At 48.2% G+C, this 288,358-nt stretch overlaps 1 protein-coding gene across 3 annotated transcripts; it reads left to right on the forward strand.

The window, feature by feature from the left end:
- Positions 1-110,810: 110,810 nt before the first annotated feature.
- PLPPR2 (phospholipid phosphatase related 2) lies at positions 110,811-231,076 on the forward strand. 3 transcript variants are annotated; one of them, XM_078684176.1, is made up of 8 exons: positions 110,814-111,874; positions 123,914-124,063; positions 126,245-126,433; positions 161,186-161,306; positions 164,589-164,839; positions 188,042-188,218; positions 226,311-226,438; positions 230,731-231,076. In XM_078684176.1, the coding sequence occupies exons 2-8, from the start codon at positions 123,998-124,000 to the stop codon at positions 230,834-230,836; spliced, it is 1,038 nt and encodes a 345-aa protein (XP_078540302.1). In that variant the 5' UTR covers positions 110,814-111,874; positions 123,914-123,997; the 3' UTR covers positions 230,837-231,076. The 3 variants fall into 3 exon arrangements, with proteins under 3 accessions (XP_078540304.1, XP_078540302.1, XP_078540303.1); XM_078684177.1 differs by having other exon boundaries at positions 110,815-111,874; positions 226,311-226,454; XM_078684178.1 differs by lacking the exon at positions 126,245-126,433 and having other exon boundaries at positions 110,811-111,874.
- The last annotated feature ends 57,282 nt before the right edge of the window (positions 231,077-288,358 follow it).

Raw genomic sequence — 288,358 nt, forward strand, 5'->3', positions numbered from 1 at the left:
ATTTGTTGCAGTTACACCTTCTGCTGCAGCAGCATCGAGCTGGGAATTTGTATCGGGAACTTAAGGTGAGTGGCAGTTAAGAGCAGGTTTGACTTTTTTATTGCTTGCATTGCACTGTTCGATGCCCCTTAGGTTGCGGGAGTGCCATTCCTGCCAAGGGCGGTAGAGTGGACAAAGTGAAGGGAGGCGATCCAGAGTTAGCCCAGCTTTTAGAAATGGTTTTAAAGTTAGGTGAAGGTGGGTAGTAGGGCAGCTCAGCATCTGACTTGGAACTGGAGCGTGAACCAAAGCAAGTGGTGGAAGAGCACCTAATGTCCCTCCTCGGACAGCCTTTCATCCAGTTAAGAGGAGGGCCAAGAAGCAGTTGGTCCAGGTACAGCCCACAGTGAAAGTTGTAAGTTCGGGGGCTGGAGTGGAGAGAGGGTCCCACAGCAACTCGGCAACTGAGGGCACCAGGCAAGATACCATACTCCTGCCCTTGCCACCTACTGCCTCCCCCTCACCTGCTGAATTACAGTAGGTGCTGCATGGCTCTAATGAGGTCCTTTCCACACTAACCGACATTAGGCAGTCATTGAAGTTGCTTTCATAGCAGAGAACTTGTGCTTTGTCAGGGTAACTTGGGGTGGCAACTTGCTCGCAGTCACAGGGGTCAGTAGTGTGCCCTGCCATTGGGTCAACACATCCTGGGACACAGGCACCGGTCCTTACTCCCAGTCATTAGGGATTGTGGTAGGCTCTCAGTGCTCGTGAGTGGGGCCATCGCACCTGGTGACGCTGGCTGGCTCTGGCGGGGGTCTTGGGCTTCTGCAGATCCCCAACTGGAGTGCTTTCTTCAGTTGCATCTCTATTGTCCCCACTGGCTGGTCCCGTAGCGGGAACTCAGGGAGGTCACTCCCTTACTGCCCCCTGGGTTCTCATCCAGGGGATACTCATCAATAGTCATTATCTATGAATAATCCCCGCCCATGTGCGGGATCCCGAAGCATATAGAAAATACATATAAATATATATGTATATATATATGTGAAAACATATATTTGCAGCCGAAAACATTTCCCAACTGGCAAATCTGCCGCAAAATTACATGCATTAGCATACACACAGTAGTACTCTCCCAACCCCTAAGGAAGAAAGAGAGCAGTAAACATTTGCATACATCTGAAAGAAACAGGTTAGTATTAGATTCCTTACCTTAGAATATCCCCAGGCGTCAGTCTGGATCCGGAAACTTTTGCGTAGCAGTACCCCTGCGCGTCGGTAGGCGTCGTCTGCAGGCGTCCCCTGCGGCTCCGCGTCATCGGCGTCGTGCGCCGTGATGACGTCGCTGGAGTATATAGACGCCGCCTCCGCGCGCTGACGTCAGTTCTTCTTTTTTCCGCGCCAGTTAGCACAGATCCGAAGAGCAGTACTCCGGTCTTTTGACCAAGTTTTTGTTACATCTAACTCTCTTCAGGTGCCGGTAGGATGCCAGGTTTTAAAAGTTGCGACGAGTGCGACCGCCTGATGTCGGTCACCGACCACCATCGACTCTGCCTCCGGTGTCTGGGCCCGGACCACGACGTGGAGTCCTGCGTCGACTGCCGGGCCTTGACGAGTAAGGCTAGGCGGGAGCGGTCCCGCAAGCTGCTCGAGCTCCGGGTGTCGGCCCCGCGTCGAGAGCGGTCCCGGTCCGGTCGGAGGTCGAGGGAGCGGTCGAGAGAACGATCGCGGAGCCGCCATGAGCGCTCCGGGAGTCGCCACCATTCCTCCGGTTCCTCAGGTAAGCGAAAGAAGTCGGGGCGTCGTCATCATACCCCCGACTCCCCCCGACGCCCGCGTGATGCGGCCGGGGGTTCGGGTGGCCCCACCCCCGCGGCCCCGCGTGGGTCGCCGACGCCGTCTGCCCCATACCCGTCGGTCCCTGGGGTAGGCGCGTCGCGCGAGGAGATTGAGGAGTTCCTCATGGCTATGAGGGCGATGTCTCCTCCGGCGGGGCCTACGGCGCCTGCGGGCCCGTCGGTCCTGTCTGGGGGCCCGAGCGGTTCGGGTGCACCTGCCCCGACGCCGCCGGGTGCTCCGGCCCCGACGCCGCCGGCGGCTCCGGCCCCGGCGCCGCTGGGCCCTTCAGGGTCGTCGCCGGCTGGTCAACCGGCCTCTCCGGCGCCGATTCCATCGGGGCAACCCGTAGTGCCGCCTCCGCGCGGCGCCGTGACTCCGCCGTCGGTTCCGGCCGGCGTCGGGGCTCCGGCGCCGGCGCCGCGCGGCGCCACCCCCATTCCCTCTCTGTCTCCTGACGCGGAGTCGGACCGGCATCGTCCGACGCCGAGTCCGGCGCCGTTGGGGCCCCTTGGCTCCGAGGAGCCGGTCTATATCGTTGACTCGAACTATGGCGATGAGGACGATTATGGAGAGGGTTGGGAGGGGTCTGAGGACCCTTTGTCACGAGCATGCCAGTACGACGTGGACTGGGTGGGTGACTTAGGTGATGCCAGTGGTCTGGACGAGTCGCCTAACCCTGGGTTCGTCTCGCCTCCCACTGTGGCGTCGGAGGCTGGGGATGCCTATTCGGTGGTACTGATGAGGGCTGCCAAGGCCTTGAGCCTTGAGCTCCCCGTCGCTAAGGTGAAGCCTAACATCCTCACCGAGGTATTCAAACCGCAGTCATGCCCACAGGAGCCTCTGCTGCCGTTTAATGACGCCCTGACGGATGTCCTTTTGGGCACCTGGGCCAGGCCCGCTTCCGGTTCACCTGTTGACCGAAACGTTGCCAGGCGTCACCGTCCGTGTTCGGACGACCCTGCCTTCCTCTCCACCCATCCCTCCCCGGAGAGTCTGGTGATCCAAGCCTCCACTTCCCAGTCCGCATTCCCGACGGCCCCGCCCGATCGGGAATCTAAGCGATATGACCAGTTTGGCAAGAAGGTCTTCTCGTCTTTGAGTGCAGGACTGCTGTCTTGCAATACCGCATGCCTCCTAGGCCGCTACACCCACTCTCTGTGGGATACGGTCGCGGAGTGTCTGCCGCAATGCCCGCAGGAGGTGCGGGACAAGCTCAACCAGGCCTTGGTTGAAGGCCGGGACGCGGCAAGGTATTCCATACGGTGTGTTCTTGACACGACCGACTCGCTGGGACGGGCGATGTCCACGACGGTGGCGATTCGTCGCCATGCTTGGCTGAGATCCGCCAACTTCTCGCCGGATGTCCAGAATGCCCTCATGGACATGCCTTTCGATGGCAGTCGCCTGTTCGGCGATAAAGCGGACAACGCGCTTGAGCGCTTCAAGGACTCCAGGGTCACGGGCAAGTCCTTGGGTCTCTCGACCCAGCGCCAGCAGACGGGTTCGTTTCGCTCCTTTCGTGGCCACGGAAGGGGCGGTCTCACACGTGCTGCCAGCCACGCACCGCAGAACGCTCCTCAGCGCGGTGGCGGCCGTGGATTCCGCCGGGGTGGCGGTAGGGGACAGCGGCGAGGTCAGTCCACACCTCCCCCCGCAGCAGCCTCCAAATCTTCCTAGTCCGAGCTTTCGGGCCCATGTGACGCCAGTGGGTGGCAGGGTTCGCCATCACCACTCCCGCTGGCGCACGATCACGTCGGACAGGTGGGTGCTGCAGCTCGTCCGAAGGGGCTACTCCCTCCCCTTCGAGACCACTCCTCCAGCCATGCCACCGCAGAACCACCGTGTGTCGGGGGACCACTTGACACTTCTGCAGGAAGAAGTTACGGCCCTCTTGGCCAAGGGGGCCATCGAGCGCGTTCCTGGGCCAGAAGTAGGGTGTGGTTGCTACTCCCACTACTTTCTGGTACCCAAGAAGGACAAAGGGGGCCTACGTCCTATCTTGGACCTACGGAACGTCAACGGCTTCCTCCGGAAGGAGAAGTTCAAGATGTTGACTTTGGCTCAGGTCTTGGCTGCTCTAGACCCACAAGACTGGATGGTAGCGTTGGACTTGCAGGATGCGTATTTTCACATCCCCGTCCTGCCGGCCCACCGGCGTTACCTGCGGTTCACGGTAGGCCACGAGCACTTTCAGTTTATCGTGCTCCCATTCGGCCTTACCAGCGTCCCACGGGTGTTCACGAAAGTGATGGCTGTGGTCGCAGCTCATCTGCGCCGGTTAGGGGTTTCAGTCTTCCCCTACCTCGACGACTGGTTGTTGAAGGCGGGCTCGCCCCAAACAGTCGTCCACCACCTTCAGATGACGGCAGACCTCCTGCACGAGCTGGGGTTTTCCATCAATGTGCCAAAATCACACCTGTGTCCCTCTCAAAAGCTCCTTTTCATCGGAGCGGTTCTCGACTCGGCGCAGTTTCGGGTTTATCCTCCGGAACGGCGGGTCCGGGATATTCAGGCTCTGATTCCCATCTTTCATCCGTTGTCCCGGGTTTCGGTCAGGTTGACGCTGCGGCTTCTGGGGCTGATGGCCTCCTGCATCCTTCCGGTGCATCACGCCAGATGGCGGATGCGGGCTGTGCAGTGGGACCTGAAGTTTCAGTGGGCCCAGCATCAGGGCAACCTGTCCGACCATGTCCTGATCTCGGAGGGCACTGCGAGACAGTTGCAGTGGTGGCTTACGGACCGCGATTGGGTCAGGGGCAGATCCCTCTCCCTTCCCCAACCGGAGCACGTAGTTGTGACGGACGCGTCCCTCCAGGGCTGGGGAGGCCACTTGGGAGAGGCGGAGATCAGAGGCATCTGGTCTCCGGCGGAGTCCCGGCTCCATATCAACATGTTGGAGCTGCGGGCGATTCGCCTAGCACTGAAGGCATTCCTCCCCTTTGTCAACGGGAGTGTAGTGCAGGTGTTCACGGACAACACCACCGCCATGTGGTACTGCAACAAACAGGGCGGTGTGGGGTCGTGGACCCTTTGCCAGGAGGCTCTGCGCCTCTGGCAATGGCTGGAACGTCAGGGCGTGACTCTGACGGTTCAACACCTGGCAGGTTCTCTGAACGCCAGGGCGGACGAACTCAGCCGTCGGTGCTCGGTGGATCACGAATGGCGTCTGAACTCGGACGTGGCGAACGGCCTCTTTCAGCAATGGGGAGAGCCTTGGTTAGATCTATTCGCCACAGAAGAGAACGCGCAATGTCATCAGTTCTGCGCGTTGGAGTTTCCAAGACGGCACTCGCTCGGCGACGCCTTTCGGTGCGAGTGGAGTTGCGGTCTGTTGTACGCCTTTCCGCCTATACCACTTCTGCCCAGAGTGCTGAAGAAGATCAGGCGCGACCGGGCCCAAGTTATCCTTGTGGCTCCGGACTGGGCTCGAAGATACTGGTATCCCGAGCTACTCAGCATGTCAGTCGGTCCCTCGATCCGCCTGCCCCTTCAGGAGGACCTTCTGTCGCAGCAGCAGGGGACGGTCCTCCACCCGAACCTGTCCAGCCTCCACCTCCATGCGTGGAGATTGAGCGGCGACAGTTGAGGCCATTCGACTTGCCTCCTGAAGTCTGTGATGTGATTCTGGCAGCCAGGCGTCCCTCCACGAAGTCGGTATACGCCTGCCGGTGGAACAGATTTGTGGCATGGTGCACAGCAAAGGCTGTGGATCCCCTTTCTGCCCCTCTTTCCGAGGTTCTCCTCTTCCTTCTTTCTCTTGCCCAGCAGGGCTCTGCTCTGGGCACTATCAAGGGCTACCTTTCTGCCCTTTCCGCCTTCTTAAGGCTTCCTGATCAGCCATCCTTATTCAAGTCCCCTATTGTACTGAGATTCTTGAAAGGCATCGCGCACATGTATCCACCTGTTCCATTCGTGATGCCTCAGTGGGACTTGAACCTGGTTCTGACATTCTTGATGTGTGCTCCCTTTGAGCCGCTTCATTCCTGTCCTCTCCGTCTTCTCACTTTAAAGACGGCCTTCCTGGTTGCCATCACCTCTGCCAGGAGAGTGAGTGAGCTCCAGGCTCTTTCTGTTAAACCTCCTTTCTTGTCCGTTCATCCTGACAAGGTGGTTCTTAGAACTAGGCCTTCTTTCCTGCCCAAAGTAGTTTCTGCTTTTCACATCGGGCAGTCCATCACCTTACCCTCCTTCTTCCCGCCTCCGCATCCTTCAAAAGATGAAGAGCGGCTCCATCGTCTGGACCCAAAACGTGCGCTTTCATTTTATATGGATCGCACATGCCAGTTCCGGGTGGACGACCAACTGTTTGTTGGCTACGTGGGTGAGAAGAAGGGAAGGGCGGTGCAGAAACGAACCATCTCTCGGTGGGTCGTCCTGTGCATCAAAGCATGCTACTCTTTGGCTCGGAAGGAGCCTCCTGTTGGGCTGAGGGCCCATTCCACTCGGGCCATGGCGGCTACTACTGCCCTGGGCCGGGGAGTCCCCTTGCAGGACATTTGCCAGGCGGCTACGTGGGCCTCGCTGCACACCTTTGCGAGGCATTACTGCCTGGACAGTCAAGTCCGGAGGGACGGCTTCTTTGGCCGTTCGGTCCTCCAGGATTTTCTGGTGTAGGATTGTATTGGTTCGCAGACCCACCACCGGGGTTGGTATTGCTGGGGTATCTATTCTAAGGTAAGGAATCTAATACTAACCTGTTTCTTTCAGATGAACAAGTTACTTACCTTCGGTAACGATATATCTGTAAGAAACAGTAGTTAGTATTAGATTCCTTACCGCCCCACCCATCCTCCCCGTTCTGCGAACTGATACCTAGGGTTAAGGACATCCCTTTCAGGGCCCTAGTTTCATATGGCACCAGTGTTAGTTCTCACATGGCTCTGCGTGTTCTGGCGCGGAAAAGCTGTGTGCAAAGAACTGACGTCAGCGCGCGGAGGCGGCGTCTATATACTCCAGCGACGTCATCACGGCGCACGACGCCGACGACGCGGAGCCGCAGGGGACGCCTGCAGACGACGCCTACCGACGCGCAGGGGTACTGCTACGCAAAAGTTTCCAGATCCAGACTGACGCCTGGGGATATTCTAAGGTAAGGAATCTAATACTAACTACTGTTTCTTACAGATATATCGTTACCGAAGGTAAGTAACTTGTTCAACAATGCTTTATTGCCATAGGAAAACCTGTAATTACAGGCATTTGCCAGTAGGTTGCAGTAGAGTATAAAGAAACAAAGAAAAAACTGACACCTTGCCTTTAAGGCATTAGAGTAGGGCTACGGCGCCTTTAAGACCTGAAGGCGACCCCCTGCTCCCATGATGCACCACAGGTGGCAGTTGGGTCAGTTCTTTTTTCCGGCTCCTTCTGTGAGGATCCTGGAGCTTGAGCTCTTCAGTTTTTGACTGAAATTGTTATTCAAAGTGATTTTCTTCAGAAAATTCGACATCTTCTGGCTTATTAGGGCTTCTGCTTTGGTTTTTTGTGGTATTCCACAAAAATGTCCTGTCAGAATGCCTGCTTTATTCCGGAAGTATCCTTCTTGTGACAAGAAGATGGCACTGGCTGACCCACACTCTGTGTGCATTGTGTGCCATCTGCACACGATCCAGATCAGTGCCACCACTGTCAGAAGTTCTCTAGGCGGACTCTTCATGACAGAGAACGGATTAGACTTCATGCCATGCTGGAGAAAGACATAAGTCATCAGGTGGGTGGCCATGGAGTCCCCAGGTCGTCTTCTTCAAGCAAGCATGACCAAAAACAGCGATGTTCCGCCTCTCCTGCCCCCAGAAAGAGGAAGGAAGAAAGAAGATCTCCGTCGAAGTCGCCGTCGAAGAGGCCCAGACGCTCTTCTGGATCACCATCACGACGTCGAGAGTCTCTGCCGCATCCACGTAAGTCGGCGTCTAGACGCCACACTTCGGGCTCAAAGTCTGCGGCTGCTGGCATGTCCAAGTCCCCGAGGGGGTCAGCGTCGAGAGCTATGACGGCTTCCACATTGCCGCTGGCTGGCGTGCCGCCGTCGAGAGGGTCTTCAAGATCCCACCATTCGACGTCGAGGAGGTCAACGTCGAGGCGACGTCAAGAAGGGTCGCCGTCGACACGACTTCGAAGGAGGTCGTCGTCGACAAAACGTCATGAAACCTCTCCATCGACTCGACGCCGAGGAAGGTTGACATCGAGGTCACCGGCTCGATGCCGACAATCGCAGTCGAGGTCCCCACGGCGTGGGCGATCGACGTCGAGAGCATCAAAACCTCGCTCAACGCCATTGGTCACACAGACGTCTTCGACGTCGAAGCTTTCGCCATCGAGAGAACAGGTCACAGTCATTGTGGAGTCACCTGGATCCAGGTCATCAGGAGACAGATCGTCATCACCTGGGCTGAACATTGTGGAAATCTCTCCTGAAGCTTCCCCCAGAATCTGCGGACAGATCTCACAGTGGGTCATCGCAACGTCCTCAGGGGGCTGTATCGGGCGGTCGCAGTAGTCCGGGCTCGTATTACTCCCGCACATTCTCACTGTCTGCTCCAAGGACAAGTACTCCGGCCAGACCATCTAAGTCTCCACCTCGGAGGCCACGACCCTCACCCAGACGGAGATCTCCTGCCAGATCACACTCTCCAGTGCGGCCAAGGACACCTGCCAGGCCAAGATCTACCCTGAGACAAAGATCTCCGTCTAGGCATCGGTCTAGATCCAGGGGTCAACACAGCCATCATCGCGACAGGCCCCATAAGAGGCGACGCACAAGATCTCCAACTTGGTCATCTTCCACGAGGTCTATGTCCGGGACTATTCTCCGACCTTCTCTTCTACTCCTCCCTCTCGAGTCTCACCGATTGATGACATCGCAGCGTTTACAGACGTGCTGGGCAGGGGAGCAAAGAAGCTTAATATCGCTCTGCATACCCCTGTGGTATCCACCTCTGTAATTTTGTATACCCTTTATCATCGGACAGCGCCCAGACCCCTGCTACCTCTGGTGCCTGGCTTTATTGAACCAGCAATGGTTACCTTTCTCACACCTGCGGTGGTAGGTTCTATTCCATCTAGAATCGCCAAAAAGTACAAGGCTCCCGAAGAGGACCCCTTCTTCCTCAGATCGGATCCACCAGCTGACTCAATTATCGTGGCGGCTGCCATGAAGTCACATTCGGCTTCTACCTCTTCCTCAGTACCCCCAGAAAAGGACAGCAAACTAACAGATTCGTTTGGCAGAAAGGTATGCAACACCTCGGCTTCCTATATGAAGGTGGCCAATGCCTCTGCCCTTCTCGGAAGGTACGATAGGTCCCTTTGGGACTCCCTCACTCGCTTCACGGAAAAGCTACATTAGGAAGATCGTCAGGACTATGTCGAAATCCTGCAGGAGGGAGGGCTCGTTGCCAACCAAGTCATCAGTGCCGCAGCAGATGCTTCTGACCTCGCGGCCCATGGCTACTCCCATGGAATCTGCTCACGGCGCTCTGCTTGGCTCCGCCTTACAGGCTTCAAGCCGGATGCTCAGAAGAAGATCTTAAACCTCCCCTTTAATGGTACCTCTCTCTTTGGTTCGCACGCTGATGACGAAATGACCAAGATGAAAGCCGAAATGGACACTGTTAAAGCTGTGGGTTTGGAGAAGCGTAAAGAATTTTAAAAACGCTTTCGCCAGGGGGACAAGCAGTCTTACCAGCAGAGGGTTCAAACCCCTCAATGGTCATCTCAGCCACAGCAGAAAACCCAGTTCCAGCAGAGACACCCTGGCAGAGGCAGAGGCAACAATAACAAGCAGCAGTCTGCTTCCAAGCAGCCTCCCAAGCCCTGAGCTGTTGCTTCCTCCACAACTGTTCACCACTCCGGTGGAAGGGAGTGTTTCTCATCATCTGGAAGAGTGTAGAACCATAACAAAGGACCGATGGGTGCTGAATATTGTGCAGCATGGTTACTTGCTGAGGTTCAAGTCCCCCCTCCACAAGTCTTCCTTCAAACACAGCGCCTTCCCCGATTTCACAGTCAACTACTGCAGGACGAAGTCTCTGTCCTCCTCAAAAAGAAGGCCAAAGAGGAGGTTCCTTTCACGCAGAAAAATCAAGGAGTATACTCCCGCTATTTTCTAGTGAAAAAAAGAGGCACAGTCACAGAATACAGGCCCATTCTAGACCTACGACTGCTGAACAGATTAATCAAAAAAGAAAAATTCCGCATGCTCGCCCTGCACCAGATCTTCCCGCATCTTTATCAAGGAGACTGGATGTGTGCCATCGACCTGCAGGACGCTTACTTTCACATACCCGTCTCAGTAAAGCACCAAAGGTTTCTCAGGTTTCAAATCGGACGCCATCACTACCAGTATCGAGTGCTTCAGTTTGGCCTGAAATCTGCACCACGGACATTCTCCAAGTGCATGGCGGTGGTGGCTGCTTTTCTCCGCAGAAGAAAGATCTTTGTCTATCCCTATCTAGACGATTGGCTGTTGAAAAGCTCCACTCCGGCTCTGCTTCAGAACCATCTTTCGTTCTGTCTCAAACTGATGAACTCATTGGGGTTGCAGGTCAACTTAAAAAAATCAGTACGCAATCCTTGCCAGCGGATTCATTACCTGGGCGCTTCCCTGGATTCAGTGCAGGCAAGCGTGTGTCTTTCGGAGGAGAGGTTGTCATTCATGCTTCTGAAGGGTCGTCTTCTCCTCGACAGTCACAATCCCACAGCCAGGCAAGTGTCCTCTCTCCTCAGATCGATGGCCTCGTGCATCTACATTGTGACCAATGCACGCCTTCACATGAGGCCTCTGCAGCAGGCTCTCGAGGACCAATGGTCTCAGAGGTCGGGTCACTGGGAGGACCGTGTTTCGCTTCCTCAAGGTGCCAGAGACTCAATCAGATGGTGGATGAAACGTGCCAATCTTCTCCGGGGAGTTCCTTTCCATCACCCTCCTCCGTCTCAGTCAGTGGTCACGGATGCCTCCCTTCAAGGCTGGTGTGCTCATATGGATCAGCTTCAAGTCCAAGGCCTCTGGTCCGAAGTAGAGCAAGGCTACCACATCAACTTCCTAGAGGTGCGAGCCGTTCATCTGGCGCTCAAATGTCTTCATCCTTCTCTGCGCACCAACTACCTCCAAGTTCAGATGGACAACACAACAACTATGTTCTATCTGAACAAGCAGGGGGCACCAGGTCAAGAGTCCTATCCCTGGAAGCGCAAGCCATCTGGCACTGGCTCCTGGCAAGAGGTCTATCCATCGTGGCAGTTTATCTACCAGGAATCCAAAATGTCCAAGCAGACTGCCTAAGCAGAGACTTCATAGAAGCGCACGATTGGGTGTTCAACGAGGAAGTCACGCAGGAGGTTTTTCAAATATGGGGCGTACCGGACATAGACCTGTTTGCAGACGCGGCAAATGCCCCGTCTTCGCGTCCATGTTTCCCCAACAGGGCTCACGACGGAAACGCACTTTTGATCAGCTGGTCGCAGAGATTGCTGTACGCTTTTCCTCCCCTGCCTCTGATCCCGACGGTGATTCAGAAATTCTACAGGACCGACACCAGGATGATCCTGATAGCGCCGGAGTGGCCACGACAGTGGTGGTACCCGGATCTCCTCCAGCTGTCAGAAGTCCCGCACCGGCGACTTCCTTGCCGTCCAAGGACCAGGGGAAGGTGTTCCACCCCAACCTTCCGTCCCTTCGCTTGACAGCATGGCTCCTGAGGTCATCCAGTATGGGCACCTAGACCTCTCAGCAGACTGCATGAACATTCTCAAAGAAGCCAAGAGACCCTCCACTAGGAAGTCGTATGCTTTCAAGTGGAAGAGGTTTTTCCTATGGTGTCTTGACAATTCTCTTGACCCTATCCACGGTCAGGAGCAGGTGATTCTACCCTATTCTTTGTATTTAGCGAAGTCAGGCCTCAAGTACCCCTCCATCATGGTTCACTTAGCGGCAATCACGGCCTATAGGAAGTCACCTTCTCAGACATCATTCTTCCTTATGCCTGTAGTTAAGGATTTCTTAGAGGGGCTTAAGAAAATGTTTTCACCAGTGAGGTCCCCCTCCCCTCCCAGGGAGCTGAACATCGTAATTACTAAACTGATGGGTGCTCCTTTCGAGCCTATGCATAAGGCTTCCTTGAAGCACTTGACCTGGAAAGCCGCTTTTTTAGTGGCGATTACCTCTGCCCGTAGGGTTAGCGAAATCCAGACCCTGTGTTGTAAGGAACCTTACACAGTGTTTCATGCCAACAGGGTGGTACTGCGGACGATTTGCCAGTTGGGAAATGTTTTAGGCTGCAAATATATGTTTTCACATATATCTACATATATATTTATATGTATTTTCTATATGCTCCGGGATCCCGCACATGGGTGGGGATTATTCATAGATTATGACTTTGATGAGTATACCCCTGGATCAGAAATAGGATTACAGGTAAGTAACTAATCCTTCCTTCACCCGCCTTTTTGTCTGCCATTGCTGATTTTCAGAAGCAGGTTAAGTCCATTGCAAGGGCGTGAGATGGGTCAAGATCTGACCCCTCTGCTCAGAGGGAGGGCGCAGGTGGCCCTTCGGTTAGCAAAGACCTTGCCACTGCTGCATCAGGTAAAGGGACGGAGGGCACTGCTAAGGACTCTGGCTCTGTTGGAAAAGTGTTGGGTGGGCAATACACGTTACTCTCCAGGCCAGGGAAGCTAGCATTGCATGTTCCTGTGGAAGTGAAAAAGGAAATATGGTAGGGAACATTTGTTGACATATGTTCACTGATTAGACCCACGAGACGGGAGGGCGAGGCAAAGGAGAAATAGGGAAAAGATGGCTCTTCGAAGGGCAAGAAGCCTAAGGTTGAGTAATAAATGACTAATTGGCTGTTTGGTCTTAATATTTTTATGACCCTTGTGCAAGAAAAGAAACCCAAAGTAGCCTCAACTATGATATTTTATGCCACTTAAAATGCATCGCATGTATGGTGTGATGGCCTGGTTGGATTACGAAAGGGATTTCAGATGGGTTAAGGTGGAGGGGCCAAACTGAGGTTAATGTATGGCTGGAAAGTGTAAACAGCAAAACTCCCCTTTATAAGCCTTTTTGTAAGCAATGGGGTACAGCTGACAAAAAAAGGTACTGTTGGCCATTCAATAGGAAGTTGTGCACCCGGCCAGCGGGGTCTTGCAAATTTAAGCATGCGTGTTCATTTTGCGGGCACCCCTCCCATCCCAAATTCAACTGCAATAAAAAATCTAAGCAGAAGAGAAAGGACTCTAAATTATCCAAGCAATAAGTCCTTACCCACCCCGGTTAAAATTAAGGAACTGCTTCCTTGGCTGGACTTGTACCATAACAAGCAGGTGGCTCAGTTATTATATCAAGGTTTCACTAGTGTCTCTCGCATACCGGCCTGGGGGTTTTACCTGTTCTGTTGTCTATGCAGTCACACCCAAGGGTGGTGGTCCAGATGTTGGAGAAGGAGGGCTCATTAGGCAGGATCGCAACTCATTTTCCGGCACTCCCATTCTCTGATTTTGTTTACTGCCCGCTTGGTGTGGTTCCAAAAAAAAGATGTATGCCCATGGCCTGTGCAGTCTGTTGAAATTACTTTGAACAGTTCAGCTTAAAGTTGCAATGGTTGTTTACCTATATAACTGGTTACAGAGACATCAAATATTATCTTGACTATTTCCTTTTCATGGGTTATGGGGCATGTAATTGGGCTTTTGGAGAGTTGATTACGTTGTTCAGAGATTTGGGGGTCCTGCTCACTCCTGACAAGACAGTTGGCTCGTCCACCCAAAAGTCCTTCTTGGGTATCAAGATTGACACCATTGCGGGCAAATGCAGGCTTCCTCTTGACAAAATACGGGCCTTCACCGATGCGACTGATTCCACTCTCTCTGGTAGAAAGGTGACTTTACTTCAGCTTGAGGTTCTAGTGGGTCAACTCAATTTTACTCTCTGCATCGCGTTATTCTCAAGGGCCACCCCTTTTCCAGGTCCATAGCCAGGGCAATGGCCGGTCTCACACAGAAGCATCATCACCTTAGACTGCAGGCTGAGGTGAAGGAGGATTTAAGGAGATGGCGGGAATTTCGAGAACACTTTAATGGGGCTGTAGTCTGGCCAACCCCACCGATAACTAGCGAGACTTTGGGCTCTCTTACTGATGCAGCAAGCAGTGTGGATTTTGGGGCCATTCTGGGGCACCAATGGTATAGTGGGGACTGGCTGCCTGGTTGGCATGAGAGTGGGTTGACTAAGAATGTGGCATTTTGGAAATGTTCCCCATTGTCGTTGCAATCACCATTTGGTCCGATGTTTTCCAGAACAGGACAATGTTTTTTTGGTCAGACAATATGTGGGTAGTTGAGGCTATTAACAGGCAGGGTGCTTCCTGCAGACAGGTCTTGTCGCTCCTGAAGCATCTTAGTTAACTTTACTTGAAGACGGATGTTGTCTTGAAGGCCAAACACATCCAGCAGCTGATGCTTTCTCTCACTCAAAGTTGCAGGAATTCAGGGAGTTTCACCCACGAGCAGCAGAGCGGATGATGGAGTTTCTGACATCTCTGTGGAGAACACGAGCCCCACCGTATCGCATTTAGTAGCAGCTTCCTTAAGTGGGCGCACACAGAGGGTGTGCCAGAATTATTTTAAGACTTACAGGGCCTTCTTGCAGGGATGGGGGTGTCGGACCTTTTTTCGTCCACGGCCATATGCCTCTTCCTCTAAACATTGAGGTCACGTGGCGGACCAGTTTCTTAAGTGGCAGTCATTGGCTTCTTTGCCAATTTAAGGGGCCTGCGTGATGTGGGCGGTGCTTCCTGGTGAGGAAGCCCTTAGCTTGATGAGCCAGGCTTTAGGGCACAGTTAAGGATGGTAGGAGATCGCTGGATGCGCAGGTCTTGGGAGCTATGCTGGCCATTCTCCTTGTAGTCTGAAGTTCTTCTTAGGAAGTAGCCTTGTTTTTGGTGGGATTCTCTGTTGCTTTTATGGAGCCTTTAGAGTGGGTGAATGAGTCGGGCATCAAAAACAGATTTATAGGGTGGTCTGCAATTGATGGACACCCAATTACATCTAGTCGAACTTACTCTTAAGATCCAGGGGTCCAAGACCGATCTCGCAGGGAAGGGAGCTATGGAAGAGATCAAGGCAGCCCAGGGATCCACTACTTGCCCAGTTGCACTTATTAAGGTATACATTTCTGTCTGGCTAAATGTATAATCTCCTGCGCTATTTGTCCATGCTAATGGAGGGTGCCTGTTTAGGTATCAATTTTCAGCAGTGTTCTGCAGCACTCAGTAGTATTGGGATCGACCTGTCAGGTTATTTGCCTCACTCATTCAGGATTGGGACATCGACTTACAATGTGGGGGTAGGTTTCTCCTGGAAAGAAGTGAAGCAGATTGGCTGGTGGTCATCTTTGTGTTTTAAGCACTACATACGCCCTGAGTTGCTCTGATTACCTATTTTGCTCCTTATTTGCTGTGTGATATCGCTTTTCTCATTATGATTTCTTTCTTTTAGTAGTATGCCTTCCAAAGTGGTATGGGTGATGTGCCACTCTTTTGTGCGGCAGGCCGCATTTCGTCCAGGGGATACTCCTCAATAGTCATAATCTATGAATAATCCTTGCCCATATACGGGATCCCGGAGCATATAGAAAATACATATATATACATATATATGCATATGTGAAAACATATACATGCAGCCTAAAATATTTCCAAAATGGCAAAGATGCTGAAATTACATAGGTTTGCATAGTAGCACCTATATTCTTCCAACCCGTAAGGAAGAAAGAGAGCAGTAAACATTTGTCATACAACACTGCTTTATTGCCATAGAAACCCCTGTAATTGCAGGCATTTGCCAGTAGGCTGCAGCAGAGTACAAAGAAACAAAGAAAACTGACACCTTGCCTTAAAGGCATCAGAGTAGGGGTACCGTGCCTTTAAGACCTCTAGGCGACCCCCTGCTCCCATGATGCACCACAGGTGGCAGTTAGGTCAGTTCTTTTTTCCGGCTCCTGAGAGAATCCTGGAGCTTGAGCTCTTCAGTTTTTTGACTAAAACTGTTTTTTGAAGAGAATTATTCAGAAAATTCTACGTTTTCTGGTTTCTTAAGGCTTCTGCTACTGTTTTTGTGGACTTCCACTGATTTTTTCCAGTCAGAATGCCAGCTTTATTCAGGAAGTGTCCTTCCTGTGACAAGAAAATGGCACTGGCAGATCCACACTCGGTCTGTATTGTGTGCCTTCCATCCACACACAATCCTGACCAGTGCCACCATTGTCAGAAGTTCTCCAGGTGAGCCTTGCGCGACAGAGAACGGCTAAAACTCCATGCTATGCTAGAAAAGGACAAGAGTCATCAGGTGGGTGGCCATGGAGGCCCTAGGACATTGTCTTCCAGCAAGCAAGGCCAAAAACGGCGACGTTCCACGTTCCTGACCCCAGGAAGAGGAAGGGGAAAATGGATTCACTGTCGAAGTCGCCGTCGAAGAGGCCCAAACATTCTTCAGGAACACCATCTCGACGTCAAGAGTCTCCGCTGCATTCAAGTAAGTTGGCCTCGAGGCACCCCACTTCGGGCTCGAAGTCTGTGGCCTCTGATAGGACCAAGTCTCCGTCGACGTTGAGGCTTCCGTCAACGTCGAGACACTCTCCGCTGCCCTGAGGGGGTCAGCGCAGAGAGTACTGACGGCTGACACATCGCCGCCGGCTGACGTGCCGCCGTCGAGAGGATCGTCGAGATCCCACCACTCGACATTGAGGAGATCGACGTCGATCCGGCGCCATGGAGTATCGCCGTCGACACGACGTCATGGAAGATCGCCGTCGACATGACGTCATGGCAAATCGCCGTCGACTCCGCGTCATAGCAGATCGACGTCGAGATCACCAACTCAACGCCGAAGGTCGCCGTCGAAGTCACCTCATCGTCGTGGACGATCGACGTCAAGACCATCGAGACCTCACTCAACGCCGATGGTCACTCAGACATCATCGACGTCGAAGCACTCGACGTCGAGAAAAGAGGTCACAGGTATTGCGGAGTCCCCGAGGCAGTCAGATCCCGGGTCCAGAGCCTCGTCAGGGGACCGGTCATCATCTCCTGGACTGCATATTGTGGATATCTCTCCAGAAGTATCCCCCAAATCTGCGGAGGGCAAATCCCGCAGTTTGTCTCCTCGCCGTCCGCAAGGTGCTGTATCTGGTGGTCGCAGTTGTCCGGGCTCGGATTACTCCCGCACGTACTCACCATCTGGTCCAAGGACGAGCACTCTGGCCAGACCTTCAAAGTCTCCCCCTAGAAGGCCAAGATCTCCTGCAAGGCCAAGGTCACCTTCCAGGCCAAGATCACCTTCCAGGCCAAGATCGCCTTCCAGACGTCGGTCTAGGTCCAGGGGTCGGCACAGCCGCCATCACAACAGGCCCCATAAGAGATTGTGCACAAGATCACCTACATGGTCTTTGTCTACAAGATCTACGGTCTGGGACTACTCTCAGACCTTCTCCTCTACAACGCCTTCAAGGGTTTCACCCATAGATGACATCTCTACATTTACAGATGTTCTGGGTAGGGGGGCAAAGAAACTTAACATCTCTTTGCATACCCCTGTGGTTCCCACGTCTGTCATCTTTGATACACTGCATCACCGGACAGCTCCCAGACCGCTGCTACCTCTGGTGCCTGGATTCCTGGAACCGGCTATGGCCACCTTTCTTACTCCTGCGACGGTGGGTTCTGTACCATCCAGAATCGCCAAAAAATACAAGGCTCCAGCAGAGTACCCCTTGTTCCTCAGGACTGATCCACCAGCTGATACCGTCATCGTGGCGGCAGCCATGAAATCCCACTCCGCTTCCACCTCATCCTCGGTGCCTCCTGAGAAGGATAGTAAACAAATGGACTCGTATGGGAGGAAGATGTGCAACACTTCAGCATCATACATGAAGGTTGCCAGTGCCTCCGCCCTTCTCGGGAGATACGACAGATCTCTCTGGGACTCTCTCACACGTTTCCCCGAGAAGCTTCCCAAAGAAGACCTGCAGGATTGCAGGATTTCACTGAAATTCTACAGGAAGGAGGGCTTGTAGCCAATCAAATAATAAGTGCTGCAGCGGATGCTTCTGATCTCGCCGATCATGGGTACGCCCATGGAGTCTGCTCACGATCGCTCGGCTTTGCGGCGCCTCACAGGCCTAAAGCCTGATGCTCAGAAGAAGATACTAAACCTCCCTTTCAATGGCTCATATCTGTTTGGAGCTCACGCTGACGACGAGATGACCAAGATGAAGACTGAGATGGATACTGTCAAGGCTCTGGGTCTGGAGAAACGCAAGGAGTTTAAGAAGCACTTCCGTCAGGGCGACAAGTGGTTGTACCAACAGAGGGTTCAAACCCCTCAGTGGTTCTCCCAGACTCAGCAAAGATCTCAGTTCTAGCAGAGACGCCCTGGTAGAGGCAGAGGCAATAACAACAAGCAACAGGCCACCTTCAAGGAGCCTCCCAAACCTTGAGTCGTTGCTTCCTCCTCACCTGTTCGCCATCCCGGTGGGAGGGAGTGTAGCAGATCACCTGGAAGAGTGAAAAACCATAACAAAGGACAAATGGAGGCTGAGTATTGTGCAGCATGGTTACTTGCTGAGGTTCAAGTCACCTCCTCTGCAAGTGTCCCCTCATCTTAAGCGCCTTCCCCGAATTCAAAGTCAGCTGTTGAAGGACGAAGTTTCTATCCTTCTCACAAAAAAGGCCATAGAGGAGGTCCCTCCCATGCGAAGAAATCAGGGAGTGTACTCCTGCTACTTTCTAGTCCAAAAACGAGGAGTAGCCAAAGAGTACAGACCTATCCTCGACCTACGCCTGCTGAACAGGTTTATCAGAAAATAAAAATGTTGTATATTAGCCCTGCACCAGATCTTTCCACACCTTTACCAGGGAGACTGGATGTGTGCCATCGACCTGCAGGATGCTTACTTTCAAATACCTGTCTCAGTAAAGCATCGGAAATTTCTCAGGTTTCAGATAGACCGTAACCACTACCAGTATTGAGTGCTACCGTTCGGCCTCAAATCTGCCCCACGGACATTCTCCAAGTGCATGGCGGTGGTGGCTGCCTTCCTCCGCAGGTGGAAGATCTTCGTCTATCCCTACCTAGACGACTGGCTCCTGAAAAGCTCCACACCTGTTCTACTTCAGAGCCATCTCTCTTACTGCCTCAATCTTATGCATTCCTTGGGGTTGCAGGTCAACTACAAAAAGTCAGTACTCAATCCACCCAACTAATACACTATCTGGGCACCTCTCTGGACTCTGCAGAGCCAAACGTGTGTCCTTCGGAGGAGAGGTTATCATCAATGCTTCTGAAGTGCCGCATTCTGTTAGACACCCAAAACCCTACAGCCAGACAAGTGTTGTCGCTACTGGGATCGATGGCCTCATTCATCTACATTAATCCCAATGCGCGCCTTTACATGAGGCCTCTGCAGCAGGCACTCGAGGACCAATGGTCTCAGTGATCAGGCCACTGGGCGGATCAGGTCTCTTTTCACCAAAGTGCCAGAGACTCCATCAGATGGTGGATGAAACATTCTCATCTTCTGCAGGGAGTCCCGTTTCATCAGTTGCCTCCATCGCAGACTGTGGTCACACATGCCTCAATGCACGGCTGGGGTGCTCATATGGACCAGCTTCAGGTACAAGGTCTAAGGTCTGAAGTAGAAAGAAGCTACCACATCAACTTCTTGGAGCTTCGGGCTATCTATCTGGGGCTCAAATCCCTCTACCCGTCTCTGTGCACCAACCACATTCAAGTTCAGACAGACAACACAACAACAATGTTCTATCTGAACAAGCAGGGAGGCACAAGGTAACGGGTTCTGTCTCTGGAAACTCAATCCATTTGGCGCTGGCTTCTAGCAAGAGGTCTCTCCATCATGGCAGTTCACCTCCCAGGAATCCTGAATGTTGAGGCGGACGGCCTAAGCAGAGAATTCGTAGAAGCGCACGACTGGGTGCTCAACGAAGAGTTCGCTCAGGAAGTGTTTTGGCAATGGGGAGTACCAGACATAGAACAGATCGCAGACTTTGCAAATCTGGCCGGCCTCGAAATCTTGTAGGTCAAAGTAGCAATCTATACAGCGACTCGGTAGTATATCGGAACAAAATACAATCATCCTGAATTACACTGGAGACATGCGTAGTACCGAGAATAGGAGAAGTGAAGGTTCATTTTTAAATTTTATAAAGTATAACAAAAAAGTAGGAGCTGAGAAGGATCGAAGTCCATACAATCCGTCTATAACAGAAGCGTGCGACGTCCACTAAAAGAGATCCAGCAAACAGTAAATCTAAATCAAAATGGCGGCTTACAGATAACACAAAAGGGTGAACAATCCCACAGCACGTTACGCGCCAGTCGCTACCCACCCCGTATCGATCCAACCTACAACCCAGGAAAAAAAGGGGGGGAAAAATAAAGAATATAAAAAGAAAGAACAAAGAAGGCCCATAGAAACTGAAACGGACAAAGAACCCCCCCCCCCCACCCTACACGCATGCAGAGGCTACGGCCACCCCCCCCCCCCAGCAGCGTGTCTGTCGCCCAGAAGAATACCCGAAATATAGAAGTAGAAGAAAGAAAGAAAGAAAAAGGAATCAGAGAAGACCAGAGGAGGGCAAAACATTTGTAAACAATATAGCCAACATGTGTAATCTCGGCCGCCCCCCCCCCCCCGGGACCCCGAACCCAATGCATAACCAACGTCTAACTCCCCAGTCCGTCAATCATTATCCAAACAAAACAAGCAGCAGGAAGAAAAAAGGGAAAAACATCATCAACCTTGTCCCTTCCGATCGAGCGCGACGACGAGGTACAATCGTAGAGCAGCCATCTTGGACGGAAAAAGCAGACGAAATGACAACCACAATACAGGGCACTGTCCACCAAGGTCTGTCCACCTCAATGTCCTGCGGTCAACGGCCGCACAAAAAAGGGAACCACACAGCAGCAATCCTCGAAAATCAACCGGCCAAAGCAATAGTAACAAATCCAGGATAGGGCAGAAAGACACGCCAGTAGAACACAAAGGAGTTGCCCGGCATGGCGTCCAAAGACGATTCCCCAGCCATTGCACAAGTCCAGAAACCCCACACTGCACCATAACCATGAGAGGCAGTACCGCGGCGGTATCAAGATCTTGGACCTCCGACGCCTCCATGTAGATCTGGGTAGGCAGTTCACGGTAGCCGAGCACAGGGTGTTGCGAGGCGCTCAGTGCACGAAAACCAACACAGCCAGCCGAGGGCACTGCGGGCAGAATGGCATCTAGTCGGCCCCCCAGGTCACGGGCATTGTCAGATAGGGCGGCTCGCAAAGTAGCCAAAGCGCTCAGAATATCACCAATCGCCAAAGATGCCGCAGGAGAAGCGGATGCTGCAGCATCCTGCACATGGGGCTCACAAACATATGCCAGACCCCGAAACTGTTAATCGACATCCATTGTTAGCAGTCGGTCATCACACCGCAGAGCACAGCCACGTCGGGGGTCCAGGGGCCACTCACCCCGTTATGACACCGCACTCAGTTGCAGCGCAGCGCCGGTCGTCGTAGATACCCTTAGTGCAGCCTGGGGTCGTCAGTTGCGAGCGCCGAGCGCTCGGGTCAAAATGGCACCCACAACAGCGCTGGAAGGCGAAGAGGCACTCAAAGCCGTCCACAGGCTGGAGAAAAGACACAGTGTATCACTGGCCGCGGCAACATTGTTGCGAGCGTGGAGGTGAACTGGCCAGGATAGCACGTTGCGGCGAGAAAAGCAGTACGGCAGCTGCTCTCCGCCGGCCGACCCCGCACCGTCGTCAGTGGCCGCTGTCGTTGTAATCAGGGCCGGCCATATCCGAGGAACAAAGACCTGGTCACCGCCATTCCGCGCAGAAAGGAAACAAGGACACTCTGTCGCGTCTGCCGCAGGGAGCACGCCGGGAAGCGCACCGTTGGAGTCAGGATCACTTCCCGGTTCCGAAACATCAACACGGTCACAGGATAGCTTGCAGGATCAGTAGCTATTCGGAGGGAAAACGAGAGGGTCGGCGGAGCCGAGGGTTTAGGCGGCCATCATGGTTGCAGGCTAGGCTCCTCCTGCATGAACATTCTTAAAGAGGCAAAGAGGCCCTCCTAGAAAGTCTTATGCTTTCAAGTGGAAGAGATTTGACATTTGGTGTATGGACAATTCTCTTGATCCAATCCAAGGTCAGGAGCAGGTGATTCTCCCCTACTTATTGCATTTGGCAAGGTCAGGCCTGAAGTACCCCTCCATCAGGGTTCACTTAGCGGCAATAACAGCCTATAGAAAGTCTCATTCTCAGACCTCTTTCTTCCTCATGCCTGTAGTCAAAGATTTCTTAGAGGGGCTTAAGAAAGTGTTTCCACCAGTGAGGTCCCCCTCTCCTCCCTGGGAGCTTAACATCGTACTTACCAAATTGATGAGTGTTCCCTTCGAGCCTATCCATAAGGCATCTTGGCAACACTTGACCTGGAAAGCTGCTTTTTTGGTAGCCATCACCTCCCCCCGCAGGGTGAGCGAGATCCAGGCCCTGTGTTGCAAGGAACCTTACACAGTGTTTATTGCCAATAAGGTGGTGCTGAGAACACATCCAGGCTTCCTGCCCAAGGTGGTCTCGGATTTCCATATCAATCAGACCATCACTTTGCCTACTTTCTTTCCTCAACCAACCACTCCCCCCGGGGAGGTCTTTAGAATCTCTAGATCTTCGGAGGGTTGACCGGCTCTTTGTTAATTATGCATCAACTAATACCTGTCTGTCAGCCTCAAAAAGGTCTATTTCAAGATGGATTGTCTCCTGTATAGCTCTGTCTTACCAATTAACTAGCAAAGCTTTACAGGGCAAACCTCATGCACACTCTACTAGAGGGAAAGCTTCTACTACAGCTCTCCTTCGCAACATTCCAATATCTGAGATTTGTAAGGCGGCTACATGACGTTCAGTACATACCTTTACCCGCCATTATTGCCTAGATTCAGCTGCACTGGCCGATGCCCAAGCGGGACAGGCCTCTTTAAGGAATTTGTTTGCATAACTGCATTATAAATGTGATGTTGATTCATGTTTTTGCTGTATACTTGATTGCTCGTCCGCGAGACTTTGGGTATGGCCTTGCTAATCTATTCATAGATTATGACTATTGATGAGTATCCCCTGGATGAGAAGGATTAGTCACTTACCTGTAATCCTAGTTCTCATCCAGGGGTATACTCATCAAAGTCATAAGCGACCCACCCACTTCCCCGGACAAGCATTACTGCAAAGTTATGGTATGTTACTTACGGATTTACTCAGGTGTTTATGCACCTCCAAAAAGAACTGCCACCTGTGATGCATCATGGGAGCAGGGGGTCGCCTACGGGTCTTAAAGGCACGGTACCCCTACTCTAATGCCTTAAAGGCAAGGTGTCAGTTTTCTTTGTTTCTTTATACTCTGCTGCAGCCTACTGGCAGATGCCTGCAATTACAGGTTTTTCTATGGCAATAAAGCATTGTTGTATAACAAATGTTTACTGTCCTCTATCTTCCTTAGGGGTTGGGAGAGTATAGGTGCTACTATGCAAGCCTATGTAATTTTAGTATCTTTGCCATTTTGGAAATATTTTAAGCTGCATGTATATGTTTTCACATATGCATATATATGTATATATATATATATATATATATGTATATATATATATATATATATATATATATATATGTGATCAAGGTACGTTAGTACCGAAACGCGTAATGGCCGACTGAGTAGCAGCTAATAAACCAACGATTTTCCTACTAACCTGGGTCTGTGCTCCATGTGTCTCTTCGGGAGAAGAGAGCGCCTGCGTCCTTGCTTGCGAAGTGGAGTGGCGGTAATATATATATATATATATATATATATATATATATATATGTATTTTCTATATGCTCCGGGATCCCGCACATGGGCGGGATTAATTAATAGATTTTGACTTTGATGAGTATACACCTGGATGAGAACTAGAATTACAGGTAAGTAACTAATCCTTACTGTTTGCAGCAGCATCATAAGCAGAGACCTGCTAGTTTGGATGGCGACTTCTTCAGATGGTGCGGAGTTCGGGACCTCCGCATTGCTCACCTTCAGCTGGTGGAAGAAACATGGGGTCGCGTGGTACTGCAGTTCCTGAACTTGATCATTATACACGTCGGCGGTAATGACATGGTCAAACTGGGGGTAGGGCAGTCAGGGAGGCTCTTTTAGGTGAGTTCACCTGGTTGGGTAAGACCTTTTCTGGGCCGGTCATAGCTTGGTCACACATGATCCCACATCGCAAGTGGGGACCTGGCGTTAGATCAAGGGCTCTGAATGTATCAGTCAGGCACCTCAACAGTGAAATGGCCAAGCTGTGCCTGGGATGGGGACAGCTTTGGAACATACAGCACAAGTTGCACAGTGGGGACCGAATATTTCACAGAGATGGGCGTCCACTTGTCGGACTTGCATTCTGACTTGTTTATTGACTGAATCTGGGCTTTTACTCAGAAATTGTTTCTTGGTGGGGAGGGCGAAGGACAGGTTGGCCCTGGTCAACTTTTGTGGCAGGAAAGTGAACCCCAAGATCGCTTTACAACAGCGAGGGGGGTCCTCCAACGCACTTCCCAGGGCAGCACTGAGGTGCAAGACAGCAAGCTGAATCCCAGAGAAGAATGTTCACACGGGCTTGGGGCAAGGGCACACAGTTAGTCAGTGTAGGGCACGGGGCTCCAGCCCCTGGTCACACTCTACGAGCCCCGCAGACAGCCTACTGTCATGAGGCGGGCCCCTGGGGTTGTGGACAAGGACCAGAGGACTGGAGACCACTCCTCAGGGATGCATGTGGAGTACACCTGTGTGGTTCTCCTTGGGATGAAGGTTGACTGGACCTTAGCGTTGGTTGGGTAAAGACTGGAGGCTCCATTATGATTGGATGACGTCAATGAATTTAGCTGTCGGATTGTAAACGTTTATTATCCTATGTACATACAACTGTGAAATGTGCATTCCTATTTTTCATTAGATGTGTACTGCTATATAACCTAAAGAAATGATAAGAATGTTAAGATGTCATGTTTGTGTTTCTTATGTAATAAACATGGTCCTCTTCCCAAAGCAGCCGTCGTCTGTGATTCATGGTGTTTGGGAGGGGGTCCGGCCTGGCTTGGGGGGCTCTGGGTCCAAAAGTCAAATAAAATCAACCCATTATACATTTGTTTTCCCTCAATACCAGTCAATGAAGCTTGATCACATGCCAGAAACGTTTTACTCTGAGGGGAAACTTATCTAATGTGCAGATGTCAGGATCTTCCTCACGAGGAAGCATATAATGTCCTTGAGGCAAAGATATTATTCATACACACAATACTAGCTTAAGTATTCTCACAAAATCCTGCTTCCACTTGCTAAGTTTGAAAACAAGGTTACACTGTTACGAAATCTGCCAGGTACAACCCTGAACCCCATAACCTCTAGGCCTACTAGAGCCTTCAGATTTTGCAAGTATATTCAGTATTCTCATCCAGTGGATACTCATCAATAGTCATAATCTATGAATAATCCCCGCCCATGTGCGGGATCCTGGAGCATATAGAAAATACATATATATATATACCTATATATGCATATGTGAAAACATATATATATGCAGCCTAAAACATTTCCACAATGGCCAAAATGCTGAAATTACATAGGTTTGCATTGTAGCACCTATACTCTCCCAACCCCTATGGAAGAAAGAGAATAGTAAACATGTGTCATACAACAATGCTTTATTGCCATCGAGAAAACCTGTAATTGCAGGCATTTGCCAGTAGGCTGCAGTAGAGTATAAAGAAACAAAGAAAAATTGACACCTTGCCTTTAAGGCATTAGAGTAGTGGTAGCGTGCCTTTAAGACCTGCAGGAGACCCCTTGCTCCCATGATGCACCACAGGTGTCAGTTAGGTCAATTATCTTTTCCGGCTCCTTCTGAGAGGATCCTGGAGCTTGAGCTCTTCAGTTTTTGTGACTAAAACTGATTTTGAAGAGCTTTTTTCAGAAAAATTGAAGTTTTCTGTTTTCTAAAGGCTTCTTCTGCTGGTATTGTGGACTTCCATAAATATTTTCCAGTCAGAATGCCAGCTTTATTCAGGAAATGTCCTTCCTGTGACAAGAAGATGGCACTGGCAGATCCACACTCGGTGTGTCTTCCATCCTCACACAATCCTGACCAGTGCCACCATTACCAGAAGTTCTCCAGGCGGACCCTGTGCGACAGGGAACGCATAAAACTCCATGCACTGCTGGAAAAGGAAAAGAGTCATCAGGGTGGTGGCCATGAAGGCCCCAGACCACCATCTTCCAGCAAACAACATCAAAAGCGGCGACATTCCACCTCTCCTGACCCCAGGAAGAGGAAGGGAGCAAGAGATTCACCGTCGAAGTCGTCATCAAAGAGGCCCAGATACTCTTCAAGATTCACCGTCGAAGTCGTCGTCAAAGAGGCCCAGATACTCTTCAGGAACACCATCTCGACGTTGAGAGTCTCTGCCGCATGCAAGTAAGTCGGCGTCAAGGCACCACACTTCGGGCTCGAAGGCTGTGGGTGTTGAGAGACCTAAGTCTCCGTCGACGTCGAGACACTCTCCGCCGCCCTCGAGGAGGTCAGCGTCGGGAGTCACGACGGCAAACATCTCGCCACCAGTGGGCTTGCCGTCGTCGAGAGGGTTGTCAAGGTCCCACCACTCGACGTCAAGAAGATCAACGTCGACACGACGGCATGGAAAATGGCCGTCGACACAACGTCATGAAAGATCGGCGTCGACTCGACGCCATGGCAGATCGACGTCGAGGTCACCTCATCGCCGTAGGCAATTGACATCAAGATCACCATCGAGACATCATTCAGCACCGATGGTGACTCAGACCTCATCGCCGTCGAGGCACTCTACGTTGAGAGAAAAGATTACAGGACTCACAGAGGAGTCCCGGCGGCAGTCGGTTCCAAGTTCCAGATCGTCATCTGGATACCGGTCATGGTCTCCAGGATTGCATAGTGTGGAGCTATCACCCGAGGTGTCCCCCAGGACCTGCAGAGGAGAGGGCCCACGGTCTGTCGCCTCGCCATCCGCAAGGTGCCGGGTCAGGTGGCCGCAGTAGTCCGGGCTCGGATTCCTCCCGCACGTATTCGCCATTCAGGAGCACTCCGGCTGGACCCTCGAAGTCTCCCCCTTTGAGACCAAGATCGCCTTCCAGACCAAGATCACCCTCTACACGTCAGTCTAGGTCCAGGGGTCGTCACGGCCGTCATCACGACAGACCCCATAAGAGAAGGCGCACAAGATCACCCACATGGTCTTCCTCTACAAGATCTTTGGTCCGAGACTACTCCCCGACCTTCTCCTCAACTCCTCCATCATGGGTGTCGCTCATTGATGACATCACGACTTTCACAGATGTTCTGGATAGGGGTGCAAAGAAACTCAACATCACTTTGCATACCCCGGTGGTTCCCACATCCGTCATCTTTGGTACCTTACATCACCGTACAGCTCCAAGACCGCTGCTACCATTGGTGCCAGGATTTTTGGAACCGGCTATTGCCACCTTCCTCACCCCTGCAACATTGGGTTCTGTTCCATCCAGAATTGCAACAAAATACAAGGCTCCAGCATAGGTCCCCTTGTTTCTCAGGGCTGACCCACCAGCGGACTCGGTCATTGTGGCTGCAGCCATGAAGATCCACTCAGCTTCTACGTCATCCTCTGTCCCCCCCTGAGAAGGATAGTAAACAGATGGACTCATATGGGACGAAGATGTGCAATACTTCAGCGTCATCAATAAAGGTTGCGAGTGCCTCTGCCCTTCTCGGGAGATATGACAGATCCCTTTGGGACTCCCTGGCACGATTCACCGAGAATCTTCCTAAAGAAGACCGGCAGGATTTCATGGAAATTCTGCAAGAACGGGGGCTAGTAGCCAATCAGGTGATAAGTGCTGCAGATCTCGCCGCTCATGGCTACTCCCATGGAGTCTGTTCACGACGCTCAGCCTGGCTGCACCTCACAGGCCTCAAGCCTGATGCCCAGAAAAACTTCTGAACCTTCCATTTAATGGCTCTTCTTTGTTTGGGGCTCACGCTGATGACGAGATGAACAAAATGAAGGCAGAGATGGACACTGTCAAGGCTGTTTGCCTGGAAAAGCGCAAAGAGTTCAAGGAACGTTTCCGTCAGGGCGACAAACGTTCTTTTCAGCAGAGGGTTCAAACCCCTCAATGATCCTCCCAGAACCAACAAAGATCCCAGTTCCAACAAAGGCGCCCTGGAACAGGAAGAGGCAATAACAAACAGCAGTCCATCTCTAAGCAGCCTCCCAAGCCTTGAGTCGTTGCTTCCTCCGCAACCGTTCGCCACTCCGGTGGGAGGGAGTGTAGTTTTTCACCTGGAAGAGTGAGAAACCATAACAAGAGACAAATGGGTGCTGAATATTGTGCAGCATGGTTACTTGCTGAGGTTCAAGTCTCCTCCTCCGCGAGTGCCGCCCCAATTCAAGCACCTTCCTTAAATTTAAAGTCAGCTGTTAGAGGACGAAGTATCTAACCTTCTGGCAAAGAAGGCCATAGAGGAGGTCCCGCCCCTACAAAGAAATCAGGGGGTATATTCTTGCTACTTCCTAGTCCAAAAGCGAGGAGTAGCCAAAGAGTACAGACCTATCCTCGACCTGTGCCTGCTGGACAGGTTTATCAGAAAGGAGAAATTTCGTATGCTAGCCCTGCATCAGATCTTTCCGCACCTTCACCAGGGAGACTGGATGTGTGCCATCGACCTGCAGGACGCCTACTTTCATATACCTGTCTCAGTGAAGCATCACAAATTTCTCAGGTTCTAGATCTCTTGTCACCACTATCAGTATCAAGAGCTTCCGTTCGGCTTAAAATCCGCCCCGCGGACATTCTCCAAGTGCATGGGGGTGGTGGCTGCCTTCCTTTGCAGACGGAAGATATTCGTCTACCCATACCTAGATGACTGGCTCCGGAAAAGCTCCACACCTATTCTACATCAGAGCCATCTCACATACTGCCTCAACCTGATGCATTCCTTGGGGTTGCAAGTCAACTACAAAAAGTCGGTCCTCAACCCCACCCAATGAATACACTACCTGGGGGCATCCCTTGACTCCGCAGAGGCAAGCGTGTGTACTTCGTAGGAGAGGTTGTCATCGATGCTTCTGAAGTGCTGCACCCTTCTCGACACCCAAAGTCCTACAGCCAGACAAGTGTCGTCACTACTGGGATCGATGGCCTTGTGCATCTACATTGTATCGAATGCACGCCTGCACATGCGACCTATGCAGCAGGCACTCGAGGATCAATGGTCTGAGAGGTCAGGTCACTGGGAAGATCGTGTCTCTCTCCACCAACTTGCCAGAGACTCCATCACATGGTGGATGAAACGCTCTCACCTGCTGCAAGGGGTTCCGTTTCATCAGTGGTCACAGATGCCTCAATGCAAGGCTGGGGAGCTCATATGGACCAGCTTCAGGTACAAGGTCTCTGGTCCGAGACAGAAAGAAGCTATCATATCAACTCCTTCGAACTACGGGCGGTCTATCTGGTGCTCAAGCCCCTGTACCCGTCTCTTCAGTCCAGCCACATTCAAGTTCCGACAGACAACACAACAACGATGTTCTATCTGAACAAACAAGGAGGCACCAGGTCACGAGTTCTGTCTCTGGAAGCTCAATCCATTTGGCGGTGGCTTCTGGCGAGAGGTCTCTCCATTGTTGCAGTTCACCTTCCAGGGACCCTGAATGTTCAGGCAGACGGTCTAAGCAGAGACTTCGTAGAAGCGCACAACTGGGTACTGAATGAAGATGTCACCCAGGAGGTGTTTCGGCAATGGGGAGTGCCAGACATCGATCTGTTCGCAGACGCGGCAAACGCGAAATGCCCTGTCTTCGCGTCCAGATTCCCCCAGCAGGGATCACGGGGAAATGCACTTTTGATCAGCTGGTCGCAGACATTGCTGTACGCTTTTCCTCCACTCCCTCTGATCCCAGCGGTGATACAGAAGTTCTACAGGACCAACACCAGAATGATCCTGATAGCGCCGGAGTGGCCACGCCAGTGGTGGTACCCGGATCTCCTCCAATTGTCAGAGGTTCCTCACCGGAGGCTACCTTGTCGCCCGGACTTACTGACCATGGACGAGGGGAGGGTTTTTCATCCCAACCTTCCTTCCCTTCGATTGATGACATGGCTCCTGAGGTCATCCACTATGGCCACCTAGACCGTATGAACACACTTAGAGAAGAGACCCTCCACCAGAAAGTCTTATTCTTTCTAGTGGAAGAGGTTTTACTTTTGGTGTAAGGACAATGCTCTCGATCCAATTCAAGGTCAGGTGCATGTGATTCTCCCATACTTGTTACACTTGGTAAGGTCAGGCCTGAAGTACCCGTCCTTCAGGGTTTACTTAGCTGCTATCACAGTTTACAGGAAGTCTCCTTTCCAGACCTCATTCTTCCTTATGCCTGTGGTCCAAGATTTCCTAGAGGGGCTTAAGAAGGTGTTTCCACCTGTGAGGTCCCCTTCTCCTCCCTGGGAGCTTAACATCGTACTTACCAAATTGATGGGTGCTCCTTTCGATCCTATTCATGAGGCATCTTTGCAACACTTGACCTGGAAAGCTGCTTTCTTGGAAGCCATCACCTCAGCCCGCAGGGTGAGTGAAATTCAGGCCCTGTGCTGCAAGCAGCCTTACGCGGTCTTTCATGCCAATAGAGTGGTGCTACGAACTCATCCAGGCTACCTGCCCAAAGTGGTCTCGGATTTCCACATCAATCAGACCATCACACTGCCTACTTTCTTCCCTCAACCAACCACTCCCCCGGTGAGATCTTTACACTCCCTAGATCTCCGGAAGGTTTTGAAATTTTACCTGGCTAAGACTCTTCCACTTAGAAAGTCTGACTGGCTCTTTGTCAATTATGGTTCAACTAATACCGGTCTGGCAGCTTTAAAAAGGTCTATCTCTAGATGGATCGTCTCATGTATAGCTTTGACCTATCAGCTAGCTACCAAGGCTTTGCAGGGCAGACCACTTGCACATTCCACATTCCACAAGAGGGAAAGCTTCTACCACAGCTCTCCTTTGCAACATTCCGATATCTGAGATTTGCAAGGCAGCTACATGGCGCTCAGTACATACCTTTACCCACCATTACTGCCTAAATTCAGATGCCCAGGCCAATGCCCAGGTGGGACAGGCCTCTTTGAGGAACATGTTTGCAATTTGAATGTGATGCTTATTCATGTTGTATATATTTGTTGCTCGTCCGCGAGACTTTGGTTATGGGCTTGCTACTCTATTCATAGATTATGACAATTGATGAGTATCTCCTGGATGAGAAGGATTAGTTACTTACCTGTAATCCTAATTCTCATCCAGGGGTATACTCATCAAAGTCATAAGCGACCCACCCACCTCCCCGGACGAGCATTACTGAAAAGCTATTGCATGATGATTGCGGATCTACTCAGGTGCTTATACACCTCCAAAAAGAACTGACCTAACTGCCACCTGTGGTGCATCATGGGAGCAATGGGTCTCCTGCAGGTCTTAAAGGCACGGTACCCCTACTCTAATGCCTTAAAGGCAAGGTATCAGTTTTTCTTTGTTTCTTTATACTCTACTGCAGCCTACTGGCAAATGCCTGCAATTACAGGTTTTCTCTATGGCAATAAAGCATTGTTGTATGACAAATGTTTACTGCTCTCTTTCTTCCATAGGGGTTGGGAGAGTATAGGTGCTACAATGCAAGTCTATGTAATTTCAGCATTTTGACCATTGGAAATGTTTTAGGCTGCATATATATATATGTTTTCACATATGCATATATAGGTATATATATATATATGTATTTTCTATATGCTCCGTGGATACCGCATATGGGCGGGGATTATTCCTAGATTATGACTTTGATGAGTATACCCCTGGATGGGAGCTAGGATTACAGGTAAGTAACTAATCCTTACAAGAAGTCTGGGTTATGTTTGTGATTATTAGCACTACATTATACGGGAGTATATGAACATGACGCAGGGAAGACTTACATTTTCTCAAGATGTAGTCTAGTGGCTTAACTAAGATGTGGTCTGGATGTAAAGGTAGGTTTGGTTTTGTGGCTATATTGAGGTGCTCAGGGGGAAAACGTTATCGTGCAATAACCACACTCCACGCTGTTATTCAAGCATAAAAGGCTATTTTATTAGGACAAGGTTGCAAAAACTTAAAACTTTATTAAACATTAAATAATTCCAACTATAACTCTTAACATAAACCATACCATTTCATTCTCCCTTCGCCATCTCAAACACCATCTCATCTGCTTCACTCCTCCCCCTTTCACACTCTGATCTCCTTGACTCGCCCTCCAAACAACCTCCCTTGGATTTCCTTTGTTGCTTATTGCATCCTGCGCACCACCATCAGTCACCTGTCGACTTCCCCCCTAGGGGTGGATCCGCCTGTATGTAACTCACCACCCCTCCTAAGTACCGCCAACCAGGGAACACCCGCAGGGCGGTTCCTGACCCACCATGAGAACATGTGCACTTTTCACCGTTCCTCAACACACTCTTGAGCACCAGATGGATTCATTCCACAACTTGCTAACCGCATCCTGCAGTTCAATCATATAAATCGCCTTTCAAAGATGCGAAAGGTGCACCTCATCATCCCTGAACAAGCCTGATTCTTCCTCCTTAATCCCCAAATGAGCAATCATTTTGATATCTTGTGCTTGCCAAAAAACCCTCATGGCTTATTTAATTTTCTGCACGCCTTCTCAATGGCTGTTTGTTTGACAGCCCCCTCCAGACTCTGTGGGGCACAAATTCAGTCCAAATCACACAGGTTCCCGAAAATTTCCTTCTGATTGCTTCCAGATCTCTCTGCATATGCTGCAGCAATGTCAGTCCTGACAGACGCACTAGGTCATTCTCTCCAAGGTGTATCAAAAGCATTTCCGGGCAACCCCTCTGCAGAACCAACTTTGTCATCCATGGTAGCAGCGCTCCCCCATCGCATCCCCCCTTTTCTCCACCAAAACACTTCATGGTGGCTACTCCTCAAACCCAGATTATGTCCATACACCTGTTGGTCCGCATACTTGGCTGCTCAATGTCCGAAGGAATGTCCTACGATCCAGATAGCATCTTGGTTCCTAGCCTGCTCACACATCCTGCAGTATAAAAGAAAAACGATTAGCTTGGCAAACCCCCAGTCCCCTTCAACTTCCACCCCCACTCCCTGACACATGGTAGTGGATCCCCTATTTGTGCACATATCTCTCGCAGCACCTTGACCTCCATCTCCCAATCTGGCAAATTCTGCCCAAGGACCACTCCAGATGCGCCGCCGCCATTTCAGCGTCAATTCGGGAAGAGTGAGTGCCGAAACTAGCTTGTTCCCTGCCCACTTTGCTGAGTGCCCTGCACAGTACCACCAATAACTGGAAATCTGTCACTCGTCCGCCAGATGCGTGACAAAAAATCCCAAATACGCACATTGCAGGCATCGACATAAAATTCTGCCATTCCCGTACCAGGCACACTTTGCTGCAACCACTCTCCGTCAGCAACACCCAACTCCCCCTGCTCACCTGCACACCACCTCCCATCCTTAAACAGCCCAAAGCCCAGGGATCCTGCCATGTCTGAGAAGATCTCGACCTGCCAGACCATGTTCTCCAAAAAAATCCAATGACACCCCATTGAAATCCTCCAAGAACCTCTGCCACACACCCAAATCTACTCTGACCCCCAAGGAAATCCACACCCTGTTGTGCGTTATTACATGCCAAGATTCCTGCACGCAAAATTCTGAAAACCCAGCAACTTATGTACCACTCTCAACTCAATCTTACTCTCTACCACCACCTGCAGCAGAAAAGCTTGAATGTCCTCCACCTTTTCCCTGGGCAGACAAGCCACCCATTGCACTGAGTCCAGCTCAATTCCCAAGAAACTCAGTCTGCAACTGGGCCTGGCCGTCTTCTCCTGACCCAGCGGCACCCCAAAGTTCTCTTTTACCACTTCAAAATGGTGTAATGCCCGAGCACAATCAACGAACCCCCCTTTCCTATGAACAAAAAGTTGTCCAGATAATGAGAGACCTCGTGATGAACACTGCTTTTTGTGAACACACACTGCAAGAATGTACTGAACATCTCAAACAGTACACATGAAATGGCACAGCCCATTGGCAGGAGTTTGTCCACATAGATGGAACCCCTAAATTGCATACCGAGCAGTGGAAAATCCACTGAGTGGATGGGCAGTTAGCAAAAGGTGGATTTGACATTACATTTTGCCATTTCGGCTCCCTGGCCACACACCCGCACCAGGCGAATAGCATCATCCACCAAGGCGTACAATACCCTGGAATCTTCCTCCGTAATGAAATCATTGACTGACACCCCCTTCCAGCTAAGATAGATGTTAAATCATCCTGAATTCTCCCGGCTCATTTTTTGGTACCATTCCCAAAGGTGAATTGATCAAGTTCTCCAGTGGCCAATCTGAGAATGGTCCAGCAATTCTACCATCCTCTACTTCCTTCTCTAGCTTAGTTGCCACCGCCTGTGGCAGTTCCTTTGTTGACTTCAAGTAATCGGCCAATGTGCACCCCCTTGTGCGCTGGTATCCCACCCGAAACCCCTCGATGAAACCCCACTGTAAACACAAAGCTGCCTCCTTGTCGGGGTAAACCGAGAGCCATGGGCCCATTGCCTCACTCTAACTGGAGTAGGGGCCCTTCGGGCCAGAATTCCCCCGGCCTCTAGAGGCCTTCCGCTGTTCCGCTGGAGTGGCCAGAGTAAAGCACAGTGTGAGTGGATACTGTCCCCTGCACTTGGAGCATTCGTATTTGAATTTACATGGATGCCTGGAACAAAATCCCATGTTTAAATTCCAGCAAACCCCCGTGGTGGGTCCTGTCGGTTTATGTGAAGATCCAGGCATCCCGCTCCCTTTAGAGTGGGAAGCGACTGAAAGGACCAATAGGTCACTGGAAACCGCTGGCGGTGTGAATGGACGGTGAGGATTGGGTGGACGACATCCACTGCATCCAGAGCTCCGAATCCACGTTGCCCCATGGTTTATCAGAGTTAATGCTGACCCTGGCCCAAAATTCTTCATCATAGCTCAACCAGGCATATCCCCCAAAATGCATCTGCACCTTACGGATAATATCCATGTATTTCAGTAAGGCAATTGCCCTGGCTAAATGCCGCTCGCAGTACATGCTGGCATCAATTAAGAAAGTGGAGGTCCAGTTCTCCGTATTAATGGGCACCCTCGACCTCCTTTTCAGCTCCCACTCCTCCTCTTTAGATCCTTCCTTTGCCTGTATCTCCCTATGGAGGATTTTGAACACGTCAACATTTTCATGTTTCCAAATTCTACTTTTTGTTTTGTCTGACAGATGTGACCTGAATGGCATTGCCTGGCCCATGTACAGCAATTTTTTGTGATGCTTGTCGTCTGTTTTCTTGTGTTTCCCCTCCACCTCAACAGTACCATCTGGCTGGACACCGGTACCCACTAGGCGCTTATTTCCATCCTTTCCATTATCCGCCACAGGTGCCACAGCTGCACCTGCCTTTGCTGCCCCCAGCTCCCTTATCACCCAGTCACCCACTTCCACCGACTGGCAGACCTTCCCCTTGCAACCTGTATCCCCCCATCCCATGCCGTCCACCACTCGCCATTACCTGATAGCCGGCTATTAACTGCTTTGTCCTTGAGCCGGCTGCTGCTGCTCTGCTGCCCCGCGGGCTTCACCTACTCCTTGGCTGCACTTGCCACCTGTAAAACACCAACTTTTGCAGTTGCCTGCGCCGCTGCCCCAGAGCGCCTCGCGACCTCATCATCATCACGTAACTCTCCTTCTTCCCATTCTTCACTGTCATCCTCGTAATCCAACACCAGTTCAGCCTCACCCTCAAACGCACCACACACAGGCTCCTGCACCACTCTCTTCTTCCCCTGTACAGATGTCTCATTCCGCCTTGGGCAGTCCTTTGCTGCCTTTCCAAGTGCGCAAGCCCTCGCCGGAGTGTAGGCCGTCGCGGAACCCCCTACTGCTTCGGGCCAATGTCCTGGGGCCGTCTTGCACCCCGCTGGCATCACCACCTTTCTACCAGCCTCACAGCCTCACTTGCCGGTCTTGTTCTCCCCCCCCCCCACCCCACCCCCATCCCCCCCATCCCCCGCCAGGCTGCTTCAACCTGGGGGTTCCCGCGCACCGCTGGGCATCTCCGACATGATGCATGGAAATTTACACCCCCACAATGGTCTGACTATCTGAAACCCAGACCCAATGACCCCCACATACTTGGTCACCTGTCTCTCCCCCCTCCTCATGCTCTCCGGTTTGGGAGTCCCCCGCCCCACCCGGGTGCAGGCCCCACCTGGCTGTTCAGGCCACCGCTGCCTGTTCCCTGGCTCGTACATCCGGGCCCACTTCTCTTCAGTCTCCTGAATAATGTGGTACTGCTCTTTCATCTGCGCCTCTAGGTCCAGCCCTTCCCATCTGCTAAGCAGTGGGGGCATAGAGGCATCCCCTCCCCCCACACCGGGGCCCTCTGCCCCCGGGCCCTCCCTCCTGTTTGGGGCTACTTCTACCCTTGGCTCAATTTGGGCACCAGCCCACTTGGATTTCCGGTGTTGCACGAAATACCCTCACTCCCCCCCCCCCCCCCCCCCCGGGGCCCAGCATCTTCGACACGATTAGACTCGATGTGTTAACTGTATTTTGAGGGATGAATAACCGATGTTATTAGAGATTGTACTCGGAGGAGCTCGAGTAATCGACCTTGGAAGGCTGAGAGGCCGTTAGGATTTGAAAATGTGGCCTACAAGTTGTACCCAGGTGTCTGCAGCATGCGGATTATCTAACTGAGTTTATCTACCCGGGATCTGAGTCCGTGGCCTACTAATGGGGTTACCAGATCTCTTCACCAGGCACATTAACCAGCTAAGCTGTTGTTTCGGTATTCGAAGCGTAGACCTGCGGCTTCCGCGCCCAACAGCAGCAGGTGCTCAAACAAGTGAGCTACTTCTCAGCACACATACGCGGGGCGCCAGACCCCCCTCACTGCCTGCTCTGGGCTCAAGGGCGCGCGCGGCCTCGAGCTTTATCCAGGGCCACTCAGCAGTGTGACATCTGAGGTGGGAGACCAGGACCGACGAGAAGCACTAACGTGCAATTATAAAACCGAGAAATGGCCCCCTGTCCTAGAGACCCTGCTTTCCTGACCTGGACATCACGTGCAGCGTGAAGCTCTGCACACACGTCATCTCCTCTCTTCTACCTAAGCTGCCATTTCCTCCCAGAATTATCATGTTAATAGCAGCCAGGCACCCCCTTCACACACTAATCCCCTCCCAAATTATCCGCCGCTCCTGCTGAGAGACACCTGCAAGCAGTGGGGGTGGGTGGGGGCATCCTGAAAGGGGGTACACAACAGAAGGGGGTAGTTGAGAGCAGAGGAGAGCCTGGGGTTCAATGCCATCTCCCCACCCGGGAGAACGCCCACCCCCTCGCCCCTCCTTTCCCGATGCAAAAACACCGGCTGGAGAGATCTCCCAAGCCTTTGTCACACGTGTGGAAGCTGGGCATCGCTGGCCGTGCCGATGGGTAGAGTTCCTGTTCACCCCTGACCCCTCGCTGGCATCCTGTAATCCTGAAATTGCCACCCTGGGTATGTGACATTTAGACGAGCGAGCTAGATGTTATTGTGGCATGCACACACTTTGTGTGATCTTCGGCAGGCCTCTCTAGCTCATGGACTTGATGTTGTTCGAGGTAGCTATGGCTGTGTGGCCCGAAGGTACCACTCAACATATCCCAGACAGAAGTTGAGCTCAGGAGAGGGCACAGGCCTGCACTAGAAATGGTCTCAGAGGAAAGCAATTTAGATCTCTCTGGCCGAGGCTGCGGGGAGGGGTGACACTTATTTAACTCACGGGTATCACTTTTAGTAGGGTATAAAGAGACAGTGATAGTAAAGGAGTTAAAATACCACAGTGTTTGGAGGGAGGGGAGAAACGAAGGTGGTATGTACCTGACTCAGTGGGATAGGTACTAAAACAGGGAGTTAACAAGGAGTTATTTTTATATCGTGTGGACATGTATACTGAAGATAAGAGCGGTAAGCTGTAGTAGAAATTCCCCAGGGGTATAACACAAAGAGGTATTTAAATATCCCCTGGGGTTGACATACCGCAGAGAAGACAGCTGCGAGAGCCATTTAAGTACTCCATGGGTAAAAAAACAGCAAAGAAGAGAGCCGTGAGAAAGACCTGCTAATATCCAAGGAATATACATGAATCAAAGGGAGACAACAACCAGCTGAAAAAAATCCATCTATACGATGCAGAAGCGAAGTGAGATATGAGAGAGAGATTTCAATACCTAATGGATAGGAATGTACAAAAGAAGGGAGATATGAGGGAGTTACATAAAGCAGAGAGGGGATTGGCCTGCTAGGAGACTTCCAGCTGCATAATTTCGGGCCACCTAGAGCAGGCTGATGATGGATATGACACAGAAATACCACACAATTAAGTACAGAGAAAGTGATAGAGGAGAAACAGCACGCTTAAATACCTCTGCCAGACGCACACACAGTAAGAAGACCTTGGGGAAATATGGTACGTTTTTAAATTCCTCAGGGCAAAAACAAAGTAGACAGTTAAATAATCTAAAAAGAGATTTTAAACATCTTTTTGGTAAAAAAAAAAAGGATACGCTAAAAATATTGCAACCCCTCCTTTGGGATGAAAGCAGTCAATGGGGACAGTGGACCTATAGATATTTCAATACCCAATGTGTATGAATATAAGCACAGAAGGCAATATGATAGGAACATTTAAATACCCCATTGTCTAAATCCCATAGAAGAGGAAAGAGAAAAAGGTAGCATTTATATACCTCGCAAGTTTAAATCGAGTAGGAAAAGAGAGATCTGCTAGGCACATTTTATGACTAAGGTGTAAGTATAAAGACGGCTGCCTGGAGATTTGCTTGAGGTATTTAAATCCCTCAGGCATTTGTACAAGTGTAGGAGAGGAGGCAGCAATAGAAGAGGCATCAGCCTTCCAGAGTGGATGGACTCAAGTAAAGATATTTGGATACCATGGGCTTCCTTTATGAGGTATTGGTGTAGGGCAGAAACAAAAAAGCATAAGGGGCGGAATGTCCCGTATATGTTTTATATGGGTAATTCCTGTCCTTTTCCCCAGTGCCGTCCCCCAATGGGCTGCCAAGCGCCAACGCAGGCACCCTTGCACCTTGGTGCAAGGGTGCCTGCGTTGCAGGGCTGATTGTTTATGTGCAGGAAGAGACACCTTAATGCACAAAACAATGAATTCAGGCGATTTCCTCTTTCTATGTGTGCTGCAAAATGCAGCACACATAGAAAAAGGAAAAAAAAACGAGGAGAAATGAAAACATGTCTCCTCGTTGCCCCTTCTTAATGGCACCCCTGGGGTGGCGTTTGATTCTGATGCATTCCCAGGTTTACGATTTCTTGTAAATCTGGGAATGCTTCATATTCCATGGGTTTTGCTGGGAACAACCACAGAAGCATCCATGGAAAGCCCCTTTCACACAGTGTTCTGCGTGAAAGGGGCACATATTTACAAGGCCATGAAAAGCCACGTAAAGTGGCTTTACGTGGCCTTCAAAATATGCAGGGGCACATTGTGCCTCCGGAACGTTAAAAAAGTACATTTCTGGTGCTTCAAGGGGCCTCATAAATGAGGCCCCATGAGTGTAAATATTTAAGTACACCTTGGAGCAGTGGTGCTGGAACAATTTTCTGAGTGGGGGTTGCCGCCATCAGTGTTACATCACTGAAGCCATGGGGATTGTGAAAACCCAAGCATCACACACAGAGTAACACATGAGCAATGCCCATTCAGTAGGTGCATGGTATCTCATGGAATCCCAGAAAAATGTGTTTCGGTTGTGCCTTAAAAAGTGCTGTTTTCCAAAAATATATATTTGTACAGGTCATTTACAAGTATTTAAATGTTAAGTGTTAGAAAAAATTCACATTCTAAAACTCTTTCTTTCACTCTTAGTGTACCCCAGTAAGATTGTAGCACAGTTCACTTTATAAAGTCCTCACTTTGCTGTTAGCGAGAAAGAAAAGTAAACACCTCCATTTAAAAAAAAAAAGGCAGCGGTTTGTCATAAGACATGGCCTGACCTTGACCTCTGTGTATGAACTTACAGCAAGTGCCACAAGATAAAACCAAAATTTAAAGGCATCTTTATTGCGCATTCACCTTCTGAACTCCAGCATGATGATTTTGGGGGTGCTGCCGCACAACCTGCGCCTCCACTTCCAGCACCTATGCCTTGGAGTGAGATATGATACTGTGTTAGACGTGTCAGAGATAGAAGTAGAACATAATTCCACATATGTTTTGCTCTGGAACAAGGTGGGAAAGAAATAAGACAAGTAGTGAGGTGGTGCAGTCAAGGAAGAATCTTACAAGAAGATCTACAACAGTCTGTGAAACAGTTCTGTAGAAGGACAGTACTTGTGATGTGTTAGCTGAAACATGTTAATATTCAGTTACGGCCCTGTACTGAAAAGTCAGCTTGTGCAAAAGCACTAGATGTACTAATGTGTGCTTGGTTATTGTGTTGGCTAATTCTAGTTGTTCTTATTGAAGAAACGTCTTGCCTGCTTCTTTAAAAAAAATTCACAAGTAATTTAGATTTTAGGGGACAGGTTTAAGAGCTCAATTCCTATTGGGCACTCTATAAAATGTTGCTATGAATAAAATGTTGTCGGTATTTTATGTTGTCTTGGGTGTGAAGAGAGCATTTCTGTTGAAAGTTGCACACATGCACACATAAGGAGAAAGGTAATTAACCGATTCTCAAAACATTTATTCAGAGCACACTTCACTTAACTGTTAATCTTTTTATATAATGTTAGTTGTTTCAAATTATAAGTTATTTACACTATTGGATCAAGAAATATCTCCTTGTCAGTGTCTAGCATGCTTAAAGAGCACAGACATACCATATATTTGAATATTACTGCACTTCACACACCAACAGCCACCAAGACATGCTACATAGAAAACGATTCACAGAAAAATATCATGTATCCAATAAGGCACATATAAATTATATAGTTGGGAGTCGCACCACTTCCCCTACAGCAGAGGTCTTCAAACTTTTGGATGCTGAGACCCCCCTGTCAACATTTTGAGGCATAAGGACCCCCTCCTGACAAAAATTTCTAAACCTGTAAGCAGGGCTACTAGAATTATGAGGCAGGTGAAGACCAAATTACGGGACAGGCTTGACTAAATTGTGTGGTAAGAAAATGTAAGTGATGTTATGTGATGCCGCATATTTTGGGATAGCATTGCTTCATTATTTTGAATTTTTTTACACACAGTAACACTGAGGAAAGATTTCACCCCATCAGTACGCGTTTATAACTAAAATACAGCAATTAATATCAGAAACATTTCTAGTCAACCTTTGAGAAGGGCCTTCCACTCTGCAGCAATACGTGCTGCCAGGTTAGAAGCTCACCTGGCCCTGGCCAGGAGAAGCAGGGGTCCCTTAAAAACCTGGCGGTTTTGTGCAGAGCAAAGCAGTTTACCCATGCAGCTTTCCTCTCACCACCTCCCTTCCATCCTTCTCTCCTCACCTAACCCCGATCCCTCTCTCACTTTGCAGGCCATTTTCTTTCACCCCCTTTTTACAACAACTGAACTATCCCCATTCAACCTCTCACTTCACCTTTAATCAACTCTTGCCATTTTGTCTTTTCACTGCCCTCATCTCGAACAGTCTCTCACATTTATCTCATGGCCTCTCTGGTCCCGTCACTTCCCGTGCCCCTCAGCACTTCTCATTCACCTCGTCTCTCCATTGAAATTTTTGTCTATTTGTATCTTACACCTCTTCAGTTGCCCCATTCAACTTTCACATCTCCCCTTTGTTCTAACAGAAGCCCTCACCCTTGGCTCACACTCACTTCTTGCGTGTCCACACTTCTCTTTGGCAATTCACATTTTCCTTCATCCCTATTCTCTTAATTTTTTATAGCGCTACTCGTAGTTTACTCATACTCAGTTCTGTGATCTGCATGGTACACGTTCTTTGTAGCAGGCACATTAACCCTCTACACACTGTGTGGGTGACAAGAGTGCCAATGTGAGCGCACGGTGAGTGATGCAACAGTGCGAGAATAGGGTAAGAGGAGTGACTGCAGGGTGAGTGAGGTGGCGTATGAATTTGGGTGGGGATGCAAGTTCAGAATGGGACGAATGAATGTATGATTACTGATGGGCTTGTTTGAGTGAGTTACATATTGAACAGTGAGTGGGTCAGGTGAGTGACGTGTCACATGAGTGCAGGATGAGTAGTTTACTCATGTGACTGCAGGGTGAGGTATAGGGTGAACAGCGCAAGTGCATTGTGAGTGCAGAGTGATCACTGTGAGTGCAGGGTTAGCGGGTGAATGGTGTGAGTGCATGGTGATCAGTGTGAGTGCATTGTGATCACTGTGAGTGCAGGGTGAATGGTGTGAATGCATGGTGATCAGTGTGAGTGCAGGGTGAGCGTGAAAGTGAAGGGCAAGAATGAGGAGTGAGTTGTCTGAATGCAGGGTGCATTCCCAGACACTTGAAGTAACTCAGCATGTCATCTTCCACACCACTCGCAGAGCCCAATGGAGAAAAACGTTCCTCACCTTACTCACTGTCTCCACCACCAGGAAATCTGCTCATGGCTTAACTCTCTCCATCACACCATCCCAACTCTTCCTAGGCAGAACCACCATTAATATTTACAATAACGGGATTGTCCTAATTCAATCATCAGATAGGAACCTGGAACTTCTAGACAACCTGTTCCCCACTTTCAAAGAGAACCTCTCCAAGAGTGGAAGTCTGCGGACCTCCACTCACATCCCCTCCAGTAATATCACCCCGGACTTCACAGCCCCCACCGACAACCCTTCTAACCCAGCTCAGCACCAGAACGACATGCATCCCCTCACTTCCCCCATCACACCAGTCACTCACCCTCCTGCTATAACCACCCCACATTCCTCAATCACAGACACAAACTTCTCCCCCTCATACACCAGCCGCCCCCACACCTACATACCCGGGACCCCCACTCAAAACACTCCCACTCATCCTCTCCCCCCTGACATCACAGACCCCACCCACAACGCCTCTAACCTAGCTCAGCCCCAGTTCAACACACATAGCGACAAATCCCACCCTCTGTCCCCCCCCACTCTCAGCCCCCACTCCCACACGCTAACTAACCATGCAGAGTTCTCCACATCTACTATCTTAACTCCCCCTCTCCACGACAGGACCATCTCTAACTCCAACCCCATCTCCCTCCCCACTCTCAGCCTTCACTACCCTTCAGGCTCCCCCATCACCACCATCATACACTCCACTTCCACCCCGCTCTCTCCGCCTGCCACGAATTCCCTCCTCCACGCCACCAACTTCCTCCGTTCTTCATTCACTCCCATCGCCCCCTTACCCTCTCTCCTCCCTAAAACCAACCCAAGCGACGACATCACGGAGCCCCGCATGAACACCAACCCTCCCCCCCACTCGCATGATAGGCCACAGGTCAATCACTCACCCATGACCTCCACCCCCAGCACTAACACTTATCCCACGGTGGAAAACATTATGTCCTCCCTCCTACAACTCAAAGAAGAAATTCACACCATCAAAGAAGACATGCACACCATCAAAGAGCGACTCACCGCACCCCCTAGACGCGCCTCACTTACCACCACCCCACCTCTCAACTTGCTCTTCTCCCGTCCTGACATCGCTCCTAAGCCACGTCCCTCACACAGGACGACGATCCAGACCCACAATCGCAACAACCGCACCCGCCACACTCACTGGACCGCGATCCCTTCCCACAATCGCAACAACCGCCCCCGTCGCACATGCAACCCTCTTTCGGATCTCGACACTCTCTCCCTCCTCCGCTCCTACGACCCAGCTCCGATAAACCCCACAACCGCCTCGCACCTCCCCATTCCCACGATACACTCAAATCCCCGCAGACCCCCAAATCCAAACAACAGAATCTCCGTCCCGAATAACCTTAGAAAAGTCCCCCTCTCCCTAATACCCTCTTCCTCCCCGGACACACCACGTCTCAAATGCACCCTCCTAAACTGCAGATCGGCTTCTAGACACTCCTCCGCCATCGCCGACCTCATACTAACATTGGACCTTGACCTAATTATCCTGACTGAAACTTGGCTAACCGAATCTTCTACACCTATTATGGACATTCTGGTTCCCCCCAACTACCTTATCAGTAGGCTTGATAGGTCTGGCAAGATAGGGGGCGGAATCGCATGCATATACAGGAATAGCCTCTCTGTTCTGAAAATCTCCGAGCCTTCCCTACCCTCTCCAACATCCTACGAATACATGTGCCTCGATATCATCAGTGATGGCAAACCAATATGTTCTCTTCATGGCATACCACCCCCCCAGAGACAACCTCATCTTCGTCCAACAAATCATGGACATGATTTCAACCAACGCTGGACGACAGCTCACCCAAATATACCTTGGTGACTTCAACCTCCATTGGAACGATCCCAATGATGCGGTGGTAAATAGTCTTAAAAGCTTCCTCAGCGCCCTGGACCTCACACAATTATGCAACAGCCCGACTCACGAGAAAGGTTCTATCCTCGACCTTATCATCGCCAAAGAGGACGCTACTCAACTTGAGTCTATCCAACCCTGTGACTGGTCAGACCATCATATTGTCACATTCCACATCAACGAAAAAGTCAAACTCAACTCGGCTCAAACCTTCCGACCTAAAGTCTGGAAAAGAGACCTGAAAAAACTCAACCCATTCTCCATACCCCTGAACAGCCGAGACCTCCTACTCCCGCCTATGGGCGCAACAGATGTCCAATCCCTAACTGACCACTATCTCAACACCATGACCTCAATAATTAACGAGGCTGCTCCCATGCAGTTAAAAAGAGTCTCCGCTAAAATCTCCAATCCATGGTACGACGGGAGTCTCAATGAAGATAGACGAGCCATGCGAATGGCAGAGCGCACCTGGAGATCAGCTCCCTCTGCACTGCACCTGAAAACTCTGAAGAAAAAGAGAAACGCCTACTTCAGGAAAATAAAGCGCTCAAAAGCAAACTTCTTCAGCCTCCAGCTTGACCAAGCAAAAAACCGCCCAAGAAAACTGTTTGAATTAATCAGAACACAATCCAAGGAACAACCCCAACCTCTCAGTACCTTGCACGAAGCACCCGCCTGTGAAGACTTCGCCGCTTTCTTTACCCAAAAAACTGACAACATAAAGAATGATCTCCGCACTGACGCAAGACTCCACACCACACTCAACTGCATAACACCCACCGAACCTAAAAACAATGCAACATGGTCGACCTTTGAAACCTACTCAGAAGAAGAAATAGGTAAACTGCTCAGCACCTTGAAACCCTCCAATCACCTCACGGATCCCCTCCCTGCTAACGCTGTCAAAGATTTCACCCCAATGCTCCTTCCACTCTGGACTAAAATTATCAACAGCTCGCTCCAAGAAGAAACCATCCCCGACTCCCTCAAAGTTGGACAAGTCACACCTTTGTTAAAGAAACCTACTGCCGACCCATCAGACCTAAACAACTACCGTCCCATTACCAATATTCCCACTCTCGCCAAATTATTGGAAAAATGCGCACAACTACAACTGACTAAACACATTGATCGGTTTGATCTCCTCAACCCCCATCAATCAGGCTTCCGAGCAGGACACAGCACTGAAACGGCTATGACTCACATAATTGACGACGCCCTGCAAATCCTAGATCAGGGTGATACCTGCCTCCTCATCCTTCTTGATCTCTCTTCAGCATTCGACACTGTTAAACATGAAAAGTTACTCGATCTTTTGAACACAAGAATGGGTCTTTCTGGGCCTGTTCTCAAATGGTTCACCTCCTTTTTACACAACAGGTCGCAGAAATTCAAGAGTAACAACCTGTTGTCCTCTCCAATACCTGTTTCGTTAGGCGTCCCCCAAGGATCCTCCCTATCACCAACTCTGTTCAACCTAGTTATGGAACCTCTCACCACCTTGCTACAAGCATCCAATGTACTTTTTCACATGTACGCAGATGACACTCAACTATATCTTAAAATACAATCCCCCAATGACATCTTACTCCTGAACTCAACGATCAGAAGCACCCAATCCTGGCTTGCTGACAATCACCTCAAACTCAATGCTCTGAAAACAGAATTCCTGTTGATCTCGCCTCCCGCGAAGATCTCTACCACTCAAACCTGGCTTAAACAGCTAACTGCACTCAATGTCCAACCCACCATAGTGGATTCAGCGAAATCCCTAGGTATAACTCTCGACTCCAATCTCAACATGCAGCATCATATCAGCAAGGCGACTAAGGGAGCGAACTTCCAAATCAATACCCTGAGGAAACTTAAACCCTTCCTACCAGCCAAAGACTTCCAAACTGCAGTACAAGCACTAGTAATCCCGCGAATTGAATACGGCAGCACCGCCCTCTGCGGTCTCCCGTTAACCACTACTGCACCCCTAAGAGCCTCTCTAAACGCTGCAGCGAGACTCATCACTGGATCAAAAAAATACTCGCATATCTCCCCTGACTTGAAATCACTGGACTGGTTGCCTTTTGAAGCCAGAATACATCTGAAAATCGCCTGCATGACACACAAGGCTCTACACCCGAGCTCTCCCCGATACCTCACTCAGAAACTGTCAATTTCTGGCGGCTCTAGAAACACTAGAGGCACAAACAATCTTTTGTTAAAACCTCGAAGATTCCGGAAGGAAAAAACCTATAAACGCTCTTTTTCAGGAATGGCAACCAGGATTTGGAACTCACTCCCTCCTGAAACCAGGCTCATCTCCTCCACCACACTTTTTAAGAAAGAAGTAAAAGCTATCTTTATGACCAAATACACTTGACCTATTAGCGTGGATCTGTAAAGACTCTACACCGATCTGTCTTATTCTGCTCGAACTCTATGACTATGTATTCCACCTGTATTATTGACGTTACTGACTATCTATGCACACATTTATCTGTAATATGTATATTATTGATGTACCTGTATTAATTTGCTCCCTCACGTACCTACCCTTCCCACTTATTATGTTTAATTTCACTCTCCTGTTGGTATTCACGGCTTTGTAAAGCGCTCTGATATCTGCAAAGATCTTGTTCGCGCTATATAAAACTTTCAAAATAAAATAAAAAATAAAATAAATTGATGGGGGCGTAGGGTTTAAGATCTAAGTTAAACTACTGCAGCATTAATCGGGGATCGAGGGTGGAGGAAATAAATAATGTGCTGATCCTGTAACAAACTTACAGTCCTATGGTTAGAGTTGCCAGAAGATTATTTTGATGGCCCAGTCGGTACAAAAATAAGCAGTCACCTAAAGCTGTATTTTCAGCACTTATGTTCATACTTCGAACAGAAAATATACATAGAAAGCACTTTTAATTGTGCTCTAGGGCTGCCTCAGTGATCCATGACTGACAAAGAGAAAAAAGACAGAAAAGTCACATAACTAATGCATACATACTTTTGTATTTAAAAGTCTATTGGTGTCAAGAGGAGGTCTTTGCAGGCTATTTAAACAAAACAGGCAGGCATTGTTCTTTTGGCAACCCTATTTTATATTCCTTTTCATTAAATGCATTCTCACACTACAGCAGTAATTGTAAAATACAAATGTAAGGAACAGGCACAGTGGGGGCCCAGGGGGAGCTGGAACGAGGAAAAAAACTAAGCTTCTGTAACCAGTTTACAATGAATGAATGAATGAATGAATGAATGAAGAAAGTTCTTAATAAAGCGCACTGCGACCAAAGCGGCTTCCTGGCGCTGAGAGTAGAGAGCTAAAGAGAATGGAATTTGCCGAAAGGAGATCAGCCGGATTACGCTATGGAGAACAGATGTGTCTTGAGGGCTTTACGGAATTGGGGGTAGGTTGGGATAGACCTGATTGACAAAGGGAGGCTATTCCAGAAATGGGGAGCTAATACCGAGAATCTGGTGCCTCCAGTTTTAGATCTGCGAAACCGCGGAACCTTAAGGAGGAATTGGTTGGAAGAACGAAGGGCACGGGTGGGAGTATAAGGAATGATGAGTGAGTTGATGAAGGCTGGGGCAATACGAATGCGGGCCATGAAAGCCAGGCAGCCCATCTTAAAGAGAGATCTCTGGCAGATGGGGAGCCAGTGAAGGGATTTCAGAACAGGCGTTATGTGAAAAGATTTGGGCAGGCGATGGATAATTCGATCAGCCTGGTTCTGAATGGCCTGCAATCGGCGCAGTTCGTAGGCCGGGATGCCCACATAGAGACTATTCCCGTAATCGAGACGGGAGAGAATCATTGCTAGCATAATAAGTTTAAGGGCATCGGTGGAAAAGAAACGGGACACTTTCCGAATAATACGGAGGGAAAGAAAGCATGAAGAAACAACAGAGCTAATCTGGGCATGCATGGAGAGGTCCCCACTGACTTTAATGCCCAAGTTCTTTGCCGAGGCCGCTGGTATGGGCGGAGGGCCAAAGATGGGGGGCCAAAAGGCAGATGACCAAGGGGAGATGGAATGGCCAGTCAGGACCAACTCCGTCTTGTCCAGATTAAGCTTAAGTTGGTTACAGTTCATCCACTCCGAGATGAAAACAAGAGTGGAATGAAATTTAGGTAGGGAGTGCAAGGGCGAGAAAAGGTCAAAAACAAGCTGGAGGTCATCCGCATAATTATATACGGAGTCCCCCATATCAAGGAGGGAAAGGATAAGGGGACGAATGTAAAGATTAAAAAGAAGAGGGGACAAGGAAGAGCCTTGGGGGACCCCACAGGGGACCAAGCGGGTTGGGGCAATGTGGCCAGAAAGATGGTCAGCCTGAGTCCGTCCATTAAGAAAGGAGGCAAGCCAAGAGAGAGCGGTACCCCGAACGACCCCCACTCAAAACACTCCCACTCATCCTCTCCCCCCTGACATCACAGACCCCACCCACAACACCTCTAACCTAGCTCAGCCCCAGTTCAACACACATAGCGACAAATCCCACCCTCTGTCCCCCCCCACTCTCAGCCCCCACTCCCACACGCTAACTAACCATGCAGAGTTCTCCACATCTACTATCTTAACTCCCCCTCTCCACGACAGGACCATCTCTAACTCCAACCCCATCTCCCTCCCCACTCTCAGCCTTCACTACCCTTCAGGCTCCCCCATCACCACCATCATACACTCCACTTCCACCCCGCTCTCTCCGCCTGCCACGAATTCCCTCCTCCACGCCACCAACTTCCTCCGTTCTTCATTCACTCCCATCGCCCCCTTACCCTCTCTCCTCCCTAAAACCAACCCAAGCGACGACATCACGGAGCCCCGCATGAACACCAACCCTCCCCCCCACTCGCATGATAGGCCACAGGTCAATCACTCACCCATGACCTCCACCCCCAGCACTAACACTTATCCCACGCTGGAAAACATTATGTCCTCCCTCCTACAACTCAAAGAAGAAATTCACACCATCAAAGAAGACATGCACACCATCAAAGAGCGACTCACCGCACCCCCTAGACGCGCCTCACTTACCACCACCCCACCTCTCAACTTGCTCTTCTCCCGTCCTGACATCGCTCCTAAGCCACGTCCCTCACACAGGACGACGATCCAGACCCACAATCGCAACAACCGCACCCGCCACACTCACTGGACCGCGATCCCTTCCCACAATCGCAACAACCGCCCCCGTCGCACATGCAACCCTCTTTCGGATCTCGACACTCTCTCCCTCCTCCGCTCCTACGACCCAGCTCCGATAAACCCCACAACCGCCTCGCACCTCCCCATTCCCACGATACACTCAAATCCCCGCAGACCCCCAAATCCAAACAACAGAATCTCCGTCCCGAATAACCTTAGAAAAGTCCCCCTCTCCCTAATACCCTCTTCCTCCCCGGACACACCACGTCTCAAATGCACCCTCCTAAACTGCAGATCGGCTTCTAGACACTCCTCCGCCATCGCCGACCTCATACTAACATTGGACCTTGACCTAATTATCCTGACTGAAACTTGGCTAACCGAATCTTCTACACCTATTATGGACATTCTGGTTCCCCCCAACTACCTTATCAGTAGGCTTGATAGGTCTGGCAAGATAGGGGGCGGAATCGCATGCATATACAGGAATAGCCTCTCTGTTCTGAAAATCTCCGAGCCTTCCCTACCCTCTCCAACATCCTACGAATACATGTGCCTCGATATCATCAGTGATGGCAAACCAATATGTTCTCTTCATGGCATATACCACCCCCCCAGAGACAACCTCATCTTCGTCCAACAAATCATGGACATGATTTCAACCAACGCTGGACGACAGCTCACCCAAATATACCTTGGTGACTTCAACCTCCATTGGAACGATCCCAATGATGCGGTGGTAAATAGTCTTAAAAGCTTCCTCAGCGCCCTGGACCTCACACAATTATGCAACAGCCCGACTCACGAGAAAGGTTCTATCCTCGACCTTATCATCGCCAAAGAGGACGCTACTCAACTTGAGTCTATCCAACCCTGTGACTGGTCAGACCATCATATTGTCACATTCCACATCAACGAAAAAGTCAAACTCAACTCGGCTCAAACCTTCCGACCTAAAGTCTGGAAAAGAGACCTGAAAAAACTCAACCCATTCTCCATACCCCCGAACAGCCGAGACCTCCTACTCCCGCCTATGGGCGCAACAGATGTCCAATCCCTGACTGACCACTATCTCAACACCATGACCTCAATAATTAACGAGGCTGCTCCCATGCAGTTAAAAAGAGTCTCCGCTAAAATCTCCAATCCATGGTACGACGGGAGTCTCAATGAAGATAGACGAGCCATGCGAATGGCAGAGCGCACCTGGAGATCAGCTCCCTCTGCACTGCACCTGAAAACTCTGAAGAAAAAGAGAAACGCCTACTTCAGGAAAATAAAGCGCTCAAAAGCAAACTTCTTCAGCCTCCAGCTTGACCAAGCAAAAAACCGCCCAAGAAAACTGTTTGAATTAATCAGAACACAATCCAAGGAACAACCCCAACCTCTCAGTACCTTGCACGAAGCACCCGCCTGTGAAGACTACGCCGCTTTCTTTACCCAAAAAACTGACAACATAAAGAATGATCTCCGCACTGACGCAAGACTCCACACCACACTCAACTGCATAACACCCACCGAACCTAAAAACAATGCAACATGGTCGACCTTTGAAACCTACTCAGAAGAAGAAATAGGCAAACTGCTCAGCACCTTGAAACCCTCCAATCACCTCACGGATCCCCTCCCTGCTAACGCTGTCAAAGATTTCACCCCAATGCTCCTTCCACTCTGGACTAAAATTATCAACAGCTCGCTCCAAGAAGAAACCATCCCCGACTCCCTCAAAGTTGGACAAGTCACACCTTTGTTAAAGAAACCTACTGCCGACCCATCCGACCTAAACAACTACCGTCCCATTACCAATATTCCCACTCTCGCCAAATTATTGGAAAAATGCGCACAACTACAACTGACTAAACACATTGATCGGTTTGATCTCCTCAACCCCCATCAATCAGGCTTCCGAGCAGGACACAGCACTGAAACGGCTATGACTCACATAATTGACGACGCCCTGCAAATCCTAGATCAGGGTGATACCTGCCTCCTCATCCTTCTTGATCTCTCTTCAGCATTCGACACTGTTAAACATGAAAAGTTACTCGATCTTTTGAACACAAGAATGGGTCTTTCTGGGACTGTTCTCAAATGGTTCACCTCCTTTTTACACAACAGGTCGCAGAAATTCAAGAGTAACAACCTGTTGTCCTCTCCAATACCTGTTTCGTTAGGCGTCCCCCAAGGATCCTCCCTATCACCAACTCTGTTCAACCTAGTTATGGAACCTCTCACCACCTTGCTACAAGCATCCAATGTACTTTTTCACATGTACGCAGATGACACTCAACTATATCTTAAAATACAATCCCCCAATGGCATCTTACTCCTGAACTCAACGATCAGAAGCACCCAATCCTGGCTTGCTGACAATCACCTCAAACTCAATGCTCTGAAAACAGAATTCCTGTTGATCTCGCCTCCCGCGAAGATCTCTACCACTCAAACCTGGCTTAAACAGCTAACTGCACTCAATGTCCAACCCACCATAGTGGATTCAGCGAAATCCCTAGGTATAACTCTCGACTCCAATCTCAACATGCAGCATCATATCAGCAAGGCGACTAAGGGAGCGAACTTCCAAATCAATACCCTGAGGAAACTTAAACCCTTCCTACCAGCCAAAGACTTCCAAACTGCAGTACAAGCACTAGTAATCCCGCGAATTGAATACGGCAGCACCGCCCTCTGCGGTCTCCCGTTAACCACTACTGCACCCCTAAGAGCCTCTCTAAACGCTGCAGCGAGACTCATCACTGGATCAAAAAAATACTCGCATATCTCCCCTGACTTGAAATCACTGGACTGGTTGCCTTTTGAAGCCAGAATACATCTGAAAATCGCCTGCATGACACACAAGGCTCTACACCTGAGCTCTCCCCGATACCTCACTCAGAAACTGTCAATTTCTGGCGGCTCTAGAAACACTAGAGGCACAAACAATCTTTTGTTAAAACCTCGAAGATTCCGGAAGGAAAAAACCTATAAACGCTCTTTTTCAGGAATGGCACCCAGGATTTGGAACTCACTCCCTCCTGAAACCAGGCTCATCTCCTCCACCACACTTTTTAAGAAAGAAGTAAAAGCTATCTTTATGACCAAATACACTTGACCTATTAGCGTGGATCTGTAAAGACTCTACACCGATCTGTCTTATTCTGCTCGAACTCTATGACTATGTATTCCACCTGTATTATTGACGTTACTGACTATCTATGCACACATTTATCTGTAATATGTATATTATTGATGTACCTGTATTAATTTGCTCCCTCACGTACCTACCCTTCCCACTTATTATGTTTAATTTCACTCTCCTGTTGGTATTCACGGCTTTGTAAAGCGCTCTGATATCTGCAAAGATCCTGTTCGCGCTATATAAAACTTTCAAAATAAAATAAATTGATGGGGGCGTAGGGTTTAAGATCTAAGTTAAACTACTGCAGCATTAATCGGGGATCGAGGGTGGAGGAAATAAATAATGTGCTGATCCTGTAACAAACGTACAGTCCTATGGTTAGAGTTGCCAGAAGATTATTTTGATGGCCCAGTCGGTACAAAAATAAGCAGTCACCTAAAGCTGTATTTTCAGCACTTATGTTCATACTTCGAACAGAAAATATACATAGAAAGCACTTTTAATTGTGCTCTAGGACTGCCTCAGTGATCCATGACTGACAAAGAGAAAAAAGACAGAAAAGTCACATAACTAATGCATACATACTTTTGTATTTAAAAGTCTATTGGTGTCAAGAGGAGGTCTTTGCAGGCTATTTAAACAAAACAGGCATGCATTGTTCTTTTGGCAACCCTATTTTATATTCCTTTTCATTAAATGCATTCTCACACTACAGCAGTAATTGTAAAATACAAATGTAAGGAACAGGCACAGTGGGGGCCCAGGGGGTGCTGGAACGAGGAAAAAAACTAAGCTTCTGTAACCAGTTTACAATGAATGAATGAATGAATGAATGAATGAATGAAGAAAGTTCTTAATAAAGCGCACTGCGACCAAAGCGGCTTCCTGGCGCTGAGAGTAGAGAGCTAAAGAGAATGGAATTTGCCGAAAGGAGATCAGCCGGAGTACGCTATGGAGAACAGATGTGTCTTGAGGGCTTTACGGAATTGGGGGTAGGTTGGGATAGACCTGATTGACAAAGGGAGGTTATTCCAGAAATGGGGAGCTAATACCGAGAATCTGGTGCCTCCAGTTTTAGATCTGCGAAACCGCGGAACCTTAAGGAGGAATTGGTTGGAAGAACGAAGGGCACGGGTGGGAGTATAAGGGATGATGAGTGAGTTGATGAAGGCTGGGGCAATACGAATGCGGGCCATGAAAGCCAGGCAGCCCATCTTAAAGAGAGATCTCTGGCAGATGGGGAGCCAGTGAAGGGATTTCAGCACAGGCGTTATATGAAAAGATTTGGGCAGGCGATGGATAATTCGATCAGCCTGGTTCTGAATGGCCTGCAATCGGCGCAGTTCGTAGGCCGGGATGCCCACATAGAGACTATTCCCGTAATCGAGACGGGAGAGAATCATTGCTAGCATAATAAGTTTAAGGGCATCGGTGGAAAAGAAACGGGACACTTTCCGAATAATACGGAGGGAAAGAAAGCATGAAGAAACAACAGAGCTAATCTGGGCATGCATGGAGAGGTCCCCACTGACTTTAATGCCCAAGTTCTTTGCCGAGGCCGCTGGTATGGGCGGAGGGCCAAAGATGGGGGGCCAAAAGGCAGATGACCAAGGGGAGATGGAATGGCCAGTCAGGACCAACTCCGTCTTGTCCAGATTAAGCTTAAGTTGGTTACAGTTCATCCACTCCGAGATGAAAACAAGAGTGGAATGAAATTTAGGTAGGGAGTGCAAGGGCGAGAAAAGGTCAAAAACAAGCTGGAGGTCATCCGCATAATTATATACGGAGTCCCCCATATCAAGGAGGGAAAGGATAAGGGGACGAATGTAAAGATTAAAAAGAAGAGGGGACAAGGAAGAGCCTTGGGGGACCCCACAGGGGACCAAGCGGGTTGGGGCAATGTGGCCAGAAAGATGGTCAGCCTGAGTCCGTCCATTAAGAAAGGAGGCAAGCCAAGAGAGAGCGGTACCCCGAACGCCCGCTGCGCTGACACGGCCGAGAAGGATGGAATGGTCGACCGTGTCAAACGCAGCGGACAGATCAAGGAGCACCAAGGCTTGAGGCAAGTTGGAGTCCGCCTTACTCTTGAGCTCGTCTAGGACGGACAGGACCACTGACTCGGTGGAGTGGGCTGGACAAAAACCCGCTTGGTGGGAGGCCAAGAGAAGGTTATCCTCAATGAAGGAGGAGAGACAAGAGGTAATGTAGCTCTCCAATATCTTTCCAAGGTAAGGGAGAAGGGAAATGGGTCTGAAATTGGAAGGAAGGGAGGGGTCTGCACCAGGCTTTTTTAAGATGGGGTGAACTATTGCTGATTTGAAAAATTGGGGGACCAGACCTGAGGAAATAGAAGCATTAAGAAGGGAAAGAGGGGGATCAGGACAGTGAGTGAAAAGCTCTCTCAGGACGCGAGCTGGAGCACAGTCAGCCTGTGAGCCTGACTTCACTTTCTGAAGTAGAGCCAGAAAGGAATTTAGAGATATGGGTGGAAAGTGATCAAGAAACAAGGAGGAAAGGCGAAGTGAAGGGGGAGGGAAGGGAGAGAAGGGGTGAATTTGTTGGAGGAATATTGGATTTGATCTTCGCGATCTTCTCTAGAAAGAAGTCGTTAAGAGACAGACAAAGAGCTTGATAGGGAACAGGGTTGGGATTGGCTCTATCCGAAGCAACTAAGTTGCGGACTATGGAAAAAATTTCCTTAGGTTTGTTGGCTGATAGAGATATTCTCTCTGAAAAATACGTAGTTTTGGCTAAGAGAATAGCCTTCTTGTAATTGCCCCAAAGAAGCTTATATTTGGCTCGCAGAGAGGGACAGTAATTGCGTCTCCAATGGCATTCGGAGCGCCTAAGGTCCAATTTAAGGATTTTCAATTCGTCTGTAAACCATTTTTGGGCGTCATGGGGGCGGCAGATCTTAACTTTTCTAAGGGGAGCAACGCGATCACAAGTGGAGGACAACCACTGATTCACAGCGTCTGCTTGAAGATCAAGAGAAAGAGTACCTAGGTCAGGAGGAGAAGCAATAAGAGAGGAACAGAGAAAGTTGAGATCAACCCGATTCCAATTACGAGCTGTAACATTCTTGGACAAGGGGAGTTTTTCTTGGGCTCCAAGCTCAATGAGAAATGAGATCAAAAAATGATCGGACCAGGTGCAGGGGAGGACTGTGGGGGAAAGAATAGTACAGCTGGCTGACCATATCTGATGTAAGGTATGGCCATGGACATGGGTAGGGGAGTGAAGGTGTGAAAAAAAATTAAGACACTGAAGAGTAGCTAAGAAATCTTTGGAGGGCAGATCCTCCCTAGGGTCACCTGGCCAATAATTAAAATCTCCGAGAAGGAGCACAGAGGAATTATTGACCACAAGCGTGGCCAGTAATTCTTGTAAGACAGGCACAAAGGTAGGCATATTCTGGGGGGGACGATACATTAGAACTATTGTGATGGGAGCTAAGAGGTTAACTGAGCGGGCAACCAAAAAATCTATATCGGGTATGGGAGGATGGGGAAGAAGCTGAAACTGAAGATGAGAGCAAATGATCATCGCCACACCCCCGCCGGCTTTACCAGCTGGACGATCCGCCCTCAGGGCGTAGTACGAGTCGGGGAGGGCGGACAACAGATCAGGAAGGGAATCAGCAGCAAACCAAGTCTCTGTAGGAAACAAAAGGTCCGGAGCGCCAGTGTCCAGTAAGTTAAAAAGCTCATACTGGTGCTTGCCTGCTGATCTAGTGTTTAGCAGGCAGGCAGTAGCCATAATGGGTGAAGAGAAAGAGAGGGGAACGGGGGAGGGGGAACCTGTAACCGGGGAGAGAGCAGCGTGGGTTCAGACGGATGGATAGGAGGGACAGAGATGCCCAATGCCGCAATGTGCAAAGACAGGGAAGGGGTGATGGACTGAGCTGTATTTAAGGGAAGAAGTTGAGCTGGGGTGTAGGTGAGGGCTGGGGCAGGGTGCGTGGCCCCTGGTCCCTGTCGGTCGCGGACGGGCGCAGACGGGCTTGCCTTTGGCGTGCCTTCGCTGCGCCCGTCCGCTGCGCGTACAGGGAGGGCACATTATTTATAGGGAGAGAGGCGAAAGGGGCGTGGCCTATTGATGGTGGGCGTGGCCAGTGGCCTCTGGGGAATGGCGGCGAAGATGTTGTGGCCCGCTGCAGCTATGCAATCTGCTGCGCGGGAATGCCCAGAGTGACGAGAGCGAAAGTGCAAGTGCCCAGGAGGGGGAAGTGAGTAGATAAAAACACAGTCAATACACAATTTTTAAAAGAAATCACAGTCCTAGCGTCTCCCGGCTTCCGCCTCAGGAGTGAAATTAGCCTCTGCCCAGCGCTCGCATTCAGCGCGTTTAAATGCCTTCGGCGGGGGGTGGGGCCTATTGATGGTGGGCGTGGCCAGTGGCCTCTGGGGAATGGCGGCGAAGATGTTGTGGCCCGCTGCAGCTATGCAATCTGCTGCGCGGGAATGCCCAGAGTGACAAGAGCGAAAGTGCAAGTGCCCAGGAGGGGGACGTGAGTAGATAAAAACACAGTCAATACCCAATTTTTAAAAGAAATCACAGTCCTAGCGTCTCCCGGCTTCCGCCTCAGGAGTGAAATTAGCCTCTGCCGAGCACTCGCATTCAGCACGTTTAAATGCCTTCGGCGGGGGGTGTGGCCTATTGATGGTGGGCGTGGCCAGTGGCCTCTGGGGAATGGCGGCGAAGATGTTGTGGCCCGCTGCAGCTATGCAATCTGCTGCGCGGGAATGCCCAGAGTGACGAGAGCGAAAGTACAAGTGCCCAGGAGGAGGAGGTGAGTAGATAAAAACAGTTAATACACAATTTTTAAAAGAAATCACAGTCCTAGCGTCTCCCGGCTTCCGCCTCAGGAGTGAAATTAGCCTCTGGCATGTAAATATGCAAATGGTCTTTAAAGACCTGTGAAAAACGACAGCCTGCTGGAGCTGACTCCAGACACTGCCCAGACGAGCCCCCAGCAGATTGAGTTTCACTGCAGCAGCAGCCAGGCTGAGAGACACGTTGAGGGAGGAGGGGGCTGAAGCCCTTGGGCCTGGGCCGAAGTATGACTGTGAAAGTGCGACCCCCTTTGCATCGCTCCATGGCTCCCCTGGGGGTCGCGCCCCATAGTTTGAAAACCCCTGCCCTACAGCAACAATCACCGTGATGCACCACACACAACTGCAACAAAAGGCACTAGACTGGACAGTTCTCGTGCACGGACACAGCAAAGATATGCTATATATAATCACCCATGCTGCACAAACAAATAGTGGATGGAATGCTGAACAAATCAAACATTCACCCCCAGTTAATAGATCTGGGTTACATCTGCTGTTTTTTTGCTCACCATCTCACCCCAGTATGGACCCAGCCATATGCAAATCAGTCTTGACCATGCTCCTCATGGGAACAGTCCAGCCTGAATTGCCCAGCCAGGACCTCCCTGGAATTGAAAACAAGCATCCTGGGACTGGGTTCAGGGTATTACCGCATAACAGCCAGGCTAGCTTGAATCCAGTGGCCCAGAGAGCATTAGACCCACGTCTGGGCATACCCTTCCAATTCAGCGCAGGGGGAGGTTGCTGGTTTGGCGCGCTGTCTGTTCAAAATTTGCAGACGTGTTGTGTGTAGGGCCTAACGTCAGTAGCAGGGGTGCAGCGCACATACAAGAATCAGTCTGCACGTTTTTTTGGATGCAACCTGAGAGGGTTACGGCATGCCCCCGAAGCAGTCCTCCATGAGCAGCCAGTGCTGCAGCGTTGTGACCAGCCACCAATGGTACATTGGAACTACCAGTGTTCCATCATTTGTGCACTATGGAATTTGTCATTTCTTTTTAGGATCTCTGCGGTAGCACTACCTGTGGTCGTGGAAAGCATTACATAGACGATGGAGCACTAGCGACACGCTGCATGGACCAGGCCCATGCTTTCAACCCGCGAAAATCCCAGCCAGAGGACGGGAGAGGCGGGTACAGGTACTGCGCACTAATACCAAACGTACGAAAACCATATGCTGGTAGCCTTTTACATTTGGGGCACAACTGCTAATTGCAGGGCACAAGTCCTAAAAAAAGAATTGTCGTACTCACTCCCTGGGGGTTTGGCCTTCTTCGGACAACAAGGTAAACTTTAGGACAGGTGTTCTTGCAACCACAGAAGCAGGTAACTATATGGATCACAATGAATGCCAAGTATCTCCTCTTTAGTCTTTGACTTTCAGTGTGCAACAAAGTCCTACAGTGGCGGGTGTTGTACGATACAATGTCTAATTCTGGCAGCATATTTGGTACTCACAGTAAATAGGTCCAAGCACTTTTATTATTTTTACTAACAAATATGGGACTTTTATCATTGAGGTAATATAGTAATATACTTAGTAATTTTAACAAGCTTATTCATTACAGTAATCAAGTACACACTACATGTCTGTCACCCTCTAACTCACTGGTACTCCTGCCGTTGCAATTCTTTGTGACCATAGCCAAGCACGACGGACTGTTCTTTGAGTCTTTGTCAGATGCACAGGTATCTTTCTGTTGATGTTCTCTCTCTTGTTGCGGGGATTGCCACAATCCGACGTCAGTACGTTTGTTGGTCAATCCACGGTGTAATTGGAGGAAATGGGGTTTCTTGGAGTTACCTTCGAGTTTTGGAGCAGCGGTGGAAGGGAAGGGCCTTGCAGGCGTGGTTTCAGCGCCGACCGGGATGGCTGCGTGAGCGAGTTGCTCCGCGCCGAGTCCCGTCTTTCCTCCTGATATCCTTCGCCCCGTGTCGCCTGGCGGCTGCAATCGTGGTCCGGAGGGGCCGCTGACCTACTGGGGAACATCTGACCCCAGTCGGTACCCTAGGTGACGAGTGCGGGAGGACCTGGCGACCGGCTCGATCTGGCGAGCAAACAAAGGAAAGATGGCGGCGCCGCCTCTGTGAGAGCTCCGTGGACGGAGCGGTGAGGGGTGCCGGACCTGCTGCGGGCACCCGGAGGGCCCTCGTGAGGCTGAGTGCAGAGCGGTAGACCGTGGGAGCAGGCCCTGTGCAGCGGAGGAGGTCGGCGAGGGATTACCGGTGAGAGCGGCGCCCCTCCCCCACCTGTTCACTCGGACGGCTGGAGGGCTGGGCCTGGACCTGCGCTGCACCGGTGGAGGCGCTGCTAGACTGTGAGGCCGCCCGACCGCTGGCTGTATCGCAGCAGGGGCCATTTAAACACGGAGGAGGGCAGCGAGTTGCCAAGGCACTGGGGGGGCGGCCACCCACGGCGCTTGTGCACCCCGGGACGCGGGAAGACGAGGCGGCGGCCGACGGACCGGTCCATGGAGGTGGGCCCACCCGGTGGAGGACAGGGATACGCCGGGCCGCCTACACAGTGCTGGAACCCCAACGTGCGCGGTGCTCCACGAGGGCCAGTGGTGCCGGGGACAGTGAGCTCAGCCTACCCAGGAACTCGAACGCTTCACTGACCGCCTTTTCGATAGAGTTTGCTCCCCCTGGCCCTGGCGGGCTCTGCAGGCGCTCTGAGTGTGATGGTGGGGCAGCACGGAGTGCACTCCTGGACTGGAGGTTGACGGCTGGCCGTGGAGGGGGAACGGTTGGCACCGCGTGTTCCCGCTTGACCTGGGGATTGGAAGCCGTGCTCTTTGAGTTATTCCGCTGGGCGATTCCTGGTGGGCCTGGCCTTCATCAGAGGGGGCTGCTCGAGTGGCTGGTTTCCTGCATTAAAGATGGCCGCGCAGGGAAATGGCGACGCCGTGCCGCCTGAGCGGGGAGGCCAGAGGCCAGAGGACGTGGATGGCGGTTTCCCAACGGAGCCCTCCACACAAGAACAGAGGCTGAACCTCCGCCTGGATGCAATCTTGGCCGCGATCACGGCTACGAAGGATGAGCTGCACCAGGACATTGCGCAGGTGGCGACGGGGCTTGGCCTGCTGAGAGCAGACCACGCCAAGCTCTCTGACAAAGTGAAATCTAACGAACAACTGCTCCAGGAGCTGAAACCGGCGGTGGTCACCGCGGAACGTAAGCTTGAAGACGTTATTCACCGACTGGCAATACTGGAGCGGCGAGCGGAGGACGCGGAAGGCCGCAACCGGCGGAACAACGTGCGGGTGGTGGGTCTTCCGGAGAAGATCGAGAAGGATGACGCGGTGGCCTACATGGAGGACTGGTTCAGAACAGTGGTGGCGCCGGAGGGCCTGTCCCCCTTCTTCTCTCTGGAAAGAGCGCACCGGGTGCCCGCCAGGCCGCCCCTGGAGGGCCGTCCGCCCCGACCGATGGTGGTCAAACTGCTGCACTATAAGGATCGGGATCTGCTGATCCAAAGGGCGAGATCCGAAGGGCCCTTCCAGGTGGATAACAGTAAGGTGACAATTTTTCCGGACTACACGCAGGAGGTGCAGCGGAGTAGAGCTTCTTTCCTGTCGGTGAAGAAGGAGCTGCGAGAAGAGGGGATCCAATACTCCTTGCTTTTCCCGGCCAAGCTGCGGGTCATCGTTGATGACAGGACTCACTTCTTCCAAACGCCCGATGAAGCTTGGTCCTGGCTGGAACTGTACCGTGCGGGGACGGATCGTGCACATAGGCCCACCAGGGATCGGCAACCGCCGGTCAGGATCAGGAAATCACAGCGCATCCGCTCCCGGAATAGGCGCCAACGGGCCGAACGAGAAGCACAAATGCTGGCCGACAGACAGAGCGCGTTGGAAGCCACGGCGAGCATCACAGGATCGCAGCGTGAGGACGCTTCCAGAGGCTCGGCTTCGGACGAGGAAGGGGAGAAGACCGGTGATGATGACTCGGAGGTGGGGGGAGCGCAGGGGCCAGAGGTCACCCCACAGACATCAGATGGTATATTTAATGGATGAGGCCACTGGCAACTGAACATTTTTGGGAGACCTGGAGGTGCGGACACTACTAACTTCTATTGGACTGCCAGGTATGGGGCTGCTTTAGCAGTGTGGGGCTACGGGCGCGGGGTGGCGGCTCTGTCGTCCTGGTTTGGGGCTCCATAGCCCTCTTCAGACCCTTAAGGTCTTCTGTGGTGACGACCACAGGTTAGCATGATGTGTTGGGTGTTTACAGTTTGGAACGGGGCTGAAGCTGGGTTATTAGGCCCTGTCCTGGGGAGGGGGTTGGTGGGAGTTCAGGGGGATGTTTTGAAGGGGTTACACAATTGCTGCAATGCGGGTCACATTTGTTGGCGTGCGCCGCTGTTGGGATTGATGCTTTATGGGGACGTTACCTAACCTGAAATGTGTCACATGGAATGTCCGAGGCATTCGAACTATGGTAAAGCGCCACAGGGTACATGCCTACTTAGTGAGGCGGGGCGTTCAGATAGCGATGCTTCAAGAAACTCACCTGACGCAGCAGGAGTGCAGGGCACTACAGAAGAGGTGGCGGGGACAGGTGTTTGGTACGACGTACTCGGCATTCGCCAGAGGGGTGCTGATATGGATTAGGGCGGGCACGCCATTCGAAGTTACGAGTCAGAGAATCGATTCAGAGGGCCGATATGTAGTAGTGGAGGGGCGGCTATATGGTAGGGAGGTGGTGCTGTGTAACATCTATGCCCCCAACGCTGATCAAGCGCATTTCTTCGAGGGTTTATCGCGCTCACTGGCGCACTATTTGGCAGGCCCTGTATTGCTGGCGGGGGATTTTAACTCCATTACTGATGTGCTGTTAGACAGGTCGCACCCGCCCCTAGTGGACTCCCCGGTGCGCCGACTTGCGACCCATAGGTGGGATTGGCAGGAAAAATGGGGCCTAGTAGATGTGTGGAGGGCGCAACACCCTGAAACTAGAGATTACTCATACTTCTCCGCGCTGCACAATCTGCATGTTAGACTGGACTCAGTGCTGTGCAGCGCCTCACTGGCGAGTGCGGTGACCCACTCAGAGTATTTGTCCCGGACCATCTCTGACCATAACCCCCTGTTGCTCTCTATGCAGTGGCAGCTGGCGAGATCTGCGGTCCCGACGTGGCGACTTCGTCCGGAGACGCTGGAAGATCCGGTGTTCTGCGACGCGGTCCGCCAGGGAATAGACAGCTATTTTACGGAAAATGTTGGGTCGACGGCGTCCAGAGCGATTGAATGGGATGCAATGAAAGTGGTGCTGAGAGGGGTGTGTATGGGGCGGTTTCTGACCGTGAGAGGAACAGTGCTGAATGATCTTGAGAAGGCGGAGGAAGTGCTGAGAGGGGTGGAACGACAGAGACCCGAAAGGCCGGAGTTGCAGGAACGATTGTTGCAAGCTAAGGAGAGAGTGGCGACTGAGACGGAGAGATTGGGGTGTTTTGATTATAAATTGTATGCTGTCAGAGTGCATGAGGAGCGGGACAAAGTGGGCACGCTCCTTGCAAAGCTGGCTGATCCGAGCCCTAGAGGGTGCCCGATCATGAGTGTGCGACGAGAGGACGGGGAAGTGGTCTACTCGCAGTCGGCGGTCCTGGGGCGCTTTCAGTCCTACTATACGGGACTGTATACTAGCCACCTTGACGCAGCTGCTACGGAGATAGAGCATTACTTGGATCAGATCCCTTCGCCGTTACTGGATGTGGAGGATGCTCGGGACCTGGGAGGCCCCATCACCCTAGCAGAAATAAAAGGGGCAATTAGTCATATGGCACGGAATAATACCCCAGGGGTAGATGGACTACCGATAGAGTTCTACGCTTAATTTACGGAGGAGTTAGCGCCCAGGCTGCAGATTGTCTACGCGGAAGCGAGCCGGGTGGGGCGGTTGCCTGACTCTATGAGGGAGGCGCTGGTGGTGCCGCTGCTGAAGCCGGGCCGGGATGTGTTGGATGTCTCTTCTTACCGCCCATTGTCTATGCTAACTGTAGACTACAAGATCTTGAGTCGTATTCTAGCTACCAGGCTCCTGCCACTGATGACCTCCCCGGTGCATGGGGATCAGGCGGGATTCATCCCCTCTAGGAGCACATCGATGAATATCCGTCGGTTGATCGGGGTCATTGATGATGCTGCTACGGCGGAACAGGACCCGGTAGTGTTGACGGTCGATATCGAAAAGGCGTTTGACAGTTTAGAGTGGAGTTATCTAGACAGCGTGCTGCAGAAATTCGGAGTTGGGGAAGAGTTCCGAGGTTGGACGAGAGTGCTTTATTCCTCGGCTACGGCGCGGGTGCGGCTGGGGACCATGATCTCTCCGGCCTATCCGGTTTGCAGAGGCACGAGGCAGGGCTGTTCACTGTCCCCTCTGCTATTTGCCTTGGCGATGGAACCGCTAGCGGCGCAGGCAAGGTCGGGCATCGTCTACGACGGGCTTGCACAGGGACCCGACTCGCACTATATATCGTTGTATGCCGACGACCTGTTGTTGTACCTAGCGGATTCTGGGAGGGCACTGGAAGGCGCGGTGGACATGTTGGGCAGGTTCGGCAGGCTGTCAGGCCTCAGGGTGAACTGGTCTAAGACTTGTGTGTTTCCGTTGCGAAAGTCTACGCTCTGCCCGCAACTCACGAGACCGGTAGTGTGGGAACCCTCTTGTTTTGTTTACCTAGGTGTGCGCATCTACCACGACGCAGCGGACCTCCTTGAGGGGAACGTGGGGCACTGCATCCGAGCGCTGAGGGGCAGTACGGACTTCTGGGCCTCTCTCCCACTGTCCGTGCTCGGTCGAGTAGCACTGTTGAAAATGGTGGCACTCCCGCGGCTACTTTATTGTTTTAGAACACTGCCGGTATGGATCCCGCAGGGAATCTTTAGGGAGCTGAGGACGTTGGTGACTGGCTTTCTCTGGGGCCAGGGTCGCCGGAGGGTGGCTTTGACCACCTTGATAAGACCCAAGTGCGAGGGAGGGATGGCAGTCCCCGACTTTGAATTATATTATCTGGCGGCGCAGTTACAGGTCCTGACACAGAACGTGGCCAGAGAATTTAGGAGGCCTGATACTGCCCGAGGGGTAGGCGTTCGGAGGCATGTCCTGTCCTCTATCGTGATGCAACAGAGACTGGCGGGAAGGGATCTCACGATGGAGGAACGGACGCTGAGATTATGTTGGAATAGGAACCTGAAGAAGGCTGGGAAGCGCCGGCCGTATGTGCCGGAGATTCCGCTGGGAATGCTGACCGCCTTGCCGCACGGGGGGGATTGGTCCCCTTTATTAACGTGGGAAGAACTGGGCTTGCAGATGGTGGGAGACCTCTATGTGGACGGGACGCTGGCCCCATTCCAGACTTTACAGGACCAATTCGGCCTGCCGGGTGGCACCTTCCTGTTGCATGCGGCGGTCGTAACGGCGATGCAGCGGCATTGGGGGGTGGACTGGTGGAACCGGAGGTGACGTTGGTGTGCCAATATGTGGTGATGGCCGCGGGCACCGTCAAGGCGGTAACGTGCCTCCACAGCAGAATGTTACAGGAAGGACTGGTGCCTTTGGTTGAGTTGAAGTCTCGATGGGAGGCCAGTATAGGCAAACAAATCCCGGATACCGTGTGGAGCCAGGTGTTACACAGGACCTGGAAGGAGACGAGGAATGCGAGGTTCCAGCAGGTGCATTTTTTCGTTCTCCATAGGGCGTATTTGACCCCGGAGAGATTACGTCGACACTTCCAGGTGCTTGACGCCATGTGCCCGAGATGTCTAGAACCTGAGGTAGATCTGGACCACATGCTGTGGGGGTGCCCGAAACTAGGGGACTACTGGCCGGAGGTGGGGGAACTCCTGAACGCTGTCACGGATAGGGAGGTGGACTTTGACATGGCTGCCTGTCTGCTTCTTTGGTTCCCGCACACTAAGAAGACCAAAGTGACGAGCAAATTCATTGGGATGGGCTTGATTCTGGCACAGCGCGAAATCACTTGGCATTGGAAGTCTAAAGAGGGGCCGTCTGTGCGGAGATGGAGGAATGAATTGTTGAAGTGGTCGGGCTGTGAGAGTGTGCTCAGGATGCGTCAAGCGACCAGAACTGGCAACGAGAAAAGTTTAGAACTGGCGCGGTCCTGGGAGCTGGTAGTGCAGGCGTTAAGGGGACTACATGACTGAAGGCGAGGAGCCTGACCAGGTATAGGAAGGGATTCCATGGGGACTACTTGTTTGTCTGTTTCTCCTGGTAGATGTCCATCATTAGAGCAGGAAGGGAATCTGGGAACCCGCATTAGCAGCAGTTGGTGGGGGGGGGGTTAAGGGAAGACACCGAGGGAGGGGGTGGCTGCCGCCCGGCGGCAGCCTCCCGGAACTGGGTAGCCCTGGGAGGTTGACTCGGCGATGGGTGAGAAGTAACAATGGCATGACCTAGGGCTAGTTGGAAAAGGTTGGGTTGGTTGTTATGGGGTAAAAGCGGATATGATTTGTTATAACTGACCTATGGCCCGGACAGGGCAGGCACTGAGGTACCTACAGCGAACTGGTTAATTGCTGCGCCGCCCAGCCTCCGGGATGTGGGCTAATCGGCTGTGTATTGATTTGCTGTTATACTGCGTGCTGGGGGCCGTCAGTGTATAGGTTGGCCTATTGAACGGGTTTATTTCTGCTTCTGCAATAAAAATATATTTAAAAAAAAAAAAAAAAAAAAAAAAGGGAAGGGCCTTGCATTGCCAGGCGGTCTTAGCCAGTGATGGAAACACTGCTCTTCTGCTCTTGCTGCTAAGAAATAGTTGGTTGTGCTCCACAAGACCGGACGCAGTTCGCAGTGGCAACACAGAACTCAGATATCACTCACCAAACCACAGTGCTGTGTGGGGTCAAACACCTGTAATCGTTCTTTATTAGGGGAAGCTACACAAAGTGGTTTAGTAGTCTACTCTTATGGGTTCAGGTTTCACACACACAAAAAGCCTGGTTTTAACAGAAACAAGTACCACTTTCCAACTCCAACTACTGAATGGCAGGATATGAGCACAGCCTGTGACTCTAGAAGAGCTTCTTGATTCTGTCTGCAAAACTGTTGTTACAGGTAAGAAACTTGTTTCTTCTCAAACGTGCCGCTCAAGAGGTTCCACTTCTTTGGGTCGGCTCGGCAGGGCAGCAGAGACTCCAGTTTGATTTAGCAATGCTAGAACCTAATAGTAGCACAAGATGTGGTTAGAACTAGGGGCCAGATGTAGGTGGCCAATTACCGGTCGGTAACGGCCGAATTCGGCCGTTACCGACCGGTAATTGGATTTTGAGATGTAGGAGCATGCTTTACAGAATCGGTATTTTACCGAATCTGTATTTACAGATTCGGTAAAATTACCGAATCGGTAAATACAGACTCTGTAAAAATACCGAGTCTGTAAAAGCATATGTAGATAGCACATCTTTGAGTGCCGCAGGCCTTTCAGATTCGGTATTTTAACACCCAATCCAATTGGGTGTTAAAATACCGAATTCAGGTGTGCATGCACATGTGTGCATGCACACCTAGCCATGTGACAGACAGACATGCCCTTAGGGCATGTCTGTGTGCCACATGGCGCACATGCCTATTTTTGGGGTGCCAGAGGGTGTCAAAGTGACACCCCCTGCACCCTTGCTAAAATCGGTATTTACCGATTCTGTAATTACAGAATCGGTATTGCCCATTGATTCCTATGGGCTTCACAGCCCATAGGAATCAATAGGAAATACCGATTCGGTATTTCCAGATTCGGTAAATACCGAATCTTAACGATTCGGTATTTCCACATCTGGAAATACCTACATCTCCCCCCTTCATATTTACCACTTCTTAAATACCGAATCGGTATGATTCGGTATTTAAGAAGTGGTAAAATAAAATTACCTACATCGGGCCCAAAGACTCTTACAGTTCAAAGGCATATCCTCAGCATGGCTCAGAATCATAGATCTCACTTTTAGGGACATAGTCCTTGCCCCTGAACAGAAGACATACAAGGATTCTTACTCTGGTCCTTGCCTTAATTTAATACAGGTGTACAGACCTTTGTTAAATGAAAGGTGAACAATCGTGAAGCACAAAGATTCTGCTTACATCCAGTCCTGGGCAGTTGGCCTGGTTCCAATTGTCCACTCAGATTCCACGCTAACCTCAAACATTAGGGGGAACTAGTTCTGAAAAAATTCATTTTTTTAGATGCCCACAGCTCCATAGAAAGCAGCTAGCTCTCTTAATTTGTGTTTTGGCATCTAATACAGATCTCGACAACCATATGCTGTTGCTGGGATGTCAGGATGTGGTTGATGGTGATGTCCCTCATCTTATCTGAATTAGGTGTGCCACTTGCCCTTGTTTTGACTACATCGTTGATCAAATGTTGCTCTTGCATGATCACAGACTGATCTTTTGGAACTGTTTGGTCCAGGCCTATGGACAAAGAAAAGGGCCTTTCTGCTATATCATTAGATGTACATCTGAACTTGGGCAGAAGTACTTGGCTTCACCATGATCTCTGCAGGAAGTGAGTGGGAATCAGAGGAGCAGCACATAGGGGGCATTTAGGGAGAACGGGAGATAGCTGAACTGACTACCACACAACCCTATTGTGCACAGTACAATGTTAGGGCCTGCATAAATCAAAGGGGTGGGACTCCTACCCAGCTGTAGGAGAGTAGGGTCTGCAATCCTATGATCACCCAGATTTTTGCTTTTTGCTGCACTGGTTTACGACTTTCCCTGGCTGTGGGCCTGCTAATCAGACCCACAGCCTAGCTGTTCTCTCTATCCAAATTGTACTCAGGTACTGAATTGGCACTGGGCCCTCTCCAAGTCCCTGTACCCAGGGCTGAGGTGTACCCAGAAGTCTCCCAGGGGCTGAAGCATGTATTATGCCACCCCTGGGCTGACTAACTAAACTGACACAACTGGCTGCACGACAGCTGGGGCAAGGTGGTGTACTCACCCTTTGCTTTAGATATAGTATACCTATATCTAACCCTAAAATGGACACACAGATCTCCTATCAGTCACTCCTATGGCAGGCCTTAACAATCCTGATGGCAGAGTGCTTGGAATCGTGTGAGATGGTGCCCTGGCATGAGCTGAGCCTGTCTGCGGCTTTCGGGATCCATCCCTTAGCCGTTTCCAGGATATCGCATACCAAATACTCTTAAGTGCATTATAATCCTCGCGGTTATATGCCAACTCTGGTATCGCTTTATCAAAACATGTCGAGTAAGGTGTCATACGAATTGGAATACTAACCCCTCGCCAATTCTGGCGACGGGGTTAGCATTCCACCCTTCTAGAGGGACACGGCATGTATGTAACCCCTAACCCCGGTTAAAGTCAGACAGAGCCTTAGCATCCACAAAATGGATGCTGCCACCGAGACACAAGTCTGCCCTCCTGCTGCTGGGAGTCCTCCCAGAGCAGGAGATAAGGACAAAGGGTTTCCTGCCAGGGGCGGTGCCAGCACCGTCCCAGACAGGATTTTGTGTATTGTAGGTAGGCAGGGCTTCAGAGGAAGGTGACTGCACGTGGCACCCCGGTGCTCACTGTGCATAGGATGGCTTGAACCAGTTCCAGGGACACTCCAGACCCTGTGCTGGGGAAAAGCCCGCCAAGGAAGTGGGTGTAACCACCCCCCTCCTGGTCCCACCCCTAGGGCAGGACTTAGTCGCGTGCCAGCCCCCTTTTCCCAGATAAAGGTAGGGACTGGCCCCCTTCCAAATCAGATCATCTTTGAATCCTGAAACTACTTTCCACGAAAGGAACTCAAGACTTCTTCCTAAGATTTCTCCCTTGTGACTAAGGAGTAGTCACCCTGCATCCGCAGGCACCATCTAAAGAACACTGCGGTCTGCTGCAAGTCCTTCCTCCGGAATCCGACTGCCCAGCTCGACGAGAACCGGCTTCCCTGGCACCTCTGACCTCTACCCACCTCTACAGCCCAGCTGAGAACCGTGGGTGCGACGAGACCTCGAGGGACCGGTCATCTGCAAGACTGCACGACTTCTGCACAGCAAGCCCGCCGAGTAATTTCCTGGTGAGTGCTTTGGGGTCCGAGAAGCCCCGACCCTGAGCAGCTCCAGCACCGAAGTGCAGCCTCCCAGCATCTCCACGATCTGCGTGGGGCCCTTCTGCTTTTTGCTGCTCACCGCGTTGTTTGGCTACTAGCCCGCTGGCTTGTGGCCTTCTGAACGACGCCCGACGACATCACTGCTGCTAGTCTGGTTGCTCCAGACTGGCTCTTGCTCCCTTCCAGAAGAGGGGCACCCCGGACCCTCCTGGTCCACTCAAGACGCCATTTTGAGTCCACCGCGTGGGCTTGAATTAGCCAAGGCTTTGTTGCCCAATCCTGGGTTCTTCGACGCCGACAGCTTCATCCATCGTGGGACAGCTCGCCTCTCCATCCTGGTCGCCGACAACGCCTCCTGGTCCGTGAGATCTGCAGAGCACAGCGTCGCCCACTCACCTAGTCGAGGTGACTACCATCCGGTGCCCTCCTGGTGCCCACTGACTACTGGCTAGTAGTCACGAACTTGGTCCCCTCTGCTTTCAGGTGTCATCCATCTTCCAGATCCAGGCTTGGATCAACTCGAACTATCTTCAACTGGTCGCCTGCCAGCATCTTTCTTCCAGGCTCCTGGTCCGGCAACGAGGATTCCCGACGTCTTTTGAGACCTATGCAGCTGCAGCCCCTGGGCTAGGTAACTTCGGCACTTCGGTGTCCCAGCATAGCCTCACTATCCAAGGGTCAGGATCCACTGTCGTTTTCTCCCTACCAGGTCGGGTTCGCCCGCGAACACTAACTTTAACTTTACTAGCTTCCATAGACTTTGTCCCGCATCCCGCGTGAGAGTGCACACTCTGCACCCGAGTCCCCTGGGCCTCCTAGAAGTAATCTAACGATTCCCTAGTCAAGTCCTAGCGATTCCAAAGCCTATTAGTACTGTACTTACCTGCTAGTAATTTCGCATTCCACTTTTAGAGTATATGGTTTTTCGTGCCCCTCGGGCATTTGTATATACTGTGCTAACTTAAGTATTTTCGTAAGAGTTTTGTTGTGTGCCTAGCACCCTGTCCTCATAAAGAGTACAGGGTTGTTGTGATTCTAATAAATACACTGTTTATTTTCATAACACTTGTGTGGTGTCCTTTCACTGGGTGTTCAAGGGGTAATGTGATGGTAAAACAGCTGGCTTAACACGCCCTCTAGAGTCTTAGCCTTAGACTGCTCGGATCCATGCTACTAGGATAGCTGGTCTATAAGGTTGACTTACAACCAATCATCAATAAGGGTTGTTTGGGATGATATATAGTGATCACTAGAACAGTGAACACTGCACATCAGGCCAACTTCTCACATTGGTGAGCAGCGGTTGGGATTTGAGCTTGCTGTTGTTTTACCACACATGCCCTAAGAATATCTTGTGAAAGATCACATAAGTACTAAAGGTACATATAACTTAGCTTAGAATACTCTGAGTTCTACTGAACCAGCTGTTGTAGCTCCTAGGGCCTAGCACACCCTAAACTACAACTCTAGCAAGGGATCAGTAGGCAAACACATAGTGTAGGTAAGTGCACCACTTGCACCTCACTAGAAAAGCATGTCTACCCAAGGAGAATCTACTGAGACTCCCCTGGTCAGTGTTGACCCTCCACAGGTCACTTCAAGATATGCAGCTCTCAGTTTCCAGGAGATGAGACAAATCTGTGTCTCCAGGAAACTGAAGCAGGGGTCTAACCCCACCACTCCCTTTCTGATAGGTCTCTTAGAGACATATGATGCCAGAAAGATTTCTCAGTTACATGAGAATATGCCAGCCTTAGAAGGAACCTCTGGGGATCCAGACCTCCCCAACACTGCTACTGCAGTTGAGGAGGAGGATCAAGAGGATCTCTCTGGGGATGAGGTAGACAAAGGTCTTGAGGTAGTCAGAAGGCTAACCAGGGCCAACTTAGACTTACTTGGGCTAGGATCTGGGGGACCCCCAGTACTAACCCTAAGTGGGCCTAACCTTGGAGTTAGGAGAGATAGATCTCTTTCTAGGGACTCCAATAGATCTCTGCACTCTAATGCCTCTTCCCAGAGGAGAAGGAATCCTCCACAGAGGAGATTTACTTCCCCTCAGAGAATGGAGCATGAAGCTAGGATGAGACAAGCTGAACTGAGGATTGAAAGGGAAGAACTTGCCCTGGCCAAAGAGAAGCTTGCCTTTGCTAGAGAGCAGCAGATGAGTGGGCTAGCTCCCACTGGTGGCAGCAATCTCCCAAGAGATAGAGAGAAGGGTTTAGATACTAAACACCTGACTAAAATAGTGCCCCCCTTTAAGCAAGGGGATGATATCCAGAAATGGATGGCTGCTCTGGAGAGGGCCTGCACTGTGCAGTGCATTCCCCAGAGTCAGTGGGCAGCTATACTGTGGCTCTCCTTTGATGGTAAAGGTAGAGATAAGCTCCTCACTACAAGAGTGGAGGATGCTAACAATTACCAGGTCCTGAAGAATACACTGGTTGATGGGTTTGGTTTAACCACTGAGCAGTACAGGTTGCTGTTCAGAGACACCCAGAAAACTCAGTCTCAGGACTGGTCTGACTTTGTGGATTGTGCCACTAAGGCTTTGGAGGGCTGGTTGCTGGGTAGCAAGGTTACAGATTACACAGGATTGTATAATCTAATGATGAGAGAACAAATTTTAAACAATTGTCAGAACCAGTTGTTGCACCAGCACCTTGTTGATTCAGATCTGACCTCTCCCCAAGAATTGGGAAAGAAGGCAGACAAATGGGTCAGGACAAGGATCAAGCAGAACCAGAACCAGAACCAGGGTGGTCAGAAGAAAGCAGACCAGAAGGGTAATGTTAAGAACGAACAAAATGACCAGAAGTCTTCACCAGGTCCCCAACAAACCAAAGAGGGTGGGGGGTCAGGCTTCCCAGAAGAAGAAGACTCAAGAAGGCCAGTCAAAAAGGTGGTGCCAGTACTGCAAAAGTAAATCTCACTGGTTTAGTGAGTGCACCAAAAGAGGAGGACAAACTCCTGCCACTACAGCCCCTAAGGCAACTGCACCCCCTAGTACAGTCAGTAGTGGTAGTGTACCTCCCAAGGCATTAGCTGGGTTAACCTTGGGAACTGAGGGGTCTGACAACTTAGTTGGCACACTCACTCAGGCTGTCCTTGTCTGTACAGGGGATATGGATATATCCCCTGAAATAAGCCCCAATACTTTGGGCAAATACAGGCAGACACCTTTGATAAATGGCAAAATGGCTCAGGCTTATAGGGACACTTGTGCCAGTGTCACAATGGTGACACCTAACTTTGTGGACCCTGGACAGATCATGCCAGGTACTGATTTCCTGGTGACCAATGCCAGCAATGTCACTACTAGTCATAGTGTGGCAATTGTGGCTTTCTCCTGGGGTGGAGTGAAGGGACAAAAGAAAGTTGTAGTCAGTTCAGACCTCCCAGTTGATTGTTTGTTGGGCAATGATTTGGAGTCATCACAATGGTCAGAAGTGGAGCAGAGGACTCACATGGAAATGTTAGGCTTGCCAGCACATGTGCTTGCTGTGACTAGGTCACAGGCCAGAAAATGCCCCACTGAACAGGTGCTGGATCCTGAAATTATGGACCAGACACCTCCCAAGAAGAAGAGCAGTAGGGTTAAGGCTTTGCCTTCCCCCTTGCCCCAGGTTGAGGATCAAGTCTCTGAGGAGGCTGATCTGAGAGAACTGAGGGAAACTGAGCCTAAAGAGCTTGAACTTGATCAAGTTGAGTTTCTGGGCTCAGGGGGACCCTCCAGAGCAGACCTGGGGAAGGCACAGTTAGACTGCCCTTCCCTTGAACCCCTCAGACAGCAGGCTGCTGCTGAGGCTGCAGGGAATGCCACAGGTGCCCACAGGGTATACTGGGAAGATGGACTCCTGTACTCTGAGTCAAGAGACCCCAAGCCTGGTGCAACCAGGAGGCTGGTCATCCCCTTGTCTCTGAGAGGTTTCCTTCTCACCTTGGCCCATGAGATTCCCCTTGCAGGTCATTTAGGTCAGACAAAGACTTGGGACAGGCTTGTCTCACACTTTCACTGGCCCCATATGAATGAGAATACCAAGGAGTTTTGTCGCTCCTGTGTCACTTGCCAAGCCAGTGGTAAGTCAGGTGGCACAACAAAGGCCCCCCTCATACCACTACCTGTGGTGGGGGTTCCCTTTGAAAGAGTGGGGATTGACATTGTTGGTCCAATGGAACCCCAGACAGCATCAGGGCACACGTTTATACTGGTGGTGGTGGACCATGCCACCAGGTATCCTGAAGCTATTCCCCTGAGGACCACCACAGCTCCTGTGGTGGCAAGAGCCCTAGTTGGAGTGTTCTCCAGAGTGGGTTTTCCAAAGGAGGTCATTTCTGACAGAGGTACAAACTTCATGTCAGGATATCTGACTGCAATGTGGAAGGAGTGTGGTGTGAACTACAAGTTCACCACACCCTACCACCCACAATGCAATGGGCTTGTTGAGAGATTCAACAGGACCCTCAAAGGGATGATTCATGGACTACCTGAAACTCTTAGGAGAAGATGGGATGTCCTGATCCCCTGCCTCTTGTTTGCTTACAGAGAGGTCCCACAGAAGGGGGTTGGCTACAGCCCTTTTGAGCTTCTGTATGGGCATCCTGTGAGAGGACCCCTGTGTTTGGTGAAGGAAGGATGGGAGAGACCTCTCAAAAAGCCTGCAACCAACATAGTGGACTATGTACTTGGTCTCCGCTCCAGGATGGCTGAGTATATGGAAAAGGCATCTAAAAACCTTGAGGCCAGCCAAGAACTTCAAAAAGCTTGGCATGACCAAAAGGCTGTTCTGACTGTGTACCAGCCAGGACAGAAGGTGTGGGTGCTGGAGCCAGTGGCCCCAGCAGCTCTGAAAGACAAATGGTCTGGGCCCCACACCATCATTGAGCAAAAGGGAGAGGTTACCTACTTGGTGGACCTTGGAACTCCCAGGAGCCCTCTCAGAGTGCTCCATGTTAACAGGCTCAAGGCATATGTTGACAGGAAGGACATGAGCTTGCTCATGGCCACAGATGAGGGACAGGAGGAAGAGAGTGACCCTCTCCCAGACCTGCTCACTCAGAATCCTGATGATGGATCAGTTGATGGTGTTGTCTTTTGTGGCAGCCTCACTGAACATCAGCAACAGGATTGCAGGCAAGTTCTGCAATCCTTCAGACATATGTTCTCTCTGACACCCAGCCAAACTGATTGGTGTACCCATGATGTTGACACTGGAGACAGTCTGCCTGTCAAGAGTAAAATCTACAGACAGCCTGATCATGTTAGAGACTGCATCAAAACTGAAGTGCAGAAAATGTTGGAGCTGGGAGTCATTGAGCCCTCAGATAGCCCTTGGGCTAGCCCAGTAGTTCTAGTGCCAAAGCCTCACACCCAGGGTGGTAAGAGAGAGATGAGGTTTTGCGTAGACTACAGAGGCCTCAATGCAGTCACTAAGACTGATGCCCACCCAATTCCAAGAGCAGATGAACTTATAGATAAATTGGCTTCTGCCAAATTCTTAAGTACATTTGATTTGATAGCTGGGTATTGGCAAATCAGGTTAGCTGAGGAAGCCAAACCCAAGACAGCATTTTCTACCCCTGGTGGGCATTATCAGTTTGTGGTAATGCCCTTTGGTTTGAAAAATGCACCTGCCACCTTCCAAAGGTTGGTGAATCAAGTCCTCACTGGGCTGGATGACTTCTGTGCAGCATATCTTGATGATATTGCTGTCTTTAGCTCCACCTGGGAGGATCACCTGGTCCACCTGAGGAAAGTGTTAGAGGCTCTGCAAAAGGCAGGCCTCACTATCAAGGCCACAAAGTGCCAGATAGGGCAGACACAGGTTGTATACCTGGGCCACCTTGTAGGTGGAGGCCAGGTTCAGCAACTGGAGAGTAAGATACAGGCCATCAAGGACTGGACTCCTCCAATCACCCAGACTCAAGTTCGAGCTTTCTTGGGCCTGACTGGGTACTATAGGAAGTTTGTCAGAAATTATGGGTCCATAGTGACCCCTCTTAATGACCTGACAAGCAAAAAGATGCCAAAGAAAGTTCAGTGGACAGCAAGCTGTCAGAAAGCATTCAATGACCTAAAGCAGGCCATGTGCACAGCACCTATCCTAAAGAGTCCAGATTACTCCAAGCCATTCATTGTCCAAACAGATGCTTCTGAGTTGGGTGTGGGGGCTGTTCTGTCTCAACTGAATTTTGATGGTAATGATCAGCCTATTGCTTTCATTAGTAGAAGGTTGACACCCAGAGAGAAAAATTGGTCAGCTATTGAGAGGGAGGCCTTTGCTGTGGTCTGGGCCCTGAAGAAGCTGAGGGCCTACTTGTTTGGCACTCACTTCACCATTCAGACAGACCATAAGCCCCTCTTGTGGCTAAATCAGATGAAGGGTGAAAACCCCAAACTGCTTAGGTGGTCCATTTCCCTACAGGGGATGGATTTTACAGTGGAGCATAGACCTGGTACTGATCACAGCAATGCTGATGGGCTCTCCAGGTATTTCCACTTAGAGCAAGAAGACTCACCTGGTCAAGGTTAGTTTATTGTCCCAAAGTTTGGGGGGGGGGGGGTCATGTAGGAGAGTAGGGTCTGCAATCCTATGATTACCCAGATTTTTGCTTTTTGCTGCACTGGTTTACGACTTTCCCTGGCTGTGGGCCTGCTAATCAGACCCACAGCCTAGCTGTTCTCTCTATCCAAATTGTACTCAGGTACTGAATTGGCACTGGGCCCTCTCCAAGTCCCTGTACCCAGGGCTGAGGTGTACCCAGAAGTCTCCCAGGGGCTGAAGCATGTATTATGCCACCCCTGGGCTGACTAACTAAACTGACACAACTGGCTGCACGACAGCTGGGGCAAGGTGGTGTACTCACCCTTTGCTTTAGATATAGTATACCTATATCTAACCCTAAAATGGACACACAGATCTCCTATCAGTCACTCCTATGGCAGGCCTTAACAATCCTGAAGGCAGAGTGCTTGGAATCGTGTGAGATGGTGCCCTGGCATGAGCTGAGCCTGTCTGCGGCTTTCGGGATCCATCCCTTAGCCGTTTCCAGGATATCGCATACCATATACTCTTAAGTGCATTATAATCCTCGCGGTTATATGCCAACTCTGGTATCGCTTTATCAAAACATGTCGAGTAAGGTGTCATACGAATTGGAATACTAACCCCTCGCCAATTCTGGCGACGGGGTTAGCATTCCACCCTTCTAGAGGGACACGGCATGTATGTAACCCCTAACCCCGGTTAAAGTCAGACAGAGCCTTAGCATCCACAAAATGGATGCTGCCACCGAGACACAAGTCTGCCCTCCTGCTGCTGGGAGTCCTCCCAGAGCAGGAGATAAGGACAAAGGGTTTCCTGCCAGGGGCGGTGCCAGCACCGTCCCAGACAGGATTTTGTGTATTGTAGGTAGGCAGGGCTTCAGAGGAAGGTGACTGCACGTGGCACCCCGGTGCTCACTGTGCATAGGCTGGCTTGAACCAGTTCCAGGGACACTCCAGACCCTGTGCTGGGGAAAAGCCCGCCAAGGAAGTGGGTGTAACCACCCCCCTCCTGGTCCCACCCCTAGGGCAGGACTTAGTCGCGTGCCAGCCCCCTTTTCCCAGATAAAGGTAGGGACTGGCCCCCTTCCAAATCAGATCATCTTTGAATCCTGAAACTACTTTCCACGAAAGGAACTCAAGACTTCTTCCTAAGATTTCTCCCTTGTGACTAAGGAGTAGTCACCCTGCATCCGCAGGCACCATCTAAAGAACACTGCGGTCTGCTGCAAGTCCTTCCTCCGGAATCCGACTGCCCAGCTCGACGAGAACCGGCTTCCCTGGCACCTCTGACCTCTACCCACCTCTACAGCCCAGCTGAGAACCGTGGGTGCGACGAGACCTCGAGGGACCGGCCATCTGCAAGACTGCACGACTTCTGCACAGCAAGCCCGCCGAGTAATTTCCTGGTGAGTGCTTTGGGGTCCGAGAAGCCCCGACCCTGAGCAGCTCCAGCACCGAAGTGCAGCCTCCCAGCATCTCCACGATCTGCGTGGGGCCCTTCTGCTTTTTGCTGCTCACCGCGTTGTTTGGCTACTAGCCCGCTGGCTTGTGGCCTTCTGAACGACGCCCGACGACGTCACTGCTGCTAGTCTGGTTGCTCCAGACTGGCTCTTGCTCCCTTCCAGAAGAGGGGCACCCCGGACCCTCCTGGTCCACTCAAGACGCCATTTTGAGTCCACCGCGTGGGCTTGAATTAGCCAAGGCTTTGTTGCCCAATCCTGGGTTCTTCGACGCCGACAGCTTCATCCATCGTGGGACAGCTCGCCTCTCCATCCTGGTCGCCGACAACGCCTCCTGGTCCGTGAGATCTGCAGAGCACAGCGTCGCCCACTCACCTAGTCGAGGTGACTACCATCCGGTGCCCTCCTGGTGCCCACTGACTACTGGCTAGTAGTCACGAACTTGGTCCCCTCTGCTTTCAGGTGTCATCCATCTTCCAGATCCAGGCTTGGATCAACTCGAACTATCTTCAACTGGTCGCCTGCCAGCATCTTTCTTCCAGGCTCCTGGTCCGGCAACGAGGATTCCCGACGTCTTTTGAGACCTATGCAGCTGCAGCCCCTGGGCTAGGTAACTTCGGCACTTCGGTGTCCCAGCATAGCCTCACTATCCAAGGGTCAGGATCCACTGTCGTTTTCTCCCTACCAGGTCGGGTTCGCCCGCGAACACTAACTTTAACTTTACTAGCTTCCATAGACTTTGTCCCGCATCCCGCGTGAGAGTGCACACTCTGCACCCGAGTCCCCTGGGCCTCCTAGAAGTAATCTAACGATTCCCTAGTCAAGTCCTAGCGATTCCAAAGCCTATTAGTACTGTACTTACCTGCTAGTAATTTTGCATTCCACTTTTAGAGTATATGGTTTTTCGTGCCCCTCGGGCATTTGTATATACTGTGCTAACTTAAGTATTTTCGTAAGAGTTTTGTTGTGTGCCTAGCACCCTGTCCTCATTAAGAGTACAGGGTTGTTGTGATTCTAATAAATACACTGTTTATTTTCATAACACTTGTGTGGTGTCCTTTCACTGGGTGTTCAAGGGGTAATGTGATGGTAAAACAGCTGGCTTAACACGCCCTCTAGAGTCTTAGCCTTAGACTGCTCGTATCCATGCTACTAGGATAGCTGATCTATAAGGTTGACTTACAACCAATCATCAATAAGGGTTGTTTGGGCTGATATATAGTGATCACTAGAACAGTGAACACTGCACATCAGGCCAACTTCTCACACCAGCTGTAACCTATCTCTAGGGTATGACCCAAATCAAGGGTAGCCACAACTCATGTAGCCACCACCCATGTACACATGCACTCCCATGCATACAGTTTACAGTTTGTGGGAACAAGAGGAAACATTAATAATATTCAACATGATTTTTCCAGGGAGAGCTGTTAAGCAGTTCAGGTTAAGAGGCATGTACCTCAAAACTATTATACACTATCACCAAGTGTTACTCTCATTGCATGGTCATGGGGTAGGTAGCCGCCAGTGTCCCAGCAGTGCCTGGTACTAACTCCCATACAATCCCAGTGCTGCAGAACAGCGCGGGTATTGGCCTGAGCGGACAGGAAAGATGCTCCGCTGAGGTCATGGAGTCTGTGGGCTGGAGATACCCAAGTGCGCATGTGTGTTTTGGTCAGCCCGAGACGGCAAGCCAAACATATATGCGTACTTAGGGAGGGAGTGCACAAACAATCCTCTTCCCCCCTCCCATGCCCCACCCCTCCATGCACAAGCTGGCTCAGAGCCTGCAAACGAAAAATACAACGATGCTAGAGCATCATTTTATCTTTCGTTTGCTGGTTCTGCACCAGGCAGTCGGACAACGCTCCTCCGTCATTACGGAGGAGACAACCCGGACACTAAACATAGAGGACAAGTTTCCCTGGAAGTCTGCAACTACACCTATAGCTACATTCCAGCACTAAAGGTTGCAGAGTTTGTTTTCTGTTTTTCCTTACTTTCGCTTAGTGTAAAGATTTTCTCCTCACCAACAGAACAGAGCTATTCCATACATGAGCCCTGGAGTGCAAATAACTGTGCTTTTTGTTTGCACCGTAACTCCTTTATGGACACTGTTTGCAAAAATGTTGTGTGCAGGTTGACATTCTATGGAACTTTTCTATGCACAGTGGCATTGCAGGGGAGAAGAGCATCGGGGTCTTCAACCCCATCAAGCCAAAGCTCCAGATTCGGGTGCAAATATCGGTTTAAGCATGAATTTGAATAAAAACTGGTACTGAGTCAGTACCACACACCCCCACCACCAACCCCCATACCAACACAAATTTTATCTGGTGTAATTGTGCAGGAAAAATACTGCCTTTTCCACTATAATATGAGTTTTGCAGCTCTGTGCTTGAAAATACATGCAACATTACCACGTAACCCCCCTTCCGAGGTGCAGAAGTCCCACTGGGGAGGGTATCTACATTTACCAGTAGCAATATTTAGGTGGCTCCTCCGTTAAGGCGCAGGGAGGAGCGTCACCCCACTTTTCTCTGAGCAGTGCAAAAATGAAAAATAAAGTGATACTAACACAATGTTATTGTCATTTTCTATTTCAGTGCTGAGCCAGGGCGGGGTGGAGCTGTGCTATCCTGACGGACAGCAGCAGCCAGTAGAGAGAAGTTATGGGGGGCACCAAAAGTGCACATGATGGTTTGGACGGCCGTCTTAGGACAGCCAAACCATACCAGCCAATGCGCACTTAGAATTTCTCCACCTGGTTGTGTTGCATAGTTGGGTGGAGAAAAGTACCAGGCTCCCAGGCACTGTCTGAGCAGCAAACCAGGCTGCTCAGACCAATCACGACCCAGCCAGCTGTCATACTGGTAATAGTATTACCAGCATGATAGCAACATCATGATTGACTATGGGGAGTCTGGAAGCTTGTATGCTGCCGGCAGCCAGGAAAAGAAGAGGATGGAGAAGTGGCTGTTGTGCACAGGTAAGTGATCTTTTATTTTTACTTTCAACCCCCGCTGCCCCACCACTTCTAGTCGCCACTGGGATATTATCTCCAACAATGAGCTTCACAAATTGAGGGGCTTATTTATGAGCCCATGCGTCACTTTTGCACCAGTGGTGTGTCACTTTTTGTGACGCACCAGCCGGGTAAAAAATGCACCATGTTGCGTCATATTTACAAAGTGATGCACTCTGTAAACCCCTGCGCCACATTATACCTGCGCCAGGTATAATGTATGCAGGGTGGGCGTTCTGACACAAGTAAGCCTCGTAGAAGAGACGCAGTGAAATCTATAAGGTTTCACTGCGTCCTTCTAGGACGCAAATGCGTAAATATCTTACGCCTGCCTCATGGCAGGCGTAAGACTGATGCAGGCACATTTGAAATGGGACTTGCCCATGTGAAATGACCCATTGATGGAGATGCGACACTTTCGTAACACACTCCAGCAATGTGAAATTTTTGCGCCTACAGATACGTCAGAAATACTGACGTATCTGTAACTCCTTGCAACATGATGCCTCCTACTCTAAATATGACGCATCCAGCATGTCGCAAGGAGGGCGCAATGAAAAGTGACAACCGCTGTTTTCACGCAGCGATGCGTCACTTTTCATGAATCAGGCCCCAAGTAACAAGCATGAACACTAGAGGGTCTATCTGTTTACTGTGAAATACAACTTCTGCAGAACCATTTTTTGCCACTGAACAAGGATATGTGAAAAATTATCACAAAAGAAGAGATTTTTGTGTGCAAACTACGATAAGTTGCTACGTTTTTGATTAACCTTTGTGAACCCCATGAGGGGGGGCGCTAGGTGGCGCGCAACCAAGATGGCCGCACACCAGTAAGGCTCCAGCCCTGCCAAGCGGGGAATAATCCTTCTACCCTATCCTGCTGCATTTTTTAAGGCCATCCGACTTCCCCACGGGATGCCCGAACACTTGTGATGCCCCTGATGTCCCTTTTAAGAGACTGGCCCTAAACGCAGCTGAGGCGGCAGCCTTTGAAGTTGGGAACGGGCCGCCGCGAGCCGGAACTGGTGCAAGGAGACAGGCGCTGTGACCAGGAGAGGCCGCTGCGGCATAGGCCCTGACGCCGGAGGACCGGGAAACTGAATGCCAAACGCCCTGCCACTGCACAAGTGCACCGCCACTCGAGGTGAGCACCAGCCCCGGGGGACAGTTGATTTCCGGGGTAGTAGCAGGAGACTCGGTCGGCAGAGCGTGACAGCGGGGGCAGGCAGAGAGGTGAGGAATGGCCTGGAATTAGCTCACCCTGCGCAGTGCAAGCCCTGACATGCTGAGTTAATTAATACAACACACATGAGAGAAGGAACCCCTGCCGGCGCCGTGTGAAATAGCCGCCATTTTACACTGCCTGACGTGCGCGGCCCAGGGCAGCAGTGGATATACTTTGGCGCCAACTGTGGACTGCATGACCTGGGCCCCCAGCTCTAACACAGGCTGCAAGTGGTTGCTGCGCCCACCGATAACAGTGTGGTTACGCTACTGGACGGACTCCATGTTTTCTGGTGTTTGACATTGGTTGCTGGAGTGTGGAGACTGGCTTGTTTGTCCCCCGCGGTGCAGCGGCAAGCCCCGCGACCCACTGCTTGGATCCATCTGGCCCCGCCCGCCTGTCTGGATACACGTGTCCTCTGAGGAGCTCTTGGATACATAAGGCCCGATTCTTGCGACGACTGCAGGGGTATATGCCCAGGCCACGATACATATACACCTTTCACACCTGCACTCCCTGTAAGGTTTAAGCGTCATACAGATATAGAGGCAGGGTTCATTGCCCCTGTACACTAAGCTGCTGGGGCCCTCCGCAGGGACTTTCACGTTGTTGAGCCAGACGGAAACTGCGGCGCAGCTCAAATACACGCTCATTCACAGACTGTGCCCTGCATACACTGTGCCCGACACCCTTGATCTACTTGCCTACATCCATCATGGGGCGCACACACGGCAAACAGACCAAAATTCAATTCGAAGCGCATAAGACGCCCAGGTCTAACTCGACAGACCACACGGATTCAGATACTGCGGAAGCACCAGAGAAGGACTGGAAGGCGCTCCTGTTGGGCATGAAGCAGAGCCTCACATCTATCAACGTTAAGATAGATACGATGAATTCGCGGATGGACTCTGTCGTCACTAAGCTGGAACATCATGAACAGCGCCTCAAAGAAGCAGAAACCAGTGTGTCAGACCTGGAAGATGGAGCCACAACGAGCAGGGGTCAGCTGTCACAAATGGACAAGTTGCTCAAGATTATTGCAGACAAGAATGAGGACTTGGAGGCCCGCTCCAGGCGAAACAACGTGCGCATCCTTGGCCTGGCAGAATCAATCAACGCGGGTCGCATGGACGACTTCGTCGAGAAGTTGGTGGTGGATCTGCTCAGGAGGGATTTATTCTCGCGCATCTCACGGTGGAGCAGGCCCGCCCTCCTCCGGGAGCACCCCCGAGACCGGTGATAGCCCGATTTTAAAATTACCGGGACAGAGATGCAGTCCTCCCTCTGGCCCGCGACAAGAAGCAGGTCCACTATGAGAACACCACGCTGGCATTCTTCCCGGACTTCACGCAAGCAGTGCAAGATGCCAGACGGAAATTCGCCGCAGTTCAGAAAAAACTCCAGGCACAGGAAATCACCTATGCCATGTTGTATCCGGCGAAATTTAGGATCACTCACCAGGGCAGGTAACACTACTTCCAAAACCCGCAGCAGCCCAAAGATTACCTCAAAAAGCACAGTCGAGCTGCGACTAGAGAAGCGGCGGCACTCGAGCACTCCAGGTCCCCGTCACCTCTATCAACCATGGACTGAAAATTGGGACTCACGGTGCTCCTCCGGTGAACGCTACTGCATATTTGAATCTGCAGCTTGGGCCCCTAATGGTGAAGTATTGACATTATTAATATTATGTAATATGTCCTGCTCGGCTATTTCCCTCCGTCCCGCCAATGCTGCCTGCTTTAACAGCAGAGAAGTGGGTGGGTGCAAGTAAGGTGGAGAGGGGGCAGGCTGCGTGCCACTAGTGATAACGCAACGAGGGCGAACCGCCAAGCTTCCACTGTGGAAGGAGAACACTTGTTGAATAATGGGATTCTTTCTGGGGGAGGGGACTATATGCCCGGTGAGTTGGGGAAGCTGGTGTGGGAGGCGGGAGGTGGTTTGGTTACTGGAATATTGACTTTGGTCCGGACTAATATGACTTACAACAAATGGTCATGTAATGAATGCAGTGACACAAGGTATGGCAGATAATACACATGAAACCAACAGTTTTAGGGTGACATCATGGAATGTACGGGGACTGAACAACCCCCGGAAAAAAGACAGGTACTGAGCTATTTGGATAGACACCATGTCACAGTGGCTCTGATTCAAGAAACGCACCTGAACCCCTGGGACACACCTCAGTTTGCCTCACGATGGGCCTCACATCGCTATTTTGCATTATACTCGGGGTACTCTCGGGGAACAGCCATTTTGATTAAGAAGGGGGTGCCGTTTGTCCCAGCTGGATCGGAAATTGACGCCAATGGCAGATACTGCCTGGTCTGGGGGAGGCTTTACTCCTATGACATAACATTCGCCAATTACTATGGCCCCAACGTCGATGACCCGCTAGCGCTTCTCACTTTATGGAGTAAGATCCAAGCGATAGACACTACCTACGTTGTCTGGGGGGGAGACTTTAACACAACACTGCAGCCCCAGCTAGATAGGTTCCACACTTTCCATGCACATTTTACTACTACGCACAAAACACAAAAGACATAGTGGATACTAACTATTTGCTAGACTCTTGGAGGTACATGCATCCTACGACGAAGGAGGGCACACACTATTCAGCTGTCCACTCCTCATGGGCGTGACTGGATTATCTACTGGTATCCTTGGGAATGGCACACTGGCTGGTGAACGCTACTCATCTGGCCCGCACGTATTCAGACCATTCCCCTGTCGTGGTTGACATGCAAGCCCCCCAAACACAGCCCCTGTACAATAGATGGTGCCTTAACCCGTTACACCTGCAAGACACGGCATTCAGGGCTGAAATGAAACAGGACATACAAGACTTTTTTTAACGCAATGTGAAGTCAGTGTCCAGTATCACGACCGTCTAGGAAGCATTTAAAGTAACCGCGCGTGGCTGGTGTATATCAAATGGGGGAGGTATTCTTAGGACATTGCGTAATGACCTCCATAAATTGGAAGGGGAGCTTAAACAATTGGAAAATGACCTAGCCTCCAGCTCAGACGATAATGTAATCAGGGTCCACATGCGGGACAAGTTAACAGAATATGAGACTCTTGCAGCAAAAGAGAGTAAATTCAGGGATAAACCACATATGGCGAGAGTCTATGGAGAAGGAGATCGCCCAGGAAAAACTCTGGCACAGGCAATTAGGTGCCCCCGTTTTTCGAATTACATAGCAGAGATACAAGATGCACAGGGAAACACACACAGGAACCTTCCTGACCAACTAAACACGTTTAAAAATGACTACACCACCCTTTACTCCTCCCAGAGTGGCAATCCGCTTGACTTGCTACAATATTTTGAAGATACCGCACTAGCCTGGCTGGGGGATACCCAGCGGAAGTTCTTGAGCCTAGATTTAGAGCTAACGAAATCTCCAGCTGCTGGAGGACGCGATTGAGACGGCGTGTTTGAGAGGCAGTGTCACGGATTTGACCCTTCTCAGCCTTCTCAGCCCCTTCGGGCTCTCCGCCTTTCCCCCGGTGCGAGGGGCTTTCAGGCTGCTGGCTTGCCTGTTCCCTGCACCCCCCCGTGCAGGGCAGAGCGCGGGAGCGCGATTGCAGGTCAGGTGGCCGCCAGAACTCGCAGCAGCGGCGGCGGGCAAAAATCGGGAACGGCCCGGTAGCGGCGGGAGCCCTCGGCAGGCATTTGCTGGTGAAGCGGGAAAGCGGAAAAAGCGAGGAGAGAGGAGATAGGGGTGCGAGTGGGGCGAGGCACTGGCTTGAGGGGCGGTTGAGCCTGAGGAGCCTGTGATCCTGCGCCTGTACAGCACAAGAACAGCATAAGAGCGCGGAGTGGTGCTACGCTGGTGTAGGGGCACTACCGGTGCCCGGTCTTGGTGACGTGACCGAGGCAAGGCCGAGTTCCTGCACGCTCGGCAAAACCCGCCCCCACCCCCCCTCTCCGCTCCGCCAGCCAAGCCAAGCTAAGCTCAGGCGGTCTTGGGAGTCTTGGAGCTTTGGAGCTTGGGAGTTGCTGGTGTTCCCTGAGGTGAACTAGACCCAACGCCAACACCAACGCCAGGTCCTGCAGCTCACCCAGCAGCTTGTCAGCCGTCAGCCGTCAGCCGCCAGAGGAGATCAGGCCCGAGCCGCGTGCAGGTGTGAGCGCGAGTCCCACGCTGCGTGAACAACACCGCCGCCGCCCCCAGCCCTCAGCTCCAGGGAGGAACTTCAAAGCTGCGGAAAAGCAACAAGCAGCAGCCTGCACCCGGTGAGTCGGTGAGCCGGGGGAGGGCAGCAGCGGTGCTTACATCACACACGTTCTCTCACGACATCTTACTGCGATGTCATAAGGTATAAGGCACAAGACAAGACAACCCAGGGTCCTGCAAGGCTTTCCAGCACACGCGAGTGCGGCTGCCGATAGAGGCGGCTGCTGAGTAAGAGCCTAGGGGGTGGCCGGAAGGCTGCTCGACTAGGTCGTGCTGTCCTGTGGCCCTACCCACGCACACCGCTCGCAACAGCAGTGACTCCCCTTTGACCTATTTGACCTCTTAGTGTGCCAGTCTGCCTTAGTTCATCTGACATCCTGTATTCACAAGATAGACCACCAGGAAACCACCTGCCACTCCTCGCGGGAGCTATCAACCGTCAGCCGCTAGTCGCACCTAGCCGCCTGCAATTAGCAATCACTAGCAACCACCGGCTACATTTGTGATCAATCCAGGAAATCCCGGCTAACTGACTATCTGGCTCCTAATAGGTCTCAATAGAAGGCACAGCCACACCAGCGGCACAATCTACATCTACATCTACAATTACAACTACAACTCCTGCTAGGGTTGTGTTTAAGCCCAACCACAGCAGATAAGGTTAAATCACAGAGGCGTCATAGAGGCATCAACCATTCAGAGCAATGAGATCAGGCTTAGTCAGGCTACAACTAAAGCCTAAATCAAACGACAAGCCTAAAGCACGAAAAAGGAAACTTGAAAATCTAGAATCAACGTCCACACCTCATCCAAACAGCACTCAAGCCATCAACCCATACAAACATAATAAAAAAACTCAGGAGGACCCACTCCTGTCTGCAATGGAAACTCCATCTTTAAATCAAACTGTAACTTCACCTTCAATTTCGACGACAAATAAAAATGACCAGGCAAATACCCCCTTGGGATCACCTGGGCCAACCCTGGCCCCTCAGTGCTCAAATAGGCCTACACAAATACAATCATCGTCAAAATCAAAGTTCTTACCAAAGACCTCACCAATAACTCCGGACAATCTCATATCCATCGATGGTCTCCCAGCAAAGAAAAGGTCATGTACTTTTCAGCCCAAGATTTACACCAAATTCTTCTTCCTTAAAGACCCAGGGACAGCAATTTACTCCAAATCTGGGAATATTCGTGGCCTTCAAACTCCCCTCCTACAAGCTGAATCTCCCTCTAGCCACACGATGATGAGCCACGACGGCCCACTCCACTCGGCCAACGTCTTCTTTCCATCTAGGAACGGGGCCGCAGCGGGTAATTACACACCAACATCACCTGATCCACAAAAAACTTCTGCCTACTCTCTTCTAGTTGATCATGATCCTCTCACACTCAACCCCCTGGAAACGCACTCGGACACAAAAAATTCCCTGAGAGTTTGGAGCCCTCCACTGAACGCCACCCTCCTTGAATCGGCTACCGATGGTCACCTGGTCAAGCAGAGCGAGATCCAATGCAGAAATCTCAGCCCACCGCCCCTAGGAAGCAAAAACAAGTCAATGGTCTTCAAGGCCATGATACACAGAGAGGAGCAAAGAGACAATGCGTCCAACCTCCAGCCTGTCAGCAGTTCACCAATTGCAGCGAAGTTTACCCGAGATGAGTGCATGATTTCTCAAAATGACGCCAAAGGTAAAGGAGGAGACCCTCCCTCCCCCCGCCTCCCAAGTTCCCCCTCGTCCTCGTCCAAAACACTACACTCCAACCCGAGCTGCACCAGTGCTCAAACACCTCCAAATACTCGGCCGGCTACACCCAAGGCACTACCAACGGCATCCCAACGCCGTACTTTATTGCCGTTTAACGATTCCCATTCCATAAACAACTCCATCAACGACGAAATTTCCTCAATAGCAGTCCAGGAGTGGGAAGAATTAGTTGCCACATACAACCGCAACCCTCTTGAAGGGAAACTGACTACCAGCGCCTCGCCCAAAAAATAAAGGCACACCAGCCTTGACAAACCAGCTCTCGAAACTCCATGGATAACAATCTTAAATACCCTGCAATACTCGGCCACCGCTTTGGACTTCCAATCACAAAAAATGGATTTACAACTTTCTGTCCTGCAATCAATGGCCGACTCCATTTCTGGGATTGATAGAAAAATCTCGGATCTGAACGGCCTCATAAAGCGAGGCCAAGACGCTGTCTTTGCAGCTCAACCATCTCCGTTAAAACTGCCTCCCTACGACCCTCTCTTAGACAAGCTTTCATCTCTTCCATCGATGCTAGGGGTCTTGATAAGTGACTTTAAATCAACAGTCACCCAAACCCTAATGCCCCAAACCTCTGACCCAATCCCAGCAACCTCTGGGTCGATACCATGCCCAGTGACCAAGCCCCCTGTTACCATCTCATCCTTAGTTCAAACACTATCTCCTGGGTCTCAGGAAACAGAGTCAGCACCTACCACTCGGATCATAGCTGACCCCCCTTTACACTCCAATGCCAAGTCCCGGAGAAAGAATAAAAGGAAAGGCAGACATCGGGCTCTAACATGCGCCACGCATAAGGTTGAAGATCACTCGAGTTCCGCCCCCTCATCAGCCTCCGTCACCCGGAGCCCGACAACCAATGTCCAGTCATCTCCACTGCCCGAGGCTCCACGTACTTCCCCTTTGGTATCTCCTTCTCGGAGTGCAAACTCAGGTCTTACATCTGCAAAGAAATCGTCACCTCCAAAATACAAACAGAAACTTTTACAATTCAAACCAATACAACTAGGCCATAACACTGTCTCCACAAAACCTAAACCAGCTGACGAGGCCTCAACAACAGGTTATGATGACACTCCCATGGCCAACGTCACTGAGAAACCCCAACAGCCTACATCAAAATTAAACAGCATATTGGGGTCAACGAGGTTAGGCAACGCCCAAAGTGGGTTCTCCCCTGCCTCAGAGACAACCTCCTTAGGTTCTCAGACTGATCAGGTACAACAGGAGAACAAGAGTCCAGCAATAGTCTCAGCAACAATGAAACTCCCGAGCATTCCAACTTCGATCTTCTTCATCCCTGAATATAGATCCAGAGGCAAGGTCGATATATTGAACAGGGGCAACATATTAAAACTTATGCACTCACTAACAAACCTTGCAAAAATCAGCACCACCAACCTCCTCCAAGTAGAGTTTCAGCCCAATACCGCCCCTCAGTGCCCAGACATAACAAAAACAACTTGGAATTCCTCGGAGACAGCGCATAAAATAATGAAAGAGGCAGCAACATTCCAACAATGGGGGATTGCCTTGAAACTCGAAAAGCAACCCCGTTACCCGACTCCTCTCCTACCCCCTACCTGGTCACAATCTCAAAATAACATAAGTTCAATACTAAAGGGAGCCAGGAGCAGTTCACCTGGGCATCTCGGGGGATCCGTAAAAAGTCCTCGACTTGCACAAAATAAAAACCATGGAACTCAACTCTTTAAATCCGACCTTAATTGGAAGTCAATTCAGCGTACAACTGCTTCACAAATGTAGATAACTGACAAAAAGGGCAAGTTCTCTCCAATTACTCAGCAAGGGGCAGGACTTTAAGAATCTGTTCCTGGAACATTAACGGCCTAGAAAGCAAAAAGACCGCCCCTGAATTCCTACAATATCTACTCACATTTGACCTCCTATTATTACAAGAAACCTGGGAAGACAAAGGATTCGATCTTCAGGGGTTCACGTCCTGTTCCATACCGGCAAACAAAAATTCAATCTTTGGTCGTAGATCGGGAGGGATGACGGTCCTCGCATCCATATCAACAATAGGCAAAATCGAGGCAATGGACTTTCACATTTCTCCACCAAGTGTCATCCAAGTGGTAAAGCTCTCACTCATAATCAACACCTATGTTCATCCCAAACAGAAACATAAGGCGGTAGAAGAGCTGGTGAAAGTTTTAGAAAAAATAAGGGAAGCCAGTCTGACTGATCTATTCTTGATGGCCGGTGACTTTAACACGCTTCTCATCAGCAAAGATCAAGACAGCGACCTCATTCAAGAACTAAACACAGCATGGGGCGTGCCGCTTCAAGGCACTACAAAAAAGAATACCCGAACGAAGCTCTCGAAAAAATTCCTTTCCCATTTGGAACAACTCAATCTAAGGGCCTTAAACGGTCGCTACGCCGACGACGACCCTCCAGTAGCCAGCTTCCACTCTAACTTGCACTCCTCGCACCTCGACTACATCTTCGTTTCTCTGAACATGTTTTGTTGGGTTTCTTCCTTCAAAATTGGAGCGAGCGACTTCAGCGACCACCTGCCCCTAGTGGCTGAAATAAGACCCAGCTCGAAACTGGAAATTGCGCCCTTTACTGGCCCAGTTACAGATGTTAGTTCAAACTTAAAGCGGCTTCGGTGTAACTCCGGCAACATTGACTCCATCAGCCTCACCGCGAAAACCCTTTTTTCTAAAATCTCTGGGTTCTCCACCAAGCTGACGGACGTCTGGCAAAACTTCTGCGACGCCATGATGGGGAAAATGATAGGTATGGCGTCCAAAAACCCAGGACAAATAAAGGGGTCTTCGATCGGGAAACACTTAACCATGGACATGAAAGTACAAAAACGAATAATAAATCAAACCTTGAGACTAATGAGAAAGGATCAGGCAAACTGTAGCTTGCAAACAGTTCTCCGGGAAGCTAAAAAACAGCTTAAACGGATGAAATGGGAAAGTCAAAGGCAAAGAAAGGACGATTTTTGGATAAAACTTGTCCACGAGGGGAAGCAGAAAAACAGCTCCAGGTTTTGGCAAATGGTAAAAAGATTGCAGAACCCCGACCATTTAGGGCAAAATTCTCATATATCTGAGGAAGTATGGACAAAATACCTATCATCACACTTCAATGATAATGACGCTATAGGTGTCACGGCCACAATGTCTTGTGATGTATTCCTATAGGTTCTGAATCGATCCCCCTATTCCTGACCCTATTCTGGTTAACAAACTAACAAGTTAACTAAGTAGTCAGCCCATGAGGCAGAAAACCCCCATGATGCAGATACCGTTATCTGACGCAGTCACACTACGGCACAGGAACGTGTTATCTGATTAGGTCATAACGCTTGCGATCTAATTAGACAAGCGATATTCCTCCAGCCCCTGATAAGGCATACGGAGTTCTCATAACAAATCAAACCTATGACAACCTGGGCAAAACCCTGCGGCCATTGTTTTGATTTCACCGAGAACTTCAGTAAAAGAATGTGCTAACGAGCAAGTCGTATGACATCCTTATTGACGTATCTATGTCCATCCTTACGTCAATCTCGGCACCTTAAAGGTATAAATATTACCGATATTGCCCTATGCAAACACACGCGTGGTGACGAGACGGAGCAGCCATACTTGCCGAAGCGAAGAGCAGAGCAGACCCCGCTGGCGCAGCCCCGCCTTTCTGACGCGCTGAGAGAAGCTGCTTTCTCCTGCCGAGAAATCCAGCACCGGCGTTTCTGGGTAGCCCTCGCAGGCAGCCTGGAATATCGAGACCAGAGACGAGAGATACCATCCCTCATTCAACCTAGATTCCAGGTACAGAACTGAATAACCCCTCACAGAGAATTCTTTAGTTATTCACTTGGCAAAAACAAACTTAACTTAAACTGTAACTTTCTATTCCCGCCCACATATTAGACTTAGGTCAGGTACACGGGGTAGGCGTATTTAGAAACACCAGTTGAGTACGTTTAGTCAAATGTATATGTGTATGTAATATATTTTATTCATTTTAAACATCTTATGGCTTAGAAACCATATCAATGTTTTTACAGTATTATTTTATACTATTGCTTTTAATGTATGCACTTTACTTAACTATAAGTATTGCAATAATATCGATCCATTTCTCTTGTACGAGAAAAGAGACTGATCAATAAATAACACCTTTTTATTGAACACGCTCGTCTCTTCCTTTTCTCTACAATCTGATGAGACTAAGAATGCACGTACTGACTGAGTAAAATAAATTGCCTTTTGTTCACACGACTCTCGAGATATACTCTTGATTAGGGGAGAGCAAAGTTGTCATGTTCTATGGTTGTCAGAAACTAAATCCCTTCTTGTCTAATCAGGGAAGTTAAGTCCTCCTTGAACATTCGAGAAAGTTTCTAGTGAACTCTGAGCTAAGCTGGCAAACCCAAAACTTTAAGTCTAGTATCGACAGTAGTAGACCTAGTTAACGTCTGGTCTAGGCCTTTACTGCTGTAGGTATTATTCCAATGCGCAGAGCCTATTGGGATGATAGGAACTACACTACAGTCTCCTGGCTTAACACCTCTAAGGCCTGGAAACGAGGCACAACTCAATTACCACGAGATCGTGAGCATACAGGGAACATGGGAGGGTGATGGAATAAGGCCAACGAAATCTGACTACCCAAAAGAGGAAGAAAGTCTAGCAAAGGATGCTGAGCAAGAGCGAATGAAAATTATCCCAGCATACATCAGTCGGCAAATAAAAAAAGGGAGACCTAATGGAGCACCAGGGCCAAATGGAATACCATCTATGCTGTATAAATCAGATGCAGATTTTTGGAGTGCATCTCTGGCCCCAATATTCACCAACATAAGCTCCACTTTGACGCTTCCTGACTCATGGCATGGGTCCGTCATAAGTCCTATTTACAAACATGGGAACAAGAGCCATCCAAATAGTTATCGTCTCATTGCTTTGCTTGACGTTGAAGCAAAATACTTTGCAGGACTTATCCTGGAGGAATTATCATCATGGGCCTCCGAACATGCCATCATTCCCATCAATCAAACGGGTTTCTGCAAAGGTCAAGGGACCATCACCAACATCATGGCTCTGTCCCTTGTGATGAGTGCAGCAAAAGCCGCTAAGTCACCCTTATTCCTTACATTTATTGATTATTCTGCAGCTTTCGATCATGTCGATCGCAACAAACTTTGGCTGAAACTTTATAACTGGGGCATTCCGAAGCGCCTCCGAGATGTTTTAATACTGCTCCACTCCAATACTTGGATTAAAATCAAGCTTGGGGCTGGCACACACGTCTCGAAGCCGATCAGGACGACAAAGGGATTATAACAGGGTTGCCTTCTAGCGCCCATCCTATTTAATCTCTTTTTAGCGGATCTGCCTGCAGAATTAGAGAAATGCCGTAATCACGCACCCAAGTTAGGGAACATCACTCTCTCAAATCTGTTGTATGCCGACGACCTTGTGTTGATAAGCCGCTCCCAAGTAGGCCTACAGCACCTCCTGAACGCAACCTATGCCTTCTCAGCAAAGAACGGCCTTCAAATAAATCTTCATAAGTCAAAATCCATGACGGTCAATTATAGGAAAAAACTGAATCCTTGCTGGTACCTGAATGGAGAAAAACTTGACAGGGTAGCCTCATATAAATATCTGGGTGTCCTCTTGGATTCAAACAACAACTCTAGATCTCAACTCCATTCCATCCGAGGGAAAGCCACAATGACCTACCTGGCATTAAAATCTTTAAAGGCAAAACTCCCTGATCTCACACTAAAACCCTTTCTTGAAATCTTGCGTGCGAAACTACAACCAACTCTCACGTATGGGAGTGAATCACTTCATGGGAAGGATGCCGAACTGCTGGACACGGTCATAGCCAACTCCTATAGGGCCATTTTCAACCTTCCTACATATGTCTCCCCTGCCCAGATTCGTTTGAAATTCGGCATCATCAAACAAACTCTAGAAAGGCGGAGTGCGTATGTAGCAACCTGGCGCAAAATCCGTAATGCAGAAGCCGACTCCCTAAACGCCAACATATGGTCTGAGCTACTACGGCACCGCACGTCGCCGCATAGAGTTTATCTTTTTGAATCAATTGAAGTCCTAGGTTTGTCTGACACCTGGGAAACGTCTACAGACCTCCAGTCCTTTAAAAAACTGGCTAAAAAATCAGCATGCATCATCTCTGCGATTGAAGACAAGAAAGTCTTAGCAAACAGAGCGCACGGATGGACAACCCTGGGTGGCTATGGTAAAACACAGCCACAAGCATACCTTAACATCGGGATGAAAATACAAGTCAAAGAAAAGTTCTTAAAACTGCGCCTCGGTGTAATCCCGATATTGCCACACCTTCCCCCCTGGGTGAGACCTCCCGCTTTGCAACAATGTCGCCTGTGCAAGTCTGGCACGGAGGATATTGTCCATGTGATATGTATATGCCCTAGACTGAGGGACCTGAGGCGCAATCTCCTGCTTCCATCTTTTAAGTCACATGCTGTACGGACCTGTAGGCAGGCAGTTATACTATGCTTTACTTCTAGCAACACAAAATTTAACTGCCAGGTCGTGAAGTTCTTTGACTCATTAAAAAAAAGACTTGACATCGTTTGAAGTTCTTCACTAGCACCTGAGGACATCTTTGACCTGCCCACAGCAATGCAGTATTCTTTTTTATCCTAATTACACTTTGGTTTTTAATGTTGCTACTGGTATTTTATATTTTTGTAAAGATTTTAATTAATCATGCACAAATAAAAATATTACCTTACCAAGGCCATCGTGCATATGAAGTCAGGAAGGGCCCCAGGGACAGACGGGCTACCAATAGAAGGCTGTCTACCCAGAACTATGCGCGAGGCCCTTATAACATCATTGTTAAAACATGGTAAACCTCCAATTCATTGTGATTCATATAGGCCTCTCTCTTTGTTAAATTGTGACACAAAAATACTGGTAAAGGTTCTGGCGAACAGGCTTAATCCACTGATGGATCGACTAGTGCTCACTCGATCAGGCGGGATTTGTCCCGCGCCACGTCACATAATCTTAGAACTCTGGCCGCGGTCCTACAAGATATAGATCCAAATTGCTCCGCTGTAGCAGTATTTTTTAGATGCCATGAAGGCGTTCGACTCACTGGAGTGGGACTATCTGCTGGGCACTCTGGAATACACGGGGATGCCGCCCGTCTTCCTTAACTGGGTGCGGCTGCTGTATAGTCAGCCGACAGCATCGGTATTATTAAATGGCGCTAAATCGTCTCCCTTCACTATTCTAGGGGTACGCGACAAGGCTGTCTGTTATCCCCAATACTATTTGCCCTAGCCATTGAACCCTTAGCCGCCAAACTTAGACAGCACCATAATGACAGGGCTCTGATCTACCCGGTTAGACAATTGCTAACCTCGTTATATGCGGACGATGTGACGCTGTATATTTTTAAAAAACGTGAAAACCTCAACCCAGTGATACGAGAAATAACTAAATTTGGCGCTATATCCGGGATACAGATCAATTGGTCCAAATCTGCAATATTCCCCCTCACTGATAAAACTCTGCCACACCAATTAGATTATCCGCTAGTTTGGGAAACCGACGAGTGAAACTACTTGGGCATATAGGTCACGCGAAATAAGGACACAATAATGAGAATGAATTATGGCACAGCCATCGACAAAATAACTGACAATATAACTAAGTGGCTGTGACTCCCGCTATCCATGGCAGGGAGGATTTCGCTCATCAAGATGGTCATACTACCAAAGCTTTTATATCTTTTTATTAACATACCATATAACCCAGGAGGGTTCTTCTTTAAGACACTCAAGACCCAGCTCACCAGACTCATATGGGGGGGAAACAAGCTAGGCTCAGCTTACCCACACTGATGCTCCCATACCATCGGGGAGGGTTCGATGTCCCCAATTTCGAGTTTTATTATTACAGCGTGCAGGCTCACTTTACGACTTACTGGTTCTATCTACCGCCCTTTATGCCACACTTAGCGGTGGAGGATGGCTACATGGCACCGATATCCCAGAGAAACTATCTTTTTTACTAAGGTGAAGGAGAGGGGACGTGACCCGTCCACTGTAGACTGCACTATTATAGCATGGAGACAGATTGCTCGCCGGTTAGGGAGCCACATGATGTACTCTCCTAAGATACCCCTACTACACAACCCCCTGCTAGAGGGCCTTCATTACCATACTTGGGGAGATCTATATATCAAGGGACGATTCCGCTCCAAGGAGCAGTTTTTCGAAGCACGAACACCTACAACGATGGACATTGTTTTATATACTCGTCTCAGACAAAGTGTGAAGGCCGCAACTCCTGCATTCCCTGAAGAACCTGATACCTTTGCACCCCTACATGACCTACTACCAAAAGAAACTCCCCACCATGTGATCTCCCTCTTGTACAAGCACACGTAGGCGGCACTACCCCCCCCCCCCGTGTCCCTCGGGTCAGGCTGGAATGGGACAAAGATCTCAATGAACCATTAACAGATGACCAGTGGGAGCCGCAAACGGAGGCAATCACAAGCAACAGCAGACTGTGCCTTATACATTTCAAATTTTGACACCGCTTATACCATACCCCCAACTAGGCTACATAGATTTCATCTCAGGAATAATGACAGATGCAAGCGGTGCAGGAGGGAGGGTGCGGACTTCTCACACCTATCGTGATTACTGGGCACAGGTTTTTGAAGGACTTTCGGCAATGATAGGGGTCCAGATGGTGCCATGCCCACTCGTAGCCCTATTGGGACTCTCTCAAGATATAAATACAGTACACAAAAAATTATTGGAAATGAGTATGCTACTTGCCAAACACCAAGTGGCATGTAGATGGGGAAGGGGCCATGCTCCTAAATTCAAAGATTGGATACACCCTATGACCACCTGGCAAGACCACATGCATTATTATACGGAATCGACATATGGGGCCCGCTCACCTCTTACCTTCTTGCGCTAGAAGCGAACAGTGAGAAGGACCAAGATAGAACAGACCAGACACTGGGTGATGTAACTGGAACCGTAGCTCCCTCCCAGCCGCCGCACGGAGGACTGAGTGTGGGAGAAATCCTGCGCGATGGCAGTCGTGCGGATATACATGAGTAGGTTGCTGGATTGTGACCCCTAAATATCATAATAATATAGTAGGAGTTACTGTTGATATATAGCTGTTCCAAACAATAGCTAGGTCATCTCCGTACCGGATGTCATCAAGACTTTATACATATTGGACTATATCTTTACCTGTACAATGTGCCAAAATGCTGTACCATTATTACTCGGAGTTCTTACAATGTTGATTATTAAATAAGGGCAAAGTTACCAGGGAGGGGATTTAATACTTTACAATGCTGATACGGGAAGGTGTTAATTATATGCTAATTGCTACGACATTGGATTTGTGGTTTACATAACACTGATGAATCGTGCAACTTCTCAATAAAGATGTTTTTGAAACAAAACAAAAAAACGTATTTGCCAACCCATGAGGTTGATAACAGCCTTATAGCGATAGTAGCCAGGTCACAATTCTGATTTCTAAGATTAATATCCTCAGTTGCATGACTATATCAGGGTCTATACTTGTTTTAAAACGAGCTCATAAAATAAATGATTAGTGAATCTTTAAAAAAAAAAAAAAACTTTGTGACCCATGAGAAAAAAAAAGTTGCAGACTACTAGTCTCCTATAGAATTAATGAGCGATATTCAGTGCCACTGGAATTTTGCAGCTGGAAGGGCCCAATTATGCCTCAGGGGGTTGTTGGCTAAACTATGCAGCAAGAAAAGGCAAACTATGCATCTTATTGTGGCACATTTTGCGTCAATATTACTTCATTATTTTGTTATTTTTACATGCTAGCACAGCCTGGGGCCAGGTCCTTAATAATAAGGAAAACGCTGCATCCGCAGAATCGCATAATTCCAGTAGCCTTGGCAATATTGTGGTCCCAAATAATCTCACTGTTTACTGAGCAGAACAGTGTATCTTCACCAACACCCTTCTTGCATGTGTTTATTTAGGGCCACTGGAATTATGTGACTGGGAAGAACCAAATTGGGTTGATTAAATGATGTGGCAATAAAAGGCAAATTATGCAGCGTATTGCAACACATTTTCTGATAGTATTACTTTATTGTTTTACACATGTTAATACTGTTTGGGCAAAGTTCTGGTCTCATTAGTACCAGTTTAATACCCAGTTACAGCAATAACCAACAAAAAGGTCTACCATTGCAATAAAAATGTCATTTTGCTGCAACACGTGTAGATGTGCTTTTAGTAACTTTTGATCAATTTGTGCCAGAAATTATTTTTTTAATTTAACATCTGCAGATGATGGATTATGTGGCAAATGTGTCAAGGCCATAATTATGAGGAAAACACTGTAGATGCAAAATCGTAGAATTCCAGTGGCCTTGCCTTTATTACAAAGCCATTTAACTGTAGTTCATTAGGTTTTTGTATGTAGTTTCTAATGTTAAAGGATTACAAAAATCCACCCTGTTTCAAAGTGGCAAGGAAAATGTTTATAAAAGTTAACTCGCGAGAAAATGGCGCATTGTGCAAGCTAACACTTACGAGTAAAAACTGCAGGAAAAGCATGAAACTTCACGACCCACGGGTAGGTCATTAGTTTACACTGATGGCGGAATTTTCGTCAGAAAATATGGCCACTTCGAGTGTCCTTGTAAAGTGAGAGGGCATGTTCAATATCCACAAATCTATTCTCCCAGTGTTGTTTGAGATGCATTCCAGCATGTTACAGGCACTAACCTACAGGCCACAAACCCTGGTGATATATGTTGATGTGCTAAAAATGCCTCTGGGTCACAGGTCGTAATCTAGCTAAGGCAGCTCAGTGAGTTAATGTGCTATCTGCGTGTAAGCTAAAAATCACTTGTTTGAATTGCAGTAGCGTCGGGTCGGACACTTATTCCTGTAAGATGAAGACAGCAAGTGTTAGTAAAGTAATAAAACATTGACCAAAAGCCAATTCCGCTTATGATGTGTGCTTAAAATGGTTTATTGAACGAGACAGGCGATATTGAGGACAACAACAACAGCATTGCAGTGTTAATACTAAGGATGGTAACAACATTAAGGAGGGTGACAATAGTAATATTATATTAGAATCATATATTGAATTACATTTAGGAAGTTCCATATGGCACGAGGAAGACTGTAACATCAGCTAAGCTCGTTTTTCGGCGCTGTCCATATTGAATGATGAGGCTTCTTGGAGGGAACAAGTTCTTACTGTTAAACAAATAGTAACAGCATTGCAGAAATGTCCAGCAGGGAGAGTTCCATGGGGACATGTGGGCTCAGGCTGGGGAGGACCTTCCGTCCTCCCTCCCCGGGATATTTACATGTGTATCAGGAGGAAGTGTGAGGGATGCCACCCTGAGAGGGGCCGGCCACCACATCTGCATCTACCAGTGTTCCAATTAAAAGGACATGCGCGAAACAATGGAATTGCAAATGGTGGCGCCGGGGCCTGCTGGGGCCAGCTGTGCCATAGGGCTGGAGGAGATGTGGGTACGGAGTGAGGGGTGCATCAAGCTGCAAGTTTCCTACACGCTCAAGAAGGTTCTGAGTGCGAAGCCAGGAGGCCGCAAGAAGGCGAGACCTCCTCACTGCCAAGGGGTCAGGCACAGGAGCCAGCACGGAGGCCAGGCACGGCAGCCAACGCAGGGCGCCACCACGCCCAAAAGACTGCAAGAGCCCTCCAGACCCAAGAGGCAGGCGGGCAAGGGACTTCGAGACTCTCCGCGGACAGAAAGGACCTAGGCAGACCTGCAAACAATCAAGAGGCCTGGCACCGGCGCCAGCCGGGCACGGATTCTTCTACCCGCAGTAAGGACTGGGTGCGCAAAAAGGAGAGCGCAAGACTGCTCTAGGTCTCCACCGCCACATGACCTTAGAGGTCAGCGGGCATCTCTTCAAATAATCCGGAGGACACAATAATACGGTACCTCTCCACAGGCACGAGGCCTTTTCGACAGGCAGGAAGAACCTAGCCAGGCCGGGGCAAGACTGCAGTCTCTTTCCAGAGACAAGAGGCCTGCCACAGGAGCCCAGAGAGCCCAGGACTCTTCAAAAGTAAGGAGGCCCAGGAGGGTCAAGGCAATGGCAACTCTTATATGTGAGAAAGAGACATGGGGCCCGCTTTAAGGCTGTAAGCCTCACCTACCAAGGGAAAGCCTGGCACGGAACGTAAAGGGCACACGCCTGCGAGCACAGATGAGGCAGCACCGCGGGCCTTGGATCAGAGTGCCGTAGGGTCATAAATAACCCCAAAGCGCACGCTTGACAGCCGGAGGCCAGGAAACACGTGTGTGAGTGTAGAGTGCAGACCTGTCAAAATACGAGCTCAGTGAGCTGGAACTCGGAGCAGACGAGAGAAGGCACAAGGTTGACACCATGAAGCCTCCAGGTGAAAACCCGGGCCCCGAGACGGAAGCCCATGTCCTTGGACTGGGCCACCCGACAGAAGAGAGACCCCAGAGGGAGGCGGGCGACGACCCCGCCAGCGCCAAGCCGCCTTACTCCTACATCGCCCTCATCACCATGGCCATCCTGCAGAGCGCCCGGCGCCAGCTGACCCTCAACGGCATCTGCCAGTTCATCTGCGAGCGCTTCCCCTACTACCGCCGGCGGTACCCTGCCTGGCAGAACGCCATCCGCCACAACCTCTCGCTCAACGACTGCTTCGTCAAGGTGGCCAGGGAGCCGGCCAACCCGGGCAAGGGCAACTACTGGACCCTGGACCCGGCCTCCGCCCACATGTTTGACAGCGGCAGCTTCCTGCGCAGGAAGAAGAAGTTTAAGCGGGAAAGAGCACGTGCCCCGCTTCCAGCCAGTCCCGTCTTAGCCATGGGGCCCTACCCACTGCCTGGATACCCCCTGGGGTGCCCTCCTGGAGCTTACCTGCACCCATCTGGCTATCCCTACATGGAACCCTTCTGTAGGGGTCTTCCCCAGCTGCCTACCGAGGGGAACGAACCTTGTCACCCCTTAAGGCCACTAGGACAGGTTGTGAGTCACACAAGCCCCGCCTCGAGCGGGTCATCAGCATTTTCCATTGACAGAATCCTCGGGACGTCATCCAGGCTGACTGACCCTAGACTCTTACAACGTGGCCCCCTCCATCTTCAACCGATGCCTTTGGCTGGGGGCTCCATGGTGCCGGCCAGCCTCGGCCCTTCGCCCTGACCAAAAATTGGCATAGATACTGCACCCTTTCCCACTTTCAAAGTACAATATAGGACTAGTGCGCTCAATTAAAAGTAAAATAGCCTTTCTGCCATCATCTGGCTGCACATGTACAATATAGAACTGGTTCCCAACCTAAAAGAAGACTATAGGCCTTGCACACTCGTCTGCTTCCAAGGACCTTGGTCTCGTGGAGTCTGGCCTTACACCTGCCACAAGGCCTAATGTGAACAGGACAAGTGGATTGTCTAAGTAGGTTTACTCTGGGCCCAGATTTAGAGCCTTATTTTGGAAATTGATTCAGACAGTGTAAAGTTCGATAGAAACGTTGCAGGATTTTTAGTTTACCTCACCTGCTAAAGTACAGCACAAGAGTTTGGCAGCACATGAAAGGCCTGGGTATGCCACCAGGGCAGTAGTAGGGCCTGTGTTGGGCCACTTGAATGACTCTTGGCGGAGGTAGCAAGACTCCGTCAGCTAAATCTTACCCAAGGAGAGCCCTAAGATGTTTACAAGAGTGGACATTCAATGGCTATTCCAAAAAAAGGCTTTCGAAGCATTGCTGACCACAACCCATGGATATCTACAGCCCAGCCTGTTCCTCGAAAGATGTGTGTGTTTTAGTAGACTTGGATGGTAACTTCTACACACCTGCTGGATTTTTCAATACCTTAGCCTTTGTGGGGTTTGGCAGTGCCCCATGTCATGCTATGCAGATGATATTTTGTGCTTAGTGCAGGTCTTCTGAAGAAAGCTTGCAGTAAAGCCAAAAGGATTGAAGTGCAGAGCCATAGCCTACCTGTCCCTGTCAGGATTTGATATGCGGTAGACACTTTCTCACTATGGCATGAGTTTTTTTGGAATTGGACACGCTTGTAGACTCACAATACACCCCCACATTGCACGTCGTCCAGAAGGATGCTCAACTCTGAAGGATAATTAACATGTTTTGGCCTCATAATCACAGAGTGGGCTGCATCAGGAGACATGATGTCGGAGATTCAAAGCAAAAGGTGAAAAGGTGCATCTGTATCTTGAGACTTGTATGCATCTGTGATCGAACACTGTGTGTTTTTTAAGGGCACAAAGCAGTTGATGTGGTAAGGTACCATTCTCGTATTACTGCCTATAGTTTAAGTGTATTGTTGGCATCAGTAATTAGTCATTGCATTAAATGCACTACCTCTTGGCTTATATTTAAAAAATATAATTCGGCACTGCAACAAACTTTGGGTAAAATGATATGCTATCAGATGCAACATTTCTTCTGAAATTTCAAAGACTAAAGCTACTGTCACTTCAATTTTTCCCTTGCCTGTCCCTCGTCCCCCACAGCAGACTATGCTCTTGGTCTAGCTAAGCAGCTGATGCTCTCTCTGTTTGCACCTTCCGCCCCTCACTCTCCTTAGAGCAGTGTTTCTCAAACTGGCGTCTTACAAACCGATTTTAGTGGGTCTGGAAAGTCCCAGCAATAAATAAAGATGCCTTTAAATTCTATTTATCCTGTCACATTTACAGAGGTCAAATGTCAGGCAATGTCTCCTGACAAGGTGCTGCTTATTCTTTTAATATGGGATTGGTGTTTACTTTTCTTTCTCTGACTGTAAGGTGAGAGAAGTTTTTAAAGTGAATTATGTGACAATCTTAGGCTGTTGTTTTTTTTGCAAAACACAGCAAAATGTAAATACCTGTAAATTAACTATGTTCATTCAGCAGTTCGGAGAGCAAAAATAAAGCAAGGTTTTTTTGTATAATTCTGAAGTGTGCCGGAAACAGATTTTAATGGGATTAAACAATTTAAACTACTTTAATTGGTGATGCACAAATGATGAATATTAGCAGAAACCCCATTTACAAACATTATTATTTAATGCTGTATGCTATATAGTTTTATCAGTAAAACTATGTGTCTGGGCAAAGTTAGTTGCCATTGCCATTTCCGTTGAAAGTGTGTTGTCTGCAAATGACAGTGTGCTATCACACGAAGCTTTACTTACATTAAAAAAATCACCCCTCCTCGTGTTCTTTTTGATATGGGTGGTTTGAGAAAGCTTGTTCTTTCAAAAGTGGGTTGTGGTTCCAAAACGCTTAGGAACCACTTCCCTAGACGCTTCTGCTCTCCCGCCCAAAACACAAATGTCTAAGCCATTCTCTCCTCGGGTCTCCTGCTCTTCCTGCTTTCGGCCCTTCTTTCCCTCTGCGTCTTTGCCTCAAAATGTGCTGTGCTGTGTCCATGTCTGTGTACTTACACAACTACTAACCTTCTCACTGCTACAAGTGTGCCAACTCAGACTGTTCAAGGCCGCCAAAGCTTTAAGAATGGCTTGGGTGGCAGGTATTGTTGGTTGTTTTCCATGTATATTGAATTACCAGACAACTGTTTTTCTGCTCGTCTTTAAATTGCGCAAACAGCGCCACCATGTGGCAGCTGTCATAAGTGCAGGTTCCGGCAATTAAGTGCGGGTACCGAGCACCGGGAACCATGGCTCAAATTAAAACCTGCATATGTGAACTCTCGGGGCTTGCACACCCGCATCCAGGATTTGCTGTGCCTCTGAACAAAGGAGGTCTAGGGGTGTAAATCCCAGGGTGGGAAATGAGTTATATTCACTCTCAGGACCTTTCAGGGTCTGACTCATAGCATCAGGGGCTGTGATCTACACATGAAGAAACTTGCAGGGCGTGACCCCGGCTCATGATTTGCCTATCTCCATAGCCTGAAGGCAGCTCTCAGCGTCTGATTTCTGATTTGCTGCCCTTCTCGTTTTCTCTTTACACACACTTCATCACACTCGCTTGAAAGTACCTAAACACACCAGGGAGAGCGGTCCTCCTAAAGGCCTCACAAAGCTAGCGTGTTTCTGGTTCTGTCAAGGTTAACCCATGCTATCCGGTCCTCAAAGCATGGGTAATACACACACGCACGTGCCCCCTCGAGCTCTAAAGGCTCTGGCCCTCCCTCTCGGGCTGTACTATTTCATCTGAGCTCTCCAAGTCCGAATTTTAGTCTCAGAATCGCTGACTCTTTAATATTTCAAAGTTATTGTGTTTTCCGTTACAGCAGTGTTCCTCGTGTTAGGGTCTTTCATATAGCTTGGTGGGCTCCAGCGCCCGTTCCGAATTTCTATGGAACCTTTGATCACGTGTTCTGATCCCAGAAAAAAGAACCCATGGGGTTAATCTGTATGTTGACGAGAACTGCGTAACCTTCAGACCGCGGCTGCAAATCTTAGCAACATTGCTCAACGGGTTGTGAACTAGCTGCAACATCTATCAGTATATTCCAGGCCACTGGTTTAAATTTCGGTAGGACAGGTTAATCTGTTAATGCACCCATAATGTGAATGTTGTGCATTCTATAAACAGGTTAACCTCTTAACATGGCTGACCCACGGTTTCATCCTTCCTAGGCCAAGTAAATGAACACAGTTGCCTCGGGTAGCAGTAGCGCCTTTTTATCCAGACGCAAATACACAATTTCGCTTGTGGTGTTTGCTCCATAGATGTAGTTTTGCTTTGGCCACTGATTGCTTCATCATGCCTAGGTTACGGGCACCTGTCTTACATTCAGCCTGGCATCCATCCTGGCAGCACCCAGGGGCAGTGTCACACAAAGCAGTTACCACGAGAGCGTGCACTGATCGTTGATTTAGTGGTTATCAGAATGCCTTCTATGTAGGGGGTTTCCCTCTCTTGAATTGGCATTGCTTTTCTCGACCTCTGAAGGATGGAAGGCAGAACCTCTTTGTTGAGAGTGAAAAGTTTGACCTGCAGGTCTCGACAGGAGAGACTGAGTAAGTTTATCATGGCTGGATCCCGTGATTTGCAAGTTACAGACAAAAGCCTGTAGCGGGTGCTCAGCTCACTGTGCTATCACAGAAGTATACATCCAGGTCCTGTCCCATGCGGGCCTTAGCATACTGAGGAATCTGTCTGGGACCTAAGTGTAGAGATATTGTTTTAATTGTGTCCTATGTGTAGCACGTCTAGTAATCGTTCATCTGTTTTATAATTTAAACCTGAAACCTGCAAGTTCGAACGAACCGTCGCCAACAGGCACAGTAGCCCACAGATCTAACTTACCAAGATTCACCCCCAGATTTCTGCAGCAGTCACCCATGCCACAGTGCTGGATTTCCCGGGTTACACCGCGTGACCTTCAACTTAGAGCCCATCCTCTGCAGCAGGCACATTGTCCATGGATCTATCTGACCAGGATCCCCAGCCTGAGTATATCCACAACAGGCTAGTTAACGTGATATATGGCCGGAACGCATCAATGCCAAACCAGCTCTCTTGCTGATGGAAGGGTTGTCGCGAGGAAACCTCTTATGACATTTACCAATTTACTTCCACCTCATTTAGAGATTTTCTGCTCTACTTCAGCGGAAGCTTTGCGACTCCCCTCCCTGTTCATTTTCCCGCCCTTAGCCTGGGTGCACGAGGAAGCGTAATGAGCATTGAGGAATCGTTATGAGCATTGAGGAAAAGGCAGTAAAACACCCGACATGTACACAGCAAGTAACCGCACACACCAATACTAAGCAGATAAGCTATTACTGCAAAACAACTTACACCTTTACGATGAAAACGACCATGACAGACAACACAATGGCTGCAAACCAAGGCAAAAAATCACAATGACAAAACATAACCTGTTAAGCTAATAATACAAACCAAAACAAGCCTTCGTGATATACCATAATGACAAACTAATGCAATAAAATACTACGAACCAACACAAAAAATTGCAATGACAAACTAAAACATACAAGCATGATAAACTCCCATTGTAAACCAACATAAGACACAATCCAGAAAAAAACAGCCTGATAAACTTCCACTAGAAACCACCATAAACCACCATTACAAGCCACCATGACTAACGAAACCAAGTAATCATTCATACAAACCAGCATGACAACTGCTGTAGCAAAGCAATAGAAGCAACATATCCAAAAGAGGTGACAACCAGATGTGACAAACCGACTTGACAAAGTTTGTCATCAAACTAACATCACAAACTGAAGTGACAGTGTGCCAGAACACATTGCTACAACAAAATGTCATAAAAAAGAATGTGGTATGAATACAGCAACGCCACAAAATGCCCCTTGACAGTTTTAGATAACCAGACCAACTAACACAGCACAGGGCTCTGAGACTCAACTACACCAAACTGCCACGAGGAAAAACAGTGCAATACAACAAACCACCACGGAAAACGGACACAGCAAGCCAACACAACAAAGTACAACAACAATATGTCTGAAGAAACTCATTTCACAAATAGACAGCACAGCCACCACGATCAAACAAAACAATAAAAAGTACAACAAATTGTTTTTACAAATTAAAAAGACAATCTCTGAGCTAAATTCACATTACACACGAATGAATGAGACAGACCACAGCAACACATTGAAATGAAGATGGCATCCCAATAAAGCAACAAACTAATATAAAGCATTTAGACGATAAACAACACGAAAAAGGCTAGGACAAATCGACATGCTGAAGTGACCTGATATAGTGACAGAGCAACACTACGAACCTACATGATAAAGCGTGGGATAACCCAACACGGAAATTCGATACAATAAAATGACATGACCAAATACAACAACAAAAGCGGGCAGTAAATTTAAACGAGGAACCAAGCCAACCAGCCAGTCTGGCGCTGACACAAACTCCAGCACTCGCTCTCCCGCATAAGCCTGCCTTTGTAGAGTAGTTCTGTGGATCCGAACTCGCCCCTTCCCCTTTTTAGGTCTCGCCCATGCGCATCGAGCTTGCGAGCCTATTGCGGCTTAAACAACCTTTAACTAAGAAGCAAGGAATCGTGGCGATTCCTTGCAGTGCCCGTGACTTTTAAGCTCAATGCGCATGTGCATTGAGCTTAAAAGCGCGTGCACATCAGTTCCCTCAGCCGCAATCGCCGTCTGTTCCCTCAGCCGCATTCCTCCCGACACCTTTTGAAGTGAAGCTTAGCTTCACTTCAAAGGCCCCGGCTTCTTCACACCCACATGCCGCTCTCCCCGCTCCGCCCCCTCCCCTGCCCGCTGTGTGCATTTCTCCTCCCCCCCCCTCCCCACAGCAATGCCCTCCGTCTTGTTTGTTAATTTCCTCCAACTGCCCATCTCCTTTCAATACGTTTCCATTTAATTGCCTACCTCTCGATGTCCCTCATCCTCATCTCAACTCATCTATCACTCCAGCTATCTCCTCTTACACGTTATACGAATATCTCTCTCTTCACCTCCGTCCCACGATCTCTCATCTCTCTTCCTTTCACCCTCTAATCACGATCGTCTATTCTGTTGCTCTCCCCTCGCTAGCCCTCTCCCCCACCTATTAATCTTTTCTGTTTTCTACGCATTTTCACCCTCTTACGTCTTCCTTTTCTCCCTCGTGCTTCCTTCATCTTTCCTTCTCTAACCATTTTCCTCGTCCGCCTCCCGCCATCTCTATACACCTCTCCCCTTCTGTGACCGTCACTCTCCTTCCCTGCATCTCCGTCGCTCTAAGCACCCCTATATCTCAGCCCTCTTACCCCCGTCGCACCTATTTAATCTCTAACTTCTGTCATGTCTCCCCAGTACCCATCTACTCCTGTTGGGTCACCTCGTGCTCTTCTCCTCTGTCCCACATGTCCTTTCATTTTCCCTCTCGCAATCCCATTTTACAGCTGCTCTTCTGATGTGTTCTCTCCATTGCTGCATGTTTCCTCTTTCTACTTTTTCCTATTGTCTGTTTCCCTACCCTCGCTCTCCCCAGCCCCCGCCTCCATTTGTCTCCGCTCACTCTCTATCCATTTCTCTGCACGTTTCCATCTCCCGGTTAAATAATATTTTATTGGCAAGACAAATCAGCTAGACATTCACGGAAGAGAACAGGACGAGCTGCCAGCCCTCCAGCCCTCGACCCTGTTCAATATGCCCTGTTCAGTGACGAGGGAAGGCACATGCTGAGGTGCCATTTCTGACAGGGTGGAAATAAGCCGTTCTGCAGGCCTGTGCGCGTTTCCCTCAGGGGAAAGAGTCCGAGTTTTTGTGCCGCGCTATGTTGCCGTTTGTGGGAGACGTTCGCTTGCTGTGGAGCACGATGCCATGGTGTAAATCTACATGATGTCACCCCGTCCTTCCGAATCCCCCCCCCCCTCACCAGTTTCTCACAACTCAGGGATAGTCGTAGAAATTGAGTTCAAGGGGTACCCCAGCCTGTCCCAGCCTCCACCTGCAGGAGCCTGCGCTACGCCCCAGGCGCCATACGATTTTTTTGCTACTCGCAATCACTCACCCTCACCCTCACTCACCCTCACCCACACTCACCCTCACTCACCCTCAACGCCTCACCCTCACTCACTCTCAACCCCTCACCCTCTCACCCTCAACACCTCACCCTCACTCACCCTCAACCGTTCACCCTCAACCCCTCACTCACCCTCACTCTCACTCACCCTCACTTACCCTCAACCCCTCTGCCTCACCCTCACTCACCCTCACTCACCCTCAACCCCTCAGCCTCACCCTCACTCACCCTCAACCCCTCACCCTCACTCACCCTCAACCCCTCACACTCACTCACCCTCAACTCCTCACCCTCAACTCCTCACCCTCAACACCTCACCCTCACTCACCCTCACCCTCACTCACCCTCACTCACTCACCCTCACTCACCCCCACCCTCACTCACACTCACTCACCCTCACTCACCCTCACCCACACCCACCCTCACTCACCCTCAACACCTCACCCTCACTCACCCTCAACCCCTCACCCTCAATCAGCCTCAACCCCTTACCCTCAATCACCCTCACCCTCACTCAGCCTCAACCCCTCACCCTCACTCACCCTCAACCCCTCATCCTCACTCACCCTCAACCCCTCACCCTCACTCACCCTCAACCCCTCACCCTCACTCACCCTCACTCAGCCTCACCCTCACTCACCCTCACTCACCCTCACCCACACTCACCCTCAACGCCTCACCCTCACTCACTCTCAACCCCTCACCCTCACTCACCCTCAACACCTCACCCTCAACCGTTCACCCTCAACCCCTCACTCACCCTCACTCTCACTCACCCTCACTTACCCTCAACCCCTCAGTCTCACCTTCACTCACCCTCACTTACCCTCAACCCCTCAGCCTCACCCTCACTCACCCTCACCCTCACTCACCCTCAACCCCTCACTCATCCTCACCCTCACTCACCCACAACCCCTCACACTCACTCACCCTCACTCACCCTCAACTCCTCACCCTCACTCACCCTCAACACCTCACCCTCACTCACCCTCAACGCCTCACCCTCAACACCTCACCCTCACTCACCCTCACCCTCACTCACCCTCAACACCTCACCCTCATCCCCTCAACACCTCAGCCTCACCCTCACTCACCCTCAACGCCTCACCCTCAACACCTCACCCTCACTCACCCTCACTCACCCTCAACACCTCACCCTCATCCCCTCAACACCTCAGCCTCACCCTCACTCACCCTCAACGCCTCACCCTCAACACCTCACCCTCACTCACCCTCACTCACCCTCAACTCCTCACCCTCACTCACCCTCAACACCTCAGCCTCACCCTCACTCACCCTCAACGCCTCACCCTCAACACCTCACCCTCACTCACCCTCACCCTCACTCACCCTCAACACCTCACCCTCATCCCCTCACCCTCACTCACCCTCACAACACATATTGTGTTACAATAGGTGTCACATTTGCGGAAGATAAAACTATCTAGAGATGTAGCATAACGACCAGAGCTGCCATATAAGTCACGTAAATACTAAACATGTTGCATTCCAAATGCTATAGGTGTCACATTTGCAAAAGTTATAACTATTGGCATTGTAAATGACAAAGCCATCAATATAGCAATTTTAACATCGCAAAAAAAAAAATTATGTCATTTACAAGACCAATAACTACAACTTTTCTAATGCGATACTTATTGCATTCCAACACCACTCATCCACGCAACGCCACTCACACACGCAACGCCACTCACACACGCAACGCCACTCACACACGCTATGCCACTCACATACGCAACGCCACTCCCACACGCAACGCCACTCACACACGCAACGCCACTCACACACGCCACTCATCCACGCAACGCCACTCATCCACGCAACGCTACTCATCCACGCAACGCCACTCTTCCATTTGCAAAAAGAAAAATGTCTAACTATTCTATTGCGAGACCTATTGCATTTCCAATGCTTTTTTCATTTAATTATTTCCAAGACGTCTTCAGTAATTGCTTTCAGCTCTGCGGTTTGTAGGGTCCGCATGAACGCTCAATATGTTATTATTATTCTGATTAATGCTGTCGCTCACTGGCGGCGCCGTTGGGAGCCCTCGCCCCCGTCCTGTAATCTCTGCCTAGGGTGGCATGGAGTCGTCCATTGGCGGGGGTGCCCGCGGTCCCTCGGTAAGGCGCCCACCGGTGCCCGCTCCAGGGCAGCGCGCGGCTGCACCTGCCTCCAGGGACGCGGGGACGGGGCCGGCATCTTAATGAGCCCGGCCGCCCGCCCAGCCCCCTCCCTCCTCCCGCCCCCGCTCCTGGCTTCCCTTCATGCCGAACCGGGCTGTGGTTACGGCCCAGCGGAGGTGTGCGCGCGTGAGGTGATTTGGGGCTGAGGGGGCCGGTGGCGCAGCGAGGACTGAGCCAAAACCGGCGCGCCGGGGGGGCCCAAAAGAGCACCCGCAGCACCCCCACAAGAGACGGGCGGACTGCGGGGGCCGGCGGAGCACAGGTGTGGGGAGGTTGGGTGGTTGTTCATAACGACCCCCCGGCGACCGCAAGAGGGCGGTGAGAGCCGCCAGAGACCCGCGGGCCACCCCTACATGGAAGACGGGCTGGCCACGGGCCGGGAGGCTCGGGGGTCTCCATAGGGCAGCGGCGGGAGCTCGATAGGGCGCCACTAACAAGCTGCGAGAGGGGACTCTGGTGCTGAACACCCCTCCCGGGCGCCGCTTGGTTCAGGCGAGGACTGGGGAGGCTGGTTCTGCCAGAGCTCGTGCAGGGTGTCACTTTGTGGACCCCCGGGTGCTCCACTGGAGAGGGCCATGTCGGGGAGGGGGAGGGGCACCTCTGTAGGCGCGGTGCACCCCAGGGCTTGGCACCACGCGCTCGGTTGACTCCATCAATGTGGACCAACCGCGGGGGCTCTGTCAGTGCACTCAGGCTGGGGCACCCCACAGCCGCAAGGACACTCCCCCTCTACCTGACCGTGTGGTGGTCTCTCCCCTTAACAAAGACCCCCCCAGGCAGCACAATCAACAAAGACGGGCTGTGCGACTGCACCGGTGCCGTACCCACCAAGAACTGATTGGATGGGGGTCCTCTGTTGCCATAACAACCTCCCGGCGCTATGCTCGCCGACGACTAGTTGGGTTCAGGCAATCAATCACGGCGCGCGCCCTCTGGCAGCGGACCCCATGGACGCAGGGCGGTTTGGAGGGTCGTCGCTGCGGTAAGGACCCTTCGGCGGTACTCCCACCCAGGACGGCGGGGGCTGGACCGAGCCTCACTGCCACAGGGACCCCCGGCGCAGCGGCGCTCCAGCAGGCTGGACCCTTCCACAACAAAGCAGGTGAGATGGATGTTTATGTGTGCACGCGCCATACTGCTCTGCAAGGGCATCGCCCAATCAGCTCCTTTAGGCCTTCCCTTTGAGCCCCAGGGGCTGGCTCTTGCCTTGTCACCCTTGCCAATATTGGGCGAAGCAGTGGACAGACCCCCTGGCAGGGGTGTAGCAACCATTGGTGCAGCTGCACCGAGGCGCAGAGCTCCGAGGGACCCATAATACCCTGATGATTGCTGTATTTACTACCCAAATAGTAGCCAAGGCGGGAATGTTCTTGCTTGCACCAGGGCCCTTGGCATGCTTGCTAGGCTGCGCTCTGGTGCAGGCTGCCCGCCCTCCCCACTGTCTCATCAGTGACTGGTAATTAATGGCCGTGCTACGGGGTGCTGCTCGCTTGCAAGGCCTGTCCCGAACTGGCTCCAACACACTGCCCTAAATAGTGCGGCGGAGACCCCATGAGCTCTCTGTCCACCTCACCCAGCTCCTCCAGGTGCGCTGGAGGAGGTGTCCAGGGGCCGCTGGACTGAGGCAGCATGGGTGCTCCAGGGCAGGCAGGGACGAGGGGCAGTAAGGACATCAGGGCTGCTGTAGGTCAGAACAGAGGTGAACTCTCAGGTGTGCGTCAGGCCCAGTAGTGGAAGAGGTAGGGGCAGAGCTAGGTTGCCCCGCCAGTACTAAAAGTACTGAATGGCAGAGGCGGTTAAGGTCTGCTAGCAGAGCCCTGTGTGGGTCATTAGTGGATACACGAGGGGAGCTCCAGGGGGTCCCCTCAGCAAAAGTGGGCGGTGGTGGGCCGGGGAGAGGGCCCCCTCCATGTACTTTGAAGCGGGGCCCCCTCAAGTTTCGTTAGGCCACTGGGCAGAGCTGTGCTTTTAGCTAGTTACTGAAACAGTAGAGGTGGTGCAGGCCAGGACTGAGGTGCACTTGTCTTGCTGACACATATGCTCGCCCATGTACTGGGAAGGGGAGCATGATGGGAATGTGGTTCATTGGGAGAGCTGTCCGTTAGTGCAGGTACTGGAATAGGAGGCGAGAGGTAGGTGCTTGGCGGGGTGCATGAGTGGAGATTTGTGTGTGTTTCACTTCTGGACTGGAGGTGCAGTAAACGAACACCAAAAACCGTGCTGGGTATATCTCCTCTTAATGATGAGTGAGGTAAAGGATACAACAAGGGCATGGCTGGTCCCTGTGTGGATTTGGGGATACCAGCTAGAATATTGCTAGCCACTCTTCTGTTGCAGTATTAGTGCGCCTCTGTCATAGTAAGGCACAGTGTTCTGTCAGGGTCCAGCTGAGCCCTTGTCAATGCATGACTTGGTCCCTGGTAGTATATACAAAAAGAACAATTGGTGGACGAAATGCTGAACAATGTCAAACATTCACCCCAGTACAGAAATCTGGGCCTCAATCCATATTTTTTTTGCTCCCCATGCCATTCCAGTTTAGACCCATCCATATGGAAATCAGTCTTGACCCTGCTACCCATGGGAACAGTCCAACCCGAACTGCTAGGTCAAGCCCTACCTGTACCAGAAACAAGCATCCTAGAACCGGTTTCTGGGTTTCACCCCTCATCAGCCAGGCTGGCTTGACTCCAGTGGCATGGATATCAAACATTCACCCCAGTACATAGATCTGGGCCTAAATCTATTGTTTTATTTTCTCCCCATGCCATTTCAGTTTAAACCCAGACGTGTGCAAATCAGTCTTGACCCTACTGCCCATGGGAACAGTCCAGCCCGAACTACCAGGCCACGTCCTCCCTGGACCAGAAACAAGCATCCCAGGACTAGTTTTGGATGTAGGCCCATATCTCTGTACAGGGGTGAATGTTTGACATTGTTCAACATTCTGTCCATAAATTGTTCTTTTAGCATGTCACCCCGAATGGGACGAGTATGCTCAGACGTGGGTCCCATGCTCTCCATGCCTCTAGAGTCAATCTAGCCTGGCTGATGAGGGGTGAAACCCTGAAACCGGTCCCAGGATGCTTGTTTCTGGTCTATGGAGGACCTGACCTGGCAGTTCGGGCTGGACTGTTCCCATGGGGAGCAGGTGTACTGGGGTGAGTGTTTCACATTGTTCAACATCTTGTCCATCAATTGTTCGTTTTGCACCAGGTAGGATATGGCAGAGTCTCTGTCAGGACATTACTCTTTTATCATGATATGGCTGGTCTTTGGTCAGTCATGACTGGACCTTCGTCATAGTATCGCTGGTTCTCTGTTACTAAATAACTCGGCCTCTGGATGGGATAATTCTTTAACTTTGTCACAGTACCTCTGGAGCCTGGCCATGATATGGCCATGGTGCTTATGGCGACACAGCTGGGTCCGTTGTCATGTATGTGTGGGTCCCTGCATTGACGTAGATGAGCGCTTCGTAAGACATTGCTACTGTCATTATATGCCAGCCCCTCCCCCACTAGGCTATGACACTGCACAATGTCAAGTTAAACTTGTGCCCCTGGTAGGATATGTTTGACCCTTCTAATAAGGGTATACCCTAAAGAGAGTCCCTTGCTTCTCTGTGTCACAGGACCTGGGCTACTCCCAGGGCTTTATGTGGGATGATAAAACTGGGGGGTCTCTCAAGTGGGAGTGGCCAATGTAACTAAGGGCGTGGCTTACAAACACCTAAGCTCAAAATCCATGCTTATCATAGTGTGCCACCCAACTAGTATTTTGCTGTTTCTGTCATCCAGATATATGATACAATAAGTAAAATCATACATACAACAAGCCAGGACTATTGGCTTTGTCAATGGTTGTTAGTTGCATAAGATAGATAAGCAGCAACTATGGCTATTATATAATATTGACAAAGCTTCCACTTAAAGCCCTGGTGACACCACGATGATGTTGCTGCTCCCGAGTTTCAAAAAGAGAAGGGAAATCCAGAGATAAATTGACTTTATTTAAAGGATTTCCCTTCCCTTACATGGCTCACCTGGAATTACGTAATGCTGTAACTTCTCCCCTAGTGAGAAGTGAGCAGTGTGAGCACTGATTTGCATAAGGCAGACCTCTGTTTAGAGTGGTACAGTGGTCGAAAAAGGGTGGGTTGGAATGCTGCCCAGAGCGATCGCCATTGGTTCAGACTGTTGCATACATTCCGTCCATCACCTTGTGTTTGTTTGACCCCCCCTATCATGGAATGGACAGGAAACCTGTCCTGATGTTACAAGGCAGCTGTGAAGATGTGTCTAGACCCTATCCAAAATAATAATTCTTCATATTGGCAGACTCCTTTCAAGATAGCACTGGTCCTGTCAGGATATGGCTGGGTAACCCTGTCACGATAACACTGGGTACAGTGTACATTGATTGACTCCTTACAAGTTTTATCTGGCCCTGTCTCCATAAGGCTGGTCATCCTGTTGGGTGGACATCCTATCTGGATAATACTGGATAGCTTGTCTAGGTGTGAGTCGTGTCTGGATATGCCTGGATATCCAGGCACCTTTATTGCTAAGCCCCTCCCAGGATGAATGTGGTCACTGTCTGGCTGGGATCGGATACTTAGTCAGGATGTGGCAGGGCACTCTGTCTGGGTATGACTGTATGTTCGTGGTTTTGTCTAGATAATGCTTGACCAGTCTCAAGATATGGCTTGTTGCCCTGTTAAGATGTGACTGGAGACTCTGACAGGATATATTGCATTGCTCCTGTCAGGAAACCACTGTCCCTCTGTCAGAATACGGATGGACACACTGCCTGGATTTAACCGGGCCATCTCAAGATGAGGCTAGATGCATTGGCATTATATGGCGGGGCTGACCATTCTGCCGGTATATGGTTGGGAACACCGTTGCAATATGGCCGCATTGTCTTGATTCTTGCCAACATGCGCATGGGTAAACTGTTCGCATAAGGCTGAGCCTCTATCAAAATAAGGATTCACCCATTTCGGGATAGAACTACCTGCTTACTGTTGGGTCCCAGCAATGATAAATCCGGGCATTCTCCCCAAATAGGGTTGGCTTATGTCAGGGCTCGGCACTTTCTTCACATATTCTTGGGCCTGTGCCCAAACATGGCTCCCAGTTTACCAGAATATTATAGTGCACTGTGTCAGCATTTAGGTTGACCACACTATCAGGATATGGAAGAGCGGCCTGTCTCGGCTGGGAGTCATGTTAATGCATAGTCTCGCATCCTGTCTCAATATGACTTTTCACCCAGTGAGGGTACGTTTGGGCCCTTTCTAGGATATGACTGGGTCTTCATCAGGATATGCCTGGGCTCTGCTCTTTCATGATGTAGGCCTCTCTCAGGGTATTAATGAGCAATGTGTGAAAATACGGCAGTGTTGATGTCTCTGTGTTGCTAAGCATTTTGTCAAGATATAATTTTGTATCCTATCTAGCTATATAGCTGTTTACTCTGTAAAAATATGACTAGGTACCATGTCAGGTTATATCTGGGTACCTGTCTTAATATGGCTGTTCGCCCATGCGGGAGGGCAACGAGCTGGTCAGCCTGTGATGAAGTGAGTGATATCACCAATGAATCCCCAGCCTAACTAACGTTTGCCACATGCAAACAACCTTCTGTGTCCTGCTTTGACCTACCGACTATTTCCTCATCTCTAAAAAAAGCCCCATAACAAAGGATCATAGACTGATGTAAGGGTGAATGTATTTGTACTTCCGGACATTTGTTAAAGTAATACTGTACACTGCAACTGATGTATGTTTAATAAAAAGATTTAAAAGAAAAAGCCCCATAAAAGGCGAGCCAGGATACCGCATTAAAAGGGATGGACTCAAAAGCTGATTTGCAGACCCCAACCAGCGCTGATACCAGCTTCTGCAATTTTCCAATGTCAATGGGGCTTCTAGTATCCCTCCTCTTCACTCCAGCCATTTCCCAACTCTTCAAGGCCTGCCGGACATTAACAAAGGAGGCAACCAAGCTCTGTGCGCCTAGTTCTTTTGCAATGAAAGCCAGGGCTGCAATATGTCGCCTGGCTTTTATGACTGATCTACCCTTCCCTTTTAGTTTTGTCAACTCCTCTGCTTCCTCTGGAGGGATGCTCCTAAAATCCTGTATGTCGAAAGGAGGCAGAGCATCAGCTCCATTGTTCAATATAGCAGGAACATGTTTAGCTTTAAACAACATGCTACTCCTTAAGTATACCAGTAAACTTTCCTTTAGCAATCTCAACACCATCCTGCAATTAGTGCGCTGCTGAATTATCGACGACACTAAAACCATATTATATGATCAGAAGTCCACCGTGTGGTCGAGGAAGCAATCAATCTAGGTACACGAGGTCATCAATATGGAAAACAACTCAAAAATGCCACACTCTTCACCAGGCCATACTCAAACCACTTACTGGACCATGTTTAGGTACTCCATGTACTGGCAAATATTGCTCCAAGGCCAACACTTCCCGCTACATCGATGTACAAACTGCATTCTAGTTTAGACACTGGTGCGGATGGCCAGATAACACTCTCATTAAAACCCTCAATAAAATTACATCAAATGAGCAAGGCGTTATTGGTATCAGCAGATAACCATGTCTTGTGACGTTTCACCTTGAGCCCCCCTTATAGTTTGCACAATGTATTTTTTTTCATTTTTTTTTTTTGTGATAAGATTATCAGACAATATAAGGTGCTCCAACAAACACGATTTCGGTGGAGTGCAAATACAATCGGACACAGGCACGTAAGTACAATACATCATTACATTTGACTTTGGTGATCATACAATCTATAGACATTATGACATGCAGCACTGATTCTTCCGTGGGTTAAGGAGGAAAGGTGAAAGGGGACTCCTTCCACCCCCTCTCACGTCCATGTCGTAATGTTTGAACCAGGGGCCCCATATTTTAGGGAACCTTTTCGGGCAGCCTCTAACCTTATAATGGACCTTCTCTGCTGACATATAGAGGTCCATACCTGTTTGCCATTCTCTAAGGGCCGGCCGTTCTGGAGCTCCTCAATGTAAAGACTGCACAATTAACCTGAAGAAGGGGCGACCTATAAGGATAATGCGCAGAGCAAATGAATCTGAGTTGCCAAGATCTGTAGCTAATGACAATTTAGCTTGCTTTTCTTTAAAAATCCCTTATTGGAGTCCTGGAGAGCTTTTACTTTATCAATGGGCAACCTACACAGACCCTACAGCATATCAATTTTAATACTAAGGAAGACCAATCGTGTTATCAGACTCAGTGTCTTCTCTTTCAGTAGACCGGTCATGCCCAGGGTGAAAGCACCTCTGGGAAGCTGTTATGGGAATGATTCCACTGCTGGGAATCTGGCGGCCCCAAGAGTAAGAAGCCATCTAGATAGTAAAATACCAAAGCTGACCCTGAGCGTTTTTTTAACTGCCACTACAGAAAAAGTGCACACAATAGGCATAGGAGACAAAACAATCCCCAGGCATGCATTTGTCAAAATAGTAAACCACTCCAAACTGGAGAAGTCCAGGAGATGAAAATCCTGAGGATGCACTGAGAGTAAACTAAATACATATTCAACATCTGCCTTTGCCATGAGAGCCCCAACTACCAGGGATGCATACCATACAGAACACAATGTCAGGTCTGCGTACTCATTGATAGATTGATCTTTGAATGTTGACAGATTGTGGATGTGCTTAAATTTGCCCGGGTCATTCTTGTGTAAAACCCCTGGAGGGAGCAGACAAAACCAGACAAGGGCTCTGTTTCAAGGGGGTCAGCCATCATACCCAACACCAATTACTTCTGATCCTTCCCCTCAGCTACTCCCCTGTTTGCTAACAAGAACTTCTGGATGTTACACCCAGACCTCCCTAATGCCTATGGAACCTGAAATTACTTCAAAAACCCCAGTACAATTGCTGAGCTGCCTGTGAGTTTAAAAACACGGCCAATGAAGACACGCCTGCAAATCAACCTGGATAGGGAGCTTTTTCCCTCAAGAACTTCACTTCTCTGCTCTCTTGTGTTTTTTCAAACATTTCAACTCATGGTGAGCTGGACGCCGCAGAGGGAGCAGTTATGCTTAAATGTGCATGTCCTGCGGGCCGGGTGCAGACCCTGTTGTTAAAGGTACAGTTTACCTCTTTCAATCCCCAGCACATGGGAGCTCCTGGAAGGACTGATTCATGTGGGATTCACTTTTTCTCAGCATTGAACATCTCAAGCATGCATTGGGGTCAGTTTGGTCATAAAACATGCAAATTGATAGTGTTTTTCCTGCAAAAGGCCCTATCATACTCTTCTTGAGCACCAACCAGCCAATTCTGATAACATGAATGCTGTGGGCAATTCCATTATCCCCATTATTCAAACCGGGTTCCGTAGTGGCCAAGGAACTACAACAAACATACTGGCTCTCAGGTTGTTAATGGATGCAGCCAAAATTTCAAAAATGCCTCTCTTCCTGTGTTTTATTGACTACACAGCCGATTTTGACCATGTCGACCGAAATGGATAATTGGGGTGTACCATCCACTCTTTTGGATCGGCTAAAACAGCTGCACACAGACACATGGATCAGGGTCAAACTAGGTTCAGGGTCACACATCTCAAAGCAAATCATGACCCCGAAGGGCCTCAAGCAGGGGTGTGTCCTGGCCCGATCCTTTTTAATCTTTTTTTGGCCGATCTGCCTGGGGAGTTGGTTAGCTGTGTATCCCATGCTCCAAAATTGGGAAACAAGCTAATGTCAAACTTGCTATATGCTTACGACCTGGTTTTAATCAGTAGGACACCAATTGGACTTCAGCATCTAATAAACACGACAAGCAGTTTTTCTAAGCGGAACTCCCTCAAAAGAAACCTCAAGAAGACTAAAATTATGGCAGTTAACTATCAGTAAAAGAAGACCAACAGCTGGTTCCTCGATGGCCAACGTTTGGATCAAGTATTAGTTACAAATATCTGGGAATAATAATGGATCATAAAAGCACATTCAAACTCCAGCTAGAGTCCATGAGAAGAAAGGGGCCCATAACGTATTTAGCACTAAAGTCACTGAAGAGATGGCTTCCCGACCACACGCTTGATCCCTTTTTACGGGTTTTGAGGGCCCAACTGCTGCCGACATTGACATATGGGAGTGAGGCTCTAAAAGGTAAAAACGCAGCAGTTTTAGATGTTATAATTGTCAACTCCTACAGAGCAATTTTCCACCTCCCAAAATATGTCTCCCCGGCTGAAATCCGGTTAGAATTTGGGATTCAAAGGCAAACGGTGGAAAGGAGGAGTATCTACTTTAAAAGCTGGCATAAAATCCGAAGAGCTGAGGATCTTTAAACTCCCACCTCTGGAAAGCCTTGCACAATCAAGAAAAATGCTCAGCCAGAGATTATCTGTTTGACTCTATTGAGTTACTGGGCCTGTCTGGGCGCGAATTCAAGAGCATGTGTATTGCTCACCGCTCTTACTGGGGAACAGGTCCCGCTATCAACCGCCCCCTGGTAAATGCCTATCATCCCAATCGCCTCCTCAGATCTGGGACCTCCTATCTAACCTCAGTACCACGAATCAGAAGAGCAAGGTGTGGCGGCCGGTCGCTCTCCTACAACCTAGCCAAGATCTGGAACTCCCTCCCCCTCTCAATCAGATCAGAGCCCAACCTACTTACCTTCCGAAAGCTCCTTAAAACTTGGCTTTTTAATAAAACATCTGTTTAAACTTTTTTTAGAAACCTTTAAGTCCAGCGTACCCCGCCTTGCCTTAAACCTCTGCAGCGCTGGGACGCCTCTGGGTAGCCATCGCGCTATATACATTTTCATTTCATTTTATTCATTCATTCATTCATTTCATTTCTGAACTCTGGGCCGTTCCAACTGATCATCTTTCTTTGAAAAAAGCAGTGAGAAAAACAACATATATGCTGTCTGTCTTAGAAGACAAAGCAATTCTCACTAAAAAGGCACACGGCTGGATAGTGCTCAGTGACTATGTAAGGCTAAAACCCGAAGCCTAACTGAGTGCCAGAATCAAGATAAGCAGGAAGGAAAACTTTCTAAGGTTGCGCTTGGGGGTAATTGCGATCAAACCCCATCTTCCACCATGGGAAAGGAAAGGAGGCACTCCGACCTGTCGTCTATGCGGAAGTGGGAAGGAAGACATCACTCACGTCATCTGCAACTGCCTACACTTAAAGGACATAAGATGCACCTTGTTGCGTCCCTTTTTTAGGTATTATGGCATCCGGTCCTGTAGGCAGGCAGTGAATCTTTGCTTCAATCCCATTGACGTTCAGCTTAACTGTCGGCTAACAACATTTTTTGAGATGGTAACTAAGAGACTTTAAACCCTGTTGTTATCCGAAATACACTAATATGCTTCATAAGTACAATATTAGCTCAATATCTTGTTTTAGCTGTACTTGCACTTTAATCACCAAACCTCTAACTTAAGCAACGGACTTGGTTAAGCTGTGCCATCTAACCTGAGAAGTTGTTGTAGTCAATGGCAGATACAACTATATGAGACGTAAGAGTCTATGAGAATCTCTTTTAAAACAGCCTATTGTACAAATTAGGAATATGTAATTGATGATCTTTTTTACATTATGAAGCTTTTAACTGTTTTTTATTGTATTTAATTGTGTACAATGCGAACTTTTTGTTATGTATTTGCAAAGATGTTAACTAATCAAGCAAAATAAAATATTATCTGTGGGCTATGGTCTGGGAATTTCTCCACCAGTACTGATTTCAAAACAGTAAAGCCCTTCACACAATTAGTTATTGTAGGCTTCTGCAGCTTTTGGGAAAATTGATTGGACTGCTCAATGTCCTCCCCAGGAGTCTCTACTGTCACACCAAACAGCTCAACAAAAGGTCCCTTCCTGTTTTTCTTCGTAACCTCCTCAGATAGGTGCAATCTGCATGGGAGGTAGACTAACGAGTGCCAAAGCGGGCTGGGTAGTATAGGAACCAGCTGCCTCACTGTCTGAGCCTGTGCAGTGACTGTTCCCTGTCCCCCCTTGATGACTATGGAATGGAGTTGTAGGCACAGATTGGGACCCAGACTGAGAGGGTGAAGCTGACCCGGAGGCTGCCCATAGCAGAGTGACTAATCTATGTTACTGTCGCCAATCCATCCTCACCTGTCCCCTGACTAGATACACTATTGATAACCACTACTGACAACCCACCGCTCTTGGACAACCTGTGCCAAGCACGTTGCTAAACTGGCCCCTCTCTCCATTGTGGCTGTCCTACCCTAGGATATGCAGTACTTGTATCTGGTGCTCTTGCACCACCATTCTGAGTGGAGGGGAGAAATGTGCCCACCAAGACTTGGCCATTGCCCACCATGGTAACTACCCCAGTCTGAGAAACCATTACATTGGCAGGAAGTGTTCCGTCTTCATGGACCTGTACCTCTCTGACATCCACCGTGGGGAGTTTACTCAATTGCCTGCTTTCTTTTATATGCCACTCTTCCCTTCTCACACTCTTTTGAGGCAGAGGAAGAGTTGATTTTTGGGGGAACCCTGACCATTGATAGCACTCGACCACAGTAGCAGAGCAGGGCCCGACTGGCAATAGCGGGCACCAGGCGTTTCCCCGGTAGGCCGCGAGGGTGGGGGTCGGTTTTGGGCCCTGGGGGGTCCGTTTTTGTTACCGGGGTCTGCAATATCGGCCCCTTGTAACAAAATCGTCCGAAACCGGCCTTGCAAATTGCTCGGCTGTACTCCCCCCTCACCCCAGGGGGGGCCAGCTGAGCAGTTTGCCAGGGCCGGATTCTGTTCCCAGTCCGGCCCTGTAGCAGAGGGTCACCTGTAGCTAGCTCCTTTATTAGGCATCAGCTGCTCGCCACTTGTAAACCTGAGCAGCGAAGGGTGAAGTAATGAAAGAAACTCCTCAATACTATCCAGCGGAGGCTCCTCCGCTACGGCAAAGAAGCGTTGCCCCACCTGCTAGCAGCGCAAAAAATGAAAATCAAAACGATAAGAAACCCTTGTATATTATAGTTTTATTTTTTCTCTCTGTGCCGAGACTTGGGGGCGGGGCCAGGGTGACAACAGGCTGGTGGAGAAGTGTTTTGTATAGTCATTCAGTGTGCATGACGGTCTGGCCGGCCGTCTCAGGATGATCAAACCGTCATGCGCACTGAAGCTATCTCCAACCCGAGCTGCGTTGCCGGGTTGGAGAGAGCAGGCACAGGCTCCCAGTCTACCTGGAAGTGCAAATCATCGGCACTCAGGCCAATTCTGATGCTGCTTTCAGCAGCATGAAAGCAGCGCCAGGATTGGCCGCAGTGCACTCTGCAGCCTGTGCCTGCGCCTGCAGAAGAGAGTTAAGTAATACGGCGAGGCAGGTAAATGTATCTTTTTATTCCTTTTATGTCCGTCCACCCCCCCCCCCCCCCTTCCCATCCCCCCCGCCCCCCCCACACACACACTCAATCCGCTTGCAGGCCGCGACTGATACTATCGTGCCTACCCATCACTCTAGCCAAATCGGCATAGTAGTAATGCCATGCGACCAGTCTCTGTTTCTTTCTGAGCCATTATGAAGCAACACCTGGAGTGTGGAACCTCTAGCATATTAGGAATACTACTACACTAATTTAATAAAACTGTCTCAACAGACCCAAACAAAATAGTTTCTGTGTCTTGTTAAACACATCCAATATCAATTGTGTTTTTCTCTATCCAAGTCCTTGAAAATAATGAAATGACAAACAGCTGTTCAACGTGTGCAAGCAGACAGTTAGATCCACCAATAACCTCTTTGGACAGCCCCAGCGTAGCAATGCTAAATTACTGCACTAAAATTGTGCATTATAATGCACTTATAATAAGGTGTCCATTATTTTTGTCAGTTTTGTGACAGAATTCCAGTCTGCCAAACTCTGAATGTTCTCTAATGCACTTGTAATATGACAGACGTGTTATCCATCAGGTTTGTGACAGAGCACTCATCCTTCAAACTCGAGACCAGGCCCTAAGTCTGAATCCACCTTTTGCAAGTCTGTGTTTCTGGTACGACTCATACTCTAATCTGTAGGTGTTCTTCCGTGGGGTAGTGGATGGTGGTAGCATGCATTAAAGACAGTGTCTCTCATTTGTAGGATCCATGGACACTGCGGAGCCTGCCGAGGCAGGATCCTGAATTTGGGACTTTTGGCCAGACAGCACGGACAACATCCACCACCATGGCTGGACAGAAGCCGGACGTGAAGCACAGTTTATCCATTATACCCTGTTTTGTGTTTGTGGAGGTAAAGTACTTATCTCAAACCGTGCCCCAAATTCCTCCTGTTGTGTTTTCAATATTTCTGTCTTTTTTCTACAACATGTATCACAATGTTCTCCATCAGGGCCCTCCTTGCAGTCTATGTCGCTCTAACTTACCTGCACCCTCTACAATGCTCCACTTTCTAAACGCTAGGATAAGTCACATGCCTAGGCCTTAGCAGACCACAACTCAACACACGGATGCCACATTGGCATTTCCAGCAGCATGGGCTTGAAGCCAAGTCAAGGTGGGTTTTCTTATTTAAGAGTATTGGCAGGCAGGGTCTCCGTAGCGCCACTGTCCATGTCTCCAGGTTCAAACGAGTTACGTGATGCATGAGAAATTATATAGCAGAAAAAAGATATAACGAGGGTAAAGTTCAGAGGAGCAGAGAAAGATTAGTTATATTTGGGGGGAGGGTAAGAACATTTAGAAATGACAGTAGATGGGGAGCAAAAAAAATGACAGAGATTGAAGTAAACGAAAGAGTAATAGAAAAAAAAAGAATAAACTGCTAAGAGCTACAGATGTGAGTGTGTGTATCCTTACACACCGGCAGGCGTGGGCACGGAGACACACATACACACACAGACATATGACATTTTTGCTTTTGTTGCACAAAATGCAGTGGTATAAATTTAAATATTTCACAGGACACTGTGAAATTTGTTAATATTTCTCAGGGAACTGTGAAATTTGGATTTCATTATCATATTGACAGCCCCAAAACTGCACAGCACAGCATTACCATTGCCAGGGTTACCAGTATTATGAAGCAAAAGCGGCCCAAATTATATGGCAGGTTATTTAAATTATGCAGCAAGAAATGGCAAACTATGAGGCATAATGCAGCACATTTTTACTTCAGTGTTGTCATTCTTACATGTTAACAGTGACTGGGCAAAGGTTTTGTCTAATTAGTGACAGATTAATACCCAAATACAGCAATAAGCAATTGAAAGGTGACGAGTCAACATTTTGTGGAGGGTCTTTGACTGTGCAACAACACGGGATGCAGCGTTTTTAGTAGCTTTTGATCCGTTTGATATAGAATTTTTGTTGTTGTTAAAATCTGAAGATTACGCAGCAGATGATGGATTATGTGGCAAATCCATAATTATACAGAAAACAATGTGGCTGTAAAATTGCATAATTGCAGAAAATGTACAAAAATAAACATTCTAATTCCAAACGCTCCTCATTGATACCCGCTCTTTGCAGAAAAAAAGCTTTTTCAAGCAAACTACCCCAAAACAAACATTTTACATAAAAAACCGGTCACCTGTATAATATGGTCCTATATTGCCATCTCAGCATTTCCACAATTGTTTAATGGATAAATGAACACTTGCACTTGGATGTCTTAAGGATTTTAGTGCCATGAGCAACAATACATAGAACAACAATGCCCACCTAAAATATTCGCATTGTAGTGTAAACACTGGTAGCACACACCGGAGCTACTTAAGCTGCATTGGCAAAGGTAGGCCTTTTTATTTCAATCTCTCTTATGGTCAAACTGCACAGTAATTGGCCTGGCCGTCATGGCAGACAGCGCTGAGAGTCACTCAAAAGAGCAGATGCTTTCTGCTTTGCTCCAGTTTTAAAAAAGAATGCAGACAGGGAAGCAGATTGTTTTCCATCTGTATTTATTTGTGTATCGAAATAAGCAAAAATAGAAAAGCATAAAAACACTTTGCTATGGGACATTCATCAAATAGAAAGCTGAGATATAAGTCTGGAGTGCACCCAATAAGAGGCTGATATTAAAAAGAAGTGGGAAGGAAAGACCAATTAAGGGGCACGAGGAGCCACAACAAGCTGCGTGGAGGGGGTGGGTGGGGGGCAGAGCGCGCAGTGGAGAGCGCCAGCCCTTGCTCCCTTTAACTCACTGGCTTCGCCTGACGTGATTCGCTGCTACAGGAGGCAACAAAGCGTAAAAAGAAAGCCATGCGGGGAAACAAGAAAAGGCAGGAGCGAGGAGGGGCACAGGCTTGCCAGGGTGCAATGAAGGGGCTTTGGTCGCTCCAGGGACGCCCACTTCGGCCCTATCCATTTCAGTCTGGCGTGCCCTCTCTTGGCGGCCGGAGCTGCTGCCCACTGTCGCCTCTGCCCCTCTCGGGCCTGTTGACCTTTACTCAAGATGGCCATGTTCTACTTCCAGGTGGTGATCATGGCGGGGACGGTGGTGCTGGCGTACCACTTCGAATACGCGGACACCTTTCCCGTGCACGTCCAGGGTTTCTTCTGCTACGACAGTGCCTACGCCAAGCCTTTCCCCGGACCCGAGGACCTGAGCAGGGCCCCGCCGGTGCTGGTCTACTCCCTGGTGACGGTGATCCCAACGCTGACGGTAAGTGCCCGTGGACTGTGTGGCCAACCCTCCCTCCCCGCACTGCGGCGTCATTGGTACAGGTATGGTGCCTTCCTGGAGCCATGGAAGCCCGCAAGCCTCTGCCTTCCACTTTAGCAGACTTAGCGCCATGTTCTAAGGAGCCTTCCTGCTTCCGGGGTAGTGTTATCTCTCTGTTCTGAGGGCCCCTTCCTGCTGCATAGATAATATAATACCTCTGTTCTGGAGGGTCCCTTTCTGCTCCACTGATAATATTATCCCTCTATTACAGTTATGCTCTGCTCTGGTACCCCCTTCCTGCTCCTAGCATCGTCTCACATCAATGTTCCAAGCCCCCCCACGAGTAGCCTCATCCTTTCTTCTCTCTAGACCCGGAGAGGTTCTCCCGCCCTTTCCGCCCGCTCGCTCGCTATGCCCACCCAGACCCCTGCTTAATTCAGGCACTCTGTTCATCACCACCCCCTTTTCTGAATCACCCAGACCCCTCGGCTCACCTCCTGTCTCTTCTGACCTCACATCAGCAGGCAGCCTGCGCGCGCCCTGCTCCTCGAGGCGCCCCCCCCCCCCTCTCACCACCTGCTCCAGAAGCCCCTCAGCTCCTGAGTTTGATGTCTGATGTGACTTCAACAGACAGCCCCCTGTGCCTCCCTCCTGCTCCCTCTCTGCCAGCCAGGGAAGTTCCTCTGGCCCTCCCTCCCTCACCCATAGGACTGGGCTCTAGGCCTTTCTGACACCAGTGGACAGGCCCACTGTGCTCTCCCGTCCCCTCCACCTGCTGTGGAAGCCCCTCTCATCTTCTTGGTGGTTCGGTCTGACATGCCTCGTGCGCCCAGTTCAGCCGGCAGAAGTGTCTCAACGAGGAACTTCTGGCCAGAAAGCCCACAGTGTAAGAAATGGGAGGGGGACCCCAACTGGACGCAAGCCTCAGATACCAAAAGACATCAATAAGGAAACTTTTTATTTTTATTTTTAGAAATAGTGAGCATTGCTCTGAGAGTAGTGAACAAAGTCTACAAACCTTCTACACCCAGATCCTGCTTCAAAACGACCCCCATGGAATAACCAAGAACTGGCGATTAGAACTAAGTTTTTCTGTACACTTAAGGTGCTAGTTAGGTGTAAGACTGCACCCAGGACGACACGACTTTATTTGATTAGCAAAAAGGGAGCTGGATAACCCAATAAACCCTTTGAAGCTCGGGTATCAATAATATATACAGAAAAGTGTTACCAAGGGGATTTACTTATGGGGATATTTTGGTCTGAATTTACTAATTTACAAAAAAAATGGGTCCGAAGTATGGCACAAGTATGGCACATCAAGGAAACTGAGAGAAAGAAGGAGAAAAACAGGCGTCCATAATAGAATACAAGCTGCTCATGTTTTTAATTTGCATTCAAAGAAATAAAGTTGTAGTGTACCCTGACATCAGTAAAACCCGACATCTTGTATCACAAATCAAAACTACTGTCCAAAATCCAAAGATTAATGCATGTAATGTCCACTCTCTTGAAAATTGAAAACAGTCCTTACTTAGGCCATATCCACCAGTAACAAACGAGAGGTGAAATAGCGTCTATATTGCAGTCTCCTAAGTCTTGAGTATGTGAGACCATCATCAGGACCACAGATATTAATGGGGTTTCACGATGACCCAAATCAGTGCATAACTGTTGTAATTGTATACCAACTTAAACAAATGGATTAGAATAGCAAGGTGAATGCATCTACACAGGTCGTATCAAATGATCAATGATAAGTAAATACAGCTCAGCTGAACAATTGGGTGTGAGGGTACGCAGTCTTGTTTGTTACCGGCCGGATCCCCGAACTGATGGATATGGATTAAGGACTGTTTTCAGTTATCAAGAGAGTGGACAATACATGCATTAATTCTTGAATCTTGGACCGTAGTTTTGATTTGTGATACATGATTAACGTATGTCGGGTTTTATTGATCAGAATGGGTCCTACAACTTTATTTCTTTGAATGCAAAGTAAATACATGAGTTGTCACCAATACCCTGAGCACCCATCAAATGATTTCACAATTTATGTAAAAAGTTCAGTGCACATGAGTTTCTTCTGTGTTCTTTATTTCTTAACTTCTCACTGGGAGGGAGAAGTTAGGAAATAAAGAACACAGAAGAAACTAATGTGCACTGAGCTTTTTACATATCATTTGATGTGTGCTCAGGGTATTGGTGTTACTGTTCTAATGATCTTTGGGCTAGGGTTATTCCTTCTTCCTTTGAAGCACCACTAGTGACACTAGGTCTACTACATTAACCCGGGAATAGTGAGCGCCACAATCAACCCAACAAAACACTCAATCATTTTTTCCACTTCCTAAATACATGAGTTGTCAGAGAGCTCACTCTCAAATACAAAAGTGTGATTAAAAAAAGCAAAATTAGTAGACTTTTTCCAGAGGATCGCCAATAGTTGGTGGCCAGAAAATGTAGAACCGTACCTGCTCCAGCGGTGAAAGCCAAAAACCTGGGTGTGATTTTTGATAACACCTTGACTTTCAACACCCAGGTTAATAGAACAGTGAGCTTTTGCTTCTGGACGATTGGGTCGTTGAAGAAATACTGCCTTTTTTCTGAAAGAGCTCAGGTTGTCAGTGGTCATTGCACTTATCACCTCCCGCCTAGACTACTGTAATGCCCTGTACTTAAATGCCAACCAATGCTCATTAAATAAGCTCCAAATCATTCAAAATGGAGCCACAGGCTTGGCTCTGGGAGTATTAAAACACTCCTCTGCCACGGAAGGATTGAGATCTCTTCATTGGCTGCCAGTAAAGAAGCAGTTGTCCTTTAAAGCTCTTTACTTGATGCGCAAAGCTCTTCACTCTCAGGGGCCGAGTTATCTCAGGACAGCCCTGAATAGGTATGCACCAAGGAGGCCTCTGAGATCAGCTGGACAGTATAAGGTGGTGGTTCCTCGGTGCAAGAAAGCCGGGTAGGGGGGGACATGCCTCCCACAGTGGCGGCTGCCAGGCTGTGGAACTCCCTTCCTGAAGAAAATGTAAGGAAGTTAAAAAGTGGCTTTTTGTGGATTAGTCCTCCCTCTTAGTGGTTGGATTGCTGAGGTTCTTTCTGCTTTGAGCTGTCGTCCTTCACACAGTTCACTGCTACTCACAGCACTTTGATGCCTTCTGGTCTGACGTGCTTTAGAAATGCTACAAATAAAAAATTGTATTCCCTTCTGTACACCTGTTTCTCTCCTTTCTTTCAGTTTTCCTTGATTTAATGAATACATGTGCCGTTCTTTGGGTTAATTCCTTTTGTCATTTAGAAAATTCAGGTAAAAATATCCCGATAAGTAATCCCCTTGGTACCACTTTAGTTTGCATACAACTCTAGGTTGAGGCAGGACTAGCTCAACCTTTCCTGGATGGTATTTACAGACGAGATGTGATCCACTGGTTACGTTGTCAACCAGGAGTCAGGTGTTCTAGTCTTAAAGCTTCCTCTATGTGACCAGTTTGTGTGATCCTGGGCAGATCAATGCAGCAGATCCCTACCATACCAGAGCCGTAAATGCTTAGAAGCAGGTTCGGTGCTGTTGTTAAAAACATTGTAACCGAACATTTGAACCTGTTGAACGAGCAGGGGCCCGATTTTTCCAGGAGTACATTAGGGAATGCCAGGTCGGGTGTAATGAATGATTTTTGATCTGCCCTGAAGATTTTCCTATGGGCCCTAGACTGCAGAATTGTATTGAGTACATAAGGCTTGTGGTGGTAGTTGTTATCGGGCAGTGCTGGAATTGGAAAATATTTACTCCAAGAACCCATACATTGAGGGTTAAGTTGTGGCAGAGGAAAGGGTGGAGTAAAGAAGGGCAGAGGCTGACAGTCAATGTATATATTTAGTTTTTTTTAAATATCTGCTGCAAAGAAATTGGCAACAAGGAAAGATGTGACATCAAATCTGTTCTAGCTTATTTAATTGGTCCCAAAGAGGCTACATTTTAAAATATCTTACATGGTTAATACACCTGCTGCAGAGATCTTCGTATGCCCAGACATTTTAGGAGATTATATTAGTGGTAAAATAACTCTGCTGGATAACACAGGTCTGGGTGAGTTCTTAGTTTTGTGCAATCACAGTTTTGACTCATAAAGTATCCTGTAGGTTTAATGTGGCTGCTGCAAAGCACATTGTGAAATATGCAGATCAGAATTTATGGTAATAGGTAAGTGGGCTACTGCTTTTGATACTGAGATTAATTTGTTACTTCTAGTTCATGAATTACAATCCTTCTAATATAGCACAGTGATCCATTCACCGGCATCAAGGAGCTGCATGCAAACAGTAAGTCATGGGTTTAGATCCTTATTGCTTTTTTCACAATCTGTTGCTATTCTAAGATTGCAAAGAAGGGCTCCTATGGGGCTTAATAAAGTTGTTATTGCAGACAATCACTGTGTTACATTTTATATCCTGACTTTGTGCTTCTCCTGACTATGCACACTTAACATATAGGGCCAGATAAAAAAAAATGAATGTAACTCGAGGCATCAAGCAATATCCTAGCACTGGTGGACTGTGTGCTGCCTAGAGCCAACACAGACACCCATATGCAATTCTGCAAGGGTGCCTGTGTTATGGGCAGGACTGTTTTTGTGCAGGAAGAGTTTCCTTCCAGCCAAAAATAACTTGTAGCAACATTTTCCTTTTCCAATGTGTGCTGCAGAATGCATCATACATAGAAAGAGGAAGTAACAATTAGAAATAAAGATATTTCTCCTTGTTATGCTTGTTTCAGGGAGGCATAGCATTTTGCATAGTAAGTTAGAACTGCATCACAATCCATGGGGAGATGCATGGGAATGCCCATGCATCACCCCTAGAAGTAATGCAAGGCAGTGCTATGTGCTGAATTATATTACTTTTAGGAAAAATCCCAAACAAAGCCATGCAAATCTGATTTGTGTGGTTTTATAAATCTCAACAAAAATTTTGCATTGTGCCTGAGCCAAAAAGTGGTGTAACCAAAGCACAAAATGTTAGTAAAACTGGATCATAAAGTCTACAAGTATAGACGATATGGGATTCCTACACCTTTTAATCCTCATTGTCTTAAGTAACATTTCCTGTACATTGATCAATCAATCAATCAATCAGTATTTATAAAGTGCATCTTACCACCCCGGGGAGGGGGGGGGGGGGGCATCCAGGCACTGAGGTATTCAAGGGCCTTAGTCGATGAGCAAGTTCTTGAATTGCTTTCTGAAGTCAGCAAGTGAAGGGGAGGTTTGAAGGAGGAGTGGGAGGTCATTCCAGGATTTGACGGTAAGGTAGAAGAAAGAGTAACCTCCACTGCAACTCCACCGGATGCAAGGGACATGTGTGAGGGTGAGAGGTGAATTAGAGTTGTCTGGTCGGCTAGTGGAAGGTCAGGCAGTGGTTGATGTTGGAGGGTCCGGAGTTGTGGAGGGCCTTGTAGGCGCGAGTCAGCAGCTTGAACTGGCATCTTTTCTGTACGGGCAGCAAGTGGAAGCTTCTGAGGTGGGAGGTGATTCTGGTCCGTTTGGGGATGTCGAGGATGAGTCTGGCTGCAGCTGTATGGTGTGTAGTCAGTTGAGGAGATGGGTGGAGGTTCCGTCATAGAGTGCATTTCCGTAGTCCAGTCGGATGGTGATGAGGGCTTGAGTCATCATTTTCCTGGTGCTGACTTGGCTCCCTCTGAAAATCTTACGAAGCATGCAGAGGGTGTGGAAGCAGCAGGAGGCTACTGTGCTGACTTGGCAATTCATAGAGAGATTGCTGTCCAGGATGATGCAGAGGTTGCGGGCGTGTTTGGTGGGGGTAGGTGGGGGTCCGAGTGCAGTGGGCCACAATGTGTTGACCCATGGGGAGGTATTCCTTCCAAAGATGAGCACTTCCGTCTTGTCCCTGTTCAACTTCAGGCGGTTGGATCTCATCCAGTCAGCAGCTTTGGTCATGGCGTTCTGGAAGTTGGATCTGGTGGTGGCAGTGTCTTCCATGAGAGAGAGAGGATTAGTTGGGCGTCATCAGCGTATGAGATGATGTTGAATCCATGGGTGCTGATGATGTCGTCCTGTGGCATTATTTAGGCATTGAAGATCGTGGGGCTGAGAGAGGATTTTTGGGGGATACTACAGATGATGCTCTTGGGTTCGGAGGTGAAGGGCGGTAGGTGGATTCTCTGTGTGCATTCTCTGAGGAAGGAGATGATCTATTTGAGGGCGTTTCCTCTGATGTCGATGTGGTGGAGTCTCGTGATGAGGGTGTGTAGGATACAGTGTCGAAGGCCGCTAAAAGGTTGAGGAGAATCAGGGATGCTGTCTCACCACAGTTGAGAATGGCTCTGATGTTGTCGGTTGCGGCTATTAAGGCAGTCTCAGTGCAATGGATGGAGCGGTATCCGGATTGGAAGGAGTCAAGCAGGTTGTTTCCTTCCAGGTGATTGGTGAGCTGGCGGTTAATGGCTTTTTCCAAGACATTGGCCGGAAAGGGGAGCAGCGAAATAGGTCGGTAGTTCTTGAGTTCCCTGGGGTCGCCGGAGGGTTTTTTCAGGAGGGGTTTAACCTCTGCATGTTTCCAAGCATCGGGGAAGGTGGTACCTGCGATGGATGCGTTGAGGATGTTGCTGAGTGCGCTGATGATTTTCTTCTGTCCAAGTTGAAGGTGTAGTGGGGGCAGGGGTCTTTCGGTGCATCGGAGTGAATGGAAGGCATGATCGCCAAGGTGATTGGCATGTTGGGCGGTGTCCACTCGGTGAGGTGGGTGTGTGAGCTGTCAGTTTGAGTCAGGAGTGACTGAGGTCGGTAGGTTGTGGGTCGAAGTTTCTGTAGATGTCTGCTATCTTGTTGTGGAAGTGGTTCACCAGGGAGTTGCAGTGGGCTTGGGCAGGGTGGATCGTGGTCTCCTTTGTATCTACACTTGAATGAATTTTAGGTCTCGTCTGCGAAAAGCGCGCTCTCGCTGCGAGAACTATAGTCGTCGGCTCAGCCGACAACGAGTAGAGACAAGAGATGGCCAAGTGCAGCATTTTGCAATGGGATTAGGTCGCGCGCGTGAGCTTCTGCCGTAGAGCATGGCAGAAATAATCGGATCACGAGGCGCGCCTCGTGAACAGTTCACGTGACTGACTTTGGAAGGCTTTAGGATTCAGTTTTAGTCAGCGTGCGTGGGAAGGGCAGCGGGCAGCAGGGGGAGTCTGCAGAGGGGAGCGCGGCGCCGATAAACAGGCAGGCTTTGAAAATAGCTTCCAGCGAGAGGTACACTGTGATTTCACCGGAATAAAAAGGTTGAAAAGCACATCTGACTGAGAGCGGGGCTTTAGGTCTGCCTACATGTTAGGTATACGTGCTGCATTTAATTGGGCAGATTTGTGTTCTAGCGACTCTCCGACTTCTCCAAACTTTCACCGCTACCGCAGGGCTGTCCCGTCCTCATGGGAGCCCTGCGTGAACGAGCACGACCAGCCTCTTCCGGCCGCATCACAGGCCCCGCCCATGTCACGGGCAAGGATGCCTAACTTCCTGCTTTTGGCCCCGGGCCACAACGGTGAATTAATTATTGCATGTTAAAGTACTCTGTTATCCTTCAGTGTTTGGGTTGCGCTACATAAAACCAAAAATTTGGATAAGGTTAACTCCCCATTATTTTCTCTAAATCCCTCGGCATATACATAGTTATAATAATAAAATAGGCAGTAGATACTGAGTTTGCGCAATCTAATGTAACCTTATTTTATGATGTGTGTTTGTAAGAGAACCACGGCTGTGCCAATCAAAACGTCGTGGCATTTCTTTAAAAATACGATAAAACAGATTAGAGGTCATGTTGAAATGTTTACATTTGTGGAAGGAAATAAGACGCGTCTGAAATAGATCACTCGATGAGACGTGAAGAATCCAGAATAGCGTGCATTAAAGTGAACCTGTAGAGAGCGGTCGAAGTGTTGTATATCCGGTGAGCTGAGGTATGTGCAACGAGGGAGGGGCGGCAAAGGGTCTTTTACGCTGGGAAAAGGCCAGAAGAAGGGACATAAAGGTGCATTCGAAACAATGAAGGGTGACTGTGTGTGGTCGCTTCTAATTACAGTGAGAGTGATCTCCTTCCCTTTTGCTGTCTGAGCCATCCCCCGTATGGCAGAGTATACAGTCGCCCCACCCCCTCGTGGCTGTTTCTAACTTCAGCGAATTGCTTGCATAGGTTGGGTGCAGTCCTCATCACACCCCTCTGAGACTGGCTGCGTTAAGCCAACCCTCATTACACACATTCTTTAAGAGTGCCCGACCGGACTGGGTAGCTGTACCCGCCCCCCCTTCTAGTTTTAAAAACATCCTTTCTGTCACCGGCTGCAGTCGGCAGAGAAACTGCCGAACCTTCAAATCCCATTATACATAAAACAAAATGGTGCCTGGGACACTATTAACAGAATCTATGGTAATTGGGGTAATTGGTGAGATAGTTCAATTATCTACCCCTACGACAAATAAATTATCTGGAAAAACTATTTTTGCATTGGTATAAATAAAATTTCCCATCTCCACAGAAAGAGCACGCACAATATTCGTTTCCTTATTGATTTTTCACTTTAATTGGAAAGGAATTAGAATTAAATTAGGGCTTGTATGATTTGAATGCCCACTTCAAACAAACGAACACAAAAGTATATGTATTTACACATTACTTTTTACATAAACATATATAAAACACATATATATACACACATGAATCCAAAGGATGTATTTAAACTACTGTAGCCCAATTTTTCTTTCACCAAAGGATGCTTGCTCTATGTACAGACTCCGCATTCCTCTCAAAGTAAGCTCCACCAGAGCTAACACAAGAAGTATAAATAGTCCATATCTTTTTAGGCTATCCTCAATCCTTTTGCTCCTTGTGAATAAAGTTTTCCATAAATTCAAATAATTTGGCTGGGGTCTTCTTCAAACAAAATGTCGACGCGTTTCAGCCATCATAATTCTGGCCTCACCAGGACTAGGGCTAATAGATACTTCGGTCTAAAGGATCAAGAAAATATATGTATGACTATACATCCAATCTAAAATAAACATGTTCAAAAAGTCAGAGGTCTACATACTAAATTTACATATATACAATTATACAAATCCATATATACAAATATACAAATCCAGTTATTTATTAACTAGACGTGGTCAGACTGCCAAAAAAAACACCCTATGTGTCTTTATAAAACGAATGTGCACACTATTAGATACTTCCTTATAAACCGTTCGAAATATATTAATAAATTAGTAAAGAGACAACACCCTGTGTCGTGTTTAGTAAAGAATAACCACCAAGAAGACAATCTTTATATACCTATAATAACTAGAGAAAAGGAAACCTAGTGACCAAAGTCAAAAAGTACCTTCAGAGATAACTATATCCTCTCTTAACATATCTTCTTTAAACAATCAAGTCACACTAAATTCCATCGATTCAGTGACTAAAAAGGAAACAGGGACACTTATCAAAAAAATATATGGAGTAGTCTCTTAATCCACTCATGATGACCAGGAACCTTTTTACGGGGCTCACCTGTTTAGTAGGCGATGTTGAACTCTTAAAAATTCACTATTTGCCGACCTTCCAAATACAGGGTAATAGTCCACTCTTATTCGGGACCCTTCAATTGTATCCCGGGAGTTTCAAATTTGCCGCCATTCTACAGTACCGGGGGAAAAAAAGGGGGGGGGGGGAAAGGAGGGTCGGTAGGCTGCCAGCTAACAAAAAAATGCATGCGGTTAAACCAAATTGAAACGGGAAACTACCACTTACTTTACAGGCTAGGAGCAACGCCAGTTGTTGGATTACTCAGTCCGTTCGCCGTAGCAACATTAAACCGGACTTTCGCCGTTCACGTGACGCGGAAGTCATCTGTCTTCTCTAAACACAGAGAGAGCACTATTAAACTCCGTGTCTCCATGATGAAGGACTAACTTTCTGGTGAACACTAAAAGGGGACTCCCTTTGTAATCCGCTCACCCGTTCTAACTTACTGCATTATGGACGTTCATGGGACTCGTTTAAGGAAGGATAAAGAGTGAACATTCTATTATTGAGATAAACCAGTGAAAGAAATACATGAATTAAAATAAAAATAAAAAAGTGCCAGGTTAATGGAAGAATAAATAAATAAAGTAGAATATAAATACATATAACCAGTCTGCCAATCTTTACATTCTTGTTGCTACAATATATCAATACATTGCCTTGGGGTAACAGTAAATTCATTCAATGTGACGGTAGCATCCAAAATTACATCGAAGGAACTACATCACCAGACCAGACACAACCTCTTTTTTAGCAAGGTTAATTTTTCAGATTAAAGCCCAAATTTCATTCAGTCTTGTATTTCTCGATGAATCTTGCTTCCAACCTGTCTAGCTTAGACTTGATTTCTTCCTGTTTAGTTTTTTCCAATACATATAGGACTGTCCATGATATATCATTTTCTGTATGTTGAAAGTTTTCATAATGGTGCACTAAAGGTGCTCCCTGAACTTTACATTTGATCCTCGATTTGTGTTGGAGGATACGTTTCTTTACTGCTTGAGTTGTCTGTCCGATATAAAATTTATTGCATGGACATTTGATACAATATATAGTATTTTTTGTATTGAAATTGGAAACACTTTTTTGATAGTGTTTGTATCCATTGATTTCAAATTCCTTGGTGTCTGTTGTTAAATTACAAGCTACACAATTTTGACACCTAAAGTGTCCTGTTATGGGAGGCAAATTCAGGAGACTTCGTAAGTCTTGAGGTGGAACCTCTACTTTTCTTGTAGCTCTTACCAAGGTTTGTCTTATGTTTTTTCCTTATTTAAAGGCAAACAAGATTTTTTTTTATCCCTAGATGTTCAATAAGTTTCCAATGCTTTTGAATGACTTTTTTAACTTTATTCGCTTTAGGATCATACGTAAGTACACATGTGAGTGGAGTATCTTTTTCTTTGGTTTGTGGTACCAAAAGAGCTTCTCTTGGAGTAAACCAAGCCCTTTTTAAGGCGACCTTGACTAACCGTTTAGGGTAGCCTCTGGCTATCAGTTTGTTCTTCAAGACCTCTGCGTTTTTGAAATATTCTTCTTTTTGGCTACAATTCCTCCTTATACGGAGAAATTGCCCAAAGGGCAAATTCTCTTTAAGGTTACGGGGGTGACAGCTTGTGAAGTGTAGTAATGTATTGCGGTCTGTACTTTTAGTATATAAGCTAACTTCTAGGTGGCTGTCCTCACTGAGGATATTGACATCCAGGAAGTTACGTTTCTGTTGAATATGGGACACGGTAAAGTTTAATTCTTGCGTTCTCGAATTCAACCAATTATAGAATTCTTGTAATAATGTCTCGTTTCCATGCCAAATCATAAAAATATCGTCAATATAGCGACACCAAAAGTTTACCTCGTTCTTAAAAGGATTGGTGTCGCTATATAACCACTTCTTTTCAAATTCTGCCATAACTAAATTAGCAATTTCAGGTGAAAAACTGCATCCCATGGCCACGCCAGAGATTTGTAAGTATAGCTGGCCTTTAAATTTGAAAAAGTTGTTTTTTAAACATATCGTAGCCAATGACACTAGGAAGTCTGTGGGCACTTGGTGAGGACGTTCTCTCTGATCTAATACATATCTCATCACTGCTATAGCCTCATCTTGGGGGATATTCGTATATAGTGATTCGATATCGAATGTCACTAATATTTGGTTGTCACTATTAAAAGGTCGCTCTTCAACTTTGGTTATAAGGTCCATGGTGTCTCTTATGTATGATTGAATTTCTTTAACTAAAGGAATAAGGAAAAAAATCTATATATTTTGCCACAGGTTCTAACAACGAGCCACAGGCCGACACAATAGGCCTTGCCGGGGGCTCAGTTGTAGACTTGTGCACTTTGGGCAAAACATATATATTGGGTATTTTATTCTGTTCTGCGTTAAGATAATCAAATTCTTTTTGACATAACCATCCTTGTTCTAAACCTTCCCTCGTTATGTTCAGAATTACTTCTTTTAACCTTTTTGTAGGGTCTTCATCTAGTTTTCTGTAATGTATTTCATTGGCTAGTTGTCTATTTACCTCTTCGTCATATTTATCAATATCCCAAAGGACAATTCCTCCACCTTTGTCCGCTGGTTTGACAACCAGGGACGAATTATTAGAAAGATTTTTGAGAGCTATCCTTTCAGCCTTATTACAATTAGAGTTGTAATAAATTTTCTTAGATTGTAATTCATCTAGTTCCCTGAGGACCACATCCTCAAAGACTAAAATTTCAGGGGGAAGTAGTATACTTTCTGGGACAAAGCTGGACTTATTCTTTAAGCCACTAATGTTTTTAGATTCATTCGATTCTCTGTCTAAAAAGAATGCTTTTAGCCGAATCTTTCTCAGAAAAGTCAATATTTCTTTTTTAGTCTCAATCGGATTTTGTAAGGCTGATGGAACATAGGACAATCCCTTCGATAGGATAGAGATTTCTGCTTCAGTAGGTGTATAATTGGATAGATTATAAATAGGTATCATATCCAATTCATTACTTTCCCTTGTCCTATCTAACGTCTGTATGTTTTCTTGCGTGTTCTGAATGGTTCGTTCTCTTGTATCGGATATTGATCCGATTGTTGGAACTGCCCCGGGGGTTGGAAGGGACCTATCTGTTGATTGTACCCTCTCCATCTCGACCCTCCTCCCCTCGGTCGAAATCTGCCTCTGTTTAAAAAAGGTGGAAAGGATCTGGGGTATTGTGGGTATTGGTAATAGCCACTGGATGGCCCTTGGTCTGAATCTGAGGAACTTTCTGAGAAAGTAATACATTTATTTCTGGATCTCCCTCTGTATTGTAAATTCAAAGCACTAGGGTTGTTATTTACAAAAAAGTCTTCTTTCAAATAGGGGTATACTTCATCTAGTTTAAAGTTCTTTATATCTCGTCCTACTTTGTTGATCTTTAAGTTGGTGTTGTGTGCTGAAAAATCTGCGAGAGTTTTTTCCACTGTTTCCAATAGTTTTTGGGAATCTGGAATCGTGGAGTCGTCCAATATTTCTTTTTCTAATGTTTCAATTTCTCTTAGTTCTTCCTCATTCAGTCTTAGTGCGGTGCTACAGATAAGACCATCCAATCTATAGAACTTTTAGTTCCTACTCCTACAAATCTGTTTAGATAAGTTTTATCTGTGATGAAAATGACCGGTATGTTCTTAACCTGAAGCCCTACTGGGATGGTTTTATTCTTAAGATGTTCCGATAAGACCTTAGCATGCAGTTGTGTTCTGATGTTTTTCTTTTTCAATTGTTTTAACTTTTCTATTTTATCCAAATTAGTAGTTTGTGCAATGACTTGATTACCACTTAAAAGTGATGGTGTCCTTAATAGGATAGCATCGATTTCCTCAGTACTGTAACTAACTGTTACTGGTTCTGCCATAGCCCAGGGGTATTGTAATGATTTTAATTGAGACTCAACCTGTCTTAAAAATTCAAAAAACTTAGTGAACACATAAATACAAACATTAAATTCAACAAACAGTTTATGAGACCCTGACTGTGAACATGTAACAAATATATCACAACCATGTATATTATTAAGTGGGTGTACTTGTATGGGAAATGGGAAAAGATTACCAAAGAAACGTTTCCTCTGGTATTTTTGAATCCTTTGGGACTCAAATCAAACAGTATAAACTGTGCAACCTCACACTTAACTAAGTGTAAAAAATTCTCTTTCAAATTCAGGGTGAACCCGGTAAGCCACAGGCATCTGGATAAATACAATTATACATAAAACAAAATGGTGCCTGGGACACTATTAACAGAATCTATGGTAATTGGTGAGATAGTTCAATTATCTACCCCTACGACAAATAAATTATCTGGAAAAACTATTTTTGCATTGGTATAAATAAAATTTCCCATCTCCACAGAAAGAGCACACACAATATTCGTTTCCTTATTGATTTTTCACTTTAATTGGAAAGGAATTACAATTAAATTAGGGCTTGTATGATTTGAATGCCCAGCCTATGTAACATGTCCTGCTTTCCCATGTTATTTAATAGACCCTTCTTTCGAACAAAACGAACCCCCTCGCCACAATCGGGCCCTCAGTGGTGCCTGTAAACCAATCGCCGCAGGCTATAGCCAGTCTCTCCCGGGCGCTTGTTTTACTCACTCCTCGCATTCACCGATCAAGGTCTATCTGTGCCTAAGTTTGCAACAGCTTCTGCTCCATGTGACCAGGTCCCTGCATAGAGGTCAGTGGCGGTGGGTGAGTTTTTAAAGTGGTGAGGCGCAAAGTGATTTGCAGACAGCACCGTAACGAGCGAGCGTAGCGAGCGAGCCCGAACCCCACAAGGGGGGTTTGGGGGGGGGTTACTCCCCCCAAGAAAATTTTGAAAAAAAAGAAGAAAAATCGTGCATTTTCAAGCAAATTTGAGAAAGCAGGATGTAAGGACATAAGGTCAAAGGAAAGGGAAAATAGGGGGGAGGAGGGATAAGAAGACAAGGAAACAGTGGATGAGAATCGGAGGGATGGAGGATGAAAGGAAGAACGAAAGAAAAAAGAAAACGCTGCAGATTTACTACTTTTTTGGTAAACAGGTCAATATTTATATTGAAGGTTCTGATCTAAAATTAATAAGTTAAAACCTCATAGTGAAATTGGGATGACGAGAAAAACGAATATAGACATAGCAGACCCGACTCAAGGCCTCCAGACCAAAATACCAAGCCAAGAATGCAATTATTTTGGGGATGTCACACCCCAAACACTCCCCCTGAATATATGACCTTTTACACGACAGCTCTTAGACTCAGTCCGACAAAAAGTATCAAGATCGCACAAAGAATCATCAGTGATTATGTCCATGTTATCCTTCAGGCAGACAACTTCAGTGGAAAGACTATCCTTGCCATCCAAACATCCTTCAACATGGCACGTCACAACATATTAAATTGGAGTTTGTGAGAACATATAGGGAATTTTAGACATCACCCTGGTCATGGGTATCTAATCCTCCTCTCACAACGGCACCTATGAAATTAAACTTTGGGCATCCAAGTCAAGGTACCTTTGTAGTGCGGTAGGATCCCAGATATCATACACGTATGTGCACTACCCCTAAACAAGTGTTTATAAATAATGTCCTGCTAATGTTGAGACATACAAATTATATTTGATTTTATCTCAGATTGTAGTTGATTAGGGGGCTGGACTAATTAACTGAATGTCTGGGCCACCTACATTACAGGGTGGATGAAAAAAACAAGGTAACCTCTACACTCTGGTTCGCCAGAATTGTTATCTTTCATGAATTCAAATGCTTTAATCTTCCCTGTCGTCAAGGCGGGAGTCCCGTGGTAATTATAATTAAGACTCCCTGTTTTTCATTTTTACTGATTTTTGCAGATAAATACAGACAGAAAACCATTTATTTTCTTGTCTGTATTTATTTTTAAATGTGAATAAAAACAGAAATTTGGTGCTTTTTGAGTGATTCTAAATACACTTTGCATTGACTGCCAGGTCAATAACTGTTTGGATTGATAGGTAAAGGGGCTAAAAATGAAGGGAATTTTAATAAAGAGGCTTAAACATCAGTAAATATGCACAAGGCTGATACTGAAATGTGCATATTTTCATATAAGCCATTGATTTTTCTTCTGCGGGTTTTCATATTCCTGAAACCTGGCAGGCATTCAAGCATGACTGCATATTTATTTGTGAAACAAATGTGGAAATATAGCAGTTTCAGCTTTACTTTTATCACAAAACCCATAATAAATATGGATAAATACAGGCGGAAACCAGAAAACAATAATATAACACTTGGAGCCCTAATTGCAATAGACAGTGTAAAGTGAAGCATTGAACAGTAAAGCTTAAACAAGTGATATTGTTAACCAATTAACATAATTTTTGAAAGAACCAAACTCCAGCCAGCTACTGAGTCACTTGTCCCCTAAAGGACCACCATACATTAGACTTCTCAGCACAAGTTTAAAGGTAATCTATAGTAGGTCTCCAATGTGGCGAGCTCCTATAATGAGAGGAGAGAGAGTGTCATGTGAAACTATGAAATATATCAATAGAGGAGAATCGAAATTTGCCTAGCAGTGTAACGGTAAGTTTCAATTCTATTAAGGACACGGAGGCGAGGATTATGCTTTTGTACCTTCTTCGCTGTTTTATTACAAAAGTCACAGCAGCCAAAAACAAACCAAATAACAACAGCCCTACCTTAGAACAAAGGATATGGGCAAAACAGAAAAACAATGTCCATCGACTACAACTCCCATGAGTATTACTAGGCAGTCCATATTATAGTCCCTTCTCAGTCTCCACTGTAGTTAGACAGGACGTCCCCTTCATGACCACTTCCTCTTTCTTCGCGCGAGGCACGCTATATCATTACTGATCCTGCTTGGCACCATCATTTCCTATCAAGAAAAAATGCCACAGCGTCAGCGGTGAAAGGGCATACAAATCACATACAATGCAACACTGTCAAGTTTCATCAGCATAAGACTGGAAAACCTGAGTACTTACTGCAGTACGGGTGGGTAATCACCGCAGGAGACCGGGAGGGATAATCCTCGCCTCCGTGTCCTTAATAGAATTGAAACTTACCGTTACACTGCTAGGCAAATTTCGATTCTATGTCAGGACTGGAGGCTTCAGATTATGCTAGTTTAAAGCTTACTCACCACCAAATGAGCAATGTCAACTACAGGTTTAAAGTAAAAACTCTTAAACGTGGAGTCCGAAGACCAATCAGCAGCTCGCATCAAATCCTCCAATCGAGCACCTAAAGAGAACGCTTTCGAGGCCATGGCCCCTCTAGCAGAATGAGCACCAAACTGCTTTGTGTCAATGCCTGCTTCCTGCATTACCCACCGCACCCATCTGGCGATGGTGGGAGAAGAGACAGCCTTGTGCGGCTTTCGCAGCGCGATTAGCAACTGTCTTTCGCCCGGAGGGCGAAGTTCCAAGGTTAAATCCTCATAAGCCTTCAAACACTGGACTACACACAACTTGGGAGTATCCCCGAAGCATGGGTAGGAAATCGTACGTGAGCCACACTTCGTGCGACGCCCCAGCGTGAAAATCACCCCATCAGGGGAAAAAACTCTCGCCGCGACATCCAGGGCGCGGACATCTGACACCCGTCTGCACGACACCAGACATAGAAGCATCGCCAACTTCGCTGAAAGCTCCTTCAATGACAGATACCTATTCTGAGGCCATGACAAAAAAAGGTTCAGAACGAGATTGACATCCCAAAGAACCGAATAACGTGGCTCTGGGGGCAGGGAAAGGCGAATTCCCCGTAGGAGGCGACACACAAAAGGGTGCTCCCCTAGCGGCACACCCGCAATCGGCTGGTGGCCCGCCGAGATTGCTGACCGTATCGCATTGATAGTACGGTAGGCTAGTCCGGCCGAAGCCGATTCTGCCAAATAGTTCAGCGTTGGAACGACACCCGCGACCACGGGATCCAAGTCCCGTCGAAGACACCAACGTGACCATTTATTCCAGGCAGAGCGATAACGTTTCGCGGTGCTGCCTGCCCAGGCCTTCGAGAGGAAACTCTCAGCCGGTCTCGAAAGGCCCGGGAGCGACCAACGTCGCCCGAAAGCCTCCACACCATGAGGTGAAGGGAGCTCTGAGTGAGCAGATGATGGGGATCCCCGTCCGCGTTGAGAAGAAGTCGCGGAAATCGGGGGAGTAGGATTGGAGAATCCCAAGAAAGTTCCAGTAGAACCGGAAACCAAACTTGAGACCTCCACCATGGAGTCACCAGGACTACGTCCGCCTGCTGGCGGCGAAGGTGGGCAGCCGCCCTCAGTATCATTGAGAACGGAGGAAAACCGTAAGACGTCTCCCCGCTCCAGCTCTGGAGGAAAGCATCCGTGGCCTCCGCTAGAGGGTCCGGCCTCCAGCTGAAGAAACGCGGGAGCTGGAAATCCAGACGAGACGCAAAGAGGTCCACCGAGAACGGGCCCCAGGCGGTATTCAGGCTTTTGAACACCTGAGGGTCCAGTTTCCACTGACTGGAGTCCCGCAGGTATCGGGAATGCCAATCCGCCACCTGATTGTCTCGACCCGGCAGGTATTCGGCCGTCACTGACACCTGATGCGCCAGGCAGTAATTCCAGAAGTCCTTCGCCAAGTCCGAAAGGGCCTTGGAACGAGGACCCCCCAGATGATTGACGTAGCGCACCGCCGAAATATTGTCCATGCGCAATAAGACGCAGGAATGAACCGTGTCCTTGGTCCAGCAACGAACCGCAAAGGACCCGGCCAGCAGCTCCAGGCAATTGATATGGAGCTCCTGCTCCCCGGATGACCAGGCGCCGCCTGTGGAAAATTCTCCACAACGGGCGCCCCAGCCGGCACGGCTGGCGTCGGACTCTATCACCAAGTCGGGGACAGGCCCGAAAATCGCTCGGCCATTCCAGGCCTCCATGTGAGCAAGCCACCAGCGCATCTCCTCCTTCACTTTGTCCGACAGGGGAACCACCTGATCGTACGTCAGGCCTCTCCTGAGATGGTGCGCCTTGAGGCGCTGCAGGGCGCGATAATGCAGGGGCCCCGGAAAGATTGCCTGGATGGAGGATGATAGTAGGCCCACCACCCGGGCAATCTGACGGAGAGAGGTGTGCGATCGCAAAACTGTCTGGCGGAGGATGTGTCGGATTTTCCCCAATTTCTTGGAAGGGAGACTCAGGGTACACCGTACCGAATCCACGGTAAAACCGAGGAACACCACCGTCTGAGACGGAACCAAAACAGATTTCTCGCTGTTGATTACAAACCCCAGATTCTGGAGTAAGGATACCGTCTGACGGAGTTGAAGGTCCAACTGTACCGGGCACTGCGCCATCACCAGGATGTCGTCCAAATAGACAATCATCCGGATACCTTTGCTCCACAAAAACTCCACCGCCGGCCGGAGGAGCTTGGTGAAACACCAAGGGGCTGAAGAAAGTCCGAAAGGAAGGGCGGTAAACTCGAACACCGGAACTGCAGAAAGCGCCGGTGCGGGGGATGAATGGGAACCACCAAGTAAGCATCCTTGAGGTCCAACCGCACCATCCAATCGTTGGGAAGCAAGACGTCTCTCAGAAGATGGATACCCTCCATCTTGAAATGCCGGTAGATCAACCAACCGTTGAACTCCTTGAGGTTGATCACCGGACGCTTCCCCCCGTCCGCTTTGTCCACCAGGAACAAATTGCTCAAAAAACCTGCTGGGTGTTGAACTGAAGGGCAAATGGCGCCCTTGCGCAGAAGGTCTGACACCTCCTCGTCCACCAGAAGTGCGTCCGCACGAGAGAAAACGATAGGGGGGGGAGGTCTGTCTTGGCGGGGCTGGTCGTAAAATTCTACATGGAAACCCCGTACTGTTTGCAAGACCCAAGCGTCTGTTGTGAGAGCGGCCCAGGCGTCTGGGAACAAAGCCAATCGTCCCCCCACGCGGACCTTGTCCGCCGAAATGACACTCACCGTTAGAGGCGTTTCCGGCAGCATTCTTGAATCCACCACGGCCACGGAAGCGTTGTCCTCTGGTGGGGTAGAAGGTATTGTAGTTCTGAGAGGAGTTATACTGTCCTCGTCCGGAGCCTTGATTCCTGTTGGTCGCCTGCTGACCACCGCGGCCGGTCGCGCGGCCCCCTCCGCGACCGGCCCCCCTGGAGAAACGGTGGTGGAAGACCTTTTTGATACTCGACTGGGCCCTATCCAGGGATGTGAATGTATTTACAAACTTCCCCAGCTCTTTTATAAATGGTTCTCCAAAGAGACCACCCTGGGCTACTGCTCCCGCTTCCGAAGAGGCTAGGTCACCCAACTTAGGATCCAATTTAATTAGGAGGGACCTTCTACGTTCGGTAGACAATGCGCAATTTGCGTTTCCCAGGAAAACCACTACCCTTTGCGCCCAGTTAGAGAGGACCTCAGGGGAGATGGCCGCCCCGGACTCTTTGGCTTCCTCCGCCATGTCCAGAATCTTCGTAATGGGGCCAATGGCATCTAAGAGCTTATCCTGGCAAGACCGCCAGGAACGGTCAATGCCCTTGCGGGGATCCCTAACGAATTTAGCCAGAAATGTGGCCATTTTTGGGTCCAACTCCGGGGTCAGGGCCACCTTACCCTCTAGTGTAGGCCTAGGGCATTCACCGCGCAAGCAGCTCCTTGCCTCCTTTTCCAGGGGCTTGCGGAGGCGGCCAGCGACGAACTTCGCCACCTTCTCCCCAGGGGTCCAGGCAGCGGACCGCGGATGCATTATTTCATCCGGGTCCAACATCCCTGAGGTGTCCCGAGGGAGCTCGGCGACGGAGCCCGAAGGGCGCCAAGAACGCTCCGACCCATCCTCATCATCAGTGTCCGCCGGGGAGGTAGGTGCAGGAGACAGAGGAGCAGCACCAGCGGATCCTGAAGGGCCCGGGGCCGGGGAAGACGCAGGGGCGGGATCCATCGCCTTAGCTAGGAATGCGTCACGCAACCTCTCAAAGGCATCCTTGTCCACACCATGCGAATCACCCGGCGCCACATCCCTACAAGGTTTCTTAGGGGCCGGGGGAGTAGACCCCGTTGGGGCGGAAGAACCAGCAGCAACCCCTAGGTGCGCCTGGGTGACCCTCTCACACTCCTGAATAATACGTGTGGATAGGCGTTCCTCCATAGGCCCCACAATTTCTGAGACACATCTATAAATCGAGCTATCTACAGCTTGGTAGAACTCGTCGTCGTTGAGGTAGCCCTGCGACTCCTCCTCGTAGTATTCGTCCCCCATCACCCCTAGCTGACCAGCACCAACCTAAGGACCCTTAAAGAAGGAAAATGGCAGGGGCAACCTGGGGAACAGGACCGCTGGTTAGAACCAGAGCAGGTATGTGGGCAGAGTGATGCTGCCTAAATTAGGTGCCCAGTGGAACCGGGAATTCTGGGGGGCACTCACCCCACTAGCGCGCAGGCCCTCCTGAAAGGACCGGGCCTCAGTCACCTCCCAGCGCGCTAGGCTCGTAAATGGAAGCAGCCCACACTGAGTGCCCTTAAACGCCCGCAGGCGGCAACGCGGTCACGCCGCTATACAGACCCCCACCGGGGCGTAGGAAGTAATTGTGGGGCAATACAGGCTCAGCCGAGCGTCAGGGTGAGGCGACAGGGAGCACTTGACAGAAACGTTCTCCTCAGCGCGAATCCCCGACGGGAAAAACCGCGCTGAGGAGAACGAGACGCAACAGCACCCTCTAGTGGCCGGAGGCGGCCGAAATCAGGGCAAAGTCGCGTAGGAGCAGGAAAAAAGCTCCCGCGACCGAACTGGGCTCTGTAAAGGAAACGGAGCACACAGCAAAACCCCACAATACATCAATACAGAAACGATACCAATTAAAGGCCCAACAAACCCCAAATACGACCGAAATGAGGAGAGAGGGCAGAAAAACCACTTAACTGGCTGCGAAGCAGCGAAGAAAGAGGAAGTGGTCATGAAGGGGACGTCCTGTCTAACTACAGTGGAGACTGAGAAGGGACTATAATATGGACTGCCTAGTAATACTCATGGGAGTTGTAGTCGATGGACATTGTTTTTCTGTTTTGCCCATATCCTTTGTTCTAAGGTAGGGCTGTTGTTATTTGGTTTGTTTTTGGCTGCTGTGACTTTTGTAATAAAACAGCGAAGAAGGTACAAAAGCATAATCTGAAGCCTCCGGTCCTGACATAGAATCACAGTGTACAGGTAAGTAACTTGTTTTTTCTGCAATATTGAATGAAAGATGGCCACGAGCTGGAGCATTAGGAGAGAAGCTAACAACAGTACTGTGTACATGGCCAATAAACTAAGGCTGTCGGGGGGCAGTCGTTCCTTAAGAAGCACCAACTCCCTATTGCTGAAACCGCAGAAGCTCAACAAAAAGAAAACTTACAAACCGTCCTGCTCTGGCTTAGCCCCTATAATATGGAATGCACAGCCACCCGTAATGAGGACCCCCCCCCCCACGACCTCCTTCAAAAAAGAAGTGCAAAGGCTTCTGATCGACACATTTCTCCAATAACAACCCTGAGGACCGCAGCGGGACGATTCTCATGTAGATAACTCTGGATCATGAATCTACCTAACCGATGGTTACTTTGCAGTTTTTCTGTTCTTACTTATCACTGATTGCTTCTTTTTTATATGTATGCGTTGCCTGCTATTCTTTCAGCGTTCTAATACCCTGATGGGTCATGTTTGCGCTTTTAAAAAAACTCCTCAAATAAATAAATATGTTAAAGATGAGTGTGGATTCATAGTCAAAGAAAAAAGAAACATATCTGAAAAGTAACAACTAAATATTTCCCACATAACCTCATTTTATAAGTAAGGAGCCATGGCCAAATAATACATTTTATGCTAGCCATGCATGACCTCTTTAAAAATAAATATGAAGCAAGGGTTCAGTCGAAACCAAGAATAGAGTTATATTTAAAAGCCCACAGAACCCTCTCCAAAACAATCTCTATTGAAACAAATGGCTTTATTGCTTGATCCAAACACTCTTTGTTTTAATAAAATGAAAGGGGAACTCCAGTTAGAGTGACTCCTGACACGTCCACTGGCCACATTACTAAGACACTGCCCTGCCCTTAGCCCTTTGACCTTCTGAAGATTCTGCAACTAGGGCTCCAGCATCCCCATCTGTTCCTGTCACATCCATATGAAGCCTCCTGCTGCCTTATTACCTTGATCACTCACAAGCCATAGTCTACAATCCCAGCTGCTGCCCTTCTGATGCTTGTGTGGTCCTACCTCCAGCAACCCTGCAGCTCCTTGGGATCTAGCCTAACCACTAACGTTGATACCCTGCTTCTTGCACACTCCCCTTGTCCTTTGCCTCCTTGCCTGTTTATCACTCTTCATTTCCTCTGCTTCAATTATGGGGTTTTCTTTGCCTCTGTCCATGCATACCCATGTCCCTTGCCCCAGAACCGCTGACACCCCACCATGCCACACTCCTGAGCTCCATGCCCTCTTACCCGGATCTTGCTGGCGCTCTGCTCCAGATCCCTGGTGTGGTGGTCTTGGCACGGGCACTGCTGGCACACTGGTCGCGACTCTTCCTGGCACCAGCGACTCTGTGGCAGTCCATGCTCTGGGCAGCTTGCCTCCTGCAGGGGTATCTGCGTGCCTCCATGGACCTCCGGGGCAGGTGACACTGTACTCGGGGTGGGCAGCATTGTAACCAAGGAAGGTAATACTGTGCCAGGCACAGGTGGCACTGTTACCAAGGTGGGTATAGAAGTACCTGGGTTGGAAAGTGCTACATTGAGGGTGGCGAGCTGATCCTGAAGGTTGGGAAGGGTGGAACCCTCGTCAAGTGTCACCGTAAAAATGTCAGAGAACCCATCCTTAGCAGGGAGTTGTTTCCCTGGCTCGGGGAGAGGGCCATTGCCCTTCTGGGACCCATTGAGCTCCTCTGGCGCCCCCATCTGTCTCACAGGAACGGTCCCAATAGGAGGGTTCTGAGCGTTCTCCATTCCCTTCACCCACTAACCCACGGATGGGGTGAGGACAAAAGGACTAAGGGTTCTGTCAGTCTCTGAAGAAGCCTGAAGACCTCTCCCTGCCCACGAGAGCTGCCTTCAGCCTGAAAATATGTCCCTAAGCCCAAGGTATTTGGAGAAGTGTCTATGCCCCCCTAAACATCTTTTCCTGTCCCCATGAGTGCTGTTTCTACCCTATTTACCCCTGAGGACCTGTCTTTCCCCAGAGGCCCTGTTCCTTGGAAATCCGTCTCAGCACACCCAAGTTTGTCCCTTCCTCTCTTAGTTCAATTCAATATTTATTAAAGATTTGAAACTCCTAGGAGGTCCACATAAAAATACATACATAATATTACAAGTAATAAAACATAAGAGAGTTCAAATAAATTCCCCTCTTAGATCTAACCCGGCCTCTGAAGATCCGTCTCTGCTTCAGTCAGATCAGGGCCTTCCCCCTTCAGAGCTGCCACTGTACCCCCATCAGATCCACCCCTTTATGGGGTGCTCATGTAGCGCCCTCAGATCTGCCCCAATACCGCGTTAAAAGGTGTCCTTACCTCTGCACCACCTTCAAATAGGCCCGACCCCGTTTCACATCTGCCCTTGTACTTTAATTGCCATAGGCGCACTTCAGATGCACCGTGTGCTCCTGTGTTCTTTTCTGGAACACTGCATATCTGCCCTGTGGTAGATCAGGATTTCCCCTGGCACTCTCAAGTACTCCCCAGTTTAATTCCATCCACTGTACTCGCTGCCCCGAGCCCCTTTAAACTGCCCCAATGCCCCTCGCCTCTTTTCACATCCAAGAGCGTCCCTTGGGATCCAATAGATCCTTGAACCTCTTTCAGATCTGAGCACCTACCTCTTCTGATCTGCCCCTCTGCCGCTTTAAATCCTCTGCTCTGCCTCCGCCAGCTCTACCCAGTTACCCACTTCAGATCTGTACCTGTGCTGTATCATGTTCAGATATTCGGCGACACCCTTAAAAGCTGCCCTTTTATATTTCTTTCGCCTTACTCCGTCTCCCCCAGGCGCCCCAATGCTGCTGCCCCCTCGGATCTGACCCTGTGGCTCGGGTCCTGGGCTGGCACCGACTTTCCCCGGCAGAGAAGTATCCCCGGCCAGTGTCGCTTCCTCTCCGCTGCTCCACCTGTGCTCAGGTGAACAGGTGAATCTGACACTGGGCGGAGCTAGCGGGAGATGGGGCAGGGCGGGAAGTTGACAAAGGTCACAGTCACACCTCCTCCCTGGCAGCAGAGCCTCCTCCCCAGCGGCTGCGGGCTCTCCAGGGCAGGCTTCCCCTCCCACCCCCAGCTCCTTGTAACAGATCTGTCCCTGTCACCTAAGGTTCACCGGGCTGCCGCTTCCTGCAGACACCGGGCGGCTTCCTGCAGCCGCCGGGGATGCTTCCTCTGCAGCCAGCAGAGCAACCGGCCCTCCGCTGCAGTACGGGATTTCTTACTTGTACTCTATGCGGCGCAATCCGCATATCATGCAACTAGCCTGCAAGTGAAAGGTGCGGTTGTGTCGCCGATGAAACACGTCTCAGCAAAAATGTCATTCATTAATGGAGTTGCAGCTTAACAACGTCACGGCGCGCACCGCGCACGTGAAACGGAATGCCCATGGCCAATCACTGAATGGCTTCATATGCTGAAGTCACAGTGATTGGCCACGATAGTCCTGAGCGGCCTGAGCCAGTGTGCCACCGCCTACGACGCGCGGCATCCAATAGTAGATTGCCTGTCCTTCAGCGCGGTGGACCAGCCAATCCTGGCGCTGCATAAGCACCAGGATTGGCTAGGGGGGCACACAGACTCCTCGCCCTGGCACCTTCTGAATCAACGGGGCCAGGCTAAAGACGCACACCCTGGCCCCTTCGGTCCGTGCTGGTCACATTGACGGTAACGCGCATGTGCGGGCAAGTTTCTGCCCTGAATGCCTCTTGCGCAGCAGAGTCCAAGGTGTTTGTTATTGTTGTTGTTACTTGTTACCCAGGTTACCCCCAGCCCCACCCCCTGCGCACTCCCAATTACATCGTGTCTGTCCCGGTTGAAGCGCTGTGCTGCGCTTCATTTTATTTGGTGCCATGAGTCTCTTGTCGCAGCCGCAGATGCGTCCACCAGGCTTAGTGGGGCTACGCCCCTATGCCCCAATGGACGCACCGCGGCTGATACAGGTTAGGAAAAATGGTCTCGGGTAGATGTTCTGGCCATTTTCGTATTGCCTGCGCCCCCCGCCCTTGGTGTGGTCGCTAATGCCCCCTAGCAGCTGTCACTGGCCAGGACGTCCTCTATCCCCTGGCCTACAACGCGAGACTACGGGCCGGATAGGTGGTCTGTATCTTTATATTGTCTCTCCATGGTTGTGGATGTTGCGCAGAAGCAGTCCCCATGCTTCGAGGGCAGTGGCCCCCTCACTCAAATAAGTCATCTGACCCGGCAGACTGAGGCGTCTTGGAGCTGGCAGTGCCAGTCCCTCACCCACCTCTCCGCCATGACTAATTACAACATTGTAGCAACCCTCGCCAGCACAAGCAATATCACGTGATACTGCACTACAAACTAAAACGAAAACTAAGGCTCAATAACCCTGGTAGAATAATAACACCGAGCAGCCCTGCAGATCAATGCTATTTTAGTGGAGACATTTTTTTTCAATGCTTTATTCAAGTGTGCACTGCGGTCTTGGGTGAGTGACTGTGCAAGGGGACAGGGTCCAACATTCTTAGTGTGGTCCTTTTATGTTGCTTCTTCATGCCGTTTGTTTTAGTTCTGTACTGCTCCACATACTCACGTGTACGTGTTATATATAAAATAATAAACAGTTTACCATATGTGAAATTAATTGCATCATATACAAGCATTCATGATAATAACATTCGTAGTATTACCACGCTTGTCAGATTTTTTTACATTTATCCGTTCCATTTTTTCCGATAAAAACAGTATTGACACGCTTGGCAAATATTTTTACATTTAGACGTTCTATTTTTAAAGATAAAATTCGCTTTTGCTTTTTTCATTACATGCTTTTACTAGTGGCTATTGTATTCAGCATACTTTTACACATTATACATACATTCAGTGTGTCCAGCAACATTTACGTTTCTTTTAAAAAACAAAAAAACCTGTTTAAGCCCGCAGCTGTAAACTTACCTTTACTTGTCAAAAAGCTTTCTAATAATTATTCATGCTTATAACAAGCAAAACTAGCACTCTATATTACTGCCGACTTTGCTTAGCATAAGCAACAACTAACCATTCACAAACAATGTTCATATACAAATTGCAAATTAAAAAAAAATGCAAACCATTGTCATTTACAATGCCAGTAACTCAAACTTTAATGCTGCGAGACCTATTGCATTGTAAATGCTTGTTGGTATCTGTTAGGGACGAAAAATGCTCTGACACCTTACAATGGGATGAGTGGAGCTATAAAAGAACTATATAAAAAAAGAATTAGTGATATCTATATGAATATTTGGGTAGTTACTAATGGACATCTATAAATCCTGCATACGTACAGTGCATGCATATGTCTTACATAGGGGTGTTGAACAGAGTCAAAAACTTGCCTCCAAGTCATAGTATCTCTTAAGCACTTTTGAAGGGGTAAACTGAGTGCCTTAGTTTCCTTTCACTGCATTGACATCTAGGTATTAGGCTCTAGATGGCTCCCAGACAGAATAATACTGATGGCCCTATAAATCAGGTCTTTGTTTGTGCCCAGCTGCAAGTGAAAATAAGAAAGCCCCCTTCCTTGCCTGTAGGTTGCTGCACCAAGCGGAATGCAGACAACGTGCAGGCACTGCCGGAAACAGGATTTGGTATGTTTCCCCTACTCTCCAGCACTGTTTTCGGGGAATAGTTGTTGTCACAGTGCTAAGGAGATGGGGGCAGGGTCAGACACATTTGGGGGGATGGTTGGTGAGGTTGGTGGTAGGCAGTGGGTTTTAAGAAAAACAGGCTGTAGTAGTGGTGGAGTTGGAGATGGGATAGTGGTGAGAAGCAGTGCAGGGGGCCCCACCCCTTCAGGGGACCCTTACCATTCCGGTGACCCCCATTCAGGCCAAGGTCAATGATTATGAGATATGGGTGACCTAGGGGCCCCTCCTTACACTCAGCAGGGTCCCCATCATTTTGCATAATGCCATTGGTGGTGATGGCTGGTAGAGTTAGTGGAGTTGAAGAGAACAGGTGGTATTGGTGGGATTGTGCTGCGGGTTGATGGTGGTGATACATCTCTGTTTTCGTGTGAGCTCAATTGGTGGAGTGTAGGTGCCAGTCAACATGGATGTTGTGAAATGGTAGTGGTGGAAGTGGAGATTGGTGTTGGAGGTAATCATGGGATCATTGATTATTGGGTGGAGTTGGTGGAGCTATAGTAGTTGCTTCAGGTAGTTGAAGGTGGTTGCTGGTGGTGGGGATGATAAGGATTGGTGCAGATGGTTGTTTTGGTCAGATGGTGTTTTTTTTTGTTTTTAAAGGTAGTGATGCCTGTGAGCTTTGGGTGAGATAATGGTGGGATTGTTAACATTGCAAGTGGTTGGTTTTGTAAATATTGGTGGAAGTTTGGGGTTGGGGTAGTGGGGGTTGGTGCAAGTGGGGATGGCTTGTGAGGGAGGGCTGTTGCATGTGTGGTAGGTGAGGTGTCGAACTGGATATCGGGGTGTTGTGAATAGTGTTTTGGCTGGTGTTGGTGAAAGCAGGGAAGGTTGTAACCGTTGATAGTGATATTGTGAGGGTTGGTGAAGAAAGGAAAAGTTGGTAGTAGGCATAACAAGTTGTTTATGCTTATGTTTAGTATGTGTAATGTGCAAGACACATGACAAGAGCCTTCTGAGCATGGAAAACAAGTAGTCCTACAGGGTAAAATCACCTTATCAATCAAAGTACACAAAACTAGAACCATAAAGATGGCAACAGGCAACAAGAGGCAACAGTAAATTAGTAGAGGGCTAACATAAAGTAGAAAAAAACTTTAATAATATTCAAATAAATAGGCAAGCTGACAAAAGAAAGTACAGTACAAACTAAATAATCCCTATAAGATTGAGTCTACAAGGAAATTAATCTTAAAGGCAGTCCTGAAGGTTTCCAATAGCTGTTGTCAACTTAATATTGTTGGTGGTGTTTGTGTGACAGGGACATTAAGGCCAATCTCATTGTGGGTTGGTAAAAATGTGATTGTTGGTGGTAATAAGAGCTGATAGTGGGGATTGCTGATATAACAGTTGGTAGTGGGTGGCTGTAGTGGCTGTATCGAAAATCTGATTTGTTGTTGATAAGTGCAAAGACTGAAAGTGTTGATATGTAGGGGGGCGTGACCAGCAACATGGCCGAGTAGGACGTGTGCCTCCGCAGCTCCGGCAACTTCGATCCGACATACTATATGGTGGCCTGAAGTCCCGAAACCCGATGTCCTTTCATCCTTAGGGGTCCATAATCCCCCCTGACGACACCGGGTGCCAAGTGAGAGCCGCGGCGAGCCCGTTTCCAGAGCGGCGTGGATTCCCCCGAGGGCCTTGGAGCGGGACCCAAGAAGGCGCCGCTGGGATGCTGAAAAGAGAGGAGGCGCAGCCGGAGGCACTGCCGCATCCCGGGCGCCCCTGACTTGGAGAGGCGCATTCCTTCTGAGCAGCTGGGACCGCGGGAGAGAGCGGGGGCTCCTGCGGAACGCTGCATCGGCCCAGGGGAGCCGGCGTGCGGTGCAGAGGAGGAGCGGACGCTGGACTTGGCCCACCGGCCCGACTGTTCTTGCCAAGTCAGAAGGTGAGGGCTGCCCCTGGAAGAGCGGAGCCTGCAGTGGGTGTTCCGAGGGACCCTGGGCCGCGGTGATTCACGGCGCGAAGTGGCTGCCCCGCCGGCCCACCTGAACTAGCAGCGAGGAAGCAGCCTGGACCCCTGAAGTGGAAAGAGACAGGGAGGTCTCCTGGAGCAGCGGCACAAGTGGGGGGAACCGAGTGAACAGCAGGCCTATACAGCGGGGGCCTCCACCCTCGCGGGGCCAAGGGGAGGCCCCCCGTGCTCCCCCCCCCTCCTGGGGACGGGGTCTGAGTCATGAGAGGTCACGGTGAAAGGCGGCCTTAACTGTTCCCGGCGGCATTGAAAGGGCACAGCTCGGATCCGGGGCACATATCGCGCATCCCTCCGACTACGGGCGCAGTGGTGAGAGGTGTATGGGACAATTGAGATTGGCGATCTGAACTGGGGGTACACCAAATTTGCCCGCAACAATTCATATCCTGCTCAGTGAGGGCTACGCGAGCTGCAGAGGACTTGGCAAACCACACTGGACACAACCTGCTGTGATTTCTAGCGGACCCTGCAGGGATTGCTCGGCTGGGGGTACGGAGTTCCCCGTTCGCCCCCCCGCTCCTGGTTCCCCCACCTCGTGTGAGTACACAGTTACCGGCTATACTTGGAGTCCGGGAAGAGAGGCCTGCTGAGACCCCGGTGAGCAGCGGGTATTGGAGGGACGTTTGGAGGGGGATTGGAGAGTGGTGGGCCGCGGTGAGGGGCTGTTCAGCGCTTGGACAGAGTGGTCCCTGCAGGTGGGCAGCCCACGGAAGTGCATCATGGGCAAGAAGGACAAGGATCCTAAACCCCCCCAGACAGAGACCACTGGATCGTTACACCACGACGGCCCCTCAGCCAGAGGGTGACTACGGTTGCTCGTTCAGACACAGCCCTACTGATGAATGCCATACAAGCGTCTCGTGAGGCCCTGGAGAACAAGATCGGAGAGGTGAGCCTAGAAGTAACGCTCCTACGGCAAGACCTCCGAAATCCTGCGGAACGAGTAACGGAATCAGAAACAAGACTTGGGAAAGCTGAGGATACCATACAAGATATGAAGAAAGGCATGGCGGACCTTCAGTCCTCTCATAAGCCGCTTCTGTGGAAGGTGGATGATGCAGAAAACAGGACAAGACACAACAACCTCCGCTTCGTGGGCTTTAGGGAAGGAAACGAAGGGACAAACATGGCGGAGTTCCTGCACTCTTGGCTACTACGCACTTTCCCAAAGGATACATTTTCGACTTGTTTCATCATAGAAAGGGCGCACCGAGCACTGCTGGCAAAGCCACAGGCAGGAGCGAGACCTCGGCCAGTAATTGCTTGTTTTCAGAATTTTTGGGACAGAGATATGATTCTAAGGGAAGCTAGAAAACATGGGGCAATCCGCCTAGACAATGCCCAAATAATGATTTTCCCGGACTACAGCCAGAAAGTGCAGAGGCAGAGACGCTCCTACGACTCGGTTAAAGCTAAACTGAGAGACCTCCACATCCAGTACATGCTCTTATTCCCGGCAAAGCTAAAAGTGATTTACAAGGAGAAAACACACTTTTTTTTAAACCCGGAAGAGGCATGGCAGTGGCTGGAGGAACGCCCTCCGTTGACACAAAACACAAATGGGGTTCAAAAGGCAACAGCTATGGAGAGACCCATGGAAGGCCCAAGAGGGTCGCCAAAATCGCAGAGATTGCGGCAGAGGCGTGGAAGCCGAAACCTGGATGCGACCCCATACCCCAAAACTGGACCCGTACGGCGGTGGCGCCGGAGTGCTGCCTCCCTTTACTCTAATCGGCCGACGGGATCCAGATTCCACAGGTCGATAGATAAGCAAGCCTGAGACTGTAAGAATGCAGTTTAAGGTGACTTTAAAAAGGCATTTTCGCAATCTGGGATATCCTCCCCAGTAAAACTGCAGGAATAAGACTCTTTTTAATTACTACGTAGCATAGCCTTGAGGTAACGCCAACCAAGGCACGACAACAGAGTCCTGTATCAACCAGGTTTCTGTTAAAAACAGCACATCCGGGGATTCCCCCAGTAGTAGGTCAAACCCCTTTACATGATGTTTGACCAGAGACCAACAGTTCAAGCTAAATAACCTAAACTCCGCGATATGAGGCGGTGGTGCTGAGGTTGTACCTCCCGCCCTTATTTTAAATGCACATTGTTTGCAATTAACAGGACCCTCGTGGGGGCCCAAGCGTGATTAATACATGTGTTGAATTGAGCCTTGATAGACAGGAGCTCATCACGGAAGTTTGATAGCTTGTGCCTGTTTTACCAGGCAGAATGCCTGGCGCCTGGCGATGTCCAGGCACAGACGGGCTTGCCTTTGGCGCTCCAGCAGCGCGTCCGTGCAATGGCGTGCATCAAGTAGCGGGGGCAACAACTGGCTCCACTCGGCTAGTCTGATTGGCAAAGGTCAGCCAATCAGCGTTGAGCACCAGCCGTAGGAGGAAGCGCATTGCTTCTGGTTAAAATTAAAGTGCGAGTAGCTTTCGAAATGCATCCTAGGATAAATCAAAAGATAAAATGTTTGAAAACAAAGCTGCGGCGTGATCACAATGTGCACTATATAAAACATGGCACTCCCAAGACCTAGATAGCTTCCAATACTCTGTGCAGAGTGAATACCTGGAGAAAGACCAAAAGAAAGAAAGATGGGTTGGAATGATACCCTGAGTGATTGGCAGTGGTTAGAATATTTTCAGGCATTCCTTGCTTCACCTTTTGCATTTTTCAAAATAATAAGCTGACAGAAAAATGGTTACCTGTCAGCAGGATTACTTATGCCCATGAGCAATAAAGCAATGGCCCACAGTAGTGACATGACATGGAATCTAAAAACCATTAACATTGGCAATGCCGATAGCACTGGCTTTAAAGGAATGCTGATTGATAGTGTGATACCATGATCACATAAATCAATTGATATGATTTTCTTTTTCATCTGTTATTTCATATCTATTTACCTAAATATCCAGATTTCATTATTCATCTATTAAAACATCTATTTCTCGCAGGGTGTTGAAATGCCAGCTTAAAGGGCTGTGTTTAGCATGATAAAATGAAATAGTATTTTTACAAATTACAGAACCGGAGTGATGAAGATGTATGTATCAGGTTTATATATTAATGTATTGTTCAATGTTTTGTTTTGTTTCAAAGAATGTCATCTACTGCAAAAATATTGTTGTGTCTCTATATTGTGTAACATTTTTTGAAAAATGTATGTTTTAATAGATGAATAATGAAATGTGGCGATTTTGGCAAATAGATATGAGATAACAGATGAAAAATAAAAATATATGATCATATCAATTGATTTGTGTGATCATGGTGCGAGATTGAATTGGTATCAGTTTTGTCACGTGTGAAGTTGCTTGTATGTTAAATAGGTGTAGCCTTACTGATTTTGGGTCCAACACTTTCTAATTGAAGGATTGATAATGTGAAGCATTAATCCTTTCGCTGCGGCGGCAATTCCACTGCAGCGCTAGGGGGGGTGGGGTGGCCGCGCGGCGCTCCCATGCTCGTGACGGAACCACTCCGTCGCGAGCCTTGGGTGCGCTGTTCTTATGACGGAGCGGTTCCGTCACGGCCATGCCCGCTCAATGGAACGTCCAGCGCAGGTGCGGAATCCGCGCCGCGCAGGCGCGCCGAGCGGGCCGTGACTGAACCGCTAAGTCATCAGCACAGCGCGCCCGTGGCTGGTGACGGAGCGGTTCCGTCACCAGCATGGGAGGAGTTAAAGTAAATAGCATGGGAAAAGATATGTATTTGTGTGGAAGCAAATAACTGTAGAATAATATTGGTGGAAGTTAAAAGGTCAAGTGACAGTTGAACTGTCAAACCAAAACTAAAATTTCATGTAGGTTAATAACTGCCCTCTTCCAATGTGTGCTGCTGCCGGAGAAAAACAACATAAATTGTGCAGTTATCTAAGACACTTTAATGCAATTCCAATGTCATGTATATGCCCCTGAAAGTTCAAGCTTAGACAACTGGATAAATAAACAAAATGATCACTGCTGCTTGAAGGGCAGGCACGTTTTTGTGGAAGCACACACCTTCTGCCCATCCAAAACATGTACTCCTGGCTCCCCACATGTGGGTGAAGCCAAAGGCCCTCTCTAGTGATGCTTACATAATTAGCCGCTCTGTCAAGCTTATTAAGGCATGCCCTGAAAACCTGCGCAATGCTAAAAGAGGAGTACTACGGACCGCCCCTGCCCTCTTGCGGCTGTTGGAAAATATGTTGTTATACTAAAGTAGATATTTCTCCATTATAATTCACATAGCCATATTGAGAACTTTTGAATCTCTGGACAGAGGCCTCCGTTTCAGCGAAGTTGAAGAGGAACTGTGACACCACCTTCACACAGCGGCTTAGCATGGTCAGTAAGACTGGCGGGGGAGGGGTGAGCTTCAGGTTTCCCAACAATCATGCAGACATATAATGTTAAAATGCAGTATACGACTAGCAGGGCAGAGGGGCTTAAGGGGCCCCTCACTTAGTAGGGATACTAAGTGAGGGAAAACACAATATTTTGTAAACTGTCAAATATTTTTTAGACTTTCAATACAGAGAGAGGGAGTGTGCGTTTTTGTCAGTCTGTCAAAATTCCAGGTGAAATCCGATAGACACATCACCATACCCGACTGAAAGCACCTGTACCCAGCTATTAAAATGAATGTATTTGGGGGGGTGTAACACCCCAAACACCCTCCCCATCCCTTCCCCCTGAAGCTATGCCTACACAAGAGAGGAAACTGGGCTCTGCTCTGATCAGAAAAGTTTGAGTCCACTGCCGACTGTTCACTTGGAATCTTCTTAGAAATATACTAAATTGAGGCCTGGTGAGGAAGTAGAGATGCACAGATTAAAAAAGCCAGATATGCAAATAGGATGCGCTAAAGCGCGAGATGCACCAAGAATAAAAGCAAAACAAAACCTCCCAGTAAACAAACTTATAACTTAAACATGTCGAGCTTTTCACTTCGAAGTTACACATATCTGAACTAAATTTGCTTCCTATTAATTTTGCAATTGCCGCCAACTCGCAGCAACAGTTATCACAGCCCTATGCTACCTGACAGTATGCCTTTTGGGTGCTCACTCTATCAAGGCCACTTTTGAGGGTATTTGTGGCAGCAGAATGCCAGCTCATGGCCCCTTGCTCTGGGACAGTAAGGCAGGTGCCTAACTAAACACCAGCAATGACGCCCTGATTGCTGACTGACTTCAAGGGCATTTCTAAGTGACTTTCTATTTTGCTGTTCTATATGTGAAATGTTACCTCGTAGTGTCATTCATTACCAGTAGCTTTTTGTAAGTGGCTTATATATTTTTTTAACGAGCGCTCTCAAAAGCACGCTGTCTTCTTCTCCCATGTCTCAGATCCTCGCAGGGGAGCTGACTGCCTTCTTCCTGCAGTCCAACTGGCGGGAGGAAAAGACCATCATCTCCGGGGACTGCTGCTACTTCAACCCACTACTGAGGCGTATCGTGCGTTTCCTGGGTAAGGACAAGTGGGCATGACCTCAAATAGACAACAGGAGTTAAGCTCAATGTACCTATGGTGTCACTCAGAACCCAAAGGAGAATAACATCAGCAGTATTCAAAGTTAGGCAGCTAGAACTTTATGTAGTATTTCGCTCTCCAATAGCATCTTCCCCTGCCTCCAACATTTTAAAAAGATGCAAATATAGATATGATAGCAGCCAGAGGCGGCTCGTCCGCTATGGCGGAGGAGCATCGTCCCACTGAAAAATAAAATGATAATAAAACCATCTTATTATCATTTTCTTTTTCTTACCTCATTGCCTGCTGAGCCATGGTTAGGGTGGGGCACGACCATGCTGACTAGTGTCACATGAAAAACCAAAGAAATTGCCAATACTGTATCCAGTTAAGCTAAACAAGCCAACCCAATTGGGGCTCAGACTAACAAAGAATCAATTGTTAGTCGACTGTTGAGACATATCAAATGTATTTATTTCTTTTTACTAGAAAAATGTTTTTTTAGATAACACAACCAAAACAAGCAAAATACTTTTCTTATATATATATATATATAGAAGGGACGAAGGAATCCAAAGAGAGGTAAATTGAAATTGAAAAGTAGGACAAACAATCTGTGTGGTGAACATAGATTTTTAACAACTCTTTCAAACACCAATCATTCAACTATCATACTCACAATCCTTACAACACATACCGAATACTGTGCGTGTGGGATGAAACCAGAAAATAAAAGGGGGTCAAAAGGCAAAAGTCAAGAACGGTTCAACAATAATTAGAACCTAATTAGACAAGGTACTTAATATCAAAACAATTATAAAAAACAATCAGTATATACATTTCTTTTTAACCATAGACCTAACGAAGAAGGTACACAAGGTCGACGCGTTTCGAATCGGACCCTTTGTCCGATTCTCATCAGGACCAGGGAATCTGTGTGTATTCAAAGTAGTGTCAATGAAGGAAACAGATGTCTGCACGTTTTCTTTTCGTCAATGGAAGAAATCCAAGTCAAAATGCGTGGTGCCCGAGTAGTCATGGGGCCGTCACAGTGAAGGTCCACGTAGTAGAAAGTGAGGCGCATCTCAGTCAGTTGACTGAGATGCGCCTCACTTTCTACTACGTGGACAACTAAAAGAAGCTCGCGGCCGCCAGACTTCCATTCGCCGCCATTCATGCAATTTGGAGGCTGAACACAACCTCCCGCCTTACAGCTCTCATCTAATGAGCCCTTCACTGTGACGGCCCCATGACTACTCGGGCACCACGCATTTTGACTTGGATTTCTTCCATTGACGAAAAGAAAACGTGCAGACATCTGTTTCCTTCATTGACACTACTTTGAATACACACAGATTCCCTGGTCCTGATGAGAATCGGACAAAGGGTCCGATTCGAAACGCGTCGACCTTGTGTACCTTCTTCGTTAGGTCTATGGTTAAAAAGAAATGTATATACTGATTGTTTTTTATAATTGTTTTGATATTAAGTACCTTGTCTAATTAGGTTCTAATTATTGTTGAACCGTTCTTGACTTTTGCCTTTTGACCCCCTTTTATTTTCTGGTTTCATCCCACACGCACAGTATTCGGTATGTGTTGTAAGGATTGTGAGTATGATAGTTGAATGATTGGTGTTTGAAAGAGTTGTTAAAAATCTATGTTCACCACACAGATTGTTTGTCCTACTTTTCAATTTCAATTTACCTCTCTTTGGATTCCTTCGTCCCTTCTATATATATATATATATAAGAAAAGTATTTTGCTTGTTTTGGTTGTGTTATCTAAAAAAACATTTTTCTAGTAAAAAGAAATAAATACATTTGATATGTCTCAACAGTCGACTAACAATTGATTCTTTGTTAGTCTGAGCCCCAATTGGGTTGGCTTGTTTAGCTTAACTGGATACAGTATTGGCACTTTCTTTGGTTTTTCTAGTATTGGACTCTGCTTTACTGTAGATGAGTCAAAGCCCTTGTTTGTTGTTCTAGACTAGTGTCACATGAGCAGTAGGGAGGAGTGGTAGGCACTTATAAGTGCACGTCAGTTTGGCCGGTGGTCTTAGGCTGGCCAAACAGACATGCGCAAAAATGTTTCTCCAACCCAGCTGTGTTGTACAGCCCCGTTGGAGAAAAGCTGCAGACTTCCTGTGCCTGAGCAAGTGTAAAACCAGCCCGCTCAGTCCAATCCAGGCGCTGCTCTCATGCTAGGTATAGCATGAGAGCAGCAATCGGATTGGGTGGGGAGCCTGTGGAGTGAATCCCATCCACTTCTGTGACGAGAGGATCAACGAGGCTGGCGGGAGCAGAGCTGCAGTTAAGTCTTTTTTATTGTATTTTATTTTTAAAACCCACCCCAATATCCCCCCGCCCTACCACTTTTCTATAGCCGTAGAGACTACTGAAAGTAGTAGCCAACAATTAAGTAGTTAATCCACTTCCACCAAAATATAATGAATTAACATTTTCATATGGCTGTACGCTCTATGGGTAGCTCATTTGGCCCTACCAGGGGACACCTCTTAATCACAGTGGTTTAAAGAGTATTTCAAATATACCACTTATAATAAAAAGGGTAGCTACCTTCACCTGGGACTCCATCTATTTTCACACTTTCTGAAATGCCTCATGCTTCAGAGACCTACCAGTTACTGCACCATGTTTAGAGCATGTCTCTGAACCTGAGGCAGCATCAACCAACATAACCAAGGTAGGCCTACCTGCAGCCAACACCCTATCAACTGAAGAACACCCAAGACCACGATGCAAAATGGAAGACCTCATGGCCTTGTCAGGAGTATACAGCGTTAACTTATACAATATAGTGACTTCAGGCGCATCGACTTCTTGGGTTCAAACAAAAGAGTTGACCTGCACTTGAATCTGCCAAGCAAATATACTCTTGCCGGAGGAAAAAATCTGAGCAGATGCCAGGCAAACATGTCATCAAATCATAACAATGAGGCAACAGGTCATAGGATCATAATTATTATTTACATGGGGCGCATCCTGAATTACAGCAACAAGATTGTGGGGCGCTACCTGTGCTCGTGTGACACTGGGGTCTGACCTTTGTCTCTTTATCTGTAGAATTCGGTTAGCTCTTGCCTCTGGTCTTTATTTGAGGAACTCTCCAAACTCAGTATAATGCTTGCTGTTGCAGTACTAGGTCCCCTGTACAGCCACAGCCCTATTTGTGCACATCGCTACCCCCTACTGTGTGACTTGCTGTCTCCCAAAGGTTACAAATTCCATAACTGAGCTCTTTCTACCTCCCACAGGTGTGTACTCCTTTGGCCTCTTCACCACTACGATCTTCGCCAATGCTGGCCAGGTGGTCACGGGAAACCAGACACCTCACTTTCTCACAGTGTGCCGACCCAACTACACAGCCCTTGGATGCCTATCATCGACTCAATATGTGGCGGACAAGCGGGCTTGCTCTGGGAACTCCATGCTCGTGACTGCCGCTCGCAAGGCCTTCCCATCCAAGGACGCAGCTCTCAGTGCCTACTCTGCCATCTACACCGTGGTGAGCACTGTGTACCAGACTAAGGACCATCTCTTAGCTTACAGGGGCTCTGGGGAACGTACTGGCACAAGTTGTTAAACTCCAGCCTCATCTGTGGAAAAGGGAGGTTCGTCCGAGGGTGGCCTTCCTTTCATTACCAGTTTAGATTTCAACGCTAAAGACAGCCCTTTAGCCAGAGAGAGAAGCCTTCCCATTCTTTAAGAAGAGAGAGGAGTAGTTTCCTCCACTGTGGGCCGAGATTAGGCCCCTTCGTCTAACAGAGTGTAAAGGAGTAGACCCTTCTTTCTCTAGTGGCAGAGTGAGATCGTTTTCACCCCCGAGTGAGAGAAAACATGGACTTTCTACAGGTAGAGTGTAGAGAGGAGGTCCTTTGTCTGTAGGGCAGGGAGAGGACCCTTCCTCCTCCAGCACTGTGTCCGGTCTAACTCTTCTACGGATCAGAGAGTGGTCACCACCTCCTCTATGAACAGAGAGTAGTCCTTTCCTCCTCTGTAGGCTAGAACGAGGACACCCTTCTTTTTTGTACAGAGGTAGGTCACTTTCATTATTATGATGCAGTGTCCTGGTCCCATCCTCACCATAGGGACAGAGAATACTTCTATAGTGCAAGGTAGGCCCTTCCTCCTCTGTAGGCAAATAGAGGCCCTTTTTAGATCGCATCCTACTAGACAGTGTAGCTGTCTGATTTGCTAAAGACATATTGGAGACTTTCAGAAAGTTGAACTTGTAATGCATTCAGCATGTTGATTACCATTTTCTTTGTGGTTTGTAATTCACATTTTCTGGCTTTCTATATGCTCGCTTTATTTGCTCTAGACTTTTCAGGTTCAGTTTGTCCATCCCGTTGACTAAACCATGTTTACAGTATTCTTCTTCGATCTCCCTTCCTGTAAACAGGCCTTTAAATCTAGTTCTTATCTTGTCACATTTGCTGTGCATTCAAAGAGCGAGGTCAAATGTCAGACGCTGTCGTCCGACGCTTGCTTACTTTTCTTTGACTTCAAAGTGAGAGGATTTATGTGACGCCACTCTACTCCACTCTGTGCCGCTCCGCTCTATGCCACTGCACTCTACATCACTCTACTCTTAACCAGTGCACTCTACGCCAATGCACTCTACACAACAGCACTCCATGCCCCTGCACTCTACTCTACACCACTGTACTCTACGCCACTGCTCACTATGCCACTCTACTCGACTGCACTCTTACACTCTACTCTGCAACACTGCACTCGCCACCACTTAACTCTATCCCACTCTACTCTGTACTACTTCACTCTGTACTACTTTACTCTTCGTCACTGCACTCTATGCCACTGCCTCCTATGGCACTATACTCTGCACTACTCTATGCTACTCTACTCTGCACCACTCTATGCCACTGCACTCTATGCCACTCGACTCTACTCTGTGCCACTGTCCTTTGAATCATTCAACTCTATGCCACTCCACTCTGCACCACTCTGTGCCACTCTACTCTACACCACTGCACTCTATGCCACTCTACTCCACGCTACTTTACTCTGGGCCACTCCACTGTGCACTACTGCACTCTACTACGCACCACTCTAATCTACACCACTGCAAGCTACAACGCTGTATTGTATGCTGCTGAATTCAATTATACTGCACTCAATGCCACTGCACTCTACGCCACTATACTCTACAACACTCTACGCCAATGCACTCTACACTAGTCCACTCTACTCTATGCCACTCCAGTGTATGCCACTCCAGTGTATGCAACTCTAGGCGACTCCACACTATGCCATTCCAGTACATGACACTCTTTGCCACTCCTCTCTACAACTCTCCACTCTACTCTTCGCCATTCCACTGTACAACACTCCACGTGACTTTCCTCTATGCCACCAACCTTTAGCCATACTGAACAGCAGCCACACTGGTTTACAACATGGCTAAAACACATTGGCAAAAGCCAGTTGCTCTTGCATCGGCGAGACTTATTGGCTTTGCTAGTGCTTGCCTCCTTTGTGGGTTTAGAAAAACTCATCCTCTATGGTTGAGAGATGTACCTTCCTCCTATGTTGGTAAAGAGGCATGCCCCTCCTCTATGTTCTGAGAGCAATCCCTTCCTCTATGGAGCACAGAGTGATCCTTCCTATCAGACAGCGTACCTTCCTATGTGCAGCAGAGAGTGGCCGCTTCTTAGTGTGAGGTCCAGTCTCTTCTACAGGCTGGGAGAGGTCACTTTCTCCTCAGTGATGTCTTTAGAACTTAATTTTAGGGGCGGAGCACACACTGTGACACAGATAAACTTGTGGTGCCCCATGCAAAGGGCGATTTTAATGTGTATTATGAAGTTATAGTGAGATATGGTATTAAGGTCTTAGCCTATGTTAAAAAGAGCCCCAAAAATTCATTGAAAAAGTAAAAAGGTTAAAGTGATGTTATAGTTAGATGTTCAAATGAGATCAGAACTAATGTTTAAGAAATGAAAAAACACTGAATTTCGCAGGTTATAACTATAACTTGTGCCCTGGCCTTGCACTGCTTACATAACATCATTGATGATATAAATGATGGGGTGGTTGGTCTGGGCCCTGCCGTCAACCCCCACAAGCCCCTGTTCTGCCTAACCCTTTATGGGTGTCCAAGCCCTATTCCGAACAGACTTCAGCAGTGTGCAGAGCTGGGTTGACCCTGTGCACAACCCACTGCAGACGGCCAACCTCCACTGCACACTGCCAACGGCCTGCACAACGTCGAGTGACCGCAGGGCCTAGTCTATGACCAGACCATTGTAATTTTCTTTAATGGATTGTTAGTACCACTCTAACAGTACTGTCGCACTACAGGAGTGTCCTTCCTCGGCACTGCGGTACTAGCAACCAGAAATATTAATTGATTTTTATCTAACTTAATAGAGGGTCTCTTTGGGCCCTACACACATGTTCGTGAGGGTGTGGCCACCCTACCCTTTAAACGTTAATTTCTCAAACATACCTGAACGAATTCACTGCCAATCATGAAATGTTCACTTTGTTATGTTATACTGATTTGTTTAGCACACTCATCACCCAAGAAGGTAGTCAGGTGCTTGGACAAAGTGTGTAGGCAGGGCTGCCTTTAGGGCAGTGCAGCCACACCTGGCGCTGACCTTGAAGGGCGGGCAGTGCAGCCACACCTGGCGCTGACCTTGAAGGGCGTTTGTGTTTAAAAATAAAATATGGGTTTACATGCACCTGCTGCCGAAATTCTTGTGCTTCCAGAAGATTTCATGCAACAATTAAAATGTCAAGATAACACTGATGATTAATGTTCATACTGGAGAGGGATCAGAGTTTTGTCTAGTCGCAGTTTGACTCCTTCCAATGTAGGGGAGGAAGAACATGTACTATGCAGATCACATACCTGAATTGTGTGTGGTGAGCTCAGTGGGTTACCGCTTTTTTCACAGAGATCCTTTAGTTGCTTGCAGTTCTTAAGTTACAATCCTAATGTAGCACAGTGACCTATGAAATGTCATCAAGGAGCTGCATGTAAACTGCATAGTATAAGTTAAGATGTTGTTTTTTCCCTAAACATTCCTTATCTATTCTTTTTTTTTTAAACAATTCTTTTTATTGAATAAGTATCAGCAAAAATCACATTACAGAGGTATTGTCATAGCATAAATAACACAGAGGGTGCACAGGAAGTCCTAGTGTACACATGGTGAAGAAATTCACGAGGATGGGGGTACATCAAGTACGGCAGTCCTGGGTGGTGCACAAATCTCTCCTCTGTACTGATTCCAGGGTCCCCATACCAACGACCATTTACGAGGGCGCCCCCTTGCAAGGTACACAGTTTTTTCCCTTGACATGCACCAGTCTAAGTTATTTTCCCATACTTCCAACGTGAGTGGCTGCTCAGCGCCCCATAACTGCATAAATGCATGTTGGCGGTGGGGAGGTGGATGGGCGAAAACTGTCTGAAACTGAACACAGCTAAAACCGAGGTCATTGTATTTGGAATAAGTAATGACTTTTGGAGCCCGCAATGGTGTCCAGAATAGATGGGAGCACCCCCCCTTCCTGTGGCAATGGCGAAGAACTTAGGGGTTCTAATAGATGACCAACTCACATTCAGGCCCCAGGTCAGTGCCCTAACATCCTCTATTTATTTTCTTCTGAAAATCCTGCTGAAGATCCTCCCTTTCCTCCCTGAAAGCAGTAAAAAGACAGTCGTTACGGCCCTGGTCTTACCCCGGCTGGATTACTGTAATAGCCTTCTGCTAAATGCCCAACAGGGGCTTCTTAATAAGTTGCAGGTGCTGCAAAATGCAGCAACCAGACTCCTGACGGGCATTCCGAAGTATGCTTCTGTGTCGTGCGAACTCAAGAAATTACACTGGCTGCCCGTGCGGAAGCAGATTGCTTTTAAGGCCTTGTGTTTGGTCTTTAAGGCCCTCCATGGCGCCGGCCCGGCCTGTCTGAAAGATCATTTTCAATAGTATAATCCCCCCCGACAGTTAAGATCATCGAGTTTGCGACTGGTCACTGTGCCCCGCATAAGGAAAGCGCGTGGGGGGGTAGGAGTTTTGTGCTTGGAGCTTCTAAGGCTTGGAATTCCTTGGCCTTTGCTTTGAGAAACACAACTGATCTTATGACATTCAGGAAGGGCATCAAGACCTGGTTGTTTACACTTTAATTCCCCTCGGTGCATTTCCCTCTGGAGTATTTCATTAGCGCCAGGACACCTCCGGGTAACAGTGCTCTCTATAAATGTCTAAATAAATAAATAAATAAATAAAATAACTGGGCAATATTTCTTTTCGCTAGCATGAAACCAGTGTAGCCCACTGCGTCTGTGCTGAATTTAAGTCTATGGGTTCCCATATGTTAAGGAGGCACCTCCTTGCCTCTGGCATCAAGGCAACTCCCAATACCCTGTGTATGATGTCATGTATTTTGCGCCAGTATGCAGTAATATATTCATATTCCCAGATAATGTGTAAGAACGTGCCAGTCTGACCACACTGCTGTCTGCATAGTCCCGAGGTCGACAGCCCCATGTGTACCAGCCGGGGGCCCGTAATGTAAACCCTGTGTAATACCTTAAGTTGAACAAGCCTCAGCCTAGCTGTAATAGCCACCTCCTTTGGGGAGGACCCAGCCAACTGCCAGTCCTCATCATCTAGTTCTCTACCGTCTTGGACCCACCTGGCCCTCAACTCTGCAAGGGGATCAGCCCTATGATTAATCAATTTCTTGTATATTAGGGAGATTGTTTTTTCGGGGAGGTGGCCATCCAGAATTCTGTCCTCAAGAGGCGAAGCTCCAGGCAGTGCCGCCCGGAGTGAATGTCGGATTTATGCATAGCGGAAGTATTCAGAAACCGTCAAGGCATATTCCGCCTGCAGTTCTTCAAATGTTTTGATTTTCCCTTTGCCCCACACATCTCCAACTGTGGAAATCCCTATAAGCTCCCACTTATCGAATCCCTTCGCCCTCCAAAGCTGGCCTAGTTTCTCCGAGTCGAAGAGCAGGGTGGCCCTAGTAACTGTCCCCTTCCAACCCAGGGAGTTAGTGACATCATGCCAGATCCGAACAGCAAGCTTGGTGGGCCCCGTCAAACCTAGTCTCGTCGGCCTCGAGTACAGCGCCCTGTGGTACTTTCCCCCGGGAAGGAGCCACCTATCCATGGCATAACCTGGGTCTGCGACCGGGCCATATGTGCCATGATTGATAGCCGCCAGCTGAGAAGCCCAGTAGTATCGTTTGATATCTGGGAGTGCAATGCCCCCATCATAACAAGGAAGTGTGAGCTTAGCCAACGCAATACGTGGTTTTCAATCCCACAGCAGGCCACGCTGTAGCGCTTCGATCTCGCGGAAATAGCCTGCTGGCTCCACATCAAGAGTGTTCTGAAGAGCATAGAGGAAGCGGGGAGCGCCATCATTTTAAAGAGGGCCGCCTGCCCCAACAAAGATAAGGGGAGCCTCTTCCAATGTGCAATGTCACTCCGAAGTCTCTGCAAGGGGGGACGAAGGTTATGGTCATACCTAGCCACCGGATCAAGGGAAATGTAAATCCCCAGATACTGGAACCCCACTGTATTAATTTGTATGGGACAATGCCGAGGAGGGACCAGGGGGTCACCACTCAGCACAAATACCAAGGATTTCCCCCAATTAATGGAAAGCCCTGAATTCCTTCCAAATGATGCCAGGACATCGCAGACATCATTAAGGGACCTCCTAGGAGAGGTGAGATAAAGCAGAATATCGTCCGCATATAGGGATATACGATCCTCCCATTTCGGAGACCACCTCAAGCCGCAGATAGATGGTTCCCATCTCAACCAGCAAGTGGCTCAAGGGCCAACGAAAAAAGGAGGGGGGACAGGGGGCAGCCCTGTCGGGTGCCCCGACCGAGTAGGAATGGCGCCGACACCCTGTTGTTTACAACTATTTGTGCAAGTGGTTTGGCATACAGCAGGCGCACCCACCTGATAAATTCGGGACTGAAACCAAACTTAGCCAAGACCGCCCAAAGATAGGACCATTCAACGGTGTCAAAAGCCATGGTCGCATCCAGTGAGGCAATCAAGGCTGGCTCCAGAAGAGTGTGGGCTCTGGCTAGAACTCCATGCAGTCTACGCAAATTTAATGCCGTATTCCTGTGAGGGCATAAAGCCCGATTGATCTGGGTGAACCAGGCCTCCCACCACCTTTACCAGCCTGTTCGACAGGAGTTTGGCCAATATCTTCGGCTCGGCGTTCAAAAGGGAGATAGGCCTATAGGAGACGCAGTTTGTTTTACTCTTACCCTCCTTGTGAATTACCACAATGGATGCCAGTCTCTGGTTCCCAGGGAGAACCCCTCGGTCACGGGATTCAACAAACATATCTTTGAGGTAGGGCGCTAACTTGTCTGGTCTGAGCTTATAGAGTTCAATGGGGAGCCCGGTCGGGCCCAGCGCCTTCCTTGAATTAAGAGAACGAATAGCTTGGGCAATCTCATCAACTGTAAAAGCGCTGTCCATGATGTCCCGGTCTTCAGAGAAGAGACACGGGAGCTGTATGTCTCGGAGTAAAAGATGAGTCATCTTCTGACCGGACAGAGACCGAGGTATAAACTGCCTGAAAGTGAGCGGCAAACCTGTTGACAATGTCCTGCGGATCCGTGATAGAAATTCCCTCTTCATCAAGTAGCTCCGAAACAAGACGAGTGGCCCAGTCCTTTTTATCTAACCAAGCAAGGAGCTTCCCAGCCTTATCCCCCAAATCATAAAGTCTACCCTGCTGATCCCTACCAAGTGTCCTGGCCCTGTCGGTTACCAGCGCTTTATAGTCCTATTGTTTAAGGCTCAGGACATGAAGTTTGGCCTGCGTTACTCCCACTTCCAACTCCTCCTCCAGCGACCCAATCTCAGTTTCCAGGTCTGCCTCCTCCCTATTCCTTTCTTCGAGCCCGCTATCAGTGACAGGGCGTGGCCCCAAATGACAGTCTTAAAGGCCTCCCAGAGGGACACTGACGAAGACACCGACCCCTTGTTTTCAGCAAAGTAGCTATCCAGCGCCTTAAAAAGTTATTTGCGGAGTTTGGGACCATGCAGATACCATGGATTAATAGGGTCTACCCTCCCAGCAGAGCCCCGGGTGAGAGTCATACGGACCCATACCGGTGAGTGATCGGAGACCCCCCTGGCTAAATGTGCAGTTTCAGTTATATAGGACGCCTGCGCGGCAGGGAGCAAACAGTAATCTAATCGGGAGAGGCTATTATGGGCCCCCGAATGGAATGTGTACTGTTTCTTATCCGGGTGATACAGCCTCCACACATCGACCAGTCCCATCGCTCCCATAAAGTCCGGCAGCCACCGCATAGCGGGCCCCAGAACACGCGGGGGATGCCTATCCACTTCCCCAGATACTACAGAATTAAAATCTCCCCCCAGGAATAAAAGCCCCTCTGGAAGTTCAAGCAAAAGCCTACCAAGGTCTGTAAAGGTTGCGCTCTGTAGTCCCGGGGGAACATAGATTGAGAGGACTGTAATAGTGTAACCTTCCCATTGCCCTGTCACCCCGATATATCTGCCCCTGTCATCCTCCCACCTGGGAGTGATTGCCAAGGGAAATGCCCTCCGAATTAATATGCCGACCCCCCTGGAGCCAGAGGTGAAACCCGAGTGTGCCACTAACTGATACCCCATCCTATGTAGGGCTCTACATGTGTTACCCACTAGATGTGTCTCCTGTAACAGGGCAATATCGGGTGCTTGTCTCTTGAGATACTGAAGGACCAGACTACGTTTGATTTTGTCCCCCAACCCATTCACATTTCAACTGAGAATCTTGACCTCCCTACCCCCCATCATCCTCCGGGAAGAAGTGCAATCTTCTGCACATTGTCTACCAATCAAGTATTGTATGCTGATGCAACTAACAAACCACCTAACCGATAAAACAAACAACCCTCCCCAAAACTCCCCCACCCCGCTGCCCTGCCCATTAGGCTTAAAACTGCCCATTGAAAACTGCAGAGTGCCTGTCGCCCTAAACATTCAAACAAAAGAACAATAAAGTAAGCTCAGGGGGTCAAAGTCCATGAGCCCCGGTCAGCGCCCAGTCCACACGATGAATAGTTCGGAGTGACATCAGTTAAACAATTTACGCCCCCTCGCACCCCTCCAATCAAATTAGACGAATATCTCACTCCCCCCTCAAACACCCCCCCCCCAAAAAAAACCACCTAATGCAACAAATCAAGACTCAACTGTCTGCCATTTCAGGAAGGTGGATTGTCCGCTCCGCCATCACTGCCTCTGTCTGCCGGGGATCGAGACCCCCCGTACTCGAGCCACTCCACAACCGCCTCCGGCTGGTCAAAAAACCATGCCCGGCCCTCCGCCTCTATCCTAAGCCGGGCCGGGAACAACATCGAGTACTACATGCCCCTTTACCTTAGATCTCGCTTCACAGACAAAAATTATTTCCTTTGCTCTTGCACCCTCTGCGTGAAGTCTGGGAAGAAGGAGATAGTAGCGTTTTCGTTCCGAAGAGGGGCGTTAGCCCTCGAGGCCTGGAGAATAGCGTCTCTGTCCCGATAGTTAAGGACTCGGGCCAACATAGGCTGCGGGGGAGCACCCAGGCTGGGTCGCCCGCCCGGGACCCTGTGCGCCCGTTCGATGACAAAAAACGTACTAAGGCCCTTTGGTTGCAGATGCTTGAGGATGAGGTCCTCCACAAATAAGTCGGGGGCTGGACCCTCTGACTTTTCCGGAACACCTAAAATTCGCAGGTTATTACGGCGAAGACGGCCTTCATAGTCATCTAGCTTAAGATCAAAGGCAGCCCGGGAGTCCCGTAGGTCCCTGACTTCCATTTGCAACTGGGAAACATCATCCACCAGACTGGAGGTTGTAATCTCGACCTGCTTCACCTTCTCATTAAGTTTCCCCATATCCGCTCGAATCAAATTAATATTAATGGCCATTGAGTCCATCTTGTGCTCCAGAGAAGTTTTAACCCCCGTGATTGCGTCCATAAGATCCTTTAAGGAGGGTTCAGGTTCTTCCCCCGGTGGAGCACCCTTCATAGAATCTTCCGAGAGACGGCCCTTTTGCGAGTCTTCAGTTACTGTGTAATGATCCAGTTTATTGGCTTGAACAGATTTTGGCCCCTTAGCCCCAGTGCTTTTTACTCGCTCCATCTGTGATGCAGTGGCATGCGGTAGGGGTCCTCCACAACAACCAGCAACTGGCCCGCCCCACCCTCCACGAAGTGCAAGCAAGCAGGCAGTACCACCACCAGGGCAGGTCTCAAACTTAGGCCACAAAGGAGTCCACCAGACAAGTTGTTACCGTCGCGTACTACCGTAGAGGCGGTCCTCACACTCCAACAGGTGCTAACAGGTGTCCCCCTCTGTGACTCCCATGAGGTTCCCGGACGTATTACCGCTGGGCCAGCAGCAACTCCGTAAGCCACGCAATCCTCACCCTCTCCAGGGACTCAGCAGAACGCTTCTCTATAGCTCTAGGGCCCCTCAAAGGCCGCCCCCAATCACAATAAGCTCCTACCTGCAAGTCGGAAAGAAGGAAGAGGAGGGCAGGGCGGGGGGCTCTACTCCAACAGAGCCGCCACCAGACCAGACGAGCCATGGAATATAAGGGGCCCCTCAGCTCCGTTATGCGCCTTATTGCCACTGCTACCGTTACAGGCCTTATTCCCAGCAGTCCCCGGTACAGCAAGTGGGGGGCCCTCCTGGCCGCCAAATCGCCACCAATGTCAGCCTGGGGTGATGGGGGGGAGAAAAGGAGCAGGCCAGAGTCTCCATTGAGGGAACAAAGGGGATGGGGGGGCACTCGATCGCCCCTCGGGCCCCGCAGATGTCCTTTCCGCCTACGGGAATCAACGCGGCCCCATCCGTCGCATCCCCGCCGCCACCGGTATTTCCCTTCATGGCCCACTAGTGAAGAAGGATGCGTTGCCTCTATCTGCCGGGGCAAAGTCTGGGTCTGTCGCGGAGGCGAAGACGTCCGCGGCAGCAGCTCGGCTCCAAGGGTGGACCGGAAGTCGTCCCTCACCGGCCCGCCGTCCTACTGTAGGCCCAGGCATCTGGGCTCAGTCACCCACGCACACTCGGACGGCTCCGGTTCAGCGAACGTGACCGCGAGTCCCCGGGAGGCGGTCGATCTTGGCTCCGCCACCCCTCCGATGCAGGGATCTCACTCCGGGATGCCAGATATGCAGTCAGGATTTATGTGTTGGCTAACTGGCTCCGGAGCTCCCTCGCTACGCGGCCATTGCGGATCGCGCCCGGCTACGCCCCCTCCATGTGCCTTCTCCTGATCTGTTCTTAATGTTGCTTAAAAGGTTTAGTTTGCATATAAATACATTCATATTAGTAAAGCCAATCCCAACTAGCACTTTAAAAATGAAATGTATGTGAAAAAGGGGCTATAGAGAGATGAGGGGCACTGGCGGATTGTGGTAGTGAGGGAATCTGTGGAGAAGGAGGTGGAGGCTTGCCCAAAAATGTTGCACTGGGCGCCATCAGTGCTAAAGCCAGCCCTCTTTGTAGGTGTGTAGTCCCCATCTGTTTATATGAAGAGCCTAGCTTCAGCTTCTTTCTGAGTAAAGTTCTAACGTTTTGCCAAATTTGGTGTAATTCTGCCCCGTAATTTTTTCTGTATTGAAGAGAAAAGTTTCCTATAGGAATTAACATTGGAAATCACACTGTTTGTCTCAGTTAATGGATCAGTATAAAACTTTCCTTGAAGGAGCCAATGTGGATGAACTTTTTTGTTGAAAGTTTTATACACATTTGTCAAATGGCAGCAAAGGTATCAGCTAAACAAAAATTGTGTTTCTTTTTTACACTGTAATCTAACATAACTAGACGTGGCAACAGTCAGAATGTAATATGTATACTAATATCGTTAAATTTACCTTGATATGTTTGTGTGTACACTTGTGTATCTATCTAGTCAGATTTAAACACATTGAGCAAACATTATCTATCTATAAATCACCTCTCAAGTAGCGGATATGAGATCTGGTGTTGCGATGAGATCAACGACCAGGTGTGACACTCGATAGAAGGTTGAGTTGGCACTCACATACCACACTTAGAGCCCTCTGTCTGATCATCTTGCTCAACTTAAAATTCTGATAGTCAAGCACGGAGCTTGTTGCCGCTTGACACTTGCACTTTGACTCTATTGCCCTGCTGAGAAGCCCGTCTCCCCACCGAGGTGCTTCTGCTGGTGTAAGCGCGCTCTGCAATCGGCAGAACCTGTCATCGCTCCCAGCTGGAAGACTCCGTGGGTTGAGCTGCAAGGGGAGTCCTCGAGAAGGGAACCAACCGGGGGACTGCGAGGCCCAGCATTCCTCAGGCAACGCAGCTGGTGCATCTTCCCCCGGCGGCCACGCCCACCGCCTCGCGCCTTCTTTACCTTTCGCGACACCCGCTCTGCGGGTGCCGCTCAGGGAGCTTGTTGCCGCTTGACACTTGCACTTTGACTCTATTGCCCTGCTGAGAAGCCCGTCTCCCCACCGAGGTGCTTCTGCTGGTGTGAGCGCGCTCTGCAATCGGCAGAACCTATCATCGCTCCCAGCTGGAAGACTCCGTGGGTTGAGCTGCGAGGGGAGTCCTCGAGAAGGGAACCGACCGGGGGACTGCGAGGCCCAGCATTCTTCAGGCAACGCAGCTGGTGCCTCTTCCCCCGGCGGCCACGCCCACCGCCTCGCGCCTTCTTTACCTTTCGCGACACCCGCTCCGCGGGTGCCGCTCACGGAGCTTGTTGCCGCTTGACACTTGCACTTTGACTCTATTGCCCTGCTGAGAAGCCCGTCTCCCCACCGAGGTGCTTCTGCTGGTGTGAGCGCGCTCTGCAATCGGCAGAACCTGTCATCGCTCCCAGCTGGAAGACTCCGTGGGTTGAGCTGAGAGGGGAGTCCTTGAGAAGGGAACCGACCGGGGGACTGCGAGGCCCAGCATTCCTCAGGCAACGCAGCTGGTGCCTCTTCCCCCGGCGGCCACGCCCACCGCCTCCACGTACATTATTGACGCTATCTCTACCGCGACGCGGGACGGCGTCCGGGCAAAGAGCGGGCCGTTTGAGGCCGTTCGAGTACGGTAGAGTCCGGTCTGGGCTATACCCCCTGGCTTTATTTTCATTGCTGTAAACACACCTGTTAGCTGTGCTGCTGAGGATAAGGCGCAATGTCCACACGTGAGTACAGAAGCAGGGCAGCCAAGGGGAAGTTGCAAAATGGAACACTTGATGACTTCATTACTAGAACTAACACCGCCATAGATATGGAGATCGGTAAGATGCAGCATAGGGTCTCCATTGAACTTGATGCAGCAAGAAGGTTATCACAGGAGATGGCCATGACAAAAAAAAATCCTCTCAGGGTCATTTTGCCTTTGCGAAAACACCAGATCGACCAATGGGTCCAACACCGATTCTAACACAGGCAGTTATTCACCATCCAATAGTCGCACCTCTTCCAGCCCCAGCACCGAAGGTGGGGTCTCCATGTGTAGCCCCCCCCATCATTAGTCCATCAGTGTGCGGGGGGGGAGTGGTGGAGGGGCCCCCTTTGGAGACGATACCTACTGCTAAATGTAAGGTCACGAGCACGAGGATTTCCCCTACCTCCCTAAAGGGTTCCAATCAGAAGCGGAAGCGTAACAACATCAGCGCCTATTCTAGGAAAAAGGCTAAGGTTGCAAAGGCTCAGTTGTCCTTCCAAGTATTAGCTCAACCATCCCACTCACTCCTTTCTCTGGCAAAAAGTTGCCCCTCAGTACCAGAACCCAGTCCTGTAAAGCCAATGGGGGAACATGAGAATCTTGTAATCGAAAGTGAGAATGGTGGGGTACCATTTTGTACGATTAAAGGAAAGGATGTGGAATTTTTAACAATTGTGTGGGAAACGCTAAAAAAGCTTCTAACCCCCTTGGAATTAAGACTCTCTCGAATAGAAACCCAGCTCCTCGAGACAGAAAGAAGTATTTTAAACCTTGCCACCTTGACCATACCTGCCAACAAACCAACTAGCCCACCAGTCGCGACACACACTCCATCAGTAGTGGTCGCTATTCCACCAGCTCCACCAGTGACCAAACCTGTTCCGAAACCTCGGCATAAGGTTCCCGCAAGTACCATGGCCATTAGTGCAGCGGGAAATGTAAATAAGTTGCCGGCTCCATCTGCACCAGCCCCAAAAGCAACGGCTGTCCCGAGGGTTAAAGATCGCAATACCTACCATTCTACCCCACAGAGACAGAAACATTTTAATAATCACTACAGGGGTTATGTTGATCTTCCCCCAGACGTAAGACCATATGTAGTAGTCCTCACGGGGGTGCCTGAAATTTCATACCAACAGCAGGAGGAGTTTGGATCATTAAAGAACAAGGTTATCCACTGGCTCAATGTAAACAGGCCATTGCCCAATCACCTGAGAAGTCCAATTCTCATGGTGCGACGTGTCCCTTGGATAGGCACCTCGCACAAGTCCATCACAGGTGATTGTGTCATCGTCTCATTCGAAGACCCTAACACCGCGCACTTCATTCATTCATGGAGCAGCCATGGAGCTAATTCACCCATAACAACTAGACCACTAACTTATTTTTATCCCCCGCGCTTTCATCCCAATACGGGGGGAAATTGGAATATAATCCCGGTAAGAAACCGTGCACAGGGCGGGACATCCAACTACTGGCAAGACACAAATGGGGGGTGGATTGGGGCACTCATTCACAACAGATATGAATGTCTAGAGGATGTGGATTGACTTTCCCACAGGGCCACTGATACATCGTCCTTGGTAGACTCACACTTATACTTTTCTCTGCCTTACACTTCACCGTGCTCTGCTCCACCAATAAATCACAGGGCTACTGACATACTGTCCCTGGTATATTCACACTGTTCCCCGTCCCATTCCTTTTCGCGTTCTGCCCTACCATCACCACAATATCACCCTGGAGATTGTAATCAAACAACGGGAGAGATCAGGCATACAGAGGAGCAGGCTGTTGATTATTCTGCGGGGGGCACATTTACTGAGCTCATAAAAGATGATACTACCAACTTAGGCACAGTTGGTCAAATCAACAAAGATAATCCCCTTCCTGAGGTGTCGTTTGTAACATGCTTAATGGGAACAGAGGGATTGTCCTGCCCCAACTACAGCCAGTCTAGGACAAGTATGTGTCCCTTGGTTTCTAATTCTAGTGACAAGGCGGGGGCTCCCGGAATAGTTTCGATACTTTCCTGGAACGTTGCCGGATTGGCTAACAAATTAGATTCCCCAGAGTGGGTGGAATTCATTGAGGAATATGACATATGTCTGTTCCAAGAAACGTGGGCTAGAGGACAACAGTCCCGCACAGGCTATGCTACCTTTGAGATTGCAGCAAAATGGGGCGGAAAGGGCAGACCGTCCGGTGGTTTGTCGATTTGGGTGGGATCCCATCTTGGATGCAGGGCGAGAAATTTTGAAACCAACTCACTGGATTTTCAGTGTGTTGTTTTAGAGTGGGCATCTGGTGCGAGTGTAGCATTAATAAATGTTTACTCTAGATCGGCTGGAATTACGGGCACCTCGGGGACAATTGAGGACTTAGCTGTGTTCCTCGACTCTGTCACCCTCTGCCCATTTCTTATAGTCGGGGGGGATTTTAACACCCAGTATGAGCCCCTCCCGGACCATTTGGGTGGGGTAATCAGTGAAGAGGACGATCTCTGGGAGATACCCTCCTTGCCGGGCCCACCAGTAAAATCATGGTCGCCCATACCCACTCAAATAACATCTTTCACTTTATCCCATTCATTGAGGGCCTGCAATGGGCGACTCAAGGGAGACATTCCACCACAGCCCACCTTCAATAGACCAGGGTATGAATCACGGATAGATTATATCCTGGTTTCAATGAAGGATTGGGCTAAAGTGAGTGACTTTCCGATAGTTAAAAGGAGTGACAGTGACCACAATGTATTGTCATTAAGGATCGCTGTCCAGGGAATCCCCTCGGTTATCATAGATGGAAATTTAGCATTTCCTGTCGGTCTAGTTGCATCTAGCAACAGACGCAGAATTAGATGGCCAAGACTAGTGGAGAACCCCAAAAATATCCAGAGGGTATATGCGGCAGTCGTCCCTGCCCTTGAAAAAGTTGTGGACCTCATTTCTCAGTCACTCACCCCCGACAAGTTCACCGCGCTTGGGGATATTCACTCCGAGCTTTGTTCCAACTTAGCAGAAGTATTGAACCCAGTGGCTAGGATGAAAAAGAATAAGGGGAGAAGAGCTTCATGGTTCAATGCTTCTTGCAGGAAGGCAAAGGCCGACCTATTGGAGTCTCTTAAAAACCGGGAAACTCCTAGTAAGATCAGGGATAAGCGGATGGTCTATAAGTCTATTACCCGCAATGCTAAAATAGATTGGGACCAGGACAACTGGTCTGAAATGTCGGCTGCCCTTGCATTTCGAGATGCCCGTAAATTCTGGCAGATCGTTAAGCACGGTTCAGCCGAACCAACAGCGGCAGTAGATGCAAATATTGCAGCTGCCGTGTGGGAGGACCATTTTAAACTTTTGTACAGCACGCCCGATCAGGATCAATCGGAGAACCCACTTGAACCAGCAATGGCTCTACCCCTCGAAAGCGTATCCCAGATGGCCGTGTTCACTCTGGAAGAACTCAATAGGGCAATCCTGGGCCTCGCTGCTGAAAAGGCGCCAGGCCTGGACAAGCTCCCAGGCGACCTTTATAAGCATGAAGTTAAGATCTGGGCACCGTATCTGAGGGTGCTGTTCAATGCCATTGTGAACGGCATGATGATCCCCCCAACTTGGCTGGGGGCAGAGATAGTCCCCATATTTAAGAAGGGCTCGCCTCTGCTCCCAGCCAACTATAGGCCAATAAGCCTGATAGATGTTTCCCAGAAACTCTTCACTAGGCTACTTCTGGATCGTCTGACGGAATGGATGCTGGAACATGGCATTCTGAGTCCATTCCAAGCGGGATTCAGAAGGAAGATCTCCACCATAGACCAGGTCTTTCGGCTCGCCCTCATTTTTTGGAAAACGGTACAGTTGGGGGGTGGCAGCCTCTATACTGTATTCGTGGACCTGAGGGCGGCCTTTGACCTGGTTCCCCGTAGAAAACTCTGGGAGGTGTTGGCCAAACTGGGGGTCCCTGGGGGCTTGCTGGAGATGATTATTCGTCTCCATACCGCCAATTTTGCCCAGGTGAGGTGTGGTAAGGAGGGGGCGTTGTCGAACCGGTTTCCCGTTGACAGGGGGGTAAGGCAGGGTTGTGTGCTCGCACCAACCCTGTTCTGCCTCTACGTCAACGGGGTAATCCCCCACCTCAATGGGGTTGCCAACTCTGACGCTCCCAAGTTGGCAGGCAGCAGGGTGCCGGCGATTATGTTCGCTGATGACACCCTGCTACTATCCAAGTCCCCAATGGGGATACAGCGTGTTTTAAATGGCTTTGTGGATTTCTGTGCGGATCACGGGTTAGAAATCAACACTCTAAAGACCAAATTTATGGTTTTCAATCCCCCGCCAAAACTACGATTTAACCCCACCATTGGCCAGACCAGACTTGAAAGGGTGCGCGTTTTTGAGTATCTCGGTCTCATGCTAAATGAGAATATGACTTGGTGCACACAACAAGAGAAAGCACTACTTGCATTGGCCCAGTACTCGGGAGGGTTTATGAGGCTCATGGGAAAAAACAGGTCATCCATCAAACCCGTCGGCCCACCCCTCCAGATTTATAGGGCACAGGCAAGGGGGGCCGCTATGTATGGTTGTGAGTTATGGGGTCATGTAGCTTCACCAGAACTGGCGAGAGAGGAGAACAAGTTTATTAGGCGGGTGGTACGACTTCCGCCCAGCACGCCCCTTGTTCCACTGAGGCTAGACTTAGGGCTGCGTCCTTTAAGTGAAGAACTGGCACTGCGTCCCTTGGTTTATTGGCGTAGGTTGTGGGCAGTCCCAGAACTGATCAGTTATAGGCAGGGTCTACAGGAGGTGCTAGCTATGCCTAATGCTGGGAAAATTAAATGGTTTAAATTTATTAAAACTGAGCTGGAGGGTCTAGGCCTATCGACACTCTGGTCTGATCCATAATCCACATGCCCGTTAATTCCCAAAAAGAGACTGGCAAAGGTCTACTATGACAGTAAACTGGCGGCACTCTGTCGTCGGCAAAATTTGGGGACACTCACGGAGTCATTCCTACACTTTAAGGACACCTACAGTTTTGAACCAGCCTTGGACAAACTATACCCTGTTTTACTCAGGAAACTCTACTTGCAATGGAGGCATGGGACCCTTCCACTCCGAGTTCTAACTGGCAAGTGGAGCGAACCAACAGTTAGTTTATGCCCGGCTTGTAGAGTGGCCAACGAATCTGAGCTCCACATAATCTTTTTCTGCCCGGCCTGCAACGACTCCCACAAGAAATGGATTGTCCCTGTATGCAGGAATCTGGGGTTTGTGGAGTGTCTGGCCGCGTTTAGAGTGCTGAAAACAGACTCCTCTGAACCGATTGTTTTTGCTGTGGCCAAATATCTAGGTGCAATGTGGTTTCTCAGAAGTCAGTGCCTTAAGGCTGGCTATTGATTCCACTATAGCAAAAACGTGAAACTCTGCACTATCGAAAATTTCTATGGACTCTGATGGACTTGAAATGTTTTTAAATGTTTTATCGTTTTAATAATTATGAAATGGATCTTTGTATATCTTTTATGGTGGTAAACTTACCGAAATAAAGATTTATGAAATGAAAAAAATCACCTAGTGGCAGTCGCCACTGGGTAGTTATAAATAGGTCTGTTTTTCCATAGGAAATTCCTATTTTGATTTGCTAATAACTTTGGTGCTGGTTTACGAATCTTCAGTAAATTTTCCAGAAAATAGTTTTTTTGCCTAGTTTGTGCATTGGAAGTTTCGTAGTGATATGTCAAGTGGGGGCCAAGAAAAAGGGGCAGTCCCATAACATGAAATTCCCATTAATTTTCCATAGAATTATTTAGACAGTGTCATCGCAAAAACTGCTGAATTAAATTACACCAAATTTAGCAGGAACCTACATCTTAGTTCGGAAAGCGTGCTTTTTGTCATTTGGTGTAAATTTATTCAGTAGTTTTTGAGAAATTGAGGTTAAAAAATATTTCTATCTCTGGATGGTTGGGGCCAAAAGAAACTCACAAGGGTCTAGCGGGAGCACCAGTGTAAAAACAGAAAGTTCTGATTGGCCCAGGGAGCTTTTTTTTCCTTGGGCCATCGCGCTCCGGCAGACTGCTGTTAGAGTGAGCGCTCTGATTGGCTGCCAGCAACATGAGAAAATTTTTTTTGACAGTCATTACAGGACTCTGAGACTTAGTACCCTGCCCTGAATTAAAACAAAAATGATATAAGGGGCAGGGTAGGGATACTTTGCCCCCAGGCCACCTGGGATGACCCAAATTGAAAAAAAGGCAATTTTCTAGTGGGAAAAACAAAACAAAATGGCAGCCTGGATCTGTATTCTTTAATTAAGTGGAGGCGGGTGAGCAACCCCCCTCACCGTGCCATTTTCAGCCTCGGGGACCCCATCCCCAGGGCCTAATTTAGTTATCTAGGAGAAGGGGGCACACGTCACCCCCTCCCTAGCTGTATTTGGGCCTGGTACCACATCCCCCGGGGCCCAATGTATTTAAAAACGGGAGGGGGCTGCCCGACCGCCCTCCCTGAGCCATTGTCGTCCTTGAGGACTCCATACCATGGCCTGATTTAATTATTATGGGATGGGTCCATGCCGGACCCACTCCCCGAGCTGTATTCAGCCTCAGGGACCCCATCCCCAGGGCCCAAAGAATTTTCACTGATGTGGGCAGAGAAACAGAACAGATTGCTCCTGACCGGAGGGAGTAGCATATATACCTGTTCCTTACCTGTGGGAGTAATGCTGGCTCACGGAGCATGCGGGGAACGGACTTGGGCCTAGGGGCTGCTTGGCCCCCCCTCTCCGTTTAAAAAAATATGTCCCCAGGGCATGGAGTCACTAGGGCCTGACAAGGCTTAGGGAAGGGGCCTGCGCACAGCATGGGATTAGCTGCCTATGGGAAGTTGGAAACAGGGCCTGGTTGCAAGACAGGCCTTGTGGCTAACCCTATGGCACACATAACCAAAGGCTGTGTGGGGTTGGCTGCTTCCAGGTGGCTTCCTGTGGGGTGCCGGACACAGGCCACACATGACAAAAGGCCATGCAGAGCATTGAGTTGGCTGCCTGCGGGTAGGGGGGTGTAATTGGCAGCCTTCAGGTGGGGAGTTGGCTTTACATATGGTAATAAAATATTACTTTACGTTAAAAAAAACCTAGAAATTCATTGAAACAAACAGCAGTGAAAGTAACGTTGAAATTATACGTTATAAAAAGATCTGTTTTTGTTTGACAAAAATCTTTGAAATTCAATGGAAAAACTAAAGGCTAAAGTAATGTCATTGTTATTTGAGTATGTCATTGACAATATTAGTGTTTTGAACTAACAAAACACAGAAATTCTGCATTTATAGTTCGCAGAGCTAACTATAGCCTCCGCCATGCACTGCTTATGACCTCACATATTACATCACGCATGACATGTTCTATGAAATCATCAATGACAACACTGATTACATCATCCAAACCTCTGTTGTACACTATCATGCCCTAAGTAGCTATAACTCGTGCCCCAGCCATACACAGTTTTCTCATCAACTTGTTTTGCAGATGTTGCAGTGATATTATCAATGATGTCATAGAAGATGTCAGAACTGATGTAATATGTGAGGTAATTAGCAGTGCATTGTGTGGGCGCGAGTTATAGTTACCATAGGGCATGAGTTATAGTTTCTTGAGGTAAGTAGAACTATAACTGTTAAATTTCTATGGTTCTGTGCGTGTCAATCTGAACCTAACTTTAACATACCTGTAACCTTTGTTTTTTTTAGTGAATTTCTATGTTTTTAGAGGTGTTTCCTAACTATAATGACCCTAGTTTTTTTTAAAGTTAAGTAATATTTAATTACCCTACTTTAATCCAACCTCTGCCGTGCCCTGTGGCCAACCCCCCATAGGCACCCAACCCCACACCGCATATGGGCTTCGGCCATGCATGGTGTGAGGTCAGCCACAGGCCCTGCGGCCAACCCCCAGCAGGCACCTAACCCCGTGCCGTGCACAGTCTTCGGCCGTACTCGGCGAGGGGGTCAGCAGCAGTGCCTGACCTGATTCTAGGCCAACTCCCACATGCAGGCAACCTGCAAGGGATACCTGGCCCCTGGACCCCAACCCCTAGGGCACCTCTATATCGTAAATAGGGAGGGGGCACACAGCCCCCATCCCAGGGCCAATTTTGTACAGGGATCCCATCTCCCTGAAAATGAGGAGGAGTGGGGCATGTGGCCTCTGACCTCAAGGTAATTTGGCACCGGGGATCCTATCCCCCAGGGCTGTCTAGATTTGGAATTTTAGAGGGGAGCACGCAGCCCCCCTCCTTGGGCCAATATCAGCCCCAGGGACCCCATCCCTGGGGCCCAGCCAATTACTAAAATGGCAGGGGACCAATTTCAGTTCCAGGGACCCCAAACCCTGGGACATTGCCAACTACTAAAAGGTTCGCCCAACTTCAGGCCCGGAGACCCTATCCCCTGGGGCCTGGCTAGTCAATGGTGGGTGCCCTGGGCCCACCTAGGGCACCCATTTTCTTTTGTTGGGGGCCGTGGGGGGGATCCTCAATACCCCCGCAGTCCCAGCCGGCTCTCCGCCTCCATCCGGATCCAGCAATGCTCCCACACGCAGGTAGCAGCCAATAATGCTGCTCCCTGCATGTGGGAGCAATTTTTTCATTTGTTTTCCTGCCCGCTTAACAGCGGGCAAGGAAACATAAAAAATCCACACCCAGTGGGCAGGAGCATTATTCCTGCTCTCGTACGCTAGGAGCAGATTTCATGTGTGCTCTCACTTGGCGGTAGCTTTAAACTAGCGCGGGCAGGAAAACCACTATGTGACAGGGTGGATGCCACAGGACAAAGCAGGAAGATTGGGTCCCCAGGGCCATTAATGACTCTGGAAGGGGGGCAGCGAAGTCTCCTCCCCTTCCAGTGCAAAGCTGGCCCCCGGGGATGGGGTCCCCAAAAAATAGGGCGGCCTGGGGAGAGGGGGCACGTGGCCCTCTTCCTCGTTTTCTTTTAATGGCCGGGCCCCAGAGAATCAACTCCCAGGCCTGAGATTGGCTGAGGGATTGGGTCCCTAGGGCAAAAATCGGCCCCACTCCCATTGTTTAATATCGTGTGGGTCCCAGGAGGTGGCAGTTACTGGGGCCGTGACCTGCCTGGGCAGGGGGGCACATTTGTCCCTATCCCGTATTTAATAAAATGCTATACCCCCCAGTACCTGGCCCACCCGTGGGGCAAATTTGAAAACAAGCGCTGGAGACCACGCTTGTTTTTTGAAATTTTGCAGCAGATTCACTGAACCTCGATTATTTTGCTACAAACAATTTTAAAAAATGTTGGACCCCTATGGGACCAGGCCACCAGGCGTAAGGGGTCAGGGTATTCCTACCCTGCCCCCTTCTTTTTCAAAAAGCTTTTTTCTTGGGAGTCCGTGCCCCAAGGTGGCCGCCAACACTTCTTGGTTGAAGTGTTGCCAGCTAATCAGATCACACCATGAGAACTGTTGGATCCGTGGAGGATTGGCGTCCCTAGATAGCTATACATCTTGTTTCTTTAATAACTCCATAACTACTGAACAAATTTACACCAAATTGCAAAAGGCACTCTTTCTGGACCAAGATCTAGCTCTCTGCCAAATTTGGCATAATTCTGATTAACGGTTCAGACTGTAGTCGTGTTCAAAATCCCTAGGGTAAATTGCATGAGGAAAACTTGTTTTGGAATGACCCCTTTTTTTGGCCCCTGCTTGGCAAATCACCCCAAAACTTGAAAGACAGCACCTGATGTGAATGACAAACTAGTTTTGTAAATTTCGTGAAGACTTGTCAAATGGCACGCAAGTTATTATACATGCAGATACACAAATGCAAGTTTGCTTAAAATGTTCAGTTGCTCCTGTGCTTCATGAAACATGCAACAGCTGTGGTGGTGTAGCCCAAGGTGTTGTAGAGAGCAGTCTCTCCCTCCTCTATGAGTCCTTGAGAATAGACTCTGCATCCAGTACATTCACGTTACACATGTTTCCGTCCCTTGTTATTTAGTCATTAGCTTGCGTCCTGTTGTATTACGATTACTGGTATTCTAAGCATTAACAATATTATTATTATTATCGTTATTGTTAATTAAATAATAGTATTACTAAAAGACTACACAACAATAACTAACAATAATAATGATGATACTTAAAATAATAATAATAGTAATGTCACACTGTTATTACAATTAAAATCAATCTTATCACAATTATTATCAGCATCAGATTTAATATTATGATTTAAATTCTTAACATAGATCATTACGCTAACAGAGGTCAAGTGTCAAAAAGTGCGCAACTAATTACACCAGATGCTTGCCTAACTGCTTACTTCATGCACAGAAAAACTAAGCTAGCAACGAGAACGTGTCAATGCGTGCTCCTTAGATGGCAGAATTACTGCTGGGGTATTCTTGTTACCTCTCCAGAGCAGGACCCTTACTAGACTGTAACTTTGATGTCTTCTCTTTCTCTACAGATGTACATAACCCTGGTCTTTAAAATTAAAGGCTCTCGTCTTGCAAAGCCTTCTATCTGCCTGGCGCTTTTGTGCCCAGCATTCCTGGTTGGGGTGGTACGGGTGGCCGAGTACCGGAACCACTGGTCAGATGTGCTGGCGGGGTTTGTCACTGGAGGAGCCATTGCAGCCTTTCTGGTAAGCAACGAGTCTGTAACATAACAATCAAGTGAATAGAAGAGGACTAGACAAAACTGTTTATTTTATCATTGATTGCATTCAAGGAAACCTGCCTTTGTTTTCCAGCATTGGTGTTTTTCTTTATAGAATTGCATCCTGAAATGAATTCCCATTACCAGCCTGGGAATCCTTGGTAGTCATTGTTTATACAGCAGTGTTCTTAAACACTCTTACAACTTTGATTTAGTGATATACTTCTTGCAGTCTATCCACCTCATTGTGTGACCCAAACTAGACTCAATGAGGTACAGAGACACAGAGCTCAATTCCCTTCTGAGGCTACATAACTCAGAATTTCAAAACCCGTCAAGAGTAAGCACATTTGGAACCATGTGAAAGAGGAGGACACAAGGCTCCACATGAATATATGAAAGAGAGCATCCATGGAGAACAACAATGTTTATTTTATCGACAATAACGAAATACCAGAGAAACAATAGTTGTAACAGGGCTATAAAACTCACATTAAGGGAATAGGTTTTGAAACACAACACTGCTTGTCCCACTCTAGATTCGGCTTTGGATGGTACGTCGAGACAGTGATGCTTGGTGTAGTAAGAAGATATCCTCCAAGTCTCTGCAGAGATCCATCAAAAGCACTAAGGTGAAGAGAGTGGGTGTAGTTGCCACGATTCTGGTATAGAAATCTGTCATCTCACCCGATGACACCAGATAAAGGTCTGCTTATTGGAGTATGACCTGAAGTAATGCAGGCAACAATCTCTCTAGCCATATACTTGTTTCTTTGGCCAGTGGCTACGAAGAGTTGGTCAGACTGATGGAAAGCCTTAGTTTTCCTAAACAGAATTTCAAACATATTTTAAAGTCAAGATGATGTAACAAGCTACCTGTCAGAATAATTGGTTACACAAAAGTTCAAGTTCATAAGCTTTTATTCGATTTGTACATACAAATCATACAAGCATAGTAAAATACATAGTTTTATAATGTTAATACACAATATTCACACGGGAAATACAAAAAAGAACGAGAGGGAGAGTAGGAGACATAAAAAGGCTAGTGGGCAACAGTCTTTTCTTTAAAAACAACTAATTAATACTACAATAAAAAGCATTCATATGTGTACAGACAGGAAATCAAAAGATTTGTCATGACAAGTAAAGTTTCCTGGCAGCTGTACTTTCCGACATAACAAATCCGGACCGTTTAAACTGGCATAAAAGGGTAAATTTTGAAGTAAGGGGACCATACAATACATACTGTGGACATCAACATGTAAAAATTAATCCTTATTTACAGTACTATTATAAAAACTTTTATATACAGACAGGGATGTATAAGAAAATAGCAGCACTATACAATTCCTGGCAGCTGTATATCACAAGTACAGACAGGTAAGTATAAGAAAATTTACAGTACTATACTTTTCCTGGCAGCTGTACATTTCAAAATATAGGTGGCTAAAAAGAAACAGATATCCACGTTCTCCAATGAGGATAGTAATGTCAAAGCAGTCTTTGTGGAACGGGTATTGTACTTTATAAAAATTGGCTTGAGGTATTTTACCCTAAGAAAATGAAAAAATCTGCAAAAAAGTAAAAAGTGGCAGCAACTCTGGCGTGAAGTACTGTCACACGGGCAGGGTGTCTCAGATCTAACTTTCTGGTTTGGGAACGCAACAAGATGGTGTACGATACCCAATCTGACACGAGTTAATACAAATTGATGTGAGGGACGGGTCACGTTCACAAGGTAAGGTTGAAGCCCCGGGGTTAGTTTCAGGTCCTTATAGAACTTTACGGTGGCTAACTTACCATATACTTTATCTCGCTCTGCCTTTTTAAAGTTTAGGAACGTTGACTTAATTTCTTTTTTTGAGATAGAGACTGCCTGCTCAGGATCAAGTAACACATCGATGTTAAATAGAAAGTGATACCAGAAATGAATGTATCTCAACCACTGTATACGCGATGAATGGTCCAAACCTATACAATCAAGAATAATATCTTGAGTGAATCGAGTCTCTGGCTTAGCCCAAATAGAACGCCACAGTAAGAGTGGCCGAACGGCTGCTAAGTCAGATATAAACTTGATCCCAACCTCATCATGGATCAATTGAACAGAGGCGGAAGGAGGGACACATAACAATCTCTTTAAAAACTTATTTTCATCCATTTGGAGGGATGGGCCTTCATTATGGCCCCATACACCAGCCCCATATAGTGCAGAAGAGACACAGCGAACATTATATATGTTAATCATGTCTGGAATGCTTCTCGATCCAAGTTTGGTGGCAAATCGGAATATGCTGCTGGTGGTCCGCAGCATTTTCAATCTGATGGTATCAAATTCAGAAATCCAAGTCCCACTGTTGTTATATGTGATTCCCAAATAACAAAAAGTTTTAACATGTGTCATTTTATCTTTATCCAGGAAGAAAGTATACTTCATCTTTTTTGCTACCTGGCCATATGACATAACGTACGTCTTGGATTTATTCACACAGAGCCTCCTATTTTGAATAAACAACATAAAACTATCAATTAAACGCTGGAGGCCAATCTGTGTGCGAGATAAAAGAACAGCGTCGTCCGCATAGAGTAAAAGTGGGACAGGTTTTCCTCCAATCAAAGGGGCGTCTGCTGGGATGTCAACCAGGGTACGGTCAACACCATTAATGAACAGGGAAAATAAAAGAGGGGCCAAAACACATCCCTGGCGGATGCCCCGTGAGACTTTGAAAAAAGGGGTGCATTCGCCTAGGGTGCCGTAGCGGACTTTACAGGAAAGTTTTTCATAAAGTCTAGCTAGAAAATGGACAATTTCCCTCGGTGCCCCAGACTCTAGCAAAACCTCCCAAAGAATAACATGATTAACCAAGTCAAACGCGCTGCTCAAATCAGCAAAACATAAAAAAAAGGTTGCCATTTTTAGCCACAGTATATTTGTTAATTAAAAGGTCCAGATTTACACATTGTTCCAAAGTGCCCATGCCTTTCCGGAAACCATATTGAACTCTAGTTAAAATGTTCGATTCAGTTGCCCAGGTTTCTAACCTTTTAAGCAGAATCCTACTCATAACCTTTACTGAGGCATCCAACAAAGAAATCGGCCGGTAATTGGAGGCCTCCGATTTGCTACCTTTCTTATGTAAGGGAATAATAACAGATTGGCCCTAGGAGGGAGGGAAATTAGCTTCTGCCGCGCAATTAAAGATCCTCACCAGGATGGGGGCCCACAAATGCGGTTCGGCTTTTAATAAGTCAAGCGGGACCCCATCAGGGCCTGGAGCTTTTCCTCCTTTACTATTGGAAAGCCCTTCATGGCCTTCTTCGATTAATGCAGGCAACAATCTCTCTAGCCATATACTTGTTTCTTTGGCCAGTGGCTACGAAGAGTTGGTCAGACTGATGGAAAGCCTTAGTTTTCCTAAACAGAATTTCAAACACATTTTAAAGTCAAGATGATGTAACAAGCTACCTGTCAGAATAATTGGTTACACAAAGAAAGTAGGTAAAATATTTTGATTGAGCCAGAATCAAGTAGTCACTTTAAGAATGAACTTGGATTGAATGGTAGTTCTTCCAGACAGCTATGTTGTGTTCTCTGATAGGAAAAGGTCATGTCTCACTTATTAATCTGGCTGTAGTGATGGAAAGTAAGAAAGCTGGTTTACCAGCTACATATGGAAGCACTATGCATAGGCTGAAATGGAGCTTTGATTAAAGTTGGAAATGTTATATCAGTCTCCTGTAATGGAGAAGTTTTTGTCACCAGGGGAAAAGCCCCAAAATAGTGTTTTTCAGAAATTGTCTGGTGCTTTATATCTTTTCTCTAACCTGGCAAGGCCGACAGAAGTAATTAGTTCGGTCAATAAGTGTTCTGGCGGGTACGAAGTGGACGAGACCCTGCAAAAATCAAATGCCCTCACACACCTGGATAGGTGCCATGCTTCATCATAGGGCGTTTGCTCCTCGTTGGGCCGACGTTGCAATGCCCGTTGGGCACCCTCAATGGGGGCTCTTTGCCGGAGATCGTCTTGGCCGCCATTTGGTGAAGTGGGGTGTGGGGGCTTAAGGAGTGGATTGGTGATGAGTTGTGAAGATGTGAGTTTAAAAATAGGAAAAGAGGTACTTCTCAGGAAAAACGTTGGTGAACAAGTTCTCTTACCTATATTAAACATTTTTAACCACAGACCTTCACATAAATCTACTCCTCAAGCCCCCACACCTGCACCTCACCAAATGGCGGACAAGAAGATCTCCGGCAAAGAACCCCCATTGAGGGTGCCTGTCAGGCATTGCAGCGCCAGCCCAACGAGGAGCAAACGCCCTATGATGAAACAATACATCTATCCAGGTGTGTGAGGGCATTTGATTCTTGCAGGATCACACCCACTGCATACGCTACAGAATAGTCATTGACCCACACCCACATAGACACTCATTCTTCTTCAGGAACTACATACCCCACATACATTTATTAGATTATTTGGAGCACGTATGCTGGACCTTGATGCGCTTTAAGTCCCTCCCTTTGTTAGACACAACAGAAGTAATTGCCAGATTTCACTGTGGGTAAGACCTTCTTCCCACAGGTGATTTTGGAGGAATTTGCTTTAATGTCCTTTATTTACTTCTTAAAATAGAAAAGGAACCAGATCTTCTCAATAGTGGTGCTGCCTCCGAGATGTTCTCTCAATAAGTAAATCCAAACACCTAATGTCGGCAGCTGGTGAGTCTTTGAGGAGATGATCCATGCTCATTGAGAGCTATGTATGCATCACATTCAGCCCCCTTGATTGAGGAAGGCTTACCTGAATGATCTTCTGTAGGATCATGTGTTCTCCGTTCTGTCTACTTTACTTCTTCCTCCTTCTCATCATTGTCATCATCATAATATCATGGTTTTAATGATCCACTTGCTGAGGCAGAGTTGCAGCTGGTGACTACAGGCTGATAGCGAGCACAGGTTGTGGCTGCACCAGAACATTGGCAGGAAGTAATAAAGGGAGTAGTGCTGGCATGGCTATAAATGGTAGACGCTGCATGGGCACAATCAATATTCCATGGACCGGAAACACTGGTACAAGTCTTGGATTCTGTTTTGCAGAATGATGCTGTTCCTCTTCAGAATCATTGTGAATTTTAAACTGGCTGTTTAACTCATAGAAAGGAGTTGCCCCTTGGTCATCTTTGTCTTCACTGGAGGCTTCAACTTCATCCCTAGCTTCATCATCTGCATTATTATCTTTCTATTCTTCTCCCTCCTGGCTGGAAGTAAGCACATCCAGGACCAAGTCTGAACTGAAGCCAGCAGTGTAATCCATATTAGAATACTGAGCGCTCCAGTGAAGGCAATAGAGTGCCCCGGGCCTCTAATGGCCGGTAGAAGTCAGGAGAGCAACATTCCAATGTTTGTTAACAGCAACAGCTGGGAACAAAGGCCTCACGGAGCCTGAGATAATTTCAGTCCCCCCGGGCTCCGTGAGGCCTTTGTTTTGCAAATTAGAACATTCCGTCCTCTAGGGGCGGAATGTTCTACTAGCCTTAGAGCCATCCGTGGTGGACTCTATCGGCCATTGAAGGCCCGCCCCCTTGCTGGAGATGACCTTTATTGGTTGGTAGAGCCTGCTAGGTCGGGTTCTAAGGCTATATAAAACAAACCAACAGTCTGAAGTCTGTGCAAGCATGGGCTGTATTGGTGAATCAGTAAGAACAATTTATACTAAAGTAAGTGCAGCCTACAAGAGCATCAATGGTGAGGCGACAGCCAACAAGGAGGTAAATGATGATGAGGCGACAAAAGCACAGCTCTTGCAGCTCCCATTTACAAGGAAACAGCAGAGGAGGCTGTTTAAGACCCTTGAGGTGAAGGGCACTGCAGCAACAGTTGACGATGTGCTCGTCAACTGAGTGGTACATACCGATGGTGGAGGTACTGGTAGTGGAGCTACTGACAATTTGGAAGTCAAAAGCGCTGAAGAGGAGGACTTTGCAGGCCAATGGTCAGAAGTCAACACTGAAGCTGTTAATGGTCGATGCCTGGAGGATGACTTAGGAGCCAATATGGAACTAATTGATGAAAGCTTGGATTTTTGGGGGTAACAGGAGGCAGTGACTTTTTAAAAGACGATTTGTGCTTAGTAGTTGAAGCAACGGACGAGGATGTCAATAATGGTAAAGAAGATGGTGATACCTCAGTCAACGAAGAGTGCAACACATGAAACGTATGACCTTTAGAAGGAGGCCCAGAGGGTCATTATTTCAGCTTTCAAGAAGCCGCTGCAGAGAACTTCTTTTTGGTGCTTCTTGGTCCCAGTTTTCATTTTTTTTCCACCAGAATCTGAATGTTAAGATGAGGCTGGAGGAGTCCAAGGAAGGATAAAAAGCTAAAATAACATACAAAATGTTCTTATTATTTTTTTTAATGTGTTGTTCATACCCATATGTGTTTCACAGCTGCAGTGCTTTTTCAAGCCTGTAAAAGAACACAAGACAATGACAATCACTAACCATTTCAAGATCCTAACAAATTTAAAAAAACAGATCAACTCGCTACCAGCACAGAATGAAATGATCCGTTCTCCCATAGAAACTCTAACTTGATGAACTACATACCCACTGTGAGAAGTTGGCCTGGTATATGATGTCCACTATTCTAGTGGGCACCTTGCACCAGTCCAAACGACCCCCATTGTTGGTAGGTTATAAAGTAAACCTTATAGAAAGCTATCCTAGTGGTAGCTGAGGAAAGCAGCCTTCGGGCTAAGACTTCGAGGCAAGTTAAGCTAGTTGTTTTACCAATTATAATCTCTTGAATGATCAAATGAAAGCACACCACACAAGGTATATATCAAATATATATGTATTTATTCTAAACACAACCCCTCTGGACTCTTTATGAGGTCAGAGGTAAAAGTACAATACAAGGAACTTAATTAGCATACGATAAGTTGCACAGTATATGTTATGCCCTGGGGGCCTCACAAACCATATCCTAAAATAGTGGTATAAGAACTACGTGAGAGTTAGAAAGCAGGCCTAGGGCCTGTGGAATGGCTAGGGCTGCCTAGAACCACCAGAGGTTAGGATGGAGGAGGCCCACGGGAGACGCGTGCAGTGTCTAAACACAGCCGCGGGTTACCATTGACTTTCTATGGGAAACGAACATGTTACAATTTTAAAGATTAAGGGCACTTCTAGGTGAATTACGATGGAACCCTTTTAGACTAGGACACTTCGAGAGTCAAGACCCACGGGAGCACCGGAGTACTCGTGTTACCTCACCCAGGGAAGCCGGGTGCATAGGTGTCTTTTGGTGTCGGGTTTCGTCGTCGATTCTAATGGAGAGCTGCGAAAAAATGCTACAGGCAACCAGAGGAAAAGTGCCCGGGTGGATCCAAGGGTGGACGGAGATGTGAATAACCTGAAAGCAGAAGAGACAGAGTCTGGGTCATTAGCCAGTGACCAGGATGGCGATAGGAAGATGCCAGCCGATGTCGGGTGATTTCAGGTAAAAAGGTGAAGCTTGTCTCTTCAGCCACGAGGACCAGGAGGCGTTGAAGACAACCAGGAGCTGGATTCGAGCTGTCCCACAAAGGATCTAGTTAACTGCGGTGTCGGAATCCGGATTGGACCCAACAATCCTAGGCAAACGCAATCCACACAAGATGTCAAGATGGGCTTCGGTGCAGACCAGCAAGGTCTGAGGAACTCCTCCTCTGGAGAGGAGTGGGAGTAAGTCTGGAGCAACCAGGAAGCTCAAGGAATCAAGATGGCCCTTTGTGGGGGTTCACTAGCCAACGGACTAGGAAATGCGAAGGGACCTCGAGCCGAAATGCACAAAGCGGGCCCACGGGACACACGTGGAGTGTAGGCCTCTGAGCTCCGGTGCAAAAGGTGCTCAGGGTAGGGACTTCAAATACCCCAATACACAACTTCGGGATACCTCGGGAAGTAGGTGCAGTAGCATAAATGCAGGATGTCCAGGAGTTCCAGTCCCACGCCTCTCGTGTCCGCTACAGGTCTCAGCTTTGCTGGGAGTGCAGGTCAGCATCAGAGATGTCTGGAAGTCTGTGTCATGTGCCGCAGATTCTTCAGGATCCGGCGGGAGCCTCGAAAACGCAGACTGGCAAAGATGCTGTTGGTGCTTGTTTGGACAGGGTGGTCACTCCTTGACACACAAGAGAGATTTTTTCCATCTTCCAGTCGATATGGAATGTCGAAGGTACAGGAATTTTGTATCAGAGTTTCGTCCAGGGTAATCTAAAGTCCTAGGGACTGGGGTTCTATACATATAGCAAGTTTAGGGGTTGGACTAACTCTAAGGTCCCTCCTATGGGTGGACCTGGGGAGGGGGTGGTTACATCCCTTCCCCTATGTCCAGTTTTGCACCAGAGCTGGGGCTGAGCGCCTCAGCAACTGGTTTGAACTGGGAAATGCATGGCGCACCTTGTGTGCCCCAGGCAGTGTCTGAAAAGCATTCACTGAATGCTACCCACCCTGCCCCAATTCACTAAAGCCTGTCTGGGTAGGTGCTGGCACCTCCCTGGACAGTAAACCTATTGTCCGGGCCTCCCCTGCTGGAGTTTCGGCCAGCAGCAGGAGGGCAGACTCGTGTCTGTAGCAGCAGTATCCATTTTGTGATGGGCTCTGTTTAACTTTAACCGGGTTTACCAGTAACTACATGTCTTCTCCCTCTAGAAGGGTGGAATGCTACCCCCGCCATCAGAACTGGCGGGGTGGGAGGGTAGTATTCCAAAGTGTTTGACACCTTACACAACATGTTTTAATAAAGCCAAACCAAAGTTAGCATTAACCGCGAGGATTATAATGCACTTAAGAGTATATGGTATGGCTATAAGGAGATGGTTCTGAAAGCTGCAGAGGGGCTCAGCTCATGCTAGGGCACCCTCGCAGACAAAACCAAGCACTCTGCCTCCAGGATTGTCAAGGCCTGCCATAGGAGTGACTTATATGGTAATATGTGTATATATATATATGTATATCGTTTATGACCACTTCTTCTTCAGTTACGTTATGATTTCCCTTTTTATTTCTCGTTTGGTAAAAGAACAAAAATGTACCATCGTACTGAGTCATTCCGATAGTTTACAATCCCACTGTGATACATTCAATTATCGTTTGTTTAACCGATCAGTGCCACTCCATGTTCGCATTGCTACATTTGTATGTGATGATTGGATTGCTATCCTGTGCAATAAACAGATATAAAAAAAATATATATATATATATATATATATATATATATATATATATATAGAGAGAGAGCGAGAGAGAGAGAGATAGGTATACTATATCTAAGTAAGGGGTGATTACACCACCTTACCCAGGCTGTAAGTACAGACCTGTGGTGTCAGTTTGGAAGGCTAACCAGGGGTGGCACAATACATGCTGCAGCCCCTGGTAGGCCTAGGGTGCACCTACGCCCTGGGTACCTAAGGTACCATATACATGGGCTCACAATGGTGACTCAGTAGCAATCTGGTATGTACCTAAAGTACAGGGAGTCCATTTTATAGAGAAAGCAGATCGAAGGGTGCCCTGAATAGCAGGGTCACAGTCCAACTAAGTTGAAAAACAGCAAAACACCAGGCAAAAAGTGGGGGTAACCATATAGTTAGATTTCCACCTTCCTACACCCACTAGGAATTATTTCGGATTGATAGTGTCACATGAACATTTCTAAACTATTTTGTAGTATGATTGTTTCGCTGAAGTGTTTTTAATTTGTTAATTTTAGATCTTGAAATTGTGTTTTATTTTTAAAACATTTTTTATTAACAGTATTGCAATACAAATCCCAGCGACCAGGATCTCATGCACAGGCCATACAGCAGTGCCAATTGTTACAATGGTATTAGCCAAACCGTTACAGACAATTTCCCCTGTCTATGCACCTGTATGTGTGTAAATAATCCCTCAGAAAAAGCAAAAAAACCAAACAAACAGCCGAGTAGGAGATGAAGCAGTGTGCGGGTGGAAAGTATTCACCAGCAAAGAGAAAGGGGAAGGAATAACTGAACTGTAGTGGGGGGTGGTGCCGCTAAAGGCAGAGCGAAGTGACTTCTAACAGCCAGCAGGGGGCCAAGCAGTGTGATTGGGCGTTGGGTAGGTCCTTATGGAAGCAGGGGGGAGCCGATAGGGTTGGGTATATTAGGCCGTATGATCGTCCGATCCAGGGTCCATCATGTCAGCCTTCCACAGCGTAAGCATCATCAGTGACTGGTATAGGTCGCCTCACGTCATCTATACATAACATAACACAACATAAAATAACACAACTTAAGGTACCACAGCCTAAAATAATACAATATAAAGTAACACAGCACTACTTAACCCAAAGTAAAATAGACATTATAACCAAACCCTACGAAATCTAACATAACTCAATAGAACTCAACATAAATATCGCAACATAACATACTGACAATAAAATATCTCAATATTACCCAATATGACCAAATACAATTTAACATTACCAAACAAAACTACCACATTCATTAATCCAACTTGAAATAGCGTAGTATGATATAACCCAGCACAAAATGACCTCACATAAACAACCCAACTCCGTATAACTCAACCCAACAAAATTCCCTATAACTCAACATAAATCATATCATAATCTTACATAATATACCTTAATATGAGGCTGAAAGTCTAAGTGAATGCCGGAACATATCAGAGTCCACTATGCTTCCTCACAAATACCCCTTTCTGATAAAGGGCATGAGGGAACTCTGGCACAGAGGGACCAATTTCTCATATAGTACATCATTCTCAAGTCAAAAATCACCCCTCTCATACTGAGAAGAACCACACACTCTGCCCCCTCTAACCTCCATCAAGTCTACAGACAATGACATACCGTCCAACACCCGCCTGTCTAAATACACCCCCCCAATAGATCTGAGACATCAGAGAAGGGACTATGCCTGGAGTGATGACTGCATTTTACTACCAGTGCACTGGATTTTTGGGAGCTGTGGGAACTTTATTCAGAGTTCTTGGTAAATTATGGGTTACTGGGCACAGATCGTAGCAATGAGGCTTTCACCACTGGCATCTTGGGGCTTAACCCTATTATTGAACCGAAAAAAAGAAAACGGTTGAAGGCTTAGGGAGGTTGTGTGGAGCTGGAGACTCAGGAAACCATCCCGTAGAAGTGAGTAATTCAATGTCCAGTCAGGACTTTGAAAAAGAACAAGTACTTTGTACTCACACTGCATGCAAAACTGTACATACACACATCAAAGGGCAACAGTTACCAAACATGTCTTACCAGTTGTGGGGGAGACAGCCAAGGCTGCTTCTGAAGGACAACCCTCATTGGCATCCTTAGTGAAAAACGTCAAGAATAGGGTCTTAGATTTTTTTCTAGGAGTTTCAATGGGGGAATAGAGGTCCAGGGGAGTCCATAGTGTAGGTTTCTACCCCTCATTCAGTTGTCTCCCTGGTTGCTCACTTCCTTATTGTGCCTTTTATTTGTTTCACGGACCAGGAAGCACCTGTGATATCTGTTGATCGGTGGGCTGTGCCACTCAGAGTGGTGTGCACCCCGCATGGCCCATTGAGTGAGAATGGCAGAGTTCTTGCCCAGGGCAAAATGAGATGTCGTGGTCTGGAACTAATTCTGGTTTGCGGTGGCACCACCAGTTACAACTGAAGACAAAGCTACGTTGAGGTTTTGGTGCTTGCAGTCCAGCAGATCTTGGTCTTGGGTTCTTCTTTAAGCAAAATCAAAAAACCCTCCCCCAATCAATCAATCAATTAACTTTATTTGGTCTTTAAAATAAAAGCCATAAAAGTACAGCAAGCCAAGTACAGTAAGCCATGACACACACTTCAAAGTCATCCTCGATATCCACAATTTAAAAATACAATGAATAATACACAGTTAAAAAGGTCCTACAAAATTGAAATGGTGACAAATGTCCTGCACTCCCGAGGGGTTCAATCACAACTGTTTCTCAACCTAAAAGCGACTTTTAAAAAGCTAAGAAGATTAAGAATAATAGATCTCAAAAGCATTTGTCTTTTTCAGTATGGGGAGAATATGTTTCCTGGGTGCTTTAAAAAAGCTACAAAAATCATAAAAAGTAGCGTGTCCTGCGGAGACTCACTGTTGCAGCCGCAGGACGTGAGGTTAACTCCCCTATTACATCCCAGCGGGTAGGCTAACAAGAATGAACCTAGTGATTAAGAAGAGGTTGTACCTACTTTCAACACACAAAAGGTATGGCTCGGTAGAGGGCACAGTTTACAGGAAGACGTATCGACGGACACTGGTCTTTGTTCCAGTGTCCACTTCCCTATCCAACCGCCTCCTTCTAAGAAAATGCTTTCACCCATTTGTGGTACTGCTTACAGATACTGTCCATAATCTTGAATAAATCACCCCTACCTAGGTTAAAAAAAAACTGTCCTTGATATATTTGAGTCAGGGGATGTGAAGGGAGTAATCCAGGGCCAGGCAGTCCTTGATAATCTATTTGCTGGATCCCAGGCCACTCCTGGTCCAGATATTTATCCACAGGGAGAGTGGTTGAAAGGCAATGGTATCGGATGGATAAGCCACTCCCAATTCTTCATGCACTGAGAAGGTTGGGGTACTTTGCGGGACGCACACAAGATGCATGATTGGTGTAACCCCAGATTTCACTCCCATAAACTGCTTTAGAGATGGCTTTTAGCCCTATAAATCTGGAGGAGAGCGCCAGAGGGTCTGCTTCCTAAGCGTGTAGCAAAATTAAATATAGCAGCGTTCGTCCTAACAAGGTTCTCTTTTTTCCTGTTTACCAGGGTATGCCAGCTCAAGGAGGAGTCGAACAACAAGCCCAAATAGGAAACCTCCCTTGTATTTAGCATCGGAGAATACCCAACTTTAAAAGTGATTGATTTGGTGGATCTGGCCCTACGTTTATTATGAAAGATTTTTATTGTTTACCGATAAATCCAGCTTCTCCATGAAATAAATGTATGAATCCAGTAAGGTCTGCAAGCCCTTGGCGGTTCTGGCCATAAATACTGCATAATCTGCGTATAATAGGACCATCAGATGCCGGAGCCACACCTGGGGACAGTCTACTTTTGAATCAGATAGGACCAAAATACAACCCTTCCGTACCCGTACCCCTCTTTTAATTTTAAAGTGGCGGGTGAGCTTTAAATCTTTTGAGTACGTTTCGCTGCCACGGTGTCCCTCTGGAGGTCCCTCAAAAATAAAACAATGTCTCGGTCTACCCCCATGGATGACATCTGCTAGAGTTTGGATATATTTACTCTGTAAAACACGGATGATAGATCCACAATTGCCAGATGTATGGAGCTGGGCCTTGCAACAGTATACTTACTTAGTACTAGATATACGTTCAGGCATTGATCCACGGTTGGACTCCTGGACCAGTAGCCATACTTCTCCGCCCATTCAGAGAGCCTGTTCAGGAGAATGCACCTCACCACCTTAACCACTGAGTCAAGCATTGATATGGGCCTGTATCAATGGGTACTATCCCTGTCACCCTTTAAAAAATGGTACAATAATTGACTTATGAAAACAACAAAGTATGGCCACTGGCACTCCTATCTGATGCTTATTTCTGTTTCTCTATTCAAAAGTAAAATGTTGTATTCCACCTTTGGCGTGCTGATCGGTATCATAGGGCTGCCTGTCCCTAAGTCTTATGATAATTGGCATAAGTGGTCAGTGATAAAATATCCTAACCCTACCGATAGCACCGCTATCTGTCTTCACTCCTGTTCACATTTAAACAAACTTAACTTGACTCGTTTCTTATTTTTTCATGAAATTCATTAGTTTATTCATTGAAAGTTTTCTAATCTTTTTCGATCTGTGTTCAATTCAAATCATAACGTGAATCTTAACATTTCATCTTGAATTTTCACCTGTACATTTAATTCTAAGAATTATATAATCAAAACTGATATCTTTAACATTTACGGCGATTGTGGCTGAAGGTTGGCCCGATGCATTTCGGGACTAACGTCCCTTCCTCAGGGGCCTGTGTAACAAATGTTAAGTAAGACATGTGTGAATAACATGTCATACTTATATACATTTTCTCAGTTTGAACTGCATTAGCCACTGTGAATTTTTTTTAATACACCACCTTCGTGTCAACCTTTTTTTAAAATTTATGAACTAGTTCTAGATTATGAATCTATCACACCAGTTATACTAGTTGCCTGCATTTTTACTTTGCTTTCAGAGTCATTCAAAAGTACATATAGCTGTGTACGTGCAATTGGGTTTACTAGCAGATATATTGCTAAACAAAATTGGTTGCTTTGGGACCACATATATTAAACTGAACTAGCTAGTCATGACTGCACGTTTGTTAAAAAATTGATTGACGATAACTGTTGGCCAATGTTTATTGTCGTAAACCACTCACATGTGCGATCGAAAGGCTTATTGCTTTGCGGACGGTCAAAACTGTTTTCGATTTTCTGTAAAACTGAAAACAGACAAAAAAAAATGTTTTCAGTACCTATGGTTTAGATTTTTAGTTAAATTCCCACTCATATATAATTAGAAAAAACCTAGGGGCCTGAGAACATAGACAGAAGAAATGTTGTGCTTATTGATGAGGGTTATTTGAACAAAGCGATGTCTATATAGTCAGACTCGGTGGTATGTACTAGGAATTCGCCTCTTTCAAGATGGCCGACACACGAGTCGAACAATTATGTTTATTTTCCACCCGCAGGCTACCTCGCGTAATCTGCTTAAAACCCGCGGGAACACAGGCTTCTGCTTCGCGGAAACCCGGAACACTTAGCTACGGCGAGACATACTGAGGTCACAGATTAAAATAAGGTGAGCGTTAGAGTGATAACACAATAACGCATGGTTAGTGAAATGCGTAGGGATTTGTCCGCTTCAACTTGTTTTTATAATATTTTTCGTTTCAGAAAACGATCAAGTACTCTGGTTAAAGAGTACGATTCACACTAAAGCACTGCATGATCACTGCCTTCGGTTTAGGCATAACGGATGTTTAGATCAATGGGGCCTTCATAGCCTTTTTTTCGTTCACAGAACACTGTTTCGAATAGTCCATATGATGTATGGCGAGAGTCGCTAGTGAAGTGGAAATTATAGATCACGACGCAGTAGCATGATTATAAGGTATTTAGCCAAGAAAACAGCCTTGTATGTTAATTGGCCATGATCTAGTAAGATATCTTGATTTAGCCAGGCGTTTTAAAATAAAATAAAAAATTCGTCTGTTTTCAGTTTTACAGAAAATCGAAAACAGTTTTGACCGTCCGCAAAGCAATAAACCTTTCGATCGCACATGTGAGTGGTTTACGACAATAAACATTGGCCAACAGTTATCGTCAATCAATTTTTTAACAAACGTGCAGTCATGACTAGCTAGTTCAGTTTAATATATGTGGTCCCAAAGCAACCAATTTTGTTTAGCAATATATCTGCTAGTAAACCCAATTGCACGTACACAGCTATATGTACTTTTGAATGACTCTGAAAGCAAAGTAAAAATGCAGGCAACTAGTATAACTGGTGTGATAGATTCATAATCTAGAACTAGTTCATAAATTTAAAAAAAAAGGTTGACACGAAGGTGGTGTATTAAAAAAATTTCACAGTGGCTAATGCAGTTCAAACTGAGAAAATGTATATAAGTATGATATGTTATTCACACATGTCTTAACATTTGTTACAGAGGCCCCTGAGGAAGGGACATTTGTCCCGAAATGCATCGGGCCAACCTTCAGCCACAATCGCCGTAAATGTTAAAGATATCAGTTTTGATTATATAATTCTTAGAATTAAATGTACAGGTGAAAATTCATGATGAAATGTTAAGATTCACGTTATGATTTGAATTGAACACAGATCGAAAAAGATTAGAAAACTTTCAATGAATACACTAATGAATTTCATGAAAAAATAAGAAACGAGTCAAGTTAAATTTGTTTAAATGTGAACAGGAGTGAAGACAGATAGCGGTGCTATCGGTAGGGTTAGGATATTTTGTCACTGACCACTTACGCCAATTACAATAATTGACTTTGCCTTTGACTCTAGGGTCGGTCAACCTCCACAGCGGCATTAATAAGAGAGGTCAGGATGGGGACTCTGACCTCCATGTCTTGTACGTAAAGGTCTGGGGAATCCCATCCATGCCCAGGGTTTGATTCTTAGATAACCCCAGTATGTCTTTCTTGACCTCTGATGAAAGTTGTAAGGCAGCGTTCCCTTCTATCCTACCCAGTCTCCCTCTAATTGCAGAGGATGGGAAGTTATAGATTTCCTCAAAATGTTCCCCCTAGCTGTTTTCAGTTAGTTGAGCCTACAGAGGGTCCCCGGTATCTGCTTGAAATAAATGGATTGTTGATGATACTCCAAGATTTTGAGCTACTCCTCAGGGTACTAGCCGCTATCAGTTCTGACCAGCCTCCTCCTTTATGGTGTTCTTCTGCCTAGTAAGTGTTTGTTTATACAGGCTACGACTGTTCCTAACTAACGTTTAGCCCTCAAAGCTCTCTTCATTGTTCTCGAGGCCTGGGAACACTCGGAGTCAAACCACCTCGGCAACATACACTTATTCCGCGTGCTGGTGCCGTCAGTAGGTCCGAGATGGTATTAGAGATCTCAGAGAAGGTCCCGAGAATACTAGATTGATTATTCTGTTGAGATATACAAGTTTCAAACTCTTTCTTATGCTGGGTGTAAAGAGTGTCCTAAAAAGAATCTGGAATTATCTCGGCCCACTTAAACCTTCTGCTTCCATCAATGTCTTATAAGTTCCTCTCACCCCCACTCTGGTAGAGTGAACCAGCAGGGCCCCACAGATAGTAGCACACAATGGGTTATGATCAGGACTCAGGACTTGGGGATCTATCTGGACCTTTTCCAGATAGATCTCTTCCAGCGGTATTCCAACTGATAAGGTTACGCTTTTCTGGAGATCTCGGAACCTGAGGACTCAGGACTTGGGGATCTATCTAGACCTCTTCTGGAGAGTTAGTCCCAGGCAGTCAATCACAGCCATCCAGGGTTAATAGGAGGGAAACACTGTTCGAGAGCGCAGTCTCCGGAGCAGCCACATGCCAGGTACCTTTAGCCGGATCATCCAAAGGTCCCAGAGTTTGCCTATGGCCAAGTTGTGATGGACAAGCCTGTGGTCTGTAGAAGAACCCCAAGGGCAGGGTGAAAATTGGAGAGATTAACCCACTAGGGGCGGGCACCAAATAGATGCAAGAATTCTCTCTGCTACATGAGGCCTGTTGAAATTGATGATAATACAGTCCCCTAAAAATGATTTCTTGATGCTGCCAACCGGGTGGTATTTAAGTTCAGCCAGTGCAAAAGTTAATTTTTAAGTTAATCATAGACCTCCATGGTACCTGGTGAAAGGATAGGAACATTCCCCAGCACTACCGCGTAAGGGGTAGATTGGGGAGGAAGATTGAGATTAATTGGCCTGGGGTCAAAGGAAAACATGTCATGAATGCGCGTCCTGTTAACCCTTCCTACAGAAGGGCCAGTAGGCGCTTCCCGTTCCTACCTGCCCCTCCCCCTGATGCACACCGGCTCTTAAAGAATGAGGAGTTATGTTTGACCTCCTGAGCTGCATATGAGGGCTAGGTATGGCATCAGAGAGTTTTTGTCAGTTCAGCCTCCCCTGCCATTTGTTGTGACCCATATTGGTAAGTGGGGTACGATGGAGCGGTGCAGGGCTGAATGGGGACGGGGACTTCCACCCGACAACTGGACTTGGACTGGGTTTGTTTAGAAAGCTCTTTTTCAATAGCTGTTAAACGATGACTAATAGGCTGCAATTTAGCCTTCAATGCGGCTATTCCAGAGTCTCGAAAGGAGACCAGCAATGCAACCAAGTCATTCTTTGCCATACCTGTTGTGTTGGTGCTAATTGGTGGTAAGTCAACAGTAACCCTGGGGCGTTTAGATCTGCTGGTGGCCATCGGTCACTTCTTTTTAACTCCCAACCCTGTGACCTCCTCCCCAGCAGCCTGGCCAAAAGGTAACATCTTGTTGACTGGGACTTGGATCAGTGGGGGCAAAGGGTGCTCCATGACCAGTGGTACGGTCTCAATGAGCTCACAGCCACTAACCTGTGCATGAGGTGAGGTGAATAATTCTAACCCCTGAGCAGAGGGAGCAGGCAAAAGGGCACCTAAAAATAAATGAGAAAGGCGGGAATGAGAGAGTTTACGAGTGACAAGCTCTATTTCCTGATTAAGCACTCCAGCAATACCCTGCAAAAAGGGGTCCATGGTGGTGACCTTTTCCCTAGGGACCTTAGGTGCAATCGCAGGGAACTTGCATTTTCCCATTAATAACCAGCAGCTATCCTCAAGTCAAGAGACCAAGGGAGGGTTGTGACGGGTCTGCTGGCTTTCAAAGTCCTTCAGTGGTACTCCTAAAGCTAGGTATATGCAGTGGTAGAGTCTGTAAAATCAGAGAAGACAGTAACAAGTAATGGCCACAGCTGACCACTTACCTCCTCCTCCTGGTCTTGCTGCAGCCGCTACCTCCACCCACATGAGACAAAGATGTTGCAAAAAAAAAAAGCTCAGATTGGTGATAGCAAAGTACGCTTCTGGACTGTAGAATGTAGAGTATAGGGGTTTAGGATGTGGATAAGCTTACAAGCTGCTAAGAAGTGGCAAATGGCAATAACGTGCTGTGGTGGGCTTGAAGTCCCTCCTCTGCTGCTCCACCATGGCAAGAGACGTTCGCACTACGAGGTCTCTTAACTTATAACTGATAAAACAGCCTAAAATGATCAACGCTGCAACCTAGCAGCCACTCTAGGAGCACTCTGGGAGCATCTGGGATCAAGCATCAAACAACAAGGCAGCCAGCCAGCCAGCCTGTCAGGTGTCCATTGGCCGAAGGGCCGGTGTCTCAGTGCCCTCTGTGGGCCGCCCCCCCCCTTTCCCAGTCCACAGAGAGCACTGGACAGAGAGAGGAATGCAGACTCGCTGTGCAGCTGTTCAGCAATGATCTGCTGCGGCTTGTACTTCACCCCCTGCCCTGCCAAGAAATCACGCTGATGGTGGTCGGGGAAGGGGTGATTGTGTGCCAGAATCGGCCTCCCAGAGGGCCAGGTGTTGCTCAGGCCTTTGAGCCATTTTCACCTCGGCCCCCGTGGGGCCCACACTGCCCTGAAACAGTGTTTTTATTAACACCTCGCCCACAGCCCTTCTCATTCAGGGCATAGTGGGCGAGGAAGAATGGGTCTCGCTGTGGGGGCCAGGTACTGTTGGGAACTGGCACCATCTTCACCATACCCTCCCCCCATCCCCACGGATGGCCCAGCAGCTGTGATTTTTGCTTTATCCCCTCTCCTGCCAGGCCATTGCCCCAGGGCAGTGAAGGGCTGGGGAGGGCGGAGTAATTTAGAAATAGCTGGGGGCCTCGCTACTTTTCAGGTGCTCCTGCACTGGAGGCTGGGGAATAACTTTTTAAGAGAAAGGGGCCTCGCTGTTTTTCAGTTGCTCAGCTTGTAGGACATTGTTACCTTGGCCCTGACTCCTTCCCAAGAACAATATCCTCCCGCTTACATTCCTTGTGTGTTTCAGGAAAGGGCACACCCGCAATGTGGACCACGCCCCGTGAATGTGAGCCGCGCCCCACAAATGTGGGTCACTTTTTTCGTCAGTGCCCGTAACCGCTCTGCCGTACACCCTCTGCGGGTGGTCAGGAGCAGTGACGGTACCAGGGCAGCAGCAGCCAACACGGCAGGGATGGTGCCCATAAAACGATATTGTCTGTATTCCGCGCTGTGGCAATCGGATAGCCTGAGGACCCCCTTTGGCCAAACCAAGGCTGATGATCTTCTACGGGTGCAAAATCACAAATTCACCCTCAGAGGGCTTCCGGGTCCTAGGTTTAGGCTCCGAGTTCCGAAATCCCCTCTCGCTGTGGGAAACGCTGTGATACAGTGATGTGGAACCTGTGGGCAGGCAAGCACGGTGTCAGGAGGAGGAGAGTCCTTGTGGGCGGGCAAGCACGGAGTATCTAGAAGCTACTGAGATCTTCCCCCAAAAAGCAAGATACCCACTCTTAGTCATTCCAGGATCTTTTCGACGGACACCACGGATTGTGGTGACGGCTTTCAAGCAACATACTTCTTGATACTCGATTTCTGTAGTAAAACTGATGCAGAATCAGATTCCACAACACCTTCCAATTTTAAGGTATATGATTCAGTCCATACAGTGGTGACATATCAGGGCCACCAGGCAGTCACCTATCATAGAGTGGTGTTACTCTTGTGTTACAGTGGACGGTTTTGATTCATCCTGCCTCAGCTCCTTCACAGCCCCTCACCTTCTGAACAAGGTCTCTCTCATTTAAATGCACCTCTAGTGCCTCCACTGATCAGTTGGTGAGCTCTCTCCCTCGCAGACGGGCCCAGGTATGCCTTCCTGGCAGTCTTATCAAAGTCCCCAGGTTTCATGCCGAGGGAAGTTGGTAGGAGTTTCCCCAACCCTGCTGCACAGAGTGTTTCTTGGTCACCTGAGGTGTGTAGACTGGATTCTTGGAAGAGAAAGAAAAATCTTGGTACACAGCTGGGAATTCCTATGTTATTTTTATACCAACATTTCAGTCTGTAGTTTTATATCCCAACAGTCAGCTCTGATACTGTATTTGGGCAGCCATTTGGCTTATTCCATTCAGATGTGCCCATCCATGGTCTTTGTTGTAAGTTGTTTGCAGGAAGGTGGGAGTGCAGTAGTGAGTTTTCTGACAGAAGAGACTCAGAAAAAGATTACCAAAGAGAAGGAGGCTGTCTCACCTATCTACCTGTTAACCTGTGGACGGTAGCCCTTGCTGTGCAACAACAGGGCAGGAAGGTAGAATGGAGATACTCAAATTTTCAAAGAGGCTCTCTGTCTTCCCTCCTATCCACTGAAAACTTAAAACCTCTGGATCTCTCTGCTTTCCTGGAGGAGTCCGGCAATTCATATTGCTGATTGGGCTCTTCCCCCTCCATTGATAGTAGGTACCACTGTCACGTAGGATAATCCTTGTGAGCCACTTCTGCTACAAACTCTCCACACACATCTGCCACACAAAAATATGAGATATAAACATGCAACATCCATATCCATCCATCCATATCCCTCATGGATGTTTCACCACAACACCTATTGATTTTGGCACTGGCCCCTAATTACAAGGGGGTTGTAATAGGGGGCAACACCAAAATAAAAATAAAAAATGTAACTCTTTTTATTTAAAGTTTGCATCATACATTTAGTACAGAACATGTATTTATCTTTAGGTTTCAGTTACAAACTGGAGCATAAAAATGAAAGAGAACACGTGGTATGCAGCAATCATTTTACATGTTTAACATTTCTTAACATATTTTGGTTCAGCATTGCTCAGAGTCAAGAGCAGCGTCAAAACTAAGACCAGGGAAAACCTGGTCTTAACATGGCGAAAAGAGGAGAAATGCAGGAACGCCTTCCTGCACATAAACAATCATTCCCTCAATGCAGGTACCCTTGCACTATGGTGCAAGGGTGCTTGCTTTGGCACTAGGCAGCTTAATTTAGCGCCACCGCTAGTAAAACGCTGGGATGTGCTGTATCTTTGTAAATACGGCTCATTCCTGCATCTTCTGAATGGTGGAACTTGGGGATACATTTTGTGCTTAACACCACGCTCCGCCATTCCCTTTTAAATTGCCCGTCAGTCCTCTACAGGCTGGTGACTCCGTGAGCTGACGGTTGTCACACTCGATATGAAAGTTGCACATGGTGTCTCCTTTGTACCCAAAGCACAGCTCTGGATATCACGCCGCTCCACAAAAAGCTTGCAGCACACACACATGATTGTTGTTGGCATGCAGAAATGGAGGCAGAGGTGCACGGGACTTTCGACATCTGAACAGGAAGCCAGCTGTCTCTGTTCACCACGGTGCTAGGAAGAGGCTGTAAAAAGCATATTTTTAAACTCTTTGCACAAACCCGAAAATGAATATAGAATACTGCCCAAAGATGCAGTGGAAATCTGATCATCTTCATTTTAATTGCTCTCTCTGTCTGATGCTTTGCTAGGAAGGACCACCCCTTCTTGTCTTCGCATAGCCAAAGGACAGCCAGCCCAAAGCAGAGTCTGAAATTCACTCAATGCTGGTGTGGCCAAAACCCACTCATAGGTCTCATCACTGCCCCTCTGCGGAAGACAATTGCCAGGACCAGTTCGTAAGCAATATTCACAGGGTTTTATGTCAAATACAAAAGTACCTTGGCGATACAGTGTTAGTCAATATCTTGCAATTGACATTGTGGTCAGGTCGATATTGTAAATCCAAACCATTCAAAGAGCACTTTCCTGTCTCTTATTATTAAGGGCCCAATGTTTTCATTTTTACCAGTAAATCAATCTGTTTTACTGTCTGCATTTCTCTTTAATAATGGAAAAAAATGCAAATTGGATCTCCTTTGGAGCCACTTGCCATGCTACTAATGATGGCTGGCAGCCCAGTCTGACAGAATGGCAAGTTGATAAAAGAAGATGAAATTTCCTGACAAAGCCTAACTAACAATAGATGGGGACATTTGCTGGTACTACACAGCTAAAGGTTCAGATAAGGTATGATTATATACGGACCATTATAGCAAGACACATTAATGGGCATCCGAGTGTGAGTGACCATTCATCTATTAGACGCACAGAAATATACTGTAACCAGACCCCTTTTTTTAATAACAGAACAAAAAAAGTCTAAATACCGATGGTGTGTATCAAAATACCGAAGGAAAATAATAGGTTCGATGAAAAACCATGCATACCACAAAACAAGGCGCCCAAGTTATAATTGGCATGCACCCACCATTGTCAAGCTGTATTATTAACCTAAATCTTTCCCTAGCTGTTTATATCACTTAAGTATTTTATTAAAATTGATCATTGTTTTATTCTTATCTCTAATTTGTTCCTTGCCTCTTTCCAGATTGTCTAAAATGGCGCACATGTCCATCCCTACTCTGGTTAAAATATCAAACTAAAGAGTACAAAAAAGTGATGGATGGAATACTTGAGTTAATTTCAGCCACTGGTAATTTACTCTGGTGTCAACCCAGTCCAGGGGGCTGGAAGCACAGTGTTTGAAAGTTCGCCACACACAAGGTAGCCAGAAAAATCAAAGTACCGCCCATATTAAAATAGAATAAAAGCTCTTATGGCACAAAGCAAGTGAACCAACCACTCCCCAAAAGAGCTCCCATGTGTCTTCTATCGAGGCATCTATCCATTCACCTTCCCGTCCACCCATTGATATCCATTATTTCATCTTTACATTCTCACATCTTTGCATTTTTTCATGCATCAGTCAATCTTTTCTCATTTCATCAATCCATCCACTCTGCCATTCACCAATCTATCAATCCACTCTGCCATCCATCCATCCATTCACCCTGCCATCAATCCATCATCCTTCCATCCCTTCTGTCATCCATCCATCCAAATTCCTACACACTGATTCGCCTATAGTAGACGATCAAGCATTTTAGTTAAGGTGCATATTCTTTAGTCCCTGAATTTGGCACCTGATTGCAAGAAACAGGCGCATTCCAAAGCAAACCTATGCATTCTAACTCATAAACTACACCAGTGCTTGCAGGTCCCATAATAACAACACACAACTGTCCCTTATTGATTTCCAAAAATCTAGGCTGCCAAAATATCAACCGTACTTAAATAACTGTATACAAACATTTCGGCCTGTATTTAATTCCTAAATCCAGCCAAACTCATTTCCCACATTTTTCAGGACTGGATGAAATTATCTATTCAGTTCGCGGTGCTAGCATACTTGGGGGCATGCGCGTTATAGTGAATTTGCACTGGTAGCAATAGGTTGGACATAGAATACATGGACTGTGTGGGATGAACCAAACATCTACACTCATATCAAGGAGAGGCACACATTACCATTACAATGTTGAATTCCAAAGGGGCTCAAAGGAACCTGTTGACAGTGACGACAAATTTCACCAGCCTTGTCATGGAAATATGTGCAGCTCCCTGTGTGTTTCCACACTTGTGTGAGTCTGTGGTGGTTGGAGAGAGCCCAGACAGCCACTATGAATTGCAGGAATTCCCTAAAGCATTCCTCTAGTTCTTTGTATCAGACTCACCTCTAAGATGGCAGATGGCCCTTCTGAAGTATAGAAATCCCTCCTCTTTCCTGCTCCCTTGTTCCCTGAAAATGCTATCCCCAACAGGTTGAGATGTAGTTAAGTGGGAAACTCTCTCTTCTTTCGTGCGCTTGCTTTGGATATCCATTGAAAAGGAGCTACCAACCTCACCCCAATTCCTGCTTACACGGCGAGACAAAGACTATGGCTGGACCAGGTTTCGGCTAATATGCAAACAGCAGGAATTGACAAAAGCTGGACCCAGAGCTGGACCTATGGCATACTCAAACTCTGTCTGCAAACTTGGTAAAGGTATGGGGTAGAAACCACCAGCCAGGGTGCAAAGATTCTTGACAACCAGTGGACACAGAGAAACTCTTCTCTACTCCACTGTTCTGATTGCTGACTGGCAACTCTCCTTTACCAGGTTGAGGAACAGAAACCTGGAAGTTCTGCAAAAGCTGTCTTTGGTCTTCTTTGAGGAAAGGACCTGACTGGCTCTTGAGGTGGGTGTTGAGTTACCATTGAAGGAAGGAGAGGCTACCTTGAAAGGGAGAAGTGGGAGTAGCCAAGGGAGGAAGAACAGAAGCAACTTGCTGCAGCTCAGAAAAGAACTGTTCTACCAGACATCAGGGATGAGGCTTAAAAACCCAGATACCCATGTAGCATGCCCCGAAACAGAAGTGCCTGTAATAGTTGGGCACACACAAAAAACGCAAAGAAGACTTCATGGCTGTAATGGTCTGCTGCATTTGACAGGCTTAGCAGAAGACACTAAATCATTATGGGAGGCTTAGCACTAAACTTAGATCACTCAAAGCAATCATCTGTTATATCAACCTCCACTTGGACAATCGCTGTGACCTGAAGCTGGCTATTTGCGGGGTTTGGGGTACAGGTTTGTGTTTGTGCCTGAGGATGATCCTCCAGTGAAGATTAACCCTGACCACAAATGGAGCAAAGGAGCTATTTAACCAGTGCCTACGCCACTCCACAAGGGCCTGTCTGTGCGCACCAGAGACAGCAGCAGTGTTGGCTTTGCTGGTGCAGAGTTAGTGAGGTCCCTCTTTGTGAGGGGTGTAGATGAAACACCACCAGGAGCAGCACAACCTCTGCCCCCGGCTTGCAAGAGCAGGTGCAGTCTACTTAGGACTGAGAAAACACAAAAAGTACAGTGCAAGCTAAAGACATTGTCAGTAGAACATTAATGATGGACATTTCACGGTGTAACTAAGCATTATCACTTGGGAGGGATAGTCAGGGAACCAAGAATGTTCACCAGAGCATTATCCACACTTGGCCTGTTTACGACTTCGGCGGTCCATGCACCGATGCCGTGGTCGTAAGAACACTGCAAAGGTTGCGGTGTTCAGACTGCCCTATTCTGAGTGGACTGCCATGCCAGCAGTCCCACCACGACGCATGGCTTGGCCATTGAGGAGGGCCACAGCAGATGACGCCATGGTGCAGCGCCTTTTGCACATCCGTGCTCTGTGTGCCATGTACCATGTAGTGCATGGCACATGGTTCACGCATGACAGTGCATGCAGAGGGTGACACAACATGTGCCCCCATGCACTACCCCCCAGGTGAAATCGCGTGGGGTCCCTGTTTGGGACCCCTTCCTTCATTTTCCGCCATTCTTTTCATGGTGGGGTTCCTGTACCATACAGAGGTGCTCAGTCTCCGCCATTACAGACAGCTCTACACTAATGGTAATGATTATATCACTAACTGTATACTATATTTGTGCCTTCTGAAATGTACGGACAGTACTGTGTTGTGTGTTAGAAGCTAAGTGCTCTTCTAAGTTAAAGCACTGGCTGGGCAATAAATGACTGACATAACATGTCTCATTGAGTTCTGAGTCTCTATCTCACACCACATGCCTGAGGAAGCCTGCAGTACTAAGCTTCAATACCCTGAGGGATAAATGGTAATGGGTGTACTTAGCATGAGTTATGTGGCTAATAGGAAGGTAAAGCCTCACAACATCAATGGTAAAAGGCACTCGCTGTAGTCAGAACACAATAACCACTGACTGCCTTGATGCTCCTGAAAAAGTTCCCACAATTTAACAGGCCTGATAATTATCATCCTAAAAATCTTTCTTCTTTCTCATTACAGTTCTTGCATACCCTTCCACTCAGCGTGCCCTGCACAAATCTGCTACCATTGGGTGTTACATGAGATGATCTGAGTTTGTCAGGTGAAAGGAAGGCCATAATAGCCTCAGGGTGTGTGAGATGGTTGAGCGAAAGTAAAGAAAGAATATAAACACTCATTAAAGCACTGAAGTGCTGACAACGGCATTTAAGACAATGGAGTGGCTCAGGGCAAGAATGGCTTATATAGGCCTTCTATCTCCAACATTCCAACACTTCTTTTTCTGTTTATTCCCTGGTGGACCGTGAAGCCTACTCAGGGACCGCAATATTTAAGATAATTAAATAATATTAACAGATTTATAAAGTGTGTATAAATTAAGAAGCAAAATGTAAAATCGAATATTTTAAAACGTTCTGTAAATGTGAAGGAATTTGAAATTGGAGGTTGAAAATTAAGTTAGTATCCCAGGTTGATTCGTTGTAGCAGTGCAAGTGCAAAAACAAAATATAGTACGGAGGATGAGTGGGATCAATTGAATTTAGAAAAGCTACAACCTTCCCATTAAAATTAAAATTCGATTTTTTTAAATATGTGTGAGAATTAAATAAAATATTTCATAATGTGTGTCTTTTTTGATGAATGTTTGTTTCTGTATTTTTTGTACATTGTTTTGCAGTTCAAATATTCAAAAATGCTTAGGTCAGATCCCTGGCTTCCCGTAATGACTCAGTGGGGGGTCCTCTGGTTCAAATAATGGTTAACTGAGGGTCCCTAGAAACCAAAAGATTAAGGACCATGATTTTAGAATATTATACCTTCAGTGAGAGGAATATTCTTATAGTATTCTATCCCTTTTGCCTCAGGCTTCACCAGTTGTTAAGGGCCCTCTCCCATTTTAAAGGCACTTGTTTGCTACTCAAGCCTATAACTCAGAGTCTAGGGCTTTAATGCGCGGTTATCAGTCACCTTTCTCTTTTCTCATTCCTTCATGTATATCTATATTGATTATATGATTATCTTCTCTACCTGCTCTGCGGGCCATGATTGCTGCCATCTCCAGTTTTGTGTCTTCATCATCTTTCTATATCTTCTAAAAGCTTTATTTTTTCTCTCTCCTCCAGATTCACATGCCTGAATTATTCCCCATCATCGGGATGGGAGTCCCCGGTACATAAATAAAATAATGTCCCATTAGACATATAGAGTAATAGGCCAAAGACCCCACAATAGTAACATATCCATGTCCTTTTCTAAAAAGGACCAAACTCTAGAGAAGAGCCAATCAGCTATCACCTCCTTCTAAAACCCTTCTGGAAGGAGCTCAAGTCCCTCAGATTTTCTACTGCACAATGTGCTAAGGGAGTCTCCTCTGAGCTCTGCTCAGTTTACTTCTCTTCTGGATTTCCAGTGTTTTCTTTTTTCATATTTACATCTTCTGATTGAAGTTCTTTGGATCTTCATGGCTGAGACACCTAAGAAAGGCCTTTTTAGGCCCTGTGGTTCCTGTGGTAAAAAGAGACTTCATGTGGATAATCAGCATAAAGATTGTCTCTACTGCCTTTACCCAGACCATTCTTCAAAGGACTGCAAGGTATGCCGTACCTTTTCCACTAAGACCCTCAAAGATCGGGAGGAACGCCTCTTAATTTGGCTGCTGAGGCTTAAAGATAAAGACCAACTGGAGTCTTCTGAGGAGAGTGAGGGTTCTTCCACATCCTCCAAATCCTCTCAGAAAAGACCAAGGGTAGCTTCTCCAGGCCTTTCATCGCAGCCTCCTCAAAAGAAGACACATAAAAAGTCTTCAGAGGTACATTCTAAGGCTCTACCATCGAAGGTGTCCTCTCAGGAAGATGTTCACACCTTTAAGAAGCCTTCTTCCACTCCGTCGACATCGTCGACGGTGGCTTCAGCGACGAGAAGATCTGCGTCTATGGCCTTATGTGTGACTTCGTCGACGACGACTGTCTCCACGTCTGTTGCGGCTTCTTCATTATCCACGTCGACAACGACGACTCCATCGTCAACGGCCGGTAGGTCTGTGTCGTCGGCAATAAAGATAAAGAAGACATCGTCGACGTGCTCGACCACGAAGACTGTTCCGTTGACGTCTACTCCATCGTCGACGAAATCTCCATCATCGACGACAGCGGTGTCGGCGACGGCTCCGTCGAAGGTACCTCCATCGGCAATGAAACCTGTCGACGTCTTACCGTCGATTGGCTCGTCGACGACGACTGATTCCAATTTAAAAAGTACATACGTACATCTGAAAATCACGAAGCGTACGTTGACGCCGGCCCTGACTTCTCCAAGTAGGGTCAAACCACTGCCTCCAGCATGCCTTCATGTAAAGTACCAAGATAGTTCAGATGAGGAGGACCAGGATCAGGAGGATCAGACAGCTTATCGGGAAGAATACCAGCCGCCTCCTCCTCCTATGGTTTGCCTACCAGCATCCTTGGTTTCAGACCTACAGTTCCTCATTACAGACTATAAACAGAGGTTTCCTACATCTCCTAAGTCTCAACCCCCAAAGGTGTCTCCACCACCAAGACCACGGCCTCCACCATTGAATTTACAGCCGGAGCCTGTCGTTTCACTGCCTCCTCCCTCTACTGATGATGAGGAGGAAGATCACATGAAGAGGGGGACTTCATGATTCCCAGTCTACCCATGATGATTGGGACTACTATGTCATTCCCTGTCCTGCTTCTCCGGTGCCTGCGCAGACTGACTCACCACCTGAAGACATCGGGGGATTTCATAACATAGATGAAAGAGCGGCGCAACGTTTTCAAATACCCATGACTTCACACCAACAAGATTGTTTCTTGTATGATTTTAAGGAGCCTTTCAAGAAATCGGTCAGTTCTATACCCATGATAGAATACATATGGGGTCAGGGTGTGAAGATTATGCATAACCCTTCCTCAGTGCCCCCAGTATTGCCTCGTCTGGATAAGAAATACAGAGCGCCTGATACTGATCCAGCTTGCTTGATAGGACATCCCAAACCAGACGTCTTAAGGCAGGCCACTCAAAGAAAATCAAAAAATCCTTCTGCCCCGCTAACCGCTCCTCCGGATAAGGAAGGCCGAAAACTTGATAACATCGGAAAGCGTTTTTCTTCAATGTCCGCGTTAACAGTTAGGGCGTCCAATGCCTTGGCACTGTTAGGACGTTATAACAGGCAGTTATGGGCAGATAGCTCCGTATCTGGCAGCCTTGCCAGAAGAATCAAAAGAAGAAGCAAAAAGATCTTGCTTGAAGGTGAACGCTCGGCAACGGAAATAATAGATCGCGCGATGGATATCGCATCTACTGGGTTTCGCTAACTGGCTGGCTCAGCAGTGTTACGATGCCAGGGTTGGTTGAAAGCAACTTCAATTCGACCTGAAATACAATCGAAAATTTTGGATATGCCCTATGATGGCCAGCTTCTTTTCGGGCCACATATTGATGAAGCTCTCCAAGGTATAAAAAAGGATACCGACCCGGCCAGGGCTTTGGGTACCCTACAATTCAAAAATCCATCCTTTCGTGGCTCAAGAGGAAGAGGGCAGTCCTCTTCTAGAGGTGATTACCAAATTCGGTCGTACTACTCTTCTGGTCAACAATATCGGCTACAGTACCAACAGCTTCAGCAGCAGCAATCGTCCTATACTAAATCCTCCTTTCGTGGCAAGGTACAACAGAAAGGCGCTGCTCGGCGACAATGACCTTTCGCTTCAACCAGTCTCCATTTAATCTCCACCCTCAACAGTTGGAGAAAGAATTTCCCATTTCCTGAAAAATTGGAAACAAATTACAATGGACCGTTGGGTTCTGCAATTGATTCAATTCGGTCATTCACTGGAGTTTACTCAAATTCCTCCCCGAACCCCTACCCGACCTATGCTTCACAAAAATCTACGTATTATACTCCAGGAGATTTCACTTATGCTCCCGAAGGGAGCTATAGAAAGTGTTCCTCTTTCTCAACGGGGGAAAGGATTTTACTCCTGTTTTTTCCTGATGCAGAAAAAGGAGAAAAAATGGAGACCAATTTTAGACCTAAGATCCCTCAACAAATTCTTGAAAAAGCAGTCGTTTCGTATGGTGACAATTCAGTAAGTTCTACAACTTCTCAATGCGGAGGACTACATGGTGTCTCTGGATCTTAAGGATGCTTATTTTCACATCCCTATTTACCGGAATCACAAGAAGTTCTTGAGGTTTGCAGTAGCGGGCAGACACTTCCAGTTCCGTGTCCTACCGTTCGGGCTCAAATCTGCACCACACATTTTTACAAAATGCCTATCTCCAGGGGCTGCATATCTCAGGCAACAACACCATCAGGTTTTTCCATATCTGGACGATAGAAGGCGCATCCAGGTCTTCTAACGCTTGTCTACAGCTTTTCGATCGATTGGGACTCACACTCAATCGGGACAAGTCTGTCCTCCTGCCTTCCCAGCGTATACATTTCCTAGGCGCTACTCTCGACACGACCCAGAGGAAGGTGTTTCCATCAAAAGAAAGAAAGGATCAGACTTCTTTCATTGGCTATTCTCATAAGTTCCAAGAGGTCTTTAACAGTTTGCCTTTTCAAGTCCCTGCTCGGGATGATGTCATCATGCATTCTACTGGTTCCAACTGTCGTCTCCGCATGCGCCCTCTTCCGATGGCGCTCTCAGCTCACTGGGTCCAATGCACAGGTTCATTCGACAATGTCATACGAATGACCCCTCAAATGGTCAAGGCTCTGAGGTGGTGGATTTGCCCTCAGAACCTTTCTCAAGGCTTGCCTTTCTTGCTCCCAGCTTCGTCGCATATCATCACACCAGATGCGTCACTGGAAGGTTGGGGAGCTTTCCGCCAAGAACTGCAGATAAGTGGGAAGTGGTCCCCCTTCGAGAGAAAATGTCATATAAATCTCCTCGAACTGCGAGCGGTCTTCCTCGCCCTCCAAGCTTTCCTACCAAGAATCTGGAATTCTCTAGTGCTTGTGCGTACGGACAATACCACGACGATGCACTATCTAAACAAACAGGGAGGGACTCGCTCGCTAACACTCTCTCACGAGTCGCAAAAAATCTGGAACTGGTTGATCCTTCTCAATATTTCCCTTCGAGCAGAGTACGTCCCAGGAACGGACAACGTTCTGGTCGATTCTCTGAGCAGGCAACAGGAAACGTGTCACGAGTGGGAATTGGATTAGTGGACTCTCAACAACATATTCTCACAATGGGGCACTCCTCTCATAGATCTATTCGCTACAAGGCAGTACACCAAATGCCAACACTTCACAAGCTGGCATCCCCAGAAGGGATCTCGAGGGAATGCATTTTCGATCACAACGTCTTTGCATACGCTTTTCCACCGTTTCCAATGATTCCCAGAGTTCTCAGGAAATTGAAAGCGGAGCCTTGCACACTCATTCTGATAGCCCCAGCTTGGCCACGACAGCATTGGTTCACAGAGCTTCACCTTCTCTCCCTGGAACCACCAATCCGGTTGAAACCGTTTCCTTCTCTCCTCACAATGAACCACCAGCAAGTCCAGCATCGGGATCCGGCATCTCTCAGGTTATTCGCTTGGCTTCTGAGTTCAAGGAATTTCAGAATCTAGACATTACGCCGGATTGTAGAGCTTTTCTGGCTTGGGCTCGAGCGGACAGTACTAACAAGACATACTCTTTAAAGTGGAAAAGGTTCTGCATTTGGTGCAAGTCACAGAAAATACACCCTTTTTCTTCTTCTCCAATACAAATATTGCCTTACCTTCTCCATTTGGCGAACTCAGGTCTTGCTCACGCTTTCATCAGGGTTCACTTGGCAGCAATATCCCGTTACAGAAGATCTTCTGCTGGCCCTTCTCTATAGTCTAACAGGTTGATCAAGCAGTTTCTGAAAGGCCTGTTCAGGACTTTTCCTCCTGTGAAGACTTTACCTCCCACTTGGCAACTCAACACAGTTCTGAAACATCCCTTTGAGCTGATACACAGAGCTGATCTTAAGTATCTCTCTTGGAAAATGGCGCTTCTTCTCGCCCTTACCTCAATGAGATGAGTAAGTGAGCTCCAGGCTTTTTCAATTCAAGACCCTTTCCTTCAATTCAAGCAAGACAGGGTGATATTACGAACAAACCCAAAGTTTGTGCCGAAGGTCCCGTCGAACTTCCATCTCAACCAGCCTGTAGTGTTACGTTCTTTCTTTCCAAATTCTCGCACTAGGGCCGAGAGAACTCTGCATTCTCTGGATCTTAAATGCTGCCTAAAGTTTTATATTGAGAAGACAAGGACCTTCCGCAAATCCAACCAACTCTTTGTGGCTTAGTCGACCTAGAAAAGGTCTTCCACTCACTAATCAAAGTATCTCTCGCTGGATCTCTTCAGCTATTACATTCTGTCACCAGCAAGTGGGGCAACCCCTTCATTCTAAAGTCTGGGCCCATTCCACTAGAGCGATGTCTACATCCATGGTGCTCTTCGCTGGTGTGCCTATCATAGACATTTGCAGAGCGGCAACTTGGAAGACGCTGCACACATTCACCAAGCATTACTGCTTGGATACAGAACTCATGAAGGATGCTGCAGTAGGGCAAGCAGTACTTCATCATCTATTTCGATAGAGGTGAGCCTTCTTTCCATCCCACCATCCTTTCTTGTATACGCACATTTCTCTATTGTATTTCTTAATGGTATCTTTGATTACAATTTGATACTTTCTATGTGTCACTTTGATATTTTATTATCTGGTGAATTTGTATATGCTGTACCATCCGAAATGTGCTTATCATTGCTTACTACTCTGATTCAGGCATGTGAATCTATGAAAGATACCCTAATACTAGATAAGAAATGCGTTACTTACCTGTAACTGCAGTTATCCAGTATTGGTATCTTTTATAGATCCACATGCAACCTTCCCACCTCCCCTGGGAGGGCTCATCCAATGTTCTCAGTAATACGCCTACTTGGCACGGTGCTTACGAAAATCTGAGGGACTGGAGCTCCTTCCAGGAGGGTTCTAGAGGGAGGTGATAGCTAATTGGCTCTTCTCTAGAGTTTGGTCCTTTTTACAAAAGGACATGGATATGTTACTAATGTGGGGCCTTTGGCCTATTACTCTATATGTCTAATGGGACATTACTTTATTTATGTACCGGGGACTCCCATCCCGACGACGGGGAATGATTCAGGCATGTGAATCTATGAAAGATACCAATACTGGATAACTGCAGTTACAGGTAAGTAACACATTTCTTCTCTGTGTGTCTCCCTGGTTCTTGATTTTTCACTTACTCTCCATTTTCTTTCCTCTTGTAAATATTTCAGTCTTTTCAAGGAGTTAGAATGTAAAAACATTTGACAAAAACAGAATCCAGCAGACAGCCTGCCAAAATCGCAACAGTGTATAAATAATAAATATCTCCCTACAAAAAAATATGCCTCTGTCTTATCTCACAAGTACTCACTTGTTCCAGGTATGTGGAATAGTAGTTTAACCCAGTACCAATATATGTGGCAAATTAGTTTGGCTGGATTAAGTCATTAAATACATGTCAAAAGGCTATGTTCATTTATGCAAGGAAGATCTGTGTAACAGCAAAGAGCTTTTTACAGTCTGTGTTTACATGTAGTCTGCTTCACAAAGTTTAGGGCCCTGGTAGGGCCTTGAGAGGGAAGAGAGGTCCTCACTGCGAAGGTAGTAAAGGATACGTCCTCCTTTGGACTTGGCGCTTTGTGGCAAAAGTTCCTTGAACTTTTTGCCTTCCTCCTAGACCTTTTTCTGATCTTATGTTGCCGACTTAGATGCTTTGGGCACTTTGCCACTGTTGATCAGTGTCAAAGTTCAAATGCTCCCTGTATAAAGTGTTATGGTAATTGGTTGTCTATAATCGGTATGTTTGCCTTACTAGTAAAGTCCCTAGTAAAGTGCACTATTTGTGCCAGGGCTGGTAATGCAAATGGTACTTGTGGGCCTGCAGCACTAATTGTGCCACCCACACAAGTAGCCCTAAAGAGAGAACTCAGGCCTGCCACTGCAGTGCCTGTGCGCAGTTTGCTAACTGCCATGTTGTCCTGACAAGTGCACCCACTTGCCGGGGCTTACCCTTCCCTTGTCATGCACACCTGACACCCCTATGGTAGGTCCAAGGTACCCCCTGGGCAGGGTGCAGTGCCTGTGAAAGGTAGGACATGTACTGAGGTGTGTACCATGTCCTAACAGTGAAATACTCTCCATTTCGTTTTTCACTGTTGCAAGGTCATCTTGCCCATAGGACAGAATGGGGAAGGCTGTGTAATATGTTTCCAGCCTATCTTCCCATAGGCTTAAGATGCAGAGGTGAAGTTTAGTGTGCCTGAACTCACAATTTAATAATACATCTTTTTGTGAAGGTGGTTTTTGCATTGTGTGTTTATAAACCACACTTTTAGAAGTGGCTGGTTTCTTTGTTCTAACAATTCTCGGTGTCTTTGTCTGGTTGTGGATTGACTGTCTGGATTTTAATGTGATAGGGTCTGGGAAATGTCTTGACCCAGGGGAGGAGTAGGAGACAGCAACAGACTGACCTGCATCTGGAGTGTAGGGGGAGGAGTAGCCCCTGGAGGTAAAGAGGCCTGGGCTGCTGCCATAAAAGAATGGCTCCACCTCCTGCTGAGTGACTGAGGAACCAGACCTCCACTAATCAAAGGAAGAAGGTGTCACTGGCAGGGAGACACCCAGAATGGGTTTGGACAGGGGTCAGTGCCGCCTGAACACATAGATTTCAAAGACATTTAAGGGTATAACTATGAGAGCTAAAACCCCTGAATGCTGGACTGATCAAGACTGAAAAGGATTGAAACTACTTTGTGGTCAAGAGAAACCTCTGCCAAGGAAGAACAGCTGAAGAGAAGGAATGACCCTTGCTGTGTGTTCTGGGGCTGGCCTACCGTTTGCAGATTTAACTAAGGAGAGGCTAAGGGACTTTGCAGTGTGCTGTGTTCCCCTGCGTGTCCCAAAGTAACTTGTCCCCAAGGGCCCATGGAGAGCTGGCTCCCTGTTGTGGAAACTCAGGAACATCAAAGTTTGCAAGTGTGTCTCAGCTGCGCTGTGTGCATGTGCTTTTTGCAGCCTAAGACCGTCGTAAGCATTGCCCCGGGACTGTGTGGCCCGAAACCCAACTGAGTCTCAGCGACGCTTTGTGCATGTGCATGTGCAGCCTGAGACTGCGTGGGGTCCGTGGTGCTGGTTGGAAAGTGCCCCACGACTGCAGTGCCCCCACAGCGTGAATCATCGTCCACTCTGCTGTGAAGTTGTTTGTGGCCCGAACCTTCATCGTAACGGAGGCTGCGGATCAGGATCACCGCCGCCGGCCCAAGCCGCTACATGCTGAAGGATTTCGTAAAGCTAAGGAAGTCGTGAGGTAATCGTGATCATTGTTCGCAAGAGGAATCTGCCCAAAGTCATCTGCAACGGAGAAGGCAGCGCCGTAACCTGGACGGCTACAGCGTCGCCTTGCATCGGAGCTGCGTCGTCATCGGGAAAGCCCAGCAGGACGTCCGACGAGCGGGGGGCGAGAGAGAGCGAGGTAGCGCATCCCCCAGGTAAGTCTTGGACTCCGGTCAGGAGACGCAAGCATGTGTGGCCAGGGGAGGCGCGCAGGAGGAGTACAGGTGTGCTCTCATCTCTCACCCCCTGCATTGCGTTAGACGTGCTGAGTCCTCGAGCGGCCCCGGACCTGCCCGGCAGTACTGGGGCCGCCCTCGGAAGTTCAGGACTATTGTCTGTGGTTGGGGCCTAGTGGTGCCCGTGCTAATCGCGTCGATTGCCTGGTATTATTCCTGCATTACGAACTGCCTTATTACTTGCATTAGGGATTGTATTATTCCTGCATTACGAACCGCCTGATTACGTGCATTAAGGAGTGTGTTATACTTGCATTACGAACTGCCTTATTATCTGCATTGAGGATTGAATTGTTCTCACGTTACAAACTGCCGTATTACTTGAATTAAGGAATGCGTTATACTTGCATTACGAACTGCCTTATGTGCATTGAGGATTGAATTATTCTCGGATTACGAACTGCCGTATTACTTGCATTAAGGAGTGCTTTATACTTGCCTTAAGAGTGCATTATACTTGTATTACAAACTGCCTTATTATGTGCATTGAGGATTTAATTATTCTCGCATTACAAACTGCCTTATTATGTGCATCGAGGATTGAATTATTCTTACATTACGAACTGCCTGATTACGTGCATCGAGGATTGCATTATTCTTGCATTATGACCTGCCTGATTACGTGCATTGAGGATTGCATTATTCTTGCATTACGAACTGCCTGATTACTTGCATTGATGGTTGCATTATTCTTGCATTATGAACTGCATTAGTCTAAGGATACGAACTGCATTATGAACTGCATAGCATTGCACTAGGACTGCATTTGAACATCGTGAACTGCTCCTTAATACCGCAAGAACCTACAAATGTTTGTTAGCCTAATAACCAGCAAAGTGAAATATTACGAATATGCATATGTTGGATTTTTATCATTTGGTCTTACCGTATTTTTCTTCTTGATAAAGATACCGCTATTTTCATACATCAGTGTGGTGTCCATTTGTGGTGTTATCACTGTGTCACCGGGAGTGTGGTTGCAAATACTTTATACATTGCCTTTAAGATAAGCCTGGCTGCTCGTGTCAAGCTATCAGGCGGTGAGCAGGGGTTATCAAAGAGGGTGTCCCTCCTTCCCCTGACTAGAAGCAAGGGTCCCTATTTGGCCTAAGGTAACTGACTCAGCCAACTAGAGATCCTCAGTTTCAACATCCTCCCTATGAATAATTGGTAATAATGATTAGGTATCCCTTCTAGAACCAGGATGGTTCCTAACAAAAGGATGAAGGGGGAGATAGAGGGAAACAAAGTGAAGGTGGGGGGTGTTGCCTGAGGAAGGACACCTCGTGAGGTCAAACAACCCTGCCCTAATATTTCCCCCCAATTGAAGGGTGTGAAGGGAGAGAGACCCATTTCTTATTAAAGCCCTCACTCACTCCAATAGTGACATGCTTCATCATTAGGCTCACACAAACTCAGAAAGGTCGGGCTGGGCTCAACCATATTTTCATAGAGCATTTAAGAAGATATTGTGTATGGGGGCGTAACGTTAAAGATAAAATTCCTCTCCCACTGCTAAGGTGTCCTCTATTGGTGGAGCGGGAGGGAAGGTTAGAAAATTACTAAAGTAGGGTGGGAGGATATTATGGCCCTATGACCCTAAACTAAACACCAACATGTTTCAGCCACTGCTATTGACCTATTTACAGTCCTGGGCTTTCATCAGCGTGGGATACGAAGAGGTTACTTCTCCCAAAGACGTGAGTGCAAAGTGGACATGCAATTTACATGTATCACACTATAGAGTTTTAAGGAATAAGACTAATACTTGCCGCTGCTTTCTTAGAGGAATTACCCCAAAATCAACAGGGCGCCAGCTCCCAACGGGAGGCTTTGAGGGGGAGGCCTTTAGTCTATCGTTCATCAAAGGTCCATCCCCGTATGAGACCTATTGTGTGCTCCGCTTCCCTGCTTGACGTTAAAAATGTGATGCTGGTAATTTCTCAAAATGACAGCCCGGTCTTAATTCCATTGTACAAAATTAATATTTTAGGAGGGTCGCAGATGAAAAAGTGTAGTTTTTCATTTATATATAAAAAATGTGTAAAAATAGCTTCTATCCCTCTGCCTGCTGACATCTATACCCAGGCTGTACCAACCTCCTTCTTTCTATGTCGTTGCCCAGGTTACTTGTGTTGTGAACAACTTCCAGAGTAGGCAGCCTGCCACAAAGAAGACACTGCCACCACCACCTGACAAGCTGGCCAGCGTGCCTGTGATGGTCCTTCCCTGTGTCCAGAGTCCACTTGAAAAGTTAAGTGTTGCTCAGGTAAGGGGTGGGCTGGGGGTCCACGACTTTTGACAAGGCATAGTAACTCGGCAAATGTAGCTTCCATCTTAGAAGTGAGGCATGACCTGATGAACCGGCAGCTGGGAGCACCAGACTCCTGGAACTGCCACTAGCTCCAGTGATGTATCTGTGGCCACGACTGCTGAAACAAATGGAGAGCAAAGAGAATGATGTGTACATATAAATATAAATTACATTTTTTACATAACATGTAGAATTGGGGACATTGATTCTTCCCAGGGTCATTCAGTTCTGTGAGATACAGAAACACAAGCAGCTGGGGAGACAGTATTTGATAAAAAAGCACCACTGAGTTTTAGGAAAGTTGATAAGTTGTTTTTAGAGCTCATGTTTTATGACTATCGGAATACAACTTGGTGACAGCAGCCCTCTTGGGCGTTACAGCCAGATGGCTACAAGCAAGAACTACAAATTGTGAAGAGTGTACATTGTGACCAAGTTAATCAATTTTCAATGACCATTCTCTGTAGCAGATTAAGTCTAGTTTTGGGAGGGCAGGGGCTTACGAGGTGGGTGTTTAGCATGTTTATTAATGTTGCAACAGGTGTAATCTTTTTCCATTTTTTTTGTCGTGGATGTGATTGTTGGATTACAAGAAGTTTCAGACTATGAGGTTTGGTGTTTGCACGATGAAACAATTTTCGACACAGGGGGCATATTTTACTAACCTTTCATGCAATGCCTGGCAACAAGGAAAGTTGCTGCGCTGTGTTGCGTTGCGTGTAAGGGAGAGAGCAGAAAGGATGTGGAGCATTTCAGCTCTCTCCTTGCACTGGCGCACTGTGTGCTGCCCAGTTCCAATGCAGGTACCCTTCCATCTTAGTGCAAAGAGGCCTGCATTACAGTTAGGATTGTTTTTATGCAGGATGGGACACCTTTCTGCACAAAAACAATTTGTAAAACATTTTGTTTTTTTCATGTGTGTGGCAGATTGCAAAGCATGTGGAATAAGGAAATTAGAAGGAGAAATAAAGATATTTCTCCTTATTACTTCTCACTGGGGAAGATGCAGGATTTTGAGGCATTCCACGGTTTACAAGCTTCAGTAAATCCAGGAATGTGCAAAAATCTTTATGTGGATGCATGGGTATTCCTATGCATCCACCCATGGATATCTGCATATTTACAGATCTACTAATGCTAGTAAACCTAGGAATGCGCCCAAATGCTACACCTTCCCGAAGTGAGGCGTAACAGAAAGAAATATCTTTATTTCTCCTCATCATTTGCTCTTTCCATTCTGCAGCAAACATATAAAGAGTAAAATGTTCTAAGTATTGTTTTGTGTCCCTTCCTGCAAAAAACGATTCTGCCTGTAACGCTGGCTCCCTTGTACTCCGGTGCAAAGGGGTCTGTGTTGGTGCTAGGCAGCTCACAGTGTGCCAGCGCAAGGACAGAGCAGAATTGCTCCATATCTTTGTAAATATGGTGCATTTCTGCTGTTTCCCTTTCACGCAGCACAACAACTTTGCTTGCTGCCCTATTTGCATGAAAGATCAGTAAATACGCCCTAGGTATTTTTAGACCAGGCAGTGTTCGTGCATACTGGTTTTACAGTGCGAATTCCTGTAAACACGATGTAGTTCCTATTTCAATCATTAGATGGCAGCATGATGCAAAATATGTGAAACTGAAATCATCTTACGCAAAAAATCAATTTTTACAGGTTGGTAAGTAACCTTTTCCATTGGCCAACCGATTCTAATCTGCTGACAATTTTAATAATATTGATGTTGTTCGTGCATTTTAAGGGGCATTTGCGTGTGTTGCAAAGGGGGCTGGAGGGCAGGAGTTCCATCTGTATTTCTCTGCACTTGAAGCTTGCATCTCTGTTCATGTGGATGTCGTCTTACAGTCTGAAGCGGTTTGGTGTATTTGTTATATCATCCGGTAGGTAGATGGTTCTTGTGCACGAGTCCTGGTCCTGTTTCTGAACTAGCTCTCTGTATCATCTTGGGGAATCACAGTGACTCCATATCTCAGATCCTCCTGTACTGTACTGTATATGCAAGCCTTGTGTGCTGATATAAAACAATACAGAAATGTTACACTCTGTGATGTGCGAAATACACCTGGGAACACTTGCTTGTGTTTGTGTGCTTGATTCCAGAGTCAAGATGCATGACGCAGGGCTCGCTCTCTCGCGGTACGTGTGTTTCTAGTCTACCTGTAATGGAACAGTCCATGTGTTCCATTGGATCCATGTATTCTTCTCAGGGAGTGTAAGTCACGCTCTTGATCGGGGATCAAGGAACTGGGGAACATTATCAGGTGCAGCCTTCCCATGGAGCCACACTTGTGTAAGACCCACCACCGAGCAGTTGGCTTCACAGCGCCCATAAACTCATCACAGTGGCGGTCTCCAGGAACGGGTTGTGGCAGTGGTCCTGCTGCGAATCCTGGTGTTGGGATGAGAATGTCCGCTGCAGGATACATGGGCATGTACCCCTTCCAGAGTGCCTGGTTGCCTGTAAAATTAGCATCCTCGCTCTAATGTGGGCCTGGCGGCATGCTAATCTAGCTTGTGCACTAAATCCTCGATCTGTGCTTGATAATGCAAAGCCCAGAACCTGGACAATATGTTATTGTGTCTGTTTGTTGACAGTTAAGTTCAGAGCCCTGACCCCCACACTTTTTCCCTGAGAAGCCTGTGACTTCTTGACCTCCCTAGCCTGGGAGTCAAATGCAGAAAGGGGTTACCTGGTTTCGTTTGCAGAGCCTACTAGGATGGACCCAAGGACGTAAGTGGTAAACACCTCAACCTCCACAGTTGGGGTGCAGTAGCCCCTGTCTGCCCTGTGGCCTCCAAACAGGATTAGATTCATAAATTACTTTTCAGGTTCACAAAACACAAAAGGCCTAATTCAAATGTTGGTTGGAAAGCCTCCGACCGTCGGCGGGAGGCTATCCAACTGATATTGTAGGTTTAAAGTCCGACCACCATATTATAAGGATGGGTGTTGCAGTTTAAACCAGCTGGGGAATCCGACTCGGTTATGACAGGCTCAACCAGTCGGAAAAACCTCATATACCTTAAGGATGGAGTTTTCACCGTTGGGATTAGGATGGCACTTTCTGACAGTAGTTCCATGTCGGCCTTTCTGACTTGGAACAGCTGTTGAAAAATGTCTTTGGGGGCACCTAGCAGGGCCCCCCTTCCCCCCTGGCCCTCTACATGTGGCCCTGGAGGCACCTATCGTGGTTTCCTTCACATCCTGCACCGTGTGGCAGGCACTCTAAGGTGCCTGCCACATGGTGAAAGCATGTTTAAAAACTTCAGTTTTTCAATGGGAGCTTGTGCTGCGGGCGGTTTTGGCCCACCGCACAAGCTCCAATTGAAAAATAGAAGTCTGCGACCGCACCATGTGCATTCCACAGCGATGTGACCGACCGACATTCGCAATAAGGGCTAAAGTTCATATATATTGCTCTAAAAACTGCTTCAAACTTATAATCTTAGTCATCAACACTCTCTCATGCCCATAGTTGCATCACCTGACTCCCACCAACTACCTCAGAGCAGAAATATTATCTCCACTAGGTGCAGGGATGGGACACACATGCTTTCTTGCATTATTAAGAAAGAGAGAGAAGGTGAACACAATTGCAGTTCAATGTGAAAATATATTTGCCAATTCATAGATTCCAAATGTAGACTGTCAAAATCATAGCCTTGTACGAGCACTTCTCTACAAAATGTTTGATCAGCATTTAATGCCTAGCCCCGGTCAAACTCACTTCAAACCATTTTTGGGCTGAGCTAAATAACTATATTAAATTCAAGTCTTTGCGTATTTGGTTCAAATGCTTGATATTGGGATTAGGTACAGGTCAGACATTTTGATGGGAGATATTTACTTAAAGCGGAGATCATGGTAGTCTATAATTTGGAGTCCATGTTTTTGGAAAGGATTTTTTTTGCCGACTACATTTTATTATGCTGCCCACAATGATGTGGTGGTGCCCAAGGTCCAGGGTATGTATCCACATGAAATAGTTCACAATAAATATTTTTCAGTGGGAATAATTAAGGTAGTTAATGATTATTCTCAAAATATGACACAGATATGGCACTCAAGACCAATATTGGGCACTGCAGAATGCTAACATGAACAGGAGATCTCATGTTTAGAGATATTTTAACTTGCTGGTGGATTTAACATGACAAACACACATCTAAAAGTGTTTCTTCTTTCCCCCTTTCTTCTCCTGGCCTGATGCCTCTCCATTCCAGAATCACAGAGCTGCGTTCCCGAATGTCACCTGACCCCGGTTTGTGCATCTTCCCTGCGACCCCGGATGTCCTCATCCCTTCACGGTCGGTCATTAGTGAAGTCTAAGCAACAGAGGTCTACGGACAGCCAGCGCCTCCTCGGCTTCTCACGTCCAGTGCCAATGCGGTTGAATGGGCTGTGTGTGTTTTTACTTCTGGCCTCCACTTGGTTTGGCTTCGGTTTATGAGTGGTTTTATAAGGCCACGTTTTGTGCGCATGCTCAGTAACGGTGTGTGGGTGCGGTCACGGTGGGAGGGATTGGGATTGTTGCCCAACAATACTTGTAATAAAATAATTCAATAATAATTTTTGTTTTTTCTTATTTTTATGTGACTAGTTTTGTTGTCTGAGAGGGGCAGCGGAAGAAAAGGGCATCAGCTTATGCAGTCAAATTCAATCAGTACAGCAAGAAGAGCATCAGTGCAAGTTTCCCTCACACAAAAAACAGGTGTAGGACTAATAGTGTAAGCTTCCCTCATACCAAGAACAGGTGCACAAAAGCAGCAGCAATGCAAGCCTCCTCCACACACTCAGAACAGGGACATACAAGTATAAAAAGTGTAAGCTTCTCTCAGAAATAAAACAAAAGCAGCACAGTATGCAGCAACGAAAGCTTTACTCGTCTACCCAAAACAGGCACAAGAATGGTTCCCTCACACAGAGAACAAATACATCACAGACAGCAACAGTAAATTCCTTACCAAAACAGCCAGAATAGGCACAACACAGATAGAAGCAGTGTGCACAGAACAGGTGCTGGACAGACAGCACCAATGTAAGCTGCCTTTACATTTAGTACAAAGCAAACAGAGCACTCACCCCCAGTCACAGATCTGCGTTGAATCAATCATTGTTCTTTATCTCACTTCGCCACCCCAGTTCAGACCCAGCCATATGAAAATCAGTCTTGACCCTGTCCCTCATGGGAACAGTCCAGGCCGAACTGCCAAGCCAGGTCTTCCCTAGACCGGAAACAAGCATCCTGGGACCGATTTCAGGGTAACACCCCTCATCAGCCAGGCTAGCTTTAATCCAGTGGCAAAGTGAGCAAGGGACCCACGTCTGGGGATACCCTGCCAACTTAGGACAGACAAAGCAAAACAAGGAGATGATGGCTGGAGCACTGAAACTTTTCAGACACTCCCCTCCAGTCACAGATCTGGGTTGAATCCATCATTGTTCTTTAGCTCACTTCGCCACCCCAGTTCAGACCCAGCCTCATAGGAAAAGTCCAGCCCGAACTGCCAAGTCAGGTCTTCCCTGGACCGGAAACAAGCCTCCTGGGACCAGTTTCGGGGTAACACCCCTCATCAGTCAGGCTAGCTTGAATCCAGTGGCATCCTTAGAATGGGCAGTGTTGGGTGTCAGGTTCACTCACATTTAGAAATGGCACATCACAGGCAACAACAGTCTAAGCTACACACACATACACACACACATACAACTGCATCCCAAGCTTCCCTCTCACACAAGACGCAAGGTATATGCTGCATCTACTGTAGGCAGGGAATGTGGTAAGAATTTAGTAAAGTTTTCTACATGGGGTTAATGGAGTTTACTGTTCTGGGCAAAGACTGGGCTACTTCAGATATTCTGAGAGCAGGCACAGATGCTACATTTTGCCACACAGAAAATTAACCTTGTATGGTATTAGACAGGCTTTACTCAGGCAATTAACAGACACAACTATTGTCTGGTACACAACTTCTATTTAAAGTAGTTATTTAGGAGCTGGCATCAGCTCGCCTGGTAGTGGATTGAATGCTGTATTGACAGATCCCACTCTGCCTGGTGAGGATTTTTGTGCCATAAGTGAATCTGATGGTATTGTAGATACACTAAAGATACAGCTAAATGGCAAGTAGGGGTGGCCAGAACTCACAAAGTTTCACTCCGCAAGTTACATAAAAACCATGTGTCAATGGGCTGAATTTGGCCAGAACTCCCTGTTAAAGAATAATGCGGAGTGGCCACAATTCCGCCAATTTCGCAGGCAGAACAGAACATTCCACCCACCCCTAATCCCAAGCAGCCACCATTCTTTGCCTCCTTGGCACTCATTTTTTTACATTTCACAGCCAAACCGTTTCGCAACCAAACTCCAAAACGGGAATTTGTTTGTGAAATACAAAAAAAAATCAAAGCCCAGTTACATGGTGTTTTGTCCTTGTGTGTCAAGGGAATTGTTTTTTCCTGCCCGGGACCACCATGCCTTGCCTGGCAGTCCCAGGCAGGACATCCAGTGACGGTCACACTAACCTAAATTGGATGGATCTATGATGACTGTGACCCACTGGTCCTTTGGTAGGTGAATTGCTGGGTTAAGCATTTCTGAAGGCAAAAGTGGCTAAGGCTCTAGCAGCAAAACTCTGCAGTTTCCCCACTCCAAATGCTCAGCAGCCGCCAACCTATAAATGACAGCCAGAATATGTAGGGCCTGATTTCCAAACAGCCTTTTGTAGTATATAAAGTAATACTTCTGTAGTACTACTCACATATTATAAAATGTTCACTAACCTACATACGGGAACCTCCGCCACTTCTATCTTTTCTGTATGGAGATCTACGTACACGGACGTATTTGGTACTTAATGTGGGAGGGATGAATGTGAGTAGCTGGAAAATGGGGAATACTTAGTCCTAAATGGGTAGGGGTTTTCTGAGGGCTGAGAAGGGGTTTAGGGAGGGACTTGCAAAAGTGTAAGACCATTGTTATTCACAAACTATATTTCTAAATCTACTACAGCCAAAAAGTTCAGACTCTATATCATGGGTACTCACAAACTTTCGGGGGCCAAATTTACAGTGTGGTTTGTGTCCGAGGGCTGCACCGGTGGGGGCAGAGTCAGTGGGGGAGGGGGCAGGTCTAGAGCAACAAAAAAAACTGTGACCATGAGGTTGAACACAGGTCCCTGCTGCGGACGCCTTCGTCCACTGAGCCACCAGACCCGACATACACACATCTCTCTCTCTCTCTCTCTCTCTCTCTCTCTCTCTCTCTCTCTCTCTCTCTCTCTCTCTCTCTCTCTCTCTCTCTCTCTCTCTCTCTCTCTCTCTCTCCCTCTCTCAACCTCGCTCTCCCTCTCTCAACCTCTCTCTCCCTCCATCTCTCCCTATTTCTCCCTCCCTCCATCTCTCCCTATTTCTCCCTCTATCTCACTCAGACTCTCTCACTCCCTCTCTCTCACTCCCTGATTCCCTCTGTCTCACTCCCTCACTCTCTGTCTCCGTCTCTCTCTCTCTGTCTCCCTCTCTCTCTCTCTGTCTCACTCTCTCTCTGTCTCCCTCTCTCTCCTTCCCTCTCTCTCTCTCCTTCCCTCTCCCTCACTTTGTCTCCCTCACTCTGTCGCTCTCCTCACTCTGTCGCCCTCCTCCCTCTGTCACCCTCCTCCCTCCCTCCCTCTGTCTGTCACCCTCCTCCCTCGCTCCTCCCTCTGTCCGTCACCCTCCTCCCTCCCTCTGTCTGTCACCCTCTGTCTCCCTCCCTCGCCCTTTCTCTGTCTCCCTCCCTCGCGCTTTCTCTGTCTCCCTCCCTCTCTCACTCTTTGTCTCCCTCACTCTGCCTTTCTCTGTCTCCCTCCCTCTACCTCTCTTTGTCTCCCTCTGTCTGTCTCCCTTTCTCTGTCTCCCTCTCCCTCTCTTTGTCTCCCTCTGTCTGTCTCCCTTTCTCTGTCTCCCTCCCTCTCCCTCTCTTTGTCTCCCTCTGTCTGTCTCCCTTTTTCTGTATCCCTCTCTCTGCCTCCCTTTCCCTCCCTCCTTCGCTCTCCCTCTGTCTGCCTCCCTTTCCCTCCCTCCTTTCCTTCCCTCCCTCGCTCTCCCTCTGTCTCCCTTTCCCTCCCTCCTTTCCTTCCCTCCCTCCTTTCCTTCCCTCCCTCGCTCTCCCTCCCTCACCCTCCCTTTCCCTCCCTCCCTCGCTCTCCCTCCCTCCCTCGCTCTCCCTCCCTCCCTCCTTTTCTTCATTTCCTTCCCTCCCTTGCTCTCCCTCTGTCTGACTCCCTTTCCCTCCCTCCCCCGCTCTCCCTCCCTTTCCCTCCCTCGCTCTCCCTCCCCCGCCTTTTCCCTCCCTCCCTCGCTCTCTCTCTGTCTGCCTCCCTTTCCCTCCCTCCCTCACTCTCCCTCGCTCTCCCTCCCTTTCCCTCCCTCGCTCTCCCTCCGCTCCCTTTCCCTCCCTCCCTGTCTCCCTCCCTCCACCTCCCTCCCTCGCTCTACCTCTGTCTGCCTCCCTCCCTCGCTCTCCCTCTGTCTGCCTCCCTTTCCCTCTCTCCCTCGCTCTCCCTCCCTTTCCCTCCCTTTATCTGTGCCTGCCTGCCTTTCCCTCCCTCCCTCGCTCTCCCTCCCTCTCCCTCCCTTTCCCTCCCTCCCTCGCTCTCCCTCCCTCCCTCGCTCTCCCTCCCTCCCTGTCCCTCCTCTTCACTCCCTCCCTCGCTCTCCCTCCCTTTCCCTCCCTCCCTCTGTCTCCCTCCCTCTACCTCCCTCTGTCACCCTCTTCATCTCACCCTGCCTGTGTGTGCCCGGGCTGTGACAGCTTCCTGGCACACACACACCGCCGCACCCGAGCACTTCACAGGTCTTTAAAAGACCATTTGTATGCTAATGAGGCTTTTTTTGTATTTCACCTCTTAGCGCCCCTGCAGCTGCACTCTGTCTATCACTGGAATGCCCGCCCCCCGCAGAGCAGCAGAGTCTCTCAGAGTTGCGGTGGGCAGTGTTTGCTGACACTTTCATTTTTTTTTTTTTAAAACACGAGTAAATTGTCTGCAAGGTCCGCGGGTCGCCAGGCCCACAGGCCGTACTATGAGTACACGTGCTCTATATTAAGTGTACTCCAGCTCAGTAAACAATTACAAAACAGTCTTTTTTTCGCCTACGATTTTTAATAGGACATTCATGAAAATTTCTTAACAGTAACTTTTCATTTGCAAATTCTGTCTTGGGTGCCTCTACCCCCTGGACCAAGGGGTGGTGACATTTAAATCAGCACTCAGGTGTACATCTACACTCAGAAAGGGTGGATAGCAAAAAAGTGTAAACGTACACTTCAGTGGCAGGCTAACTTTATGCATGAATACATCTACACGTGTACATTTACCTTTGAGAAGGGGGCCCTTTCAGACTGAATGAGAGTGACACAGCTGTTGACAACTTTGAGCTCAAATAAATGTTATTTATGAAGCATGCTGAACCCAAAGGCAGAAAACAGTTGTAGTCGTAAGTAAAACATCAGCACAACAAATAGGTATTAAGATTAAAGACAGCTAATAACGAAATCAGCTTTAGATGCAGCACAGCCTTTGGGTTATGCAGCTGAAGAACAGATCAGGATTTGCTATAGAGCTGCAGTAAAGACATAACAAAAACAAAAATACAGTGAGCCTGTTAAAAGATAAATGTGTGAAAAGATGAGATGGCAAATTGAGCAACGCCAGAGCCACAATGAGACCCAGAATGGTGCACTGATGCATTGACAATAGATATTTTTGTTTTCTCAACCAATGTTACCAAAGTGGAATATATCTCCTCTACCCTACACACACTTGGACGTGGCTAAAAAGTTTCAAACTCGCATCAGCATGATCCTAAACAAATCTAGCTATATTTCAAGACCACCAACAGACATAAAACGATACAACCACAAACATTCACCCAAGAGATGTCTGCTGAATGAATCCACCTCTTATCAAAAGCAGGGAAAGAACCTTGCAACAAAACAAGCTAAACTGCATCCTACTAAACTACGAGTCTTCAAGTGTGCAGTACGCCGTCCATTGGAGATAAGATTTATAAATATGTGTTAGAGATACTTTCCAGGGGGCAGACATGGCTTCCCAAGTCAGCAGACCCCGCGTTGATCTGACGACTCAACAATGGTACAAGATGCAGTGAAGAGTAGAGAAAATAAACCTGGCGGTGAAGGTACTATACAGAGAGTCACATGCTCCACGCTTACACCTCCTCATGCTGTATCCTTAAATGCTATTCAGAAAAGGGGGTGGTGATGAACAGAGTGTCTGAATTAAGCAGACCACTCTTACCCAGTCCAAAGATCAGGGCTTGATCCATCACCGTTATTTAGCTCACTGACCCATCCCAGCTCAGAACCTGGCTATATGCAAATTAGTCTGTCCCTGGCCCAGTGCATCATGGGAACAGGGCAGACCAAACTACCAAGCCAATTCTTCACCAGAAAGGAGACAAGCTACCGGGGACCGGTTTCTGGCATTTCAGCCTCGTCGGCCCGGCTTGCTTGAATCCTGATGGAGCAGTGAGCAAGGGACTCATGTCTGAGTATACCCTGCCACACCTATAGTGGTCAAAAACGATTCAGAAAAGGGGGTGGTGATGAACAGAGTGTCTGAATTAAGCAGACCACTCTTACCCAGTCCAAAGATCAGGGCTTGATCCATCACCGTTATTTAGCTCACTGCCCCATCCCAGCTCAGAACCTGGCTATATGCAAATTAGTCTGTCCCTGGCCCAGTGCATCATGGGAACAGGGCAGACCAAACTACCAAGCCAATTCTTCACCAGAAAGGAGACAAGCTACCGGGGACCGGTTTCTGGCATTTCAGCCTCGTCGGCCCGGCTTGCTTGAATCCTGATGGAGCAGTGAGCAAGGGACTCATGTCTGAGTATACCCTGCCACACCTATAGTGGCCAAAAACAATTCAGAAAAGGGCGTGGTGATGAACAGAGTGTCTGAATTAAGCAGACCACTCTTACCCAGTCCAAAGATCAGGGCTTGATCCATCACCGTTATTTAGCTCACTGCCCCATCCCAGCTCAGAACCTGGCTATATGCAAATTAGTCTGTCCCTGGCCCAGTGCATCATGGGAACAGGGCAGACCAAACTACCAAGCCAATTCTTCACCAGAAAGGAGACAAGCTACCGGGGACCGGTTTCTGGCATTTCAGCCTCGTCGGCCCGGCTTGCTTGAATCCTGATGGAGCAGTGAGCAAGGGACTCATGTCTGAGTATACCCTGCCACACCTATAGTGGCCAAAAACGATTCAGAAAAGGGGGTGGTGATGAACAGAGCGTCTGAATTAAGCAGACCACTCTTACCCAGTCCAAATATCAGGGCTTGATCCATCACCGTTATTTAGCTCAATGCCCCATCCCAGCTCAGAACCTGGCTATATGCAAATTAGTCTGTCCCTGGCCCAGTGCATCATGGGAACAGGGCAGACCAAACTTTTCTGAATCATTTTGTCCACCATAAGCGTGGAAGGGTATACTCAGATGTGAGTCCCTTGCTCATTGCACCATCAGGATTCAAGCAAACCGGGCCGACGACGCCTGAAATGGCAGAAACCGGTCCCCGGAAGCTTGTTTCCTTCCCAGTACAAGAATTGGCTTGGTAGTTTGGTTTGCCCTGTTCCCATCATGCACTGGGGCAGGAACGGACTAATTTGCATATAGCCAAGTTCTGAGCTGGGATGGTGCAGTGAGCTAAAAAACGGTGATGGATCAAGCCCTGATCTTTGGATTGGGTAAGAGTGGTCTGCTTAATTCAGGCACTCTGTTCATCACCACCCCCTTTTCTGAATCATTTTGTCCACCATAAGCGTGGAAGGGTATACTCAGATGTGAGTCCCTTGCTCATTGCACCATCAGGATTCAAGCAAGCCGGGCCGACGACGCCTGAAATGGCAGAAACCGGTCCCCGGAAGCTTGTTTCCTTCCCAGTACAAGAATTGGCTTGGTAGTTTGGTTTGCCCTGTTCCCATCATGCACTGGGACAGGAACGGACTAATTAGCATATAGCCAAGTTCTGAGCTGAGCTGGTGCAGTGAGCTAAAAAACGGTGATGGATCAAGCCCTGATCTTTGGACTGGGTAAGAGTGGTCTGCTTAATTCAGGCACTCTGTTCATCACCACCCCCTTTTCTGAATCATTTTGTCCACCATAAGCGTGGAAGGGTATACTCAGATGTGAGTCCCTTGCTCATTGCACCATCAGGATTCAAGCAAGCCGGGCCGACGACGCCTGAAATGGCAGAAACCGGTCCCCGGAAGCTTGAATCCTTCCCAGTACAAGAATTGGCTTGGTAGTTTGGTTTGCCCTGTTCCCATCATGCACTGGGAAAGGAACGGACTAATTTGCATATAGCCAAGTTCTGAGCTGGGATGGTGCAGTGAGCTAAAAAACGGTGATGGATCAAGCCCTGATCTTTGGACTGGGTAAGAGTGGTCTGCTTAATTCAGGCACTCTGTTCATCACCACCCCCTTTTCTGAATCATTTTGTCCACCATAAGCGTGGAAGGGTATACTCAGATGTGAGTCCCTTGCTCATTGCACCATCAGGATTCAAGCAAGCCGGGCCGACGACGCCTGAAATGGCAGAAACCGGTCCCCGGAAGCTTGTTTCCTTCCCAGTACAAGAATTGGCTTGGTAGTTTGGTTTGCCCTGTTCCCATCATGCACTGGGACAGGAACGGACTAATTTGCATATAGCCAAGTTCTGAGCTGGGATGGTGCAGTGAGCTAAAAAACGGTGATGGATCAAGCCCTGATCTTTGGACTGGGTAAGAGTGGTCTGCTTAATTCAGGCACTCTGTTCATCACCACCCCCTTTTCTGAATCATTTTGTCCACCATAAGCGTGGAAGGGTATACTCAGATGTGAGTCCCTTGCTCATTGCACCATCAGGATTCAAACAAGCCGGGCCGACGACGCCTGAAATGGCAGAAACCGGTCCCCGGAAGCTTGTTTCCTTCCCAGTACAAGAATTGGCTTGGTAGTTTGGTTTGCCCTGTTCCCATCATGCACTGGGACAGGAACGGACTAATTTGCATATAGCCAAGTTCTGAGCTGGGCTGGTGCAGTGAGCTAAAAAACGGTGATGGATCAAGCCCTGATCTTTGGACTGGGTAAGAGTGGTCTGCTTAATTCAGGCACTCTGTTCATCACCACCCCCTTTTCTGAATCATTTTGTCCACCATAAGCGTGGAAGGGTATACTCAGATGTGAGTCCCTTGCTCATTGCACCATCGGGATTCAAGCAAGCCGGGCCGACGACGCCTGAAATGGCAGAAACCGGTCCCCGGAAGCTTGTTTCCTTCCCAGTACAAGAATTGGCTTGGTAGTTTGGTTTGCCCTGTTCCCATCATGCACTGGGACAGGAACGGACTAATTTGCATATAGCCAAGTTCTGAGCTGGGATGGTGCAGTGAGCTAAAAAACGGTGATGGATCAAGCCCTGATCTTTGGACTGGGTAAGAGTGGTCTGCTTAATTCAGACACTCTGTTCATCACCACCCCCTTTTCTGAATCATTTTGTCCACCATAAGCGTGGAAGGGTATACTCAGATGTGAGTCCCTTGCTCATTGCACCATCAGGATTCAAGCAAGCCGGGCCGACGACGCCTGAAATGGCAGAAACCGGTCCCCGGAAGCTTGTTTCCTTCCCAGTACAAGAATTGGCTTGGTAGTTTGGTTTGCCCTGTTCCCATCATGCACTGGGACAGGAACGGACTAATTTGCATATAGCCAAGTTCTGAGCTGGGATGGTGCAGTGAGCTAAAAAACGGTGATGGATCAAGCCCTGATCTTTGGACTGGGTAAGAGTGGTCTGCTTAATTCAGGCACTCTGTTAATCACCACCCCCTTTTCTGAATCATTTTGTCCACCATAAGCGTGGAAGGGTATACTCAGATGTGAGTCCCTTGCTCATTGCACCATCAGGATTCAAGCAAGCCGGGCCGACGACGCCTGAAATGGCAGAAACCGGTCCCCGGAAGCTTGTTTCCTTCCCAGTACAAGAATTGGCTTGGTAGTTTGGTTTGCCCTGTTCCCATCATGCACTGGGACAGGAACGGACTAATTTGCATATAGCCAAGTTCTGAGCTGGGATGGTGCAGTGAGCTAAAAAACGGTGATGGATCAAGTCCTGATCTTTGGACTGGGTAAGAGTGGTCTGCTTAATTCAGGCACTCTGTTCATCACCACCCCCTTTTCTGAATCATTGTGTCCACCATAAGCGTGGAAGGGTATACTCAGATGTGAGTCCCTTGCTCATTGCACCAGCAGGATTCAAGCAAGCCGGGCCGACGACGCCTGAAATGGCAGAAACCGGTCCCCGGAAGCTTGTTTCCTTCCCAGTACAAGAATTGGCTTGGTAGTTTGGTATGCCCTGTTCCCATCATGCACTGGGACAGGAACGGACTAATTTGCATATAGCCAAGTTCTGAGCTGGGATGGTGCAGTGAGCTAAAAAAACGGTGATGGATCAAGCCCTGATCTTTGGACTGGGTAAGAGTGGTCTGCTTAATTCAGGCACTCTGTTCATCACCACCCCCTTTTCTGAATCATTTTGTCCACCATAAGCGTGGAAGGGTATACTCAGATGTGAGTCCCTTGCTCATTGCACCATCAGGATTCAAGCAAGCCGGGCCGACGACGCCTGAAATGGCAGAAACCGGTCCCCGGAAGCTTGTTTCCTTCCCAGTACAAGAATTGGCTTGGTAGTTTGGTTTGCCCTGTTCCCATCATGCACTGGGACAGGAACGGACTAATTTGCATATAGCCAAGTTCTGAGCTGGGATGGTGCAGTGAGCTAAAAAACGGTGATGGATCAAGTCCTGATCTTTGGACTGGGTAAGAGTGGTCTGCTTAATTCAGGCACTCTGTTCATCACCACCCCCTTTTCTGAATCATTGTGTCCACCATAAGCGTGGAAGGGTATACTCAGATGTGAGTCCCTTGCTCATTGCACCATCAGGATTCAAGCAAGCCGGGCCGACGACGCCTGAAATGGCAGAAACCGGTCCCCGGAAGCTTGTTTCCTTCCCAGTACAAGAATTGGCTTGGTAGTTTGGTTTGCCCTGTTCCCATCATGCACTGGGACAGGAACGGACTAATTTGCATATAGCCAAGTTCTGAGCTGGGATGGTGCAGTGAGCTAAAAAACGGTGATGGATCAAGCCCTGATCTTTGGACTGGGTAAGAGTGGTCTGCTTAATTCAGGCACTCTGTTCATCACCACCCCCTTTTCTGAATCATTTTGTCCACCATAAGCGTGGAAGGGTATACTCAGATGTGAGTCCCTTGCTCATTGCACCATCAGGATTCAAGCAAGCCGGGCCGACGACGCCTGAAATGGCAGAAACCGGTCCCCGGAAGCTTGTTTCCTTCCCAGTACAAAAATTGGCTTGGTAGTTTGGTTTGCCCTGTTCCCCTCATGCACTGGGACAGGAACGGACTAATTTGCATATAGCCAAGTTCTGAGCTGGGGTGGTGCAGTGAGCTAAAAAACGGTGATAGATCAAGCCCTGATCTTTGGACTGGGTAAGAGTGGTCTGCTTAATTCAGGCACTCTGTTCATCACCACCCCCTTTTCTGAATCATTTTGTCCACCATAAGCGTGGAAGGGTATACTCAGATGTGAGTCTCTTGCTCATTGCACCATCAGGATTCAAGCAAGCCGGGCAGACGACGCCTGAAATGGCAGAAACCGGTCCCCGGAAGCTTGTTTCCTTCCCAGTACAAGAATTGGCTTGGTAGTTTGGTTTGCCCTGTTCCCATCATGCACTGGGACAGGAACGGACTAATTTGCATATAGCCAAGTTCTGAGCTGAGATGGTGCAGTGAGCTAAAAAACGGTGATGGATCAAGCCCTGATCTTTGGACTGGGTAAGAGTGGTCTGCTTAATTCAGTCACTCTGTTCATCACCACCCCCTTTTCTGAATCAGTATCCTTAAATGCTTGCATTACAACAGTGCTCTCACCAACCCTTGATTAATCAAAATTATCCTCATATACCACCTCCCCAGCAACACCAGGCCCCCCCTCAGGGGCCCGGTTTCGATTCCCAGTCTGGCCCTTGCCTCCCTGAAGAACTGATTTAACTCAGCACCACTATATCAAAATCCAATTACCTGTATTGGAATGACAAAAAGGATACCTTCGTAGATGTTCTATCATCCTTCTTTATACGCCATTGCATCCACACCTCTATGGAACCTTATTCCTCCCTGGTGGACCACTATAACTCTTCTGTTGGCCACAATGGACAGACGGCTCCTAAATCTAGAAACAGAATTAAAAACTGTGAGAACAAAGGCTGTTTTTTTAATGCAAATAAACGAAGGATCCCACGACCATTCTTAGCAAGAGCTTGGAGCAACACAGGAAATATGTGAATAATATATTAGAAAAACATTTACTTTCCTTCAAGATCATAGAAAATAACCAAGAATCAAACCAGAAAACTATTTGAAATAGTTAAAGCTTAAACCGCTGATTTAGCCACAACAACTCCCCAAATACAGGGAACTGGCTGTAAAATGTTGGCCAACTTCTTTCACAGTAAGAAATACAAGATACAAATTAAATTGCTGATATTAAGCATACCCTCTTACACCCTGTCCAGCTGGCATAAACCAAAACAAGAAATGACCTATTGATAGCCAGACTTCATATTTACATCTTTATGTAGAAGGTGCAGAGAAAACAATTGAGCTATCTGCTTGGTCCAATCTTCCTCACTCCAATCCCAAACAATCTTCCTGATTCCAATCCAAAACAATCTGCCCACACCAATCCACCCCACTCCAATGCATCTCACTCCAATCTGCCCATTCCGATCCAAAACAATATCCCCCACTCTAATCTGCCCCACTCCAATCCAAAAACAGTCTACCCCACTCTAATCTGCCCCACTTCATGCTGCCCTACTCCAATCTAAAACAACCTGCCCCACTTCAATCTTCACCACTCCAGGTCAAAACAATCTGCCCCACTCCAATCTGTCCCACTGTAATCCAAAACAGTCTGCCCCACTCTAATCCAATCCACCCATTCCATCCCAATTCACCCCACTCCAATCCACCCCACTCCAATCCAATCCACCCCACACCAATCCAGCCTAATTAAATCTACCCCAATCCAATCCACCTCTCCACACCCTAATCCAATCCACCCCACTTCAATACAATCCACTCCAATGCAATACAGTACAATCTGCCTCACTCCATTTTTCCCCACACCAATTCAAAACAATCTGCCCCACTCCAGTCCAAAACAATTTGCCCCATTTCAATGTGACCCACTCCAATCTGTCCCCCTTCAATCTGCCCCACGCTAATCCGCTCCACTCCAATCTGCCCCACTCCAATCCAAAACAATATCCCCAACTCCAATCCAAAACAGTCTACCCCACTGTAATCTGTCCCACTTTATGCTGCCCTACTCCAATCTAAAACAATCTACCCCACTTCAATCTTCACCACTCCAGGCCAAAACAATCTGCCCCACTCTAATCCAAAACAGTCTGCCCCACTCTAATCCAATACATACATTCCATCCCAATTCACTCCACTCCGATCCACCCCACTCCAATCCAATCCATCCCACACCAATCCAGCCTAATCCAATTTACCCCAATCCAATCCAATCCACCTCTCCACACCCTAATCCAATCCACCCTACTCCAATACAATCCACTCCAATGCAATACAGTACAATCTGCCTCACTCCAATTTGCCCCACACCAATTCAAAAAATCTGCCCAACGCCAGTCCAAAACAAATTGCCCCATTTCAATCTGACCCACACTAATCTGACCCATTCTAATCTGTCCCCTTCAATCTGCCCCACGCTAATCCGCCCCACTCCAATCTGCCCCACTCCAATCCAGCCTAATTAAATCTACCCCAATCCAATCCACCTCTCCACACCCTAATCCAATCCACCCCACTTCAATACAATCCACTCCAATGCAATACAGTACAATCTGCCTCACTCCATTTTTCCCCACACCAATTCAAAACAATCTGCCCCACTCCAGTCCAAAACAATTTGCCCCATTTCAATGTGACCCACTCCAATCTGTCCCCCTTCAATCTGCCCCACGCTAATCCGCCCCACTCCAATCTGCCCCACTCCAATCCAAAACAATATCCCCCACTCCAATCCAAAACACTGTAATCTGTCCCACTTTATGCTGCCCTACTCCAATCTAAAACAATCTACCCCACTTCAATCTTCACCACTCCAGGCCAAAACAATCTGCCCCACTTCAATCTGTCCCACTCTAATCCAAAAGAGTCTGCCCCACTCTAATCCAATACATACATTCCATCCCAATTCACTCCACTCCGATCCACCCCACTCCAATCCAATCCATCCCACACCAATCCAGCCTAATCCAATTTACCCCAATCCAATCCAATCCACCTCTCCACACCCTAATCCAATCCACCCTACTCCAATACAATCCACTCCAATGCAATACAGTACAATCTGCCTCACTCCAATTTGCCCCACACCAATTCAAAAAATCTGCCAAACGCCAGTCCAAAACAAATTTCCCCATTTCAATCTGACCCACTCTAATCTGACCCATTCCAATCTGTCCCCTTCAATCTGCCCCACGCTAATCCGCCCCACTCCAATCTGCCCCACTCCAATCCAAAACAATCTGCCCCACCCAATCTATCACACTCTAATCTGCCCCACTCCAATACAAAACAATCTGTCCCACTCCAATCTGTCCCACTCCAGTCTGCCCCATTCCAGTCTGCCCCATTCCAGTCCGACCCACTCCAATCCACACCACCTCACTTTAACACCCGCTCCGTCCCAATTCAACCCACATCAATCCACCACAATCCAAACCACTCCAATCCAATCCACCCCACACCAATCTAATCCATTCCACCCCACTCTAATCCAAAACAACCTTTCCCAAACCAATTTGCCCCACTCAAATCCAAAACAATCCGCCCACTCCAATCTGCCCAATTTCAATCCAAAACAATCTGCCCCACTCCAATCCAAAACAAACAGTCCCACTACAATCTGCCCCATTCCAATCAAAAACAATCTGCCCGACTCCAATCCAAAACAATGGGCTCCAATCAGTCCCACTTCAATACAAAACAATCCACCCTACTCCAATCCAAACTATCTGCCCTACTCCAGTCTGTTCCACTCCAATCCAAAACAATCCGCCCACTCCAATCTGCTGCACTCCAATCCACCCCACTCCACTACAATCCACCCCACCCTAATCCAATCCACCACACCCCAATCCAATCCTCCTCATTCCAATACACCCCAATCCAGTTCACCCAACCCCAATCCAATACACCTCAATCCAAACCAACCCAATTCAATCTACCCCAATCAATCTCACTCCAATCCACCCCACTGAAATCCAATCTAATCCACTCTAATCTAATTCACCCCGCTCCAATTCAACCAACTCCAGTCCACCCCACACCATTCCACCCCACTGCAGTCCAATCCACCCCACTCTATCCAATCCACCCACCCTCCCACTCAATCCAATCAGCCCACCACACTCTAATCCACCCCACCCCACTCTAGTCCAATCCACCCCATTCCAATGCAATCCACACCACTCCAATCCATTGGACTCCAGTCTACCCCCTCCAGTCCTGTCCACCCCTCTACTCCATTCTAATTCACTCCACTCAACCCCCCTACTCTAATCCAATCTACCCCACCCCACCACAACCCAATCTAATCCACCACACTCTATTCCACCCAAGCCAATCTACCTTATCCCATTTCAATCTACCTCACTCCAATCCAATCAACCCCATCCAGTCCACCCACTCCAATCCACCCCACTCCACTCAATCCAACCCACTCTACCCAATCCAATCCACCTCAATCTGCTCCAATCCACCCCACTACCTCAATCCACTCCACCCTATTCCACCCTGTGAGTAGTTGGCCTGGTATATGATGTTCACTATTCTAGTGAACACCTTGCACCAGTCCAAACAACCCTTATGGTGATGGTTGTAAGTCAACCTTATAGACCAGCTATCCTAGTGGTAGCGTGGACAGAACAGTCTTAGGCTAAAAGACTCTTGAGGGCGTGTAAAGCCAGCTGTTTTACCATATGTAACCCCTTGAATATCAAATGAAAGGACACCACAGGATATATATAAAATATATATGTATTTATTTACTAACACACTCCTCTGAACTCTTTATGAGATCAGATGCAAAAGCACATAACAAGTTACTTAGTCAGAATACGTTAAATTGCACAATTTACAGTTAGGCCCTAGGGTAGAAGCAAACCATATATTAAGAAAGTGGTATAAGTACCACGTCACGAGAAAAAAACACTATCTGAACCTTAGTTTAGGAGTAGGAGGCCCACAGGCGGCGCGTGCAGTGTCTTTATACACACGCGCGAGTCAATGTTAAGTCAATGGGAACTTAGAGTTTAGAAAAAGAAGGATTTAGGACACTTCCTGTTTAGCTAGGAGGAAACAACTAGAAACCTAGACACTTGGATAGTCAATACCCTTGGGAGCACCGAAGTACTCGTGTTACCTCACCCACAGGAAGCGGGTGCATAGGTGTGAAGATGTGTCGGGTTTCGCCGTTGAAGCCTATGGAGACCTAGAGCAAAGATGCTGCAGGCGACCAGGAGGAAGATGTCCGGGTGGGTCCAAGGGTGGATTGAGGATGAAGAAGACCTGAAAGCAGCGGGGACAGAGTCTGGGTCACTAGCCAGTGACCGGGTGGAACCAGGAAGGAACCAGACGACGTAGAGGAGCAATCAGGTGCTGTCGTGAAGCTTGTCTCTTCAGCCACGCGGACCAGGAGGCGTCGAGGATGACCAGATGCTGGAGAGGAGCTGTCCCACGAAGGTTCTCGCAGATGGAGGGGTCGACTGCCGGATTGGAGTAAACAAGCCTTGGCAAAGGCAACCCACGCAGGATTCAAAGAAGGCTTCTGATGCAGACCAGCAAGATCTGCGGTGCCTCACCTTTGCAGGGAGGCAAGGGCCAGTCTGGAGCAACCAGACCAGTGAGTTGATTCAAAAGGATTGTCGTCACAGAGGCTACTAGCCAACGGGCCAGCAACCGGACAACGCGTCGAGCAGAACACAAGCAGAAGGGCCCCACGCAGAACTCGTGAAGTGTGGAGGGCTGGTCTTCAGTGCAGGTAGAGCTCGGATTTGGGGCTTCTCAATCCCCAGTGCACAGCTGCGAGGATACCTCAGGAGCTGCACAGTTAGCAAGTCATGGACGTTTCAAGATGTCCGGTCCCACGTGTCTCGTCGCCTCCACGGATCTCAGCTATGCTGCAGACGTGAAGAGAGGGTCAGAGAGGTCTGGAAGTCTGAGTCTTGTCAGGCTCTGTGCTCAGGTCCCGGTGGGAGCGTCGACAAAGCAAGCCGTTGATTTGCTGGATGGTGCCTGGTTGCCCAGGGTGGTCACTCCTTGGCCACAAGGGAGATTCTTCAGTCTTCAGCTTCAGCAGAACGTCGAAGGTCCAGAGTTTCGTTTCAAGTTTCAGTTCAGGATCAAATCTAAAGTCCTAGGACTCAGCTCCTACCTTTATACAACTAAAAGGGGCTGGATTACTTTCTAGGTCCCTCCTATGGGTGGGACCAGGAAGGGGGGTGGTTACACCCCCTTTCCTTTGTCCAGTTTCGTGCCAGAGCTGGGGCTGGAGTGCCCCAGAAACCGGTTTGAACTGGGGTATGCATGGAGCACCTAGTGTGCCCCAGGCAGTGTCTCATTCTATTCAGCCCTCTCTGTCCCAATACACAAAGTCCTGTCTGGGGTGGTGCTCGCACCTCTCCAGGCAGGAAACCTATTGTCCAAACCTCCGTGACTGGAAGGACTCCCAGCAGCAGGAGGTCAGACTTGTGTCTGTGGCAGCAGCATCCATTTTGTGATGCTGGGGCTCTGGTTAACTTTAACCGGGTACAGTAGTTTTAACATGTCTTCACCCTCTAGAAGGGTGGAATGCTACCCCCGTCGCCAGAATTGGCGAGGGGGTAGTATTCCAAAGCGTATGACACCTTACACGACATGTTTGGATAAAGCCAAACCAAAGTTAGCAATAACCGCGAGGATTATAATGCACTTAAGAGTATATGGTATGGCAATATCATAGAACAGCTATAAGGACATAGTTCCAAAAGCTGCAGACAGGCTCAGCTCATGCTAGAGCACCATCTCACACATAAGCAAGCACTCTGCCTCCAGGATTGTTAAGGCGTGCCATAGGAGTGACTTATAGGTTACTATGTGTCTATATATAAGGTAGGTATAGGGATACTATACCTAATCAAGGGGTGATTACACGACCTTGCCCCAGCTGAGTGACCAGCCAGTTGTGTCAATTTAGGTGGCCAGCCAGGGGTGGCATAGTATATGCTGCAGCCCCTGGTAGGCCTTGGGTGCACCTATGCCCTGGGTACCTATAGTACACTTATACAGGGACTCACAAGAGTGACCCAGTATCCAATTTGGTATGTACCTACAGTACATGGAGTCCATTTTACAGAGAGGGCAGATAGCCTGAGGTCCTGAATAGCAGGATCCCAGGCCAACTAAGTCGAAAACCAGCTAAACACTAGGCAAAAAGTTGGGGGTAACCATAGTCAGGTATCCACCTTCCTACACACCCCACTCCACTCTAAGTGACTGCACTCTATGCCACTCCAGTCTATGACACTGCACTCCGACACTCTCTGCCATGAACCACTGAACTCTACTCAACTCTACGACACTCTACTCCCCTTACTCCACTTCCCAATACTCTAATCCAACAAATCCAATCTAAGACACTCTACTCACCTCACTCCACTCTAGGACACTCCGTTCCACTAACTTTTAGCCATGCTGTACAGCAGCCACACTGGTGAACAATATGGCAAAAACACATTGCCAAAGCCAATAACTCTTGTATAGGCAAGAACCATGTCACCCCATGAAGGCCTTGTAGCGCCCAAGACAGAATGCATGGTATTTAAAAATTTAGAAATTTAAAGTTAACCTGGCCTTACAGTGACTAAAACCTAAAAGCTATTTTCACTGTAGCAAGGCTGACTGGCCAATAGGGAAACACTGTGAAGCAATATTAAGGGCCTGATTTAGATATCAGCAGATGGGTTACTCCATCACCACGGGGACAGATATCCCATCTGCCAGAATGTAAATCCCCTAACATCCTGTGGGATTACGATTTCAGCAGACAGGGTATCCGTCCCCGTTATGATGGAGTAACCCATCCGCCGATATCCAAATCAGGCCCTAAATTCCAATACTGTACTTTGGGAATGGCAAAAGCTAGAATAATAATGGAACTATTTTTAATAGTTACAGGAAATACCAATGCAATGATGAAGTCATATTTTTATTAAATATTAAGGAAAAGTAACTTTTAGAAAGTTACATTTTCCATGCCTAAAGTTCCTGGGATTAATTTGCATTGGCTCTTCAGCCTCCCCCAGCCAGTGATCAGGCTTGAATAGGTGTGAAAAAGGTGTGAAATGACTCCTAGGAGCAAACAACAGGCTGACCTGAATAGGCAGAGATTACATCTATGAAATCCACACAATATGCAGGGTGGGAGCTGTGGGCCAACTTATGACCGCACAGTGTCAAATCATGCTGGACTGGTCTGTTGAACCACCTATAACACTAGGAGCGCCCTTGAAAGGGAGAGAACAGGATGCCCATACAATTCTTGTGGATACGCTGTCTGTTTGCTGTAGGACCAAGCTTTTGCAATTGGTGCTGCCTCTGGGTTTGCTGTGGGTACAGTACATGACTGAAACTGGATTGTAGTGTTAGATGTGAGAGGATACTAGGATTACTACTGTACACTCCCTACACACACCCAGCAGAGTACAGGTTTAGTTTGTCTGAAGACATTTGCAATCTTGGATTTGTCCTGACACATTGCATTTTGGACCTGTTTGCAACCAAGGACTACTGCAAAAGTAGTTCAGATATGTGATGGCCTAGGATCTTCTACCCAATCGATTAGAAAGGGGCCAGGAGTCACTCCCACCCACCAGCTTGTGCTAGGCATGAATGTGGTATCTTCAGGCACCCAATCCAAGCCTTTTTCTGGACATGTGAACAATTTGAAGAGGACTGGATCTGCTATCTGTGAGCTGAGAGGATCCCTGAAGGACTCAACCTGGTGTACTCTGGAGAGAGAAGTGGACTCCAAGGGTTAGTTGGCTAACTGCCTGTGTGGCAATAGGGGTGTAAACAAACTGTAAGAGGCCTTTTCCTGGAAATACCCAGTTGACCTGTGGCAATTGGCCCTGCTGTTGGTCTCCGCCTGACACTCTGCAAGTCTCCATGTTCCTCCCCTGAGGTCCTGGGGAACTTTAGAGGTGTACTCCTGGGGTGGATTGGGACTTACAAGACTAAGCCAGAAGTTAAAATCTTTCACCAAGACGCTCTTGGTAGGTGTATTCAACCCATGCTATATCGCGGGCAGTCTTCAATTGCACCTAGGCCCCAGTCTACTGTGACCACTGAGTATTATTGGCCCTTTCTGCTTTTTGCCGTTATTTCTACTTAACATTTTTTTAAAAACATATCTCTGGTTCTCCCTGTTGGATTTTTGTAATTGTTTTAATAAAATTGTACTCTAGTTTTCTAATTCAATTTGGAATTTTTACTGTTTTGCATTCTGACTTGATTACCATTTTGGTACGGCATAGATATTTCACACATTGCCCTAAGTTAAGCCAGTCGGCTCTGTGCTTCAGCTATCAGAGGGCTGAGCTCAGGTTAAGTTAGTAACTTTGAAGGTTCATCCTGATAAGAATTGTAGTTGTTCTTTGAAGTGGGCAGTTGCCCACCTCAAATAATAATCCAATTTCTTGCAGTCACTTTCACCTTTGTTTCAGTGAATTTCTTTTTTTTTTTGTACATAAGCCAAGATCCTATTATCATACCTAACTTTAACATCGCTCTAGCCATTGTTTTTTTCAGTAAAGTTTTTTTTTAACTTTAGGTGAGATCTTATTACCATATTTAACTAAAACTTCACTTTAACCTTTGTTTTTCTGTGAATATTTGCATTTATTTCTCATATTCAGCCCCCACTTGATGGATCAGAGCAAAGCTTTCCAGGAAGGATCAGAGGTGGATGAACTTTCTACGGGAGAGTTTTATGAAGATTCTTCAAAGTGAGCAGAATTTATCATGGACACAAAAACAAATCTGCTTTTCCTATGGAATCTCTGACCTAACTATATAGCTACACAGTGGGTACCACCACTGGGTATGTGTGTGTAAGAGTATATATATAAGTCATTGCCACGTGACAGTCATTTCAGTGAGGGGAGAGAGTAGGCAGCACGAAGTTGCCTGATAAGGATAACAACAGAGGTTAAGTGGGGCTATTCATTCAGGACTTTGTATGCGAGCGCTGAGCCCAGCGCCCTGAACTTGGGACATCACTTGTTGTTTGGCTCCGCTCTACACGAAATGCGAAACCAGGTTGGACTACAGTACCCAGCATGCAATTTGTCCTGAGCCACAAAGCACACCTGCGCGAAGGAGGAGGGGCCGAGAGACTACTTTAAGGGAGTGGTCTCGGAGTTGAATCCAGGATGTAACCACCAGCCTGTGAGACCGGCACTGATGACGGCCGAACCCGGCTAGAAACGCGTCTGCCAAAAGCGTTTCACGGACTGAGAGCTGTGCTGTGTGGCACTTAATAAATCCCCTGTTGTTACCCGGAGCTGTGTCCTGCTTGTTTTCCAGTGGAGAGGAGCTGTGGTATGGATATATATATATATATATATATATATATATATATATATATATATATATATATATATATATATATATATATATATATATATATATATATATATATATATATATATATATATATTCATTCACTGAACATAACATAGGTTTCAGGGACCATGTCATAAATAAATGAATGATGTAATATGTGATGTCATCAGCAGTGCTTTGCGGGGCACGAGTTATAGTTAGCTCAACTAACTATAATGGCTATAATGGCCGAATTTCTCTGGTTTTGTACGAGTGAAATTTCCAACTAACTATAACATCCCAGATATCTGTGGTTTTGTTCAGTGGATTTCTAAGGTTTTTCAAATGAAAATTTCTAAGTATACCTACAGAGGAAGGACATGTGCAGAAAGAGGAAGAAATGTGCAGAAAGCAGCAAGAGAAATGCAGAAGGAGGCAGCAGAAGTCCAGAAAGAGGAAGATAGCTGCAGAAAGAAGCAAGAGATGTGCAGAAAGAACCAACAGAGGTGCAGAAAGAAGCCTTGTTGCAAAGTCATCAAGTGCCCTGGGCAACCCCCAACTTTTTTCTGACTGTTACTGGTGGTTACTGACTCTGACTGACCCTGGGCTCTGCCTAACAAGGCCCGGAACCAGTGCTATGCTGAAAAACACTTAAAATATAATGAAAACACCTACATACACTAGGGTACACTATGGGTTGGTGTAGGAGAGTAGGGTCTGCTATCCTATGGTCACCCCAAATTTTTGCTTCTTGCTTCACTAGTTTTCGACTTACTGAGGCTGTGGGCCTGCTAATCAGACCCCCAGCCTGCTGTTCTCTCTCTAAATTAGTAATACATGTGCTATAGGTACATACCACAATTGGAAATTGACTCCTTGTCAGCCCCTGTACTATGCACTATAGGTGCTCAGGGCATAGGTGCCACCAAGACCTACCAGGGGCTGCAGCATATCTTTTGCCACCCCTGGCTGGTTCTTAAATTGACACAACTGGCTGATCACTCAGCTGGGGCAAGATGGTGTAATCACCTCTTGCTTAGATATAGTATACCTATGTCTAAACCTATATCTGGACACATATAAACCTGTGAGCCACTCCTATGGAAGGCCTTATCAATCCTGGAGGCAGAGTGCGTGGTTTAATGTGAGATGGAGCGCTAGCATGAGCTGAGCCTGTCTGCAGCCGTCGGGAACAAGTCCCTAAGCTGTTCCGGGATAATGCCATACCATATACTATTAAGTGCATTATAATCCTCGCGGTTATATGGCAACTTTGGTTTGGCTTTATCAAAACATGTCGTGTAAGGTGTCATACGATTTGGAATACTATCCCCTCGCCAGTCCTGGCAACGGGGATAGCATTCCACCCCTCTAGAGGGAGAAGACATGTTACTTTACTGAAATGTGGTTGATTTTTAAAAGAGCCTCAGATCCACAAAATGGATGCTTCTGCCACAGACACGGGTCTGACCTCCTGCAGCTGACCGAAACTCAGCCAAGGAGGCCTGGACAAAGGGTTTCCTGTCGCAGGGAGGTGTCACACACCCCCAGACAGGAGATAGTGGATTGTAGCAGGGAGGTTTGAAAGAAACCAGACACTGCTTGGGGAGCACAAGGCTGCCCCTTGCATAATCCGGCCAAACCGGTTCTGGGGCACACCAGCCCCCGTCCCAGCGTGGCCTGGATCAAAGGAAAGGGGTGTACCCACCCCCTTCCTGGGTCCCACCCATAGGAGGGGACCTAGCAGGTAATCCAGCCCCCTAGATTGGTATAAGAATGGGAGCAGTGCCAATGCAATTCAGATTATCCTGATGAAACATAAGAAACGAAACTCTGGAGCCTTCGACATCCTACTCGATGTAGAAGACTGAAGAATCTCCCTTGTGGTCAAGGAGTGACCACCCTGTGCAAACAGGCACCATCCAGCACCTCGACGTCTGCTTTGTTGCAGTTCCCGCCGGAACTCGAGCGACAGAGATCGACGAGAGCAAGCTTGCCTGCCTTCTTACAGCCCGATCCACAGTCCCTGCAGAGCTGAGACCCGTGGAGGCGACCGGAAGTGTGGGGCATGCCATCTTGAAAAGACCACGAGATGCTGACCGTGCAGCCCACGAGTGACCCTCGAAGCTGTACACCGGGGTTTGAGAAGCCCCAACCCTGAGCCACTCTTGCACCGAAGTTCACCCCTCTACACTCAACGAGTGCTGCGTGGGGCCCTTCTGCTTTCTTTGGCTCAACGCGTTGGCCCGGTCACTTGCCAGCTGGCTTGAGGCCCCTGTGCCGGCGAAAACCTGAATACGACTTGTGATTCTGGTTGCTCCAGACTTGCACCTGCTCCTCTGAAAAGGAGCACCCACTCTGACCCTCCTGGTCCGAGTGAGAAGCTATCTTCCAGTTCCGCGTGGATTGCTCTTGCCAAGTGTTGTTTGCTCCAATCTTGAAGCCGACAGCGCCGACGGTGAGAGCCTACGTGGGACAGCTCGTGACCCGCTCCTGGACATCACAGATGCCCCAGAGCCCACGTGGCAGCGAAGAGAAGCTCCTCGACAACCACCTGATTGCGCCCGACATTGCCTGGTTCCGTCCTGGTTCCACCCTGGTCACTGCTGAGTGACCCAGACTCTGTCCCCTCTGCTTTCAGGTACTTTTCTACTCTGATCCACCCTTGGATCACATCGGACACTTCTCCTTCACATCGCCTGCAGCATCTTCAGCTTCAAGCACCCAGAACCTGCGTGACGAAACCCAACGCCACTTCGACCCCATGCACCCGCTTCCTGTGGGTAAGATAACATTGCAACGCCGGTGTTCCCACACTGATACACACCTCTAGGGTCTGTGTCTAAAGTTTTGTCCTTCTGGGTTCAGCGGAAGTATCCTAAAACTCTGTTTGTGTAACTTTTACGCACCATTGATTTACATTGGTGCATGCGTGTGCTTTAAGCACTGCACCCGAATCCCGCGGGCTTTTCCTGACTTCAGCATTGCTTGTCCCGACTGCTCCCAGCGATTCCCTAGGCCCTAGGCCTAACCACTGTTCGATTGGTATCTCTTATACCACTTTCTTAGTATATGGTCTGAGTGGCCCCCCGCCCTCATCCATAATTGTGCAACTTTGTATGTTATACTGTGCTTTTGATTTAACGCTTGTGCCCCTTTGTTCATAAAGAGTACTGGGGATTATTTTTAGAAATAAACACATATATTTTTATAATATATACTTGTGTGGTGTCCTTTCATTTGATATTACAGGACTGTGATTGGTAAAACAGCTCGCTTAACACGACCTCTTGAGTTTAGCCTTTAAGGCTGCTTAGTCTATGCTACCATTAAGATAGCTTGTCTATAAGGTTGACTTGCAACCAGACACCATAAGGGATAGTTTGGACTGATACAAGGTGGTTCCAGAATTGGAAACATCATATATCAGGCCAACTTCTCACAGTGGTGCGCAGCGGTGCGGATTTGAGCTTGCTGTTGTTTTACCATTGCAATCTTTTTATCAAATTGAAAGATCACATCAAGTACCTTAGGTACACATAAATCAAAAGCTTAGCATATTTAAGTTCTACTGAACTTAGTAGTTGTAGATTAAAGGGAGTAGCACACCCTGACTACAACTCACTAGCAAGGTACAGTAGGAAAACACTTAGTGTAGGTAAGTGCACCACTTACACCTCACTAGCAGTCATGTCTGGCACAGGCGAAGCTCCTGGCTCTCAGCCTGTGATGGTTGACCTTACCAAGGCAACCTCCAGCTATGACAAACTTAGCCATAAAGACTTGTGTGCCTTGTGCATATCAAGAGGGCTAAAAAGGGGCAGAGGCCCCACCATTCCTACCCTGATAGCCATTCTGGAAAAGGATGACCTAGATAAGGCGAGTGCAGCTCCCTTAGACTCAGGAGATGGAGTGAACCACCTGTAAATGAGACCACTCCAGAGGAGGAAGAAGAAGAGGAGGAGGAGGACTCAGAAGTAGAGGATCCTGAAGATCAGGATCAGAGGGGTAACCAGGTTGTAGTTGCCAGGCGTAACCAGGCCAACTTAGACCTACTTGGGAATGGAGAGGGCCAGCACCTCCCCAGATCCCATAACATCATTCTCCCAGGCAACAGAAGGGTGAGATCTCCATCAGGGATTCTCATATTTCTAGTGCCTCAAGGGAATCTCAGAGAGGAATGACTCCCTCTCAGAGGAAAGAGCATAGGGCCAGGATGAGGGCTGTCAAACTCCAGATAGAGAGGGAGGAGGTAGCCCTGGCTCAAGCTAGACTTGCTTTAGCAAGAGAACAGAAGTTGTGTGGCTTAGATGCCACTGGTGGCAGCATAATTCCTAGAGAGAAAGACAGGAGCTATGATAATAGAAACCTGACAAAAATTGTGCACCCCTACAAGGAAGGGGATGACATCCACAAATGGATGACTGCCCTTGAGAGAGCCTGCATGGTACAGCAGGTTCCTCAGGATCAGTGGGCTGCAATTTTATGGTTCTCCTTTTCTGAGAAAGGGAGGGATAGGCTCCTCACAGTTAGACCTGAGGATGCCAAAAACTACTCTGTCCTGAAGAGTGCTCTTGTTGAAGGGTTTGGCCTAACCACTGAGCAATACAGGTTGTTGTTCAGAGACACCCAAAAAGCACAGACTCAGGACTGGACTGATTTTGTTGATTGTGCCACTAAGGCTCTGGAGGGTTGGCTGCAGGGAAGTAAAGTCTCAGACTATACAGGATTGTACAATCTTATAATGAGAGAGCAGATCCTTAATAACTGTCAGAACCAGCTGTTGCATCAATACCTTATTGACTCTGATCTGACCTCTCCCCAAGAATTGGGAAAGAAGGCAGACAAATGGGTCAGAACAAGGATTAAGCAGAAACCCCAGAACCAAGGTGGTGACCAGAAGAAAACAGACCAGAAGGGTGGGAATCAGAAAGATAAAGAAAAGGACCAGAAGTCTTCAGGCCCCCAAACTATTAATAAGGAGGGTGGTTCCCAAAATGGAAACAAGAAAAAGAAGAACGATGGCCCAAAGAAACCTTGGTGTAATACCTGCAAATCAGTTTCACACTGGGGCAGTGAATGCACCAAGAAAAATCCAGTCCCCACCACTGCAGCTCCTAAAGCACCTGCACCCCCTAGTACAGTTAGCAGTGGTGGTACACAACCAAAGGGTATAGTAGGGTTAACCTTGGGTACTGAGATGGAATCTGGCCTAGTCAGAGTCCCTACTCAGGCAGTTCTCCTATATGATGTGGACTTATCTGTGTCCACTACAGTGAGTCCCAGTAACCTGGGCAAATATAGGCAGACGCGTTTGATAAATGAGAGACTGGCTCAGGCCTACAGGGACACGTGCCAGTGTCACCATGGTGACACCTGACTTTGTGGACCCTGGACAGATTGTACTAGGTGAAAGTTACCTAGTGACCAATGCAAGCAACTCTACTACTACACATAGTGTGGCTGTTGTGAACTTCTCCTGGGGAGGGGTAGATGGCCTAAAGAAAGTTGTTGTGAGTGCAGACCTCCCAGTAGACTGTCTGTTAGGCAATGATCTTGAAAGCTCAGTTTGGTCCGAAGTGGAGTACAGGATTCATGCAGAAATGCTAGGGATTTCAGCACATGTCCTTGCAGTGACAAGGACTCAGGCTAAGAACTGCCTTCCTGAACCAGTGGTGGATCTTGGAACAATAGACCAACCACAACCCAAGAGAAGGAGCAAAAGGGTTAAGGCTGTGCCTTCCCCCTTGCCCCAGGTTGAGGATCAGATTTCACAGAAAACTGATTCTGCAGTCCAAGAGGAGACTGTCTCTGAGGAACTTGAGTCTGACCAGGTTGAGTTTCTGGGGACAGGGGGACCCTCAAGGGCAGACCTGGGCAGGCCCAATTAGATTGCCCTTCACTTGTGGAGAAGTGTGGCTCACTGGTTAGAGGAGGCAGACCTGGAAGCAGAGGTCAGCCCGGGACCAGGGTTCAATTCCCGGCTCGGCGGGGTCTTGAGTCCTAAAATGTCCATGGACTCGACAATTCTCGCTCCGGTGCCTACTCGATTCACGGGTTCACACTCTGCGACTCTGGGCAATAGCTTGCTTAATCTCCACAACGGCCCCTCGCGGCGGGATGCCTGGCTTTCACCTTGTGGATACCCTGCCGGGGTTATCTCACAGGGGAATACCAGGACGGGTTCCCTAAGCAAGCGCTTAGAAACCGCTTGGTGATTTGCGCTATATAAATTCCTGTACATTACATTACATTACATTACATTACTTGAACCCCTCAGACAGCAAGCTGCTGCTGAGGCTGCAGGGAATGCTCAAGGTGCCCATAAAGTATATTGGGATGATGGACTCCTTTACTCAGAGGCTAGAGACCCCAAGCCTGGTACCACCAGGAGGTTGGTTATACCTTTGAAGTTTAGGGGTTTCCTTCTCACCTTGGCCCATGATATTCCCCTTGCAGGACACTTAGGCCAGAACAAGACTTGGGACAGGCTTGTTACACACTTTCACTGGCCTCATAAGTCAGAAAATGTAAAGGAGTTTTGTCGCTCCTGTGTCACTTGCCAAGCCATTGGTAAGTCAGGTGGCACAACAAAGGCCCCCCTAATACCACTACCTGTGGTGGGGGTACCCTTTGAAAGAGTTGGAATAGACATTGTGGTCCCATGGATCCTCAAACAGCATCTGGGCACAGATTTATACTGGTGGTAGTGGATCATGCCACCAGGTACCCAGAAGCAATTACCCTGAGGACCACCACAGCACCTGTGGTGGCCAAAGCCCTCATTGCAGTTTTCTCAAGAGTGGGCTTTCCAAAGGAGGTTCTTTCAGACAGAGGTACCAACTTCATGTCTGGATACTTAGAAGCAATGTGGAAGGAGTGTGGAGTAAACTACAAGTTTACCACACCCTATCACCCGCAGTGCAATGGGCTTGTAGAGAGATTCAACAAGACCCTCAAGGGAATGATAAAGGGATTACCAGAGAAGCTTAGGCGGAAATGGGACATCCTTTTACCCTGCTTGCTCTTTGCTTACAGAGAGGTCCCACAGAAGGGGGTTGGCTACAGCCCTTTTGAACTTTTGTTTGGCCACCCTGTGAGGGGTCCACTATGTTTGATGAAGGAAGGATGGGAGTTACCTCTCAAAAAGCCTAAGCTAGATGTTGTGGACTATGTACTTGGTCTCCGCTCCAGGATGGCTGAGTATATGGAGAGAGCATCCAAAAACCTGGAGGCCAGTCAAGAGTTACAGAAAGCTTGACATGACCAAAATGCTGTTCTGGTTGAGTTCCAGCCAGGGCAGAAGGTGTGGGTGTTGGAGCCAGTGGCCCCAGCAGCACTCCAGGACAAATGGACTGGACCCTACTCTATTATTGAGAAAAAGGGAGAAGTCACCTATCTGGTTGACTTTGGAACCCCTAGGAGCCCCCACAGGGTGCTCCATGTAAATCGTTTGAAAGCATGTGTGGACAGGGAGGAAATGAGCTTGCTCATGGCCACAGATGGGGAACAGGAGGAAGAGAGTGACCCTCTCCCAGACCTGCTTTCCCAGAACCCTGATGATGGATCAGTTGATGGAGTAGCCTTGGCAGGCAGCCTCACTGACCAGCAACAGATGGACTGCAGACAGGTTTTGCAAGCCCACAGACACTTGTTTTCAGTCACACCCAGTCAAACTAACTGGTACACCCATGAGGTGGACACTGGTGACAGTCTGCCTGTGAAGAATAAGATCTACAGGCAACCTGACCATGTCCGGGATTGTATAAAGGCTGAGGTGCAAAAGATGTTGGAGCTTGGAGTGATTGAGCCATCAGAGAGCCCCTGGGCTAGCCCAGTGGTCCTTGTGCCAAAACCTCATACCCAAGATGGAAAGAGAGAAATTAGGTTTTGTGTGGACTACAGAGGTCTCAATGCTGTCACTAGGACAGATGCACATCCCATTCCAAGAGCAGATGAGCTCATTGATAAATTGGCTTCTGCCAAGTTTCTGAGCACATTTGATTTGACAGATGGCTACTGGCAGATCAGACTAGCTGAAGAGTCAAAAGCCAAAACAGCATTCTCTACCCCATGTGGACATTATCAGTTTGTGGTAATGCCCTTTGGTTTGAAGAATGCACCTGCCACCTTCCAAAGGTTGGTGAATCAAGTCCTTGCTGGGCTGGATGACTTCTGTGCAGCATATCTAGATGATATTGCTGTCTTTAGCTCCACCTGGGAGGATCACCTGATCCACCTGAAGAAGCTTCTGGAGGCCCTGCAAAAGGCAGGCCTGACTATCAAGGCTACCAAGTGCCAGATAGGGCAGAGCAAGGTTGTGTACCTGGGCCACCTAGTAGGTGGGGTCAGGTTCAGCCACTGGAGAGCAAGATCCAGACCATACAGGACTGGGCTCCTCCAACTACCCAGACACAAGTCAGAGCCTTCTTGGGCCTGACTGGGTATTACAGAAAATTTGTAAAGAACTATGGGTCCCTTGTGACACCATTGAATGACTTGACATCCAAGAAGATGCCCAAAAAGGTTCAGTGGACAGTTAGCTGTCAAAAGGCATTTGATGACCTGAAGAAGGCCATGTGCTCTGCACCTATCCTGAAGAGTCCTGACTACTCCAAACAGTTCATTGTACAGACAGATGCTTCTGAGTTGGGGTGGGAGCTGTGCTTTCACAACTTAATCAAGATGGTCAAGACCAGCCCATTGCTTTTATTAGCAGAAGGCTGACCCCCAGGGAGAAACGTTGGTCAGCTATTGAGAGGGAGGTCTTTGCTGTGGTTTGGGCCCTGAAGAAGTTGAGGCCATACTTGTTTGGAACTCACTTCCTAATTCAGATAGACCATAAGCCCCTCTTGTGGCTAAATCAGATGAAGGGTGAAAATCCCAAACTGCTCAGGTGGTCCATTTCCCTACAGGGGATGGACTTTACAGTGGAGCACCGCCCAGGGACTGACCATGGTAATGCAGATGGTCTCTCCAGGTACTTCCACTTAGAACATGAAGACTTATCTGGTCAAGGTTAAGTTTAATGTCCCTGCGTTTGGGGGGGGGGGGGCGTTGTGTAGGAGAGTAGGGTCTGCTATCCTATGGTCACCCCAAATTTTTGCTTTTTGCTTCACTGGTTTTCGACTTACTGAGGCTGTGGGCCTGCTAATCAGACCCCCAGCCTGCTGGTCTCTCTCTAAATTAGTAATACATGTGCTATAGGTACATACCACAATTGGAAATGGACTCCTTGTCAGCCCCTGTACTATGCACTATAGGTGCTCAGGGCATAGGTGCCACCAAGACCTACCAGGGGCTGCAGCATATCTTTTGCCACCCCTGGCTGGATCTTAAATTGACACAACTGGCTGATCACTCAGCTGGGGCAAGATGGTGTAATCACCTCTTGCTTAGATATAGTATACCTATATTTAAACCTATATCTGGACACATATAAACCTGTGAGCCACTCCTATGGAAGGCCTTATCAATCCTGGAGGCAGAGTGCGTGGTTTAATGTGAGATGGAGCGCTAGCATGAGCTGAGCCTGTCTGCAGCCGTCGGGAACAAGTCCCTAAGCTGTTCCGGGATAATGCCATACCATATACTATTAAGTGCATTATAATCCTCGCGGTTATATGGCAACTTTGGTTTGGCTTTATCAAAACATGTCGTGTAAGGTGTCATACGATTTGGAATACTATCCCATCGCCAGTCCTGGTAACGGGGATAGCATTCCACCCTCTAGAGGGAGAAGACATGTTACTTTACTGAAATGCGGTTGATTTTTAAAAGAGCCTCAGATCCACAAAATGGATGCTTCTGCCACAGACACGGGTCTGACCTCCTGCAGCTGACCGAAACTCAGCCAAGGAGGCCTGGACAAAGGGTTTCCTGTTGCAGGGAGGCGTCACACCCCCCCAGACAGGAGATAGTGGATTGTAGCAGGGAGGTTTGAAAGAAACCAGACACTGCTTGGGGAGCACAAGGCTGCCCCTTGCATAATCCGGCCAAACCGGTTCTGGGGCACACCAGCCCCCGTCCCAGCGCGGCCTGGAACAAAGGAAAGGGGTGTACCCACCCCCTTCCTGGGTCCCACCCATAGGAGGGGACCTAGCAGGTGATCCAGCCCCCTAGATTGGTATAAGAATGGGAGCAGTGCCAATGCACTTCAGATTATCCTGATGAAACATAACAAACGAAACTCTGGAGCCTTCGACATCCTACTCGACGTAGAAGACTGAAGAATCTCCCTTGTGGTCAAGGAGTGACCACCCTGTGCAAACAGGCACCATCCAGCACCTCGACATCTGCTTTGTTGCAGTTCCCGCCGGAACTCGAGCAACAGAGATCGACGAGATCAAGCTTGCCTGCCTTCTTACAGCCCGATCCACAGTCCCTGCAGAGCTGAGACCCGTGGAGGCGACCGGAAGTGTGGGGCACGCCATCTTGAAAAGACCACGAAACGCTGACCGTGCAGCCCACGAGTGACCCTCGAAGCTGTACACCAGGGTTTGAGAAGCCCCAACCCTGAGCCACTCTTGCACCGAAGTTCACCCCTCTACACTCAACGAGTGCTGCGTGGGGCCCTTCTGCTTTCTTTGGCTCAACGCGTTGGCCCGGTCACTTGCCAGCTGGCTTGTGGCCCCTGTGCCGGCGAAAACCTAAATACAACTTGTGATTCTGGTTGCTCCAGATTTGCACCCGCTCCTCTGAAAAGGAGCACCCACTCTGACCCTCCTGCTCCGAGTGAGAAGCCATCTTCCAGTTCCGCGTGGATTGCTCTTGCCAAGTGTTGTTTGCTCCAATCTTGAAGCCGACAGCGCAGACGGTGAGAGCCTACGTGGGACAGCTTGTGACCCGCTCCTGGACGTCGCAGATGCCCCAGAGCCCACGTGGCAGCGGAGAGAAGCTCCTGGACAAACACCTGATTGCGCTTAACATTGCCTGGTTCCGTCCTGGTTCCACCCTGGTCACTGCTGAGTGACCCAGACTCTGTCCCCTCTGCTTTCAGGTACTTTTCTACTCTGATCCACCCATGGATCACACCGGACACTTCTCCTTCACATCGCCTGCAGCATCTTCAGCTTCAAGCACCCAGAACCTGCGTGACGAAACCCGACGCCACTTCGACCCTATGCACCCGCTTCCTGTGGGTGAGGTAACATTGCAACGCCAGTGTTCCCACACTGGTACACACCTCTAGGGTCTGTGTCTAAAGTTTTGTCCTTCTAGGTTCAGCGGAAGTATCCTAAAACTCTGTTTGTGTAACTTTTACGCACCATTGACTTACATTGGTGCATGCGTGTGCTTTAAGCACTGCACCCGAATCCCGCGGGCTTTTCCCGACTTCAGCATTGCTTGTCCCGACTGCTCCCAGCGATTCCCTCGGCCCTAGGCCTAACCACTGTTCGACTGGTATCTCTTATACCACTTTCTTAGTATATGGTCTGAGTGGCCCCCGCCCTCATCCATAATTGTGCAACTTTGTATGTTATACTGTGCTTTTGATTTAACGCTTGTGCCCCTTTGTTCATAAAGAGTACTGGGGATTATTTTTAGAAATAAACACATATATTTTTATAATATATACTTGTGTGGTGTCCTTTCATTTGATATTACAGGACTGTGATTGGTAAAACAGCTCGCTTAACACGACCTCTTGAGTTTAGCCTTTAAGGCTGCTTAGTCTATGCTACCATTAAGATAGCTTGTCTACAAGGTTGACTTACAACCAGACACCATAAGGGATAGTTTGGACTGATACAAGGTGGTTCCAGAATTGGAAACATCATATATCAGGCCAACTTCTCACAGTTGGGGTACCCTTTTTGATTGGCATGACCTACCCTGTACGGCCCGAGTATATAATAGAGCAGGGGCACTACCTCTAAGTCCCTAGCATATAACAGGGCATGGCAGTTTAGAGGCGAGCAGCCCTTTTCTGAACCTGCATGTGTGCACTGCTGAGCCTGAGGTCAGTTTAAAAGTAGACCTGTGTGTGCAGAAAGAGGCAAGAGAGGTGCAGAAAGAGGCAAGAGAATTACTGAAAGAAGCAACAGAGGTGCAGCAAGAGGAAAGAGGGTTGCAGAAAGAGGCAAGTGGGGTGTAGAAAGAAGCAAGAGAGGTGTAGAAAGAACCAACAGAGGTACAGCAAAAGGCAAGATTTGTGCAGAAAGAGGCAAGATAAGTGCAGAAAGAAGCAAAAGAGGTGCAGATTGAGGCAAGAGAAGTACAGAAAAAGGCAGCAGAGGTGTAGAAACAGGCAGAAGAGATGCATAAAGAGGGAACAGGGGTGCAGAAAGAGAGAAGAGGGGTGCCGAAAGAGGCAAGAGGGGTGCCGAAAGAGGCAAGAGGGGTGCAGAAATTTGCAAGAGAGGTTCAGAAAGAAGCAAGAGAAGTGCAGTAAGAAACAACGGAAGTACAGAAGGAGGCAGGAGGGGTGCAGAAGGGGGCTAGAGCAGTGCAAAAAGATCCAAGAGACGTGCAGGAAAAGGGAAGAAGGGTACAGAAAGAGGCACGAGAGGTGCAGAAAGAAGCACAAAGGGTGCAGAAAGAGGCAAATGAAGTGCAGAAAGAAGCAACAGAGGTACAGAAAGAGGCAAGAGTGGTGCACAAAGAGGGGTGTAGAAAGAGGCAAGAGAGTTGCACAAAGAGGCAACAGGGTTGCAGAAAGAAGCAAGTGAGGTGCAGAAAGAGGCAAGAGAGGTACATAAACAGGCAAGAGAAGTGCAGAAACAGGCAAGAGAATTGCTGAATGAAGCAACAGAGGTGTAGAAAGAAGCAAGAGAAGTGTAGAAAGATGCGAGTGAGATGCAGAAAGAGGCAAGAGGTGAAGAAAGAGGGAAGACGAGTGCAGAAAGACAACAGGGGTGTAAAAAGAAGCAAGAGGGATGCAGAAAGAAGCAACAGAGGAGCAGAAAGAGGCAAGAGAACTGCAGAAAGAGGCAAGAGAGTTGCAGAAACAGACAAAAGAGGTACAGAAAGATGGAGCAGGGGTGCAATGGCAAGAGAGGCGGAGAAACAGGTAAGAAGGGTGCAGAAAGAGGCAAGAGGGGTGCAGAAATTTGCAAAAGAGGTGCAGCAAAGAAGCAAGAGCAGTGCAAAAGAACAAACAGGTGCAAAAAGAGGCAAAAGAGGTGCAGAAAGAGGGAAGAGGGCTGCAGAAAAAGGCAAGAGGGATGCAGAATTTTGGAACTGAGGTGCATAAAGAAGCAAGAGCATTGCAGAATGAATCAACAGAGGTGCAGAAAGAGGCAAGTGAAGTGCAGAACAAAGCAAAAGAGGTACAGAAAGAACCAACAGAGGTGCACAAAGAGGCAAGAGGGGTGCAGAAAGGGTTAGGAGGGGTGCACAATGAGGCAAGAGGGGTACAGAAACAGGCAGGAGGGGTGCAGAGAGAAGGAAGAGAACTGCAGAAAGCAACAGGTACTGAAAGAGGCACGAAGGGTGCAGAAAGAGACAAGAGAAGTGCAGAAAGAGGGAAGAGAGTTGTAGAAAGAGGCAAGAGAGTTGCATAAAGAGGGAAGAGGGGTGCAGAAACAGGCAAAAGGGGTGCAGAAATAAGCAAGTGAGGTGCAGAAAGAGGCAAGAGAACCCAGCGAGAGCGGGAAGGTGCCTGGAGGCGCCCGGTGAGCCTGAGAGCGAGAGGGCCCCTAACAGACATCTGGTGCGGCTAACGATTTGGCGGCAGGGCCCAGGGTGCCAGGATATACCGGAGGAGAGCCGTGCTAGACTCGCGCTGCGGTGAGGAGTTGGGAAGAGGGGGTCCCCATCAAACGTGACTCCAGGCCTGCATCACTGGGGCAGAGGGAGGCAGAGGCGAGGACTTGGACACTGGCTGGACCCCTACTCCTGATGACGGAGAAGAGGGAAGCTGCAACGCAGACTGCAGCGAGGCCATTTTGGCGGCGGTGCGGCCCGGGGCCAGAGAGGTGGCGAGGGGTGCAGTGGCGACCAGGCAAACCCCCGTGAAGCACTGCGACACCCCAAAACAAGTTGCACGAGTACGCCCCGATTCTGGTGGAAAACACATTACTCGCCAGGGAATGCTGAGGCGCGGCGCTGCTGGTGCTGCTCGCCGCCATTGAGTGGGTCACTGGACAGGGAGGAACTGCACGTCCGCCACCCACCGGGCTGTTCAGGGCTGCGGGGGCACCAGACACTGGACCTGAGCCTCAGAGAAACAGGAGGGCAGCGGCAGCTGCGGTCTGAGAGAGGAGGAGAGTGCCACCAAACACGACACAATATACGTGGGCGCCATTTTGCTCAAGGCGACATTTTGATGGTCCCTGCACCGCGCGGCCATCACCCCTGGACTGTGTAGATCGCTCCCCCCTCTACTGACACTACGGAAGGGCTGAGAGAAGGGGTCCCCCGCGCTGATGGAACTGAGGTGAGCTGGGATAAAGTGGCTGTCCATTCTCACAAGTCTAAGCGGGTAGGTGCGACCCAGAGCTGATCTTGGTGGCGGACTGCCCTTGAGCATCTAGTCAGTGGCAACTGGAGGAGGAGGTCGGACCCGGCTGTTGTTCCCCGCACTCCGTGCATAACGTTGACTACCTGGACAGAAGGTCCTCCCTGCAGTCACTGGCAGACACACAGTCAGACGCATTGATGCCCACGGCGCAGCAGCTAGCAATGGGCAGGCTTCGGGACAAGACGCAGGCGAAACAGCTGGAAGCGAGCGGCCCTGACCCCACGCAGGCGCAGAGGCGAGCGGCCATGGAACCCACGGCTACCCTGGCAGCCAAAATGGACACAGTTCTGGCAGCAATGGAACGCATTGGAACTACCCTAGCGCAAACCAAGACCTCTCTGGAAGCAAGAATAGATAAAGTCACATCTGACTTCACGCTGCTCCATGCGGACCACCGTAAACTGTCGGAGTCAGTCAACGCGCAGCGCCAAACAGTCCAGGAACTGCAACCTGTGGTGCACAGCCATGCCTCAGCTCTACAAGACCTGATTGACAGAGTCCACGCACTGGAGGACCGAGCAGAGGATGCGGCAAGGGCGTTCTTGATGCAACAATGTCCGGGTGGTCGGCCTGCCGAAGGGGGAAGAAGGGAAGGACCCCGAGCGCTACATGGAGACCTGGCTGCGGACGCTCCTGCCGCCTGGAACACTATCCCCACACTTTGTGGTGGAGAGAGCGCACAGAGTGCCAGCACAAGCCCAGAGACCCAGAGCCCGGCCTCGACCGTTCCTTTTCAGACTCCTCAACTATCGGGACCGGGATACGGTGCTCCGTGAGACCCGGAAGATGAGCAACCTCAAAGTGGGCGACAGCCACGTGATGTTCTTCCCAGACTACACAGCAACAGTCCAGAAGAGACGTGGCTCATACTTGGCAGTGAAGAAGCAGCTGCGGGAACTGGAACTACCGTACTCGCTGCTGTTCCCTTCCCGACTGCGGGTGGTCGCCAAAGGGGGCACTCGCTTTTTCGAGGATCCATCGGAAGTCTGGGACTGGCTGGAGGAGACAGGACAGTGGTCAGGGGCACGGCCAGTGGGCCCGGAGGAGGGCGGTTGGCACGAACAGCGTTCCAGAAGACAGCGGAGGAAGAGGGGGACCTGGCGGGCCGCGGGCCCGGGACAAGCTGCACCCAGCTCGGAGAAAATACGACAAGAGTGTGGAAAAGTAAATTTTGCCATGTTCTGTGTCCCTACGTGTCCCCCATCTTATGTTATGTGTGCATGATTAATATGCATATGTATTCCCTATGTTTGATTAAAGACGCAATTACAGTTGTGTCCATCCCTAGTATGCCAGTTTCCAGTTCTCGTGAAAGCTACGAGTATTAGGCCTATGTAAAGTTACGTTGCCACGTTTCTCAGTGTGCACGTTATTTCATTGAAAAGTCCCCGTTTCTAGGCCTCAAAAGGGCCCGGACACCAGATTCAGCTCCTGTCTCCTGAACCCTCGCTGAGGAGCGATACAGCCCCCACCTGTATCCTCGACCCTTCACTTACTTCCTGCCTCACAGTGCCCGGCTCGGCCTGGCTCTGCCTACGAGTCTGCCAAGAGTATGTTATGATTCTAGTTATCAGTCCAGCCCTCCTTCTCTGCATTCCTAAGCTACTGAATCGCATCAATAGTTTCCGTCATTGTCTAGCCTTTACGTCTCCATGCAGGAGAAATACTGTATTAATGGTCATTTAATATTCTTCATCACGCACTACATGTAGAATAATGCATGCTCCAGTCTTAGAGTCTGTTAGCCTCTCCCCTCCTGACTCTTAGTTTATATCAACATGTTCTCTAAACATTAGATACTAGATAGGGTTTAGGTACATGTCGCCCTGACTCTCCAGACTTCAGTCTCTACTCCTAGCACAGAGTTCATAGCCCCCAGCTTCTCCTAGTAACACGTCATTGTCAGTTTGCGCGCACCATCAGGTCAGAGGTCCCGGCTCCTTAGGTAGCCCCCTCCATGTTTCCGCCCCATTTATGACATATTCTGTTACGTTTACATCACATGTCCATGTATACGCCTCCTGTTACACCCACTTTCACCCTTATCTTTCGCGACTGCTATTGACCACACCCACTGCTCCGCCTATCATATGTATTGTAATGCAACTATTTTAGTATATATGCTTGTGCATTGTTATTAAAAGTTATCCTTTTCCTTGATCCTGCCCCCGGCAGCGCTGCCATCCTGTTCCCGTGCAGGTTGTCCTGTTCCTGTCCTTTATGCTGTATTAAAACCTGCAAACTCCTACTACCTCGAATCTTGACTCTTATTTATTGAGCTATCTGTTATTACTATGTCCAGTCAAACCTAGATCCGGTATTATTTATTTATATACCACATAATGGCGCCCGAATAGGGACTTGCCCTTTCCCCACGCGCCGGTGAAGCCACGCCGGCCCCCTGACCCTCTGCAGCCGTGACGGAACCATACCGTGCACGTGCAGATATTTCTGCTTCAAGTATCCCTCAGGCCCACGGAGGAGACGGAGGTGGCGGTCCAGCATCCAGACGAGGCGGTGGAGGAACGCGGCGAGTCCCGACCAGAGCCCAAGCCGAGAGTCCAAGGTCCGAGGTATCCGGAGGCCCACCCGTAACTGAAGTTCGAAGTTCGTCCGTCCGGCGTCGAAGCAGTCCAGTCCAGTCCGAGGCCTTCCGTTCTTGCTGCCCGGTGAGTACCGTTGCTGGGGTAGTATCTAGACAGGGTCAATCTAATTGACTCTGGTCCGTGGGTTTTGGTGGTACACAGACCCAAAACGAAGTGTCCACTTCGGTGGATGCGGGTCCTGACGTGTCTCTTTATGAGACCGGTAAGTTTCGTACTGTTTTAGCAGTGCATCTAGTTTCTGTTCTAGTCAGTTCTGTTCTCGAGAAGATTCATGTATTCTGTTTTCAGTATTCCAGGTAGTATTCTGTTCGAACTGTTATTTTAAATGTTCTTCATGTATTTTAATGTCGTGGTATGAAAGTGGTGTAGTTATCGTGTTCATTGTGTATTGTATTGTGTCTAGATTACAGTTCAGTCATGCCCTTATTTTCGAAACTACGTCAGTTGAAAACCAGAAAAGGTCTGCTAGAAGCAGCAGTTCCTGTCCCGCCTAGGGACAGTCCAGGTCATTTTATGTATCAGAAGCATGGCATAAGTGCCATATTATATCTAGATTTATGGGTAGAGTATACCAAACAGTTAGAAGAAAAGTATAGATGGCCCGTATCAGGTACGTGGGATGCCGAGTGCATCATGCGAGTAGAAGAAGCATTATGGAAAAAGAAAGCCAGACAGTCACAGAAAGATGCCATCGAGTTATGGCGCAAAGAATCTCATAAAAGAACCGAAAAAGAAATCAGAAAGTCAGAACTAAGTAGAGAATCCTTAGAACGAGCCCAAGAAAAGGAACTAATCGAGATAGGTGAACGAGTTAAAACCGAACAGTCAGACAGACAGAGGAATGCCCTTATTAAGGGTATGTACCCTCTTCTTGCCGAGGGCTTGCCAAAAGCGACCCCGGAGGCATCCAGTAATTTTCCGCCACCATTAGTTCCGATCAAGCTACGTCACAAACCGACCGCAGCTGATATTTTTATTTCGTCCTATTTGGACGACACAGTCCCAGAATATGCAAATCCTGTTCCGCCAGCTCCTGTAAATAATGTAAATCCTGCTCCTCCAGTCACCGGAGTACCTGCTACGGTACCCCCGGTCCAGCCCACATTACAATTTCCCGCCGCGCCAGCACGAAGAGTATCAGTCGACGATTCCAGTTTAGGGGCCGCAGGAGGAGGTCCTCCTGGTACCCCGCCGCCACACCAACGTAGAACGTTGGCCGAGTTACATGAATGTGCGTTACAGCGTACGCCCAAATATAAGTCTGTTGCAGACATCCGACGAGCCCTTACTGAATGCCGCTATGATCCAGTTGCAGGTGATGATAGTACAGTTATATATTCCATCCGTGTGAGACGGGTGACCGGGTATTTGGACACCCTACCGAATATGAAAGACGATCTAGACAGAATATATCGTTTCATCCGTACAGGGGATGATCCAGAAAGTATTGGTGAAGCCATGTCTCAAAAGAAAGCTGAGATCCAGCTCATGTTATTAAAGTTTCTGATTAATTGTTTAATAAGAGAACAAGATTACCCGACTAAAGATCCGGCCGAAATGAGAATCCTGACAAGGTGGAGTGATAATATAGCCGAGGGTAAGCACAGAACTATCAGTAGTATAGAGAGTATGTACAAGAAAATTCGTAAAGAAATAATAAGGTTACATGAGAAACGCAAAGAAGCACTAGTAAACGAGAAAGAAAATGACTCTTCTACTGAAGAGGTAGACGACGAGAATCCCACTAGAATAGCGTACGTAGGTAGAACTAGACTTTCCGACCGACATTCACGTCTAGACTACAAGAAAACTCTTCCTCATCCAGCACCAGAACAAGGTTCTCTAGAACAAGTATTTCAAGCTACCGATCACATTCTGAAATCACGAATCGGTTATAGTGAATTAAGTACTATGCATGAACAAGAACTAGCCCGATCAGCAGTCCGATGGACTACTGATTTTACCACTTTTCCAGATGAAATAGTGGCACAAATGTTCCTGAAACTGCCCCCAGCCGAGCAACGACTGGTGGGTATGTATATGATCCAGCACCTCATTACTCTGTATGAGGGTCAGCACTCTGATCCAGGTCCGTTACACGATATCCTGAACGAGTTACTCCAGTATAGATGGAAAGGTCTAGGTACCGATTTAATTAGTGTTATTCTAGAACAGCGCCACAAATATAGAACGTTCCTGAACCCGCATTTTGTTCATGTCTCACCCCCAGAAAGTAAACCCTTTTACATAGATAGACAGAATCCGTTACGAGAAGTACACCCAGTTAGGACAGCGGATGGTGAAATGCAACGAGTGTTTGTTTACACCCCGATTACAAAGATGGAACTCTTAGAAATGAAGAAATTAATCCCCTGTCATGACAAAGATCCAGCAGGGTTCCACCGAGAATTAAAAGACATGCTCCGTATGGGAGAATACACGTATCCAGATATTATTAAAATGTTAAAAGTCCTGTTGCCCGCAGGGGTATATGAAAAACTCAAGGAAAAAGAATGGGAGGTGGGAGAGAAAAAGATCGATTGGGCAGTTCTAGAAGCTGAAGATAAGATACGAGTACCAGGTACCGGTCTTGGAGAGAAATGTAAAGAATTACCTGAATTATTGATACAAGTTTTGCCAAGATTATTAGCCACTAAAAAGGAAGACTGGGATGCAATCTCAGCCTGTAAACAGAAACAAGACGAAGACACTAGTGATTTTTATTCTAGATTTGAGAAATGCTTTAGTATTAATAGTGGCCTCAAGACAAGTAGCGAGTCATACCCTCATCTTTTTGTTACTAAACTAGTCGAGAATTCAAGTCCACAAGTTAAGAACCGAGTTTTGAAAGTCGAAAGTACCTGGCAAGCTAATACCCCGTCCCAAATGTTACAGATGCTCCAGTATCACCAGAATAGAATCAGAGAAGAGCAAGAACACGAAAGAAAACGTATGAAAGACACGAAAATGAAAGTACTAGTTGCACAATCTGTTCCTCAAGACAGTCAGAAGAGGGGTACGAATCAAGCCAGTCATCCTGCAGTTCCCGTTAAAGGGACCTGCAATTATTGTAAACAGCCAGGTCATTTTATAAACGAGTGTGCAGTTCTGAAACATAACATAGCTACTGGTAAGACTAAAGAAAGACCACGTCCGCCTAGACAAGAACAAGTTTCACAGACTTCTCAGCCACAGAATGCACAACAGACAGTTCCAGCACCGCAGCCTATTGCTGCAACACAGCATGTTACACAGCAGATGTACCAGTATGCACAGTCCGAGTATCCAGAGTATCAGCCATATTCATGAAACAGCCTAGAGAGGGAGGTAGGCTTGCCTCTCATCGAGATTCCTGTAGATCAAGAGGGTCCCTATGTTCACAGTCAAGTATTAGGGAAAGACAGAAAGTTTCTGATTGATACAGGGGCAAGTAGGACCACCATCAGTCACGCCGAAGTTCCAGGGGCTCCGCTCTCAGGCTCTAGAAATGTTTCCCTTGGATTTTCAGGAAAGCCTATTGTAAACGAGATATCTAAACCAGTTACTCTAGAAGTAGGTCCATTGTCCCGCACTACTGATCTGTTACTTACAAAGTCATGTCCAGAAAATTTGTTAGGTATTAAAACACTGAAAGAATTAGGTGCAGTTATTTGCTGCTCCCCAGAGGGAATACGACTGTTTTTACGTGACTTCAAGGGTCACTATGTAATACGAGATTTTGATCCGAGATTGTCCAATGTTCCGCAGCATCTATGGGCGCAAGGTCCAACTGATGTTGGTTATATGCAAATCACACCCCATCGTGTGACTCTCAAGCCAGGTGTAGTCCTGCCACGAATCAGACAGTACAGATTACCACCTGAGGCTGTAGCAGCCTTATCCAAAATTATTGACGAGCTCATCGCTCAAGGAGTAGTTGTAGAAACTGACTCCAATGTATGTAATTCTCCGATCATTCCAGTCATGAAACGTACTGATCCAAATGCACCCCCAGTATATCGATTAGTGATAGATCTTCGAGAACTCAATAAATGTATTATTCCTCAGTACCCAGTTGTCCCAGATATCTCTTCCCTACTGACAGCTATTGATTCCGAAGCCTCATTTTTTACAGTCATAGACCTCAAGAACGCGTTTTTCAGTGTCCCCATTCATCCAGACAGCCAGTTTCTTTTCGGTTTTTGTTTAAATGGAAGGAGCTATATATTCACACGAGCTCCTCAAGGATTCACAGAAAGTCCTAGTATTTACAGTCAAGCACTTAAGAGACAACTAGACAATATTCACATGCCAACTGACACTGCCCTGCTCCAGTATGTCGATGATCTACTGATCACAGCCCGTTCTGAACGTGCTTGCGAGCGAGCATCACTTACAGTCTTGTATTTCCTTGCCGAGATGGGGCACAAGGTGTCCCCTTCGAAGCTTCAATTCTGTGTCCAGCAAGTGATCTATTTAGGCCACTTACTGTCCAAGAGGGGTAGGCAGTTGACACCTGACCGTATCCAGCTAATAGCGAGTCTTCCTCAGCCCAAGACCCAGAAGGAGGTACGTGCTTTTATCGTCCTTACTTCTTATTGCAGACAATGGATTCCTCAGTATGCATTTCTAGCCAAGCCACTGATACAGTTAACGACACAGGAGGCAGCCGTATCGACTGTCCTCCCTTGGACATCTGAACATACACTTAGTTTTAATGAGTTAAAGAAAGCCTTATGCCAAGCTCCAGTTCTCGCTACACCGAACTACAGTAAGCCTTTTACACTTTTCGTCACTGAACGTGAAGGTACAGCATTATCTGTTCTCACACAAGATCAAGCAGGACAGTACAAGCCCTGTGCTTATTTTTCGAGCACACTAGATCCTGTAGCCCAGGCTCTGCCTGTGTGCCTCAAGTCAGTTGCAGCCACAGCACTAGCTATCAGACAAAGTGATTCCATAGTATTAGGACATTCCTTGACAGTACAAGTTCCACACTCCGTGGAAGTTCTTTTAAACCGAACACAGACTCAGCACTTGACAATTGCACGTTTAACAGGTTATGAATTGACATTGTTCCAGCCACACATAGAAATCAGACGCTGCAACGTTCTAAATCCTGCTACACTGTTACCATCAGTTATTTCGAATCCTGCCACACACGACTGTGTGGAAGTAGTTAACACTATGACTAAGCCAAGACAAGATCTGACAGATATTCCATTACCAGATCCCGACCTGACACTTTATGTGGATGGTTCATGTATGAGAACAAGTACAGGAGAACTAGTAGCCGCGTATGCAGTGACTACAGACACTGAAGTTATAGAGACACATCGTATTGACACCCTGTCTGCTCAAGCAGCAGAGCTAGTTGCTCTGACACAAGCCTGCATACACGCCAAGAACCTGAAAGTCAATGTTTACACAGATTCACGTTACGCATTTGGAGTCGTACACGACTTTGGAGTGCTCTGGCAGGAGAGAGGTTTCATGACTTCTCATGGAACCAAGATTCAGCATGGTCTCCTTATTCAAGCTCTGTTAGATGCCATACATTTACCGACATCTATTGCTATCATGAAGTGCAAAGCACATACGAAAGTTACTGATATTATTTCTCAAGGTAACGATCTAGCAGATCGCACAGCCAAGCTTACAGCACAGACTCCAGACATGTCAGTTAATCCGACACAGACACATACTCCAGATCCGACTACATGTATGACAGTTAAGGACCCTACTCAAGATGTCATAGATATCCAGTTACATGCTACTCCCGATGAAATCAAGAAATGGTCCGAACAAGGAGGGGTCCAGACAGATCAGGGATGGGTAACGAAGGGTAGAGCCACATGGTTTCTCCCCGACTCAATGGTTCAAGTCATTATCAATACCGCACATAGTCCAGCACATTTAGGAGAAAAAGCTATGTTAGATAGTATCCAGAACATTTGGTTTAACAAGCATTTACGAGCTGCAGCCAAGCAGAAAGTCCGTACCTGTATGATATGTTGCCAGTTTAACCCAGGTAAAAGTGTCCCGGTGGAACAAGGTGGATTCCAGCCCCCTGACCACCCTTTTGAAGTCCTCCAGATGGATTATATTCAGATGGAGCGATGTCGAGGTTTCAAGTATGTCCTTGTAGTTGTATGCGCTTTGTCCAGGTGGACAGAAGCATATCCAGTTCCAGATTACACAGCCACGACCACTGCCAAGCAGTTGGTTCGTGAATTCTTCCCCCGTTATGGACTCCCTAGGGTCGTATATTCTGATAACGGCCAGCCATTCTCATCTGAGCTCATGAAACACATTTCCCTTTTGTTAGGGTACCAGTGGAAGTTCCATTGTGTACGCCATCCTGAAGCAGCCGGTCTAGTAGAGAGACATAATCAGACCCTGAAAATCCGTATTGCTAAAATATGTAAAGAGAAAGGTGTGGACTGGTTAGTAGCTCTGCCAGTCGCTTTGTTTTATATGCGCATGGTCGCACATTCCAGATCAGGTCTGTCCCCGTACGAGGTCGTATTCGGCCGCCCCCCTAACATGTGGGGTACACCTAGACCTCGAAGTATTACCGATGTTTCGAGTAATATGCTGACAGATTACCTAGCTTCCTTGATGTCTGCCCTACACTCTTGTCGTTCACAGGTTGCTGCCGCATTTCCAGACAATACCGAGGTGGCACCGCATGAAATCGTTCCCGGATGCATGGTTCTTGTGAGGAACTTTGATCGTTCAAGTCCGCTGGAGCCTCGCTGGCAGGAACCCAAACAGGTCCTCCTGGCCACCCGTACTGCCGTCAAGTTGGAAGGCAGGAAGGGCTGGGTCCACCTGTCACATGTGAAAAGATTTTTTGGACTAAAACCTGTTACCAAGAACATTTCCGAGGATTGTAAAGACTGCCAAAGTACTATTCTTAAGGACTGTCCCGCAAAAGACAATGATACAGATTCCTCCCTGTTAGAGAAAACTCCGCAGCAGGAGTATAAGAAAAAATTAAGGTCTAGTAAAATAAGTCAGCCAGTTTGATTGTCTAAGTCCTCCCCTAGGTGAAACGGTTAGACCGGTTTCTGACATGTATATAATAGACCCCCACAGAGAGAGAGTTAGTGAGAACTCTAAAAGTTGCACTATTATTTTATGTTTTCTGCTATATTTCAGCATTATGATTTCCTGCACAGGTTATGCTTTTTATTTGTGTTTTCCAGTTTCTCATGTAAATAAGTCTGCTAATGCTACAGTAGAGCACACGTTTAGTGATCTACCTCCTCATGAACTCTCATATCGTCTTGCTATGCGTAATAATTCCTTTATCCGCATGTTACATTATTCACACCAGACCAGCAATGCCACTAATTGTTGGGTGTGTGGTCGACTCCCCCCTTTCCAGACACCGAAGGGAGTTCTGCCACTCTTTCCTTATCCATTTTCACATAATGGTTCGTGTGGAGCATGGTCCACGTTAACGTCATCCTCAACAGATATGTCCTTTCTAAACAGTACATGTTTCCCAGACAAGCAAGGTCTTCCCCACAGAACAGGGTTAGATCTAGAAAATGAAGTTTATAATTTGGGTAATTATTCTTCGAATGTTATGGTCCTGAATGTTCAGTCTGATACTACTCCAGACTTACCTGCTATATCAGTATTACCAGTCAAAGGTGAATTATGTGTCAGAAATAATGGTTCCGTACATGTAGGCCATAGTGATTGTACTACTATTATCAAGTATAGTGACAGTAGGAAATCTATTTTCAAAGCTTCACGTCATTCTTATTTTGTTTGTGGTCAGACCGCATATGTTCGTCTGCCCCTCGATTGGGAGGGAACCTGTTACATTGCCTTCCTACTGCCACCAGTTTTTCTAGCCCCACCTGACTACCATAGGAATTCCCACCTAGTACATACTAGACACAAAAGAGACCTCCCGATTGTCGATTATACTGAAACTGCTCCAGAACAATACATAGATATCAATAAAGGTGTCTTCCCCTACTTAGGTACTGTTGTGAATAGTAAACTGATACGTAGATTAACGAGAACCCTCGAAGCAGTAGTGATTGAGACTACTTCTGCTCTAGGTAACTTAACCGAAGAACAATCCTTTATGAGAATTGTCGTGCTCCAGAATCGTCTCGTCCTTGACGTCATACTGGCCGATAGGGGCGGGGCATGTAGAGTCATCGGATCTAGTTGCTGCATTTTCATTCCTAATAACGCACCGTCTGTTTATTCAGCTATTACCAGACTCCATAATATTGCCCATATGTTACACCAAGATCCAGGCACCTGGACATGGTCCGGTTGGTTCTGGAATATAATTTCCGCCTGGGGATGGAAAGTATTGTCATTTCTGGGTATTGCAGTAGCGATCATATTCAGTTGCTGCCTCTGTTTACAATGTGGCCCTGCGATTTGCGGCATTTGTGCTACCTCTTGTATTCCTAGTCCCAAGTCCCGTTCCAAATCCAGTTCCAAGAAAATTCGAGACGAGCAAATGATACTGTATGAAATGATAGATGGTATCATGAATATTGATGTTTCCTGATGGAAACGTAGTGACAAGGAGGGAATGTGGAAAAGTAAATTTTGCCATGTTCTGTGTCCCTACGTGTCCCCCATCTTATGTTATGTGTGCATGATTATTATGCATATGTATTCCCTATGTTTGATTAAAGACACAATTACAGTTGTGTCCATCCCTAGTATGCCAGTTTCCAGTTCTCGTGAAAGCTACGAGTATTAGGCCTATGTAAAGTTACGTTGCCACGTTTCTCAGTGTGCACGTTATTTCATTGAAAAGTCCCCGTTTCTAGGCCTCAAAAGGGCCCGGACACCAGATTCAGCTCCTGTCTCCTGAACCCTCGCTGAGGAGCGATACAGCCCCCACCTGTATCCTCGACCCTTCACTTACTTCCTGCCTCACAGTGCCCGGCTCGGCCTGGCTCTGCCTACGAGTCTGCCAAGAGTATGTTATGATTCTAGTTATCAGTCCAGCCCTCCTTCTCTGCATTCCTAAGCTACTGAATCGCATCAATAGTTTCCGTCATTGTCTAGCCTTTACGTCTCCATGCAGGAGAAATACTGTATTAATGGTCATTTAATATTCTTCATCACGCACTACATGTAGAATAATGCATGCTCCAGTCTTAGAGTCTGTTAGCCTCTCCCCTCCTGACTCTTAGTTTATATCAACATGTTCTCTAAACATTAGATACTAGATAGGGTTTAGGTACATGTCGCCCTGACTCTCCAGACTTCAGTCTCTACTCCTAGCGCAGAGTTCATAGCCCCCAGCTTCTCCTAGTAACACGTCATTGTCAGTTTGCGCGCACCATCAGGTCAGAGGTCCCGGCTCCTTAGGTAGCCCCCTCCATGTTTCCGCCCCATTTATGACATATTCTGTTACGTTTACATCACATGTCCATGTATACGCCTCCTGTTACACCCACTTTCACCCTTATCTTTCGCGACTGCTATTGACCACACCCACTGCTCCGCCTATCATATGTATTGTAATGCAACTATTTTAGTATATATGCTTGTGCATTGTTATTAAAAGTTATCCTTTTCTTTGATCCTGCCCCCGGCAGCGCTGCCATCCTGTTCCCGTGCAGGTTATCCTGTTCCTGTCCTTTATGCTGTATTAAAACCTGCAAACTCCTACTACCTCGAATCTTGACTCTTATTTATTGAGCTATCTGTTATTACTATGTCCAGTCAAACCTAGATCCGGTATTATTTATTTATATACCACAAGAGCGACAGGAAGCACTCGAGGCGGTTGCAACGTTGGGGTTGGAGAATGCTAGCAGCGGCCCAGGCTCCAGACTTCAGAGCGAAACAGATGCAAGCGGATCATCCTCACCTTCCACCGTGATGTCGGACGACAATATTCAGCCTGTGGTGACACCCCAGACAGCTGACTTTATAGTGTGACCGGTGATAGCCCTGAAATAGACTGATGTATCCTCTGTATGCAGCATACCGTTAGCTGTATGCTTTATGTGCCTGCTGTGGCGCGCTGTTAAGTATTGTAGCTGGCCCTAACGCCTTGCGCATACCAAGTATTAGGCACTGATGACACGAGGCAGATGCGCCACCGCGCTCTGGGCTGAGGGAGGTTAGGTGCCTGACGCGCGGGGGGCTTTCACGGGCGGCCCGTGCCAGCTCGGGGTGCTACACTGCTCAGTTATTCTTCAACATCTCACAGAAGCCTTTAAGGGCCCTTGGTCAGGGAGCGCCCTGATGTAACAGCTGGCTGCGCGCTCCACCGCATATATTTGAGTTGCGGACACGTTACACTAAGAGGTAGATACACCACCTAGTTTGGACGCATGCCCCGTTGGGAACTCGCCCATAAAGTTCAATCGTTGGTTCTGGTTCACATGTTTCAGAAGCGGCACTTAGAAACCCCCGCCCGGGAGCCCATTCTCTGGCCCGGCATGACACCCCCCCTGACCCCCAGGATGACTACACTACGACTCAGACTATGGCATGCACCAACATCATGACCTGGAACGTCCGCGGCATGCACACCCCGTCGCGCCGATACTCTGTCTTTGCCTACATGCAGCGACACAAGGTAGGGATAGCGCTCCTGCAGGAGACCCATATGTCCCCAGTGGAATTGGATCGACTCCGTAGACGCTGGAGAGGGCAGGTGCATGGTACGACTTACTCAGCGCACGCCCGTGGCACCTTGATTTGGGTGAGGGCAGGCGTCCCATTTATATGTACTGACACCCAGGTAGACCCGGAGGGATGTACTCCCTTGCAAGGGGGAGGCTCAATGGGCAGGAGATACTGCTAGGTTCCATTTACCCCCCCAACACGGACCAGCCTGCCTTCCTGACGTCCTTAAATCATGTCCTTCAGCGGTATATAAGCCTCCCTTGGCTACTGGGCGGGGACTTCAACATGGTCCTTGACACGCACCTAGACCGCTCCTCCCCGCCCCTCCGCGCAGTCGCAGCGACATCGACAGCACAGGCTTTGCGGGACTGGTTGTCGCACTGGGACATACATGATCTCTGGCACGCGCAGCACCCTACAGACAAAACATACTCATACCACTCGTCAGTGCACGACCTCCATGTCCGCCTGGACCGAATAGTAGGCTCCCAATCCCTGCTTCCGCTTCTGGCTAAGTCAGAATGCCTAGGCAGAACACACTCGGATCACAACCCCCTATGGTTCCAGCTTAGCTGGAAGGCAGACCGACCCCCGGTACCCACATGGCGGCTGCAGCCGGCAGCGTTGGAGGATGCCAAGTTTAGATCCTCGCTGGGCACGGCCATACTGGCTTACTTTGAAGAGAACGAGGACTCGCCAAGTGACCCAATGGTGGAGTGGGATGCCCATAAGGCGACTATAAGTGGGCATTGCATAGGTGCAAAGTGGAACATCCGCGCGCAGGTGTCAGCCTCCTTGACCCGCATAGAGTCTGCGCTCCTAAGATACGAAAGGGAAGGAGAGGGGACTGGCAGACATGCGAACGAACTCGGGGACCTTCGTGGAGAGCATGCGGTTCTCATCGAACGCCTGAGGTGCCACAACTATGCAGCACACACCGCCAAGACGCATGCCAAGGCAGATAGAGCTGGCCTCCTACTGGCCTGGCTGGTGCGGAAAGCAGAGCGCAATATCCCGATCGGTGCCATTCACGAGGGGGACGGGACGGTGGTATACACGCAACACGAGATCCACCAGGTGATGACAGACTACTACAGAGACCTCTACAGAGCCAGAGGCACTGGCCATGCGCGCATGCTGGCTGTCTTCCTGGAGTCGGTTGCGCTACCCACAGCCACGGAGAGCCAGAAAACAGCCCTTGGTGCCCCACGCACATTGGAGGAGGTGGGAGATGCGATCCAAGCACTGGCAACCGGAAAAACGCCGGGGCCTGACAGACTGCCAGCTGAGTACTATAAGGCGAATAGGGACATCCTGGCGCCTCACCTCCTCCGGGTGTACAGGGCGTCGGTCGATGCGGGCCACCTCCCACCGTCCATGCGGGAAGCATTTCTAGTGTCTCTACCTAAACCCGACAGAGACCCCATGTCTTTAGGGTCCTACCGCCCGCTGGCAATGCTTAATACCGACTATAAGGTGCTAGCCAAAATCCTTGCGGAGCATCTGGCACCGGTGGTCCCACATTTAGTCCACCCAGATCAGAACGGGTTCGTCCCGGCAAGGTCCACATCCCTGAACCTCAGGAGGTATTTCAGGGTAGCGGCGGAAGCGACAAGGGCCTGGCTTTTGATTGCTTAGAGTGGGGTTACTTATCGTTGGTACTGGAGAAGTTTGAGCTGGAAGCAAACTTACTACAGATGGTGGGACTCTTGTACAGGAATTCAGTGGTCCGCGTCAGGCTGGGTCCCTATATCTCGGAGACGGTAGCGGTGGGCAGGGGCACCCGTCACGGGTGTCCTCTGTCTCCGCTACTCTTCGGCAGCCCTTAGCTGGGGCCATGAGACAAACCTTGGCCGACGGTATTCCACTGGGCGATGGAGTCCACCAGGTGTCGCTGTACGCAGATGACTTACTAGTCTTCGTCCGTGATGTGAGCCGTGTACCGGAGCGACTGGCCCACCTGCTGCATCGCTTTGCCGGCCTATTGGGGCTCCGTGTAAATGCAGGCAAGTCATGCCTCTACGCGTTTAGCAGCGACGTAGCCGATCCGGAGTATAGCCTTCTTGGCACTCTGGTCCAGTGGAGAGCAGACACGTTTAAGTATCTGGGGATCCAGATCTAACGTCAGCCGGCGGACCTACTTGATGGAAACCTGCGAACTGCGGTGACGGCACTTAGGGCTCAAATTGGCTTCTGGTTCAAGCTCCCCCTGACACCCACAGGCAGAGTGGCCCTCGCCAAAATGGTGATGCTTCCTCGCCTTCTGTACTATTTCGCAAACCTGCCCTTATTCGTGCCCGCGTCCTTTTTCTCCACACTTAACAAGATCCTGCGCGATTTTGTTTGGGGCCGGCCCGACATCGACTGGCGCTCGGGAAGCTATTTCTACCCACGGACAAAAGCGGATTGGCCGCTCCCTGCTTTGAGCATTACTATCTGGCGGCGCAGCTGCAGTGGTTCGCCCGATGGTTAGCGGACAGGGGCAGAGAAGACACAGCCACGAACAAACCGCCCTACACTCTGGAGCTGATCACTGCACTGTTTCACCCTCTAGCGGCGCCGGTGCGTCCCACCCCGCTAGTGCTGGCAGTGGCATTCCGATGCTTTCGCAGGGCACTGCAGCTCACGAGAACGGTGCTCCCATATGCACCAGTGGTGCCACTGGGGGCTCACTGGGAGGTGAGGGGGTCCTCACGCGCTGCATGCTGGAACAGTGGCGGGAAGTGGACATCCATACGTTGGGCGACTTGTATCAAGATGGAGCACTGGTACCTTATGAGACCCTGGTCACGGATGTTGGGCTCCCCCCTGGGAGGTTCCTCCTGCATCGCTCGCTCACGGCTCACATGGCGGCTAGGTGGGGCGACATTTCGGAGAAGCCAGCGCAGCACCTGACCATACAATACCTGCATGACATGGGCAGAGGCAGGCATCTAATTAAGTGGTTTGCCGCATCTCTACGGATGCACACAGAATTGGACCTGACCCCGCTCCGCGGAAAGTGGGAGCGAGACCTAGGGTGAGCACTGGCGGACAAAGAATGGGAAAAGATTCTTTTTTTAATTATTTATCAGTTTTATCTCATCATAAAATTAATAAGAACAGATTGTACATCAGTCACAAGCATTAACCATACAAGTCTCAAAATTCCACAGGGAGATCCAAAAAGCAAAGCATATAATTAGCACAGCATCACAAGTGCACCGTAGATATAAACAGAATAGTCAAATCTTAGCAGGCGATAATAACAGATATTAAGGTCTAGGTTCAGAGCATGACGTCAGAGACCTTTTTTGTCAAATCCAGATTTTCACGTAAATACTCAGACAACGGTTCCCATATATCCAAGGGTTCAGAGACAGCCGGTAGTTCCTCAGCATATATCATAAAGTTATCTCTGCAGTAAGCAGCGTCCACCAACCAGTCCTTAAGCGCCGGAGCGCGTCTGCTATCCCAGTGTATGGAAATTCTGCGTTTCGCAAGTAACAGTAATATGGCCACAAGTTTCTTTCCCTTTGCCCGCAACGGCACATCAAGGCCAAGCAAGCACAATCTAGGAGTGCATGAAATGGTACAGGACATCATTTTCGCTAGATGGTTGGTGACTGCAATCCAGTACCGCTGCACTTTCTCACAGTACCAAGCAAGGTGCGCAAAGTCTGCCTGGTCTGTTCCACATCGCCTACACTTTGCATCGTCTCGTAGTCTGATTTTAAACAATTTTAGGGAAGTGTGATATACTTGATGGAGATACTTATAATGAATAAGACCTAGGTTCCCATTTGGAGTGAGAAGTGTAATCAGTGTGCAACTAGTTGTCCAGTCTTCCTCTGTGAGGGGCGCATCCAGTAGTGCGGACCATTTGTCTCTTGTGCTTTAACTGTGTCAGCTCCTATCTCTGGTTGCGCCTGCCTGTATAGTCTGGATATGATGTGTGCATGGTCGGGTGAAGTTAACAGTAGTTGCAGTGAGTGTAGGGTAGGGGGTTCATCAGGAAAAGAGGGGTATAGCTCCCGAGCAGCAGCTCGCAATCTATGGTATAGGAAGCGGAAGAGCAGCGTTTGGTTACTTATGTACGATAGGTCATCATGTGTAATAAATGTGCCATTTGGATATAGGTCCCCCAGTGTTGACATGCCCGCCTGTTCCAATGTAGCCATATTGTTCTTTTCCATCGTGACCGATAGTCTAGAGTGCAAGGCTAATGGGAGGCTTGGAGCATATATTGGGTTTTTGTGTGCTAGTTGACTAAGCCGCTCCCATGCTTGGGACGTGGTGCGTACAGTGTTTATCTCCTGCAATGTGAGGTGAGGTCTGGTATGCGACATGATACTAGTCAGTGGTATCGGACTAGCATCACCGTCTTCAACTGCGAGGTGTGGTAAGTACGTCACTGGGTGGTGCCAGTAGTACGCGAAATGTGCCTGTGCGCACAGAAAGTAGAGATATACATCCGGTACCGTGAATCCTCCTGCACTATATGGGAGGGTGAGTATTCGAAGACTTATTCTAGCTTGCTTCCCTGCCCAAATTAATTTCACAAAACCCACACGAATTCTGGTGAAGACCGATGTAGGGGGAGTAATAGGTATGTTGTAAAATAAGTACAATAACTTTGGAAGTATCCCCATTTTCAGCAAGGAGATCCTATCAGCAAGGGATAGAGGGAGAGCTATCCACCTCTGTATCTGCATTTCTATGCGGTCAATTGCAGTCCCATCATTTTGTCTGATTACTAGTTCTGCATCCCTATGTACCCAAATCCCTAAATATTTAATCGGGTCATCTTGCCATATAAGAGGGAAGTCTAGCTGTGGAGCTCTAGTGCTGTCAGTTAACGGAATCACAGCAGATTTACTCCAGTTTATATGCAGGCCTGATTGTCTACTAAATTTCACATACTCACGGAGCACAGGGGAGAGATTATTCTCAGGGTCTCGGATGTATAGGACCATATCGTCAGCATAAAGTGATATACTGATGGGTGTTGGTTGGAATCTAGGCGCAGTATGGGCGTATTTTTGACGTATTTTACAGGCTAGGGGTTCTAGCGCTATCGGGAAGAGGAGGGGAGAGAGCGGACAGCCCTGTCGCGTTCCACGCTGGATAGGCACTGAGTCTGATATATACCCATTCACTTGCAGGCTGTGGGATTCGTGTATAGGAGGCTGATCCATGTTAACATTCGCAGTGGGAGGCCGATCGTTTGTAAGATTGCAAACATGTAGGGCCACTCCACCGAATCAAAAGCTTTGGCCGCATCTAGCAGCACTGCCACAGCTTGAAGGTCATGGTTTAGCTGGTGCAATAAGGCAAAGATCGTGCGCAAATTATGTGCGGTGGGCCTGTCAGGGATGAAGCCCGATTGGTTGGGCAGAATAATCGTGGACATGAGTGGCTGCAATCTTGTGGCGATAATTTTTGCTAATATTTTAACGTCCGTGTTGATTAATGATAAGGGTCGGTATGACTCTGCCTTAGATGGATTTTTATCAGGTTTTAGAATAGCTACTATAAGTGCCTCTCTTAGTGTTTGCAGGAGAGTACCATTATTGTGGACCTCATCATACATTTCGAGGAGATGGGGGATTACATCTTCTGCATAGGCCTTATAGAATTCTCCCGTGAATCCGTCAGGTCCTGGCGCCTTTCCGTTCGGTAAGGCTGTAATGGCCGCAAGCGTTTCCTCCTCCGTTATCGGCCTCGCCAGGTATTCGCGATGAGCATCTGAGAGCCACACTAGCGCTATGTCCTCAATATATTGTAAAATTTCAGGTTCTGTGGCTGTGTGTTGTGTAGTGTAAAAATCGCTATATGTTTTAACAAACGTAGCCATAATCCCAGGGGTGTCATATGTATTTGTCCCTCATCCTCCTCTATCTGTGTAACCATATGGTTTCTGTGGTCTGTACGTATTTTCTGCGCCAGAATGCGACCTGGGCGCCCACCCTCACCTAGTCTGCGCGCTCTGTGGCACTTAGATGTGTACCTTATTTCCTCCTCCGCTAGGTCGCTATATCGTGTAACCGCCTATTGCCCCCAGTGTGGCTGCATCATGTGTGGATTCATAATCTGCCACTAACTTTCGGATGTCATTCTCACAGTTCTGCAGTTGCGACCTTATATCATTCAATATTCCTGCGGTAGTGCCAATACAGACCCCTCGTATTGTCGCTTTGAAGGCCTCCCAGAGAGTGCCCGCACTGTTCACAGATTGTTTGTTATTAGTAAAAAAGTCCTCTATAGCAGTATGGAGTGTTTCCTTGTACAGCGGGTCAAGCAGCGCTACGGCATTAAAGCGCCACATAAAGGGAGGCGGCATATATGTGGGAATAACTCATGTTAAAGTAACTGGCTTATGGTCTGATGGCGTTTTGGGTAAATGCAGCACATCAGTAGCCCAGGTGGATGCACGGTCTGTTAACAACCAATAATCAAGCCTCGACCAGCTGTTGTGTGCTGTGGAGGAGTGTGTACTTTCTTGAAGGGTGGGGTGCCGTTCCCTCCAGACATTGTGAAAGCTAAACTCAACAATGCCAGTTAGAAGGGCTTCCGCAGCACGCTTGTGGTGTTCAGCAGTATCATGGGAGCGGTCTAGCGTGGAGTTTAGGGCAACATTCAGGTCTCCACCCCAGATCCACTCTACTGGTGGTAGGTTCCGTACTTTAGTGAATAGAGACATGTAGAAACCTGGGTCATCGACATTGGGTCCATAAGCATTAACAACACCCACTCTGGTACCTCGTAGTGTGCCTGTGATGATAATGAACCTGCCTTGCGGGTCCGTTTCTGTATGATCTAGCTGAAACTGAACCCCTCTACGTATAAGGATCGATACCCCTCGGCATAGGAGGAGTATGTGGCCGATATTGAATGTTCGTCCCATCTGTATCCAAGTGTCTTAGCTTTACTAGGGAGTAAGTGTGTTTCCTGCAGAAGTGCTAAGTCTACAGCATGTCTGTCCAAATAGGCAAAGACCTGACAAATTTTCCATGTCATGAACTTCAAGGGTTTACCCATCGCCACCAAATATCCTTACTGCAACATGCAAATACTTTGTGCGTTTCAAATGTTCGCATAATCTGTTGGATCCACAAGTAGGTAGGTAATAACAGTGTGCAGTGACTGCTCCAATCTCAACAAAACCCCAACCCCCACCCCCACCCACTTCGCCATCCCAAACATGACAAAGCCTAGTCCCAAGAACTTCTGCCCAAAACTAAGAAAAAGACAAGTGAGTACCCACATAATTACAGTCTTTTCGAACTTGGGTTTCCCAAATAAGAGCAAACAGTGTGGAACACACAGGGGGGGTCGGTAGCCGCCTGCCATAAACCCCAGCAACTGGGTGCCAGGGGATCAAGCCATGCTCGCAGCAGCGCGAGCCAATACTAGTAGGGTATTATAGTCTACAATAATAATGTCAGGATACTATACCGCCACACACAAGCATGTGAGCACGTCATACAGTTCACCCTCTCGCCGCCATGTTCTTCTGCATCAATGAATAAGGGCACTTTGTAAAGGATATATACAAACAGTGAGCGGGATAACTGCAGTTTCTCTACAAAGTTGACCCCAATATGAGGAGATAAATACAGGTAAATCAGTCACTCATTCTGCATCCAAAGGTGGGTCCCGTTCAACCTGCTGTCCTCGTGGTGATCTACGTCGCAATATGTGGGGGTGATTGGCTTGCAGTTATTTATGCATTTCTTGAGGGATGTTGCAGAACACACTCTTCCCCTCCAGAGTTATCTTCAAGCGAGATGGGTAAAGCATGGCGTAAGGGACATCATTTTCTCTTAATTTCCGTTTGATATCCAAGAATTTCTTCCTTGCCTCTTGGACCTGGGAGGTAAAGTCCGGGTAGATAGAAATGGTCATGCCTTCATGCGTGAGGGTTCCCATTTCTCGGGCTCTCCTGAGCGCAGCATCTCTGTCTCTATAATTTAAAAGTTTGGCAATGATAGGGCGCGGTTTTGCCCCAACTGCTGGTTGTGGCGCCAGTGTGCGGTGTGCCCGCTCTACTATGAAGACCGGGGAGAAGATATCTTTACCAAGGATAGTGGTCAGGAGAGTTTCCACGTAGACCTCCATGTTACCTGTGCGGGTTGTCTCCGCAACTCCTAGAATGCGTAGGTTGCAGCGCCTAGATCTTGCCTCCAAATCCTCCGTCTTGGCCGCCAAGCTCTGCATGATTTTATCCACTTTTTTATGTTTTAATTCATGTTGTTGTCCAGCGTCCTCAGCGTCAGATATGCGGCGCTCTGCTAAGTCAATACGTTCAGTGTGTTTGTCCAATCGCTCAGACATGCGATCCACCCGATATGTTAAGGATTCGATCTTTCCATCAATGTTA

Source organism: Lissotriton helveticus, chromosome 1_1, assembly GCF_964261635.1.
Source record: "Lissotriton helveticus chromosome 1_1, aLisHel1.1, whole genome shotgun sequence".
NCBI classification, from domain to species: Eukaryota; Metazoa; Chordata; class Amphibia; order Caudata; family Salamandridae; genus Lissotriton; species Lissotriton helveticus.

Coding starts and splice junctions, on each gene's coding strand:
- PLPPR2 (XM_078684176.1), top strand. CDS start 123,998: ATGGCTGGACAGAAGCCGGACGTGAAGCACAGTTTATCCATTATACCC. Junction 124,064..126,244: donor CCTGTTTTGTGTTTGTGGAG/GTAAAGTACTTA, acceptor TTCTACTTCCAG/GTGGTGATCATGGCGGGGAC. Junction 126,434..161,185: donor CGGTGATCCCAACGCTGACG/GTAAGTGCCCGT, acceptor CCCATGTCTCAG/ATCCTCGCAGGGGAGCTGAC.